The sequence below is a fragment of the Clarias gariepinus genome, chromosome 8 (assembly GCF_024256425.1).
Source record: "Clarias gariepinus isolate MV-2021 ecotype Netherlands chromosome 8, CGAR_prim_01v2, whole genome shotgun sequence".
Lineage (NCBI taxonomy): Eukaryota > Metazoa > Chordata > Actinopteri > Siluriformes > Clariidae > Clarias > Clarias gariepinus.
In genome coordinates, this window is record NC_071107.1 from 13,735,903 (window position 1) to 14,022,405 (window position 286,503).

The 286,503-nt window shown below is 36.8% G+C and overlaps 22 protein-coding genes and 6 non-coding genes across 43 annotated transcripts in view; 14 read left to right on the top strand and 14 right to left on the bottom strand.

Annotated features, from left to right (window-relative positions):
* The first annotated feature begins 1,926 nt into the window (after positions 1-1,926).
* frmd6 (FERM domain containing 6) lies at positions 1,927-25,017 on the top strand. Its single transcript, XM_053501722.1, has 14 exons — positions 1,927-2,053; positions 15,687-15,967; positions 17,138-17,228; positions 17,335-17,414; positions 17,601-17,677; positions 17,828-18,014; positions 18,151-18,306; positions 18,792-18,857; positions 19,053-19,121; positions 19,309-19,483; positions 20,429-20,737; positions 20,986-21,117; positions 21,667-21,758; positions 22,214-25,017. Exons 2-14 carry the CDS (start codon positions 15,869-15,871, stop codon positions 22,496-22,498), a joined length of 1,818 nt encoding a protein of 605 aa, XP_053357697.1. The 5' UTR covers positions 1,927-2,053; positions 15,687-15,868; the 3' UTR covers positions 22,499-25,017.
* Positions 25,018-31,705: 6,688 nt separating this feature from the next.
* On the top strand, positions 31,706-34,934 carry LOC128528848 (galactose-specific lectin nattectin-like). Its single transcript, XM_053502007.1, has 8 exons — positions 31,706-31,762; positions 33,475-33,541; positions 33,727-33,768; positions 33,867-33,911; positions 34,042-34,133; positions 34,273-34,398; positions 34,595-34,694; positions 34,842-34,934. Exons 1-8 carry the CDS (start codon positions 31,706-31,708, stop codon positions 34,910-34,912), a joined length of 600 nt encoding a protein of 199 aa, XP_053357982.1. The 3' UTR covers positions 34,913-34,934.
* Positions 34,935-50,778: 15,844 nt separating this feature from the next.
* On the bottom strand, positions 50,779-62,424 carry LOC128528693 (ladderlectin-like). 3 transcript variants are annotated; one of them, XM_053501726.1, is made up of 9 exons: positions 54,184-54,238; positions 53,869-53,961; positions 53,716-53,766; positions 52,549-52,590; positions 52,407-52,451; positions 52,204-52,295; positions 51,897-52,022; positions 51,610-51,709; positions 50,786-51,492 (listed from the first exon to the last, which is right to left on the bottom strand). In XM_053501726.1, exons 2-9 carry the CDS (start codon positions 53,927-53,929, stop codon positions 51,422-51,424), a joined length of 588 nt encoding a protein of 195 aa, XP_053357701.1. In that variant the 5' UTR covers positions 53,930-53,961; positions 54,184-54,238; the 3' UTR covers positions 50,786-51,421. The 3 variants fall into 3 exon arrangements, with proteins under 3 accessions (XP_053357700.1, XP_053357701.1, XP_053357699.1); XM_053501725.1 differs by lacking the exons at positions 51,610-51,709; positions 51,897-52,022; positions 52,204-52,295; ... (3 more) ...; positions 53,869-53,961; positions 54,184-54,238 and adding exons at positions 60,214-60,313; positions 60,502-60,627; positions 60,804-60,895; ... (2 more) ...; positions 62,193-62,243; positions 62,340-62,424 and having other exon boundaries at positions 50,779-51,492; XM_053501724.1 differs by lacking the exons at positions 53,716-53,766; positions 53,869-53,961; positions 54,184-54,238 and adding exons at positions 62,193-62,243; positions 62,340-62,424 and having other exon boundaries at positions 50,788-51,492.
* Positions 62,425-69,440: 7,016 nt separating this feature from the next.
* On the bottom strand, positions 69,441-72,089 carry LOC128528695 (ladderlectin-like). The gene is made up of 9 exons (XM_053501729.1): positions 72,054-72,089; positions 71,776-71,859; positions 71,622-71,672; positions 70,782-70,823; positions 70,626-70,670; positions 70,408-70,499; positions 70,105-70,230; positions 69,784-69,883; positions 69,441-69,667 (listed from the first exon to the last, which is right to left on the bottom strand). The coding sequence occupies exons 2-9, from the start codon at positions 71,834-71,836 to the stop codon at positions 69,597-69,599; spliced, it is 588 nt and encodes a 195-aa protein (XP_053357704.1). The 5' UTR covers positions 71,837-71,859; positions 72,054-72,089; the 3' UTR covers positions 69,441-69,596.
* Positions 72,090-75,279: 3,190 nt separating this feature from the next.
* LOC128528694 (ladderlectin-like) lies at positions 75,280-77,267 on the top strand. The gene is made up of 9 exons (XM_053501727.1): positions 75,280-75,311; positions 75,533-75,604; positions 75,705-75,749; positions 75,998-76,039; positions 76,146-76,190; positions 76,315-76,406; positions 76,562-76,687; positions 76,863-76,962; positions 77,080-77,267. The coding sequence occupies exons 2-9, from the start codon at positions 75,544-75,546 to the stop codon at positions 77,148-77,150; spliced, it is 582 nt and encodes a 193-aa protein (XP_053357702.1). The 5' UTR covers positions 75,280-75,311; positions 75,533-75,543; the 3' UTR covers positions 77,151-77,267.
* Positions 77,268-83,109: 5,842 nt separating this feature from the next.
* LOC128529417 (ladderlectin-like) lies at positions 83,110-84,839 on the top strand. The gene is made up of 8 exons (XM_053502899.1): positions 83,110-83,187; positions 83,293-83,337; positions 83,534-83,575; positions 83,677-83,721; positions 83,833-83,924; positions 84,105-84,230; positions 84,429-84,528; positions 84,647-84,839. Exons 1-8 carry the CDS (start codon positions 83,127-83,129, stop codon positions 84,715-84,717), a joined length of 582 nt encoding a protein of 193 aa, XP_053358874.1. The 5' UTR covers positions 83,110-83,126; the 3' UTR covers positions 84,718-84,839.
* A 2,950-nt stretch (positions 84,840-87,789) lies between these two features.
* LOC128529305 (ladderlectin-like) lies at positions 87,790-92,214 on the top strand. Its single transcript, XM_053502725.1, has 8 exons — positions 87,790-87,827; positions 88,044-88,125; positions 88,216-88,260; positions 88,449-88,490; positions 88,749-88,840; positions 89,003-89,128; positions 91,362-91,461; positions 91,585-92,214. Exons 2-8 carry the CDS (start codon positions 88,065-88,067, stop codon positions 91,653-91,655), a joined length of 537 nt encoding a protein of 178 aa, XP_053358700.1. The 5' UTR covers positions 87,790-87,827; positions 88,044-88,064; the 3' UTR covers positions 91,656-92,214.
* Positions 92,215-93,473: 1,259 nt separating this feature from the next.
* trnae-cuc (transfer RNA glutamic acid (anticodon CUC)) lies at positions 93,474-93,545 on the bottom strand. The gene has a single exon. It is a non-coding gene; the product is annotated as a tRNA-Glu (tRNA).
* A 3,690-nt stretch (positions 93,546-97,235) lies between these two features.
* On the bottom strand, positions 97,236-115,187 carry dtx4b (deltex 4, E3 ubiquitin ligase b). Its single transcript, XM_053502271.1, has 9 exons — positions 114,814-115,187; positions 114,404-114,618; positions 107,600-108,671; positions 102,337-102,398; positions 101,206-101,367; positions 100,974-101,035; positions 100,330-100,650; positions 100,116-100,205; positions 97,236-99,107 (listed from the first exon to the last, which is right to left on the bottom strand). Coding segments are annotated over exons 1-9 (2,214 nt in total). The 5' UTR covers positions 114,816-115,187; the 3' UTR covers positions 97,236-98,879.
* An 8,202-nt stretch (positions 115,188-123,389) lies between these two features.
* trnat-ugu (transfer RNA threonine (anticodon UGU)) lies at positions 123,390-123,462 on the top strand. Its single transcript has one exon. It is a non-coding gene; the product is annotated as a tRNA-Thr (tRNA).
* A 284-nt stretch (positions 123,463-123,746) lies between these two features.
* On the top strand, positions 123,747-123,819 carry trnak-uuu (transfer RNA lysine (anticodon UUU)). The gene has a single exon. It is a non-coding gene; the product is annotated as a tRNA-Lys (tRNA).
* Positions 123,820-125,053: 1,234 nt separating this feature from the next.
* Positions 125,054-125,126, bottom strand: trnak-cuu (transfer RNA lysine (anticodon CUU)). Its single transcript has one exon. It is a non-coding gene; the product is annotated as a tRNA-Lys (tRNA).
* A 393-nt stretch (positions 125,127-125,519) lies between these two features.
* Positions 125,520-125,591, bottom strand: trnae-cuc (transfer RNA glutamic acid (anticodon CUC)). The gene has a single exon. It is a non-coding gene; the product is annotated as a tRNA-Glu (tRNA).
* A 3,350-nt stretch (positions 125,592-128,941) lies between these two features.
* zgc:66472 (uncharacterized protein LOC327494 homolog) lies at positions 128,942-134,944 on the bottom strand. The gene is made up of 7 exons (XM_053501395.1): positions 134,869-134,944; positions 133,851-134,155; positions 133,153-133,249; positions 131,705-132,901; positions 131,551-131,618; positions 130,169-130,212; positions 128,942-130,029 (listed from the first exon to the last, which is right to left on the bottom strand). Exons 2-7 carry the CDS (start codon positions 134,145-134,147, stop codon positions 129,939-129,941), a joined length of 1,794 nt encoding a protein of 597 aa, XP_053357370.1. The 5' UTR covers positions 134,148-134,155; positions 134,869-134,944; the 3' UTR covers positions 128,942-129,938.
* Positions 134,945-136,946: 2,002 nt separating this feature from the next.
* On the bottom strand, positions 136,947-147,875 carry urb2 (URB2 ribosome biogenesis homolog). Its single transcript, XM_053503041.1, has 10 exons — positions 147,803-147,875; positions 146,934-147,076; positions 146,535-146,711; positions 142,285-145,576; positions 142,035-142,195; positions 141,741-141,851; positions 140,970-141,212; positions 140,387-140,483; positions 140,012-140,145; positions 136,947-137,246 (listed from the first exon to the last, which is right to left on the bottom strand). Exons 2-10 carry the CDS (start codon positions 147,057-147,059, stop codon positions 137,049-137,051), a joined length of 4,539 nt encoding a protein of 1,512 aa, XP_053359016.1. The 5' UTR covers positions 147,060-147,076; positions 147,803-147,875; the 3' UTR covers positions 136,947-137,048.
* Positions 147,876-150,149: 2,274 nt separating this feature from the next.
* abcb10 (ATP-binding cassette, sub-family B (MDR/TAP), member 10) lies at positions 150,150-160,392 on the top strand. Its single transcript, XM_053502472.1, has 13 exons — positions 150,150-151,195; positions 154,976-155,176; positions 155,379-155,581; positions 156,026-156,160; positions 156,571-156,717; positions 156,805-156,940; positions 157,043-157,138; positions 157,247-157,456; positions 157,541-157,620; positions 157,758-157,938; positions 158,090-158,133; positions 158,226-158,260; positions 158,524-160,392. Exons 1-13 carry the CDS (start codon positions 150,820-150,822, stop codon positions 158,789-158,791), a joined length of 2,112 nt encoding a protein of 703 aa, XP_053358447.1. The 5' UTR covers positions 150,150-150,819; the 3' UTR covers positions 158,792-160,392.
* A 1,730-nt stretch (positions 160,393-162,122) lies between these two features.
* Positions 162,123-165,166, top strand: acta1b (actin alpha 1, skeletal muscle b). The gene is made up of 7 exons (XM_053501233.1): positions 162,123-162,228; positions 163,228-163,367; positions 163,509-163,833; positions 163,969-164,130; positions 164,224-164,415; positions 164,514-164,695; positions 164,791-165,166. The coding sequence occupies exons 2-7, from the start codon at positions 163,239-163,241 to the stop codon at positions 164,932-164,934; spliced, it is 1,134 nt and encodes a 377-aa protein (XP_053357208.1). The 5' UTR covers positions 162,123-162,228; positions 163,228-163,238; the 3' UTR covers positions 164,935-165,166.
* Positions 165,167-166,387: 1,221 nt separating this feature from the next.
* On the top strand, positions 166,388-170,772 carry ccsapb (centriole, cilia and spindle-associated protein b). 6 transcript variants are annotated; one of them, XR_008361005.1, is made up of 5 exons: positions 167,031-167,185; positions 167,682-167,983; positions 168,575-168,861; positions 169,150-169,609; positions 170,405-170,771. XR_008361005.1 is itself a non-coding variant. In XM_053502265.1 (5 exons), the coding sequence occupies exons 2-4, from the start codon at positions 167,686-167,688 to the stop codon at positions 169,327-169,329; spliced, it is 765 nt and encodes a 254-aa protein (XP_053358240.1). In that variant the 5' UTR covers positions 167,031-167,185; positions 167,682-167,685; the 3' UTR covers positions 169,330-169,367; positions 170,405-170,772. The 6 variants fall into 6 exon arrangements, 5 of the variants coding, with proteins under 5 accessions (XP_053358237.1, XP_053358240.1, XP_053358239.1 ...); XM_053502265.1 differs by having other exon boundaries at positions 169,150-169,367; positions 170,405-170,772; XM_053502264.1 differs by lacking the exon at positions 170,405-170,771 and having other exon boundaries at positions 169,150-169,367; positions 169,484-169,769.
* Positions 170,773-170,905: 133 nt separating this feature from the next.
* rab4a (RAB4a, member RAS oncogene family) lies at positions 170,906-179,223 on the bottom strand. Its single transcript, XM_053502266.1, has 8 exons — positions 179,208-179,223; positions 177,804-177,884; positions 177,585-177,699; positions 176,992-177,054; positions 175,179-175,333; positions 174,637-174,732; positions 174,416-174,545; positions 170,906-172,161 (listed from the first exon to the last, which is right to left on the bottom strand). The coding sequence occupies exons 1-7, from the start codon at positions 179,221-179,223 to the stop codon at positions 174,430-174,432; spliced, it is 642 nt and encodes a 213-aa protein (XP_053358241.1). The 3' UTR covers positions 170,906-172,161; positions 174,416-174,429.
* A 3,924-nt stretch (positions 179,224-183,147) lies between these two features.
* Positions 183,148-183,230, bottom strand: trnal-cag (transfer RNA leucine (anticodon CAG)). Its single transcript has one exon. It is a non-coding gene; the product is annotated as a tRNA-Leu (tRNA).
* A 17,362-nt stretch (positions 183,231-200,592) lies between these two features.
* Positions 200,593-205,723, bottom strand: rhoua (ras homolog family member Ua). The gene is made up of 3 exons (XM_053502034.1): positions 205,241-205,723; positions 203,798-203,856; positions 200,593-202,010 (listed from the first exon to the last, which is right to left on the bottom strand). Exons 1-3 carry the CDS (start codon positions 205,482-205,484, stop codon positions 201,561-201,563), a joined length of 753 nt encoding a protein of 250 aa, XP_053358009.1. The 5' UTR covers positions 205,485-205,723; the 3' UTR covers positions 200,593-201,560.
* Positions 205,724-207,389: 1,666 nt separating this feature from the next.
* pdcd2 (programmed cell death 2) lies at positions 207,390-211,242 on the top strand. 2 transcript variants are annotated; one of them, XM_053502017.1, is made up of 6 exons: positions 207,390-207,790; positions 209,860-210,093; positions 210,206-210,343; positions 210,416-210,516; positions 210,751-210,808; positions 210,971-211,242. In XM_053502017.1, exons 1-6 carry the CDS (start codon positions 207,478-207,480, stop codon positions 210,988-210,990), a joined length of 864 nt encoding a protein of 287 aa, XP_053357992.1. In that variant the 5' UTR covers positions 207,390-207,477; the 3' UTR covers positions 210,991-211,242. The 2 variants fall into 2 exon arrangements, with proteins under 2 accessions (XP_053357992.1, XP_053357991.1); XM_053502016.1 differs by having other exon boundaries at positions 207,392-207,790; positions 210,751-210,864.
* Positions 211,243-211,348: 106 nt separating this feature from the next.
* tbp (TATA box binding protein) lies at positions 211,349-216,958 on the bottom strand. 2 transcript variants are annotated; one of them, XM_053502018.1, is made up of 9 exons: positions 216,881-216,953; positions 216,015-216,072; positions 215,496-215,643; positions 214,936-215,273; positions 214,729-214,816; positions 213,995-214,086; positions 212,573-212,740; positions 212,359-212,453; positions 211,349-212,245 (listed from the first exon to the last, which is right to left on the bottom strand). In XM_053502018.1, exons 3-9 carry the CDS (start codon positions 215,547-215,549, stop codon positions 212,166-212,168), a joined length of 915 nt encoding a protein of 304 aa, XP_053357993.1. In that variant the 5' UTR covers positions 215,550-215,643; positions 216,015-216,072; positions 216,881-216,953; the 3' UTR covers positions 211,349-212,165. The 2 variants fall into 2 exon arrangements, with proteins under 2 accessions (XP_053357993.1, XP_053357994.1); XM_053502019.1 differs by lacking the exon at positions 216,015-216,072 and having other exon boundaries at positions 216,881-216,958.
* Positions 216,959-216,963: 5 nt separating this feature from the next.
* zgc:153169 (uncharacterized protein LOC767799 homolog) lies at positions 216,964-226,461 on the top strand. Of its 6 annotated transcripts, none has more exons than XM_053502021.1 (12): positions 216,964-217,043; positions 217,537-217,731; positions 218,347-218,485; positions 218,710-218,866; positions 218,994-219,039; positions 220,120-220,158; positions 221,691-221,779; positions 221,936-221,951; positions 222,044-222,111; positions 223,655-223,759; positions 224,323-224,379; positions 225,368-226,461. In XM_053502021.1, exons 2-12 carry the CDS (start codon positions 217,623-217,625, stop codon positions 225,458-225,460), a joined length of 918 nt encoding a protein of 305 aa, XP_053357996.1. In that variant the 5' UTR covers positions 216,964-217,043; positions 217,537-217,622; the 3' UTR covers positions 225,461-226,461. The 6 variants fall into 6 exon arrangements, with proteins under 6 accessions (XP_053357996.1, XP_053357997.1, XP_053357999.1 ...); XM_053502022.1 differs by having other exon boundaries at positions 216,966-217,018; XM_053502024.1 differs by having other exon boundaries at positions 216,973-217,011.
* A 1,542-nt stretch (positions 226,462-228,003) lies between these two features.
* rab1ab (RAB1A, member RAS oncogene family b) lies at positions 228,004-237,924 on the top strand. Its single transcript, XM_053501250.1, has 6 exons — positions 228,004-228,171; positions 233,671-233,743; positions 235,707-235,802; positions 235,958-236,053; positions 236,172-236,303; positions 236,929-237,924. The coding sequence occupies exons 1-6, from the start codon at positions 228,158-228,160 to the stop codon at positions 237,124-237,126; spliced, it is 609 nt and encodes a 202-aa protein (XP_053357225.1). The 5' UTR covers positions 228,004-228,157; the 3' UTR covers positions 237,127-237,924.
* Positions 237,925-238,559: 635 nt separating this feature from the next.
* cep68 (centrosomal protein 68) lies at positions 238,560-246,456 on the bottom strand. Its single transcript, XM_053501249.1, has 7 exons — positions 246,310-246,456; positions 242,761-243,113; positions 241,109-242,491; positions 240,907-241,029; positions 240,687-240,783; positions 239,505-239,633; positions 238,560-239,241 (listed from the first exon to the last, which is right to left on the bottom strand). Exons 2-7 carry the CDS (start codon positions 243,049-243,051, stop codon positions 239,204-239,206), a joined length of 2,061 nt encoding a protein of 686 aa, XP_053357224.1. The 5' UTR covers positions 243,052-243,113; positions 246,310-246,456; the 3' UTR covers positions 238,560-239,203.
* A 1,260-nt stretch (positions 246,457-247,716) lies between these two features.
* slc1a4 (solute carrier family 1 member 4) lies at positions 247,717-259,047 on the bottom strand. The gene is made up of 8 exons (XM_053502859.1): positions 258,358-259,047; positions 254,887-254,929; positions 253,733-253,798; positions 251,600-251,766; positions 250,659-250,892; positions 250,023-250,217; positions 249,432-249,566; positions 247,717-249,065 (listed from the first exon to the last, which is right to left on the bottom strand). The coding sequence occupies exons 1-8, from the start codon at positions 258,870-258,872 to the stop codon at positions 248,801-248,803; spliced, it is 1,620 nt and encodes a 539-aa protein (XP_053358834.1). The 5' UTR covers positions 258,873-259,047; the 3' UTR covers positions 247,717-248,800.
* Positions 259,048-266,758: 7,711 nt separating this feature from the next.
* The window catches only part of sertad2b (SERTA domain containing 2b), a 39,686-nt gene continuing 19,941 nt past the window's right edge, over positions 266,759-286,503 (top strand). For both annotated transcript variants that reach the window (XM_053502206.1, XM_053502205.1), the window contains exon 1: positions 266,759-266,986. The gene's annotated coding sequence lies outside the window, so the exon portion shown is untranslated. The remainder of the gene's footprint in view (positions 266,987-286,503) is intronic.

Below are 286,503 nucleotides of genomic sequence, written 5' to 3' on the forward strand. Positions count from 1 at the left end.
ACTGAGGGATACAGAGAGCTCACACCTGTGCATTCTCAGCAAGATCAGCAACCACAGACTTCAGCAAAATTTTAGATTAACTTTCACATTCTGTATTGATGTTTTAGACCACATTAATGTGTTACACAACCTAGCCTGGGGTAACCCTCTGTTGGTAACAGGAAAGTCATCCATTTATTTATCTAAAGCAAATAAATCATCAACTGGTCATCAGTTTGTCACTATTCTACTAATAGGGAAAATGTAAAAAATAAAATAATCCAGAGACAACAGAATGTTGCAACAATGGATTTGTTGATCCCATTAAAACAACATATTTTTTTATATATAAAGGTCTGAAAGTTAAGGTTAATGCTTAGATTATTACAACTTCACTCTGTCTCAAATCTGAGATCAAAATCTTCTGGTTCTTCTGGTGCATAGTTATGTTGGAATAGAAAGGGGCTATGCCCAAACTGTTCCCATAAAGTTGGGAGCATAAAATTGTCCAAAATATCTTGGTATGCTGAAGCATTAAGAGTTCCTTTTACTGAAAGTTAGGGGCCAAGCCCAATGACTTTAAAACAACCCCACACCAGTTCCAACATGACTGCACACTAGTGCACAATGCAAGGTGCATAAAGACATGGATGAGTAAGTTTGGTGTGGAAGAACTTGACTGGCCAGCACACAGTTCTGACCTTAACCCGATAAAACACCTTTGGGATGAATTAGAGCTGAGACTGCAAGCCAGGCCTTCTCGTCCAACATCAGCCTCCGCCCTCACGAATGCGCTTCTGGAAGAATGATCAAAACTTCCCATAAACCCACTCGTAAACCTTGTGGAAAGCCTTCCCGGAAGAGTTAAACCTGTTATAGCTGCAAAGGGTGGGCCAACATCATATTAAACCCTATGGATTAATAATTGGATGTTACTTAAGTTCATATGAATGTAAAGACAGATAAGCAAATCCTTTTGACAATATAGTGTGTAGAAAATTTTCATTAAATGGTAGGTTTCCACTAACTGGTAATAATTCCTAGGTCAGAGGTCACTGGTGGTTAGATAGTCGTTAGATTACACTGCAGTTGGCACATGATTTCTGAAAAGACCAAGCTATTTTTATGATTTTTCTTCTTCTTCCTTTTTTTAAACCAAACTTTAGCCTCCAGTTTCGACTATCTCCTCTTTAATCAAGACGGTAGTGGTTTCACTACAGGACTGCAGCTGACGTTTGTTGTTGTTGTTGTTTTTTTACACACCATTCTGAGTGTATGAGCATAATTTTACACATAACTCTTCTTCCTGATTGGCTGGTTAGATAACCGCATGGATGGGCTACTTGTGTTCATATTAGTATGCCTGATGAGCGTATATATCAGTACATATACTTAGATACTTAGTGCAACTTGAGCGCATGTGACACATAGCGATCTGGTTGTACTCAGTCCCTAACAACAGCAGCGTTTGTTGAAGTCCCCGAGAATCCTGACCAACAGGGCACAGCTCACTATTTAAGTATAATGGGGGCATGAAAAAGTCAAAACTTTACGTCTAATGTAAAAACTAACTAAACTGATCAATCCTTTGTATTTGTGCAGTTTCCCCAGGTTACACTGCTAATACGGAAGGACGGCGCCATGTCTCCCCAAAATCCGCGCTGCGCTGCTCCATTCGGGACGAATGGAATGACAAGCAGCCGTGGACTCTACCACACAGCGCTGTTTTAGGGGGAGGATTAAATAGTGCCACACATGGTAGTACTGCCTTGTTTGTTTGCTTAGCAAAAACAAAAAAAACCCACTATCACTTTTTTTGACCATCTCAAGCGAAAATATGTTCTAAGATCTGAACCGGTTCGTTAGTCTATATTTTGTCACCCTTTCCTGCGGACTTGGCACATTCCGTTCAGCAGCTCCACATGTATCGTAACTTGTTACCTCTCCAGAGCGCACTGTGCCCGTCCTCACCCTGATGCGTTACTGTTCTATGGAAAGAAGGAAAGAGCGTGTTTGGGATTATATCGGATAAATCACGGTCACGGAATTGGTTGGTCCACCTTAACAGAAAAAGGTGAGTTTTAATACCGATTTTACCATTTGCTTTGATAATGTGCTCTTTTAGTGTGTGTAATGGAAGGAGGAGGAGGAGAAGAGGGGGCAGCCCGAGCGACGCTGGAACAGTTGTTTCCCCACATCTGAACATTCAACGTGGCAATGTTTAGACTCCGCTACGTGCATGTTAATTAAAACAGAATAGGGATTTTTTTTTGTTGTAAGGGTAAACTCTTGAGATGAGTTAGTTTGAGCATCTTCATGCAGTAACAAACCAAAGGCCAACTGTGTTCAACGCCAGACCAAGAGTGGGTTTGGACTGGAGCAGTTAACCAAACAAATGTGTCACCGCACACAAATGTGGAGTTTTGAGTTGGCAGACTTTGGCATTTCTCGTGAAACCGAATACACTGGTTTTTAACTTGCACTCAAAAGTTGTATTGTTTGTGCCTGTTTAAGAAAACCAGTCTGTCTTCTATTGGAAACGTGAAACGCGTCGGGCTGGCTCTCTCCACCTGCGCGGCTCTACTCCACATCCGCTAGCAAAAACTCTCAATGCGTTTATAATTGGATAAAACCAGGAATCGGGTCTCCAGGGGCCGCCCGCCCGCCTGCGTGCTCAGTGTTTTATTGCCGAGTCAGATACATTTATATTATCACGTTAAGTTCCTGTACGGCACAATTTACTTTACTTCACAGCCGAAAAAAGTTTATTTCTGGTTTCAATGTTGAAGTATACCACTGGAAAGAAAATAATCCTTTCATGTTGTTTTACCGTACAGTACGTCTCATCCTGTGTGTTTACACTTCATGATGCGGCTTCAGATCTAATCTCTCGCTTGTGTCTCGTCCATTGCAGCTTTGGGATTCAGGAATGTTCACCATTTCCTCTAAAATCCCAACGCTAACACTTTACAAACAACAAATCTCAACACTGCTCTCTCTAGGCCCGTATGTCTTTAATCTTGGTCATCTTTTTCGTGTTGTAACCATAAACACATTGCTATTTGCATGTGTGCGAGTTTAAGAATGCAATAAAAAGGTGTTTTTTAAAACCTTTTTTTTTTTGGAAGCAGGCCTTGCAGCTGTTCAATCATCACCTTAATTAGAATGAAACGGTGACATCCTCATCCTGTCAACATCCTCGATTTCCTGCTTTTTCCCTCCCTTTAAGCTGTGCTGTCAAATCTTGACTTATTTTTCTGGAGTTTAACTTTACACCATGCAATCAACTTGTGGTAATGAATTTTTCCATTGCACCTTGATAGAGTTAGTGCTGATTGAGTTTGATATGTCATTTATTAGCTATGTGATCATTTTGTTTTGAGTAGCCTGAAAACATTGTGATATTACCTATAGCACATAGAGTTGTTTTCTGTATCAGACAGACTTTGAGTGTATTGTCTTTTTAGAAAACATCGGAGGATACTATGTAATTTTAGATGAACTGTATTGACTAAAGAAGCAGTGTTATGTCTAGTAGGAGAAATAACATGAAATCTTGCTCACTGATTGACCTTGGCATTAAGTTGCTGTGTCAGTATAGTGTTCTTTGACATGTTTGTGTTAGAAGCTACGTGGATTGTATGTATTTTAGGTTACAAGTGAATGGGAGGTGTTGGTATGACTTCGGGTCAGTACATGGCTAAAGGTGAATTATATGATGTGTATGTTTGTATTGTCAAGTAGATGTGGTGTCATACTTTGCCTCAAGAGATGCTGGAATACCATATCTGTTATACTGTGTAAAAGTTCCAGTAATGCTAGATTGCCTGTATGTGTGTGGGTGCATACTGTGATATCCACCTGTGTAAGAAAGCATGCAGGAAGCGGGTCAGTCCCCGTCCCCCCTCCTTTTTTCTCGCTGTTCCATTTTTCCAGTCACAGGATGTTTTTCTTTGTTGCACAGGCCTTCTTTTGTGTTTAAAAATGCTTTGTGTGGGTATGTGTGAGTATGCACATTTTATGCATCATGTGTATTATTTGTTTGGTAATTATGTTTCATTTGATAAGACATCTTAAGCCAACTAGTGTTTGAAAGAAAACACATACAGGTTTGAACCAATCAGATGCCTTGTATGGGGTGATGGGGGGATTTAAGCCAACACAGACTGTGTTAAGCTCAAATGGAGCATAACAAACTGTTTTGTGACTGGTGTTTCAGAATGTGGCACTGTGCTGTGATTCACTGTGATTTTCTAGATGTTTCAGTTAACTATGTAAATATATGTATGTTTAAAAGTTATAATCCTTTTAGTGGTTTTATGGTTGTCCGTAAGAATTATCATTGTCTTTTAAAATGATTAATCTTTGTATGGCAGTGTAACTGTATTTATAGTATCATACGGTTTACCTAAATAGCAATAAAAATGAATATATATGGCACGTATATTACACTAAAGCTATAAACTGAGCAGCCTCAGTACTAAGCACATTACACAATTAACTTTTTTTGCAAGGTGTAATATGAACCTAATGCTTACTGTGTTCACTGACATTGTTTATCAGAATTATAAAAAAAACAGTTTATATCAACGGCTAAATGATGCCGTTTAACCCATTGATTGCCAATATTTCCTGGACTCCTTCCTTCTTGAAGATGAAGCCCTGTGGCAAATAAAAACAAAACCAAAGGGTAAAAACATGATATTTATTCTTATGCCAGGATTTCCTTCATCCAGTGATTATTTCTAAGTAGAGCAGTTAGAAATGCTAACCCCCCCAAGTGCAGTTTAATGCTATCCCTGCAAAAATCCCCTTTTGTATTTCAGTTATCCAGAGTCACCTGTTTTGAATTAAGTCTAACATTTGACTGTAACAAGTAAACTCTTGCTGTGTGCTTGGTTAAGAGAGTTGCTTTGGATAGTGGTTTTAAGACTGGTGTTTAAGTTGCCTCATTTGTTGTTGCTAATTGCATGTGTAGTGTGTCTGAACTGAAAGCCAAACAGGAAATCTTATGTACGCTCAACAAAAAAAGGAAGGTATGGCTGTTACTACCATCCTGTTATCCTGCTGCAAGACAAGAGAAACAACTTCATAGCTTCAGAGTGGTTAACATGTTAAACTAAATAAAAACCCCTAAGAAAATATTACAAATACACATTGGTCAACCACAACACTAACACCACGCAAGGGTGAACTAAATAACGTCAATTATTGGTTATATACCAGTAAACTGGTCACAGGATCATGGGCACACAAGGCTCATCTATGCCGGTGGGGACCAAAGAGGGTCCGATCCCACAGAAAAGCCAGTATAGCACGATGGACACGATAGAAAGACATCAGAACACTCAAGGTATCACAGCCTGCCGTGTATAAAGCTTAGCAGGAAAAGAGTTAAAGACCTCCAAATTCCCCAGGTCTCAGTCCAACTGAGCGTCCATGAAATGCGCCAGACAAACAAGTCTGATCCAGGGAGACCCCACCACACAACCCACAGCACTCAGAGGATCGGCCACTAACATTCCAGTACCAGACACCACAGCACACCCCCAGAGGTCTTGTCGAGTCGTGCCCCAAGGGGCCAGAGTTGCCACAGTGGCACAGTGGGAACCCACATAATATTGGGATTAATGTTTTCCATTTTAATGTTATGGCAGATCACTGTATAGAGTACAAATAAGCCAGATATTTAGAAAGCTATAGTGATCAGCAAATCTCACAACAAAAGTGTAGTGTACTGGCAATCATTTAGTATAGTTGCTTGAATATCTACTGTTTAACAGTAACTTGGGATGGGCCATAATACAATGTAGAAACAATCCTTTTCTTGGAGTATTGTGTGTATCCTGACCCAACCCCAATAACTGGATTGAAGTTTGTTTTTCTACAAATTACATAACGTTCACTGTCTGATAATTAGATTTTGCAAATACATATGTATGTCCTGTATATGCCTTTTGGTGATATTTAAAGGCTAATAGCTGTATCAGGGTGTAATTTACCAGAAGCAAAAATGTGCTGCTTGAAACTGGTCTGTTTTACATTCCAGGACATTTAGTTTTGTATCTTTTAAGGTTGATTATATATGTATTATAGAGGAAATCACCAAAATGGTGTTTGTTTACATTGTGTGTGTGTGTGTGTGTGTGTGTAAGAATGTGTTTGGTCGAGGGGGAGTCTCCTTGGCTGCTTAGGACGGGAACCACAGGGTGTCATCTATGGCTTGCTCGTTTTATCTAAGCGAGTTGGAACATGTTAATTCGACTCGCACGTTTTTTTTTTCCATTCTTTCCTCCCCCTGTTTTTTTCTCCTAACCTCTCCCTCTCTGATCCACATGGTTGCCAGATGTCTTGGTATTAAGTCACATGTTCATACTTGGCTGCTTTATTGTTAGTAGAAGAGCAGGGAGAAGCTGTAACTAAAATGTCCCAAATACGCAGGCTCATCTGTAGCACTGGTTTCTCGTTGTGTTCTCTGTGTATTTTCTGTGACATAATTTAGGTTGGCTTCTAACAAAGGATATCGAAGTAATAAAGTTAACAATGATGACAGTATTTAAACTACAGACTGAGGAATCAGTAATGTGGGTGTACATACTGTAGATATGCAGTGAGTAAATGTGTTCATTGATAGATTCTTAAGCAAGGAGTTGATATAAAGTCGTCAGCTGTAAGTTGTGTTTTATTAAAACCATGTTAACCTATACAATATTTAATTAATGTGCTGACCAACGTTAAACTGCCTGTTTCAAGGTGGTTGTTCACCAAATTTGTCTAAATTTACATTTCAGCCAATATGAGTCAGTCATAAGTTTCAACTTGTGATTCCTTAGCTTCTGTCAGAGCCAAGACATAAACATCAGAAGTATTTGTCAGTCTGTATTCTTCAAAAAACCCAATATGGAATAAAGATCAGCAAGGCTTGTCCACTGATGTGATATTGAATACAAGATTAAGGGCATTATAATATGAGCGAGCAAAGTCCCAATGCAGAAAACCACTGCATGCTTAATCAGTTTAATACTTGCTTTGTTTCCATTTCTATTTAGTATTTGCTTCATTCTGGTTAGGTGTGTGTTGGATCTGAAGACTATCCTGCGAGTTCAAAAACACCCTTAACAGGATGCCCAACCAAAATCTTTAGCCTGATTTTCTAATATGATGAAGAAGATGCACATCTACGATGGAGAGCCTTTGACAGATTGGATAGTTGTAATGTAGAGTGAAGTTTAGCCATCAGAGAATATACAATCAGTAAAATATAAACCTGAAAAATTTAAGACATGCAAGAAGCAGAATGAATATTTCTTACTTACTCACTTATTCTTCATACCACATATCCTGTACTGGGTCTCTGGAGGCCTGGAGACTATCCCAGGGGACTCGGGGGACTAGGCTGGGTACATCCTGGACGACACATACTCACACTCTCACTCACACATTAGAGCCATTTTGGAAATGCCAATTAGCTTACCCTGCATGTCTTTGGACTGTAGGAGGAAACTGGAGAAAACCTACTAAGCATGGGGGAAAACATGCAAGCTTCAAGGTGGGAATTGAACTCTCGACCCTGGAGGTGTGAGGCCACGTTGCTCACCACTACGCCATCATACTGCCTATAGAATTAATATTAGGAAAAGGTAAAACCTCAATAACAGAAAGAACTTCAGAAACTAGACGAAATGGATTCTGCTAGAATAGAGTGTTGGCTCCAGTCTTACTCCATATACTGTCTTATTTACAGTACATTCACCAAACCAAAAGGCACCAAGCAAGTTCAGCTTATTAGAAATGGAAGATTTTATAACAAGCAAGTTTTAAGAATGTTTAGTGCAAGTGCCAAATATTGATCAATGTCAGATTGGCACATTTCTTGATAGTTCTTTATATGAACACAGAAGCTGTCCTGGTATCAAATTGCTCACTCTTCCGCTGCAATCAAAAGTTCAAAAGCTGTTGATCCTTACTTGAGAAACCAACAAGGGAGTTTGAGAGTGAAGTCATTTCATCAGCAAAGCAGCTTAAGGCTGGAGTTTTAAAGCTGAATAGTGTGAATGTTTTAATATTTTCTTTGGAAACAGTTAAATGTTATTTTTGGAGAAATATCACAATTTGGAATCGATGGCTTTTTTGGGGGGGGGTGATAAGCCATCGGGAAGTTCGGAATTGTTCCCAGTGGGCCTCTCCATTTCTCTCCATATGGGCCAGCCAGTTTTGCTTGGATTTATCTATTTTTTTATTTACTGTAATTTAGAGAGTGTGGGAAAGGTGCTGCAGAGATTTTATGTGAAAAGAAGAAAAGCTTTTTTAGTAGATTTAGCAAAATATAAAAGAAAAATTGCATAATAATTTTCTGGTCTAAATCAAGTGCTGGTGATTTTAATACTCGGAAGAGCAACATTAAGCAAGCAAGTAATTAGGGACATAGTGTAACTAGGTATGCACGGTTAAAAAAAAAAATCCTGCAGTTTACATTGATGGTCCTTTAATACATTCAAGTTTCTAACTAGCCAGGCCTCTTTTCAAAAAACTTGCCTCCCATGGGATTATTCTGTGGCCCACATATTGCATACAGCACAATAATTTTGTTAGATCTGATGTTAATATTGGGAGCACAAGAGCTTATTGATAAAATCACAACTTGAACTATGTATTTATTTATATTATTTTGGATACATGTACATAGAAGTCGAAAGCAAATTCCCAGGCTGTTTGCTTGTTTCCATTCAACTTCGGGTCAGAAAAGAAAGCTCACTTTACATGTCATTGAAACAAACCTGGAGCTACATTCTTAATGCTAACAAATCTTTTTTTATGTTTACAAGATGTTCAAAAAAAAAAAAAAAAAAAGGCAGGTGGCTACCCATATTTTATACAGCATATACTGTATACACCAATCAGCCATTAACACTAACTGTGATTTCTATACAAGCAAACTTGTGACAGGTTCAGGGGCTCTAAAAATCATCCATGCCTGTATGGACCAAAGGCTAGCCTGTTTAGTTCCATAGCACAAAAAAGCTGCTGAATCACACATTGCTAAAAAAGTTAATATTGGTACATAACACCTTATTGTGCATGGGGCTTAGCAGGCAAAGAATTTAAGGGAGCCAGATAACACAAGACAGAGGTCTTGTGGAGTCATGCCTTAAGGGATCAGAGTTAATTTAAAACTAAAGATGGGACTTACCATTCACCTCCCGATACGATATTATCACAAGACCTAGTTGCCGATTTTATTAAAATTGTGATTCTCTAAGGATAACAATTTTATATATATCCCAATTCACAATTAATTTAAACATTTAAAGTTTCATAATTAAATGTGGCCTGTTTCTTATAACATTATTTTCTCATTTAAAAGCAAAGGGCAGCATTTAAGCAATACAAACTAACTTTAAATACAAGAGAATAACGTTTAACATTTAACTTCAAATTAAATCTTTCATTTTTTTTACATTACGCCAATGAAGCTTAATTTTTATTTAACAGTTTGTATCTATGACGAGCACCAAAGTTATTATTTCTAAACAAACTTGGCGAATAAATCACTCCAACCATCCCTACTAAAATGTGTAAATAGTTCAGAGTGCATTACTTGTAGGATTATAAAGAAACTCTGACGTTTTACCTCCTCAAATGCCTCCAAAGTCCAAAAACTCAGCTTGACAGTGAGCATGCAGGTTGAGTGGCTGCTAGCACGCGGGTGCATGCAGCTTTTAACACGGCCATGCAGGGCTTCCAATGCACGCGATTTTTGACTTATTAGTCCTTGCGGTGTTTTAAGACTTGTGTAATGAGTGGGTTTGAGACTTCACCAGTCATGACCAATCAAACTGAAAACTTTTGGTCACTGTTCGATATACTGGTTTATCTCAATAAATGTCAGAATTATAAAAACGATAGTGAAACCTCCTTTGGTTTTAAGTAACGCGGTTTGCGAGTGTTCCGCTAGACGAGCAAAGATTTTTAATGAATTTTTACTTGGAAAATGAGTAAGTCTTGGTTTACGAGTATTGAATATCATGTATCACACATGCGCTTCTCGTTTTGACGCCGAGTGTCACATGATAACAACTGAGCCAACGGTTTTTCTTTTTCTTGTGCTGCAGAATTGTGGGTAATCGTCTCCCACTCAATGAGACAGTGTGTCACTCAATCAAGTGTGATTAGAAAGATTTCTTGTTTATTTTTCCGATAAAACAGTGCTTCGTGTGTGAGACTGTGTAAGACAAGAAGGGGGAGAGGGGGAGAGGCTCCTTACTTTAGCTTCACACAGACACACACGCATAAACAGCTACCACGCGCACAAACGGAAACACTTAACTGTCGGTATTTACTTTTTTTAAGGAAAAGTTTTTAAAGGTTCAGTTGTTTTATTTGTACTTTATATTTTGTGTGAATTATTTTTATGTATTTATTTTTTGGGGGGCTGTGAAACGAATAATTTGTGTTTCCATTGTGTTTTGAAATACAAGCCCGCTTCCAGAACGAATTATGCGCGTAATCCAAGGTTCCTCTGTTCCTCTTATAACTGAATCCCCCCAACCCCCCCTCCCCCCAACCCCCAAACCCCCAAATTTTGTCCCCTAATTTAGTCGTAGCCAATTCCTCCCCGTCACTAGGGGGCTCCCACATTAAGGCTACTACTACCACTCAGCCGGGAGGGCCAAAGACTATTATGTGTTTCCTCCGAACCGTGTGATGTCAGCCGGCCGCATCTTTTTGAAATGCTTGCTCATGCATCATTAGGGGCGGAGTAACACACTCAGAGGAAAGCGCTAGCCACTCCTTCCGTGTGCGAGAGCTCACAGACGCCCCTGATTGGCTGTAGAGCCGTGAATAATGTGGGAGCACGAGTACCTCTCATCCCTCCCCCCTGAGAGAGCTCGGCCAATCAGCTCTCTCTGTGTCTCCGGCTGTGAGAGGAAAACAGCAACACCCGGGGTTCAAACCACCGATCTCCGGATGATAGGGCGAGCTCTTTACCACTGCGCCACTCGGAGGCCATTGGGCTCATTTTTTAAAGGTTTTAATATTATGGCTGATTATCTATCTTTTGCAAACAGTGTTGTGGTGGTGTGATAAATTTAAATTTGAATATTATTTGTGGATACAAAAATATGCTCTCAAACTAAAGTAAAACTTGTAAGATCCCTGAGTGTTAAAGAAAACTCATAGTTCTGATAGTTTAATAATTAGTTTTTTAATCTGCTCAATGCCTAGAACAATTCTTAAAGCTTAATGACTATACCTGACTTTGATACTATCATTGATGTTTGTGAAAAGGGCAAAAAGCATAGCATAGCCTAGAAATTTGTGTCAGTGCTGGAATCACTTGGGCCATAGAGCAACTGAAGAAAAGATGGGATGAATGAGGCCAGTATGAGGTGGAAGAAAACCTAGTGAACCACAGGTCTGTAGATTGCTTACATAACCAAGTTGTGTGTCAGCTGCTTGGCATTAAGAGCCTGTTTCCACTGTACAAGTGGAACTTTTTCGTGCAGCAAACTGTATGGTGCAATTTACGCTCTACGATCTAGTTGATTCTGCATTTTAATTCTGATTGTGATTCGGTTAATTGAATGAATGGGTCAGTTTTCAATTCATACTTTTTTAACTATTTAGGTAAACGTTCAAATGTAAAATTCTCCTGAGTTTTGTGAGCGCGTTGCTTCTTCTTCTACATTTACATTTATAGGTGGCCAGGGCAATGCTGCCACCTACCAGACTGGAGTGTGGCACAGCAGATTGGAAGAAAAAAATTTTATGAGATAGTTTTCCATCCATTTACAGAGAATTTCCATCCATATTAGAAATGTTTAGTAGTTTCTGATACTTTAAAACCGTAAAAAATAAATGAATAAATAATAATAATAATAAAAAAAAAAAAAAAATATATATATATATATATATATATATATATATATATATATATATATATGTACAATAAATCAGACAAAAAACATTAGTGCTTTTGAATCAAACTGAATAAAAATTCTAAATGTTTAAAAAACATTTTTTTTTTTTTTAAGTCCACCTATGATTCACAGCTCTAGTGCAATGATTTTTGGTACCCATCTTCAGTTTTGCAGACTGTGGTAGGCATGATCTCATAGTGTAACCAATATAGTATAGCATCCAAGATAGAAGTTGTGTTCGGATTTATTATTTCTAGCCCTGTCCTAGAAGTCTATCAAGCAACAGGACAGCTTTCTAGCAGCTAACCCTTATTTTGGGTAAAATAAATGTTTCCATTCAGAATTTATATACTACAAAAACATGTAGGCTAAGCCAAAGTGATGGTTATATGGAAATGTGCTTTGTCTGATAAAGTAAAGTTTATAAAGGAAATAAAGTAATATAGGAATGAAGGAACATTAAGATGCTTCAGTATCCTCTATTCATGATTATTCGGTGCTGTTAATCAGATAAACCATAGAACCATAATTGAAAGGTATCCAGTGAATCGATGTAGCGATGGCACAGCATCATGATTTAAATGCTATTTCTAGTGAGAATATTAAAAACATGTATTTGATTCTCATTTTTATGTGACTGAGTGTCTATCTGCACTGCTGGTTGTCATAACGTGTAGGGCACTGGTGAGGTTGACGGTTATCAGAATGAAGATATGGGTGTCTTTTTTTTTTTTTTTTTTTTTTTTTTTAGATTGTTCAGACACTGCAGGAACAATATTCTTGATGATCGAATGCTTGCAAAATGTATGTGATGCTATTGTGTTAATCAGACAGTAGTGGAAGCTGTCAGAATACGGTCAACATTTGGTAGTTGGAAGAGCCAGCTCTTACTTGTGAGTTTAACCAACTTCTCTGACTCACTAAACGAAATCTGGAATTTCCATTACTAGAACGCACCCGGAATATCTGCAATTTATTAAGCTGCTTATGAAGGAGTATCAGAGATCGTCAGTAGTCAGAGTGTTTGTGAGAATCAACAGAATGTTACTGATCTGTCTGGCAACATACTTTAGTTTTGTTCAGCTTTAGCCAATTTGTATTGTATTTATGTCCTTGTCTGCATTGGATTGACACCCCATTTAGGGTGTATCCCGCCTTGTGCCCTCAGTCTCCTGGGATATGCTCCATCCCCCCGTGACCCTGTACACAGGATAAAGTGGTATAGGCGATGAGTAAGTTAGTGAAATGTCCTTGTACATAAACTCTCACTGCTGAGTTTATTTTGACAATAGCATTTAATTAAGCATCCATTATACTATTTTAGGTAGTGTAACAAAATTTGTTGTTGTTTATGTAAGACAAAGGAACGCGGCTATTGGTTTATTTTTATAGTGTTATCATTTTTATAGTTCATTTTTTGCTGTTCTTTTGTTCATACAAAAGAAAGAAATGCAATTCAATCATGCTCCCTAAATAAGGCTGCCAGTATGGTGGCACATCATTTAGCTTTGCCACTTTAAGTTCCATTGTCCCTTGTTTGATTTGGAGCTTGGGATACTGTCTATGTGAAGTTTTGCAAGTTTAGCTGGATCCATGCCCCTTAGTTTGCTTCCACCTTACAAAAACATGGAATATGGGGTTTAATACATAATTTAGTGTGCACAGTATCTTATCCAGGGTGTATTTGTACCTTACATCATGAGGGTAGGATCTGTAACCTGTGTGCACCTGAAGAAAATAAATAAAGCTATTAAATAATAAATATTGTTTTTATCCGATCCCATTTGTCTCATGGGGAAATAATAATTTGTGTTCTTCAGGTGTCTTTGTCTAAAACATGCTAATTTTTTGGTGAATAATGAACTGGACAGATCAGTTTACAGCGAAAGAATGTGAACATCATTACCATGCAGGGTAATAAACGTCTAATGAAAACTTTAGTCATTAAATTTTTAATATTGCTAATACAGACATCCCGCATATTGATATCTGCTCCCTGATGCTCACAAGTCATATATAATATCATGGGAATAAGAATTGTTTCGTGAGCAAATGAGCAAGTGAGAGAGAGAGAGCTAATTTAACACATATTCTGAGTGGGCGGGCTTTACATTTAACCTCGGTCTCATGCAGCGCCATGACTGAGTTGTCAAAAAAGCAAAGATACAAAAGACACTTCACCTCAACATATTAAGGTGTTCTTGTGTCTCTAATAGCAGTGAAATTAATGACAGTTTTGTTTATAGTTTATAAAAAAAAACATGTTAGGAGGAATTTAGTTCTTACATACTTGGGAGTTTATTATGAATGTATTATTTGGTATTTTTTCTTATGAAGCTTTTATCTTTTTTTCTTTTTCTTTTTTCTTAAATATTGTTCTAACTCCTTCGATCGTGAAATAATTGGTTGCTTTGACAATTATTTTTTTGTAATAAATACATCTTATTACTTCTTCTTTTTTAACTAGACATGATCAGAAATTAGCAGCCAAAAGTCTTTTGTTGTTGAAATAAATAAAACATTTATGTTGAAATAAATTTTAGCATACAACCTTCCTCATCCTCTTGCACTGTATTCACTGAAGACTTAGATGATGTACTATATTTGTAAACAAAGAAATTATGCATTGATTGGTGTTTTCGTTGTTGTTAACCTGTTCTAAAAACATTATGGAACGAGGTGGGGCTTGTAACAGATGTAAGCAACATAGCTGACTAATGCCAAAAATGCAAAGCAAGACACAGCAAAAAGTACAGGTAGCAGTTGGCTTAGTTTGTCAGCAACCTTAAAAGTGTGAACGTGTATTGCATGAATAGAGAGAAGTGAAGAACTGTAACTGTGTCTGTACATGCTGTCTGAGCAACGCTGTTTAGGATAAAACACAGGTAATGTAATTGTTTTGCATGTTGATGTAAACTTGCACAGTCTTGTGAAGATACAGTACGTATTTGTATGTGCATGTTGTGAGTTCCGAATCAAAGGCACACATTGTTGGAATGAGAAGCAGATGTTGGGTTGAAATTCTCCTGACTGCAGCAGTTCTCTCTCTCATTCACTCTTTCCCTTACTTTCTTGTGTGCGGCTTAACCCAATGTGACACCCATCTCAGTTGTTTTTCTCTTCCTCCATCACTTATTTTGCCATTTTTGTTTTGTTGACCGTCACTCATAACTTTGACAATACGTCACTTTGCCCAAGACACTGTCTGCCATTTCATTACATTATTCAAACCTACTTTCACAAGTAAAACATCCTAGCCATGGTCTCACACAGATGCCATCAACTTGTAAGAATGTCTTTGCGTAATTTTCTTATTGCAGCTAAATGGTGAGAAGTAAAAGGACCCTCTGTGTGTGTTTTTTTTTTTTTTTTTTTTTTTTGCCACGTTGTCAGAATGGCTGAATATTAGGAAGTGACTCAGGCTTAGTCCATTTCAGAACTGCTGCCCCTCTTTCTCTCAGTCTCTCTTTCACAATTTTTCTTTCATGGAGTGTGATTTCTTTTCCAAGAAAGCCATCTGCACTCAATTAAATAACATGGAACTTGCAGATCTTTTTTTGTGTACATGGATACGAAGCTGTCTCTTACATGTCATTGAAGTTGGTGTCTGGCAAAGCAGATGTTCAGATTGTCCCTAGCAAGCAAAACATTCTTTGTTGATGAGATCAGAGCAGCGGGACAAAAAGTGACTGTGATGTTTGTAACAACAATATTTTGGACTGCGTTTAAACAAATGAAAGTCTCTTTACTTGATTAACTCTTTTGCCTCTCTCTCTCTTTCCCTAGGGACTGGACGTGAAGCGTTCGAGTGTATATATGTGTGTGAGAGAAAGAGAGAAAGACTGTCTGTCCATGCATATGTGAATTTACCAGAACTTCGTACAGTGAGAGCGCAAGTGTGAGGGCGCTCTTGGGGGGCGGAGCTCCACTAAGGGGCAGAGTTTCCAGGAGGAAGCCAGACAAAAAACATGAGCAAATTGACGTTCCACAACAACAAGACCATGCAGGATCGCCGTTGTGTGTGTGTGTTTCTCCCAAACGATGAAACACTCAACGTCATTGTCAGTGTAAGTTAACCACAATTCCTGAGCTCTCACTCATAGAATGATTAGCCACTTCCTGATGATTCCTGCTGGAATATTCCTGTTTTCCTCATGTTCATCTGGTATGATTACAAATTTCAGTTTCCAGTGGAATTTCAACCCGAACATTTGATTATATACATTTATTATATAAATTGACAAAGTGTTCAGGTCTTATGATTTTATTGAAATATATTGACTTACAAAATGATATCACGGCTTTTTTCTTTATGCCAGTGTCAAAGCTCTGAGTTTTGCTCGATGTTTACCATCTCTTAATGCAACCTTTCAATTTAAATGACAAAAGAACTAAACAAAATAGTAAAACCACATAAAGCACAGTGCTTTCGGCAGGACAGAACTTTCCCTGTTGAAAGCACCGTGAGCCAAAGCAATACCATAGCATCAAACAGAGATTGCAGCTACAGTATTGGAGGTGTATATTATTTGGCTTAAATGCAGACAGGGCAGGTCTCGGCACAAAAGACGGGTTTAGGAATTCACACACAGGTCAAAGAACTTTTTTTTTTTTTTTGCTTTAAAGTGATTTTGTTTTATGTATGCTGTTGCCTTTAATAGCAGACCATCAGATGTGCTACATTATAGAATAAGTTACAGGTGTGATGGTGAAGAGCTTTAACACAACGTGTGTCTGAAGTTTATCGAATACTTCAGTGAATCCAGACTGTATTATCTCAGATACCAGATACCTAGTATTGAATCAGTGATTCCCCTATTGCTAGATCACTGGTTAATTTAAAAATCTCAGTATTCATTAAGTTAATTGAATTCTCAGATAGTCAGTCACATTATATTACTAGCGGTAGTTCAGTGGTTAAGTCATTTGGGGTAGGGTCTGGAAGGTCCCAGGTTCAACCCCAGCACCACCATGTTGCCCCATTGGGCCCTTATGACCATAAGGTCATCTGCCTAATACTGTAAGAGTAATGAGGAATATTTATATATATACACAGTATGTTAAATCAGAACAGGTCTATCCTAGGTCTCTGTTTGATGAACAAAATCATAGTCAAACAGTGTCTGGACAGCCCTAACACAAAGCTTTTACCTTCCGTGTGGGTGTAAACTATCAATAGCATAGGCTAAGATATATTGTCCTGTGTCAAGTAAAGGATTATTTCTTCTCACTTTCAGGTAAAGACTTTGTGTCAGGAATTATTGGAGCAGGTTTGTGATCTGCTCCGCCTGAAGGATTGTCACCTATTCGGCCTCAGTGTTGTTCAAAGTAAGACTTTCACACGCTTAAGCACTTCTCTGTGACATTTGATTTAATCTGTCTGTGTGGGTAAGTTTAAAATGTATGTAACATATGAGCCCTTATTTTCCTTCAGATAATGAGCACATCTATATGGAACTAGGACAGAAGCTGTCCAAATACTGTCCAAAGGAGTGGAAGCGCGAAGCCAGCAAGGTAAGAAACAGCACCACACTTTTGTTACAATCACATGTGCCCTAAAGCTATGTTCAGGAGTCAATTTAGCAAAATGCATATGGATGCATATTAACTGTTTAATTAGCTATAATCACTTTAGGGAAAGTACCTTCAATTATGAATATTGTGTAAACTCTGATTTATGTTAATGTATGTTAAATATAGGGAATTGATCAATTTGGTCCGCCAATGATTGTGCACTTCAGAGCTCAGTACTATGTGGAGAATGGAAGACTTATCAGGTATATTTTTACATATTTACACAAATGTGCTTTACATATCTGAAAATGTTACAGTAAAATTACAGTAGTTTATTTAGAAATATGTTGATTTATTTATGTTTAGAAATGCACGCATCACACCGTCTAAGATTTATCTTCTATTTTCCTCAGCGATCGCATGGCACGGTATTATTATTACTGGCATTTAAGGAAGCAAGTGCTGCAGTCCCAATGTGTCCAGCGGGAGGAGGCCTATTTTTTGCTAGCTGCATTTGCTCTTCAGGCTGACCTAGGAAACTACAAACGAAACAAACACTTTAGCTCCTACTTCCAGCCAGAGTCCTACTTTCCTTCCTGGGTGAGCACTGTACCCTTCCTGCACCCTGATGATGGTTTAGCACTGCATGATGTGGACAAATTAAGATACGTTTTCTCTGTCTTTGCTCCATCTACAGTATCTGTTTATCAAACCATCTCTTTTGTCTTTTCTCCAGGTGATCACAAAGAGGGGGAGAGACTATATTCTGCGACATATTCCCAACATGCATAAAGAGCAGTTTGCTCTTACAGCATCGGAGGCTCAGTTGAAATACATCAAACAAGCAGCACTTCTGGACGATGTCACTGTCCACTACTACCGCCTCTATAAGGTCAGGGAGGGTGCATTAATGTGTGCATGTACATATTTGTAAGTTAAAGGGTAAAAAAACTTAAAGGGATAGCCAAATAAAAGCATCGCCTATATTGTTGAAAAACCCTGAGTTGGAATTCTGACAATCTCAAGTTATTTATGGCCTGGAGTCCAGGAGAGCACCACATACTCTACCATGCAATCTGGATGGGTGAAATGGTGTTATTTTCTCCCATATCAATTAGAGCAGCCCTAACCAACTGTGGGTAGCTGGGAGCTCAAGTATGTGGAATAAGGAAATTAGTGCTTTTCTACAATGATGCAGTGACTCACTTTGTGTCTCGGAAGAAAGATTTGCTAGAATTTAACCTCACTGCTTAAAGCCCTGTGATGAGAAAAGCTAGCTAGTAGATGGGAATTGGCAATTGGTTATTAAAATTGAGAGAAAGTGTGGTAAAATCCAAAGAAAAGTCAATAACCTGCTGGAAAAAAACTCTCTTTCAGGATAAAAAAGAAGTGGATGCATCTTTAACCCTGGGGCTAACTCTACGTGGCATCCAGATCTTTCAGGTGTGTGTATTATGTTTTACTGTGTCTATGACCCCTGCAATGTGATGGATATAAAAGCCATAATTTCTCACCTTAAATATTATTAGCCCTTGTTGTTATATTGAAGCATTAATTAGTGCTCATTATCAATAAAGGTCTTTAACATTTCTGTAAAGATGTTACTACTGATGGATTGATCCTTTTGTTGTTCTTTAGAATGTAGGCAGTGTCCGGCAGCTTCTATATGATTTTCCCTGGACCAACGTGGGCAAACTTGTATTTGTGGTCAGTACTATAATAATAGCAAAACAGAATGTTTCTTAATTTGACATGCCATTTATTGAACATTTCAGCGTTTTATTTATTCATTCATTTATTTATTAATGTATTTATTTATTTAACATTTATACACCCATAGAAAATTGCTTTAAAGGCGTTGGCCTCTCTTGATGCGTGCTGTTTTTCCTCTCAGGGGAAGAGGTTTGAGATCTTGCCCGACGGCTTGCCATCTGCCAGAAAGCTCACCTACTATACTGGCTGCCCTCTGCGTTCCCGCCATCTCCTGCAGTTGCTTAGCAACAGCCACCGCCTATACATGAACCTTCAGCCTGTGCTTAAGCAAGTCCGACGCCTGGAGGAGAATGAAGGTACTTCTGCTTTTGTGCACGTGTTGATGATTTTACAACACCTAATTTGGTTTACGATACCAAGATAGATGCACCTAAGGCAATACTGTGGTGGTAAAAAAACTATAAATTGTATAAATAAAAACACCACAACACATAAAACTTGATTAAATTTTGAATTTATGTTTAGCATAAAATTATTTTGATTGATCAGTAATTATGGTAATTACACTTCATTATACTCTTTAACCACTCTACTATTAATTAGGGTGTTTATAGACTACCCATGTTGTTTTTGAATTTATTTAATTTAATTAGTTATTTTATTGGTAATGTCTGGGTTTTTGCTTGAATTTAACTAGGCTAACAATCATTGTTTATAAGTAAGGACTAATTAAAGTTCAAAAAGCCACTAAATGTCAGATCAAAGTGAACAATGGTTTAAGGTAAGATGTCGAATCCGATTGAGCTGAACTATAATAATGCATGTCATACTGTATTCGTTGACACATTTTCTACTCGAAGACATAAAGGTAGGAAGCTGTACTTTCCATTTTCACTGGGGACAGTGCCATTGATGGTGCTCCATGGATTAAAAGTTGATTTAATTAGCATTTGGATTAGTAGTCTATTAGTATAATGTAGAGAGTTACCTTTTCTTAGCAGATTCGCAACCACATCTTTTTGAACTGCTGTGTGACACAAGGGGCTGAAATAAAACATTCTAAGGAAAGCATTATCTGCTGTGCATGTTTAATATATAGCTAAACATAAAAGTTTACATTAAAACAGCCTTAAAAGTCCCTACTTATTTCTAGATAATTTTTATCACTATATATTTCACAAAACTTTAGCATAAAAACATACAACTTAATAACTTGTATTATCCCTAACAAAAAGAAACTCAATTTTGTCTGTTTAATTTTCTTAATTTTAAAAATCATACGATGTGTGTATGTCTTGTAGAGAAGAAGCAGTATCGGGAGTCATATATAAGTGATGCACTGGAGTTGGACATGGATCACCTAGAGCAGCGATCTCGTGCAAGCGGCAGCAGCATGGGCAGTGTTTCACGGCAAAAACGTTTTTCTCGTCACTCCACAACCAGCCACAGCAGCTCACACACGTCGGGCATAGAAACCGACAGCTTTCGTACCCCAGCGCACACACCACATCGGCCACTCCGCTCGCACTCCTCCTCTAACACCAGCCATGCCAGCACACACACATCCGGCATTGAGAGCAGCGGCAAGGAGCGAGGCCTGGATGATGATGGTATGAGTCGCACACCCACAGAATTCCGTTTTTATTGCTATTATAAGCCTATAGCTTTGTCCAGCTGTCTATTTAAAAATATAATCAGTTAATTCTTGGAATAGTGCTTGGTAAAAATGAAATATGAGTGTGGGCTAGCTGGCATCTAAGCCTTAGCACAGTGGTACACCACTAAATGTGAAAAACCACAGCTGCGTAATCTGCACGGTTGGTTTAATGATGTGTGTTTACCGTTTGTGCTTCTACAGAGATTGAGATGTTGGTCGATGACCCTAAAGACTATGAAGAACTCACTGATTTAGCATTGGAGCTCAGTCAAGACCTCTGCATTCACATCACTGAGGACATGCTAACATCTGCACAAAGCAACGGCTATTCAGGTAATAATACACACATGCATATTTCTGATTTACAACAAAAAAGGAATTGTGATAAAATATGAAACAGACTTTTAATTTAAATGATGCTTGTGTGAGGTTTTATGTTGTGCTGGCAGTCCACTCAATATCATTGTTTTAAAAATACATTGTAATTTTGGGCAAAGATGCTACTTAAAATTTTGGTGCCTAAAACACATAAGTGCCTATAGAGCTATTTGGCTTTTATTGTAATCTTAATCAGGTAAAAAGGTGGCAAAAAATCACCAAATTCTGTATTCACATAAGCACATGTGGTATAATCATCCTAGTTTTGACTAGTTTTAAATTTGAAAAAATTCCAGCTTCTTGTTATGAGGTTATGTGACATAGTAAACACCTGTACCCTGATGTTTGGGTGGTAGGCCCTTTTTTTTTTTTTTTTTTAGCTATTAGGCAACAATGCCAAGTCTGCTAATTTGAATGTCAAGTCTGCTATTTTGAAACATTTTATATAACAGCAAAAGATCAAAGTAATAATTAATAATGATAATGGTATTGATGTGCACACAGGCTTAGTTGTGAAGGAAGTAAGCTCATCAACTTCGAGTTCATCTGAGACCGTGGTGAAGATGAAAGGCCAAAGCATTGAATCACTCCCTCAGGTCAAATTCGCACGTACACCACAATACCTCATCTCCTAATCATATCACAAGGGCTCTTTTTTTCATTTTGTTGGAGTTATGGTTCAAATATTGTACTGTAATTGTCATTTCTGTATTAAATCATATAAATGTTTGTGATCTTCAATAAATTTTGAAGGATTTACTTAAAGTTTCTAAAACATTTAAGTTCTGAACTAATACAATTGCTTCTTCTAGATGTAAAATGAACAATGCTCTTTTGGGAACCATTTAAATTTTACATAAAAATGACATGGCCATTAACTTTAATATTTAACGTTCTGTATGTGGACATTCACCAATGTTTTTCTCCCTCCAACATAACAATTAAGTATTCCAGGATTTATTGAAGGTCTATCAAAATAATGAGACATCTCACTCTTTAGTCTTTTTACCTGTGTTCTTATTTGCGTTGTTATTGTGTATTTATTATTCAGATGGTGTCGGGCAGAAAGTCTCAGAACTCCACCGACCGACACAGCCAGTCACTGGATGATATCCGTCTATACCAGAGGAATTCCCCAGAGTGGGTGGAGTCTTGTCAGGACTCTGCCCATAGTTATACATTTGGTTGTGTGGAGGAGCTTAGCAATGGTTACCAGGGACTTGCAGAACAGCAGGCTGGAATCTGTGATGACCAACACCCTTTTCCCATCAAAAGAACCAACAAGTACTTCTCCCTGGACTTGACCGCAGAGGAGGTGCCTGAGTTTGTGGTGTGAAAGAGGGAGGATAATCAAAACAAAGAAAAAAAGATGAAATACATGACTGAGGACATTTATATTTTGTGTGTGTATGTGTGTGTGAGTGCGAGTGAGGGAGATCGAGAGAGTATAAAGATCATAATGTAATGAAGCTGCTGAATTTCGGACGAGAAAGGGAAACTGCAGTCTGTCTCAGCTGCTTTAGCAAAATGTGAACATCTCTATGTGTGTGTGTATTGTGTTTGTGTGTTGCATGCAGACAGAATGAGAAGTTCCATTTCATGTTCATTGTGTTGGGCTTTTCTGGGGTGTATATTATGTTTTTACTCTATGACACTAGAAGGACAGTACAAGTCTGTGAGGTTGCATTGGTTTCTTTGTGCGAGTACGTATGAGTGTTTTTGATCGTACTATATGAGCTATTAACCAAAGATGAGCCGTTTTCAGTGTTCAATAAGCAGCTGAACATACAAGCCATATCATAATACTTAGTGGACAGAAATGGTACAAGCATATATTTACATTTCCAGGCAAAGTTTGGACACACTAAATGTGTATTTTTCAGCATCTTAAAGGTATTTTGATTAATGCCAATGTTTAAATCTGGATTCTAAAACAAATGTAAATAGTAAAGCTATAAATCTATTTCTAAATATATTTTTAATACATATTTTTTGTTTGGGGTAAATTGTTTCAGTCTGAACATTAGTGAAGCAAACAAGTGCTCAGCATTTCTGGGAGCATTTAGAAGAACTGGGTAAAGCTTATACACAATGAAGCTAGTTAAGAAGATACCAAATTTTGATGTTTCTTGACCACTCCACAATTCCATGTGTGTGTTATGTTTAGTGTAAAATAGAACACAAAAAGAAAAATCCTTACTTCTTATGAGCAGATGTGTCTAGACTGTTGTCTGGTTTTGTGTGTGTTCTGTATGTAATATGTGTATTCTGGTGCTGGCTGCTGGAAGTGAACCACCTATGCCTTTGTTACACTATGCAAGTTTGAGACCATGTTACTGGTTGTCTCCCAAGACTCTCATCTGTGCACCAAATACATTTTTACACCTATGCCAAGGATAAAAGCAGAGACGGTTACTGTCTGGGTGGTCCCACAGCTTTTATTGATGCTTGAGAAGTTCCTGCTCTAATATTTAACCAAACCTAGTTGTGGTGAGTTGCACAGATGCAATCATAAATTTGTCTTCCTTAATCCTCTATAACGACCAAACCACAGGTTTCTTGCGTTTTAAGCCCGAGGGGGCAGAATATTGATGTCAGAATACTGAACTGGTGAGCTCCTCCAAAAACAAACATGGCACAAAAATGTGTGTAATCACCACTTGACCAATTATTATGCAAAGCTGTAAAATGGGACAAAATGGAAATGGAAAAAAAAATCACCAGATCTGAAATTCTAGCCATAATTCATAGCCATTATAGATTAGGAAGAATCCTAAGAAGCCAAATTGTGGTTTTCCAAGAAATTGCAGGGCAAGTAGAAACCCACCAAGCAGACTTTTCCTGCTAGTCTATATTTACAATAACACCATATGCTTTATGTTTGTATGTGTTGATGTCTCCTTAATCATTTTTATGAACTGGAACTTTTTATTTTCTAAGTAATTTGTTAAACTGTTGTTGTCATAAAAGTGGGAGCCATGTCTTTTGGTTATGTTTGTTTGCGACATTGTCAGTATTACTTTCAAATGGAGGTCAGTATTAGAAATCCCTGTTCTCCCATTTTAACCAGTGTATTTGTGTTGTGTGTTTATTCTCATTATGAAATTATTTACTAACATATAATCAATAACGTATCAATATCTAATGAAGATTTTTCAAATATATTCCAGGTAAACCTGTGAAATATCAAATGATAATGTAAAAACAGAAGCTAAATTGTCCTCTCACCTGTCTGCTCAAAAAAAAAAAAAGAAACTAGATTTCTTTCAACGTTTCTCTGTTTTGGGTCATCATCAGCACTTTTAAAGTTTTCTCATGCATGTGTGTAGCTCTTCAGAGCCATGTAAAGCCCCCCACCCCAGATATTGTACCATGAAGTGAGCCTTTAATCTCATTAATGCTTCACACTACGAAAAAGTAATTATACATGTCTCCCTCTTTATATTTTTGACAACTAACAGTTGTTAACACAGCAATCAATATTGTAAATGTTTTTGATAATATATATTGTCATATTACATAGTTATTAAAACTGCAGTTTACAAGTTAAATACATAAATGTAGTAATAAATGGAGCAAAACATTTAAACTTAATAGTGATTAACAAGTAAATATCATCAGACTGAAACAGGCCTTCCATATAATATCCACATTTATTCCGATCTCTTTTTAATTTGTTCGCCTGCAGTTATTTTAGTCCTTTCTATGAAAGGAAATGCCCTAAAATATTATTTTTCACCCTTCTTTTGTAAACCCTGTTAATTGATGCTCATGTTCCAGTAATAAATTGTGGTGCGTGTCTTGCAGGTACTGATGTCCTATAATGTACGCAATAAAGGTACCTTTGCAGGAAAATTTGTAGTCTTTTATGATTTGGACATGGATTTCTTATTTGCCACTTAATTAACTTTCAAAGAAATTGTGTTTTTCCCCAAATACTTTATAGTATTATAGTAAGGTATTAAAGTAAACAAGGATTATACAGAGGTATTCACTATTTTAACATTTAAGTCACAGTAAGGTTAAAATATGGATTTTTATTTCTGGAATAAAACAAGACTAGTTACAGCATACTCTCACTTTTTATGATATATTAATTAATCTGCAGAAAATTAATAGATAATAGATTATTCATTTATTTCTTTTAGAAACTAGTCAGTGGGTCTATTGGTCATTGAGAGACAGACATTATCAGTGACTGGCCATGTTGAACAATGGTGCAATGTTGAACAAAGTAATCAGTGCCTGATTGTAAGCACAGTACACTCAGGCTTTACACACTGATGGTGGATCAGTTGAGCTGCACCAATTAGCATTTTTTATTCATTAATTTTCAGTAACCACTTTATCTTGGACAGATGGCAAAAGTGGAGTTATAAAGCATTTGCTTAGGTCAACAGATCACAACGATGCATATCCATTTGCACAGTTACTGGTAAAACCAGCCAACTGAAAAAAGGGAAAATACAATCCCATCTAATGTAAATGAAATCAGGCAACAACATAAATCAATGCAAATCCGTATCAGATTAGCTTTACCATTCCTTATTATAAATGCATTTCTTGAGGCATATGATCTAAAACTGTTTACTATATTGTTAATAATTTGGTATACAAATGCATCCAAATACATTTTGTAAAAGGATAAATATGCTATGCATTGTGAATTTTCACCTAATCGACCATAACATTAAAATGCAGCACAGACAGATAGATAGATAGACTGACAGACATACTTTATTGATCCTGTGAGGGATATTATTGTTTTACAGCAGCAGGTTACACAAAAAAAGGGATGAAATGCACCACTCCACAAAGCTGTCTAGAAATCCTCTAAATTGTATAGGGTCCACTGGTGCCACTGGGGCAGCTCTGATCCCACATGGCATGACTCTACAAGACCTCTGGGATGTGCTGTGGTGCTGGTACTGGTGGACCCTTTTTCTCAGTAATTTTGTAATTAACCCCTGGTGGTGGTGGTTGTTATTATTAGTATTATTATTACAACCTGACTTTTTTGTAAACATTGAGACATTTTTTAAATTTTAATTAAATGTAAACTAAGACTAGACTTTAAAATCCCATGAGCCAATATTTTGTTAATAGAATATAGGGAACAAAATAAATGTTTAAACTGAGAAATTGCAAATTTGATGCCTTCTACAGGTTTCAAAAAAGCAACAAAGGGCTGAAAAGGCAAGACATTTTTTAAATATTTACCTGGGAGAACATCTAGCATCAGGTTTGCAGCATGATTAGCTATCTTGACTGCAGGCAAGTCAATTCAGCAAAAGGAATGTCTTAGAGGCAACGTCTTTCCAATCTGTGAAAGAGTGCATAAAAAGATCGTGAAAAACAATGTTTGTCAACGTCAAACTGCAAAGGCTTTGCAAATCCCACCATCTACAGTGCATAACGTTATAAAAAAAGATTCAGAGAAACTATAGAAATCTCTGTGCATAAGGCCCTCAGACAACACTCTCTGACATGATTGAGTCATTGATATTACTAAATACTTCCAGAAACCACTGTCTGTACAGTAAATCTGGAAGTTGATTCATGTCAACTGGACTTCTTTTTAGTCGGTATCACTTTCAGTAAACACAATGCCATCTGCAGATGCCAACTAAAGCTCTATCATGCAAAAAGGAAGCCATATGTAAACACGATCCAGCGCGTGTAATTTAACACCGTGCCCCTTCACACACACACACACACACACACACACACACACTCGCCTTTATACCCCGCCCACATAGCATAAACAGATATGCACTTATAAACACATCTATCGGAATTCATTTTTACTTTTTTTTTTTAAAGGTTAATTTGTTTTATTATTACTTTATATTTTGTATTTATAATTTTTATGTTTTTTTGTGGAACGAATAATTTGAGTTTCTATTATTTCTTATGGGAAATCTTTTTTGCTTTATGAGTGTTTTGGAATACGAACCCACTTCCGGAACTAATTATGCTCGTAATCCAAGGTTCCATTGTATGTCTTTTCCAAGACTGTTCTAATATCTGGTCAATAGTAGCAATGTTTGCCATTTCCTAAGAAATCACAGGTAAGTTGTTAGCTAAACAAAAACATAATTACCTAGCTAGTCTTAGTGTTGGGTACACAACTACTTTACTTGAGTACAAGTAGAGATACCTTAGATAAAATATTACTTAATCAAAAATAGAAGTCATCCATTTACATTTACAGTTCTACTTGTGTTGTGTTGTCACTCTTGTTTGCACATTTGCACGTGCACTTTATGTTGTCTTTTCTGTATAGGACTAGAATAGTTTCTGTTAATTAATTATGTTAAATCTGGTTTGTCTCAGCTCGCCAGCTAATTAGATTATTTAGTTAGTTGGCTAGTTAGTTTTTTTTGTTAATTTACGTTGTAAATTTATGTCGTATGTAGTAGCACCTTGGTCCTGGAGGAACGTTGTTTCGTTTCATCGTGTACTAAACTGTATATGGTTAAAATAACAATAAAAGCCTACTTGACTTGACTAGTAGTACAAAAGTGCTTTCCTTAAAATTTCAATATACATATATAATTTCAAAGTATCAAATATACAGACCTTATATTAGCTCATAGTAGCCTATAACTCTAATATTAAAAGTCTTTCTTCCGCTGTAAAAGTGCTGTTAAGTCTACAACCGTCTCTATTTCTGATTTGAAACACTTGATACATGATTAGGAAATGCAATTATACAGAATAGTCACCAGGTGGCGATATTACCGCTTCAAATACTACGCCCCACTGTGGTTATGTAACCATGAATAAAAATGCTCAAATAAAGTACAGATACATTTAATATGAATTTAAGTACAGTAATAAAGTAAATGTACTTCATACAGAAATGAATGAAAATCTTGTGCTCTCACTAATTCACTATACTGCTTATCATGTAAAGGGTTTACTCTGGAAGAGTAGCGTGATCCATCACAGGGCACACAGTCACCCACTAAGGGCAATTTGGAAACACCAGTTAGCCTAATCTGCATGTATTTGGACTGTGGGTGGAAACCTGAGTATGTGAAGAAGGTCCACAAAGCATGGGGAGAACATGCAAACTTTAAACATGAACTTTGCTTTTACAGCTAATTAAAATATTAAAAAAGATTGCAAAGATAAAATAGAAAAAAGGCACAAGCAACCAACCTCAACAACTAAACTGCATGTGATTGAAAATATGTGAGTCATGTTTTTTAAAATCAGTCTGAAAGTCACCTCTGGTGCAATCATATTAGAATGGAACTGGTTGGAAGAAGGGATACTCACTGCATATACCTGCATATATATGAATCTTTTTATTTTTACAAAAACATGCTGGACAAGTCAGCTGAAATGGATTGCAGAGTCTCTATGAGCAGACATCCATCAGCACCTTTAGCAATGACCTAATGGCAACACAACCCAGAGTTATGTGGAGCAGAAGGACTCTCTATGTCTTGGATTCAGAATAGTTTCATGCATGTTACTGAAGAGACAAAAAGATGACTGAACAGTTCTACTTTGTCCTGGAAAGCCAAAGCATACCATCATTCAGGATAACATGAACAATATTTCTTTAGGCCAATTGAAATAATAACAGTTAAAGATTCCAAATTAACTGTGTACATGGATGCTCATCCAATAAGATGAGTTTATATGCTAAAATGATTTAATTAGAACATAACTTCGGAAGAAGGTGCAGGACAGTGAATCCACAGCTCTGGTGGGGAAAGTGGCATCTAGACAGCAAGACTCTGTAGATTTACAATAAGCTGTTATTATCAAGCTTAGAGCAAGGACAGGCAATAGCTGATCCAAGAAATAGTGAGACCAGGGTTTAGGAGCTACTGTACATGCAAAATGTTGAATCAGCAGTATGTCCGTTGTGTCTGAGAAGAGGAACACCAAAGGACATTCTCCACACTGTTGTTGATTATTTACCTGCTGATGGATAATCAAAATATTATTAATAATATAAACATAATGAAAGGATCCTTAATAATTTAGACATTATAAGCATTATGTAAAATATTGAAAGCATCTTACTGTATTTTTATTTGAAAATATTTAAAGCATTTAAATATTACTAGACAACTGGAAATATTTTCATATTTGAAAATAATTTGTGCATTGTATGAATAATATATTCATAAGGATATACAGAACAAAAATTAGCTTGTGCACCCTCAGTTCTTTAAAGAACCACTAATGCTTATAAATAATTATTGCACTGGGCAACCTATGCTTTTAGAGTTAAAATCAGCAGAGCTGTGATTATTACCTAGGGCATTCCTACAGAAGGTTATGTTCCAACAGCCCTCCTGATATTGACTACAACAGAACACTTGCCGGTGGGATATTGCTTAAACAGCAGGGTGTTATTTCCACAATTAATGGCTATAAATGGTCCTAGAGTGATGTTTCCTGTTGTACTTTCATTACTTCATAAGCTGGATTTGTATATATTGCATGCTAGGAATCTCATAGAACACATCTCATAGAACACACACAACTGTCAGACAGGTAAAACAGTACTTTCTCTCTATTGCTTATTGAGATAGAATTGCATGTTTATCCTAGGCTAAGTGTCCCTGGAAACTTACACAATATATAACAGTATATTATACAGCTTACAGGATTGTTATTGTAAATGTGCCATACCTATATGTTTTAACTGTAGTCAGTTTCAGGGCATTGATTTTGCTCTTTAAAACCACAAGCCATAACAAAACATCACAAACACAGAAGTGCTTATTGCAAGAACCAGTATACCACTGTACTGACCTGCTTCAACCAACTCCTCCACAGCCAATTCAGTAGTTTCACCTAGAGGAATAAACTAAATTACCAAAATATGATAGACATAAATGTATGCGTAAAATTGAGTCTATGTTCTGTAATATTGCGCTCAGTGCCATCCCTCTCAAAGCAGTTTCAATTTCTAGAAAATATCATAGAGGCCACCCTGAGACCAGCCATAGCGCTGGTAGAGATTTAATTTGGTAAATAAACCATTGTCTGTGTATGCCACATAAATTTCCACTTTTAACACAAGTTTGTTACTGTATGTAACTCTCTCTAGGAACTTTTTAACTTTTCTTTCTCTGACAGAACACAAATAAAAAAAAAAATTCACAATATTGTGTCTGAAATGTCACACTTGACCCTAAATATTTAATCTCCTCTACCTTTCAACTGCACTCTTACCTCACCCTCTCTCTCATTTACACACATGTACTCTGTCTTGCTCTTACTGATATTCATGCCTGGTTTCTCCACTGCGTCCCTCCACCTCTCCAGACTCATCTCAACCTGCTCCCTACTCTTTCTACTGATCAAAATTAGCATCTGCAAACATCAAAGTCTGTGGGGACTCTTCTCTAACCTCATCCTTCAACATATCCACTGGACAGGAAGGGGTTAAAAGCCAATCCATGGGGCAATCCCACATCCACCTTAAACCAGTCAGTCATACCTATGGAACACCTCACCGCTGTAAACAACCGCACTAATTTCTCCACTCATCAGGCATCTTTCCACTTTCTAAGATCTTGTTAAATAATCTAGTAAAAAACTCCACTGCCATCTCTCCTGAAAGCTTTCATTCCTCCACTGGAACGTCATCTGGACCAACTGTCTTTGCACTCTTTATCTTGTTCATCTTCCTCAAGGTTCACTTTCACTACCTCCACCTCATCATGCCCACCACGACAGTGTTGTCAGCAAACTTGATGATGGAGGTGGAGTTGGTAGTGGCCACACAGTCGTGGGTGTACAAAGAGTACAGCAGGGGGCTCAGAACACAACCCTGGGGGCCTTCAGTGCTGAGAGTGAGTGAGGCTGAGACATGTCTGCCCATCCTTACTGCCTGTGGTTTCTGCAGTGGTCTTGTTTCTAGTTAATTTAGCTATGGTATTAAATAAAAATATATGATCATTTTTGTTATTTTCAATATGATTGGAGAGATACAATGATCTAGGAGCACTGAGAGCCTTTTTATAGTTCGAGATGCTCTCCTTCAATGCTATTTAGAATAGACGTCATTTGCGTTCTAATTTCCAAGTGTTTTTTTTTTTTTTTTTTTAAGTGCGTGTGTGGTCATTATACCAGGGAGCGAGTTTCTTATCTCTAATCATTTTTCTTTAACTGGAGCCACGTTATCTAGGGTATAATGAAATGTTGACTCTAAATATTCAGGAGCCTGATCGAGTTCTGTCAAGTCAGATGGCGATCCAATCAAAGTTGATAAATTTTACACAAAAGATTCTTCAACATCAAACATCTAAACCTGGGTTGAGTCCTCACTCTGAAAACCACCATCTGATGTTGTCTAGCGACACCATCCCCAGCAATCACCTTACAGTCTCTAATCTCCTTCAGATTGCACATCCTACACAGCAGATAGTCCACCAGAGTACATCCTTCACCACTCCTATGTGTCCCCCTGCTTTCTTTATTCTTAAAATGTGTATTCACTATTGCCATTTCCATCCTTTTTGCAAAATCTACAATAAGCTGTCTTCATGATCCTGTAGTGGCCCCCATGCCTACCTATCAGCTCCTTATCATCTCTGTTCCCTTTTCCAACGTGCCCGTTAAGGTCAGCTTAATCACTCAATCTTTCTTTAGACACTCACTATCACTTTGTTTGGCTTACTCCAGAAATTTTCTTTCTCCTTCACATCACAACCTACCTGTGGAGTATATGCACCGATGACATTTATCATTACTGATTCAACTTCCTCTTTTACACTCATTACTCTATCAGACACCCTTATCAGTTCACTTCTGGTATACTTTTCTTTAAGTATTTAACCTCCATTGTTTGTCTTATTATCTACACCATAGTAAGGCAGTTTGAACCCACCTCCAGTGTTCTTATCTTTGCCTTCATTCCACTTGGTCTCGTGTACACAGAGTATATCTTCCTTTCGCTATTTCATGATATCAGCACTCTCTCTCCCTTTATGAGGCATGGTGACAACATCCAAAGTTCTATTTTAATCTCTACACTTTTACTCTTCCTCATTTCCCTCTCTCCCTGGACACGTCTTTTTGTCTCTTTCTCTTCATTCTTCAGTCAACAGTAGCCAGTAGGGCTTGGGCCTGGCACTAACACTACACTGGCTTTTTAAACCCTTAGTGGATGAGTTGTTTAAAGAACAACTGATACTTATAAAAACAAACTGGAACAATTGTGCTGCTGCAGTTAAAATCTGCAATGCTGTGATTACATATGGCTGTGTGCCTACAGCCCTCCTGATATTCACTACAATAGAACACTTGCCGGTGGGATATTGCTTAAACAGCAGGGTCCATCATGTGTGATTTCAACAATTAATGGCTACTAGAGAGTTAAAAAATGTTAAGGATGTATTTTTACTAGAATCAAATAAAATAAATGTAAAAATTACATTCATTAGTCGTTCAAGGGTATTGGTGGCCTGGCTGTAGGTTTCTTGCCTACCATGTGAAAGGCCCAGGTTCAATTCCCAGCTACTGGATGCTGTGCCAGTTCTAAGCCTGAATAAAATAGGAAGGTTGCATCAGGAAGGGCAACTGGTGTAAAACCTGTGTAAAATAAAAATTTATTGAGGATCTGATGATCAGGACCATAAAGATAGAATAATACTGCTCATAGGTCTCTGTAAAGGTGCCTCAGCTTCCTCTTGGCGTTATTGCACATTAACAGCATAAAACAATGTGAATTTAGTGTTGGCTCACAGTAAATTGCACTGTATTCTTCTGAACAGAGGGCAACACGGAAAATCTGTTGTTATCATGCTCTATCACTGACATGTTTAATAGTCAGCTTTTACAGTTTATTTCTATGAACCATAAATTAATAAAAGATCATGGTCCTAGAGTGATGTTTACTGGTGTACTGTCTGCAGGTCATGAGACAGACTTGTATATATTGCATGATAGGAATCTCATAGAACACACAACTGCCAGATAAAACCTGAGACCTAAGAAAAAGGGTTCTTTCTCTCTTTCTTTTTGACATTGAAATGGATGTTAATTCTAGACTAAGTGTCACTTAGAATTAAACACATTATAACACAATGGCTCAATTGGGATTAGGAATTATAGAAGGGTTAAAATGATGTTTGTTTGATTTGAATCTCATTTTAATTAATTGGTCTACCTTTTATCTACAGTAATCATCATCATGAAGGTTTGGATTGTGTGTATACTTCTATGTGCTGCCTTTACACTGAGGACTGCTACACGTGAGCAGCAGGAAATCTTAAACATAATGTGATTATTTTAATAGATCTTAGTGACTTGTGTGATGCTGTTTGTACTTAGATGTTTATGTTTGTTTCTGCAGCTGCAGCAATCGAGACTGAACCTGAGCAGAATCAGAAACTTCCAGGTTAGTAGGTATATATTCCATTTGGTTGTCATTAGTATTGTAAGAATAATAGTGAAATAATCTGGTATTTTCCTAAAGAACAGAATATAAAAATCTATTTATTTATTTATTCATTTATACATTTATGAACATATGTTTTAAAAGATAAGAAAATTTGGCTATGGTTATTTGGTTAATTTCTCTAGGTGAAACTACTGAACTGGCTGCGGAGGAGGTGATTGAGGCAGGTCAGTACAGTGGTTCTTGCTATAAGTACATCTGTGTTTGTGATGTTGTGGGATTCAGACACAAGACTGTAAGATTAAGTTATCACTTGTATTTACAGCTGAGGATAAGGTGGAAGCACTTAAATTAGATGCAGATGCTGAAGGTAATTTTATTAACCAAGTAATATAAAAGATCTAATCAAATAGAATATACAGTATAGAGAGCATATTTTTTTCAGAAGAAATAGACTATGAATGGAATACATATGCATAGATGTGTATTATTGCTTACAGGTCAGAATAACGACTGTCCATTTGGATGGATTAAATATGGATCACGCTGCTTTCGTCTCATGAGGTCAAGTCAGGCCTGGGTCAATGCTGATGTAAATATAACAATCGTTAAACAAAATATGTCATGATAAAGAACTTCAATTTCACGATGCACTGGAAATAAGGATATAGCTGACAAAGAAAGTTTCTTATATTTATTATATAAATTTATTATTATACACTTGTGTTTAGGCTCAGTGTGTAGTTCAACAGGCAAGACTGGCATCTGTACAGAACGTTGAAGAAAACAACTTCCTGCAGGGTTTGCTTGACATGGCTGATGTATATGGCGCTTGGACTGGAGGTTACCACTTTCAGGTAATACCCTTATACTACAATGGCCTCTAAAAGAAATCTGAATTAATTCAGACAGTGGGCATCTCTGATACTAATCAAAGGTCCATGAATACAATTATATAAATAAAGATATTACATTTAAGACTCATTATGCCATTTATTTTTCTGTTCAATTATTATTATTAGGCCGTAAGTTATATGATTGTGTATTGTGTAGGGTGTATGGTTTTGGGTTGACGCAGCCCGGTTCCAATACACTAATTGGTTCATGCTCATCAATCAGGAAAACCTTCCATGTGTTCTCATGAGGAGAAATGGTAATTTTTTCCCTAATTTACATGTCTGCATTTATACAGATATACTTGTATGCTTTTGTCAGATACTTTTTTAAATTAATACATGATTTATGCTAATAAGATTATGACTTTTACTAATGATGATTGTTTTTTCTCAACTTTTTTTAGGTGGATGGTACACCGCTAAGTGTTCAACTGATTATCCATTTATCTGTTCTATTGACCTACCTGCATGTTAAAGGACATAAATGAACAATTGTATTTGAGTCTATGATGTGTGAGTAATTGTATATTGTTTTGAGCAAAATAAATTTTCATTTGTTTTGAGAAGGCTTGTCTACTGAATAGTGAAAAATTAATATATACTAACAAAAAGTTGTACCATCAGTTAATATATAAAAAGTACACTGTAAAAAAATCTTATGTTATATCTACTTAAAAAAAATGGTAACAATATTGCACATATTATTTTTAATCAGTTTTTAAGGCTTAATTTTTTTTTTTTTGTAGAATTTACTTAAATAAATCATGTAAAAAAGTCTAAATTATTTAGCCAGATGCATATTATTTTTAAGTATTTACGGCCTGATTTTTCCCCTAGCAGAATCTACTTGAATAAATCATGTAAAACATCCTAAATTATTTAGCCAGACACATGATAATTTTACCATTATTAGTGAAATAATCTTTTTTAGTTTAAGCAGATAAAACAAAAGGTATTCATATGTATTAAGAAAAATGACTTAATAATATAAAAACCTTTTTTACGAAATGAATACATAATGCATTTTGGTGTTAAACATGCTTTTACTGGTATCAAAATATTAAACACTGTGTGAAATAGTGTATATAACTTTTACAGCAGTTTTAAGATCTTTAAAACAATTTCTATGCTATTGAAATCAACTGTTTAGCATTGTATGCTAACATCTTTTCTTGTGGGAATAGTCACATTCTGTACTAAAACCTGAGAGAACTTGTACAGTAAACCATTTCTAGGTTCATATCTTCGTAACTTTGTAAAACACTAACTCCCAAAAAAATATTTAGTGAACTGTGGAGATTGACACTAAAACAAACTCAAGTATGCTAATGGCGGACTGAATGTTTTCAGAAATGTTCACAATGTTCAATATATTTCATTTATATTGCTGACACTAGTACAAGAAAGGAGCTTATTTAAGAAATCAAAATAAAATAAAACAATTTGTAAGGGGCTTAAATTACTTCTTAACATTTTACACTGTTCGTCTGTTCCTTCAAAATGACGTCTGATCACTGATGTTGTTGAGATTCAAATGAAGGTGACCTAATCAAACCCGGATAAATGAAGCCTTTTTTACTCAAATTTTTTGCCTAAATGGTTCCTTAAATTAAGCCTAAAAATTGCACTCATTTCCTTAAAAAATTTATTTCTTAATTTTATTGGTGAAATGTTCTCATTATATTATAAGAAACACAGAAAACCATTTTTTAAAAATGAAATATGCATATTATTTTTAATGATTACATAATTTTTTTTTATGAAAATTACAAGCCTCATGATTATTTTTTTTTACAGTGTATACTAACATCATGCCTTTACCAAATTTTTGAATTAAACTTTAAATATACTTCAAAATAATTGTATTATAGTACAATTTGTTTTATATATATATATATTATTGGAAAATATATTTAAAGTGAAAGGTTGGTCTAATTTCCAAAGTATACTTATTTAAACTTGTTTTTCAATGTCATTTTGGTTTATTTTTAACAAATGTACAGAAAGTATTATATTAGAATACAATTTTTAAAATACGGTAGTCTCAGTATATTATCAGTTAAATTTAAATGTACTTATTCATATATACTTATATTTAGTGCACTACTCTCTTGTGTGTGCGCTTTGAGACTCGTTTTTGCACGCTGAATCTCTCTCTCCCACGCGCGCTTTTAAACTCAGTTGTGTGCGCAGAAAATCACTTTTGCCTGTTCAAGATAATTTGTGTTCATCTGAGTTACCCTCTTACTCTTTTAAGTCCCTTATTGTACTTCCTGTTGCACTTTTTTCTTCAGCCAAATACACTTCTGGGTCCTAATTTCGTACCAGAACATGGAAGTGTGCTGGTATGACAATAAAGCATCCTTGAATCCTTCTTGTTCGGTAATCGGAAAGTGGATCACAGATATGAATTCGAAAAAGTAGATCAAATAATGATGAGGTTTTGTCTTAAAACGATCCAGCATGTTCAAATTCACTTAGACCACTTCAGCACTGTTATTTCACTGGTGAAAATATTAATTATAACCCCAGTAAAAATATTCAGCCAATTTTGCATGATAAAATTGTTGACAAATGTTGAAATAAATATTTTTATAAGCAATTATGTAGGGGGGCAGTCCGTGCCAGGGAGTCATTTTAGCACATAACACTGGGCGCTCAGTTCGGAGTGCTGCGGATATGTTTGCTCTAACGACCTGTGTTTTATCTCATAGTGGCCCTTTACATCATTGCTTTTGATTAGCATCACATTTTCTGAACATATGAAACAAACTGGTTTTAAACTTCCTGCTGGAACATTAAACAAATTAATCTGTACATTCATCTTTGAAGGTGTAGGTTTCATAGTCTATGTTCCTTTTTGGAGTAAACCATGCTGTGTCATGCTTTCGTTTCTGTTTCTTGATAATTTTTGCATCCTGTAGGTGCATCACCGTAATATCTTTGGCAGTACTTAGGTAAGTCTTTCGCGTTTGTTGACTCTGTTGAGTTATGCATATAGCCACATCCACCTTAAGGGGAAAAAGTGCTAAACTAGTAAAATAAAAGCGCTAGATGCTGTGGCATAATCACATAACTGCTTATAACTTCACTTCTATTTAACATTTTAATTTAAAGTATCACGCAGGCTTGACTTACCTAAGTACTGCCAAATTTTTATTCAATTCTGTCGAACCAGTTTTGCATGATGCTGTAACAAAATCTGTCTGGACAGACATACAGACATACAAATATACAGAAAGAAAATTTTCTGAGACTGGTGTCGGCTCATTTTTTTAAAGGATGTCCACAAGATTGTGAAGTGTTTCTGTGGAACTCTGTGCCCATGCATTCTGTACGGACATGGCCAAATGTTTTAAGAATGACACAAATATAAATTTTTACAAAGTCTCTGCTTCAGTGTTTTAAGATCTTCTTGTCAGATGTTACTGATATATAATCACAAGCATTTCATAAGAGTCAAAGGCTTTTATTTACAATTACATTAAGTTTTTTGCACTGTAATTCGCACTGGCATGCTGTCAATTAACTTCTGGGCCACATTCTGATTGATGGCAGCCCATTCTTGCATAATTGATGCTTGAAGTCAAAACTTGTAGCTTTTTATTTGTCTACCTGCCCCTTGAGAATTGAACACAAGTTGTCAAGGGGATTAAGATCTGAGGAGTTTCAGCCATTGACCCAAAATTAAGATGTTTTGTTCTTCAAGCCACTTATTACTTTTGCCTTATGGCAAGGTGCTCCATCATGCTAAAAATGCATTGTTTGTCACCAATCTGTTCTTGGATGGTTGGAAAAAGTTGCTCTCGGAGGATGTTTTGGTAACATTCTTTATTCATGGCTGAGCCGACTCTATTGGCTAAGAAACAACCCCACACATGAATAGTCTCCGGATGCTGGCACTGCTGGCATGACACAGGACTGCCTTTGACACTTATGAAATGCTTGTAATTATATTTAAGTATACCATAATAACATCTGACACTGAACAGATCCAAAAACACTGAAGCAGCAGACTTTGTGAAAAACTATATTTGTTGTATTCTCAAAACCTTTTGCTGTATTTTGGTCGGAATTAGCTTTTTTCAGCAATCTGTGCTATATTGACTTTTCTGTGGGATTGGACCAGTCAGTGGTCCCTATGGCCTTCGATGCCCATAATTCTGTATTATCCTGGTATTATAATCGATAATCAGTTTTTATTACACAAGCAAAGTTTTAATATTGACTGCGGTAACTCCTCAACATTACTTATCAGGTTTTATGGCAGCTTGATCCTATTAAAGCAAAAGTGAGACATACAGAATGCTATGAAATTCTGAACTACTGAAAAACTACTAGATCGTTTTAATATTCCACTTTTAATTCTTTTAATTAGTTAATTCTTAATTTGTAATAATGTTCTTATATTTCTTATAGTTTTTTTTTTGTTCTGATTTATTCCTGTTTATTGTGTTTGCAAATCAGTCAGCCTAAGAATGCCAGAAAAAAAGAATGTCAGACAGAAGCATTTTTACTAGTACACCAAGACCTACTATATTTAGAACACAAATTATATTTGTAATTTTGAACAAAAATGTTTATAATAATGCATATAATAATAATTGCTCAATCACAATAAATTATTGACTACACAAAGACTAACAATAAACAACCAACTCAACCACTTTTATTGTAACAGAGGTTTAAGAGAGGTTTTTCTCCATAATTTCATAATTAACCCCATGCACAACACAAAGTTAGCCTTTTATGTGCCTTTTTGTTTGTTTCTTTGTTTCTTTATTATTATTATTGTTGTTGTTGGCATTATTGTAATAATATCCTTATTATTATTATATGTATTAATATTGTTATTATTATATTTGTAAGTGTGTTGATACTTTTACCATCAAGCATAATCTCAACTATATTGATTGTAGTTATTATTTCCCAAAGGATATAAACCAATGCAAAGAGAACATTGCCATTACCTTTTTCTTAGTATGTTAAATAGATAAAATGTTGGGTGTTGGTCTGTATTCTGTTTACTTTTTATAATTAGGCTTATAAGTATGTCTTTTCTTAGACTCTTATAAATATCAGGTCAACATTAATAATGTTATTTCCTGCCATATATATATATAAAGGAAAAGGAAACATCTCCAAAAATTTGTGTGAGCATTTTAAAGATTCTACTTTTCACTTTGTTGTCAATAATATGTATAGATGTATTGCATTAAAAAGAATGCAAAATAGGAGCATTTTCAATAGTAGTCTCAGAGTTGTGGACCGCACAGTGCTCTGTGGTTCATGATTCACCACATTTGTTGCTATGCTATAAATGTGTCTCTCCCACTGCTGCTCAAATCCAATACATATATATTTAGCATTTTTAGCCAACAATTGTTAAAGGAAATAAACTTTTTCCACTTCTATTTGACAGTCATCCCCTTCCTCCAACTTAGCTTTCATTTTAACATTTTATATTGTTAAATATGTATATCTGTATTGTCAAAGTTGATGTTTTTAGTAACTAGTCAAAGTGACGAATGAACGGAGAATATTGTCTAGGAGTGGATAAGTTAGTGTTACCCTCCCAGGCCCGATGGGGGTCAGGGGGAGGTTTCTTGAAGCCCTGTGTGTGTGTGTGTGTGTGTGTGTGTAGTTAGAAAGAAAGAGGCACAAAACTTTAGCTTGTGTTTTGCTTGGCTGTAAGATTTAATGTGCATTTTCATAAGCAGAAAAAAATAACATTATTTATTTTATAGTTAACAATTGTAACGTCCCTGCCACCTCAGTCCGGGAGGTTAAGATCTGGGTCACCGGATTACTGAGCCGCTCCTTTGTCTCCCCCTAGTGTGTCTGTGTGTACATGTCTCCCTGTATTGTTATTAGCACCAAATTAAGATCCCCTGTCTACCCTTGTGTGTGTCTCTATTTATAGCCCAGCCGAACCCTTATCCCGTCTGTTCACTGCCGTGCACCATTGTATTTTCATCTAAGTCTGATCATATGTGTGTATGTGTTTTCATAGGACTGAGCGGTGTCTGCAGGGACGGGTACAGCGCGGGGGTTTAACGGAACCGTCTTCACGGTCAAGGTCAAGGCTGAGTGAGCCTCAGTACGCTGGGTTTTTAGCCCCTTCAGAGCTATTCGTTCTGTGTTATGTTGCTTAATGTTGTCGAACCCTACCCGCCTGCAGACCCACAGTTTTCCGTAGTTTTTGTTTTCTTTTTCTTTTGGTGTTTTAAGTTGTGTATAATCAAAAAAGAAAGAAGGAATAAAAAAAACTATAATTATTTAATCCTGCATCTGCGTTCGCTTACTTCACCCACAGACATGACAACAATAAGTACCATGTAACATCAGGTACAGTGGTGTGAAAAACTATTTGCCCCCTTCCTGATTTCTTATTCTTTTGCATGTTTGTCACACAAAATGTTTCTGATCATCAAACACATTTAACTATTAGTCAAAGATAACATAATTGAACACAAAATGCAGTTTTTAAATTATGGTTTTTATTATTTAGGGAGAAAAAAAATCCAAACCCCCTAAACCTAATAACTGGTTGGGCCACCCTTAACAGCAATAACTGCAATCAAGCGTTTGCGATAACTTGCAACGAGTCTTTTACAGCGCTCTGGAGGAATTTTGGCCCACTCATCTTTGCAGAATTGTTGTAATTCAGCTTTGTTTGAGGATTTTCTAGCATAAATCGCCTTTTTAAGGTCATGCCACAACATCTCAATAGGATTCAGGTCAGGACTTTGACTAGGCCACTCCAAAGTCTTCATTTTGTTTTTCTTCAGCCATTCAGAGATGGATTTGCTGGTGTGTTTCGGGTCATTGTCCTGCTGCTGCACCCAAGATCTCTTCAGCTTGAGTTGACGAATAGATGGCCGGACATTCTCCTTCAGGATTTTTTGGTGGACAGTAGAATTCATTCCATCTATCACAGCAAGCCTTCCAGGTCCTGAAGCAGCAAAACAACCCCAGACCATCACACTACCACCACCATATTTTACTGTTGGTATGATGTTCTTTTTCTGAAATGCTGTGTTACTTTTACGCCAGATGTAACGGGACACGCACCTTCCAAAAAGTTCAACTTTTGTCTCGTCGGTCCACAAGGTATTTCCCAAAAGTCTTGGCAATCATTGAGATGTTTTTTTAGCAAAATTGAGACGAGCCCTAATGTTCTTTTTGCTTAAAAGTGGTTTGCGCCTTGGATATCTGCCATGCAGGCCGGTTTTGCCCAGTCTCTTTCTTATGGTAGAGTCGTGAACACTGACCTTAATTGAGGCAAGTGAGGCCAGCAGTTCTTTAGATGTTGTCCTGGGGTCTTTTGTGGCCTCTCGGATAAGCTGTCCCTGCGCTCTTGGGGTAATTTTGGTCGGCCGGCCACTCCTGGGAAGGTTCACCACTGTTCCATGTTTTTGCCATTTGTGGATAATGGCTCTCACTGTGGTTCGCTGGAGTCCCAAAGCTTTAGAAATGGCTTTATAACCTTTACCAGACTGATAGATCTCAATTACTTTTGTTCTCATTTGTTCCTGAATTTCTTTGGATCTTGGCATGATGTCTAGCTTTTGAGGTGCTTTTGGTCTACTTCTCTGTGTCAGGTAGCTCCTATTTAAGTGATTTCTTGATTGAAACAGGTGTGGCAGTAATCAGGCCTTGGGGGTGACTACAGAAATTGAACTCAGGTGTGATAAACCACAGTTAAGTTATTTTTTAACAAGGGGGGCAATCACTTTTTCACACAGGGCCATGTAGGTTTGGATTTTTTTCTCCCTAAATAATAAAAACCATCATTTAAAAACTGCATTTTGTGTCTAATTATGTTATCTTTGACTAATAGTTAAATGTGTTTGATGATCAGAAACATTTTGTGTGACAAACATGCAAAAGAATAAGAAATCAGGAAGGGGGCAAATAGTTTTTCACACCACTGTATGTATCACTAACCAGCAATACCGGCCTATAGGGTTGTGAGGCCCTGGGCAAGATTATAAAAACTGGGCCCACTAGTGTAAATAACTGTCATAGCAATTTCATGAGTCATGACAACATATTGAAGTGTATAAATGTGCATTAAGGTTAAACTAATAAACATGCATGGTGTAAAAACATGCTCAGATTTTGCAAGTAAAGTATTGCAGAATATTGTGATGCAAATATTTGTACAAGTGTGTTTGAAAAAGTAAATACAAAACATGAAATTAAATATAAACGAATAGGAAGGACTATATGATGATTACAAGACAAAAACGTATTGCATGATGCATTTGGAAAAGAGGGAGACCTTTTCTTTAGGAGGATAATGGGTGGGATAGATAATTAAAGATAGCCTAACACTGACTGTGGCTTAATGTCTCCATAATATGTAGGGTTGCCTAAGAAAAATAAGGGATAGTCCTAGTTCTTCATAAAAAAAAATAATAATAATAATGACATTATATGGGACACTCAAAATATTTGTACAGTACCACAGTGCACTGTAAAAAATGTCCGTAAATTTAACTGTAAAATGCTGTTTAAATGCTACAGAATAAAACCGTATTCCACAAAACATGCGATAACAGTCAAATTTACAGTGAAAAACCATAATTATTTTTCAGAGTAAGAGCTTACATTTCACAGTTAGAAACATATAAAAATATGGTTAATTGCAGTAAAATTAACAATATACTGTCACGATTCGGGTGTATCGGGCTGTTGGGACGCCGTGGGCTTACAAAGGGCAGGCATAGATGCAGAGGGTTCTTTTCAAAAGTAAAGAGTTTTTATTGACAAAACAAACTAATCACATGAAACTAAACAAACAAAACACTGGCTCTGGACAACATCACACGGAGGTATTTATAAAACAAATCACATGGGGATACAAGAAAACCCTTAACACTTCACATCTACCTAGAGTGGGGACAGAGACTCTCACAGTCAGGCTCTAATACCTGAAACATACACACACACTCGCTCTGTGTTGTGACACAGGCTCAGTTACAAACAGGCTCTAATACCTGAGACATACACACACCCTCGCTCTGTGTTGTGACACAGGCTCAGTTACAAACAGGCTCTAATACCTGAGACATACACACACCCTCGCTCTGTGTTGAGACACAGGCTCTAGTACACACAGGCTCTAATACCTGGGACATACACAGTTACAAACAGGCTCTAATACCTGGGACATACACACACTCTCCTCTGTGTTGTGACACAGGCTCAAGTACACACAGGCTCTAATACCTGGGACATACACACACTCTCCTCTGTGTTGTGACAGAGGCTCAAGTACACACAGGCTTTAATACCTGGGACAGACACACACTCACTCTAGGCTAGACATTTTACCCTCATAGGGCTGTGATAAAGGCTTAAAAACACATCTTGTGTACACGTAATCCAGGTTCTTGCTGGTGGAATAAAACCTTGTCTGCTACTACGAGAGCCACACAACACAACTCACGCTCCTATGAGCGGCATACTCAACTCACACGACCCACGCTCCTATGAGCGGCACACACACGACCCACGCTCCTATGAGCGGCACACACACGACCCACGCTCCTATGAGCGGCACACACACGACCCACGCTCCTATGAGCGGCACACACACGACCCACGCTCCTATGAGCGGCACACACACGACCCACGCTCCTATGAGCGGCACACACACGACCCACGCTCCTATGAGCGGCACACACACGACCCACGCTCCTATGAGCGGCACACACACGACCCACGCTCCTATGAGCGGCACACACACGACCCACGCTCCTATGAGCGGCACACACACGACCCACGCTCCTATGAGCGGCACACACACGACCCACGCTCCTATGAGCGGCACACACACGACCCACGCTCCTATGAGCGGCACACACACGACCCACGCTCCTATGAGCGGCACACACACGACCCACGCTCCTATGAGCGGCACACACACGACCCACGCTCCTATGAGCGGCACACACACGACCCACGCTCCTATGAGCGGCACACACACGACCCACGCTCCTATGAGCGGCACACACACGACCCACGCTCCTATGAGCGGCACACACACGACCCACGCTCCTATGAGCGGCACACACACGACCCACGCTCCTATGAGCGGCACACACACGACCCACGCTCCTATGAGCGGCACACACACGACCCACGCTCCTATGAGCGGCACACACACGACCCACGCTCCTATGAGCGGCACACACACGACCCACGCTCCTATGAGCGGCACACACACGACCCACGCTCCTATGAGCGGCACACACACGACCCACGCTCCTATGAGCGGCACACACACGACCCACGCTCCTATGAGCGGCACACACACGACCCACGCTCCTATGAGCGGCACACACACGACCCACGCTCCTATGAGCGGCACACACACGACCCACGCTCCTATGAGCGGCACACACACGACCCACGCTCCTATGAGCGGCACACACACGACCCACGCTCCTATGAGCGGCACACACACGACCCACGCTCCTATGAGCGGCACACACACGACCCACGCTCCTATGAGCGGCACACACACGACCCACGCTCCTATGAGCGGCACACACACGACCCACGCTCCTATGAGCGGCACACACACGACCCACGCTCCTATGAGCGGCACACACACGACCCACGCTCCTATGAGCGGCACACACACGACCCACGCTCCTATGAGCGGCACACACACGACCCACGCTCCTATGAGCGGCACACACACGACCCACGCTCCTATGAGCGGCACACACACGACCCACGCTCCTATGAGCGGCACACACACGACCCACGCTCCTATGAGCGGCACACACACGACCCACGCTCCTATGAGCGGCACACACACATCATGCACATCCTACCTACCTCAAAGAGCTTTACACACACATCCTCACACACCCGCGGACTCGTAGAGCAGACCCAGGCTTTAGAGCTTATATTAACACAGGGAAAAGACACTAAATACATACAAACGAACTAACAAGGAATGACTGCAAACTAAAGAACACTAGTCACATAATTAATAATCACAAATGACTGCAAAACCAAAAATACACATAATCATATTTAACCTAAACATGCCCTCAGAGCCAGTTTAATCCAAAAACTGAATTGAAACAAAACAAAATAAAACAAAAGCCCACTAGACATTTTTAATGCTCGACCCAGTTTCCCAGGACTAACAGCTTTTTATAATGTTCCTAATGAGCCACCTCGGTTCAGGTGAACTTCGTCAACACCTGACCGAGGAGACTTCTGGGAAACTGGGTCTTCTAACAAAACTACATACAAAAACAAACAACCACAGTGCCCTCTAGGGGCAGTCCCTTACATATACAGTATTATCCCTTACAGAAAATACATGAACTTTACATGTTTTTACATATACAAAAATGTGTTTTTGGAACATTTTTGTGTGAAACTCATGAGATTGCATGTGAAAACCCATGAGATAAACATGAGGTTATTATTTTGTTAAAAATTAAACCTGCTTGTGTTGATTTCAGTCAATGATCTCTAAAAAACATCCTGGAGAAAAGCGTTTCAACATATTTTTGCCTTGAATTTTTGGTAATCTGTAAATTATAAAAGAATTTAGTTGAGAACATTTAGTTGTTATCATAAAATATTGTATTGTAGTGTTTTAAAGAACAGTAAACACACACAAAAAAAATTAACAAGGCAGGTTGTGCACTTTACATAATATAATTACTTCCAAATAATCAAAATAATCGTATTTGTTGACGTAAAGTTTTTTTTTTTTTTCGATTAAGGGTAAAGTAATTTTGTAATTACGGTCAACTTGACCATACAAATTCCTAATACGTTGTCTAATCACAAACTATTCATGTTAAGTCAACATTTCATACAATACAGGAGGGGACAGTAGCGATACCCCAGCTGTCATGAACCGCTAATGAAACAGAAGAGCAAGACAATTCAAACTACACCTGTGCAAAGTTAATTGACTCCCCGCCAGTTCTGTCCGTTTTAACAGAGGAGGTCAACACACGAAAAAGGTAAGATTTTTTCCTCAGATATTAGGGTTTTTTTCCGACAGTACATATTTTTATATGTGATAATATATATGGTATTTAACTTTGGCCTGCTTCTGTAGTTTTAGAGAGTGCTAGTGTTTTAGACAGAAGTTAGCTAACGAATTTAGCCACGTGTCACAGGTCCACTGCATATATTTTCATTATTTGGCAAAAAGTAGGCTATATAAGTATATAATTATATATAGTAACAATTGTTATCTTAATTTATATCTGTGGTTTAAACAAAACAACATTGTAATAAGATGCTTGATAAAAGGGCTGGTGGTACATCAGTAATTATACAGATATCTTTATTCAAAAGCAGTGTTCGAGTCTCCATTGTTCCAATATTCACACTATCTATCTATCTATCTATCTCTCTTTCTCTCTCTCTCTCTCTCTCTATATATATATATATATATATATATATATATATATATATATGTGTGTGTGTGTGTGTGTGTGTGTATGTATATGTGTGTATAATTACCAAATTTTGAGATACCATGAATTAAACATTGGCCTGTTTTTACATGTTTTTTTACAAATGCTAAAATAATGGTGTACAATATGAAAATGGTCTTAAAATAAAGTATATTTTTGTGTATAATGGGCAGATTTTTATACTTGATGTTAACCTAATTAAAATGTTAACGTCTATATAATTTTTTATTCCTTTGCAGGTTTACCTGGTCCTTAATTAAAGGTGTGCTTTACTCGCAACAGGTAAGATCTACATCTACTAATGGAAATCCTGTTTCTTACATGACATTTGTTAGTTCTGAGTAGCTTGTTACTTTTTATTTAGTTTTATTTACATACATGTGCCTAATTTCATAGTGAAATGTTCACTCACTTAATAGGATTGTATTAAGTATATTAAGTACCGTCTTTTTTTTTTCTTTTTTTTTTTTTTTTTTTTTAAATGCAACTGTTGAGAAGAAGAGGGAGTGCCTCATTAAGGCACTTTGTGTCTACCTAAATGAAGATCCGGACAGTCTCTTCAAAGAATATCTGGTAGGTAATGCTTATGATTACTGCAGAAGTAATGGTATCATTAAGCTCTTCAGAATATCACAATATCCATTTAGCCTTCTTAAATTATAAGTTAAAGCTGCTATTAGATGGCATCAGATCACACGTGTACTTAGGAAAGTGCTTTCAAATTTGTGAGAAATCAGTGTGGACCAAATGTTAGTGATTAAAGACTAACAAGATTCGGGCACACACATCCAGACTGTGCAATAGTTTTTTTCCACAAGCCATCCGTCTCCTCAACAAAAAGGGACTGGACTGATAAACACAAACACACACACATACACACACACATACACACACACATACACACACACATACACACACACATACACACACACATACACACACACAAACACAAACATTATCACACAGCTTAACTCAACTACCTCAAAATATTGGGACTGGACTGGCTAATTAACACAAGTGCAGACACACTGACCTACACCACCAAATTATCGTACACACCAACCTGTAAATGCTTCACTGTTTATCTTTTGCACAATGATCATTACTGGACTAATTTTTGCACTAATTCCTCAATTCTTGCTGATGTTTTTTAAGAATGTTTATGTTTACCCACTACCTCAACACCATATTCTATGTTCTGTTATGTTGTGGTTGCGCACTGTCACTTTGTTGTTGCTCTTGTTTGCACATTTGCACGTGCACTTTACGTTGTCTGTAAAAATGTTATACTTAGCTAGTTAGTTTTTGTTAATTTATGTTGTAATTTATGTTAGGTCTCTCTGTCCTGTCTCTGCTAGCCAGTTAACTAGGCCTCTTGGTTAACTAGTTTAGTGTCTATGTTAATTTATGTTGTAAATTTATGTTGCATGTAGCACCTTGGTCCTGGAGGAACGTTGTTTCGTTTTATTGTGTACTAACTGTATATGGTTGTAATGACAATAAAGCCTACTTGAACTTGAACTTAAACTGACTAAAAAACCACTACAGGGAAAAATGCAATGCAAACAGGCTCTTTGGAATTCTGTATTAGTCTAGTGATTTCATTTTTGCTTTTTTGTGTATCAATAGGATACAGATGGCCGTGCTGCAGAGAGGATCTTGAACATGTTGTATTCGGCATCTACAGCATCAATGTTGGAGATGATGCCACTACCTCTCCAGCTGATGTTGGAATTGTTATTGAGGGTGTTGAAGTGCTTCATGACTTGGAAGACATCGCTACTGCATGTGCGGTCTTAATGTCTCCAGTTATCCTCAGGAACTGAAAACATTCTCTGAACAAACTTTAAGTATACCAACATCGAGCACCTGAGTTGAGTTCCCAATTAAGGCCTTTTTTGCACTTTTTTGCACTTTTTAAAAAATGTTTGGATGTTTTGTTTCGGATGCAATATATTTAGGCTTTGTTTGTATTTGATACCAAAAAATAGGGGTAAATGATCTTAATTTTGTTAATATGGTAAATTAACAAATGTTTAGTTGGTATCATTGACCTTAAGGACAGGGTTGTGCATTTTCCTTTAATTTTTTTTTTCTCTAAGATTCATACAGTGAGAACCTTTTTTGTTTTCTATTTTTTTGTGGGTGCCATGATTTTTTTCTTATGTAAAACATGCCCAAGTTATGTCTTATGTCAAACACACAAGTTTTTTCCCCCTCTTTAAATGTGTCAATGTTAAAGTTTGGGGGAAAAAACATTAGAATATGTTGCATTTTGTGTACAGTATGTCTTTTGTGTTTTTGGACCATAATATTCTTAATTTCTCAATCACACATTGTGAACATATTTGCATGGCTTGCCATGTCAAAATACATGCCCACTGTAGACATGTCAAAGGTTTAGGATAAAAGAGATGATAATAAACCTCTTTGATGGATCTGCAGCAGACATGTATTTTCACAAAAAAAAAGACAAAATTGATGATTTGATTTAGGTTTGTATAAAAGTATTCTTAATAGTTTCTTAAAGGTAAAATCTGAATGTTTAGCAATGTAACTTCTATCTTTTCCTGCTCCCAGCTTATGTGATAAAATGGTGCTTTCACAGAATTGCTGAATGAATTCACTTATGTTCAGTTTATTTCTATTAAAAATAAAACGTTTTTTTTTCTCAGTTTAATTATTTTTCTGTCTGCTTTGTGAAATTATAGGTTTAAACCGTATTTATTACAACATAAACCTTTAAATTACAGTTCTAAACTGTAAAAAAAGATGTTCATGAACCGTAAATATTACAGTGTAAACCCTGGAATTTGACGGGTATAAACTGTTTTTTTTTAGCAACCTAAGTATGTTAATTAGACAGTTATGAACTGTAAAAAAAAAAAAAAAAAAAAAAAAAGAATGAAAATCCGTAAAATATACAGTACAGTGGTTGCAATCCTGTAAAACTAATAACGTTGCTACCGTATTTTTTACGGTAAAGTTGAATTAAATGCTTAAAGAAATCTCAGACATAAAGACATTTGTTTTTCTCAACAATATGACAATTCTAAAAAGGGTCATATTAAAATATCACGCATCTATACACACAAACTGTACCACAATAAAATTGTGACTGCAGAAATGACGAGAAACAGATTATGCCAAGCCATGGGCTCTCCGTCTCCGAAACAGATTTTCTTTTCTTTTATATGGTGAACTTGTTGCCCTCCTGAGCTGCTCGCTGTACCATTAAATCTCCTTCCGATGTCAGCTAGCATCCAGGTAACGTAGAAACACCCAATGACAGACAGCACTCACTCTCACGAGCGCGCACGCAAAGACACGCACATTTATTCAAGTTCAGTCTTTAATTCAGCAACTGTATATACCGCTACCTTTAACAGACATTGACGACATATTTAGCCTATACGCTTATACCGTATAAAAAGGTCTACATGACAGGCGACGTTGTGAGAGGCAATATATACTGTAAATCAGTTAAAATATCGGGAACTTTATTACTGACAGCAACTTTTCAGTCATGCAACTGCCTAATAAGCAACGAAACATAAAGAAATGGTAAGGGTATATCTAAAATAGGATAATTTAAGGACATTTTTGACGTTCTATTAAATCTATGTATACGAATACTATGACCATTACGGCATTACAGTTCTTCTGGATGTTGCAACCAGTTCTCTATAACTTGGATAAATAGTATGCAGTATAGTGTAGTTGTATAAAATATAGTACAGTATATCAAAAATATATGAAAATAGCCACATTAAAAAATAATGAAGATATTTTTTTTTGTTATTATCTTTAATTATTAGAAGATTTAAAACAACATGTTCACCAACATATCTTCAAAATACAAGTGCAAGGAATAATTTTCAAACTGTGAATCATAAAAACACTTCAAAAATGTGATTATTTTACTTCTAGAGACTTGTAGGATCTTTGCCAAGGCTAAACCGGTTTTGGTGGCTCGAGGTGGCCCAACACCTTTACTAAGCACTTTCCACTTATTTATGAGCAGTCTTGAATTATGGTTGTCCTTTGTTTGTTTCTATGTGCAGCCAACATTCTTTTTTTTTTCTAGTTTCTTTGCGTAATTTCATTAACATTCTTAAAATGTGTATCTTTATTTTGTTAAAATAATCTTAAACTAGGGTGGTGGTGGCAGTAATCAGGATTTACATATTTATAAAATAAAAAGTAGATAAACTGTAATATTTTTTAATAATTGTAATTCTAGCTAGTTTTGCCAGCTTTGCACACTTTTCTCCAAAATGATTAAGGATAAATGTCTGGAAATTTAGACTAAATACTGCTCCAATTGCTCCTCTTTACATTTTACACAAAATTAACATTACACAAAGTAGATCATACTTTTATTTTTTTATGTTTTTATTAAGTGACATAAACAGTGTTCATCGGCCAAGTGTTCTTAAGACAAAAGACAATTTACTTTGCTGATAATTATGTCAGCTTCAAAATAATGGATGATTTCAAATTCATGTTCTTTAGCATGAATGTAGGTCAATAGCACAGACAGATGCATATCCATTTGCACAGTTAGTGTTATACCATCCAACTGAAAGAAAGGTGAAAATGCAAACTTTAGAAACACAGTGAAGCAGATAGTATATTTGACAGAAGTATATCAATATCAGGAATAGCACAGACAAGTAAATCAGCCAAAAAAAAATACCATTGTTCCTCATGTAAGCACATGGGTAGCTGGACACACTGCTCAGTGACTGCCAATTACTGTAACTCCACCGAGACGTGTCAGCCCACAGCCACACTCCCTGCACAATACACAATCATATCAATCATATTCCTTAAATACTAATAATACCAAAAACACATTTATTTATTAATTCATTTTTTTATTTATATAGAGTGTATACACGGAACATTGCATACCTTTAGATATGTACATTTTTATATAAATTCAGGAGCTATTTAGAGGGCATTAGAATACAACCATATTACCTGAAAGTAGTAAGCTCCAATCCAAGCTTGTGTTACACCCGCCATGTCTAGTAAACTCTGCAGGAAGTTATATTCTCCAAGGTTGTGTACAGATACAAGTTTTGCATTTTGAGCTACACACTGAGCCTAAACACATAATTAGAAAAAAAGGATGGAAGGAAGAAAAATGAAGGAAAGACTTAAACATGATCACAGATCTTCTTTACGTTATTTGTCAGTCCCTTCCATACTTTACTTTAATGAAATCTTAAAATGTATTTTTTCTTCATCCTTATATATTTCATTTTATTCAGATTATTATACTTACTTCAGCGTTGAGCCAGGACAGAGTTGTCCTCACAAGACGAAAACAACGTGACCCATATTTAACCCATCCAGATGGACAGTAGTTATACTTATCTGTGGACAATAATACACATTTCTGCATATGTATTCCATGCATAGTCTGTTTCCTTCGAACATAAATTCTATTTGCTCAGTCATTTTAATTTACTTGGTTAATAAAATTACCTTCAGCATCTGCATCTAATTTAAGAGCTTCCACCTTATCGTCAGCTGAAAATACAAGTGATGACTTAATACAACAGTCTTGTGTCTAACAAAATCACAAACACAGATGTGCTTATACTAACCAGTTTATCACTTTACTGACCTGCCTCGATCACCTCCTCCACAGCCAGTTCAGTAGCTTCCCCTAGAGGAATTAACCAAATCATGATAGGAAAAAATCATTGTATAAAATTGTTTAAACTTCTATGTTGTGTAAAATATCATGTGTTTATATTAATGTAATCTATATAAATAAAAGTAAGGTTTTGTATGTACATTGGTTAGAACTTTAAATTATATTATCAGATTTCATACATTGGAGGAGCGAAACCTGTCTGTGATTTTGGTATGTATGTCTGCATGTTCTGTACTGTATGTCTGTCCGTATGTCTGTCCGTATGTCTGACCAGTCAGATTTTGTCACAGCATCACGCAAAACTGGCTGGACAGAATTTAATAAAACTTTGACAGTCCTTCGTAATTTGCCTGAAGCTAAAGGAAATCAAATCAAAATGCAAGGGAAGTTATGAGCAGTTACGTATGTGCCAGATTATAAACCGCAAGTTTTATAGTTGTGTGTCTTAAGTCGACCACTAGACACAGTTTATTGACACTTTTGCAGTACTGTACTTGGATATGTGACTAAAGTTAAATCTAAACCATAAGTAAAATCAAAATGTTGAGTAAAAGAAATGTTATGAACAGTTATGTGGTGGATTTAAAAATCTACTTTAAAATGAGCTACTAATAAGCTACTTGCTCAATTTAAACAAACACCTGCACCAATAGATATTAATTAGAAACGCTAAACTAAATATTTTTACTGGGAGTACTTAAGATTTTCACTGCTGAAATAAAAGCACTGATGTGGTATAAGTGAATTTTGATGTGCTGGAGTCGATTTACTATCTTTTTTTTTTTGAGATTTAGTCTCCGATTACCAAACAGGGAGTGTATTTGGCTGACAAAAGAAGTATGAAATAGCAAAACAAGGCATAAGATAGTAAACCTTTTATTTCTTTGTATTAATAAGTTAGGATGCGAGTACTGCTATACAGAAAAACAGGCAGACATGGGCTTTAACTTGAAATAAAGCTAATAAGCTTATTTTTAGCCTTACCCTACCTATTTCTCCAAACTCTTTTACCATCAATGACATGCACTTCCACTGGTATGTACTAATACTAACAGCCAAATATAATAAATACTTCTTACTTATACAACTTATTATCATTGCCTCTCAGACTGTTCCCTTTTGGTGGTCACTAACCTAAAAGTTTCTGTTCCTGCTCAGGTTTAGTCTCTGCAGGAACTGCTGCAGCTGCAGAAACATCAAAATGTTACAGTACAAATATAATTACACAATTCACAGTGATTATTATGTCAATTCTCACACTATATTTAGTTTTTCTCATTGTTTCACCTGTGGCAGTCCTCAGTGTAAAGGTAGTACACAGCAGTGCACACACAATCCAAACCTTCATGATGATGATGATGATGATGATAATGACAGTAGCTACACAGTAAAGAAAAAAGAAAATCTAAATGTGTTTCAATTGTGTTCATTTCAAAACATACATCCTCTGTCTTTTCTTGTGATCTTAGATTTGTAAGGTACTGTTTCTTATTCATGCATAATCCAGAAAAAACTGTCATGATATAGAGTTTTAAGTTTCCAATGAGGCTAAGGCTAGAATGGAATGCATTTCAGTATCAATAAAAAAGAGAGAAAACTTACCGATTTGTAGGTTACAGGTAAGATCTGTCTGGCAGAAATTTAAAGCTGATGATGAATGATGGTCCAGCGTCCCATATATATATACACACACACCAGTCTATCCCATGATTTGCATACCATGCACCAGGAAACCATGACCATATTCCCACTATTCATTTATTGTTTTAAATGGTTTATAAAAACTAAGCAGAGATTGCTGTTTCCGATCAACTGTGTAATTGATAGACGGTGATAACCATGGATTTTCTATGCTGACCTTTGTATACCAGGACACATTATGATTTATTGTAAGCTACTAAAACACCCATATTTCTGATAAGAATTGGTTAATCCTGTTGATGTGCAATATTATTTGCTTGAGGAAACAGGAGCACCCTTCCAATGGCAATAATAAGATTCCTGTAAGCAATAATTGTCAGTGTTGAACTTTACTCTATGGCTCCATCGCAAAATCTGAAGAATTTTTTTTTACTGAAATATGAATAGGACTACAAGTGACATCCTTTTTATGTGCATTTAAGATGTTAAAACAATAATTCAGGGGGATGTTTAAATAATGTCTTTTCATGTGGTGTCTGTTTAAGGTTAATTGATTATTGCCTTGATACTCTTCTGCTTATTCTCTCTCTCTCTCTCTCTCTCTCTCTCTCTCTCTCTCTTATATATATATATATATAATATGTTTTATTTAAGTTAGCAAGTAAAATCTGAAATGTGTGGCGTGCAGTTCTATAAAGTTTTTTTATATTATTTACTTTATGTAACCACCTTTTTGGGTTATGCCTCTACCAGTGTTGCACATCTAGGGAGTGAAATTTTTACCCTTTCTTTTTGCCCTAAATCTTAGTTAGAGTGGGTGGAGAGCATCTGTAAACAGCAATTTTCAAGTCTTGCCGAAGATCTACGATTGGATTTATACAGGTCTGTACTTTGATTGGACCATTATGACATGAATATGCTTTGATCTAAACCATAAAGGCCAGATTTGTGGAGTCAAATGATCAAATTTTATGAGAACTCTTGTCTAACCTCATCCTTCAACCTGTCCATCACCACTGGACAGGAAGGGGTTAGGAGCTGATCCCTTGTGCAATCCCACATCAACCTTAAGTCAGTCGATCATACCCACAGGACACCTTACCATTATAACACTGTCCTTGTACATATCTTGCACCACCTTCACATACTTTCCTGCCACTTATGACTTCCTTATGCAATACCACAGTTAATCTTTGGGCTTTTGTCATACACCTTTTCTAGATCTACAAACACACAATGCAAGTCTTTCTGCAAATCCACTGCCATCTCTTTTAAACACTCCCATACTTCCACTGGAATGTCGTCAGGACCAAATTCCATTCTACTCTTCATCCTTTTCTTAGCTGTTTTCACTTCAACCTTACTAATATCCTGTTGTACCTGATTCACAACCTCCACAACTTGTCTCCCTTACTTATTTTCCCATTGATAAAAGCTCCTTGCTTTACAAAATACTCCCTTCACCATATCAAAACACTCTCTCAGCTTGTCAGTATATTTCGATCTGCGTCTTTAATCATGCTAACCTTTAGTACATCCTCCTCCACTCAGTCTCTTTGTTTCCCCAGTATATATTTGTAGTATTACTAATACTACTAGATAGTCCACCTGAGTATCTTTTTTGCAATATCTACAATAACTGGCTCTTCTACATTTCTCTTCTCCAACATGCCCATAAGGTCAGCTCCAATCACCAAGCTTTTTCAAAAAATGAAAGAAATAAAAATTTAAAGAACAATAACAATAAATAGAAAGTAAAAATTAAATTAAATATAGCACACAGTAAGTTACATAATGCACTAAAAATAATTAATATACCGTTATTGCACTTGAAATGTAGCGTAAATGAAAGGAAAGAAGATTGCACAAATGTACTGGTAATCAGATATTGCACTTGAAACTTATCTTGAGTTGTGGCAACAGTAGTATCATAAAGTATTATTGAACAGTAACTACTGACAGTCCCTATGCCGTAGTGAAAACGTTACAGAGATAAGTTATATGATTTTATGGCCATTGGGAGAAAAGATCTCCTGTGGCACTCTGTAGAACACCTGGTCATAATCAGTCTCTGGCGGAAATTGCTCCTCTGGTCGGAGTGAACTCTGTATAGCGGATGAGAAGGATTGTTTAAGATTGTGTGTATTTTGGATGGAATCCTCCTCCTTGCCACGACATCAACAGAGTCCAGATGCAAGCCCAGGACAGATCCGGCTCTTTTAATGACCTTGTCCAGTTTGTTGATGTCTTCATCTTTCATGTTGCAGCCCCAACAGAACACAGCATAGAAAATGACACTCGCCACTACAGATTCATTAAACATTTGTATGATGTATGATGAAAGTATGGTATTGAAGATGTTGAAAGACTTAAGCCTTCACAGAAAGTATAGCCTGCTCTGTCCTTTCTTGTAGAGTGCAATTGTGTTAACAGGGGTTCCATTTTTTTCTAAAGTCGACCACCAGCTTCTTTGTTTTCTTGTTGCTGAGTTGTAGGTGGTTACGCTCACACCATAGACTGGTACTCGGTCACAGCAGGAAACAAAGTCATGCACCACAAACTGGTACTCGGAGATGTCACCGTCCTTAATACATCTCAAATGAAATGGAGACAGAAAAGTCCTCTGAGGAGCACCAGTGCTTCAGATCACTGTGTCGGACGCACAGTTTTGGAATCGGACACCCTGGGGACGGCAGGTCAGATAATCCATGATCCAGGAGTCAATTGGTATTTTGGGGACAGGAACAATGCAGGATGTTTTCCACAAGGCAGTGACTTTCTGTAGAGACAGACTCAGGCTACAGAGGTGCCGTAGGACCCTACATAGTCGAGGAGCACAGGATTTCAGGACTCTTGGGTTGATTTTATCCGGACCTGCAGCTTTTGTATGACAGAGCCTGCTCAGACCGCGTTTTACCTGGTCATCTAAGATGTTGATTGACGGGAGTGCAGAAGAAGTAGTGGCCGTTTTCTGTGTGGGGGAGGATGGGGGAGCAGGGGAGCCTGTATTAAAGCTGAGATTGAGAGGGGTGTGAAACATCAAATTTGTTAAAGAAGGTGTTGAGATTGTTAGCACGTTCCTCATTACCCTTAATAGCTTGCCACTCGTCTTGTAGCCAGTAATGCTCCTCATCCCTCTCCACACCTCTCCCATGTTGTTCATCGTCAGCCCTTTTTTGCTGTAATAGTCTTTCCCTCCCTGATTTTGATAGCCAACATTCTTTGAGCCTTCCTTGCCGCTTCCTTATCACCAGACCTAAAAGCCCTGTTTTTTTTTTTCATTTAAGGAAGCTTTAATGTCCTTGGTGACCTAGGGTTTATTTTTTATTTTTTTTTATTTATCAGTGTCCTCTTTATGGGAGAACTTCCAGTCTGTAGCCATGGTATATCTACCTTCCTCCACTCCAAGATGTCAGCTAGCTCTCTTCCTTTACTAATCATAGTGCCAATATTTAAAGTTCTATTTTAATCACTATACTTTTACCGTTTCTTATTTTCTTCTGTCTCTGGACACAGCTGCCCTCTCTTTTTCTCTTCATTCTTTGGCCAAAAGTAGCCAGTAGGTTTTAGGCACAACACTAAGACACTAAGACACTGGCGTTGATACCCTCAGTAAGTTAGTGTTACTCTCCCAGGCCTGATGGGGATAAGGGGGAGGTTTGTTGAAACCCTGTAAGTGGGTTCGCAGTAAGGAACAAAGAGGAACAAAACTTTAACTTGTGTTTAGCTTGGCTGCAGGATTTAATCTGCATTTGCATAACCAGAAAATAATAATATTTATTTAAGAGTTAACAATAAGTACCATGTAACATCAGTTATGTATCAAAGCAATATGTGTATTAGCCCTCAGTGCGCAACCTGGCAATGGCTCTGTATGCTACTGTATTCACTGGCAACTTTAGCAACAAAAAAAAAAAAAGAAAAGAAGGGAGTGAGAGCCACTGTCCTGATAAGACACTGCAGTGGACGGATGTTGCAACCATTTCCCTATACTGTAGCTTGTTTGAATATAATGCAGTATAATGTAAATGTATAAAATATATCTGTATAAAAACAGCCACATTAAAAAATAATGGAATAATTTAAATGGAATAAAATAAAATAAAAATCTTCTAGTTACTGTGTGTAGTTTCATTAATATTCTTAACATGTGTTTCTTTATTTTGTTAAACCACGGGGTTTAAAAGCTTATAATCAACATAGTATACAGTCTACACTAAATATATTCCTTTATGTGTTCTGTGTTGCTGTTGACACCTTAAAATAGCACACAAAATCTTAAGCTAAGGCAGAGGTTGCAATAATCAGGACGTACATAGGTTTAAAATAAAAAGCAGACAAATTGTAATGGTTTTGAATTAACATGTTAAATTTGCAACATATGAATTGCAACCTGTAGTATTTTCCTAGCAGATTGTAATTCTAGCTTGTATTTTCAGCTTTGCACACTTTCCCCGTCAAAATAATCCAGGCTAAATGTCTGGAAATTGACCCTAAAAATAACTCCTCTTTACATTTTACACAAAATTAACATTACACAAGTTCTTATATTTTTTATGTTTTTATTACATGACATAAACAGTGTTCATTGGCCAAGTGTTCTTAAGGCAAAAGACAGTTTACTTTGCTGATAATCATGTCAGCTTCAAAATAATGGATGATTTCAAATTCATGTTCTTTAGCATGAATGTAGGTCAATAGCACAGACAGACAGTGGCGGAGCCAGGAAATTTTCTGTGGGGTGGCCAGGATGATTATGTGATCAATTTGGGGGTGGCATAAATTAGAACTATATTTAGGTCACCTACTGTAAACCACACACCTCCTTAAGAAAGAACATACAGGAAACAGTTGTTTTATTATAACCATTAGTTGTTTTATTTTAGTTATAAAAAAAGTCTTCAAGTCAGGTGAGAGTCAAATCAAGTCAGTTACAATTACAAACTACTCTACAAAATGCATAAAAAACGTATTTACAATATGTAAACATATTTACATATAAAGTGTACTTACGAAAGTGAAATACTTGAGTGTAACTTTTTTATTTAAAAAAAATTAATTATGTCTGATGCCTTTCTCTTCATGTCTGCTGCTCTGACATGATACAGTGCACATCACCATCATTACAGCTAGTACTTGCAAAATTAACAAAAGCAAACAATAAAATTGACAGCCCAAGTTAACAAACTATAACATTCTTTTAACAAACTAACACATTTTGTTTGATTTAACTTATTTGCAGGAGTTATCTATCACCAATAGATATGCTAGTCAATTATCATGTTACCAAAACTATCAACAAATTATTCAAAAAGTAGTCAGACTTTAGTTGGAATGACAAATGTGACATCATTTTATTTTTTTCTCTTTTTTTGCCTCATGTAGCTTACTAAACAGTTTAATTACGAATTCACCGAGGCATAAAGTAGTTAAAAATGCTTATACTTTTACTATCTTTTCTTTTGTATTAGATTAATAGTGTTTAAACAAGATCACCTGTAATTATTTGTTGTTCCGTCGCATTTTCAAATTCCCGCCAGTGGTATTGGACTCCGCTCCGCTCCGCTCCACTCCACTTCACTCATAGAAATATATCCGCTCCACCGGGCTCCACTCAATGACAGTAAAAGAACTCCACTCCACTGGCGGTACCAGGATGTGCGCACACAAAAGTGTCCGGCATTGCTGTGGCAGTACAAAAAAGGTTCCGCGTCGCGCGGGTGGTTGCATGGATGGCTGTGGTCAGACCAGGGGGGGCCAATAGGGTGGCCGGGGTTCGGCGGGGGGTGGCCACGGCCCCCCCTGGCCACCCCCTGCCTCCGCGCCTGCAGACAGATGCATATCCACTTCCACAGTTAGTGTTATACCATCCAACTGAAAAAAAGGTAAAAATGCAAACTTTAGAAACACGGTGAAGCAGATAGTATATTTGACAGAAGTATATCAATATCAGGAATAGCACAGACAAATAAATCAGCAAAAAAAAAATACCATTGTTCCTCATGTAAGCACATGGGTAGCTGGACACACTGTTCAGTGACTGCCAATTACTGTAACTCCACCGAGACGTGTCAGCCCACAGCCACACTCCCTGCACAATACACAATCATATCAATCATATTCCTTAAATACTAATAATACCAAAAACACAGGAATGGCTTAATTTTTTTTGTTTTTCTATTTATATAGAGTGTATACATGGAACATTACATAGCTTTAGATACATTTTTATATAAATTCAGGAGCTATTTAGAGGGCATTAGAATACAACCATATTACCTGAAAGTAGTAAGCTCCAATCCAAGCTTGTGTTACACCAGCCATGTCTAGTAAACTTTGCAGGAAGTTATATTCTCCAAGGTTGTGTACAGATACAAGTTTTGCATTTTGAGCTACACACTGAGCCTAAACACATAATTAGAAAAAAAGGATGGAAGGAAGAAAAATGAAGGAAAGACTTAAACATGATCAGACCTTATATACTTTTTTTGTCAGTCCCTTCTTTCCTTTACTTTCATGGAATTTTAAAATTTATTTTTTCTTTGTCCTTACAAGTTCAATTTTATGATTATTATACTTACTTCAGCGTTGAGCCAGGACAGAGTTGTCCTCACAAGACGAAAACAACGTGACCCATATTTAACCCATCCAGATGGACAGTAGTTATACTTATCTGTGGACAATAATACACATTTCTGCATATGTATTCCATGCATAGTCTGTTTCCTTCGAACATAAATTCTATTTGATCAGTCATTTTAATTTACTTGGTTAATAAAATTACCTTCAGCATCTGCATCTAATTTAAGAGCTTCCACCTTATCGTCAGCTGAAAATACAAGTGATGACTTAATACAACAGTCTTGTGTCTAACAAAATCACAAACACAGATGTGCTTATACTAACCAGTTTATCACTTTACTGACCTGCCTCGATCACCTCCTCCACAGCTAGTTCAGTAGCTTCCCCTAGAGGAATTAACCAAATCATGATAGGAAAAAATCATTGTATAAAATTGTTTAAAATTCTTTGTTGTGTAAAATATCATGTGTTTATATTAATGTAATCTATATAAATAAAAGTAAGGTTTTGTATGTACATTGGTTAGAACTTTAAATTATATTATCAAATTTCATACATTGGAGGAGCGAAACCTGTCTGTGATTTTGGTATGTATGTCTGCATGGTCTGTCCGTATGTCTGTTCGTATGTCTGACCAGTCAGATTTTGTCACAGCATCACGCAAAACTGGCTGGACAGAATTTAATAAAACTTTGACAGTCCTTCGTAATTTGCCTGAAGCTAAAGGAAATCAAATCAACATGCTGAGTACAATGTGCCAGGTTATAAACCGCAAGTTTTATAGTTCTATGTCTTAAGTCGACCACTAGACACAGTTTATTGACACTTTTGCAGTACTGTACTTGGATATGTGACTAAAGTTAAATCTGCACCATAAGTAAAAATCTGCACCATTGAGTAAAAGTGAACAGTTATGTGGTGGATTTAATAATCTACTTTAAAATTAGATACTAATAATCTACCTTCTTAATGTAAATAAACACCTGCACAAATAGATATTAATTAAAAAAGCTAAACTGAATATTTTACCAGGATTACTTAAGATTTTCCCTGCTGAAATAACAGCACTGATATATTATAAGTGAATTTTTTACATGCTGGAGTTGATTTCAACAAAACCACCTATTTCTCTGATTTTTCATCTGTGATTCACTTTACGATTACCAAACAGGGAGCGTATTTGGCTAACGACGAAAGAAGTATGACTTAGCAAAACAAGGCAAAAGATAGTTAACCTCAAAAAATTTTATTTCTTTTTATTAAGAAGTTAGGCAGCGAGTTCTGCTTTACAAAAAAACGGCAGACATATACATGGTATATACAGTATATACTGATACAACACTTATTATCATTGCCTCCCAGACTGTTCCCTTTTGGTGGTCACTAACCTGGAAGTCTCTGTTCCTGCTCAGGTTTAGTCTCTGCAGGAACTGCTGCAGCTGCAGAAACATCAAAATGTACAAATACCATTACACAATTCATAGTGATTATTATGTCAATTCTCACACTATATTTAGTTTTTCTCATTGTTTCACCTGTGGCAGTCCTCAGTGTAAAAGTAGTACACAGCAATGCACACACAATCCAAACCTTCATGATGATGATGATGATGATAATGACAGTATCTATATAATAAAGTAAAAAGAAGATTTAAATGTGTTCCAAATTAAATAATCGCAGTTTAAAACATACATCCTCTGTCTTTTCTTGTGATCTTAGATTTGTAAGGTACTGTTTCTTATTTATGCATAATCCAGAAAGAACTGTCATGATATAGAGTTTTAAGTTTCCAATGAGGCTAAGGCTAGAATGAAATGCATTTCAGTGTCAATAAAAAAGAGAGAAAACTTACCGATTTGTAGGTTACAGGTAAGATCTGTCTGGCAGAAATTTAAAGCTGATGATGAATGATGGTCCAGCGTCCCATATATATATACACACACACATCAGTCTATCCCATGATTTGCATACCATGCACCAGGAAACCATGACCATATTCCCACTATTCATTTATTGTTATAAATGGTTTATAAAAAAACTAAGCAGAGATTGCTGTTTCCGATCAACTGTGTAATTGATAGACGGTGATAACCATAGATTTTCTATGCTGACCTTTGTATACCAGGACACATTATGATTTATTGTAAGCTACTAAAACATGCATATTTATGATAAGAATTGGTTAATCCTGTTGATGTGCAATATCATTTGCTTGAGGAAACAGTAGCACCCTTCCAATGGCAATAATGAGATTCCTGTAAGCAATAATTGTCAGTGTTGAACTTTACTCTATGGCTCCATCGCAAAATCTGAAGAATGTTTTTTTTACTGAAATATGAATAGGACCACAAGTGACATCCTTTTTATGTGCATTAAAGTTATTAAAGCAAATAAATTAGGGGGGTGTTGAATTAAATCATGTCTGCTCATGTGGTGTTTGTTTAAGGTTAATTGATTATTGCCTTGAAACTCCTTATTTTCTCTCTCTTTCTCTTGCCATGCATTTTTATAAAGCTCTTTTATATTATATACTTTATGTAACCACCTTTTACTGCAATTATAGCTGCAAGGGTTATGTCTCTACCAGTGTTGCACATCTAGGAAGTGAAATTTTTGCCCATTCTTCTTTGCAAAATGGCTAAATCTTAGGTAGATTGCGTGGAGAGCATCTGTACACAGCAATTTTCAAGTCTTGCCAAAGATTCACAATTGGATTTTTATGTAGGTCTGTACATTGATTGGGCCTTTATAACATATGAATATGCTATGATCTAAACCATAAAGGCCAGATTTGTGGAGTCAAAGGATCAAATTTCATGAGGACTCTTTTCTAACCTCATCCGTCAACCTGTCCATCACCACTGGACAGGAAGGGATTATGAGCTGATCCCTGGTGCAATCCCACATCAACCTTAAATCAGTGGGTCATACCCACGGGACACCTTACCACTATAAAACTGTCCTTGTACATATCTTGCACCACCTTCACATACTTCACTGCCACTTATGACTTCCTTATGCAATACCACAGTTAATCTTTGAGCACCGTGTCATACACCTTTTCTAGATCTACAAACACACAGTGCAAGTCTTTCTGACTTTCTTTATTCTTCTCCATCAGCATTCTCACAGAAAACATCTCATCAGTAGTGCTCTTTTTTTGGCATAAAGCTGTACTGCTGCTTACAGATTGTCACCTCTCTTCTAATCCTAGATTAGAATAGAGTAAAAAAAAATAATCTAGTGAGCAAATCCACTGCCATCTCTTCTAAACACTTCCATACCTCCAATGTCATCAGGACTGAAACTCCTTTCTACTCTTCACCCTCTTCTTAGCTGTCCTCCCTTCAACCTTACTAATATCCTGTTGTACCTGATTCACAACCTCCACCTCATCCAAACTTGTCCCCCTTTCTTATTTTCTTTATTCAACAAAATACTCCCTCCACCATCCCAAAACACTCTCTCAGCCTGTCAGTATATTTCTATCTGCATCTTTAATTATGCTAACCCTTAGTACATCTTTCTCCACTCAGTCTCTCTGTCTGCCCAGTATATATTTACAGTATTATGAATACTAGCAGATAGTCCACCTGAGTACATCTTCCACTACTCTTATATGTCACACTCCTCTTTCTTCATAAAATATGCATTCACCACTGCTTTTTTCATCCTTTTATCTACAATAATCTGCCCTTCTACATTCCTCTAGTGGACCCCATACCTCTACCCATCACTTCCACATTATCTCTGTTCCCTCCTCCAACATGCCCATTAAGGTCAGAGCCTTGCACAAGCGCCCAACCGTTGCAAATTGGTGGTGCTGGGGTTTGAACCTGGGGCCTTCCGAGTAGAAGTTTAATTTATGAACCACTGAGCTACCCCTGACTTCCACTACACTTCTGGCACACTCTTCCCTCAGTATTAGATCTACATAATTTGTCTTATTATCTACACCATAGTAAAGCAGATTAAACCCATCTCCAGTGTTTTTACCCTTGCTTCCACCTGGTCTCTTGTACACACAGTATATCTACCTTCCTCCACTCCATGATGGCACCTAGCTTTCTCTCTTTATCAGAATCAAAAAGAGTTTTATTGCCAAGTACGCTTGGATGTACAAGGAATTTGTTTTAGTGACAGAGCTTCCAGAACAAAAAACAAATGACAAGACAGAACAGCACGACACAAAAAAAGGGTTGACATCAAATGGAGTAGGGTGTGAGATACTTTTAAATAAGTTACATAAATATCTGAAATCTGTGGTATTATACAGTATATTGCACTGTGGTACTATACACAATATTGCACATATATTTATTGACAGTTAGAATGATGTTTAACTGTTCTTGAGGAAGATTGCCTGGGGAAAAAAACAGTTTTTGTGACTGACTGTCCTAGTGTTTGGTGCTCTGGATTTATTGGATAGCATCGACCCGACAGCAAAAGTTCAAATAAAAAGTGGCCTGGGTATGAGGGGTCCAAAGTGATATTCCTAGCCCTTTTCCTCACTGTGGATGTATACAGTTCTTGCGGCGTGGGTAGGTTAGTGCCAATAAATCTTTCAGCAGTCCGAATTATCCTTTGTAGTCTTCTGATGTCTGTTTTCATAGCTGACCCAAACCAGACAGTTATTGAAGTGCACAGGACGGATTCAATGACGGCTGAGTAGAACTGTGTGAGCAGCTCCTGTGGCAGGTTAAATTTCTTTAGCTGGCGAAGGATATACAACCTCTGGTGGGCCTTTTTAACAATGGAGTCAATGTGAATGTCCCACTTCAGGTCCTGAGAGATGGTCGTGCCCAGGTGGGTTCCACCTGAAGTCCACAATCATCTCCACTGTTTTGAGCGTGTTCAGCTCCAGGTTGTTATGACTGCACCAGACAGCCAGCTGCTAGACCTGATTTCTGTATGCAGACTCGTCACCGTCCTGAATGAGACCAATGATTGTAGTGTCGTCTGCAAAATTCAGGAGCTTGACAGTGGGGTCTGTAGAGGTGCAGTCGTTGGTGTAGAGGGAGAAGAGCAGTGGGGAGAGAACGCATCCCTCAGGGGCTCCAGTATTGGTGGTGTGGCTGTTGGACATGAATTTCCCCAGTCTCAGTAGCTACAGCCTGTCTGTCAGAAAGCTGGTGATCCAGTGACAGATAGAGCTAGGAACAGAGAGCTGGTTTAGTTTGGTCTAAAGCAGTACTGGGATGATCGTATTAAAAGCTGATAAAAAGTCTATAAACAAGACCCTTGCATAAGCCCCTGGTTTGTCCAGATATTGAAGGATGCATCATCAACAGACATGTTTGCTCTATAAGCAAACTGCATGGGGTCCAGTAAGGGTCCTGTGATATCCCTCAGATAGGCCAACACCAGGCTTTCAAATGACTTCATGACCACAGATGTTAGGGCGACTGGTCTGTAGTCATTACAGTCATTATCTGTTGGTAATGTCATAAGATCTGTGTGAAGATGGGAGCAGAACATTTCAGACAGGCTGGTGTCACGCCATCTGGGCCTGGAGCTTTCCTTCTCTTTTGTTTTAGAAAGATCTGGGAAACATCCTTTTCACAGACCTGAAGTGCAGAAGGGGAAGAGAGGGTGGTTGTCAGAGGTGATAATGGTGGTGTAGAAAGAGGGTCAGGACAGGGGTGTGGTGTGAGACTGGGTGTTTCAAATCTGCAATAGAACTCATTCAGGTCATCAACCAGTTGTTGATTCCCTACAGAGTTGGGGGATGGCGTCTGGTAATTAGTGATGGTTTTCAGGCCTTTCCACACTGAAGCAGGGTCTTTTACAGAAAACTGATTTTCCAGTTTTTCAGAGTAGCTTCTTTTAGCCGCTCTGATCGCCCTTGTTAGTGTGTTCCTGGCCTGGTTGTACAAGATCCTGTCCCCACTCCTGTAGGCATCCTCTTTGACCTGACAAAGCTGTCTGAGTTTTGCTGTAAATCATGGTTTGTCATTGTAATATGTAAAAAAAAAAGTCATGGTAGGGATGCACATGTCCTCACAGAAACTGATGTAGGATGTTACAGAATCCGTGAGCTCCTCCAGATTGGTGGCAGCAGCTTCAAAAACACTCCAATCGGTGCAGTCAAGACAGGCCTGTAGTTACTGCTCTGCTTCACTGGTCTATCTCTTTACTGTCCTTACTACAGGCTTAGCAGATTTTAGTTTATGCCTATATGCCGGGAGAAGATAAACCAGGCAGTGGTCAGAAAGTCCTAAAGCTGCTCTGGGGACGGAGCGATATGCATCCTTTATTGCGGTGTAGCAGTGATCCAAAGTATTTGGATCAAAGTATTTTTGTCTCTGGTGTCTCTGGTGGGGCATAGTCATAATACCAATATTCAAAGTTCTATTTTAACCTCTACGCTTTTACCCTTATTTTCTTCTGTCTCTAGACACATCTGCCTTCTCTTTTTCTCTTCGTTCTTTGGGCAAAAGTAGCCAGTATGTTTTGGGCACAACATTAAGACACTAAGACACTGGCTTACATATGTCTATCCCTATTGTTAAAGCTGAAGTTGTTAGTAACTAGCCAAAGTGACAAATGAACAGATAAATATTATATAGGAGTTGATAAGTTAGTGTTATCCTCCCGGGCCTGGTGGGAGTCTGGAAGAGGTATGTTGAAACCCTGCAAGTGAGTCTGCAGTTAGGAACAAAGAGGAACAAAACATTAGCTTGTGTTTAGCTTGGCTGAGGATTTAATCTGCATTTCTATAAGCAGAAAAAAATTAACATTTGTTCCAACTGAGCATTTTCCCATATTTTCAAGTACTACCGACATTACACTCTCTTTGGAACTGTTACTCTAGAATGTGTAAATACATCAATAACCTGAGCATAATAAATTGTACTACAAAATATTGTAGCGTTTTTACGCCGGAAAGAATGCTGGAGAGACGAGTGAGCTTATTTGCTGCCCAATGCAATGGCTGGGAGTACTTTATTAGGCACACAGCAGGTATGGCATGAGCAGCACCTTCACTCAGGAACCTACATCCCATTCAGCTTCAGCCTGAACTGAAGCACATTTCACACGTCACACACCCAACACACACAAACAGGGCCGAAGCCACTAACCAAAACACCTTTCCCCAACATGGTGAACACACCGACATCCCTGCAAGGCATGCTGGTCGTCAGCCGCCGCCCCGCCCACGCCACAATATGTTCTTCAAAATGTTCCTATTCAACCAGAAAAAATATGAGAAAAACATTTGACTCAACTTGTTGTTCACTGTTTAACAACAGTACCGGTATTATAGCACACACATTTTTTTACGAGTCGAAACAAAGTTAACACAGCAGTTTGAACAGTAAATAAATTAGCAAACATTATTAAATTATATGTTTCATATGCTGTCTACCCTGCATATATTCAATAACCGCATAAACATACAAAAATGCAGTGCCCTAGAGCAAAGCAATATGTGCATTAGCCAGTGGTCAAATTGTAAAAGTCTACTGAAAAAACAAAGCCTCTTTGTTAAATAAAAAATTAAATTACATAAATTTGGTAAAGTCTTTTATAATCATTAAGGCTGTCAGTAATACCTCATGTATCATACTTTTTAGTTCTCCTCTTTTTGAAATATGTCAAAAGCTGTGCTTGAATTGTTATCTTGGCAGGTGCGAAAATGTGAACAGTGACACAAAAAATGAGACACAAACTTGCGAGAGCTTGTGAGCAGCGCGTTACAATATTAAATTCTGATTGGCTAATCTTATTAGTCCAAAATTATTATACATAAAGAGTTTTAATATTTATTTTCATGACAAATATTACATAATATACAGCATTATTAATCTAAAGGGGATGGTAAAGGGGAGGTCGGTGCCTTCCTAAAATGAGTTATTAACTCACTAAAATATGTACATTTGACAAATGTGTTTTTTTTTTATGTTAGAAACCTTTTCTTTTTCAAGTTTTACCAACTATTAACATGAATGATTTTTTAGAGTGTATACGATCTAAACCAATGTTTATCCCTATCATTTTTTAATATGGCTGTATAGAACAATCTGGGATTATTCTACTTCTAGAGACTTGTAAAATCTTTGCCCAGGCTAAAGCTGTTTTGGTGGCTTGACGTGGGCCAACACCTTGCACTTTCCACTTACAGTATATGTGAGCAGTCTTGGATTATGGTTGTCCTTTGTTTGTTTCTATGTGCAGCCAGCATCCTGTCTTTTTTTTAGTTACTGTGTGTAGTTTCAGTAACATTCTTAAAATTAGTATCTTTATTTTGTTAAACCACAGGGTTTAAAAGCTTACAATCAACATATTGTACAAGCTACACTAAATATATTCCTTTATGTGTTCTGTAAGAGTTGTTGCTGTTGACACCTTAAAATAGCATACAAAATCTTAAATTAGGGCAGTGGTGGCAATAATCAGGACGTACATATGTACAATAAAGTAGACAAACCGAAATGGTTTTAAATTAACATTTAAATTGCAACCTGTAGTATTTTCCTAGCGGATTCTAATTCTAGCTTGATTTACCATCTTTGCACATTTTGCCTCCAAAATAATCCAGGCTAGATGTCTGGAGATTTAGACTAAATATTGCTCCAATAACTCCTCTTTATATTTTACACAAAATTAACATTACACAAGTAGATTATTCCTATATATTTTTGATGTTTTTATTAAGTGACATAAACAGTGTTCATTGGTACAGTGTTCACAGTGTACAGTGTTCAAGTGTTCTCAAGACAAAAAAACTATTTATTTTTCTTATAATCATGTCAGCTTCAAAATAATAGGTGATATTACATTCATGTCCTTTAGCAAGCGTGTAGGTCAATAGCACAGACAGATGCATATCCACTTCCACAGTTAGTGTTATACCATCCAACTGAAAAAAAGGTGAAAATGCAAACTTAAGAAACACAGTGAAGCAGACAGTATATTTTGCATAGGTATATCGATATCAGGAATAGCACAGACAAGTAAATCAGCCAAAAAAAATACCATTGTTCCTCATGTAAGCACATGGATAGCTGGACCCACTGCTCAGTGACTGCCAATTACTGTAACTCCACCGAGACGTGTCAGCCCACAGCCACACTCCCTGCACAATACACAATCATATCAATCATATTCCTTAAATTCTACAATTACTAATAACTTAAATACTACTACTAACAATACCAAAAACACAGGAATGGCTTAATTATTATTTTATTTTATTTATATAGCGTGTATTCATGGACCATTACATAACTTTAGATATGTAAATCTTTAGATCAATTCAGGAGCTATTTAGAGGGCATTAGAATACAACCCTATTACCTGAAAGTAGTAAGCTCCAATCCAAGCTTGTGTTACACCCGCCATGTCTAGTAAACTCTGCAGGAAGTTATATTCTCCAAGGTTGCGTACAGATACAAGTTTTGCATTTTGAGCTACACACTGAGCCTAAACACATAATTAGAAAGAAAGGACGGAAGAAAGAAAAAGGAAGACGTAAAAATGATCAGACCAAAGCTTTCTTTACTTTTTTTGTCAGTCCCTTCCTTACTTTACTTCAATGGAATCTTAAATTTTATTTTTCCTTTTTCATTATATATTTAATTTTATGATTATTATACGTACCTCAGCGTTGAGCCAAGACAGAGTTGTCCTCACAAGACGAAAACAACGTGACCCATATTTAACCCATCCAGACGGACAGTAGTTATACTTATCTGTGGATGATAATACACATTTCTGCATATGTATTCCATGCATAGTTTGTTTCCTTCAAACATATTTTGTATTATAACTGTTTCTATTTGATCAGTCGTTTTAATTTACTTGGTTAATAAAATTACCTTCTGCATCTGCATCTAATTTAAGAGCTTCCCCCTTATCGTCAGCTGAAAATACAAGTCATAACTTAATACAACAGTCTTGTGTCTGACTTCAACAACATCGCAAACACAGATGTGCTTATATTGTAGCAAGAACCAGTATATTACTGTACTGACCTGCCTCAATCACCTTCTCTACAGCCAGTTCAGAAGCTTCCCCTAGAGGAATTAACCAAATAAAAAAAGTTATGCAATGTTATGAACAGTTTTGTGGTGGATTTACTAAACTAAGCTAAATAAAATAAGCTATTTAAAAGCTACTTGCTCAATGTAAACAGACACCTACACCAATAGATATTAAAAGCCTGACTTTTATATTTTTACTGGGATCTTCACTGCTAAAATAACAGCGCAGATGTGGTATAAGTTAATTTTAATGTGCTGGCGTCGATTTACGTCAAAACCATCTATTTTTTTTATTTCTCATCTGTGATTCATTCTCTGATAACCAAATAGAAAATGTATTTGGCTGACAACGACAAAAAGTACAACTTAACAAAACAAGGCAAAAGAAACTCAACCTCAAAAATGTTTATTTCCTATACTCCTATACTCAAGAAACCAGGTGCTGATCCAAACAACTTTGATAATTTTCGTAATTTTCAAATCTGCCATTCCTATCAAAAATCCTAGAGAAGGTTGTTTCAGCACAGGTACATGATCACCTGTCAATTAATAACTTATATGAACAATTTCAATCAGGTTTTCGTCCTCAGCATAGTACCAAGACTGCCCTTGTTAAAATATCCAATGATCTTCTGGTAGCAATGAAATGTGTCTAGAAATAAAATTTATTATTATCATTATTATTATTATTATTATTATTATATACTTATACTAATATTTTTTTACTACTAATATACTAATATACTAATATACTAACAGTCAAATATAAGAAATACTTATACAACTTATTATCATTGCCTCCCAGACTGTTCCCTGTTGTTGGTCACTAACCTGGAAGTCTCTGTTCCTGCTCAGGTTTAGTCTCTGCAGGAACTGCTGCAGCTGCAAAAACATCATAAATATTACAGTACAAATATAATTACACAGGTCACAATGATTATTATGTCAATTCTTACACTATATTTAGTATTTTTCTTTGTTTCACCTGTGGCAGTCCTAAGTGTAAAGATAGTACACAGCAGTGCACACACAATCCAAACCTTCATGATGATGATGATGATGACAGTAGCTATATAATAAAGAAAAAAGAGAATTTAAATGTGTTCCAAATTAAATAATTCTAGTTCAAAACATACATCCTCTGTCTCTTCTTGTAATCTTAGATTTGTAAGGTTCTTTTTCCTATTTATGCATAGAATTTTAATTTTGAGGCTAAGGCTAGAATGAAATGCATTTCAATGTCAAAAAAGAAAGACAGAAAACCTGTAGGTCTCTAGTAAGATCTGTCTGGCAGAAAATTGAAGCAATCTGATGAATAATGGGCCAGCGTGCCATATATATACAGTATACATACACATGCACACATACACCAGTCCATCCCATGATTTGCATACTGTGTACCAGGAAACCGCGACCATGTTCCCGCTATTCATTTATGGTTTTACATGGTTTATAAAAACTGAGCACAGATTGCTGTTTCCGATCAACTTTGTAAGTGATAGACGGTGATAACCATAGATTTTCTATGCTGACCTTAGGACATAGTATGATTTATTGTAAGCTACTAAAACACCCACATTTATGATAAGAATTGGTTAATGGCAATAATTGTTAGTGTTGATCTTTACTCTATGGCTCCATCGCCAAATCTGAAGGGAAAAAAATGAATAAAATATGAATAGATCCATATGTGACATCCTTATTATGTGCATTTAAGTTGCTAAAACAAATAATCTGTTAAAAGGTATCTGTTAAAAAAGTATCTGGTATCTGTTTAAAGTTAATTGATCAATGCTTCTGCTTATTCGCTCTTTCTCTCTTATATAAAATATGTTATATACAAGTTAACAAATAAAATCTGAAAAGTGTGATGTGCATTTGTGTAAAACCATTTTATATCATATACTTAATATAACCACTTTTTACTGCAATTATAGCTACAAGTCTTTTGGGGTATGTCTCTACCATCGTTGCACATCTAGGGAGTGAAATTTTGTTGAAAATTGGATTTATGTAGGTCTGTACTTTGACTGGGGCATTATAACACATGAATATGCTTTGATCTAAACCATAAAGGCAAGATTTGTGGAGTGCATGACGAATAGTTGTATATAACCTGTAGACAGATTCCCCAACCTATCAGTGCATCTCTGCAGCTCCTCCAGAGTTACCATGTGCCTTTTGGCTTCTTCTCTAATCGATGCTCTCCTTGCCCTGCCTGTCAGTTTAAACTTCTCCACAAATTTATCCCTGACCTGTCTGGTTCCTTGGGCTTTATAATGCTGTTTTTTTTTTTCACTAATGGTGTCTAACAAAGCACTGATTTTTGCACAGAACAGTTATATTCATACTGAGATTAGATTACACATAGGTGGACTCTATTTACTTATTAGGTGACTTCTGCAGGCAATTACGTAGTTAGACTGGGTTTTGTTTTTTTTAGAGCTAAATACAAATGCATGCCACAGTTTTCAGATTTTTCATCGTAATTTAAAACAATTTAAAACAATTTATTACTTTCCATCCATTTGTGTTGGTCTATCCCAATAAAAATAAGTTGGGAAAAAACTTTCTGTAATGTGACAAAAAGTGGAAAAGTTCAAGGAGTATGAATTCTTTTTGCAAGGCCTCATGCCCTAAGTCTCCTGGGATAGCCTCCAGGACCCCCCCAGCACCCTGAATACAGAATAAAGTGGTATAGAAGATGAGTGAGAGTTCGTGAGTGAATACTAGCAGATAGTCCACCAGAATACATCTTTCACTACTCTTATATGTCACCCTGTGTTCCTTTTTCTTCTTAAGATATATACCACTGCTTTTTTTATCCTTTTTGCAATATCTACAATAATCTGCCCTTCCCATTCCTCTACTGGACCCCATACCTACCCATCCCTTCCACATCATCTCTGTTCCCTTCTCCAACATGCCCATTAAGGTTACAATCACCAAGCTTTCTTTTTGGGGACAGACATTTGCTACAGCTTTGCCTAACTTACTTTCTCATTCACATCCTATCCTACCTGTGGAATGTATTCACTGGTTACATTGCTCATTACTCTTTCCACACTCATCACTGACACCTCCTCACTTCCACATTTAAGCATTTGGCAGACACCCTTATCCTCAGCGATTTACCTTTTATTAAATTTTTTCAACTGAGCCTTGGACCTTGCACAAGGGCCTAACAATGGCAACTAAGTGGTGCTGGGGTTTGAACCTGAGACCTTCTAAGAAGTAGTTCAATGCCTAAACCACTGAGCCATCCCTGACTTCCACTACACTCGTGGCATACTCTTCCCTTAGTATTAGATCTGCATCATTTGTCTTATTATCGACACTATAGTGAAGCAGGTTGAACCCACCTCCAGTGTTCTTAGCCTTGCTTTCACTTAGTCTCTTGTCTACACAGTATATCTACCTTCCCCCACTCCATGATGTCAGCTAGCTCTCTCTATTTACCAAGTCATAGTGCCAATATTCCATATTGTAATACTGTATATTATAACAATATACTAAGTTATATTTTAATCTCTACGCTTTTACCCTTCCTTATTTTCTTCTGTCTCTGGACAGATCTGCCCTCTCTCTTTCTGGGCAAAAGTATCCAATAGGTACTGGGCACAACACTAAGACTACACTGGGTTGTGCACCCTCGGGTAGCTGAGTTTTTTTTAAAGAAAAACATCATTGTTTATAAAAACTGAAGTTCAAATCTGCAATGCTCTGATTACATATGGATGTGTGCCTACAGCCTTCCTGATATTCACTACAACAAACCCATTACGCAATGGGATATTGCTTTAATAACAGGGTCTATCATGTGTTACTTCAATAATTCATGGCTACTAGAGAGTTATAAAATGTAAGGAAATGTTTTTACTAGAAGCAAACTAATTATTTTTTTTATAACACTCATTAGTTGTTTAAAGGCATTGGTGTCTCAGCAGTAGGTTTCTTGCAGGCCATGCATAACGCCTGGGTTCATTTCCCAGCCACTGCATACTGTCTGGATAGCCACTGCATGCTGTTTAGATGCCACTGTATGCAAATATATTTAAATAAATATATAAATATTTGGTTATTTGTTTTAAATATTTGTGTATTGAATGATTTAAAAAAAAAAGGAAAAAATATTATACTGGAACCACAAAGATAAGGGGATTGTACTGCTTATGCGATCTGATTATTGTCACTGGAAAGGTGCCACAGCTTCCTGTATTGCAAATGAAACATGAAACAATGTGGATTTCCTGGTGGCGTACAGTAAATCACACTGTAGTCTTCTGCACACAGAGCGACATAGAAAGTCTGTTATCACGCTCTATCACACAGCAATCTATGATCAGCTTTTATAGTTGAGATTACTGTAAATCATAAGTTAATAAAATATCATGGTCTAAAGTGATGTTTCCTGGTGTAGTGTCTGCAGGTCATGGGATGGACTTATATATATCGCATGCTAGGAATCTCATAGAATACACACAACCACCAAACAGATAAAACCGGAGACCTAAAAAATCTGTACTTTTTCTCTTTCTTTTTGACATTGAAATGCATGTTCATTCTAGTCTAAATATCATTCGGAATGTAGCAGATCTATCACGATGGCTCAGTTGGGATTAGAATGTATATGAGGGCAACAATAATACTAAGATATAAGGAGACAGAGGGTGTACATGTTAAAATGCTGATTGTTTGACATGGATCACATTTTCACTAATTGGTTTATCTTTTATCTACAGTAATCATCATCATGAAGGTTTGGGTTGTGTGTATGCTGCTGTGTGCTGCCTTTAGACTGAGGACTGCTACAGGTGAGGAGCAAAAAATACTAAATATAATGTGATTATATTGATTTATCTTAGTGACTGTGTAGTGTTGTTTCTACATAGATGAATATGTTTATTTCTGCAGCTGCAGCAATCGAGACTGAACCTGAGCAGGATCAGAAAGTTCCAGGTTAGTGATACCAACAGTGAAAAGTCTGGGATGAAATGAAACGTTTATTTAAATACTAAATTATATTATAAAGTATTTATTCCATTTGGTTGTTATTAATATTATAAGAATGACAGTGGAATCATCTGTTAATAAATCTGTAAATGAAATAGAGATTCAATCAATTAATATATTTATTTATATATATTGAACTTATGTTTAAAAAGATACAAATTAATATTATTTGGTAATTTGGTTAATTCTTCTAGGGGAAACTACTGAACTGGTTGTGGAGGAGGTTATCGAGGCAGGTCAGTACAGTGGTATACTGGTTCTTGCTATAAGCACATTTGTGTTTGTGATGATGTGGGATTCAGACACAAGACTGTAGTAATACATCATCACTTGTATTTACAGCTGAGGATAAGGTTGGAGTTCTTAAATTAGATGATGATGCTGAAGGTAATTTTTTTAAACATGTAAATTAAAAAGGTCTCATCAAATATGTTTACAAGTATATATATTTCTCATTAGAAACAGACTATGTATGGAACGCATATTCAGAAATGTGCATGATTGTCCATAGATAAGTATAACTATTGTCCATCTGGATGGGTTAAGTATGGATCACGCTGCTTTCGTCTTATGAGGTCAATACAGTCCTGGCTTAATGCGGAGGTAAATATAACAATCATAAAACAAAATATGTCATAATAAAGAAATGTAATTTTATGATGCATCGGAAATAACAATGTAGCTGACAAAAATATATTTATTTATTTATTTATTTATTTATTTTAAGTTAAATATTATAGTCTTGATTATATCTTTAGGCTCAATGTGTAGCTCAACAAGCCAGACTGGCATCTGTACACAACCTTGGAGAATATAACTTCCTGCAGAGTTTGCTTGACATGGCTGGTGTACCATACGCTTGGATTGGAGCTTACTACTTTCAGGTAATACCATTTTACTAAAGTGGCTTTTAAAAGAAATCTAAATTGATCCAGACAGTGACACAAAGGAATACAATTATATAAATAAAAATATTACATTTCAAACCCATTAAGCCATTTATTTTCCTGTGCAATTCATATTATTAGGTCATAAGTCATATGATTGTGTATTGTGTAGGGTGCATGGCTGTGGGCTGACACAGCTCGGTTTCAATACACTAACTGGTACTCGCTCATCGATCCATTCAGCTGCCCATGCACTTACATGAGGAACAATGGTAATTTTGTCTGACTTACATGTCTGAGTTTATACACTTGTATACTTCTGTCAGATACATTTATAATGATATGAGTATGACTTTTAATGATGATTTCATTTTCATTTCTTTTTTCAGTTGGATGGTCTAACAGTAACTGTGCAAATGGATATGCATTCGTCTGTGCTATTGACCTACATGCATGTTAAAGAACATAAATGAATATTTGTCCCTTATTTTAATAAATATGAGTAACTGTATATCATTATGAGCAAAATAAATTATTGATTGTTTTGAGAAGACATGTCTTATTAACAGTAATATAAATCAACTTAAAAATTATAATTTAATAAAAAATCAAAAGGAAAACAAAGTTCTATTTGCATTTTTCTGTAGACTGTGTAATAGATGTTTTTTTACACGATGTTTTACACATTAAATATACACAGTTGAAGATTAATAATTTAATTGTCATAATTAGATAAAAGACAGGAAGTACATGGAAAATAATAATATTAATAATAATAATGGACAATCATATTGCAAGATTGCTTACAAATGACAGGAAAATGCCTTAGTAAGGTGTTGAGCCACCAGAACAGTTTTAATTAGCCTTTGCTTAGATTTTACAATTCTCTAAAAGTGTACTAGAGGGATGATAGGTTGACCACAAGTTGTGAAGGAAGTAGGCACATTGATTAGGACATTGATTTTGCACATTAATGCCACAAACCATTTCCTAATTACAGTTTTTTCTTTCTTCAAGTCTTTATGCTTGGCACAGAGGCCATTGCTTAGAAACAAGGTAGAAATCATATTTGACCAGAATTCCTGATCTGTCATCAGGAAATTGTAAGTTGAGGTTAATGTGAACCATAAAGGTAACATGGACCTGGATGATCATCAAAGTTTCCAGGAATACTGTGTGCAACTTATTGGATGGGACTGAGAACCGTGTGGGACATAAGTTAAAATAAAGGGAAAACAATTTCAGGGCTATGCTGATTTTTAATTAAATTTTATTTTATTTGTATAGTGATTTTAACAATTGACAAAAATTTTAAGTTTATATGGAATGTGAATGTGTATGAATTAAAATGGTCAGATAGTCCCAGATGAACAAGCCGAGGGCGACAGTGGCAAGGAAAAACTCCCTGAGATCGTAATAGGAAGAAATCTTTAGAGGAGCCAGACTTAACAGGGAACCCATCCTCATTTGGGTGAAACAGAAAGCAGGAATTGATCTGCATTCATGATTTTATTTGTGCATTTTAAAAAAATTTGTATTTAGGTGCAGTGTACTGATAAAAAGGTTTGGCACTTGTACACAGCCATGATAAACATAAATTCCTGCAGATTTTGTTTCACATTACTAGCATATCGCATGCTTGGAAAGGTGCTCACAACTTCCATGTAGTACAGTATGCTTAAATATTTATATTATATAATTATAATTTTAGCTTTCTTAAAGGGAAAAACTGTGGGAAACAGTTCAAATTTAAAGGCTGGCGCCCATTACAACTGATGAAGCACGAGTTATGCTGAGGTGCCACTCGGGACTTAGACTTTCCCTAATTTTATAACTATCACTACATTTTGTTTATCATTAGGCTATTGTATGTACAATATACAAATGTTACAAACAAAATAAACGGTTTTAAAAATTAAAAAATATTAAAAACAAAGTAAATTCTTTAGCATGCACTTTAACATGTTAAATGATTTGTTCAGAAGATCAGATTTTTCTAATTTTTCATCTCATTTTTAATGAGTCCATGCCGGCTCAAGTGCACACTGCCATTAAAAAGAAAATTGGACATAATTTAAAACTATGAATTCCTGAAATTTCATACCAAAGTTTCTACTTTTCACTCTATTTGTTGTCAATAATATTTAATATAATTATTGCATTAATTTAAAAAAGAATGCAAAATAAAAGCATTTTTAATATAACAGCGCCACCACAGTGGAAGGAATGGATCAAGGAACTAGTCCTCTGTAGCTTCTGTGAATATTAGGCAGTAAAATGTAGATGTATAAAAGATATCTGCATGAAAATAGCCATATTAAAAAATAGACATGTCCTGCGAAAATGTAAGATGGCAGCCCTACTGCCTATTAATGGGTTGATGAATGATTTGATAAAGATAAAATTGGTTTAGCAGTTCCTAGCAGTTTCTAATTAGGGCCAAAGAACTATGACATCAGCACCATGACGACATGACTATGTACACAAATTGGAATTTGCTGCCATAAGGACATTTGCGAGTCTGGGCTCTGTGCATAAGGAAATTTTGCTTTTCACAGGAGATTTTGCTGCATAGCTCTCATAGATCTCATTGAGCTCGATTGTCACCATGCATGTCATGGGCTCAACTCAACAGAAGGTCAGATATTTTGGGTCATTTACAAAATGCACACAATGGACACACATTACATACACTAAACACACACATACCACACACTATACACATCCCACCACACATACTACACACACACACCCTATACACACACAGTACCCATCCTACTCACACACACACACACACACACACACACACACACACTAGACATCCTACAGAAACAATGCTTGGCCCAAGCACCTGCACCATTATGATCGCCACCAAACCAGGCCCATATGATCTCTATGTTGTTATGATGAAAACATTAAGGATGCGAAATTGCAAAGGGATTTTTAATATCTCAAATGGTTCAGCCATGGCGATGCCTAAAACTTGCTGGAAAGTTGCTAATAGCTTTCTGGGTGACATCACATTAAGTGACATCACATTGAGTGACATTCTTGGTCGCCTCCCTGACTAAAGCCCTTCTCCCCCGATCGCTTAGTTTAGATGGTCGGCCAGCACTCTTAAGAGTCCTGGTGGTTTTGAACTTCTTCCACTTTCGGATAAAGGAGCCCACTGTGCTTATTGGGACCTTCAAAGCAGCAAAAATGTTTCTGTAACCTTCCCCAGATTTGTGCCTTGAGACAATTCCTTTGACTTCATGCTTGGTTTGTGCTCTGACATGAACTGTCAACTGTGGGACCTTATATAGACAGATGTGTGCCTTTTCAAATCAACTGAATTTACTATAGGTAAATTAAGCTGCAAAAACATCTCAAGAATGATCAGGGAAACAGGATGCGCCTGAGCTCAATTTTAAGCTTCATGGCAAAGGCTGTGAATACTAATGCACATGTGCTTTCTCACTTTTTTCATGTTGTCATTATGGGGTGTTGTGTGTAGAATTCTGAGAAAAAAATGAATTTAATCCATTTTAGAATAAGGCTGTGACATAACAAAATGTGGAAAAAGTGATGTGCTGAATTTTTTTTCGGATGCACTGTATATGCATGGCTGTAAAGGAAAAAAAAATAGTACAAGACAGACCAGTTTTCAGATGGAAACAAAAAACCTAATGTACGCTTCGGGATTTGCATAAAAATAGAAAGGACCGAGTGTGACAAAACCTCTCGCTCCTTTACAGCCAGTTCAGTTGTCTTTCCTAAAGGATTTAACCAAATTACCAAATTATGATGGGCAAAAATTTGTGTGTAAAATTTGTGTGCCTGCAATGAGTGGCCCGGCATCACAATTCAAGATGTTTAAGGGTATTCGTGGCTCAGCAGTAGGTTCATTGCCTTCCATGCGCAAGGCTTTTGTTCAATTTCCAGCCACTGGATGCTGTTCTGGTCTAAGGCCTGGATACAATAAGAGGGTTGCATCAGGAGGGAAATCCAGTGTAAAACTTGTGCCAAGTTGTGTGTGGATTGGATGGTTGGAACCATAAAGATAAACTGATTGTTCTTATTATTGTTACTGGAAAGGTGCCATGGCTTCTTGTAGGTGTTATTGCACATAATCAGCATGAAACAATGTAAATTTCACACTGTATCCTTCTTCACAGAGGGCAACATAGAAAGTCTGTTGTTATGAAGTTCTGTTATTAGGCCATAAGTCATACGATTGTGTATTGTGTAGGGTGTAGGGTTAGGGTTAGGGTTAGGGTCAGTCATAAAATCTTTTTACTACTAAATATTTCACTGTCAAATGTTATAACCAAGTGGAAATTATTGGGAACGACAGCAACTTACGAAGTGGTAGGCCATGTAAAATCACAGAGTAGGGTTAGCAGATGCTGAGACGCATAGTGCACAGAGGACACAAACTTTCTGCAGCATCAATAGCTACAAACATCCAAACTTCATGTGGCTACTCTATGAGCTGTTGAGGAGTTAATTAAGGTAGGTCAGTACCAGTGTTGGGTGTAATGCGTTGTTAAGTAACGCGTTAGAGTACATGGATTACTTTTTCGATGTAATGAGTAATCTAATGCGTTAGGTCCGCCATTTAAGTACTCGGTTATTTAGTTATATTTTCAAAAATGTAATCCACTATTCAGACAATTTATGTAATCTGTAAGCTAGACAACAGTCATTCCCAATCCGTTAGTGTGTGAAAGTCGTCCTACAGGCCCCGCCCCCAATAAACTCCCAAAGGAGTTTTCATTTTCTGCCATTGAAAAGTACTCTAACTAGTTACTTTTATCAGAAAGTAACGCTGTAATGTAACCGATTAATGTTTAATGACAGTAATTTTGTAATGTAATTAGTTACTTTAAAAAGTAACAACCCCCAATACTGGTCAGTACAATGGTTTAATGGTTCTTTCTATAATCCCATCTTAATGTGATGTTGGGGGAGCCATACACCACTGTAGTAATAAAGTAATGGGCAAAAATATGAAACTTAAAAATGGACTTAAGAGTTTAGCCTATTTGTAATAAGTCAATAGCAACACTCACAGAACACATAAAAACAATATAAAATATGTTTAATGTAGATGGCATACTATGCTGTTTATGATCTTTTAAATCCTCTGGTTCCACTCTTTAAATTTACACGGCTTTATAATTCAAATGAGACTTACAGTAATTACACAAATAACTAAAGAAACATAAACACACAATAAAAAAGTTTTCAGACACTGAAACCTAAAGTATAGTATGAATGGTTTTTTTTTCTTTCTTATGTAAGTGTGATGGTCATTAGCATGATCTTTAGCATAACTGTGTATGCAGGTATGATACTTAAATGTATAAGGCAGCTACAGTGCTTAGCAAAATTATTAATTCCCCTTGAACTTTTCCACATTTTGTCACATTACAACCACAAACTTAAATGTATTTTATTGGCATTTTATGTGATAGACCAACACAAAGTGGCACATAATTGTAAAGTGAAATAAATATCTAAAAAATGTGGGGTGCATTTGTGCAAAACCTTAAGATTCATTGTAGATTAAATCCGTTGGAGCTTTACTCGAATCCATGCTTTAGTCAAAGAGATAAATCAGGAAAATCTGATCTTCTTAACAAAGCATTTAAAATGCTCAATATCACAAATTGAAACAAAAAAATGGAAAAATTGTGGAATATCAATTTGCAATAAATCTTGCGTGGCCACTCATCGGTTGTTGCAAACATGCCGCTTTGTGAAAAGAAATGATGTCACATGTAGGCCTATTAATATTTCAGCGTATTTTATTCAGATTTTCAGATGGAACCATAGGGTAAAGGTCAACAGTGATTTATTGCTTACAGGAATCTAATTATTGTAACTGGAAAGGTGACACTCTTTCCTGTAGATAATTAAAATTTAATATCATGCAGGTGTAATTGCACATCAAGACCATTAACCATTCCTTATCATTTAAATGTGAATTTCTATTCCTAGTGTACAAAGGTCAGCATAAAAATATAGGGTTATCATGATCAGTTTTTATAATTGAGATTTATGTAAACCATAAATGAACAGCGGAAACGTGGACCTGGAGTAATGTTTCCTGGTGTACTTTATGCAACTCATGGGATGGACTGGTATATATATGGCACGCTGGGACCATCATTCAACAGATTACTTCAAATTTCTGCCAGACAGATCTTAACTGACACCTAAAATTTGGTACATTTTCTCTGTTCTTTACTAAAACAAAATGCATTTTCATTCTAGCCTAAGCCACACTGGAAACCTAAAACTCTATATTATCATGACAGTTCTAAGATCACAGGAAGAGACAGGGGATGTATGTTATGAACTAAAATTATTTAATCTTAAACACATTTAGATTCTCTTTTTTCTTTACCAAATAGCTAAAGTCATCATCATCATCATCATCATCATCATCATGAAGGTTTGGATTGTGTGTGCACTGCTGTGTGCTACTTTTACACTGAGAACTACCACAGGTGAAACAGAAAATCTTAAATATAGTGTCATGATTGATATAATAATTATTGTGAATTATGTAATATTATTTGTCCTGTGCATTTCTATTTACGTTGTTTCTGCAGCCGCAGCAGTTGAGAATAAATCTGAGCAGGAACAGAGATCTCCAGGTTAGTGATAACCAACAGTAAACAGTATAGGAAGCAATGGTGAATTCTAATAAATATTTCTTATATTTGGATGTCATTATTGGAATATATGACACTAATATGAACAAATGTCATTTTAAACAACGTAGAAGTTTAAACAAAATTTACACACAAATTTATTCCTATTATAAATTGGTAATTTGGTTTATTCCTCTAGGAGAAGCTACTGAACTGGCTGCGGAAGAGGTGGTTGAGGCAGGTCAGTACAGTGATATACTGGTTCTTGCTATAAGCACATCTGTGTTTGTGATGTTGTGGAAGTCAGACACAAGACTGACGTATTATCACTTGTATTTTCAGCTGAGGATAAGGTGGAAGCTCTTAAATTAGATGCTGATGCTGAAGGTAATTTTATCAATCAAGTAAATTAAAGGAATAATCAAATAGAATTTATTTTTTGAAGGAAACAGACTATGCATGTAATACATATGCAAAGATGTGCATTATTGTCCACAGATAAGTATAACTACTGTCCGTCTGGATGGGTTAAATATGGATCACGCTGCTTTCGTCTAATGAGGACAACTCAGTCCTGGCTCAACGCTGAGGTACGTATAATAATCATAAAACAAAATTTTTAAGGATAAAGAAAAAATGCATTTTAAGATTCCATGAAGGAAAAAAAATAAGGAATTAACTGACAAAGTAAAAAATGTTTTCTAACAACAAGAGCTGATCATTTCAATGAATTTCTTTCTTCCTTCCACCGGTAATAATTATGTAATTAGGCTCAGTGTGTGGCTCAAAAGGCAAAACTTGTATCTGTACACAACCTTGGAGAATATAACTTTCTGCAAAGTTTGCTTGACATGGCTGGTGTAACATACGCTTGGATTGGAGCTTACTACTTTCAGGTAATACACTTAAATTCTATAATGACCTCTAGATAGCACCTAAATTGACTTAATATGTACATTTTTATAGCTATCTAAGGGTCAATGAAGAATTATATAAATAAATAAATAAATTAATAAATTAAGCCATTTTTGCCATGTGATTTTGGTATTATTATTTTGTAAGGAATATGATTGATATGATTGTGTATTGTGCAGGGAGTGTGGCTGTGGGCTGACACGTCTCGGTGGAGTTACAGTAATTGGCAGTCACTGAACAGTGTGTCCAGCTACCCATGTGCTTACATGAGGAACAATGGTAATCGTTTTTTGCTGATTTCCTTGTCTGTGCTATTCCTGATATTGATACACTTCTGTCAGATAGACTGTATGCTTTATTGTGTTTCTAAAGTTTGCATTTTAACCATTTTTTTCAGCTGGATGGTATAACACTAACTGTGGAAGTGGATATTCATACGTCTGTGCTATTGACCTACAAGCATGTTAAGGGACATAAATGAAAAAATACCCATTATTTTAAAACTGACAAGATTATAAGCAAAATATATGCTCTTTTGTCTGGAGAAGACTTGACCAATGAACACTGTTTATGTCACTTAATAAAAACATCAAAAGAATAAAAAATGATCTAATTTCTGTATTTGTTACATTGTGCGCTGCTGCTTGTTGCTTGTTGGTCTTTGTCTTGGCCTTGGCCTTGATACCGTTACCGATGCTACCTAATAATCGAGGTTAAATAAAAAAAAATAATAATAATGTGTGCAGGTATAATGTGTGGGCTCTTAAATAGACGCACCTGTCCGCACTGATTGTGTCTGTGGCGTCGTTGCCTAGCAACTTTGCGTCTGGATGATCGCGCCTCTGCTTAATTAGAACTCTGCGGGATAGCAGCCTTGTGGATCTGTCCGTTCTAAACAGTGCAGAGTATCCTTGCGCTTTTGCCACTCGCAAGACCCGCGTCGTTACATTTGTATAATGTTATTTTTTATCTAAAAAGCGAAGATGAGCCATTAAAACAATATTTAGCCTAAATCTCCAAAAATGTTGCCTGAATTAGTTAGGAGCTGATTGTGATCTTTGAAATTCTGTGGTTGAACAAAATAAAGATACACATTACATATATTAATGAAACTACATGCAGCAATTAAAAAAAGACTGGATGTTGGCTGCACATGGCTAACAAACAAAGGACAACCATAAGACAAGACTGCTCACAAATGAGAGGTGCTTAGTTAGGTGTTGGGCCACCTTGATCCACCAAAACAGCTTTAGCCTTGACAAAGATTCTACAAGTCCCTAGAAGAAGAATGATCACAGTTCTTAGAAAAGTTATTCCTTGCACTGGTATTTTGATGATCTGTTAGTGAGAATGTTGTTTGAAATCTTTTACATGCACTCAGTTGGCTTGAGGTCTGCTGACTGAGGATATGATCTAAACCAATTTTATCTAGATCAAACCATTCAGTGAGCCCTCCTGCCCCATCAATAGGCAGTAGGACTGCTATCTTACACTTTCCCAGTCAATTTTTTCATATGGCTGATTTTATACAGATATATTTTATACATCTACACACTATACTACATAATATTTAGACAAGCTATAAACAACTGGTTGCCAGTGACAACAAAGACAACATCACTCCACTGCGGTGTTCCAGCAAGACATTGACCATATTCCTTTTGATCGTTCTCTTTAGTTCCTAATTTATCACTCCCTGTACAATATTTATTCTTCACTTTGGGTGATTGAAACAATATCAACGCTACTACAGTACTTCCTGTATATCTTGAGTAACAGATGTCTCGTCCAATCAGCGGTAAGCATTTCATTCGCAAACTATACCTACCTTTTCCGGGTAGTATCGGACTGGCCGAGAAGTGCAATACAAACCCATGCTTCAGTCAAAGAAATTAAAAATGAGGAATTTGATTTTTTGACCAAAGTATTTAAAATGCTCAGGATCACAAATTTAAATAGAGGACTGAAAAAAGTGTAGAATATTAACTATTAAACATAACAGGAATTTATGTTCATCCAGGCTGTATACAGGTGGCAAACATGCCTGTTTAGTTACACACTGCACCCAAAGACAAATAAATGCTTTATTTTACCAGTGCCTCTCATCCCACATGGCAAGTCCATCACATCCAGTGAATAGCCTACATTGGGATCTCTGCCTCCTGAATACCAAGGCAAGGACTTCATCGCTGCTTCACCTGTTAAATTTTATTAGCAGATGTGCTGCTTGTCAACAGGCTGACAAGCTTATTTATTATTTATAAACTAATGGCGATGAATGTTGGCTAAAGTGGCCCTGTGCATATTTTTCCCTAGAGGATGTCATGTCTCCAACTGCTAACTCCTGCAAATGTATCATTGCTTTGCTTTCTCTCTCCCCCAAAATCATCATTGCTCTATTGCCTGATCCACCAAAGACATAAATTTTCCAGAGCAGAGCAAACAAAGGAGGCTTTCATGCATTTTTACTTTGCAAGTTGAATGCTTGAATTGGAAATCAGATTATCACAACACAGGGAGGCACTATGGCATGTACAAAGTTTTGCATGCACTGTGGTTTTGGCAACAATAATATCTTGTTTCTGTTTTTGTTTGTTTTTGATCACTAACCATGTGCAGTTCCATGACCTCCTGATCTCTGGAAAAACAGCTCTGGGTAACACTTTTGACACCGCTAGAGGATGTAAAAAAAACAGTGTACTAATTTATAAACCAATATTCCCATTCAGACTTCTCAGCTAAATGATCCAACTTTACCTAGCAAAGATAGTTAACCTTAAGGCAATATTAGAACCATGCTGCTTTGTGAAAAGAAATTTTGTTTTATAATTATAACTATGTATATATATACTTTTTTTCTTCTATATTTTTATATTTTGTGATATTTTTATTATGCCCTTATTTGTAAGGTTATTTTACTAGATAAATTTCTCTTTTTAGTCCTATTTATTCCTTACATACAAGTTTTTATTTTTTAAAGGTCACTGGCGGTCGTATAAGCATTTCACTGCATATCGTACTGTGTATAACTGTGTACGTGACAAATAAAATTTGAATTTGATTTGATTTTATATGAAATTTGATTTGAAAATGATAATTATGTAGGCCTACATAATTAAAATCATTTTATTCATATTTTGCAACGGAACCATAGGGTAAAGGTCAACAGAAACAATTATTGCTTACAGGAATCCGATTATTGTCACTGGAAAGGTGCCACTGTTTCCTGTAGGTAATTAAAAATTACATTTAATATCGGGCAGGTGTTATTGCACATCAACACCTTGAACCAATTCTTATCATTTAAATGTAAATGTTTTAGTGGCTTTAAATAAATCATGCTGTGTCCTGGTGTATAAAGGTCAGCATAGAAAATATAGGGTTATCATGAACAGGTGTTATAATTGAGATTTCTGTAAACCATAAATGAATGCGGGAACATAGTCCTGGAGTAATGTTTCCTGGTGAACTTCATGCAACTCATGGGATGGACTGGTATAAATGGCACACTAGGACTGTCATTCTTCAGATTACTTTCAATTTCTGCATGACAAATCTTAACTGAGACCTAAAAATCGGTACATTTTCTCTCTTCTTAATTTAAAATAAAATGCATTTTTTATTCTTGCCTATTGAAACTTAAAACTTTATATCATGACTCTTCAATCTGGATTAGACAGGAGGCAGAACCATATAATTATAGGATTATAGGATGAAACAGGGGATTTATTTTATAAATTGAAATTATTTAATTTTGAAAACATGTAGATTATTTATTTTTCTTTACCAAATAGTTAAAAGTCATCATCATCATCATGAAGGTTTGGATTTTGTGTGCACTGCTGTGCGCAAACTTTACACTGACACCTGCCACAGGTGAGACAACAAAAGTGTGATAATTGATATAATAATAATTTTGACTTGTGTAATATTATTTGTACTGTAAAATCTATGTTGTTTGTGCAGCTGCAGCAGTTGAGACTAAACCTGAACAGGAACAGAAACTTCCAGGTTAGTGATCACCAACAGTGAACAGTCTGTGAAGGAATGATAAACTCTAATAAGTATTTCATATAATTGGCTGTCATTATCAAAATATATTACACTAATATAAACATGATATTTTAGACACAAGTTTTCACAATTTTACACAAGAATCCATTGCCATCATAATTTGGTAATTTGGTTAATTCTTCTAGGGAAAACTACTGAACTTGCTGTGGAGAAGGTGATTGAGGCAGGTCAGTACAGTGGTATACTGGTTCTTGCTATAAGCACATCTGTGTTTGTGATGTTGTGGGTGTCAGACACAAGACTGTAGTATTAAGTTATCACTTGTATTTACAGCTGAGGATAAGGTGGAAGCTCTTAAATTAGAGGCTGATGCTGAAGGTCATTTTATTAACCAAGTAAATCAAAAAGGACTAATCAAATAGAATTTATTTTTAAAGGAAACAGACTATGCATGAAATATGTGAGATGTGTACTATTTTCCACAGATACGTATAACCCCTGTCCATCTAGATGGGTTAAATATGGATCACGCTGCTTTCGTCTCGTGAAGACAATTCAGTCCTGGCTTAACGCTGAGGTAAGTATAACAATCATAAAACAAAATATGTAAGGATAAATAATAATTTAATAAAAGTAAAGTAAGGAATAAACTAACAAAATAAAAATGTATAATTATTTCTTACAAGAAGATCTGATCCTTTCTACTGCTTTCTTTCTTTCTTTCTGATTATGTCTTTAGGCTGAGTGCGTAGCTCAAAAGTCGAGACTTGCATCTGTACACAACATTAGGGAATACAACTTTCTGCAGAGTTTGCTTGACATAGCTGGTGTAACACGGGCTTGGATTGGAGCTTACCATTTCCAGGTTATATTCTTATATTCTACAATGGCCTCTAAATGAAATCTGGATTGACCTAAATTTTACACATCTATAGCTACAGTGGATATAAAAAGTCTACACACCCCTGTTAAATGCCAAAAAATTAGACCAAGATAAATAATTTCAGAAGTTTTTCCAACTTTAATGTGACCTACTGTATAACCTCACTGGTTTAACTCAATTGAAAATTTTTTTTTTTTTTTTTTTGAGGGGGTAAAAATAAAAAACTGAAATAATGTGGTAGCATAAATATGCACACCCTTAAACTAATACTTTTGTTTAAGCACATTTTGATTTTATTACGGCACTCTTCTTTTTGGGTAGGAGTCTGTTAGCATTAGTTAGTAGTAGCATAACTTTTGAAATTATGGCCAAAAAGTTAAACCTTGGTTTTTATTAGACCATAACATATTTTCTCACATGTTTTTGTGAGACTTCAAACATGCTTTTGGAAAATTTAGCTGGGCTTGGATGTTTTTCTTCACCCTACCCCATGGCCCAGACATATGAAGAATGCAGGATATTGTTGTCTCATGAGCTCCTTTAATGTTGTTGTAGGCCTCTTTGCAGCCTCCCTGATCAGTTTTATTCTCAGTTTTCATTTTTTTTTCATCAATTGTGGAGGGACGTCCAGTTCTTGTAAATGTCACTTTAGAGCCATATTTTCTCCCCTTGGTGGTGACTGTCTTCAATATGTTCCATGGTATACCTAATGCCTAGGAAATTCTTTAGTAGCCTTGTCTTGACCAATAGCTTTTTACAATGAAATCCCTCTGATGCTTTGGAAGCTCTCTGAGGACCATGGCTTTTGCTGAAAGATGTGACAATGTCTGGAAAAGCGTAAGAGAAGCAGCTAAACATTATTTGGAAATAATCAGATGCACTTTAAGGTGTGTATTGACTCCTATTTAACATGGGTTTGAATGTGATTGCTAATTCTGAACACATCCACAGCCCCAGTTATAAGTTGCCAATAAAATTCTGATTGCCAACCATTGAACTGCCTTAAGATTTTGTATGCTATTTTAAAGGTTCAACAGCAACACTTTAAAGGATTACACCAGCACATAAAGGATTATACAGTATTTACTGTAGCCCGTATACTATGTTGATTGTGACCTTTTAAATCCTGTGATTCCTCAAAATAAGTACACACATTTTTAGAATATTAATGAAACTACATAAAGTTATTAGAAGAAAGACAGGAAGTTGGCTGCAGATAGTAAAACCAACAAAGGACATCCATAATACAATGTTGCTTACAAATGATAGGAAAGTGCACTGCTTAGTAGGTGTTGGGTATTATATTGTAAGATAATGATGATAAATGTTGGCTAGAGAGGCCCCTCGCAATTTTTTTCCTAGTGTCCCAAGAGACTCTATAAATCCTCTACCTATGAGGACGTCATCATTCCAGCTGCTAAATCCTGCAAAGTTATAATAACTTTGCTTTCCTTCTCCTTCTCTGGTGCCTGGGCCACCAACATGGCTCCACCTACTTGATCCAACAACATCATCCATTTTCAGAGCAGACAAAGGGCATGTTTCTGTGCACATCAAATGGCTATAGGTGGAACCAAGTTATTACAACAACACAGGGATTTACTATTTGGGTTTTGATCATTAACCATGTGCATTATTTTTATTTTTTATTTTTTTTTTCGCCTCATGAGTTGTCGCCAACAAATGGCTCTGGGTTACACGGTTGACTTATCCAGGAGAGGACGCAAGCACAAAAGTTTATTAACCAACGTTTATCGGTTAACTTTCGAAATTTCTTAGTGCAATATTTTACTTCCGTAAAATATGACCATGCTGCTTCGTTTTGCGCAACTAAAAGACACATTTAAACATGCTATGGCATGGCTATGACGTGAAAGGACACTTATGCACATTATTTCCATTTTTTTATTTTAACTTCCCCCACCTAAAAGATTTTGTTAATTTTTCAATTCAGTTGTACAAGTTATAGGTCACATTAAAGGTGGAAAAAGTTTTGAAGTTATTTTAATTGGTCTACTGTTGTTGTTGTTTTTTTGGTTTTTTTTCAAATCACAAAAACCTTGCATTTGTACAGGGATGTAGAGGCTTTCTATAACTGTGATCCATGAACACAGTTATATAAATAAAATAATGCATAGGAATATACATTTTTTTCTGTCTTATTGATATAATTAGTCTGTAAAGAATATAATTGATATGACTTTGAATTGTGCAGGGAGTGTGGCTGTGGTTTGACACATCTGAAATGAGTTATACTAATTGGCAGTCACTGAGCAGCGTCTCCAACTACACATGTGCCTACATGAGAAAAAATGGTAATTTTAATGGTTTTCTTTCTGATTTACTTGTCTGTGGTCATCCTGATACTGATATACTTCTGTCAGATATACTGTCTGATTTAACATGTTTCTAAAGTTTGTATTTTCACCTTTTTTCAGCTGGATGGTATAACACTAACTGTAAAACTGAATATTCATTCCTCTGTGCTATTGACCTAAAAACATGCTAAGGGACATGGATGAGAAATCATCCATTATAGTGAAGCCGACATGATTATCAGATAAATAAATCCTACTTTTTCTTGAGAACACATGACCAATGAACACTGTTTTTCACCTAATAAAATGTCAGAAGGACAAAAGAATGATCTACTTGCTGTACTTGTATAATATAAATTTTGTGGAACAATATTTAACCTGAACTTAACATCCAGACATTAAGCCTGAATCAGTTGGGAAAGAAAGTAAGCAAAGTTGGAAATACGAGCTAGAATTAGATGCTTAGAAGAATATCACGGGTTGCAAATTACATGTTACAGTCCTGATCTAAATTCAGTTGAGTATATGTGGCAAGACTTGAAAATTGCTGTTCACAGATGCTTTCCTACCTATCTGACTGAGCTTAAGTTTATTTTGCAAAGAAAATGCAAAATGTTTACTTTCTAGAGCAAAGCTGGTAGATACATATATACGCCAAAAGACTTGCAGCTGAAATTGCAGCGAAAGGTGGAATTTTTGAAACAAAAATTTTGGAACAAAGTTTTGACTGAAGAGGGCTGAACACAAATGCTCGCCACACTTTTTAGATATTTATCCATAAAAGATTTTGAAAACTACTTATCATTTCCCTTCCACTTTACAATTGTGTCCTGCTTTGCCAATAAAATTCTGATTATTGCCACCATTGAACTGCCTTAAGATTTTGTATGCTATTTTAAAGGTTTAACAGCAACTCTTTCAGAGCACATAAAGGATTATACAGTATTTACTGTACCCCGTATACTATGTTGATTGTGACCTTTTAAATCCTGTGATTCCACAAAATAAATATATATTTTTTTAGAATATTAATGAAACTACATACAGTTATTAGAGGAAAGACAGGAAGTTGGTTGCAGATAGTAAATCCAACAAAGGACATCCATAATACAACGCTGCTTACAAATGAAAGAAAAGTGCACTTTTAATAACTTTGCTTTCCTTCTCCTTCTCTGGTGCCTGGGCCACCAACATGGCTCCACCTACTTGATCCAACAACATCATCCATTTTCAGAGCAGAGCAAATAAAGGGCATGTTTCTGTGCACATCAAATGGCTATAGGTGGATTCAAGTTATTACAACAGCACAGGGATTTACTATTTGGGTTTTATCATCATTAACCATGTGCGTTTTATTTTTTGTTTTTTGGCCTCATGAGTTGTCGCCACAAATGGCTCTGGGTTACACGGTTGACTTATCCGCGAGAGGACGCAAGCACTAAAGTTTATTAATCAACACTTATCGGTTAACTTTCAAAATATCTTAGTGCAATATTTAACTTCCGTAAAATATGACCATGCTGCTTCTAAAAGACACCTTTAATCATGCTATGGCATGGCTATCACGTTGCTTGATCGGTTACTCTATACCTTAATGAATCCAGGCGGTGGCTCGTCGTTATGGCCCTTCGATAGCTCAGTTGGTAGAGCGGAGGACTGTAGTGGCTCTCACAGAGATCCTTAGGTCGCTGGTTCGAATCCGGCTCGAAGGAGGTGCTAACTGTTTTACTTTGCTTTACGTTTTTTATTCCTAGTACTGTATGTCTTTCTATGTAAATTAGTGGCCGGGTCGCAAAAGCTTCCTTATAGTTAAATTGCCTAAATTTTGGCCTGGTTTTATAGGTATCAAAAACATAAAAAAAAAAAATGGAGTCACTCGTTTAGAAACATGTCAGTATTTATGAGTCTATAAAATGTTTTATTATGTTATTAATTATTTTATAGCAATATATTAATATTCTTGGAATTTTCTAAACATTGGTTTTATTTTTAAGCTTCTTTTCTAGAAATTCCCTGACCGGGAATCGAACCCGGGCCGCGGCGGTGAGAGCGCCGAATCCTAACCACTAGACCACCAGGGAGGTTACTTTATCGCAATACCTTCTTACCATCATCAGCCTTTTCTGGTAGAATTCTGCTTGATGGTGGAAGAAAGTGAAAAGAATGGAAAGAGGGGGAGAAAGGAAAGAGGACAAAAAATTAAGGAAAAAATAAAATAAAAAGGTGAAATAAGAGTTATTACCATCTTTGATGTTTCCCCCTAGTTGTGGACTGCTAATACCATTGTAAGATTTGCATCAAAAATAAAAATTTTATGCATTAAGCAGGGGCAGGTTGTGGATCCAAAGGTCCCAGGTTTGATTCCACTTTTTTTTACCCAAAAACTAAAAATACTGCCTAATTAATCATAACATGAGGTTAGGTTATTGTAAAAGTATTAGAGTTTGTTGTTAAATGCTTCATGCTTAAATGCTCCATGTTGTGTCACACAAAAAGTAAATTTGACCAATATAATCAAATTAATAATTAACAGATTAAACATGAAAAGCAATGCACCAGTGTATTTGCCTTGTCTATGACTGTGACCTGCTGGAATATTAATCTGGTGATGTGCTTTAAAGAGAATCGTTTTCTGTCATTTCGTCTTTTGTCTGTAAAAAAAACTCTGCTTGACTCTTGTTTTTAAAGATATTTCTGATAGAAATCAACCATAAAGCTTCTGCAAAAATATAATGTAATATTATTATTATACAGATATATATTGCACTCACTCATTATCGCTCCACCTTCTTCCAGTTCTTTAAAACTAAAAATATATGCTATGAGGACATAGATACAAAAAAAACACTTTAAAATGACTGTCACACCTGCTGTAAATTCACCCTTTGTTTTGGGATGTCTGAACCGTCCAGTGGTCAGCCGCACAGGATGCCGAGCAGAGGATGCCTCACTCTGCTTGTCATATGGCAGAAAGTTTTGACAAAGAGCTATGATGGTGCAGACCTGCTGTTTGTTGGGTGTTAAACCAGTTTCAGTCCTCGGCCACGCAGTTCACTCGGTCCATTCATGGGACAGTGCTTATCCACAGCCTGGTAAATATGGCACATACAATAAAAATCAATAACTACACTACCACAAGCAAGAAAACAATACACATGACACTGTACAAACTCTCACCAAATGACCTGCTGTTGATGAGCAGCTGTTGCTCAGATGCTGCTGGCTATCACCCTGGTGGTCCTCGGGGATCAGCAGTCATGGAAGTTGAAACAGTGGCTACCAGTTTGATCGAGAAACGTTAAGGAGAGTGACAGTTCAGAAGAGTTGGGGAGGGACTGAGAGAGTAAGAAAGCATAGTTAAATTAATTATATAATTGAAGACTATATTAAAAAATGTAAAACCCACTTTTAGTTATTTTAAAATCAAATTTAAGCTGTGAAATTATACTAACATTATCTTGATGGCATGCATCAGAGTCAAGCTTGAGTTTGGCTTTAAAGCAGAGCTATAAGCCCCTCCATACCATGGCTTGGTGAACTGCAAACAAAAACTGGATACTCAAGTGGTGTCTTGTAATTATTTAAAATAATTAAATCACAAACACACACCTCTATTACATAATCAATATTTACATTTCTCAATCTGTAAAATTGTTTAATGGCAAACAATAAGAATGCATTTCCTTTAAACATGGATTACCTTTGGATGGATGGATGATAGATTTTATATTAGTGTATAATACGGGAGAATAGCAGATAGCTGTAATACACAGTGATTCAGTTCAGTTATATTAACTGTATTAGAACCTGTGCCACAACAGATGCACTAAATGACTAAATGTTTAACACAAACTGTTTAAAACTTTGACTAAGTTGCATCCGCACTGGAGGCGGGTAGAGGAAGATGATTGGCTTTGAATTTGACAAGGAATAAGATGTGATTTGCCGAAAGAAGCAGCCGCACGGTGTCCAAGAAAATAGATGTGCGCCTTGTTCGTGGGAGTGATACTAAATATTCAATACCGCTAGGGGTCGCTCATTGATTTTGTATCGTTCTATTTTACTGAGCACGAGTCAGGAAAACTGTAAACGTGAAATAAACACTCGAACGTCGAATGCCTTTTCTCAGACATGTACATTTTGAGTTGACAATAGACCTAATGACAAATTTTCATATGATGGTTGAAATATCAAAACATAAAGGAACTTGGAGAGAAGCAGCACTCGTGTCTGGAATTAGCAAAAACACCTTTATAAATAGTAATTATGATTGAAATTGTTCTTGATATCCAACAACCTCTCAACCTAAACGTCATGTCAGCCTAAATATGTGGGAACTGAACGAAAGGCTAAATCCCAAATGGTCCTATAATCCACTACATTGGTCATTTAAGGGCCATATTGTGTTTGTGATATTAATTCTGCATAATACAAAAACAGTGTTACAGCTTGTAAATATAAGTACAAGATGATAAACTACTGTATAACAAATGTATGCATGGATGCTTTGTTAACACTGTTGACTCAGCACTTTTTAGGTTTTCTTCGTTTACTCAGTTTTTTTTCCCCCCCACACTCCAAAGAAATACACTGTAGGCAGAAAAGGGGCTCCAAATTGCCTGCTTGGTTGGGAACTTATGTGCACCTGTGATGAGTTACCACAGTATGCCCCCCTTATTGTGCCTAGAGTTCCTTGGGGCTCCAGGTCCCCGGTGACCCCTTACTGAAAAAGCAATAGGAAAAATAGATGATTCAATCAATCAATAAATAAATAAATAAATAATGCCCACTTCAATTGTGCACAGTACTCGTTACAAGTAAGTCACAAGAAAAACAAGCAACTATTACTCATTCTTTATTTTTTAATCATTTAATAACATACCTCAAATTGATCTATTTACACCCCCATTAGTATATACACATTTTGTTTTGATCTTGCATTTATCCAAACTTCCTGCAGTGCAGAAAATACCATAAAAAAGGTAAATGTCATCCATTTCACACATCTCCCAAACAAGACTGGGAATGACTTGAGACTTTAACTGTTAAACGGGAAGAGGGAGCCGACACTGCTCAAACAATGGGACATTTTACACACTCTGAGTTCTACATTTAGGTTCCTATTCACAAAGTAAAGACAATGACAAATACAGAGAACTTCTGTACACTTCAGAAAGACTGGTGAATTCTACAACCTAGTACCTTAAGCTGTAAAATCTTTAACTTGGAATGGGATAAAATTAAGAAATGCAGGTACTAATGCATTAAATATGTACCAAAAAGGCATGCAGAAAATAAGAAAACATTTGTACCATACATTGGCTCAGAAAACACACCATACTTACATACAAACAAACATACATACACACAAATGCATGCCTACAATCAACACCTGTGCTCACACATGCATGTTGTCATCCATACAGACACACAATTATGGCACACACTTGGTTCAAAGACAGAACAGGTCAGCTATTGACTGAACATACAAACTGGGTAACGGACAGGAAAGATATGGAAGGCAGTGCAACACAGTTTGGAACACACACAAAAACATTCAAACTGATCTTTTAAGCTGAACCAACACTGAAACCACACTTGCAATAATCTGCAAACAGATTGCAACAATTCAGTTGTAAATTTAGAGAGCAGGTTTAAATATGAATTTATATTTGTCTTTTTAAAAACTGTATAATCAAAAATATGTGGACAACCAATCACCACATCTATATATGCATATTAAAACAGCATGTTCATTGACAAAAAAAAAAAAAAAAAAAAAAAATAGTAATTAACACAGATTAAGTCCTGCCTCAACTGGTATAACAGTCTCCACTATTTTAGCAAGGCATACCAGCAGAGTTTGGTTTGTGGCTGTGGGGATTTCTTCAATTTACCCAGAACAAATGTGTTTAGCGGGATTGAAGTCAGGGCACTGTAAAGGTTCTTCCACAATTTTTAAGCAAACGGGCATTGTCATAATGAATCAGCTTTAGGGGAAGGAAATCTAAATGCTACAGCATACAAAAACTTGCAGTACGGCTGTGTGCTTCCATCATTGTGGTAAGCATTTGGGAAAGACCTACATATGAGCGTGATGGTCAGGTGTCCACAAACTTTTGGACGTGTTACTGTTTTGAACAGCTGCCTATTGTTATTAAACTTCCAAACTGCAGCTTGACCTACCATTCTTACCTCATAACCTGTTCAATGTTACCCTCTTTGTACTAGGACTCTTCTGCTATACCAACACAAAATACAGTAAAATCTTGCAGCTCTTCTCATCGTAGCACATGTCCTTTACTTCCATTGATCAGAATGAGCTGTATCATATACAGGTCTGTCCTCGAACACTATCACTATAAAAAGCCAGGACATTTTAATCATACCCAACACATTAATGAGGCACTAGTATAGAAATACTGTATCTAATATGGAGAAGTTAGGGCTCCAATAAATGTGTAAACCTGGACCGAAAAGAACCTCTTTTTAAACTAAACCAACAGAAATATGTTTAGACACCTTCCAGGCCACACTAAGCATTCTTTTATTCTACAGCAACTACACCCTAGGTGTTTACAACTTTGTGACAGGGTAATTCAAGAGACTCAGCACTCTGAACCGCACCCACATATCATTCGTGACTCGTACAAAAATAATGCAGTAAAAATTAATTATAAAAAATAAATCTAACACATGGAATGGTATTACATGATACCAACAATCATGATACAAGTTTAATGACTCAGGTCTCAGATTATATACTGTAATCATATGAAATGGTCATATTAAGAAATGTTTGTAAGGAAAAGAGAATTATTTGAGGGCACAAGGTTTTCCTCTCACTTTCACACAAGCACCCACAGGCACACATTCAAATATTTACTTCAGCTCTACCAAAATGTCTACCTAATTTATTACCGTATGAAATAAAAAAAATACATGCTTTGACCTTTCTTCTCATCATTCCTCTGCTTAGGTTATTCAGCACAAGTTTATCTTTGCCTCCATTTCCAATCTCTCTATTCAATATACTTTCTTTCCCTTCTGTTGCTAAACCTGTTATATCCTTTCTTTCAATGCTCATTTTCTTAGCTATTAGGATTAGTGATTAAGCAATAAATAAGGGTCCAGGAATTTAGGAAAACCATGGCTCTCATTTATTTGTGTGTACTATTTGGTCCACAGCTGAGCAAATTACATCACTTTTCTTCTTTTCCCCCATTAACTCATTAATATAAACATACATTCACTCTTTGATGCACACACACACTTTGCACCTCAAAAATGTATTTTCCCAAAACATAAAATTTCCCCAAACCCCAACAAAAAAGATCCTCATTCTTCAGTTGTCCAGTTATACCCTTTGGATATGAAGTTAACTGTGTACCCTTTTTCCCAGTCTTTCCTGTCCCTCACAGCTGCTGACCATCTTCCTCTGTCATGCCCTGGGCCTTTAGCTCCTCCAACACATTGTCCAGATAGCTAGGGTCAGGGTAGCCATGGCCTGTGAGGTTAGAGCCAAACTCTGTTTTATGGTGGATCTCATTCCAGATGACTGTATCTGCCTCACCCGTGGTGCTAGATGTACCCACCGAGAAGATCAACCTCCGGTCCCAGGCGACCAATAAAAGTCTCAACACCTATAAAAATAAGTGCATAAATTTGGTCATAATGTACTGCTACAGAATGTAGAAGTGAATCAAATTACCTTGCTATTAATGGAAAATTAGGGCTTTCTTTTGCCCAGGCAGTGTATATACAATTACTGTATACACACTGCCTGGCCTAAAAAGAAATTGCACACTTCAAAGTTTAATTCAACCACTTTAAGATTTGATTACAACATCTAGTGTGGTGGCTAGTTCATGTGTTGAAAATGGTTCCTTAAGCTCCCAGAACCATCCTTTTACAGTCTGAGCCCTGGAATATGCCTGTGCCATGAGGGAATAAAAAAAAAATCCACTAATGTAATAATGTCATTTTGTATAAGCATGTCATCAGCTGAATGAATTTACCACATAACGTTGCTGTGCCTAGACCACCTCTAACCCTAGATCATAACACTGCCTCCAGAGGCTTATACGGTGGCCACTATGCATGATTGGTGCATCACTTTATGCTCTTCACTTCTTACCACAACACACCTATTCCTCTAGAATAGGGTCATTCTGAACTCATCAGATCACATGACCTTTTTCTATTAATTAAACATCCAATCTTTACGCTCCATATCAAAGTATTTAAAGTAACAAGTCCGCACAGCTACTCAATTCAGTCCAAATTCTGCTAGTTCTCATTACATTGTGTGCTTATGAAAATTATCTTACTTTCAGTCTTAAACATAACTATGTTTTTACTGTTAAATGTTTTACCTTGAAACTACACCAAGTGTTTAAGTGATCTCCATTTTCTTCCCCCGACCACATTTCTTAAACAAAGTTGGCAGTTCTTCCTTATAGATTTTCATAAAGTTGAATGGTTCTTAAGCCTGTTCCAGGATTTTTAAAATCTCATTTGGGTTCTTTGCTTGATGCAGCCCAACAATTTCAATTATAACTTTTTGTTGTTTAGTCAGGCAATGTATTATGCATGTACATATAAAAACTTATGCTGGTTGTTAACAGAATCATAAAGCAGTATCAACATACCTTCCGTCCTTTCTCACTGTCTGGAAGATAGCAGTGTCGCGGAAATCCTCTTGCTGTGAAAGGCTTTCCTGGGTTTGGATGCTCAGTGCCCTTCAACAGCAAAAAAAAAGAAAAAAAAAGAAAAAAAAATTAAATCATAAATGTCTTACATGTTTTTCCAGATGATTATTATTATTATTTTTTTAGTTAAGCAGTACTTTAAAATATGGGTTACCTGTATGCCAGGTGGTATGTTGTATATTATACGAATAGTTTTGCAGTCAGGGTGTCCCGGAAGTGAGTGAGGAATGACATGGTATTCCATCTTCCCAGGTGGCTGATTGCCCGTCTTCACACCATAGATTGTTTTGCATGTGGGACACTGCAAGCTGCCATCTTTGTTTCCATTGTTGTACATAGCTACCAGGCACTGCAGATGGTACTGATGGCCACACTGTGCCAGCCGACCGACTGATTCCGCACGGGACACAGCACCCACACCTGGACCTTTATAACCAGAGGGGCCAGTCAAAGGTTCCATACAGATAGTGCAGTCCTAAAAGGAATCAGTGAGGATATATACTTTTTCAGAAAATGTATATACAAGCGCTTTTATACACTTCTCACATGGAAGGTTAATTGCAGTGTTTATACTCTTCAAATAGTGTGATACCAGATAAGGGAAATCAAAAAACTAAATTTGATTAACTCAGCCTCATCAACAATATGTTGTAAGGTTTATGCCATATTTAGGTGTATATGTTTAAGTTAATTGTCATGCATAAGTTAACACTGCATTTGTGTGAGCGTGTGCATTTGTTTGAGAGTGACTACCACTGGAATAGCAAATAAATAGTGGGAGATTGATAGGACATATACCTCTTCTGGGGGATTCTTGACTTTCTGTAGATACCGCTTTACTACTTCCTCTGGAGTCTTGCCTAGAAAGGATAATATTTATGTTTAAGTAAAGTTTTGGAGGGGAAAAAATATTATATTATGTTTATGTAGAATATGCTTTGGAATGATCAGTGAGAAAAGCTTTTAAAATTTTAAAAAGTTGTAATGTTAAGTATTTTGAACTAATTTGTGTATATATGTTGAGCCACACCTTTGCGAGCTTGTTTTTTGGTGGTCTTCCGACAGCAGTGTCCAAGACCAGGGATGGGTTTGATGTCGCTTTTGCTGACAGGAGGAGGGTGAAGCACCAGTTTAGGAGGACGAGTCAAACACACAGGCAGCCCAGCTGCACTCATTAGAATACCTGTGATCCCTGGAACATGCGTACATAAACAAGGTAAGTAACTACACAGGGTGATACGGTGATTCACACTGCAAAATTAGAACACTTTAGGGGACTGATGGAGCTAGATTCCCTCTACAAAGCTCAACATGTTTCTGTCAATTATCAAAATATTCAGATCAGACACTTTATTTATTCAATTAAACATTTTGGAAGAATTTACACATTTATTTATCTACTTTTAAGACATTGTCAACTTTTTGTACATTTTTAAACAATAATATACACCCTTTTTAAAATGTAGATTTTGTATAAAATATACTGAAAATCAAATGTAATTAATGCCTTGAGGATTTAACTAAACCCCCAACATTCTGTACACTGATAAATTTCTCTCTCATTATCTTTAAATTGCTTTGTATTAATATATCAGATGTACTCATATGCTTACAAGTAATAGGAATTTTTAATCATTTTAGTGACTCGGTTCATTGAATCTCATTCATCAAAATGAACAAATCTTTTTTTTAGTCATTTAGTTCATTTCGTTCTTTTGTTCAAAAATAAAATAAAATGTTACATTCTTAATTAGACCATTAAACAGACATCCAACACATCTACATACACACATTTTGGCTATAGTTCCAGTAATGAAAATATTACAGTGCAGTTAGGGACATATGATAAACAGAGTAGCTCACCTCTTATATCTTCTGGTCCGAGTCGTTCGTTCTTTTGAATCTATTGCACTGCATAGAATTTATGGGAGTCACGTGACAAAAGAACGAATGATTCGGAGCAAAAGACTCAAAAGTAACTACTAATTTCTGTTCCTGTACATAACCTAAGGAGGTTTTGCGATGCTTTGCGCATGCATGCCTGGTAGAAAATGAACGAATCACTCTCCGAGACTACTAGTTCTTTTGAGTCACATTAAATACTCGTTTAAAAAGAACAAATCATTCATAAACAACCTATCACGAATGCTAACAGTCTTACCTGCTAAAGCTGGATGAATGGGACTGGAACCATTGAGGTTCTTCACTGGCACTGTTTGCACACTAGAGCAAAACAAAACAAAAAATACATGTTTAATTGTATAGAGAAAACATTAAACCACTTTTACATTCTCTATACCACTTTTTCTGTACATGGTAATGCAGACACTCTCACACTTACTCACTTATGCACTATGGGCAATTCGGAAGCCCAGATAGTATGGTGAGAACAAGCAAACTCCTCGACACAGACCCTGATAGTCTATAACCACTGATAGTGATAACCACTATGCCACAGTGCTGCCTAAACCTAGCGTGCTATTTAAACAAACTATATACATATACAAACAAAAAGCTTAATAATGCTCTTTACAACCTGGCAGGGTGTTAGTAGATACATTTAACATAGATGAAATCCCATGTTGGCTGTTTTTGATCAATTAAACTTACCAATAGAGCATTTCAGTTCTCCAATATGTCCACATACAACACCGGTGAAGTTGTGATGCTATCTGCATATACATTCTGTTTTCTTTAACATTTTCCTTTTTCAGTGCAAAAATAGTGTTACATAATGAGTAAGTATATCATCAACTACACTTTGCAAATCTAAATTTAAAATGTCTTGTGGGTGTCTCCTGCTCTCCTAAGCCTTAATCCATAAGTTTTCATCTGGTGTCTAACCTGACAACACACAAGCATCACATCTGCGACGGATTGAATTTAACGTCATAAGCTAATTTAAAAAGAGCCTAAGCTCTTTTTTCTTTTTTTAAATCAGCAGCTTTACAGTCTTCGGATTAATCATTGCTGCAATAGACCACAACATGGAGCAGAATCAGAAAATGCATACTTTAGAATAGACATTTTAGCCTATACTAATATTAAGGAAGCTAAGCAAAAAGGTTCAGCATCATCTCACTAATGGCAATTTAATAAACGTGTAATATAATGCATTTCTGGCGCAAAATTGTTTTACTATCATCATTATTATTATTATTATTATTATTATTTATCCTTTTATAAATACAATCTTGGATATTGTATAGCATAGTGCTTAAACTATTTTGGAATAACATAACATAGCTCTCTCTCCCAGCTGCCTCACTACCATCACATTCAGTGGTTGAGGAGACATATGAAATATATGAGTGGATTTGAACAGAGCCATACAGTACAAGATTAACAAATAAGCAATAATACTGTTACTGTTCTTGCTTTTAAGAAGTACTTGCAGAACAGATCAAATATGTGATACAGGCTGGATTTTTTTATGGTTCATATGACCTACTGTCACTCAAACAGACGAGAGGTACTTTATAAATCTAAATATAAACAGAGATACTTCACAAATGTATATACAGTGAAACCTCGGATAACGAGTAACGCGGTTTGGGAGCATTCCACGAGACGAGCAAAGTTTTTTAATAAATTTTGATTTGGAAAATGAACAAGTCTTGGTTTAAGAGCTCCGAGTATTATGAATCACTTCTTGTTTTGACGGCAAGCGTCACGTAATGACAACAAAGCCAACGTTTTTTCTCTCTCTTGCGCGCACTTAGAGTGTGTGTGTGCTCTTCACAGAAACACTGCTCCTTCGCGATTCTTTTCAAAGGTAAAGTGTAGGTTAATTTGTTTGTTTTACTTTACAGCAGTGATTCCGTTAGTATGCACTCACACGAACTAACAGTATGTTCCTTGCTAATTTTTTAGACAAAACAGTCTTTCCGTTAATTCGTGTTTATTTGAAATTTAAAAGAGAAAGGTTTACTGTGTAAGAAAGTCTCATTAGAAGAAAATTCAAAAACCATTTTCTCCCTCAGCCTCTCTTATGTGTGTGTGTCTGCGTAAGTTGACACCGAGCCGGTTCATACACTCTCTCTCGGGTTGGTAGGGGCTTCACACACAGAAACACTCATCTGTCTGGAATTATTTTTACTTTTTTTAAAGATAAAATGCACGTTCATTTGTTTTATTTTTACTTTATATTTTGTGTTAATTAGTATATTATTTTTGAGTTTCCATTATTTCTTATGGGAAAATAATTTGGTTTACGAGTGTTTTGGAATACGAGCCCACTTCCGGAACGAATTGTGCTCATAATCCAAGGTTCTACTGTACAACCAATGCTTTTTTAAATTTATATACAACCATTGGATTTTTTTTTACCCTCCATCTCCCAATAATACTCATACCACCTGTGTTAATTGAATCATTAGTTTAGCACTGAATAAAGGCTTTTTAAAGATTTTGCAAAAAGCAATTTTCTAAAATCTGAATCAAATCAAATTGCACTTAACACCATTATAATAATCTGACAAATATGAGACTGTACCTGAAAAAAGGTTGTTGGAGATAAAGGCGAGGTTTGACACATAATATCTCAATGTTTAATTTCTCACTAGAGTAAATTACTGCAATTATTTAAACTATCAGATGCTAAATATAACCAAGAACAGTCAAATGTTTAATCATATGTACATACAATTTCTTTTCAGACATTAGGTTAAAAAAGAAAAAACAATAAAGAAATCATCCCATTATGGATACAAAGTTGTAGATCTACAAACAAAGCATTGTTCATGACATCTAAAGCAAAAACCAAACAGAGTTTTGTGGTTAGTTGGCATTTATACTCAGTATTAGATCGAATCTAACACGAGGTCAAAATACTTCCCACAAAGGGGCAAACCCAGCTATTTAACAACTGAGTCAGGAAAAACACAACAAGCAACCATCAAGATGACAGGGTACACTTTCGCTCTTTCACACACACACACACACACACATGCACGCACAGATAGGTGTATGATAATGTTAATCACAATAATATGCTACAACAAAGAACCAATTTAAATGGATCCTTCACTACTCACATAACCTTTATTGACCAAATCCCATAAAACTCCCTTTATTTTAGTTTCTATTTGTTAAGAAGGTGATAGATTTAGCCTTGACGGTCTAGTTAAATCTTATTGTTTGGACAGATGGGGAAGGAAAGAAGGCACTTTTAGGATTTCAGTGTCTCAGTGCATAATCACATGGACACAGACAATGGAAATCCAAATTAACATTTTCTACAGGTTTATACCATATAGTACAATATACCTGCCTTAGAAGGCAGTAAGAGACAACTTTGTTCATGCTTAAAAAAAAGACAAACATTTTTTTATCCTAGAACAAGAGGAAAATTCAGGTTATTAAAATTTTTTAATCTACTGAATGATAAACCTAAAACATCAGGCTGTATTTTCTAGGTCCGCGCTTGTTTGCTGTGACGTTTTGTGAAGTACTTTATAATTTAAACTGAAAAAGTTTGGTGTTTTAAATAAAGACACTTAAAATTTATGTATTATTTAATTTATTTTTTATATGTACACAAAAACACCGTTAACCTATTTAGAAAGTAAGCACGGATTAAGGTTTGATGGAACTGTAAAGAAAACTTATTTCTCAAATTTATTTTTCTGCATGTTTCTGCATATGTGTATTACTTACAACATGAGACAGTGGTCCTTAGAATATATATTATATGGAGGGCATCTAAGAAATAATCTGCTGTATAATTTAAAATTGTATATCTGCTGATGACTATTTTGATGAAATAAAACAAGCATATTTCAGTCAGTCATGAATCAATCATTCACTTCACTCAAGGTGCAACGACCAGTTACTACTTATTAGCCAGCGAGCATGGATAAATATAAAAGTTAATCCACACTGTCCAGTAATGCTAAGGCTAAACTAGCTTCACTGAGAAAACATGAAGCTCAAGTTTCGTTTCATTAAAAACAGCAGTGGATGAATAAATAAAACTCCTGTCTGACAATGATTTCTGGTCCCTAAATCTCCATCCCTGACTGTGCTTAAACATCAGCTTATATGGAACATTTCTTGCAGGCTTTGGCCAATATTTTATTTCCACGGACTATTAGACAACAACACTTATCCCACAATCAGACTTCCATTATTAGCCAATCGGCTGTTGCATCTCTCCTCCAACAAATGCTTAACTTAAGCTATGCATATATAGTACAACGAAATAATGATTGCACATTTATCCCTTTACATACACATGCATACACTTGATGGAAGCAGCATTGTTTTGCTAATGCTGACTAGGCTTTGCCATGATAACAAAAGGTTACCATAGAAACCCTTTAAGGAACACACAATGAGGGAGGGGGTAGGGTAATGGGGGGCCTGGAAAGTGGGAGGACATGAGAGGGAGAGACAGAAATGTGGGAGGCGGGCAGACTCAAGAGGTTAGTCCCCCTCCAGACAGTCCCCCTCACAATCCTCTTTTCAGTGTTTTTTCTTCCCCTTGCTTACTTCAGCTTCATTCCTTCACTGTTCAAATGCTTAGTCCTGTCCCCAGATGGCCATGAAGCCAAGCCGCACATGATTTAGCGACGTGAGAAACACACTCTTTCACAACGCACTGCATCAACATATAAACATGCAGCCTAAAAGCTGTCCCCTAATAACTTCTCTTGACATAAACAGCAATATGGGGTATAAATATAAACATGCAATAAGTCTATACAGAAACTAATCTAAAACAAGTGCAAGACAGAGGCATGTTAACTTCACGTACACTGTTGCAAGCAACGGTCACCTAAACTATCTAGGTAATGGATAAACTCTAAAACTCTAAAACCCTAAACTCTAACCAGGGATACATGATAGGAGAATAATCACATCATCACAGTCTAAACACATTAAGGGTATAAAGGTGTCACGTTATTTAGGCCCACCATGAGGCGAATCATACATCATGAATAAATATGAAACTATGATTTGGAACAGCAGTCTTTTACAAGCAAAACCACCACAACATATCTAATCATAATAAAATCACAGTAAGAGCAGGAGCTAGAATTAAACTCATGCAGGGAATTTAAACAAAATTTTTATTTTCTTCTGTAGAAAAAAAACTGCAGTACTTGTCTAAAGCATACTGTCTGTACATCAACATGATGTTAAGTGACATAACAGCAAACTAAATCTCCTTAAATAAATATACTGATGCCCTCAAACTGAATGAATGATTTGGGCTCTAGTGAAACTCATCATATATGGTCTTAAACTACACAAACTGGCGTGTAGGAATTGGGTTGAAATTTTCAAGACTGTCAACAATTCATACCACAGGACCAAAAAAAAAAAAAAAAAGGTGGCCTACATAGTTAATAAATATGGCGCTATTTTGTGTAATGGCAAATACTGTGTAGTGTAACAAGATAAAAATAAGCATGTCTCACCCAGAAGCGATGAGTGCCCGGGATTGTGCCATGGCAATTCTTTGCAGTGCTGGCCGACTCAGCCCCGCCAGACTGGCACGAAGGGGCAAAGGAGCAGCACAGGCTGCAGAACGTTGAGGTGGAACAGCTGTTGATGCTGATGATGAGGATGAACAAGATGTGCTGCTTGTGGCCACAGTAATGAGCGTTGCAGTTGGTACTGATTGAGATGATGTTGAGTTACAGCTTGACATTGATAAGGACTGCTGATGGGATGCTGGTGGAGGTGGTGGAGGGGGCAAAGATGGTGGAGGTGGGCGACTGGAGGACAAAGAAAGAGTGGCAGTGTTTGAGGTAAGCATAGACAATGACTGAGCAAAATCAGCAGCGTTCTTGCGCTCTTGTGAGAGTGAGCGGTTTAAAGACAGCCCATGAGGCAGTGTTTGTGAGTATGCATTTGATATGGATGAGGTTGTAGAGGAGTATGGAAGCGTCCCTCGACTAGATTTAGGACTGAGTGCTTTTGAGGGTGGTGCTCTGCGTCCTAGCGTTTGTGATGTCATGGCATTTGCTTTGACACTCAAGACAAGCATGCACTGTTGACAGGCACATGGCTGTCCAGGAGGGGAAAGTGAGGACATTGAAAGTGTTCCACTAGGGTAGAGTGGACCACCATTTCCACTTGAGCTAGATCCAGAAACTCCAACTCCCAGAAGTGCTCCAGTTGAACCACCACCTGCAGTGCCTCCACCACCAGCAGCACCTCCAGGCAGAGTACCCCAACCTTGAGGGGCTTTTGGCAATGGCCCAGAGACAAGTGGATAGGCCATGTCTGAACGTCTCTGAATGCGGCGACGCCTCTGTGTTTGCTGGTTGATCTGAGTCATGCTTTGAAAGTCCACGAGGTAGCAGAAGCCAAGCGGTGCCAGATCCAACCATGCCTGTTGACGATCCCATGCCGCCTGCAGGGCAATGCACACCTCCATGTCATATGGTGTCCAAGAACCCGCATCATTCTCCCACTCCCACAGCCAGCCCTGACCTGGTGCTGAAGTGGGGTCATAGAAACTTCTACGTACTGGTCTTAAAGTACCTACAAGAAGAAAGAGACATCAGATGGTATTCATTTTACTTTTCCAAAAACTATTTACTAGTACTATTACTAGTGTCCAGAGTATTTAATGATAGGTTTTCTACATTAGGTTTTTCAAATATTGCATTTCTTAAAGACTTAACAGGCATATCTGTATTTTTTTGTTCTCTGGCAAAAAAATTCTAGAACTTACATTTTAAAGGTCCTACTGTAACTGTACATATTATAGAATAACTTGCTCTTTATTTTTTTACGTACACACTGTTATAAAATACTGAGATTTAGCATGGTGCAAATTTATGCCATCTCTTACATCAGCTTCTTACAGCACAAATAGGGAAAACCCACAATATAAGCTATTAATTCTCAAGACATTATTGTTAAAGCTATCATAGTGCTATAGTTTAAAAAGGCTCCAAATTATTTACTTATTCTAACACTGTTAAAGTAATTAAATAAATAATAGGTCTTCTATTACAAAGAAAAAAAGAAAAAAAGAAGATAAAAACAGGTTTTGGTCTACAGAAAAAAAGAAAAAAAGAAGATAAAAACAGGTTTTGGTCTACAGTCATGCAAAATCCCAATAATTTGTTATATGCAAGTAGCACAATAGATCAAACTACTTATTGTTTGTATTTGGGCATACCCAGATCAAACATACTCAGACAGCTGTCTTGCTATTCAACAGACAGAATACTGAGGTCAGTGACTTACAGTGTCACAAAAAAGCACTGTGTCAGTATTTTTTTGCACCACTTGGTATGATTTTAATCGATTCAATAGTTTCCATAATCCTCACATTAACGACTAGTCTAGACCATAATCATTGCTCTGTGCAAATCTGCAGTGATCTTTGTGTTTTTTCTTTCCTTACTAGATGAATGGAAGTATTCCCTTTATCATTATGTACTTTTTTTTGACAAATGAGTCAGTACCATTGAGGAAAGGGTGAAGCCTAAAAGAGAATGAAAGTCTGAGGGTCCTTAAACAGCAGCTTGCACAAAGAAGCTTTCACACCTATCTGAAAGCATTGCTCTTGCTCAAAAGCCAGGATGTTTGTACGTGTTGTAAAACTTCCCTGTGTAGCTTTTTTTTAGGGAAAGACATGAAAAGCAAAAAAAAAAATGCCCTTGAATATAGTTTTATCATTTAAAAAAAAAAAAAAAAAAAAAAAAAAAACACACAGGTACACCTAAAATGTCTACTAAAACGTCATTTAACCTTTAACCTTAAACTTTATGTGCATGTTTAGATATATATCACTCAGGATATCAATCCTTTAGGAATGTATAAAAAATACAAATACAAAACAAAAAATCTAAATACAATATAGCATCAATAGCATAACTTGGTTTCTAAATAAATATTATATATATATATATATATATATATATATATATATATATATATATATATATATATATATATATATATATATTTTATAATTATTTTTTTTTTAATCCACTTGTTTGTTTCTTTTCTCAGAATTAATCCATACAGCCAAATGAACTGGAGGTACTCAGACAGAGTGGTAAAGTTGGGTGGACAATACACTTTGGGTGTGTGTGTGTGTGGGGAAAGGGAATGCCTTAGTATATCATAGTGTGACATTAGGTTCAGGATCCCAGGACCTCTGAGCCAAGACAAAGCCTGAAAGCAGGTGTACAGAGATGTCCATCTGTTCAATTGTGAAAAGCGCCTTGCTTCTGTGACTGACTGTGTCTCCAAGCCATTTCTCATGTGCTGACTATGTGAACCCCTTATCCTGCTTAATATTAAAATAGCATTAGAAACTATACTAAAAAAAAAATTAAGAGAGACCACCACTTTCCTGGTGTGCCTGAAAATCTGTTAATACAAATAAACTTTTTAATAAAGGGAATCAATTTTGACCAATTCTTACAGCAAGTAAACGAAATATAGCCTTAAGTGTAATTATGTTAGTTCTATAAAGATTGAATGCTGATGCATGTATTGTCACTCATTCTACTTTCCTGAAATCTTAATCTGATGACGACTCAGCCATGTCTGTGTTAGTTTCACAAACCAGACCTGTAGATTTTCAGCAATTTAAGTGACCAGAACCCACCCATGTGTACAGAGCAAATAATTAAACCCCAACCACCACCACCCCACACAGCCATTCAGCAATGTTTTTCTTTTACCCGCTATTAACTGCTTTACATAAACCCTTCTAAAACTCTTTAAAAACTTTTACAGAGAGGTTTTGTTAAGTGTTTTTCCCCAAATCCTGTGACTATATTTTGCCATAAAAATCACATTGTGTCATTGACTACAAAATTCCAGTTGGAAGAGAAATAAGTAAAAAACAATAAAAACTTTAATATCTTAAAGAACATTTAATAAAATGTGTGCAAAAGGGATTCCCTAAAACATGAACGATTTGGCACTGAAAGTAGTTTTAAAAATTCTGAAAAGAAGAAGAAGAAAAACTTCACAGAAAGCTCGACAAATACATACCTTTGTTTTTCACAAGGGCAATTAATGTGAAGTTACAGACCACCCATCCAACAAGCAGGTAAAAACACTGATACAGTATTATCAGTTGTGATGACAGACAAAATGTTTAAAAAAAAAAAAAAGAAAGCTGACACAATAGAAGTCATATTGTGTCATGGGAAAATAAGAAATTCTACTTTTTGAGAAGCAGGAACAAATCTGTGGTGTGACCACTAATTCAAGTTGAAAAACACAGCCAAACATACCGTAATGTCTGTAATATACATTATAAGTCTTAGAAACAATGCTGCGTGGTTTGTGGCCATTCTAAACCAAGTGTTTTTCAAAAAGGCATTTATAAACTGGCATGTTTAATACAGCACATAGCACAACTATTTCTCTCTCTCTCATACTCACATACACACCAATATTTTTACTTTTAAAATAATGGTAATCACAGCAGTTTCCTTTTTTTACCTAATTCATTACTTATTATAAACATTCTGGTTCTATTGTTTTCCTTTTTTTCTATCTGAAAATGACTTGTGAAACAAAATATGTCAAGGAAACAGCTGACAAGACAAAAGCTCATGTGACAAGAAATAGGATTGAAGGTTTAAAACAGACTAACCCAGATCACAAAATAAAATGTGTTAGCAGAAAACCAAATTCTAACTCTGTGGTCTCGTTAGAGCAATCACATGAAAGCGATTAGCAAAAAGGAAACCTAACCCAGCTTTGAGTGTGTCAATGTGCACGCATTCATGCATGAATATGTCTGTGTGCACGCATGATTAATCTCTGGCTTTCATTTGAAAACACACGGGGCCCAAAGCTGTTGAAACTCTATACAGCCTGTTGCGCAATCAGAAGGAGAAACTTAAAACCCCTCTGTTTTCTTTCTGTCCCCATTTCTAAATTATTCCCCTAACCTCCCTCTCAGTCCCTGTATAGCACCCTCCTCCCCCAATGTGTCTTTGTCCTGCATTTTTCAACTTGAAAGTGGCCCATCTCTCAGGCCAATGTTTGCAGGAGAAACTCTACTAAATTAAACTTTAGCATTTCTGTGTACACGCTTTGTCCGTTTTTAATTTTGTTGAAATCTGTCAAGGATCTTGCTGCTTGAGACCAGCTGGGTGCTATGGCGTCTCCAGCACAGTTGCACCACATCTTTAACCCATTTGCCAAATAGAGTTAGAGAGCTATTTTCCTTTGTTTTAAAACAATTGGGGTATGCGAGTGTCTGTGAGTATGTTTGTCTCTCTGTGTTCAAACACAAGAGGTTTATATTTGTTATAATTCTTTTCAATATTTTTATTGCTCCTAACAGTAATGCTGTAAAAACAGATTCCTTAAGTGTCCTATTTTTAAAGAAATTGATGTAACTGGTTTTAAATGTAACTAAGTTTTTCATAAAACTCTCCCATAAGGCACATTACTCTTAAAGTCTAACAGCCAAGTCCTTTGTGGCTATTGTAGTAATGTAGAAGATGTTTTAGATTATTACTTCCACTAATCTTAAAGACATCCTACATAGACACTTTAAATACTTAATAAGCTGGAAAAGTGTCTTCATGCCCTAGATTGGGTCACTTCAGTAGTTATGAATAGTGTTTAAATGGGAATGATCAGGGCCATACTAATCTTTCCTCCATCAGGTGCAGGTATATCTCTCATTTAAACAATGTCGTCCTCTGATCACATAATTAGTAGTCTCACTATGGCTAGTCTTTCTTTCTTGGGAAATTTCTCCCCTCCTGTTTGCTCTGTGGATTCTGTCCCACACTCTTCGTTCACATCTGTTCCTCAGATTCAACAAAGAGAATGGGTGATGGTTTCTTTTCCAACCACCCCTCACTTGCAAATGTTTGTAGCCCCCCAACCCCCACACCAAAGCTGACTTGTGTTCCCCTTCTCTGGTTCTGTGCTCTCTGTGTCTCCCACAATAAATCCCAAAATTCCCAAATAATCCCCCGTCATGCAAAAAAAGCAATTAAAAACAAACAATATAATATACAGAGCTCTGATTATGATGTCTCCAAATCGCAAACACGCCATGCTCACACTGTTAAAAATATTGCACACTTCTCATCTAGCCCTACTCTTCTTATTGTGACTCATTTCTTTGCGTTAGATTTTCTTTCAGAGCAACAGCTGCACAAGTAAGACTTGTTTTAATGGGGGAAAATGTGGCTTGAAGAAAAACAGCTGTTTTATGGGGTCACATGTTGCATTCTCTAACATAATAGATCAGTGTTCATTAACTGTTGGATTTTGTTTCAGATATGGACCCAGCGAAGTATTACATGCCAAAACAAGTATTTGGAAAACAAACAAACAAAAAAAAATACTGCAGAAGAGTTTAAATTAAAAAAAATGTAGGAATAAAGTGGTTCCTAGTTCAGCAAGGTAGGTTGTGCAACAAATTCTCTGTTCCAGTTTGTACAATCACATATTTACATAAATAATTTCTTAAAAGGCAGAACACCGACCAGAGATTAGCTACAGGGCTAGAGATAATAGATGAAAGCTTCCACACTCACTCATAGATTTGTCTTTTTATATCTGGTCCAGTTGAAAAAATGAAAACATCACTTTTAAAAAATAAATAAATAAAAAGGTTGTCAAATAACGGTGTTTATTATTTTAACATTCAATTGAAACCACTCGTGTTTCTACAGTTCGTGCCACTAGTCAACATTGGTAAGGTAATACGATAGTCAAATAAACTTATGTACACTGAACGCTAGTAGTGGGGGTTTCTAGTAATTCATGTTAGTATCTTCCTTGGTTCCGTGTAAATAAGATTGTTTTTTATGTTAATGGACTGTCGCAAATTCCATTTAACTCGGTGGTAAAAGATTGAGGATAATGAAACACGGGTTCACAGCAACTTCTCTGTTAACTATCAACTTGACTGTCACAGCTTACTGGAAAGGGTGTGAACTACAACTCGACTGAACTGTTGCAACACATGACCGCTCACGACAAAGGCAACCGACAAAAGCAGTGTCTTGTTGAGACCTGCGAGAAGTGTTTCGTGTGCTGCGACCACTTTGCAATGTTTTATTTGTCTCGGTCTAGGCGTTGTGATAAAGTGTATAATCGAAGTATCCACTTGATTAAAACCTAACACAAGAACATATCCTCGTGGCTTAGACCCTATGTCTAGACTTAACAAAATCACATCGCATGTTTCAAAATCTCTTATTCGACCCACAGAGTTAAAAAAAAAAAAAAAAAAGACTTCGATGCGAGACCATTTATCTTACCTGTGTCCTGCCTGAACTGATGCATTGACTGCAAGTCGATGATGTAGGGCGAGAGGCGGCTGTCGGCTTGGCCTAGCACGACGCTCCCTCCCCGGGATTCGCTCCGGATCACCGCCTCGATGTGATGAGACACAGCCGGGCTGTACGGCCTCCAGCGGCCGTGCTCGTTCAGCCATTCCCATACCACCGCGGCCGAGGCCAGCAACACCGTGTCCCTAAAAGCACCAGATAATACCTTATCGTTAAACACACTCATCCGATTACAGGCCGGCGCACGAACAGCTCACGGGATTTAACAAATTAACGTTAAACTCACCGAAATCCCTACAACACATTGTTCAAAATGAACCATGTACAATATAAAAACTTGCAGAAATACACATACAAAAGCGCTTAAATTGTTCACTCACATCTACTGAGCTTACAGCACGCTACGGAGAGAAAGAGCAGCATCTGGGTGAAAACAATCTCCGTCTTATTTTCATGGCGGCAGCTTCGTTTAAGTGGTGTCAGTAAAAGGTAATTAAAACAAGCATCAGGTAAATCATTCATTCGTGTATATATCCACATTTACACCGAATCGGGTTTCGCGTCCGTCCATCACAGCCGATGAGTCGGTAGCGCAGTGGCTCGTGTCTCCTCTATGTGTTGACATGTAGCTCAGCCCACTGCTCCGAGCCAGAGGAACCGCGCCGAGGTGAACCTCCAACGCCTTTACATTACTGACACAGGAACATAAAGACCACCGAGTCCCAACATGTTACCAAACACCAACGGCTCTACGCACATCTGCATAAAACTTGCCCGCCTTCAATTCTTCACACACGTAGGCTATATAAGGCAAACCGGTTGAGCTGGTCTTTAAAAATAAAAAAAACACGAAATCGTTGAATTGGCACTATCAGCCTTCATTAAAGCATAAGAGAACTAACAACTGACGAAATGGTAGAATACTGCTTTAACCATGGGCACCTGTACCCAAATTAAACTATTAAAAAAACAAACAAGTTGTGGTTTTCAGTAATCATGGCACTAAACAGCATATCCAAAAACATACTCAAATAAAAACAAGTATTTGATTATCTTGGTCAGGGTCATGGTTAAACTAGATCCTATCCCATGGACCCTGGGTGTGAGGCAGGAATACATCCTAGATGGGATGCCAGTTCACTGCAGGGCACTATGTACATGTATACAGTCATCCGTAAAAGTTAGTGCCCTCCTTTAATTCCATGTTTTTTATTTGTAACAATAACATAACACTGTGCCATTATTTATTTAAGGAAAATAAAGTCATAATGGGGAAAAACATACAAGCAATTCTAAGTACCCCATTACTGTTCCACAGGATTTAAGAGAGGCTGTTGCAATTAGGTGTGCAGACCTCTGTAAAAGCAGATATTTTTGCAGTTTGCTTGTCTGGATCATTCAGGTGTGTTTTAACACCATGCCAAGAGGGAAAGACATAAACAATTGCCTTAGAGAAGCAATTCTTGCTGCACATCAAACTGGAAAGGGTTATAAAACCATTTCCAAACAATTTGGAGTTCAACGTTCTACAGTGAGAAAGCTTATTCACAAGTGAAAAGCATTCAAGACAGTTCGCCATCTTTTCAGCAGTGGACGTCCCAGCACATTCACCACAAGGTCAGACCGTCCAATGGTCAGAGAAATACAAACAAACCAAGAGCTACATTTCAGACCCTACAGGCCTCACTAAGCCAGTTAAATATCACAGCACAATTAGAAGAAAACTGAAAAACTTTGTTTGAAAGGGATGCCCTGAAACTCTTCTGTTTAAAAAGAACTGAGGTTCACAAACTGCATCTGAACAAACCACCGGGCTATGTGTCCTATATGGACAAATGAGACCGAAGTAGAGTTGTTCGGCCTTAATGGCCAGTGCAATATTTGGCAAAAATTAGTTGATGCAAAAAATAATTTACCCCACAACAATACTACATTTAGTATTTTGTATGATCTCCATGATTGGTAAGGACTTCACCGAGTCTTTTAGGCATGGAATGAACAAATTGGCGACAAATAGCAACATTTATCTTCTTCCATTCTTCGAGGACGTACTCGACGATGTTGGATGGAGAGCAATTTCCCATAGGTGTTCGATTGGGCTCAGATCAGGAGACATACTTAGCCACTGAATTACTTTCATCCTGTTCGTCTTAAGAAACACAACAGCTGCCTTAGACGTGTGTTTTGGATCATTGTCATGTTGAAAAAGCGCATGCAACCAAGGACATGGAGTGATGGTAACATCTCTTTCAAGATAGAGCAGTATATTTGAATTCATGACACCATCAATGAAATGCAGCTCCATGACACCAGAAGCACTCATGCAGCCCCACAGAAGGACACTGCCACCAGCATGTATTACTGTGGGCAACATGCATTTTTCTTTGTACTTCTCACCTTTGAGACACTATACAGTTTTAAAGCCATCAGTTCCAAAAACTTTTATCTTTGTCTCATCACTCTAGAATAAAGAGTCCCAGTAGTCTTCTTTTTCAGCATGGGCCCTGGCAAGTTCTAGGCAGTCTTTTTTGTGCTTGGCCTTCAGGAGAGGCTTCCTTCATGTTCCTCAACCCTTCTCATCAGAAGACGCTCCTGTCAAGGTGTTAATGGCTACGTTTACACTGTCGGGTAAATGTGACCCAATTCCGATTTTTTGCTCATATGTGACACATATCGGATATGTTCTATGTCCGTGTAAACAGGAAAAAAACGCATGCATTCCGATATTTCGAGATCGGTTTCAGGCCTCCTTCATATGTGGAAATAAATCAGATATAAATATAGCAGATATGTGCTAATGTGATTGCTGTGTAAACAGACAGATCGGATTTCCTGAGTCATTGTGTTCTGTACGTCATTAAAACTGCGACTTCTTCGTGGATTAATGACGTAATGTTATTCTCCGGTGGAATTGCGTGTGGAATTATAATATCACAGGTGACATGAAAAAGGAAAAGCACCCAGCCCCGCCCCCCTTTTTAATGCTTATTAGCACTAAATAAAATTAAGACATCAGTATTTAGTAAATGAAGCATATGCGCAGGCTGCAATTATGCTGTTTTTTTTATCCTCCTCCGTTTTAAAACCATGGTGACGTTTCGCGAACTTTGCGTATATCGCAGAGCGTTAAGCATACTTCACCTTCGTCTATCTTGGCTAGTGTTTAGCGCAAGAACCTCCCTTTAAGTATGCGCAATGTTTCAGATGGCATGGCAAGTGTAAACACGTGTATCGGATATGAGCATAGTTAAAAGAATGTGTAAACAGATGGTCAAAAAAATCAGATATAGGCAACAAATCAGAATTAGGCATCGAGACTTGCAGTGTAAACGTAGCCAAGAAGGCCTGAAACTTGAAAATATCGGAATGCATGCATTTTTTTTTCTGTTTACACGGACATAGAACATATTGGATATGTGTCACATATGAGCAAAAAAACGGAATTGGGTTAGATTTAACTGACAGTGTAAACGTAGCCCTTCATATGTGGAAATAAATCAGATATAAATCAGAAATGTGCTAATGTGATTGTCGTGTAAACAGACAGATCGGATTTCCTGAGGCATTGTGTTCTGTACGTCATTAAAACTGCGATTTCTTCGCGGTTTATTGACGTAATGTTATTCTCCGGTGGAAGCACGTGTGGAATTATAACATCGCAGGTGACATGAAAAAGGAAAAGTGATTTTTCCTTTTCCTCCATTTTAAAACCATGGTGACATTTCGCGAACGTTGCATATATTGCAGAGCGTCAAGCATAATTCACCTTTGTCTATCTTGGCTAGTGTGTAGCGCAAGAACCTCCCGGTAGTAGGCGCGATGTTTCAGATATCATGGCAAGTGTAAACACGTGTATCGGATATGAGTCATAGAAAGAACGTGTAAACAGACGATCAAAAAAATCAGATATAGGCAACAAATCAGAATTGGGCATCAAGACCTGCAGTGTAAACGTAGTCTTAAATGTAGCTGTTCTTTTAAGATTTTTTCATCATTTTTGCACCATGGTCTTGAATTAATTTGTTTGGCAAAAAATGTATGGACTCAAACAGTGAAAGAGTTAAATGCTAAAGGCTGTCAAACAAACCCTACTTTTATTTATATTGATATTGCTTAAGGATTGTTATATTTATTTTTATGCAATTCCTCTTTTGCTGTTTAAATGGCACAATCATAAATTCACATTACCCCATGTAAATTATGACATGGCTTTTCTCTCTTTTTTTCCATAATTCTGAGGGTGTAAGGGGCTTCCAGATTTTCAGATAGAGGGACCACTACAGTTTAATTTGATGACCCATTTGCTTTGGAGATTGAGGATTCAGAAAAGTTTATTTAGTTTTGCAACATTCTGTTTGAACTTTAAAAACAGTTGTGTGTGAAATTCCCAGAAGGTCAGCAGTTTCTGAAGTACTTACAACAGCCCATCTGGCATTAACAACCAGGCCATGTGTAAAGTCAGAGAGCTCACACTTTCTGATTCTGATGTTTGTGAAGCTCTAACCTGCATCTGATGTTACTCTGCTGTTGAAATATGATTGGCTGATTGCCTAAATGGATAAACAAGCAAGTATACAGGTGTTCCTCCCAAACTTGATAGTGAGCGTACACACACTTACACAAATGCACATTTTTGCAAAAAAAACATGGAAGTCTGTTACGGAAAGTTATTGAACATTTTATAAAAAACATTGTCCCACAAATTGCAGCCTGACAACAGAAAGCTGATCACTGAGAGCTTTTAAAGCATCTATTGCTTAAGCCCCTTACCCTAGGGTTAGTTATAACTAGAACCTAAATGCCAAGCATGGACAACTAGCTAATAAAGTTAATAAGGTGTGATGCATGTGATACACAAAAATAATCCAATCACAAATAAAACATCTTATTAACCCTATTAGTTGGTGATTTCCTTAAAACTGAATCATAATACATTAACCTTATAAAGGGGCCAGCTCAGTGGTTAAGGCATTGGACTACGGTTCGGAAGATCCCAGGTTCAAACCCCACAACCACCAAGTTGCCACTGTTGGGCCCTTGAGCAAGGCCCTTAACCCTCAACTGCTCAGATGTATAATGAGATAAAAATGTAAGTTGCTCTGGATAAGAGCGTCTGCCAAATGCCTAAATGTAAAGTGGAACCTCGGATTACGAGTAACGCGGTTTACGAGTGTTCTGCAAGATTTTTTATAAATTTAGCTTTAAAAACACGCATTTTCTTGGTTTACGAGCTTCTTGTTTATACGCCGAGCGTCACGTGATCACAACTGAGCCAACGGTTTTTCTCTCTCTTGCGCTGCGGAATCGTCTCCCGTCTTAGTGCTCGTCTCTTACTGGTATAATCAACATCTGTGCACGCGTGTACTGTTTACTATAACACCGTGACTACGTGTGTGTGAAACATATTTTATTTTGTGTTCGGAAGCGCGTGTACTGTTTCTTATAACACACGTGTGTGCGCGCAAGTAATGCAAAAGAAATTCTCATACAGAGGTTAAAAATCTATTTTCTTCCTCATTGCGCTGTGTTTTTGTGTGTGTATGTGTGCGCGCGCGAGCGTAATTAGACACTGTGCCGGCTGTGTGTGTGTGTGTGAAACCCTGATTCACAAACACGCGCGCACAGAAATGAAGACAACAATCTGCTCTCCGAAGAAACTCTTCGCAAATCTGTTCAGAGGTAAGCTGCTGGGTCATTTGTTTGTTTTACTTTACAGCAGTGATTTTGTTAGTTTGCGCTCACATGAGTGTCTTTAGCGATGTTTATTGCTTTTTTTTTTTTAGATTTTAGATAAAACAGTGTAGCGGGAGAGAGATGTTGATTTATGACCTCTGTTTACGGATGTGTAGTCCAGTGCGGGAGATGCATTGTGGGTAATGCAGTCCGGTGTTTGTGAACGCGAATGTGAGATTTAAGTTAGGATATTGAGCCTGAGTTTTGTTCTTCATGAGTTTTTTTTAGTTGGATTTAAGTGCAGGATCCACCCAAAAGTTTGTATACCTCATTACACGAGCATGAATTAACGAGCTTTTACGCTGTCGCGAGCAACATAAAAAAGAGGAGAAGCTTTAATAATTTATTACAGAACAACAGTCTTTCCGTTAATGTGTGTGTGAGTGTGTTTAAACAAGAGGAGAAAGTTTTAATGTGTAAGATGAGGAAAGGGAGACAGGAGGGGCTGAAAGCAAGAGTCTTTACTTACTCTAGCCTCACACACACACACACACGCACACACATACACTGAGCGCCTGCATGCACAAAGGGAAACGCTTATCTGCCGGGATTTATTTTTTAACTTTTTTGAAAGGTAACGTGCAGGTTAATTTTTAATTTTTACCTAATATTTTGTCTTTATTATTTTTATGTATTTATTTTTTTGGGCTGTAGAACGAATAAGTTTCCATCATTTCTTATGGGGAAACTAAATTTGGTTTACGAGTGTTTTGGAAAACGAGCCAACTTCCGGAACATATTATGCTCGAATCCGAGGTTCCATTGTATATAATTGGAAGAGGTTTTAAAAGCTTTTGCTTTATCAAGTGCGAAATAAATCCTGAATTTCTACCTCTATTAAAATGCTTCTGGTCTTAAAATGCTTTAAAATCTTCTTTTTTTACACACTCTTGTTTCTTTATCAAGGATGATAACTGCAAAGGGTGCACTTTAAAGTTGTAATGGGTAACAAGATTGTGTACAAAAGGTGTATCCATTTTTATCTTTGCCTAGCAAACTGGAATGTAAAATTTTAGGATAATGTAGGCAGTCAGGTATTATTTCACTACTAACACACTTTTTGTATCATACAGAAAAAGAAACTGCAGCAAAATCTCATGCCACTGGAAAAACAGCCAGATAGGTAACAAAAACAGAACTGTGCATTTTAGTAACCAGAACCTATGATCCATTAGATGGCTGTTAAGAAAGTCAAAAGAAAAGTTTTGTAATGCCATCTTTTGAAATTTTTGGACCTTTCCCAAAGAAAAGTTTAGAAGCATTACTGGGTGTGGACTTTAGTATTTGAGCCAAGTGTGAAAATGATCTCAGTTCACTGCAACACTTCCTCAATGTTGCATTTGTGTCCTACTTTAAAGAGACTGCTGATTCTGCCACACTGCTTGAAAATCTATTGCCTTCTGAGATAAAGCCTGGCCAGAAGAAAAAAAAAATTAACAATTCCTCCGCAGCTGAAGCAGAGCAATTTCCCTGGGAGCATGTTATGGTGACACATTGAGCTCTACTTTTAATCATTGGCCTAAAATTGGCCCTGTTTTCCTGATTCTTATTATCTTCACTCAGAGAACATATGAATGAAAATAACTGAACTTGAAATCTGAGTTAGGTTGAGATACAGTATCTAGTATTTTATTTACAAAAAGTAGAATCTGGGAAGCTACAGACCTTTAGATGACCTTTTCTCTTAGACATGAGAAAGCCCCACACACAGGTGCCCCACCCACAAACATGAAGATCATGAATTGTACAGGACATTTAGGACAGTAAGAAACATTGTGATTTAGCTAATCTTTACTAGATTTAATATATATTATCTTATAATAATAAAATAATAGAATATTTGGCATAGATTTAAAAAGCTGCTGGAAACATTTCTTCAAGAATTTTGTTCCATGTTGACATGATATCATCATGTACAGTTGCTGTAGCTTGTCAGCTGCACATCCATGATTCAAATCTCTTGTTCCACCACACCCCTAACGTGTTCTATCGGATTGAAATCTGGTGAGTGTAGAGGCCATTTGAGTACAATTAACTCATTGTCATGTTCAAGAAACCAGCTTGAGATGATTTGAGCTTTGTTAGTATGTTGGCATGTTATTCTGTGGTCGTAAAGGGATGGTCTGCAACAATACTCAGGTTGTGGCATTCTAATGGCGCCAAGAAGCTCAAAGTATGCCAAGAAAATCTATTGATACAAGGCAAAATGGATGCATGCTTTTATGTTGTTTAACCCAAATTCTGACCATAATATTGTTGCATTAAAATCAAGACAAGAAAGGGCAGCCAGTGTGGCCTTCTGCTTTTGTAGCTTTAAAAACTGATTGTGCTTTCAGAGACGCGTCTTGTTTGTTGTAACAAGAGGTTGTTACTGTAGTCTTTCTGTCATCTTGAAACTTTATGGTCATTCTCCTCAGATCTCTGGTATCAACATGCCATTTTCGCCCAGAAGACTGCCGCTCGCAGGATCTTTTTTTCTCAAGGCAGATACTTGACGCTGGTTGGCTGTGTGCAGAATTTTGCAAACAGAGAAAGATGATTGGCTTTGAATTTTGCTATTACAAATCTCAGAAGATAATTTGATGAAGAGAGTGGTTAAGCTGAATTTTGGAAGGAAGGAACGATGATTGGCTGTAAATCTTTTGCAGAATTTTGCAAATGGGAAAATATAATTGGCCTTAAATTTTACAAAAGCCAGAACGTGATTTAGCGAAGAGAATCAATGCTGATTGGTCAAGCTAAATTTTGGAAGGGAAAAAAAATTATTGGCTGTAAATTTTGCGCAATTTTGCAAACGGGTAAAGATGATTGGCTGTAAATTTTGAGAGGAGAAATAAAAGCAATTATTCTACATAAAATTCTGTATTAAATTCACCCAGATAAGACTAAAACCAACACTATATTCTTTTTCTGTCTGAAAACCTCCTTACACAAATTCAGTCTCAATTTTAATTTATGCTGTATTGCATTTGTGTAAATAGTGTAAAAAGATGTAACCCTGTAATTGCAATCTCCGCTAGATGGCGCCAGTGGTCTAAAAATCACACTCAGTTTTGGCGCGGTTACAAGAATGCATAATTTTTTTGCACGAAATAGAATTCTGTTCAGTTGGTCACTGGAGCTAATTATGATTCGTAGATTGTAGACGAATAATAAAATATAATCATAATAACACTATCGGTTTATCACCGTCATAAAGAAAAACTAGAATGGGTGATGCCACGGCTCCATAGCTCAGGGGTTAGAGCACTGGTCTTGTAAACCAGGGGTCGCGAGTTCAAATCTCGCTGGGGCCTACAAAACATTTTATGTTATATTTCTTATATCAAATTACGTATGAAGATTTTATATAAAACTTAATACTTACCCTAAATACAATAAGATGAATGACCGATTATAAATTTATAATGTAGTACAAGCTTTAATTAACGAGGATATGCCATACGACGCTATTCATAATGTTAAGTAAAAACATAGATTTGTAAAGAATCTAGTGAATCTCCACCGAGGTACATATGTGAAACACGTATATTTTTAATCGTCAAAATCATTTTCCATTTCTCATGCGCAGCGGTTCAGGGCCCGGATAGCTCAGTCGGTAGAGCATCAGACTTTTAATCTGAGGGTCCAGGGTTCAAGTCCCTGTTCGGGCGGAATATTTTTTTTTTTCCTATTACTTATATATATACAACGTTCTTAAAAGTACGGTCTATAATTAGTCTATTAAAATTAATTAAAGGATGTGCTGTTTTTATTATAAGGTTTTCACATGGTTCAATTTGTGTAGGAGTTGTGGGCGCACCAAACGCGAACGACAAATTAACCGCATTTAAATTGCACGATTTAAAGGCTTCGTCCCCTGACCGGGAATCAAACCCGGGCCGCGAGAGCGCCGAATCCTAACCACATGTGATGCATGGATATTTAACTAATATAAGATAATAATCTCCCTCTCTCTGTCCCAAGATATGTATATATTCACTGTCCTCTGTCGCTTCCTCCATCTTCTGTGTCATCAACTGCCACTACCTGCCACTAATTAAAAGTCCTATCACTTATATATACAACGCTTTTTAAAAGTACTGTCTATAATTTATCTATATTGTCTTTTAAATAAAAAGTGCTGCTTTTATTATAAAGTTTTTATTGTGAGGTTTTTACATGATTCAATTTGTGTAGGAGTTGTGGGCGCACTAAACGCGAACGACAAATTAACCTCATTTAAGTTGCACGATTAAAAGGTTTCGTTCCATGACCGGGAATCGAACCTAGGCCGCAGCGGTGAGAGCGCCGAATCCTAACCACATGTGATGCATGCAGGGTCGTAGATTTAGGGTGTACGTAGGGGATGTGTCCCCACCAATATCCTCCAACAATTGAAATGTCCCCACCAATAATTTACACCACTTAAAAAAAATCGTGCTGTCAACATTAACCTAGACACGCAGAAAGGGATATATCGCGTTCTCTCCTTGAGTCATCCCGCCCCCAAAACACATATGAACATTTTGATTGGCTGTGCCTTTCCCTGCGATCATGTGAGAGCCTATGGCTGCGTTCAGATACAAGCAGCGCCAAATGCAGTAGATATTTTTTTCCCGTGCAAGAAGTTGGGTGTTGGGTGATGAACATGTGAGGATGGCGGCAGCAAAAAAAAAAAAAAGTACTTAAAAGTACTTTCCATAATTAGTCTATTAATCTATATTGTCTATTAATTAAAACATGTGCTGCTTTAATATAAGGTTTTTTTTCATTGTGGGGTTTTCACATGATTCAATTTGTGTAGGATTAAAAGGCTTCGTTCCCTGACCGGGAGTCGCTTCCTCCATCTTCTGCGTCACCAACTGCGGAATGTAAAAAAAAAAAAAAAAAAGGTAAAAACTATCTCGCCCAACGTGGGGCTCGAACCCACGACCCTGAGATTAAGAGTCTCATGCTCTACCGACTGAGCTAGCCGGGCTGTTACGTGTGTCTTCGAATGTTACAATTTACAAAGGTAAATTACAGTCAGAAATTCTTTTTTGTACTATGTGCGTAGTACATCCGAAGATGCCTTTCAATTTTTCGCAATGGTCATGATCTGCCTAAATACAACTATTACATTGGTCTCAGTTGGTCCTTTGGTGGTCTTCTTGCGGTGGTTTTGTGATTTGGTATTATTTCAGGTTTTTAAAAATTATTATGTGACAAAGAAATGAAATCAGCATGTAAACTGATGTACAGGAATGACCAGGGTCTCACATAAATAATTTCTTGCCTAATGGCACATGATTTAAGTTGTGTAGGAATTGTGGGCGCACCAAACACGAACGACAAATTAACCGCATTTAAGTTGCACGATTAAAAGGTCTCGTTCCCTGACCGGGAATCGAACCCGGGCCGCGGCGGTGAGAGCGCCGAATCCTAACCACTAGACCACCAGGGACATATATATAAAGAAAAAGCATAGCCAAAATTCAGCTTGACCCATCAGTGGTAAATTCCCCTTGTTATGGCGTTTATAAAATTTAAAGCCAGTCATATTTCACTGTTTGCAAAATTCTGCTAAATGTATAGCCAATCATCTTGTGTTGTGCTGTTTTGTCTTGTCATTTGTTATATGTCCTGGAAGCTCTGTCACTAAAACAAATTCCTCGTACGTGCAAGCGTACTTGGCAATAAAACTTTTTTTGATTCTGATATCTCCTCACCTCTGGGCCCTCTTTTCTCCACCAAACCTTTTGCCACTTTGTCTACTCTGGGGACCACAGGCTAACACCCCAGCAGCACTTGAGCAACAGTTGCCGTTCTGCCCGGCATTAGGTGCGGCTTACCACCAGACGCTACAAATGTCCCCAAACAAAGGGTGAATTTACACCAGGTGTAAATTTCGAATATTAAGGTGTAAAATGGTGCAAATTTTAGTATTTTAGAATAAAGTTTACATGGAATGCCATGAAAAGCAAAAAGCTCACAGCTTAGTTTTTTCTCTAATAGGTACGACAGGATTTTTTTTAAGGAAAACATTTTATTTTATCATATCAAAGTGTATTTTACCATCATATAAATTCAGTTTTTTACAAATGAAATAAATAATTTCACAAGATGAGTCATCAACAAAATAAAAATAAAAAAACATTTTTATCTTTAAAACATGCCTATTAAGTATCTAGACATACTGATTGGAGCAGCGGAAATGAGATACCATTAAATAAATAATAGTAAATTAAAAAACCATTTGTCTTGGTGTAAATAAATTTTGATAGATGAATAGTTATAATGGAGCATACAAAACAAGAACAGAAAAAAGCAGGACACTTATAATGTAAATAAATGCTTTGATAAAAGCTGTTAATTATCAGTCACAATTGTAAATCTGTTACTGTAATCCTGGCCAAATAATGTTTTAATGTAATAATTAAGAATGTAAAAATAATTATACTATTTGATTCGAGTTTTCAGGCAAACATTGTTTTTTTTTTGTTTTTGTATGCTTTATTTAGTCAATTTCCCTGAAGGTTATCATATGTACAATAAAAACCACAAGAACCATTATTAGTAGTCCAATACCCAAAACTGCTGCATATATTTTGTACGAGTTTTGTCTTTTTTCAGCCACTGGAGGAACAAAGGGGAAGGCTGTGAAAAATAAAATAAGTTATTGAGCCTTTATATTAAAACTGGCACAAGAGCTTTTCCTTAATAACAAGTGTTTGATAAATAATTTCTTGCTGTTGTGGACAGATAAAGTTTTGGTGTTTAAAATGTGTTTCTATACTAGAACCTAATTTTAACCACTAAAAGTTAAAATGTTATTACATCCACTATCAACATGGCTTGCTGCTGATATCTTTACTTGCCTTATTTAGCCAACAAAAGGCTTTACATGTCTTTTGTACACTTTAAATTTAATTAATTTATATAAGGATCACAATATACTGCATAATAGTGGTATGGTACCTTCATTATATATGGAGACACTTTCATTTACCATGTTTCCTGAAAAAGATAACGATAAAAGATGACATAAAAAGAAATACTAATTAGCACAGACCATGCTATTTTAATCAAATTATATTACCATATATGTGCACTCCATCTTCGAACTCCATGTGTTTTCCTTCTACTGTTCCACAGTAGTATGATCCAAGATCGTTCTTCAAAACAGTTAAAATTCTAAGTCCAAAAAACTTATCCACCAGACAACCCTTATAATGGGTGCTGTTGTAATTCACAACTTCTGTTAAGCCTCCATCATTTTTTAGGCGTGCAACCATTATAAGTCTTGGTTTTTCCATCCTGCTCACTCTCAGCCAGAAAATTTCTTGATGCAAAGAAATGTTGCATTTCAAGATGACTTTTTCTCCAAGTTTAACTTGCTTTTGTTTTATTGTTCCCAAAGCCCTTAATGGCAAGACAAGGGCCGCTAGTGAAAAAAAAAATATAATATAATATCGATTTCATGATTAAATTCCATTTAAAATGATTTACTACCACATAATTTGCATTTACAACCATGCTGATTATCTTTAAATGGTTTAAATGTATTTATATGTATTGTAACATACCTGTGAAGGACAAAACCCAAAGCAAAAGCATTGTTTAAGTTATCATGACTTGTTTCATTTCTCAGAATTTTCCAGACTGCTTCATAGAAACGGAAGTGACTCTACCCTCCCCCTTTACCTTTTTTTCCCCCACTTCTCATGCTAGACAACTCCTACATGTTTACGGAAAAAAACGGATTAATGTATTATAACTGCTAACATATCTGATGGAGGGTTAACCAATAGGCCAGATCAAAAGAGAAAAATCTTTTAAAGGCCCACTCAGGGTCTGTGGTAAAGTAACAGGAAACTAGATTAGATTGTAAATGTGTGTGTTACTTGGCAGAAATAAACAAAAGAGAAACACAGACTCTAAAGCATGACAGTGGATTGTCACATTTCCACCTGCACAGGAAACCAAGACAACTAAATGGCCACAAACGCTTCACGTAACACAGTCCATGTTCGTTCATTAAAATTTACTTTAGAAAAAATGTAATTCTTGGTGCTTATGGAGTTTTAAAAGTTGTTAATGAATTGGTTCCTTGTAATGAAACTGCATAAAGGACATTTATTTATGAAACCTTTAAATAAAATAAGAACTAAAGCTGAAAAAAAAGAACCAACACCTTAAAAAAAAAAAAAAAAAGCAGTCATGCAGTGTTGCCAAGGACTACATGAACACAAAAACTCATACAAAGGGGAAGACAGGTTTTTAATCTGAATTTGGAACTTTATTTTAATCATGCATTCTCCTGCACTAGTACCCTATAAACATGGCAATTTGTAAACATTTTGCCAAGCTTTAACTGAGGTACCACTGGCATAACAACAAAGAGACACAGAACAACTTCACAAAATCTCAGGGCAAAATTTACATCACATAAAAGAGACAGTATTTTCTTTAAAAACGAGGAATATGGTTCCATAACATGAAATTCTATGCTACAGCCTCTGCTTGCTTAGATTCAAAAAGCTGAAGATATAGAATGATAACATATTGGTCAAGAGCATAGAACAAGTTCAATTTGACATTCAGTTCATTTTTGTAGCAACTCTACAGTCCACAGCTTTGCCAATATTCTTAAAGCAAAGAAAGGGAAAAAAAGAAAAAATAATTCACTTAAAAAAAGTCATAAAAATTCTGAACGATAAGTAATTACCAAATTCTTTTTTTTATATATATATATATATATATATATATATATATATATATATATATATATATATAATTTTATTTTTTTTTTAACCACTAAGCTACAGTACATGTAAGCATTGCCGGTAGCTTAATCAGCTGTTCAAAGATTTAAAATAACAAAATAGGATGCTTGCATTACTAAAATACTGACAACTCACTACTAAACGTTTTAAAAAACAAAAATGTCATAAACATCAAATGTGATGAACAGTAATAGCATTGAATATTTAATATTTAACCAGTTATTCAAAGCAATGTACACAACAAAATGCAATACGATGCTTTCTTATGTACCACAAAAAGAACAAAATCTTCATCCCAGACAGATTTTATACTCTTACATTTACGCGGAATTTAGAAAACATGCCTTTTATTATGTTATGTGACTACCGTCAATATACTGTTCACATTGTAAGATTCTTCCCCAAGTAGCCTTAAGCCAAGACACATATTTTGCCAATTATAAATGTAAGAACAAAAAAAAAAATGTAAATAAAATAACTTGTGCACTATGGTGCAATAAACAAATAAATAACCTGAAAAAAGTTGATAAGGTGGCTCTTATCTTTCAGCCTATATGCTTAAAAATATGTTCTTGTGCAGAAAAAAAAATCCTAGGAAACAAGGGATCAAAAAATATTTAAAGTATAATGCCAGGATTCTGTCCAGAAATTCTAATAGTTGGTTTGTATATAATTTCATTTAATATACCAAAATCCCTTAGCTAATTTTGTTTTAATTATGGATTTTATTTCAATGAATTAATGCTTTATATACATCAGGATGATGGACAAGGTGTTCTCACTGCAAAATTTATGTTTGCAGATATTTGCAAACACGCAAGTTATGCAATGATTTTGCTAAAAAGTACTTGCAAAGGGGTGAAACACCAGAGCACGTGGTAGCACTCATGCTGTATTATGTCAGCAGAATAATGTATCCCAGGGTAATACTTATCTAGTGTACTAGTTTTGCCTTTTGCCAAAAGGTAAGAACATTTACCAACCTCCCCAGTTCCTAATCCTTATGGCATTTAAAACATTCAGTGTTAATTCCGTTTGTCAGTGTCCTCACTTTTGCCATCCTTATAGGAGATAAAGCTTTCAGCTGGCTCCCATGTGTTTTTCCATTTTGCACCACTGAAAGATAAAAATATACAAACTAGGCTAATTGGCTTATAGAGAAACATTTAATGCAACAAGGCATTTATACAGCTTCGTCATTAATAACTTTATAGATTATTTTTATGGTAGGCTTATACAGAATAGAACAACTTACCATAGTGAGCACGGCATCCACTTGATTCTGACTTCATTTCGACCCTTAAGGTTTTAAATAATAGAAAAGAGAGAAATGAGAACAAGCCCATAATCCACTACTCGGCCAAAAAAAAAAAAGTTGCAGTTCACAATGAATTAAACAAACACTGAAGAGCCACTGACTCTAATTATTGCAGTTATTAATATGCTGGCAACAACTCTTTAAACCATACCTGATGCGGTGTATTTATATATCTAATATATATATATATATATATATATATATATATATATATATATATATATAAAATGTATTATAAGAAAACTTTATCTGTACATTGATCAGAACTCGCTCTTTTAATGATATCTTTATGTTTTATACACTGGAGAACCCTAAACCAGTCTAAGAAAAATATCTGTCTTGTCCGTCAAGATTTTGTCACAGCATCATGCAAAACTGGCTGGACAGAATTTAATAAAACTTTGCCAGTCGTTTCAGCTCACTTTTAGGTATTTGCATGAAGTTAAACCTGCGGCATAAATTAAATGAACAAAATGGTGAGTAGAAGAGAAACTACAGGCAGTTATGTGCCAAATTATTTCACAGCATCTAGTGCTTTTTGGACGAATACACATCACTTAACACAGCCAATCAATGTGATAGTTTACCATGTATAGAGTATGCAGAAGACGCAGAAACGACAGTCATGCATATACAAGCCGCCACAATCCTTACAAAAAACAAACAAAAGCACAACATAGCACGGCCTATTCTAAAAAAAAAATAGACAAGGAGACTTTGAAGACTGAACCAATGAATGGACAAATAATGTATGTTTATTGTAGGCGCAGTAAGTTTAAAACCAGTTTGGCTCACATGTTCCAAAACCGTGGCAATAATAAGCAGTACTGTGAAGCACCAATATGAGATAAAACGCGGGCCATTAAAGCTGACATATCCGTAGCAGTCCGAGGTGAGGACATGTAAAATACACGATCTGAGAACACTAAAATCAAAATGTTGAGTAGAAATAAAACTATGAGCAGCTGTCACAGCATCACACAAAACCGGCTAGACAGAATTAAATGAAATTTTTGCAGCACTTGTGTGTGGCCTGGCAGTGTATTTCACATTACCTACTGTTTAAAGTTAGCTATGATAGATGCTTTAAGAAGAGACCAACAAAAACTATTTCAATTACAATGTATGTCATTTTCAATTTTAAGGTCATTATTTTAACAGTGCCAAGATCTTTAAGGATCCAACCCAGCCAGAACACAAAGCCTAAGAGCTACCAAACTAATTTTGTTGTATTACCACAAACAAAGTCCCTTTATTTTATATTGTGCTCTACATATTTTATAATATTTTCTCCATTAATTTTCTTAAATGTCACCAACCTTTGTATTTCTCCATCTAAGAATTTTCTCAACAGGAAACACACCATTGTATATGTCATGACTGCAATCTGGAGAAAAAAAAGATCATATTGAGAACATTCTAACTAGCTCATATTTTATAATGTCAGATCTCTTTCTAATGCAAAACATTTACCTGACATTTTTCGTTTCCTTGAAAGTGAATTTAATCCTTTTGGTAAGTCTTCATCTGCACTGGATAAACCTTCATCACACTCCACACTGTCAACTCTATGCGCATTCAATGACTGTGTCCACTTTTCCGCTGCCCGTTTTTTGCTAGAAGCAGTTGGAAAAACTGAATCTTCTGTCTTATTATCTGACTGCCTCACACTTGATTCAGTCCCTGAACTTGAAGCTTGGCATTCCATAAGTTCTGTACGTTTATTTGACACAGAGTCTTTAATTAACATGGGTGCACTCATGGTTGTGCCTGCAGATGGTTTATAAGAGCTCCGTGTTTGTGGTGTGGGTTCCACAACTGAGGAAACTTTCTTGGATTGTGACACAGATCTCAATCGGTTTTCATCTTTAAGCAAAAAGGAGCCTTTAGGGAATAATGCAGCTTCCAGCTGAGCATCTGAAATTCTCTCCAAGCGAACCTCCACTTTGGTCTTTAGTTCTTTGGGCACTGTAAACGAATGTGAAGGGCTTGGATGGTTTTGTTGAGCAATCTCAGGAACATGACCATGGACATGGATCCTCTTGTGTATGTTCCAGCCACACCGAGTAGCAAACATGTGATCACAAAGATAGCACTTGTATGGAAATGGCTTCTTCAGTGCAGGGGATGCATGTCCATTGTGAATTTTCAGATTCCTCAGGCTGCTAAATGTCTGTCCGCACCTGGTGCACTTGTGCTTGCTGCAGCACTTGTGGTTTTTAAATTCTGTCCTTTCCTGGAACTTTGTCCCACAGTCTAAGCAGGTGTGCAGACGTGAAGCCTCCGGTGAATTCTTTTTTGGCTCACTTTGCTGCGTTGAAGTGGAGTATCTGAAGCCTGAAGTACAGCACAAGCAAGGTTTGTTGCTGCTCAGGAGATGCCTGTCACGGAGCGCATGTGTTAAACCGTTGCTTTCTGTGGATAAGCTCTTTTTTTGCATGTACTTTTTCTTTGAAACCGCTGCCCCCTTTTCTTGTGACCTTTTACTCAAAATGATAATGTCTGTGCTAGACAACGGTTGCTGGGGTCTGACCACTGAAACTGCTTTGACTGAAGGGCTGGGCAACTCTTGGGCCTCTGTGGCAGATGTTTGATGCTCTAAGACATTCTGAGATGGAGATGTACTATCACTTTTAGATCTAGGTTCTAAATGGGTCATCTGGGCCTTTTCTGTAAAAACACACAAGCAAACACAAACAGCTGCATTCATAAAAATATATATATTTTAGGCATTATTATATCAAGGTGTACGATTGCATATCCAGGCAAATCATATTGTGCTTGAAGTCTTTTGTAAATGTCAATTTGTTTTAAGCTTTCACTCTTGAAAAATGTAATTAATTCCTGGTTTGACTTGAACACCACATTTATTTATTTATTTATCATTCTTTTTTATATACAGTAAGTCTCTAAAGTTTTACCAAGTCTTTTTGAAGTTGCTTGTTCATGAACTGATACGCTGTCCGGTCTGGTATCCGTTTCCTCAACCATGGTATCTTCAGATATTTGCACTTCACCCTACAACAATAATGATTTTCACACTTGTACTTTAGAAAAATGTTTAGGGGACATGAGGCAGATTGGTAAAATGGTTAAAACCTAATTAGAACTGCAACTCAAAATCAAGATTTACTAACTGTAAATGCAATGAATGCATACACATATATTTTTGCCTGCCAATGAAGCATAGAAACCAAAAGCACATGCCGTGTCATTTCATTTACGGAAAACTGCAATATTGATTAAATTATCTAATCAAAATGTAAGTACATGCAGACTAGCTGTCCAAATACATAAAAAACTAAAGTTAGTCAAAGATTCCCTAAGTGTGTCTTAGTAGAGATTAGGAGTCTTATTTAAAAAGGGTCCCGAAAAAAAAAAAGCTGGTGTAAACACAGAGCCATCAAGGGTTTCCTCCAAAGGGATCACCACAGAGCCTTTAAGGGTTACATGGCTGTTTTTTTTATTCTTGGAAATAAGTCACTTACAAAAAAACTGCAATTCCCGGATAGTTTAATCAACACATATACAGAAACCCCCTTGGATTAAAGCTGAAAACTTTGCAGTTGTAGACCCAGTCCAATGTGCAGTGCTGCAGTGTATATGGAAAATACCTTACCTTGCTTTCTGTACTTTCAAGAATCATATTGCTGTGCTGGGACACTACCATTTCGTCTTCTTCACTTTTGAAAATCACTTGAGTCGTCTGACTTCTGAAATTAGGCTCTGCTCGCTGCTTTTCTCTCTGTTCCAGCTCCTTCTTGAGGTCGTCAATTTCCATCCAGCTGCGAGAGACCTCCATCCTCGTCTCCAACAGGACATCAGCAAAAGCCTTCACAATCTCTGATGTCGTCTTTAGCATGAGTGCTTCGACGACTGTCCGAAATTTAACAGATATAGAGTCTTCCACCTCCATGATGTTTGCTTTTTAGCCAAAAAAACAAACAAACAAAAAAACAGGATCTATTTCACATCATAACGTGGGGAAACAATAGCTACACACACACTCAAAACATTGGTATATAAAACATATAAACAGTGGCACTGACTTAAATCAATGCAAAAGGTATCACATTAGTGTAACTGAAGTCCTAAGACTTTTTCACCACCATAATCTAGTCAATTCAATTCAATTTTATTTATATAGCGCTTTTAACAATGGTCATTGTCTCAAAGCAGCTTCACAAAGATGAAAGAAATTCAATAAAAAAAAAAAAGTGGTAACCTTGGTCCCTGTGCATTAATGGATGGACTAGAAAATTGGAAAATTGTTTATAGCAAGAAATTAGCCACAGTCAACAATTGTTTGCCGGTTTGCATCCTTTGCAAATACTTTCTTACATTATGTTACTAGAAAGACACCTCGTTGGTTCTGTACCATCTCGTTTTTCTGTGATACCGTACGTTATATGTAGAATGCCAACGGACAGAAAGAAGAACGTTAGCGCTCATTGTAATAAAGAACACGTCTCACAAGGAGCCCTTTAAATCACAGACACTGGAGGGAAACTAGATGCTGCTAGTTTAGCTACGAAACTGCTCCTGGTGCTACGACTGCGGATTCTTTACACATCTCGTGCTGTCTACCTGAAAGAAAAGTCACACGCATAAACACAAAAATGTTGGAAATAACTCACCCCACGAGAATTTGCGTTTATTGATCGAGCCCTTCGTGGATGTCTCGGCCCGCTAAGAATTTTTCAAGAGTGTCGAGTGCAACTCGTAAAGGGTCCGGAGAGAAACACACCATACACACGCGGTTCCGGATAGGGAACGCTGGCGGTTTACATAGCGAGTATTTAGAGCTAGATCTGAATATAGTTACAAATTCGTGCATAAGCATGCTCAAAAATATTTCTACTGAGAAGAACGCGGTAATAGTTTCTGTTTTTCACTTTACATGGTCATTACAGAAAGGTGTCAGCAAAATGTTCAAGTTAGAAATGATGCAGCATTCAACACTGAATGTTTAAAAAAAAAAAAAGAAAAAAAGAAAAAAAAAAAAGGTTTATGTCCATATACTAATTCACACATTCACCGTCTATACCGCTTTATCCTGTATACAGGGTCGTGGGGGGCCTTGAGCCTATACAGTACCAGGAGACTTAGGGCACGAGACAGGGTACACCCTGAACATGGTGGCACTCCATTGCAGGGCGCGCGCGCGCGCACACACACTCCCATGCTCATTCACACACTAAGGACAATTTGGGAGTGCCAATTAGCCTAATTTGCCTGTCTTTGGACTGTAGGATGAAACCGGAGAATCCAGAGGAAATCCACCAAGCACACAGAGAACATGCAAACTCCATGCACACAGACCCGATGCAAGAATCAAACTCGGAGGTGCAAACCATTACGCCACTGTGCCTTCCATGTACATATAATCCAAATTCCAAATTAATTAAAATTCAGGAAATATGAGACCCTATACCCCAACATCCAGCATCTCACCAGCACAGAGATGGCATGAAATCAATCCAAATAAAAATTTTCTTCTTTCTCCCCTCCTCCTTCTGCTTCTGCACATGACCAAAGTGGGTGGGCATGCATAACATTTGAAGGTACAATATGTAACAAAAAATTAACTGTTGTATTGAGCAGGATAAACCCAAGAAATGTATCTAACTGCATATATCTTGCCTCTTTGGATTTAAAAGTTCTTTCCCCAGGATCCTGAACAACTTGTGCCCTGCTTATACAGTGGCCATGTGGTTTCCACCACACCTGAGAGCATCTCACTCGAAAATCCTAACACCATGCTCCATGTATAAGGTTGCAGGGAGTCTGGATCCTGTCCCAGTCATTTCAGGCACAAGGGAGGGATGTGAACCCATCACAGGGCACAAGACAACACACACACATACATACATACATACACACAATAATACAACCAGATCATACACTACTTGCTGATATGTGTGTTTAAATAATAATGTATTAAAATGTAATAACCAGTTAAAATATAGGCTAAAGAATGGCAGTAAAATGCTTGCTATTGCTATTGAGACCTCTGGCCCATAAATAGCAAACAGAAGTTAAAAACTTGTAATGTTCACAATATATTACATTGATAAATAGATCCATCACTACATCGGGTGATAACATATGGATTATTAAGGACTTATAAACAGCTATAAGGGGGTGGCCATTTAGGACATTTAAATTGGACATTTAAAATTAAATGAACACAACAGAAAGGTTAATTAGATTAATAAAAAAAATCAATAATCATAAATTCATTTTTTCTTAGCTGTTTTAAATTCCATACATTCAAATCTATCAGTATAAAAAATCTATATACCTATTGTTGGTTAAATCTGTAATATTGGTATTTGAGGTCAATAGGTTTTTAGCAAACTCTTAAAACAACAGTGTGGCTGATTTTGAGGTGCTTAAACAATGCCTTGCACAACTTTTACATTGCAGCTGTGTCAAAGTATTGCCCATTCAAATCTTAACCCTGCCCCTCCCCCACAAGGTAGTCATGGCACCCCTGTCCTGAACATATTCCTCCAGTTATCAGTCATAAACAGATTTTCTTTTTTTTAAATATATATATATATATATATATATATATATATATATATATATATATATAGTGTAAACCTTTCCTTTGTGGAAATCATTTGTCCTTTTTTGGAATTCTTACAATAATAACACCTTAATCTAAGATGAATGCACTTAAATCTAGGAAGGCAAAAACAAGGTCAACTCATGTTTCACAGATATAAATTTATTTCTCCTCCACTTGTTATCCGTGTCAAAAAACAGTAATAAAAAACATAATTCATACAAACATTTTTTAACAATGGGGTTAAACAGTGTACTTCTCTTCCCCTTGCCTTTGGGATTTGTGGTAATGTGTGTAGTTTTTGTAGAGCTCACTAAATACTTCCTTAACACCCATTTGCAATGTCCTGTTCAAGAACTTTATGTCCTGTTCAACACATCGATCGAGGATGCAGTAGATGCCTTCTGTCAGATGTGTTTTAATTTCTGGTCGAAGTGTCACCTTAACATATTAAAGAAAGAAGCACTGCCATCATTGCTTGTGCAGTAAAATATTATAAACAGAGAAGCATTAAGCAGAACGCCAATATTATTATAATAATTAATCTAACATTTATACAGTGCCTTGCAAAAGTTTTCATACACCTTGAACGTATTGTATTTTATTGGGATTTTATGTGATAGACCAACACAAAGTAGCACTTAATTGTTAAGTGAAAGGTAAATGATAAATGCTTTTTAAAAATGTTAATAATTAAATATCTAAAAAGTGTTGCATGCATTTATGTTCAGCCCCCATAAGTCAATATTTTGTAGAACCACCTTTTGCTGCAGTTACAACGGCAAGTCTTCTGGCGTATGTCTCTACCAGCTTTGCATCCAGAGAGTGAAACTTTTGCCCATTTTTCTTTGCAAAAATGCTTAGGCCCAGTCAGATTGAGTGGAGAGCATCTGTAAACAGCAATTTTCAGGTCTTGCCCTAGATTCTCAAGTGGATTTAGGTTTGGACTTTGACAGGGCCATTCTAACACATGGATATCCTTTGATGTAAACCATTCTATTGTACTGTAGCTTTGGCTGTTTTGGTTCTTGTTGGAAGGTAAACATCTGGCCCAGCCTCAATGTCTTTTGCAGATTCTAACAGGTTTACTTCTAAGATTGCCCTGTATTTGGCTTCATCCATCTTTCCACCAACTCTGACCAGCTTTCCTGTCCCTGCTGAAGAAAAGCATCCCTACCACAGGATGTTGCCACCAACATGTTTCATTATGGGGATTGTATGTTTAGGGCAGTGAAAGGTAACATTTTCTGTCATTCCCCACTAGGTGAATTTTCAAGCCTCGACTTGTCAACAAAATGATAACGAAATCAGCCAAGTTTACTATTCATTGAAATATCAATTTCTAAACCATTAAGATAAAATAACACCAAGTTCAAAACAGATAAAATACACGTGCAATTGTTATAACAGGCTTACATCGTCACTTATCTAGAGCTTTATTTCAAAAAAGTCGAGTGGCTTATTATCGTGACTGGGGTGTGTTGTCTCTAAGTGTCTTCCTACTTTGTTCGATCTCATGCGGTCTGCTGCCAGCGGTTTAAGACAAAACACACACGGGTCTCTCCTCTGCCCCCACTATCCCCACCATGAATCCAACCACAACATAGGCTTCATCATGTTTTTCTTTCGGCTGGCTTTTTGGTTGATTAGGCTGATAGTGCTGAATCACCTGCTTTTTTGTGGTCCATGTAACAAATGTATCCATTGACGTTATTATGCTCACTACATACAGTACAGTACGCTACTGACCCGGTTTGTGTCCGCGGTAAAGTTAGTTTAATATTCGCATCTCTGAATTCAATAGCTGCGTAAATAAACTTGCAAATAAGATACCCACATATATTTCCTCTCTACATTGTCTTTAAGCTCCATCCGTCTTAAATTATACATGTTTAAAAGCATAAACACCGTTATTCTCTACGGCAAAACGAGTGATTTCGGGTTCATTGCAAAATGCCGCACACCAACAAAAGCGTAGAACGATATTGATCTTCCCTTTTGTTCAGCGCCTGAAGGATTAAAAAGCAACTTTGTTGCCACACTAGAAACTAGAAATGGCAGACTAGCACTGCCTAATAAAATATAAATTTTTACCAAAAATACAGAAACATTAGCACACACATTGGAATAAATGAAATTACATTAATAATACCGAAGGTTTCCTTATATATTGTTCCTCTGCAATTAACATGCCGACGTTAAACCGTTATTGTTGCACTATGTTTCCACTTTTTCTCTGATGTTATTTTAATTTGCTTGTTTTAATGATCCATTTCTTTGCGTGTGAATGTTTAGTTTCGAGTGTACAATCTCTATTGTCAATAAAGAAAAGCATGAATTAGAATAGGTACTTTCCTATTATTTTCCACTAATTCCCTCCCGTTCATTGCGCCCCACCTGTCATGTCTGTATTCCCCACTAGTGGGGCGCGCCCCACATTTGAGAACCACAAGTTTAGGGTGATGTGCAGTGTTGGTTGAATTTAGGTATAAAATTTCAGTCTGACCAGAGCATCCTCTTTCCCCACATGGCTTCTCGTGAACTGCAAACGGGACATCTTATGGCTTTCTTCTCGCCACTCTTCAATAAAGGCCAGATTGTGGAGTGCATGACCAACAATTGTCCTGTAAGCAGATTCTCCCCCAAGCTGCTCCACAGTTACCATGTGCCTCTTGGCTGGTTTTCTAATTAATTCTCTTCTTACCCGACCTGTCAGTTTAGGTGGACAGCCATGTCTTGATAGGTTAGCAGTTGTGCCATACCCTTTCCATTTTCGGATGATAGATTGAATAGTGCTCTGTGAGATGTTCAAAGCTTTGGATTTTTTTTTTTTATAACCTAACCCTACTTCAAACTTCTTTACACTTTTATTCCTGGCCTGTCTGGTGTGTTTCATGGGCTTCATGATGCTGTTTGTTCACTAATGTTCTCTAACAACCCTCTGAGGGCTTTACAAAACAGCTGTATTTATACGAAGATTAAATTACACACAAGTGGACACTATTTACTAATTATGTGACTTTGCAAGGCATTTGGTTCTACTGAATTTTAGTTCTGTGTCAGAGTAATGGGGGCTGAACAAAACATAAAAAAAATGTAGTAGAGAAAATCTTTAGACTATACTCGATTATATATTTTTTTCACACCAATTTCCTTTCTTTAAAATATTTTTTTAATTAAAAAACTTTATATGCTAAAAATTTTACCTTCTGGAGTTCAGTGACATACTTAGCCACAATAAAAGCGTTCAGCAGCGTGAAACCATCTGCGGTTGTGCCAATATGGGTGTACATCCGTTCCACTAGCATGGCACATTTTAAAAGCTTCTCAGAATCTTTTCCTAAAATTTAAAGAAATCAAAAGTGCCTTATGATTAATCCTAAGTAACAAGAAGTCTCTGAAAATATTTGGAACAATATTATCTCATTTTAAAGCATTTTCATGCCTATTACACAGCAATGTAAGAAGGACGCTCTTATGAGTTGGTTCTTAAATTTGACTGCCAATACTACATTGAACACCTGTTAAGTTTTAGCATTTAGAAAGGTGAAAAAAAGGAATAAAGGGCTGATTTGGCTAACCTTTCTCATTCTCCCCCTTCTGCCTGCCCTCTCGGATAATGGATGCCACCAGACGGTAAAAACAGTTCAGGAAGACTGGAGAAGCTTTCAGCATCACCTATTCAGAGAGTCACAGTTAAAAAAAATAATTACATACTAGAGACAACTGCCTAAAATAAGTTTTCACAAAAATGCTGCTAAATTTCACACACTAAATTAAATTTTTAGTCTGTATTCTTAATTGGGATGTAACAACAAGATACATTTTAAACAAAAACAATATAAAAAATTAACGATACAAGGGAACTTAAGACAACTTTCTAAAAAATTTTTTTTTTAAATCTATAAAAATATTTTTTTTATAAAAATGTATAAAATCTGTTTAAATATAACTTCTTGTACATTTTTTCACTCAGAAAGGTCAACCTAATTCGGGAATCACTATATGAGTTCACAAAGGCTTTTTTTTTTTAACAGAAGAAACGTTAAAATGTTAATTAACTTAGATTGTTTTTTTTCTGTGTGTAAAACCCTCAACAATTAACACAGTGCAGTACAGAGGTAAGACAGGTACAGACCCTCCTGGCAGGAGAAGGTTACAAACCTTTGGGTAGCATAGGATGATGGCATACAAGACTTCATGAATGGCTTGGAAAGCTGAATAATACTCTTCCATGCATTGGTTTTCCAGGGGCACAAACTCAAGAGCTCCGAGCACCAGGACAACATGGTGAGGGTCAGAGAGATGAGTTTCACCTTGACGGAGCAGTGTGATTAGAGTTTTTATCACTGGCACAGTCAGTATACTGGTTAGAGAAGAGACTTGACCAGATGCTCTAACCACAAACTGAAACAAAACAAAAAAAAATGTGTATGACCCAGGACACTTTAAAAAAGATTCCATGAGGTTTTACATTTCATTACACATATGTACTACAGATTACTTACACCAGACCACATAAAATCACAGAGACTTTAACTACAGGAAATGTGAAATGCTTCTACAACACAGGGATATATATATATATATATATATATATATATATATATTGCACCAATACCCAACAAGTTTTCAGGTCCGCTAGAGTTAGGTTGAGTCAGTATAGGCCAGAAAGACATTCTAACGGTAATACTGAGGTCGGCGGAAGTAGCATTTATCTGTTTAAACATATATTTTTATTTTAATGTAAAAATGTTCTTTATTCACAACAAATTATTTGTATCTATTGGACCGACCATATGGCTTCACTCAACAAAAATATTTGATTTAAACTGACAACAAAATGCAAATCAGCACACCATTTATTAAAACAAAATAAAATAATTCCTTCTGTATTTCTAGACATTTAAACAAAGGCTTCAATGCAATACTCACAACAAGAGAAGACATGATGTGAGGAACAGTACTCCAGAACTTCTCAGTGGAGGCCTCTGACAGTGAACAGCTGGCAAGCAGTCTTATTATAGTCACAGTTGCAAACACATCCTGTTGGAAGTTGATTGAAATTGCACAGATTTCCATTCAGCACGAACGCGTATATTCAGTCAAGAAGTTACATTATTAGATATTTGATTAAAAACTAAAATCTGCAACTGATACTAAATTGTAACATGTCAAGTGGTGTTGAATTAAATTTGCATCAATATCAAGTTTTGAGTGACAACTCACTTTGTAGCAGCCTATTTCAATCTGGGATGCATTAAGTCCATCCCGGATCATGAGAAATAATGACTGGAGTTGTTCTTCTGAGGAGTTGACCATTAGCTGAGTGAGAAGATTCCCAAGTGGGACTTCCAGTTCTTTTGCCTCTGATACAGAAAGCCACTCACCTATAGAGCATATATTTTAAGTTAAAAAATCATATAAAGTGTTCAACAGCTTATCTTTTTTTATAATATCATTTCAAATGCATCCTTACCTGATAATAGCTTATAAACACTCTGCAGAATCTTAAAATGAAGACTGTCAAGATTGGACTCTTGTGTTTTCTCTACAGCCAAATAAAATCCTGAGAGATAATTGAGGGATGCAATGATGAACTCTACAGGTTGTGATGCTAAGTAAATCTCCTCCAAAATCTGCTGGCCAAAGCTACTGTACAGTGCCATGTTGGATAGTTTGTGTTTTTGATCACCATCACTAATATCCTGGGTCTGATGAGAGACCTTTGCTAACTCAGCCTGGATCATTACAGTCACCACATCAATAAAGAATGACTGAATGTGTCCATTGTCTGACTTTCTAATCAGCACAGTCTGTGTGGCAGGTCCCATTACAGAGATGATCTTTTCCAACGACTGAGTTAAAGCCTCATCCAGCTGAGTACTTTTTCCCAACACAGACATTATGTCCTTACAAAGTGTGCTCAAAGTTACTAAATGGAGCTGAAATGAGTACAGGGCTTCATCACAATCCCCAGAGTCCAGATATGATTTTCCTAAGACAATCATAAAATTGGTGAACTTGTCCAGATTGATTAGCACGCTGCTTTTTCTCTCCAGTATAACATGAGTTATACTGTCAATAAAAGTTTGGACTGACTGGAGAAAAGAAAACCAAGCTGAATTGTCCAGACTTTGAAACAGATTCTTTTCACAGCGAGAGAAAAGAGAGGTCATCACCATCTCCAAGAGCGTACTACCATGTACAACTTTGAGGACTGCATGAGAATTTTTACCCACCAAGAATGAATCCATGAGAGCAAATAGCTCTTTTAAAAGGTTGACTGGTACTGAAAATACTCCATTTTCATTTCGTTGCACACAAAGCATCATGAAGAGCAAACCCCAAAAAAGTCCTACGTAATCTTCAGGAGACATTGCATAGGGATTTAGGACATGTGTTATCCTTAATAACTGCAGAAGGGCGTCTACTTGTGTTTCAGATATGGTGATGGAAGCACCAGATTTAGCACTGTCGATAATGTTCTGTGCTATGGCTTTCAGTCTGTTAAAAGATGAAGAGACGTCATCATTAGGACCTTCAGATGCGACACCAATTTCGGTGCTGGATTTAAAAAATGATGGACAAAAGGCCTGTACTTCGGAAGCATCTGGCACTCCAAAAAATTTGTTTGTTATGGAAGTTACCACTGCTGAGTGCAAACTGGGCAACTCACAAAGCACTCTGCTTTCAAGCAGTTGTTTCGAAATAAGTAGGAATGACAGCTCACTCTTCTCCATATTGTTTCTTGAGTGACCCTGAAGCAGCGAGTTCAGGATGGTCTCTGCTATGCGAGATGTAACCTCTTGTGTAAGGTATGGAGCAATTAATGGCAGGTTAGTAGTTATTAAAAACCAAAAAGCTACTGAATAGGTGTCACTATTAACACTGCAAAGCTGACGGTCCCATGTTTGGTCAGTGTACATATTAACTGAAAATTCATGATTATGCGCAACAACTTGAGCAGTCTGATAGAGAAAATTTTGGGTGTCCATGTCCAGAGTGGGTGAAGGTAAGTTGAGCAAGTATCTCTTCATTCTGTGGAGCGCAAGATGTTTTTGAAGAAACCTGCTTAGTGGACTGACTTGGCCTCCTGAGATTGTAAGTGCCAAAACTTTCTGGATTGTATCAGACATGGGACTGACATCATCAGTTAGACTAGCTGGTGAGATGTATTTACTGCAATGAATTTGAAAGAGGGTGTCTGCCTCATGCCAAGTGTGAGTAAGAAGAAGACTTGCTTCTTGAATCTTTTCTACCCAGGTCTTGTCTGAGATCAAAACTCCCTCTATAGACTGCAGCAGTGCCGTAACAAAATGTAGCATTTCCTCCATAAGACTTTGTGTTTTTCTGATTATGGGCAAAGGAGTGCTGTCATCTAGCGTCTTAAGACTAAAGACCACTTCGTGCATGAGAACACTCAGAGAAAACATTTTTAGCGCAGACTCCCTTCTTCCCTTTTGGAAATAAGGGAGATCACTAAGCATCTTCTCCAGAATAAGTCTGCAAATTTCAAGATTCTGGCTAGGAGGGTTGTCCAAGAGACACTGACTTAAGCAATTTTGCAAAGCCTCAGGCAACAACTCCTGCCTCAGTTCATCAGCAGCTGGTCTACAGATTACCAAAAGTAGTTCCTCAATGAGTCTTGGCAGCTGACGTAGCTTCGTGTAGGTCTGAAGGACTGCACAAACAAGAGTCTCTTGAGCTTTCTTCACCCGTACTTCCATGATGTCAGCATCCACCCAGACAGCAGACACAAGCTCATCAAGATCTGGCTCTATAATTTGGTGGTTCAGTGAAAGCAATACTTTCAAGCAGCGATACCAAGCTGGAATTCCTGTCTGTGCATTATTGAATAAAAGCTGAGCTACTTTCCTGTAGAAATTGAACTGCACCTCTCCATGATGTATTTTGTCTGCAGCTACATTATAAATATCTCCAGCCAAACAGGAGTTTAAAATCTTCTCCATGGCAAGCAGAGCAAAGCTCCAGTTTGCCTCATTAAAGGTTTCTTTGACATTCAGGTCCTGTGTAAACTCAAGAGCTGTAAGAAACTTTGTCATAAGATGAAAGCAAACCAGCTTGTTCTCTCCTCCCTTGCAAAATGCATCTAAAAAGAATTTGAAGAGCAGTGGAAGAGAATTGGCTTGGACACTGTAAAAAAAAGACTCTTCATTAACATCATGTCCATGTACAAGTTTTGACAGAATAGTTGCAGCAGGGCAGAGCAAGGTTTTGCCTGTAGATCCCTTTTTTCCACCTGATCCCTGTTCTGATGGGAGAACTTCTTCTTTGTAGTACTGTAGGTGCTCATGATAGAAAAGAGCAGACTGAAGAATCAAGTCCACTTTGCTCCGGATCTCTTTGCATATGTGTTGCCGGATCCTTGTATCATCCTTCTCTGTCCATGTCCTAGAGGTTATTAAGTGTCTTAACAGACAGAGGTGCTGTAGAAGGTGTTCTGTCACCTGAACAAAAACTCTCTTAGGGTTTCCTTGCTGTTTTTGCACAGTTAAATAGGTGCTTAGTACAAGAAGCAGAACTTCAAACACCTTAACTGAAAGGGACTCGGAAGAGTCCTGCTGCTGGAGCTGAAAACAAGCCAGGCCACTGGTCCTAACCACAACCTCCACCAGCAGCTCATATTTGGCAGTGTATGTCACAGCGAGAACAGGAATTGTCAGGATTCCTTCACAACAACTCAGAATAGTAGACAAGTCAACAGACAGAGTTCCTGACGTGCTTTCCAAAATCCTTTCATTGATAATCTATGGCAAATAGAAAAGAAGAAAAAAACAAGACAGTAAACTTTTTTTTAATTAAATGTTAGGGTTAGTCTGAAGTATTTTGCAGCATCATTCCAAGGATTCTATTATACAAGAGAACATTTCTGACAAGTGAAATTATTTGTCAAGTAACAAAGTTTATTTTTCGGACGATAAAAAGTTTTAGGCTCAAACTACGCACATAATGAAATTACAATAAACTAATTTCTTTAATAAAATAATGAAACATTTGAAAACAGTATAAACAAGCAGCATTCAAGTCAAACTCCAATTGACTTCATCCACAGTACAGGGATGGCCTCTTAACTGCAGTAAAACATTTGAAAGGTGCAAATGTTTTAAAGAAAGGCATAGATGCAAAAATGACGATTTCTATGAACATGAACATTCAGCATGTGGAACACCTGATGCTGGAAAATCTGCTGATAACTTGTCACCAATTCGTGAAAGAGACGCATCTATCTGTACTATGATTGTGTATCTGTACACACAATCACTCTCAAACATTGCACATCTCAGTTATTGTCAAGTTACTGGGAGTTATGGGAAGTTATTGGGAGTTACTGCCACCTCCCATGTATAGTCTTGACCTCGCTCCAAGCTATTACTATATGTTTGGGCCATTAAAGGAGTTTGTGGGAGGCGAGCGTTTCAGACATGCAGGCAGTCTGAAAATGCTCCGGTGTACTGAGGAACCTGTCTACCATGACAGTATCTAGTGAAACATTGGGAAAAGTGCATTCCTGTAGCAGGGATTATATAGAGAATTTTTTTTTTTTTACTCTTATAACTGTCTTTCTTTATTCCACACTTCTCAAGTCCCAGTTTTACCTGAACACCCCTTGTAGCTTAGTAGTATTTACCACAAAATACAACAATAAACAATATGTAGAATATATAATAATAGTTTTTTTATTTAATTGGTCTGAAGTGTACATACCTGGGGAACTGCTGGGTGTATCTTAAAGGTCTTTCCTGTCCTCAGGACATTACAAAGCTTCTTACTATGAAGAATTTCTGTCAGGTAGGTCCATAAACCTTCCAGCACCTCCTGCGACACCTCTACTTTCTTGCTGTAATAACCGGATAGGGCACGAGCAACCCAGTCAAACAAAAACTGCAAAATAGAAAATAATAGAAGATAAAAACACAAGAACAGGATAAAATAACACAAAGATATGCAAACTGAGAATTTGTGTAATCTTAGATTGTATGTGGCTTCTTTATTTTATAAATCATGCTACATGTAACCGTATTCATATCGAAAATATAAGACTGTCAAACATGGCATTATAAGTTAATAAAATCTCAAAGTATGTGGAAGAAAATGTATATTCACCTGTTCTTTATTTGGAAGAAGGCATTGATTGGATACCCATGCAAATCGAGCTAGCTTCAGCTTATCTGGCCATGGTGTGAGATGACTGTTTAGTTTTTCATGGACCCCAGAGTAGATGGCAGTCATTTTTGAAGCAAGTCCAGCTGATAAGAAAAGGGAAGTTAGGGACTTGGGAAGTGCCATTACTTAGGTAATTGTTTGATTCATTTGTGTTGGGAACAAGGAAAATACAAAAACATGCAGGACAGTGGTTCTCAAATAGCAGGGCTGCACCCATGGTTCAAATGAGTTAAATGCATAAACATGTATTTAAGGACATTATTGTGGACAAAATCATAATGTAATACAGTTGTAATGTTAGTTGAACTGAATTGGATCACTAATGCTTCACTTTATGGAAACATAATATAATATTTTCAACTTAAATGTCATTTTAATAACATTAGGGAAAAAAACATTTAGGGTCTTAAAGTTAGATTTTCTATGTGACTGATATTCTTTCTGTAGGTTTTAAATAAGTAGAATAAAATGTCTCCTATAAGTAAACATAACATTATACATTTAATTAATGAAACTAGTATTTAAATTGCTTCATTATGTTACGTGATTCATTCGTTATTATAAATAAACTACAGTACCAGAACACAAACAAGCTCCTGAGCTTAATGTGCCCTTTTGCACTGGTCCAAGGACTGACATCAAGTAAATGGTTACTATTAAACTATTGCAGTTTTAATAGCGGTTATTTTCAAGGCGCAGGTTTCCCCCTGGCTTGTCATTTTAATGATCGCAAACATCATTAATATCCCTGTAAGAATGACTTGGTCACGCGTTTCTACGAATCTTACATAAAAATAATTTTAACTTACGTTTTTAAAGGCACTATTCTCTCTTAACATCCCAAGTAGTTACAGTCACATCACACACGTGTTCCTGTTAAAGTTGTAACACCAACCGGAGCACTTCCCCCAGACAGTAGTAATCGAGTGACTATTAGTGAAGGCAACTCGGGTTTACAGATCTTCCACAGTATCAGTAAGCTACTTATCGAAATCTTTTCTTTGTTTCTGTGTTCTTCTCAGTCATAAAAGTTCTCTCCACTGGGCAGTTATTTTCCTACATTCACTGATCAGTTATAACATTAACGCTACAAGTGAAGTCAATAACACCAATTTTGTTTCATTTCTTTTATTTTGTTTAGATTTTGTTACAATAGCCCCTGTCAATAGGTGGGATATATTAAGTAGCAAGTCAACAGTGAGCTCTCATCGATAACATGCTGGAGGCAGAAAAAAGGGGAGGTGTAAGGATCTGAGCGACTTTAACTAGGGTCAAATTGTGATAGCTTGATGACTGGGTCAGAGCATTTCCAGCAACAGCACTGCACCACTGAGCAGTGAAAGAAGGTGACCTGGTCTTTAATCATGTTTGTTTATTTATTTATTTATTTATTTAATTACTTATTTATCTGTTTACACCATGTGCTTACCCGAGAAAGTGATTGCACTAGGATGCATTATGGGAAGAAAGCAAGCTGGCTGGGCAGTATGATATTCTGGAAAATGTCCTGCTGGGAAACCCTGTGTCCTGGCACTTATGTGGATGTTGCTTTGACAAATACCACCTAACATTGTTGCAGAACAAGTACACCCCTTTCATGGTAAGAGTATGCCTTGATGGCAAGTAGCTGTTTCAGCAGGATAATGCATACTGACAAACTGCAAAAATCATTCAGGAATGGTGTGAGGAACAAGATAAAGAGTTTGAGTGTTGGCAAGGCTTTCAAATTCCTCAGAGTCTCAGTCTGATCAAGCATATGTGAGATATGCCGGACAAACAATTTCTATCCAGTGAGACCCACCTCATAATTCATAAGAATTACATTATCTACTGCTAATCTCTAGGTGCCAGACATCACAGCTTACCTTCAGAGATATTGTAGAGTCCATGCCTCTATGGGTCTATAAGTCACACAAAGTGGGACGTACATGACATCATGTTGGTCGTTGTAATGTTATGGCTGTGTGTTTATGGTTTACAAACATACATTATATTTTGGATAATGCTAATGTTGTTGAATAAAATAAAAAAGTTGTTGGAAATAAATTCCACCAAAATAAATCTGATGACAGACTTTTAACTTACGTTTTTAAAGCCACTATACTCCCTTGCTCTCTATTGACAAAATATAAACATTCAAATCAGAGCTTAATATGATAGTTTTTTCTCTAAATTAAAGTAGGGTGTGATAGAGAAAGGGGGGGATATTTATATTTTTTAATTGTTGTGATGACAAAAAAAAAAGAACTGTTAACTTAATAACAATACTATGTAGGAAACATCTCTTTATTCCATATTTTCTGGGTAAATGTAAAGTTTTAAATGCGTGGACTTTAAATAAGTGTAGATCACGCACGGTATTTTATTTCAAAACAGTTCTGAGAGTAGTGCTATCTGTGCTCTGCATGTGAATCGATTAATCGTGCATCCGCAAACATGTCTATGAGAATGTTGCAAAAACCGGAAGGACTTAAACGTAGACTAAAACGAATGTTTCCGCCATGCATTTAAACGTTAATATGTTTTTCATTTGAGCTTGACATGGAAGCCGGTTTTGCTTTATCCTTGTTTTGGTATCCGACTGGAGTGCAGTTATAGGCCTTAATGTATTTATACATTCTAACAAATTAGTTCCTATTGAATTTTTTAATCCCAATTTATTTCACACATAACTCTCCATAGCCATTGTCTTTTTGGAGTTCATTCAAAACAAGCTATACCTTATTTGTGTATTTCCTTGGTATTGAGTGGGGGAAATGGTATTCCCCAGCCCTAGGTTATAGTGCTCCGCCTATGATTGTCTGTTTCAAAACATTACCGTATGGAAATTATCATATGCTTCTCTGACGAGCTTTTTCCCTCCCAGACACTAAAAACTTAACAAAGTAAACATGCAGAGTGCTTCACTAAAACCGCACTAGCTTTAACTGATAACTCAGCATCATTTCCCTGCATTGCTTTTTTCCGTCCTGGTCCCATAAAACTGTATTTTTCCACCTCGCTGACCTCACGTCTACCTTAAAGCCGATGAAACTAAAGTGCTGATAATTTGGTTCACAGATCAGACCTAAACTTTGTTCTTTTGACAGCATTAAAGTTACCGAGCAATGGCAGCTTCCGGGAATAAAAATCCGGAAGTAAGAAAAGGCTCAGCGTCCTTCTGTGCAAGACAGTACATGAGAAAAGTGCGGTCTCAGTGTGGTAGTTGTGCTCGCCGTGCGGTAGTAACCTGTGTGTAGGAAAACTAGTCTCCACTACTTGGATGTACCTAACAGCTTCGATCAGCATATGTGTTTGGGGTAACTTTTCTGTGTGGCTCCTGTTATATAATTTCTATTTATTTATTTATTTATTGATATCGATGTCGTTTCATTGGCAGTAAGCATATCCAAGCAACATGGACGCTATAGGGAAGGGCATATAGGACACTTTAGTGTGTGTGACAGATTTTGCAAACATTTGGGAGTGCCAGTAACCTGCCTGGGTGTGAGAGGAGATAACGAGTGAAAAGGCTGTGTGTAGCTGTCAGGCACAGATAATGATCCGTAACCGTCAGAAATTCAACACGAACCCGGATCACTAGTCTTCCCTTTTTTGAAGATGAAAGGAGCGGAATTGGTGCCTTGTAAAAGCGGACAAATTTATCGCTAATACGTGTTTAGTTAGCAGTTTGGCTGACTGCTCTGCACCTAAGCGCCAAGCGGACTGGATTAATGTTTCTGCGCTGTTTTGGATGTACCTGTGGTAATGTCCTTCATTGAAAGTGAAGTGGATCAAAGCTAAAGCCTCAGTTCAGCTTGCTTCCTGTAATACAGGTGGAGTAACAATGTTGTATATGTTGAGAATCGCAAGCTGCAAACTGTTACCTCAGTGGAATATCACCTGCAAACGCTCTGTAAACTTTTACCAGCTTTATGGTCGGACTTCATTGAGATCCCAGAGAAAACAGAACTGTAAACCTATACTTGAAGCATCAGTTTTTTCCCACTTCCGACTTGGAGCGACTGTAGGTCCACATTTAGTTGGGACCCACTTCACAGCGTCCACTCCGTTTGCTTTTTACAGCACATCAACAGACTCTAAGCAAGAGGCAAAGCATGTGGGAAGTGAAGTTAAGACCAATGATAAACCGGGACGGGTATCGTCAGATGACCTCAAAAAGTTATTGCAGCTTGCACGTCCAGAGCGCTGGAGGCTATCAGGTAAAAAGCACACACATCAACTATAGGTTTTGCACAAGGAGGCAGACACAACCTTTGATGTGGCAGATACACCCAAACTCTGACCTCAAATACCATCTTTTATATGCGAATTATTTTTCTGTTCTTCATCAAAGGGTTCCATTTGAGATCTGTTAGGGAATGAATCTCTCAGTTTTACTTAATACCCTGGCTTGACTCGTGATATCGTGTTAGATGGAGCAGTTTCTTGTTTGAAACATAATGACTCCTAATGTTCCAAAGCAACAACGGAGCAACAACAAATCCCTCTTATGCTGACATGGCATAAATGCTCTCTATTGACAAAATATAAACATTCAAATCAGAGCTTAACGTGCCTTAACGTCTTAAAAAATCTTAACAGAAAGATTTCTTTGCTAACGGATCTCAAATAGAATCCTTAAAAAACCTTTGATTAAGAACAGAATAATTAGCCATACAAAGATGACAGTGTATGTTCTTTTAGATTTTTTCATAACATATTAGTTATCAATTATTTTATTGATCGATAACTAAAGTCTATTTAATGACAAGAGAGAAAATAAGCATTTCCAGTTTAATCTTTGTTCAGTTAATCATCACATTGATTGTCTTGATAATTTTGAACTATAGGAAGTTTAGCACACCACTTTATTATTTGGAATTAATTATTTTTTCTCCCCAAATTTTATCCAAATCCAGTTTTATTTATATTAAATCAGCTTTAAGGCCCTTATTATGACCTAATGGACTTATTATGACCTAATGGAACATCTGGTCAATGTTGAAACAGTGACATGTTTGGGATGTTCATTTCCTAGGCGGTAAAGGTCTGTCCACATTTTGGTCAGTCCAACATTATGTTGGTGATTAGGACTGCTTCTGAATTTCTCGGGGCCATAAGCACAATCCTATATGGAGAGAATTGCATGCTATATTTTTTAAGTTACCCTCCTATTAACCTAGCAACCCAATCAACAAGTTAAAGAAGTCAAACCTGACTGATGAAAAAAAAAGCACACTAACACACATTGTTTGTCGACCTTAATCACAAATGTCCTGTCTTTTATTTGTCACTTGCTGATGAGGAAAACTTGTATTATCTAACATAAATGAGCCTAAATATGCAAATAAGCCAGCAGCTTAAAGAGAGTGTTTACAGGCCTTAAGAAGCCCTTTGGAAACATACCCTCAACAAGAGAGTACAGAAATTACAGAAATGGAAAGGAAGTGTTTGTTTCAGTACTGTAAGAATCGCCTGAAGGAAATCGGATTTACATATACAAAACGCTAAATGAAAACTCCAAAACAGGAGAAAACTTAGTTACAGGTGGCTGAAGAGAAATATGTAGTGTGGATGATGATGATGATATTAAGTAATGAATCATGAATAACTGGCAACAGAGGTGATACTGAAGCTTTTACCAGTACATTTGTGTAATTTTTTTTTTTTTTTCATTTACACTACAGTGCAATATTGGTATAGTAATTATTTTTAGTACAATATCTAACTTACTGTGTGCTACATTTAATTCTATTTTTACTTCTATTTATTGTTATTTTTCTATTTTTATTTCTTTAATTTTATTTTTTTCCTTGTCTAATCTATTCTTTTCCATTCTTCTCTGTAAATTAATCAAAGCAACTGTAAGACAAATAAATTTTCCTCTGGGATTAATAAAGTTCTTTGAATCTTGAACTTGAATCTTGAACCTTAATTGGTGCCATTTTAATGACACCTGCAAACACTGCCTGAACAAAACAATTACATTTCCTCACTTTATTAATGATTAAAGGGTTGAGTGTTGAATAAAAAACTGGTGAGATGACCATCATCAACAGCCTTTGCATGGATGTAAATTTAATTTGTAGACATTCTTCTCATTCCATCAGTAAAATATAGGATTGTTATTGATTAAGTAAATTTTTGGGTTGATAATACTCTGATCAGCCATAACACTATCACCAGAGCTAGGTGAATTGAGTAACATTGTTAATTATACAGTGGCATGCGAACGTATGGGCACCCTGATCAAAATTTCTGTTAATGTGAACAGTTAAGCAAGTGGAAGATGAAATGATCTCAAAAAAAACATCAAGTTTAAACATGAGACTTGAGCCTTTAGATAACTTTGACCAAGTTAGACCCTATTTAGCCTGTTAGGGTCATGTTTTGTTCATAGTCATTTTTAGGAAAGACCAGGTAATGCAAATTTCAAAGCTTTCTAAATAAGCAGACTCCTCTAACACTCAGCAGCCATCAGTTCCTCTAAGCAGTTGCCTAGTACTCTGAAAATTATGATCATTGATGGCCACAAAGCAAAGAAGATAGCAAAGTGTTTGCAATTTAAAAAATGCCAGTTAACAGGAACAATAGAGGCCAGGATAAGGTCCGGAAGACCAAGAAAAATATCAGAGAAAACTGCTCGTAAGATTTCTAAAAAAGCATGTCAGAATTCCTGTTTGAGTGCAAAAGACCTCCAGGAAGAGGCGCCTTATTTCCCAGATCTAAATCCGATCAAGCATCCATGGTACTGTATGTGCCAGTCAAACAAGTCTAATCCACAGAGGCCCCACTGTGCAACACAGAGGTCTTATGGAATCATGAATGTTTTGGGTTCAATGTTATGGCTGATTAATGTACATCTTGCCACAGAGCAGAGTGTTAAAGCCTTTTCTTTTCACGAAAGGCAAATCAAGTTAACGACATGGCCAGCAAACAGTCTGAATCTTAATACGATTGAACATTTATGGTGAAAATAAAAATAATTGGTCAATGATCAGGCTCCATCCTGCTGTGCTGATCAGGCAGTTGCTATTTGATAAAGTTTGAAACAAAGTAAAGTTTTTAATAGAAAAGTCCATACCTAAAAGATTTCAGGCTTTTGTAAAAGCCTGAGGACAACCAGTAGAGAACTAATTGTGTGTGTTTGTGTGTGTTTGTGCAGAATATTTAACTATTTAGCACAAATTGTTTTTAGCAATATATTTTATTTGTTCATTTGCTTTAAATATGATTCTGAATCTTTGCCAGTAGCTCCATTACCAGTTAAAGTATAAACATCAAATTGATTGTCTTAATAATTTTGAATTATAGAAAGTTTAGTACACCGCTTTAATATCTTGAATTTAATGTATTTTTTCCAAATTCTATACAAATCGTGGATTGCAGTTTTATTTATATTAATGTCACACAATCTTCTTCGAAAGTACTGGAACACCTAGGCCAGTTCTTTTGTTTTTTGTAATACAGTACACTGAAGATTTTGGAGATCAAGAAATGAAACAACAGAATTTCAGCTTCTGCTTCCTGATGGTTCTATCTAATCAGGGGATAAAAAAATATTTGAACATATGACTGACTTCTTGTCAGTCTTGTTTCCCAAGTGAGCTGCTGTTAAAAAAAATTCTGAATGTTTGTTTATGGTTTAAGGCCAAGGTTTTACATTCCAAGTTTGTCCTGTGCATAATTGGGCATTTGCAGTCCTTTAATTTGCCTCTTAGTCACACCTGTTTAAAACCCTGAAACAGCATTGTTCTTTTGTTGCTGTGTACGTTTCATGTATTTTTTATTTCAGAGATTTCAAAGGCTGAGTTGTCAATGCCAGTTAGTACTCATTTTCTTGATTTATTCAAGCAAGCATATTTAAACTCCTCATTTAATGTCAGCAATGCCATTTTTCAAATACATAAATTGTATTGAGCAGTTGTCAAGTTTATATGTGCATATGATTAATGTTTTTCACCACTGTTCTTTTTGTTCCCATCTGAATTTTCTCACAGCTGCTGTTAGCTTCCTTGTCATCTCCAGTGCTGTCACCATGTCTGCTCCATTTTTCCTGGGTAAAGTGATCGACACTGTCTACACAAACTCACAGGCGGATTTTACTTCCTCCCTGACCTCCCTGTGCATCATGCTGGCAGGGGTGTTCCTGTGTGGTGGTGCTGCCAACGCTGCACGCATATACCTTATTCAGGTCTCAGGTGAGCTCTTAGCAGGAACCACAATGCAAAAGTGACTTGAAGTACAAGTGTTTTGTTTTGCCATGCTTATTTACAATATAGAAACTTGGCAGTAGATTTTACTCTGGAGGTTGTCTAAGTGAAAAGGAGTCTAAATGAATGAAATTGTCATCACCAATTCTACTGCTCAACTTCAACACATTATTTTGGATGGTTTTTGCAGGGCAGCAGATTGTGAGAAACTTGCGTGAATCCCTTTTTTCCTCAGTTTTGAGGCAGGAAGTGGGATTCTTTGATAAGACCCGCACTGGTGAGCTTATTAACCGCCTTTCAGCAGACACAAATATAGTTGGACATGCACTCACTGATAACGTGTCTGATGGTCTACGATCAATGGCTCAAGCTGGAGCTGGAATCAGCATGATGGTGAGCAATAGTCTTAAGCTAACAGAAGCTGTGACTGTAATCATGAGACTCAGTAATTGTAACTGACAGTTGTATTTAGCATTATTTAATTTGTTAATATTATTTAATATTGTTAAATGTAGGTTTAGATCAGGACCATAAATATAAATATTTGCAGATATTTGATTTTCCTGACAAATACATGTTTTTCTTGTTAAGACAGTAACATATTATAACCATGAGTCACATTAATTATGTATTGTTGTTAGTTGTTTTGTTCGAACATAATGTGTCTGCAAGAAATAAGCATTTCTATATTCTGTTACTAAGCTGTAGCAGTATTTTACCAGAAATGATAGATCTATAAAAGCAGGCCTACAGTGCTAGATTGCATTGGTAATTGCAGATATAACTTAATATTTTACCGGCATGCAAAATTTCAAGTCTTACCTTCCTTCTCTCTAGTTCTATGTCTCACCCAGTCTTGCCAGCTTTATTCTAATGATTGTACCTCCTGTGGCCGGCCTGGCAGTAATCTATGGAAGATACGTGCACTCCATATCTAAGCAAACACAGGATGCTCTGGCAGAGGCCACACAGGTGAGAACCAGCTCTTTGTGCACTTTAAATTTTAGGTGCTATAGCATTAATACTGATTGCACATGAACGTTTTATGGAGCATTTGTTTTCTTTTTCTTTTTTTTACTTAACAGGATTGGATCCTGATAGGATTTTAACCATCTGTACTACACATTTCAACCTTTACTTAAATGCGTCACTGGTTAGCTAGGCTCACTATAATCTTCTGTTATATTATGTATACTATGCAAAAAAATCATTTGACATTTGGTAACCTAGTTCTAGTGTTTGTTCCAGGTGTTTTATAAGAAATGATGATTCATCATCAAAGATAGCAAATTTATAATTTTTTTCTTAATTTACTGAAAAAATTTATTTACTTGTAGTATTCATTTATTTATCTCTTTACTTTTCTGTGCATGATTATACAGCTGGCAGAAGAGAGGATCAGTAACTTACGAACAGTTAGGGCATTCGGCAAAGAGCTGACAGAAGTGCAGTCCTATGCAGAGAAGGTGGAATATGTCCTTCGACTGGCTAAGAAGGAAGCTAAGCTTACTGCTGGGTTCTATGGCATGGTATGCTCTGTTAAAATATAATTACAAATATTGCCTTTACACATTGAGCAGTTATATTAAAAACAAACTGTATATGTCTGTGAGTAGACAGGGCTGAGTGGCAACATGATCATCCTGAGTGTGCTGTATAAAGGTGGGCTGCTTATGGGTAGTGAGCAAATGACAGTAGGAGAGCTTTCCTCTTTCCTCATGTATTCCTTCTGGGTGGGCATTAGCATTGCTGGTGAGGACAAATTACTGTACATAAGCAAACACCACATATCAGTCATATGCCATTTCATGTAGTATAACTTGCATGCACTGTGTTTTTACTATAAATTGCAAGGCCTGAGCTCATTCTATTCAGAACTGATGAAAGGGTTTGGAGCTGGTACACGCCTTTGGGAACTAATGGAGCGGAAGCCCGAGTTTCCTCTCAATGGTAAATATGCTTTCACACAAAAAATTGTATGGCCATGACATAAATACTTTCACTGCATTTAAACAGTTTAAAAGACCAATTTAATTCTCTCTTCCACTTGTCTTTTAGAGGGACTTGTGTTGAGACCAGAGCAACTAAAAGGAGCTGTTGAGTTTCATGATGTGTCATTTGCTTACCCAACAAGGAAGGATGTCCCCATATTCCAAAACCTAAATCTGTCTGTGCCAGCTGGTTCAGTGATGGCAGTGGTGGGCTCAAGTGGCTCTGGAAAATCTACTCTTGTGTCTCTTCTGCTCCGTCTGTATGACCCAGACTCTGGTGAGCAGTAGGGTCATTTTGCACCTGTGCACAGAATCAGGCTTTTGTAGTACCAATTCTGTTTCATTTCTCACCCTGACTTAGGTCTGGTAACTATTGATGGTTATGACATTCGGAATTTAAATGCTCATTGGCTGCGGAGTCATATTGGAACTGTAAGCCAGGTAAGCAGCACCACAGCACTGTAAGCAAATAGTTACATTATTAAACCATGTCACTGTTATGACTATTTATTCCGTAGGATCATCATGCTTATGGAATGCCCTGGGATAAAGTATCGTTTTGTTTTTTTCTTGTATAGGAGCCAGTCCTCTTCTCCTGTTCTATTGCTGAGAACATTGCTTATGGAGCAGCAAATCCCAATCAGGTCACAGCACAGGACATTCTCAGAGTAGCACAGATAGCTAATGCTCATGAATTTATTAATGGATTTCCCAAAGGCTTTGACACTATTGTTGGAGAGAAAGGAGCACTACTGTCAGGTACCAAAATATCTCTTTTTTTTTTTTTTCCCTTTTTTTGTTTATGGCCATTTGAAATATATAGTCTGCTTTCTTTTTCTGATGCAGTTTTTATTATGACTATGCTGATAATATCAAAATTGATGTCGCTAATGATTTATTGGATGAACAGGTGGACAGAAACAAAGAATTGCTATAGCAAGAGCCTTGCTAAAGGTAACTATCTTGCTTTCTTCCAGCATATTCCATAACACAGAATATGCAAGTTATTATTGAAGTTCAAAATATTGCTTTTTTTTCCCTGATAGAACCCAAAAATACTGTTATTAGATGAAGCCACAAGGTAAGTTATTAATTTGTGTAATGATTTTTGCCAAAATAATGTACATTGTTACTAGCAATACATTATTAACAAGTAAATTAGTTTATTTAGGCTGCTATAAATTTTTGGTTGAGGAAGGCTACTGCACATTGTTCAGGTTTTGAATGCCTCAAAATTGATAGGGCTGGCCTCTGGAACAAGCTTATACATTTAATATATACAAATGTTTTTAATATCAATTTTTATATCTTTAAACTCATGTCTTTGTCCTTTGAACTCCACAGTGCTCTGGATGCAGAGAATGAGTTCCTAGTGCAAGAGGCTTTGGAGCGGCTGATGCAGGACCGCACAGTGCTCGTCATCGCTCACCGTCTCTCCACCATACAGAATGCAGATGCTGTGGCTGTGCTGGACCAGCAGCATGTTGTGGAGTGTGGCCGTCATGCCCAGCTTCTTACCAACCAAGATGGTCTCTTCCGCAAACTCATGGAGAAACAAGCCTTTTTACATGCAGATCAGAAGAGAGCTCTTGGACAGCATTTTGATGTCTAAAGAAAGTACTAGTAAAAATTAAAGTTTATGAATCCTGATGTGCAGTGTCAGAAAAAAACTGCTTCAGAGTGCCTCTTTGCAGTACAAACCACCAGTCAAAAGTTTGGAAGTTTGTCCATTTAAAGATTTTTCATATTTTAGAGTATTAATGAAGACATTTACTCTATGAATCAGCAAGGGATCAAGAAATAATGCATTTAACAAATCCGACCAGTTTGTATTTGACATTTTAATAGTATTACCAATGAAGCTTTGCATACCTGGCATCTTCTTAAACAGGTTTTTGATAGAGCTTTACTCTGGGAACTTTAAGAAGCACCTCCAAACAGGTTGGCTCCTTTTCCTATTTTATAAGTAGGAATTACCTGTTTGGGTAAATTTTAATTAAACACACATATTTACAAATATCTTTAGATATTTTAAAATATTTAATCCTTAATACTTAATACCTTAATATAAAATTACATTTTGTTCCCTCCCAATTTGCTAATTTACCAAAGTTCAACTTTAAATGTGCTTTAAGACAATGAAAATCGTGTATTCAGTACAGTGTATACAAACTTTTGACTGGTAGTGTATGTTTACACTAAACTTGATGTCAACACTCAACTCCATTATAAGTCATAAATGTGTGATAAAGTCAAAATATCATTTATTTAAGATACTGGCACTTTACATGCAGTATAACTGGAAGTTGTACTTTCTTTTAGAATCACAGACACTGTGCTTCTGTGGGTATATATTTGTCTGATCATTTAATATTTTATATCCATTTATACCATAGAAATATTCCAAGTAATATTTTTTTAGGATCATAATCATACAGTAGTATGTGATGCAATGCTCTCTTTTCTGATAAAAGACATATACTGCAAATGTATAAAAAGGTTTTGGGATCATTGTGGTTTCAGTTTTGCTATATGTAATGATATGCACTGATAAGCCATTGCTTTATAACCATTAACATTACAACCACCTAGGTTTAAGGTTCCCCTTGTGCCACCAGGCCATCCCTGATCCCTCATGGAATGGCTCAATGTGCCCTCTGGGGGTGTGCTGTGGTGATGAGCATTGACTCTGTTTGGTGGTTTGTACTACATTGGCTTTTCTGTGGGATTGGGCCGGGCAGGCAGGTCCCCATGGGCGTAGATGAGCTTTGGGTGCCTGTGATCCTGTTACCAGTTAATTTTATTCAGTTGTCCTGGTAGTGGTGTAAATCTTTTGACTGATTGGTGTATTCAGTATATAGCCTAAACTGTGGTATTTTGGCTCCTAAAAATATGAGCTGGCCAATTCTGTGTCAAAGATGACTACATTATCTGTTTGTGGGGAAAAAAGCCAGAAAGATCCACCCAGCACTGTTGTTTTGCAGTCTTGCATTAAAGCATTTTATTGTCTTTCAACACAGGGAACCACTCATATTTGCAAATGCAGTAGAGGAAATGGTGAAGAGATTGTTTGTCTATGAAAGACACAGTTATAGAGATAGGCCTTCAACAAAACTAGTTGTTTGGTGTCCTAAATAGGACTTAAAAAAAAAAAAAAAAGCTGTGAACATCCTATTATTTATCCTTGTATAAATAAACTACTGATTTAATTAATGACAGTGTCAAGAAGTCTCTCACAGTTTTAACATGATTTGGGGATCAAAAAGCATGTGGTACCTAAAGAGGGCACTGTTGGCCAGACATTTTAGATGCACATTCTCTACACATGTAGAGAACCTTTTAGTGCAGTTATAAATAAAGCAAAGGTTATGAGTTACTTGAAATGAATTACTAGTAAGTGAAATCACAAATACACACATTTGTGTTGGTAAAATTCCTCTTGTTTGATTGTTTTATGATTCAAAGCATTTAATGCAACATCTTCCCAAACCCTGTATTAAAATTTCATTTAATTGCATCTCCTGGACAGATTAAATTCTAAACACTAAGATTCTACCAGGTTAAAATTCTTGCTCTTTACTCCGGCTTCATCAAGTGAATAACCTGCTTAACTCCATCGGTAATAATGTGGTTGTAACAGTAGCTCTGAATATTTGACCCTGATAAGCATATAGCCTAAAGCCAGGAAATTGTGTGGCTGCTAAAGCAGGAGTCCCTGGGTCATTTATTTAGAGAACAAATATATGATATATGATGTAATTATATATAAATTACAAATAAATTTATTTGTAAAAAAAAAAAAAAAAAACATTTTAAATTTAGATATACTATGGTAGTGGACAAAAGTTGTCAAATTTTATTTTTGTTTTTTATAATTAATAGGAACTGCAGTATTATAACAGTTCTGTATAGTATAGTATAGTATAGTATAGTATAGTATAGTGCACCCTAGCCTATACTGTCTTTTCACAACTGAATTGTCTATTGCTTAAACCAAACACCCATACACACGTGTAGCATGGAGTGTGTCCTGGAGTCGGGCTACTGTACTGCACATGTTAACGTTATCCCTGTTACATTGTTAGAGCAAGGAAAGCATTTAAGTAAAATATAACCCCTAATAAACTAAAAGTGATTTCAATATTGATGACGCTGTAATAATTAAACAGGAATGCTGAGGAAACTGTTATCCAACTGTATCTGATTAAGCACTCAGGATAGAAAATGAAATCTAAAAACGTTTTAATCACAATTAAATTATTTAGATCTTTCCAACCCCGCTATCATTTGAACTGTGGTGTACCGAGATTGTTGGTAGAAGTGCTCATCCAACTCCTAAATCCTAATTTAGTCTCAGACGACAAATCGCTATACAGGCACAGCTTGTATTATAGCAATCTAAACATTATTACCTTCTCAGATCAAACCTCGCTATCCATAGCCTTGTCCTGTATTATTGCTCTTCTCCCCCCTGCATTAAATTGAATAAAACGACTGAATGCTTACCATAACGTAAACATTATGCTGCAGTCACTGAATTAATAACGGCTCTAATAACCTTCTTGTCCTAATCACTTGCGTCTATCGTAGTAAGAGATTTCGGTGCGCCTTATCGGTGCTCAATAAGTTTACACAGTTCTACCCTCTTGCCGCCGCTGAATCCCAGTGCATAATCAGAAATGACAGCCTAGTCTCAATGGTAGCAGTCATGCCAGTGTAGTAGGATGCACCATGTGCGAATAGAGCGGTAATGAAAACATTCAGTCCCCATATACGGTTCGAGCGTGATGGGCTTCACATCAGGACTATCGCCATATTAGGACAGTCGAGGACACTTCCAACCGGGAGTCCCGTTCGCTTAACGCCCAAGAACCTAATATGGCCAAAGACTGGGAAAAAATCCAATTGAGCACATGGACCATGTTCAATGGGCGGGAAATGAAGGTGTTCGGGTATAAAAGTTGGCCAAGGCCAGCAGTCACCCTGTAGCTGGAACCAGCAGAGGTTTCGTTCTGCACTGAGCTTCATCTGAGAAGGGCAACAACAAAGGTAAGATCTGAGCTAACCGCACCATAGTCTTCATGCAACAGGAACTAATAGAAAAATACTCTTTCATCATATATCATAAGGGACTTATCAATGTAATGCACACTAATACGTTTAAAGTGTTCACATATGTCAAAATGCCTCTGCTTGTAGCCCAGACCTAAATAATAATTAGGAACGAATATTAATTTTTGTTTAACCTTACTTATTATAGATTTGATATTAATTTTTGTTTAACCTCACTTACTATAGATTTGATATAAATTTTTGTTTAATCTCACTTATTATAGATTTGATATTAATTTTTGTTTAACCTTACTTACTATAGATTTGATATAAATTTTGGTTTAATCTCACTTACTATAGATTTTATATAAATTTTTGTTTAACCTTACTTACTATAGATTTGATATAAATTTTGGTTTAATCTCACTTACTATAGATTTGATATAAATTTTTGTTTAACCTTACTTACTATAGATTTGATATAAATTTTGGTTTAATCTCACTTACTATAGATTTGATATAAATTTTTGTTTAACCTTACTTACTATAGATTTGATATAAATTTTGGTTTAATCTCACTTACTATAGATTTGATATAAATTTTTGTTTAACCTTACTTACTATAGATTTGATAATAATTTTTGTTTAACCTCACTTATTATAGATTTGATATTAATTTGTTTACTCTCACTTACTAAAGATGTGATCATTTAATAAGCTAAGTGACTATGATTTCATTTCATACATGTAGCTCACTGTGATGTAACTATTAAATCACAATGTGGAATTATCTACAAAAAAACGTAAAACTATTTTTTTTTTTGTACCTAAATTAAGCACCGACATTATTACCTTTTCATATCTTTCATCAGTGGAATAGAAATCGATGTATATTTCTAATAAATAAAAGCATATTATTTAACTTTTTGTCTATTTTGGCTGTGTAACATGTGATACACCACCTACTCAGTGATATATGAATATGTTTACACACAGAACCTGCCAAGATGTGTGATGATGATGAGACTACCGCCTTGGTGTGCGACAACGGCTCAGGCCTGGTGAAGGCTGGCTTCGCCGGTGATGATGCTCCCAGGGCTGTGTTCCCCTCCATCGTTGGTCGCCCCCGTCATCAGGTATGACTTTATACATTGCACTGTAATTCTCCATAGAAGCTTGGAATAATTAAATGTAATTAGATAATTATATCAAATAATAATTGTAAATAAATACAATATATTAAATGTAATATTAAATTCATCTTTCCTCTCCCTTAGGGTGTCATGGTGGGTATGGGTCAGAAGGACTCTTATGTAGGTGATGAAGCTCAGAGCAAGAGGGGTATCCTCACTCTGAAGTATCCCATTGAGCATGGCATCATTACCAACTGGGATGATATGGAGAAGATATGGCATCACACCTTCTACAATGAGCTCCGTGTTGCCCCTGAGGAGCACCCCACCCTGCTCACTGAGGCTCCCCTGAACCCCAAGGCTAACCGTGAGAAGATGACCCAGATCATGTTTGAGACCTTCAACGTCCCTGCCATGTATGTGGCCATCCAGGCTGTGCTGTCTCTGTACGCTTCTGGCCGTACCACTGGTGAGAAAGCACCTCCACTACATTTTACTTTTTTCATAACGTCCCACATACCGCCATCAAATTATGATGATGACATTATAAACAGAAAATAAAAAAACTTGAGGCACTAACTTGACACCTTTTTCTATGGTTCAGGTATTGTGCTGGATTCTGGTGATGGTGTCACCCACAATGTCCCCATCTATGAGGGTTATGCTCTGCCCCACGCCATCATGCGTCTGGACCTGGCTGGTCGCGATCTGACTGACTACCTCATGAAGATCCTGACTGAGCGTGGCTACTCTTTCGTCACAACCGGTAAATATTATGTTTCTTTCTTTGTGGTTTGTTCTCAGGTTTCTATCTTTATCAGGGTGGTCTTAAAACATTTTTTAAATTGCTCCATTACAGCTGAGCGTGAGATTGTGCGTGACATCAAGGAGAAGCTCTGCTATGTTGCTCTGGACTTCGAGAATGAGATGGCCACCGCTGCTTCCTCCTCCTCCCTGGAGAAGAGCTACGAGTTGCCTGATGGTCAGGTTATCACCATTGGTAATGAGCGTTTCCGTTGCCCAGAGACCCTCTTCCAGCCCTCTTTCATTGGTGAGTATTTAACAGACTCTCTTTACAACATATACTATGTCTATAACATATGTAACTGTATGTCATTCTCTTATATTAAATCATCTTTTTTTAAAAAGGTATGGAGTCTGCTGGCATCCATGAGACTGCTTACAATAGCATCATGAAGTGTGACATTGACATCAGGAAGGACCTGTATGCCAACAATGTATTGTCTGGTGGTACCACCATGTACCCTGGTATTGCTGACCGTATGCAGAAGGAGATCACTGCTCTGGCCCCCAGCACAATGAAGATCAAGGTAATGGATTAGTGTATTTTCTCACATTTATATTCATTGCAAAACTACATTTTGCCCATTTCTAAAATACATTTCTCTCTTTTTTTTAATACCAGATCATTGCCCCACCTGAGCGTAAGTACTCTGTATGGATCGGTGGCTCTATCTTGGCTTCCCTGTCCACCTTCCAACAGATGTGGATCACCAAGCAGGAATACGATGAGGCTGGCCCCAGCATTGTCCACCGCAAGTGCTTCTAAATACACCATTGTCGTTATCATCTGCATCTTCTCGCTATAAGCCGAGCAGCAGTGAAGCACTCCGTTGGCAAGGGACAGATTTAATAATAATTTATTTTGTAACCCAGTGTTACGGAATGAATATACTTCAGTGAAGATTAAGCAACATCAAGATGATTGACATGCTATGTCATACAGCCAAATGTGAAATGTACATACATATTAATTTATTAAAGTCCATTATTTGGTATCATTTTGGTTGTTCTTCTTGTCTGTCAATGGGTCTTTGTTTTAATTTGTCCTAATAACTTAATAATCTATAAATGTAGCTACATTATCCATCCAGCGTCCCCTCTCAGTTTCACTATCCATGAAATTCAAATAAGTTTACAAGTGTTCCAAGAAAGCACTGAGTGGTCACTAAGGTCATTTCTATTTTTAAAACACTCTACCCACTGTGTGAATGTACTTGAGATGAGTGAAAGCTGACACACCAGTTATCTTAGCTATGGCTGGCTCATTTTCTTCTTTGAGCCAGCTGATATCTGACCCTTGTCAGTAATTCCTAACCTTCTTAATAGACCTATATGAACAGAGACATTTTTTAATTTATTCATAAGGCTCAGAAAGTTCAAGCTTGTCACAAAACTCTTCTGGAATCTCCTCTGGAGTTCCTTTTTCCTCTTTTTTCCCCAGTAAATATTATCACTATGCCTATAGCTAATTTAATTCATTGATTTAAAATAGCAACAAATGACCTGCCAAATATTAATTCCAATGTTTGCTGTAAGATGAGATTTTAGTGCATCTATAGTTAAGTTTTGGACCAGATGCTTTGAGGACATCTCTCAGTTCATACTTACAGTATTTCACTTTAATAAAATTTTATTTAACAATACATATTTTTACAAATAAGCTAGAGAAATTGAAGAGAACACCTAAGAGGGTGAAACCTTGAGAAGAATCACAATGTGACAACAGTAGGATCATAAACCATTAATCGTTTAATATAAAGTCAAACTGTATTTTGGGATTAGATTACTTTTAGTTACTTGTGTCTTACTTGAATAGACAACAATGACCCTCAACAACAATAAAAAAGGTTTTAAAGAGAGAGCGAGATCATCATTAGATTTTCATTCAGTAAGTTATTTTTCAGCTTCCATATAATGACTAAACTGATCAATGAATCTTAATAATTGGGATTACTTTACCTTATTGTTTTTTATCAGTTAATCAACTCAGACAGACCAAGCTGTATTTTTTCATCAGAAATACTGAGTTCACTGCCATCTTGTTTTAAAAATAAGAACCTTTTAAATTCCTTCCTATCATGTATTGAAGTTTATTGTTTTGTTTTTTTTTGTTGTAAAAGACAACGGGTCTGCATATTTGAATCGACACTCGAGTCTAATCCCCACCTGTTGCACTCTCCCTGTCATGCTTTAAGCAGTGGGCGGGGCTTACAGCAAATCAGCAGCACAACAACAGCGAAGGGTCGTGTTTTCGAGACCACCTGCCGCCTTTCTTCTGGTGTGCAACCTGAAACCGTAAGTAAAAGCCGATATACTTTTCCGTGCCCAGATTTGGATCTATCTGACAGGACACGATCGCGGGATTTTGATTCTTCAGTGTTCCTTTAAATATATCATGGCGGATGCTTCTTGTAATGTAAAGCGACAGTTAAGATCGGCATCATGGCAATTGATAATTAAACGTACACAAATTAAAAAATACATTGTAGAACTCCTATACACACTGTACATGATTTAAACATGGTTGTGCACCTTATTATTTAGACTGATGTGTACTGATTAAACCGCAGGGTACAGTGTGGTTGACACAACGCATATGTCTGTGATTTACTGTGCAAACAAACTGATAGCAGCACAAGTGACATAATTATTTCGGTATTGCATCGTGTTTATGTCTGTGAATGCGATTAAATCCGCGGTTTTAATAGATATGTGGTGTGCAGTTTAAACAGGACATGCTGTATAAAGAAGGGGCGTGACCATGCGCGGTCACGAGCAGCTGGTTTGTGATTGGTCTGCTGCCAGGAAAGGGTTTTTCTTCAGTTCGTGTTTTGATTTAAATGTCGAGCGGGAGGGAGAGGAAGACTGCGTTTTTATGTCCTGCTGGAATAAATGTAAACACAAGTTAGTTTTCCAACAAACCGTTACCCACAAAGCTTCAAAACTTTGACATCCCAGGTCTGTTACTAAATCGACCTTTTTCTAGTAGAAGAAATAACGGGCTTCAATAATTATTGGTTAGTAGATCATATCTTTGTATTTTTGGCAATCATTATTTAGCCGTACATTGTCATATGTAACAGTAGAAAGGGTTAGAAAGATACCAGAATACAGTAGCAAATGTTAGTAAGTATATTAAGTCGTATAGTAAGTCACACAGATACATTTATATAAATGAAAGAAATGTTTTGTCTGTACGTTGGTCAGAACCCGCTCTTTCAATGATATCTTGTGTATGAATATAGCAAACCCATTCTCAGAAGATTATGTCTGTCCAGACAGATTTTGTCACACCCTCACACAAAATTGTCTGGACAGAATTTAATGAAACTTAGGTATCACTTAGGTATTTTCCCGAACGTTAAACATTGCACCATAAATTAGGCAGATATGTATGTGGGCTTCAACCTAAAATAATAATATCACTGATTAAATTAAAGCTGATCAGCTTATTTTTAGCTTTTTACAAATGTGATCTGCTACTTAAAAGTAATGCTCCCTTCTCTTCATCAGGAATATGGTGACTAAACGGATAAGGTCCGAATATATGAAGAAATTTAAGGATCCAAAATGGGAAACATACTCCAAGTGTTATGAGGATTTGGTGAGCTACAGATTGTCAAGGCGAATGTTAGAGCAGGCACACAACGCGTGGTTTTGGGATGAATGTGAAAGCGACACAGAATCCAGCGGCAAATGTACACCTCAGGAGAGAACTAAAGACTACAGGTTGGAGAAGGATCCAGCAGAGACAGCACTGCTTGAAGAGGTTGGGGCAAAAGAGAGAAGAGACCCTGAAACAAGCCAGTTCAGAGGTAGGATAATGGTATAATGCATTTTAAAGCTCAGTAAGGTCCCGGCATCCATAAAAGCTCTCGAGATGTAATGTCCTCAGGGTCATGACACTTCATAGAGATAACACAGGTGCTCTGTAGATATGCCTTAAGTGTAAATGGTATGATGAGGGTAAAGCAAGACTGATGTGGCTGCCAAAGTATAATTTCAGCTGAACAATAAAGTCAATTGTACAATTTAGGAAAAATTTTAAATACCAAGAATACACAGACATGTCCCATTTTTGGGAAAACTACAGAACTTTAAGGAGGTGCGCTTTAAGATATGTATACCTGCATGATTTGTGGTGTCAACATACTATTAATACTATAAATGTGTTAATGGAAGAAAATATTGTCAGATTTATTCTGTAATTGATCCACATTTTCAGGCCAGCCCTGTAAAGTATCTGCAAGTTTGTCCCACTGTAGTAGGCTACTAGTGGTATATACCTAATGTATAGGATAAAGTTTACGGTATTACATAAACTCATTGGGAGAAAACTCTCAATAGTTTAGTTGGGTTTAACTCTCCAAAAGATTAAGGATTAACTAATTTTTTTTTTTAAACAGAACAACTAACAGAAGATGTCGAACCTCAGGAAAAGGAGGAAGAGAATGTTCTTCCACCTGTTGCCCCTGTCATCACACCGGAAAAGTATCAACATGTTCAGAGCAAAACGAAAAGCAAACCAAGACATTCATACAAGTCAACCCGAAGTAAAGATAAGCATCACATCACCAAAGACAGTGAAAAAGAAAGCAGGCATCCTTTTGCTATGTATGGCTCAGGAGAGAGGCAGGCGGATATGGCTTCGAAAAGAACACACAATGTTGGTCCAGCTGCATCAACCAAGGAGGTAAGCTGCTCTTCAGCTGCATATTTTTACATCTCCTTTGGAAACATTACATTACCTTACAGTACCACGAATGCTTTGAGTCCTTATTAATATATTTTTTTCTTTAGACAACTGAGTTTGGTGTACGGAATTATAAAAAATTATAAAGCTGCATCTAGGCCGTTCTTTCATCTGTGTATTTGGGGCAGAAGTTTAGGTTAAGACAGTGGGTGAACTGTTTCAATAGTAAAATGTTTTTACAAGGCTTTGTTCAGGTTTGTTCATGAAGCACCTTTCCTCTGTTCTTAGATCCATGAGTCAGCACTACGAGCAAAAAACAGACGGGAGGTTGAGAAGCAAATGAAGAGAACGGACAAGAGAAAAGTAAAATCAGCCAACTTGGAAAAGGTTAACAAAAGCAAGCTTGTCCCCGAGTATAACCCTTGGATGACAGAGTACATGCGCTGCTTCACTGCTAGGACACAGTAAATCTCTGAGATAGCCTGCAACATTCCTTCCAGTCACAGGTAGTGATGTGCATCCAGATTGTGGTCATAAAAAATTCAAATGACAAGGTGACATTTTTGGTTTGTGCTATTTATTTGATTTTATTTGAGCAATTTCTTGTCATGTTTGTTGACAGAGTTTTAACAAACATCAGGGACCAGATTTTATACAGCATTTTAAAGTCAATCATCCACCACAGCATCCCTTTTCAATTTTTGGGCTCATCGAGTGCAGTAACCCACAGCAGATGCTTACTGCTAAGGTAGAAAACAACCCTTATTTTAGCCAAATTGCAACTTGCACCAGAAACTTATAATGACAGTGATGAATACTGTACTAAAGGCTCAGCCTTGATTTTAATTTTTTTAATTTTGTATTTTCTAGGAGTTATTGAGTGAATTAAGTTAAGTTAATTTGCCACTTTGCACTCGCAATTTATATGTAAATATGATATATAGTTTATACTTAACTCATTCCATAGTCTCAATTTTGCCATAAATGTAACTGTTACAAGGGACATGTTCCTAACCCTTTTTGATGTCGACTTCCAAATTTTTTTTAAACATTTGGTTTAAATTAAACCATTATCTTTTTTTCCCATCATTATGTCCCCAACCCTTTTTTAAGTTTACAAAATTTCTACTCATTATCTACAATGTGTAGCTTATTTGAATTAGTTTTATACTATTTTTCTGGTTTAATGTGAATATGAATTACACAGTACAGCAGATATAATACATAACGTCTTTTCTGGGTGGTGTATAAAGCAGTGAACTTTAAAAAAAAAAAAATTAAGTAATGCTATGGTCTACCTCAAATGCGGTTCATAAATAATACATACAATATAAAGAGGGATTCATTGAAACATTGTGTTAAAATAAGGTGAAGTTACCTTAGGTATTATACACACCAGGTTTCCTGACAACGTTTGAAATGAGCATTGAACAACAGTACATTTTCCTGTTCTACAGAATATTGTGCCCAATGGTGCACCAGTATTTTGCCTTTGTTACTGTAATATTATCACAATTAATGTAAAATTCTGTTCATCTTGTAGGTGTGGATTGGGTCACTACTGATTTCAGGTTTTTGAAGATCAAACGAGATTAGTATTTCTCAGTGTAAGGCATTTTTCTATATTGTAATAGTGATTTGGTTAGTAATGAGTTGTTACAGTGGAAACAATGAAGCTTCTGTGAGTCACAGAACCACCAACTATCAATCTGTCAATTAATACTTTTTTGTGTGTAAAAAGCTGAAGAATCTGTTTTGAAGGGTAGATAGATACGTTAAGATTTGTGCTTTCAGCTTACGTGAATGTGCAGACTCGCAGGATACATCTTTAGTGTTTATATCATTATTACTTGAAAATGTATTAGTTGTGACTGTTGGTTAAGTCAGTGCCACTATCATGTGTTTTCCAACACTGCTTAATAAAACCTTTTTTAGTTTTATCACAAAGTGCTTGTTTTTTTCTGTTACCTTTATTATTCACAAATATGCAATCCAAAAGTATTGTACAACATAGTTAAAATTATTATATTAAAATAATTTAATGTAGTATGAACATGTTTGATTGAAGGATGCTTCCTAGTAAAGCTGGACCATATCAGAACAATATTTTACACAATTGTTATATTGCAACATATCTGGTCCAAGCTTTGTTTCTGTCTAGCTCTTTTACAGTTACTTAAGCACAAATATTTAAGGGTAATTATTATTACATGATCATTTTCATCGCTCCTCAAAAGTGGCTTTTGTTAAAAGAATACACAAACAAATGTAATGCAAATACACTGTATGGCCTTTGAAGCATGTTCTCCTATTAACAATTAAGTGTAAACACTTTCAGCACTGTATGCATACAATGTTGAAACCACAGACAATATTTCCCCACCCTTAATCAGTAACAGTTATAAGTAACACAGCTGGGTTAAGAACAAATGAAATATAGGACTTGACAGCTTTTCCAAAAATGTATGAAAAAAAATGAATGAATACATAGCAATTACATTTATAAATGTGATCTATTTAATAACACTTACCATGAGTTAGTCAAATGAACATTTTTAAACAAGATACCAGCATTTAAGTATGTAACACTATGTAACGGTCACTTCTCAATGTATTCATTTATTATTTTGTAACATATTTGTCAGTACTATATATATATATATATATATATATATATATATATATATAAAGATCTTTTCAATATCTACTATAATTTGACATTCCAGGTTTTAAAAGTAACATAACATTTGATATATGTTGTATATGTGCAAAAATAAAGCAGAATGATGGAATTACAACAATGCATGCTTTCCAAAGAAAGCATTTATATATATATATTTAAAAAAAGATTTAAGTGGCGTGTGGGATTTTTATACTGATCAAATGATATGTAAGTGATGGTACATCATAAAGATTAATGTTTTCAGCTGATATGTTGTTGTAACCCATAGCACTCCTGAGCTGATAAAACAATCATTCAAGTTATGGAAATGCAGTCCATAAACATGCTTCAAAATATTGATTTAAGTTTTTCTTTACACGAGACCTAAATACATTAATAGAAGAAGGACTGGAAACGAAGGGTTAAATGGGTAAAGCTCATTGCAGAACTTTCAGCAAGCACCTAGATTTCTCATCCACCGTTGGTGTCTTTGCCTCGGCCTGGATTGTTCCACAGCACAGCAGCGTCCCAAGATTTCAGACGTGTCTGAACCGAAGTAAAAAGGAAGGAGAAGGAAGAGTTTCTCCACTGTTTTGCGTCTCTCGGCCCATTTCCAAAATAGTCTTTATAAACGTTTTCTATAAAGAGATCAGTTACATTTATAAAATGAGTAATAAAACACAACAGGACATGCAGTTGCAGGACAAGAATCAATGTTGGGGTGTTATAATGAAGTGTTACATAAAACGATAGGCTGTTACTAGCCTTTTAACAGAAACACTATCAATAGTTTCATAGTCACAAATTTGAATATGTATAGTTTTTTTGTTAAATAATGTTTAACCCATGTAATTTTTTTTTTTACTTTTATAAGTCTTAGATTATAAAATGATTGTGTTTTAGATTATTGGAAACTTGTCAATCCTACTATAGAAACGAAAAACCACATTCGTAAAAAATAGTGCAAACATTCTTAAAAGACAGTGCATAAAGAACCACCTCATTAAAGTGATTGTGCAAATGCAAAATAATAATAATTTAAAAAATAATAACAACAATAATAATAAAAATAAAATTAATTAACCGGATATTTGTTATCCTTCAGACATAAGTGCATTTGTCAGGCAGTGCAAATACCTCTGTGTTCCCTTACTTAAATTATAGGTAATAAATAATATGTTTAGCATATGTGCTAACACTTAGGGTACAAAGCCAAGCTGTAACATTTTTAAGACGGAATGCTAACTATTACTGAGACCCAAACCAGTCACCTTCCTATTCGTTTTTCTGTGTATAAAGTATAGAGTTATATATGAAACTGCCTATTAATTATACTTCTCCTTTCATAGATACCTTGGCCCACCTTGGATCTCTATTTCTGGTTAGCATACCAAAGTACCCAAATAAGGTGCCTAAGATGCTAAGAGTCTGGGAAGGACACACAGAGTCTGGAGTTAAATATAACTGATAGCCTGCACTGTTCTGTATTTGTCTGTGAGTGCAGACTAACTGATAAGTTCTAGGGGTGGGAATAAAGGTTTAGGCACTTGTTCTTACTCTAGTTGGGAAAGACTCTGATCCTGGGTGTGTATCTCTCAATGTGTGTGGGGGAGGCAGAGAAGGATATGCTTAACATGGCTCAGCATCGCTGTGTCATCGTCACTCGGGCATGCAGAAGCAAACTTGATCAGGGCTCAGGGGGCATTAATGACCAAAATAGCCCCCTATATTAAAGTGGTCTCCGCCTTCCCTGAGCAAACTAAATACAGAACAGATGCTGCTGAGCTGTTACCACCAACATCCTTTTACAGACAAGAGGGAACAGAAGAATAAATCATATAGGACAGGCCATTATAATAGGCTAGGGTATTAAACTCCAATCATAGAATGGGAACACTATTTTAACACATCACATTTAGCTTATTCATGGGTAAATTGAGCCTGGTCACCATATAGCAGGAGTCCAAACAGCAGAGACAATGAGGCTCTATTAAAATGCCTCTCAAAACTAATGCTTTCTGATTTTTTACATACATTAATACATAATGTAATGTAAGACTGATCAACCACTGATTGGAATTATTCATAAAAACTGCTTGGTGTAAATGTACTATTTATAATATACAGTGTTGCATGGACTTACTGTAAATTCGGTCACAAGCAAAATGCAAATGTTAAAAACTTTTGCTGAAAACTTTTATTACTACATGAAAAACAAACTTGAAATATCTGAATGTAACCTATTCCACCCCTCATGAAAACTCTAAGAAGCCTTGCTATTTTTAGCGTGTCTAATTTTTTAAGAGCTGTGCATAAGAGCTGCAATCCCTCCCTAGTGCATCTGAATATCTGCAGTGCAAGATAAGTGGTAATAATAAGTGGCATAATAAGGTTGTCTTAGATACCTGGGTTCAATATTTCAAAAGTAGCCATATGCAATATATTTTCCTTTTTCAGACCTACGTCTACAGTTTCAACACTTACTCGCACACTCACTCATCGTCTTTAATCAACCTTTATCCTGTATATAGGGTCGTGAGGGGCCCTGAGCCTATCCCAGGATACTTAAGGCATGAGGCGGGGTACACCCTGGGATGCCAATCCATCGCAGGGCACACGTTAATTTACACACTACGAGCACTTTGGGAATGCCAATTAGCCTACTCTGCATGTCTGTGGGAGGAAACCGGAGTACCAGCAAGAAGCATAGGGAGAACTCAAAGAATTGGGGAGAAAATACAAAACCATGCATACAGACCCGAGATGGTAATAGAACCCGGGCCCTGGAGGTGCATGGCGACAATACTAACTACTAAGCCACATACAGTTCCAACACAAGTAATAAAAGTCCACAGAACTAGGTACTAGAATAAGGGGAATGGTTTGTCTCACCTGGCTATTGGGCTCTAACATCCACACTCCTGCACACTCTCAGCTTGAGCTCTTCTCGGGGAACGAAGCTGCCGTAGTGCTGCATCACCATACTGAATCCCTGAACCCATCCGCTCTGGATCCAGTTCACCTGACAAACAAAATTAAATCTCATTAGGAGAGGATTTCCTTAATGATGTGACACAATGTGTCAATTTGAACTTTTTGTGCTTTTACAGTACCTGATTCTATTTTGTTGAGGATTTTCCGTGCACACTGGACAAAGGCCTCTTCCACATTTTCTCCAGTTAGTGCACTGGTCTCTAAAAACATGAGCTCTGGAATACACAAATATAAAAATATATATAATATATTATTTTGTTAAAATTATATATTATAAGTATATATAATAACATTTCGGTTTTGAAAACATTAGTAGTCCCTTTTCCCTTTAGCCTAGAATTACTATATAGCGAGTAGGAATGAGGCACCCTCTCCTGTAATTAGAGCATGGTAATCCATGGGATGTTGAAGCTAATTTACAATCCTACAGTGGCCTCTTGTGGTCCAGTTCCAAATACTAATTATGACATACCTTTTAAAACAGTTAAAGACAACCAACAACGAAAAAATATCCCAAAGAATACTTTGTATTTATACAATTATTAGTTTGGGATTTTTTTTCTTTCATCAGTCTGGGTAAACAGTATGATTTAAAACATGATTTTAATAAGCTGCTTTGTACATACTGGATATTTGAATATTTTAAGCCTGGTAGACGCACCGTTCTCCTGAGCGAAGCGAGATGCCTCCAGAAAGGTGACCTCCCGATCAGCATCCAGATCCTTCTTATTGCCACACAGTATAATAACAATGTTCTGACTGGCTAACATCCTGGCATCTGTCAGCCAGTTTGTCAGAGCATTGTATGTCTCCCGACTAATGTAAACATTAGGAAAGGAAAAAAAATTTAAATTGCACTTTGTGTATTTTGTACAGTTTTAGTTTTTTTTTATATCCCATTTGATCAACAAGTGCAGTTTTCACCAAACATGGTTAATTATAATATAATTAATATTAAGCAACAGCTGGTAGTACTGTTATGAGAAAACAATCAAAAGTTAATGAGTTTTTATTGCAGTCTAATCAAAGTGTTTTATTCCTTGTATACCACAGCAATTTCAGATACCATAACCATTTCACTGCATTTCATACTGTGTATGGCTGTGTATGAGACAAATAAAATTTTGACTTTTAAATCTTTTGAATTTGGCAATTATTTTTATTTTTATTACAGAAAGGTGTTTTTACTGAACCTATTTAGGGATACAGTACATTGAAATTTAGTTCCGCTGATCACATTTGTTACAGCAGATGAACTTTTTAAGCAGTAAAAAGTAAGCATGAAAATTGTAATATGTTGACACACTAACTTTTTCTCACAAAATAAAAGGCATCATAATAGTTTCAACAAAGACACAAAATAAATCCCTTTTTTCTGTAACATATTCTGCATATTTGTACATTTTGGTATTTTCCCTATTTATACACATTTGTACTCAACAGATAATAATCACTTCATTAATTAATGTATAAACACTACTGTTACAAATAAAACAGAACTGTGGCACGGCCTAATAGGTTAGAATCATGATATGGTGTTTGTCTTTTTTTATACTTTTAGCTTGACACACATTTCTCTCAGTTCTTTATTTCATTTCCTTTTCCTGTACAGCAACCTTCCTTAGATCCTCAGACAGCTGCCTGCCTTTCTTTCTAACCCTTTATTTACATTTCCCATTTCATCTTGTCTAGCTTTTTTTTTTTTTTTTTTTGGTATGTTTTTGTGTCTTTGTTCTTGCTTCTTGTGCTGACACCTTTCAGACAATATCTTCTTCCTTAGTGGCCTTATTTCGCCTTCCTCTTGAAGGAAGTATGCAGAAGGGCTTTGTTGTATTTTATCTTTATGCGCTCAGCTTTGTAAGGGATGTTAGTCGACCACATATTCTCTTCTGCCTACACAAGTTTATTCTCTTTATTTTCTCTTTCATTTCATCAAGATGGAACTGTAGTTTCTGGCAGAGGAGAGCACCCCCTGTTGTTTTTGCCTTCCATCTCATCTCCTTCAGTGTGATTGCTCTTTTCACATCCTCCTCCCCTACTTCCAACTCTCTGAAGGCAATGGCAATTGTGTACTTTTTACAGGTTTGTTGGAGTTTTTTTTTAGGTAATAGTGCTGGTCCTGTTTCAGTTCCTATTTTGATCTCTATGGAAGGCCATTTACTTGTCCAACAGACAACAACAAAAGCATTAACATGAGTCTGTAATCTGCACTGAGCTATATATACTATATATATATATATATATATATATATATATATATATATACTATATATATATATATACTATATATATATATATATATATATATATATAGTATTTTATCTCATCATTTTACAGCAACCTAAGAGCATTTGTGGCAAGAGGAGCAGATTCCCAAAATACTGTCAGCTGGAAATGTTTTATCTTTTAGTACATGAAAATCTGGGATATTTTTGCAAAAGCATGGCCTAGATGACCTGTTAATGTTCACTTACCTGGTGATGTCATAGACAAGGAGAGCTCCTGCTGCCCCTCTGTAATAGCTTCGTGTTACAGATCTGAGGAAACAAACATGTCTGTTTCATACAGTATAAGAAAAACACTGTGGCTTTCTTAGTTTTCAGGAGAGATTTACCTACCACAAATCATTATTGATCGCCTTGGTCCTTGTTTTAGTCTAGCTCAGTACTTTAATGGATTTAGAGACTCTGTCAATATTGATTTAATACGGGAGTTGTTAACGTGTATCGTAATACATTTATTTGACCCTGGAGCTTTGAGGTGACTCCACAATTTAAAAAAAAATGTAATTAACTTCCCCTGCTCCTACCTGATTTAAGCTAAAAAACAACATCTGTGAAATAAGTGAAAGTAGGATGTTGTGTAAGGATGATCAGTTCCCAATGAAAGCTTTAACAACTCTATATTAAATCAACATTGACAGGCTCTCTAGATTCACTAAAAGTAATGAGTATTCCTGAAACAAGCATCAAGCCAATCAGCAATGCTCACATCATGAAAGAATAAAGAGTAATGCAAACCAGTTTTCCAGAATCCTTTTCCTGCTATACCCAAGCTCTGAACATACCTGAACCTCTCCTGTCCTGCTGTGTCCCAAATCTGGAGTTTGACAAATTTGTTGACCACATTGATGATCTTTGAGCCAAACTCCACTCCAATTGTATGATTTGAGTCGTCCTTGACTAGGGAAAAATATACATATTATTGATCTGCATGGTAAGAATTTGTGTTACTAATGACATGAATTTAAAATGAACTTGTGTGGTGCTGTTGAAAGTTGACATACATTTCTTCTCTATGAACTGGTGAAGGAGACATGATTTTCCAGTTCCTGCATTGCCGATAACAAGGAATTTAAACAGGAAATCTGCACCGAAAAAAAAAATATTAAAACCTTACCACTTCATAATCTGATTAGTTTATTTATGCCTGAGCTCCAAAAGGCAGCATTTCACAACAAAGTTTTATAGTAGCTTTAATACTGAGGAAACTAAGGGAAAATAATCAGCCTATTGAAAATGTTAGCATTCTTTTTTGGACAAAATGGAGAATACATATGAATGCAGTTTATAACAAAGAGGCATTTAGGTGTGAACAGCAGACATATTGAAAAATTATCAGTTAAAATGGTTTGATATTCAGTTGTGAATGATAGGAACATTCACTAATAGCTTGTTAATACAAAAAGGGGTCGGTCTACGTGCCACCTAGAGTCGAATATTCCCCACCCTGGAAATATAGATGCATTTTCTGTGGCAATCACTTACAAGGCAGGATTGCCAGTTCGACAGCGGATTTGTATCTAAGCCCCCTGGGGGTAAATGACGTGGCTCAAGAATCCAACAGTGTCAGCCCCACCTTAACTACGGAGTCACCCTTGCCCCATTGTTAATACAAACTATTTCTTTATTACTGCTTTTGTATCCTGTCAGTTGTAATATTCTGCGTCTTCTTGCTCTATAAGAATTAGTACTCTGCCTGATGTCAGTAGGTACCTTCTTTAAATCAGTTCTTTTCACTTTTCATTTGAAATGTGGTTAGTTACAGGATATACACACTATTCCCTGTTTAAATTCATGAAATCCTTTAAAACATGACTCTTTTTGCTTTTTTTTCCATGGGAGGCAATGCATAACTGTAATAATGTCGACTTGACATTGACTGATGGCACACCACGAACACCACATAACTCTGCAGTGTTGTTAACCACAAGAACAGTATTTGAACCCACTCTTTGGTACAAAAAAAAAACTGCCAATGAAACCAACAAGTCTTATGTGTTTTTCTCAGAACTCTAGTTTTGGGTAGTGTCGAATAGCAATCCAATGTGTTTGTGATTGCACAATACAGGAATTGGATGCTGGGTGTAGCGGTGCAGGATATAACAGCTTCTTCCGGGCTCCGCTGCGCTGTTTACAGACAAACCCGTTTCTTACATATTTGCCTCGACTCGCACAAGCTAAGTGCTATAAAAGTTAATTAGCCTCCCCTCTATCCATCCAGGCAGCCGTGTACTCGTAATGAGATCGCTGTGACCGCCCGCGGGCGTAGCTGCTCGTGCACAGCGCTATTAGCCTGCGAGCCGTTATTATTATTGCGATGCATCACATCGGGACACCTGCTTATTCCATGCAGCACAACCTCCTGGATTTAGCCTGTACCCTAGTGCACGAAAATAAATATACCCTACCGTATGTCTCGGACATGGCAGATGTTTACGTCAGATTGCTATGTGTTTCTCAGCGCAGTAGAGGAGGATATTAAATAAAGGGAAAATCCCTCAGCGGGATCCGTGCATCCTGCTAGAATTTCACAGGCCGCACACTTCCGGTTCCGATTTTCAACGTAAGAGCCTAGGAGTGTACCTTGCAGTTGACTCTACAGCAAAGGTATACTGTACTGTATAAGTTCAATGTTTAGTCAACAGTCATGTGGAAACCTGAGTCTAATATTAAACCCCTAGAGAACACATGCTGCTTTGCATTCGATCAAGTATTAATAGTATTCAATGATAACTGACGAGGGTCTACTCTTCAGACTGGTGTAAAACATACACGGTGAGCATCAAGTCTTTCCCTGATTTTGTAAAGTAATTTCTCATCACTATGTTTGATAGAAATGAAGCTTCATAAATAACAGAAAAAAAACTTTGCAATAAACCCTATGTACCAAGCACAGGTTTTGTGCAATAAATGTTTGAAATTAGGGAATACTTTACGCTCACACTGCATTTTAGGCACATTTATGCGCCAGAAAGTTTTCATGTGGGATTCTTTATTTTAATAAATTAAAGTCTGGTAGTGGTATTCCCTAAAATAGTAGAATAGCACAATTATTATTAGATTAAAAAGCTAACTGGAATTCTATATTATCTATAACAACGGTTAGTTCTTGTCCACAGATTGGGTGAGATGCATTTGAACAATGACTGCATTTCCGGTGTAGACCTTTCTCCACTGTGTCTATCATTCCACTAATCTGTCTTATCTTTTTAGATTCTGTCTCTCACAGTGAAAATGCACCTATGCTGAAAATTGTAGACTCCTCCATGATTTTTAAGTAAGAGAACTTGCAAAATCACAGGGTGATCAAATACTTATTGACCTCACTGTATATACTACTAAGTGCAATTACATGTGAAATGCGTGCACACACACACACACACACACACACACACACTCTCTGCGCGGGCGCGCACACACACTCTCCGTGCACACACAACTATGAAATACACACAGACACACACACACACAAACTTTTGACTTTGAGCTGCTTACACTGAATGAAACTCATTGAGTCATTTAAACTCATCTTATGCCTGTATGACTTATTTGGATTTTGAGTTTTGTTACCCAGACTTTCAAATGAAGGAACAGAAACCTCTCAGTTTTTATTAAAACTATCTTTATTTGCCTTTAAAAAATGCATCGAAGTCTTGCGAGCTTAGATTGACAAGATAGTGAGTAATGACAATTTTTATTTTTGGGTTACAAAACAATTTTTAACAATAGTACAACATGCAACAGTACAAAATAGTTCAACTTACAATAACAATCAGTAAAAAAAATCTCTGCAACAGCAATACCTCCAATCAGGTAACATCAATTCAGGACTCTTATTCTCTTTTAAATACTTGTGTGTCAATGGCAAAGTCCATGTTACTTTTAAAAGCACCATATGTGCTGTATATTGGCAGGCGAAGACAGTTAATGCAGGTATTTGCAACTAGAAACCTTTGTGGACTATTAGTTGGATGAAGAAATTCAACAGATGTGCGAAAATAAAATCCAATAGGAGGAACTTGATTGGACCCTGTAGCAATTGCTAGAATTGCTCCAAGCTTCTGTGAGCCCGCATCGTCTGAAGACTTTGAAAAATAAAGAAAAAAAATAAAAACTTAGTAGTATGCAGTTTAAATGGATTATTTGACTTTGTTTACATCTTCTACAGTAAATAAAAATATATTGTTATTGATAGGGGTGTGCAGGGGTGACAATATCTGTATCTGTTCTTGCAAAATTATTTTTATCTGTTTTTGAGTAAAATGCAGAAATGGGAAAAGGGGCTTTTAAACAAAACAGAAACATAAACAACCTAATAAAATAAAATAAATAAAAATTCAATCATAGGATTTTTCTAGGGGTGTGAAATTTTCTCACTGTGAAATCCCTATTGAACAAAATATTTACTAGCCCAATAATAATACAAGCACTTCACACAGTTAGAAGGCTTTTCAGTCCACAAATGACTCAACATTAACAAGAACTATGGTTTTGTGGCAGAAACATTGGATAGTCACATAACATTTTATCATATTAATGTAGATATTACATTTAAAGGAATTATTGAATATAATTTCAATATTTTTGTTAAGTTATAGCAAATTTAGTGCATTTGTAAAATGCCAAATACTTTAGTCTATGGTTTTTAATTAACATTAATACCATAGAAACAACAGTTACTTTTTTCAATGGTAATGACAATGCATGGTTTTACCAGGGGTTAACGTGATCTAAATAATATGAAAGGCCAATGTATAATTTTAATTCTAACTCAGTCAGAATATTTAAAATTTAATCAAAAAAATTTATGTGGTTAAAATTTTTACATTTTTCTTTATGAACATGAATTTACATCTGCAGGCCAATTAAACCTACAGTCAAACATGCATCTTTAAAAGACAAAACATGTACTATTCATTTGTGAAATGTTCACCTGTTTGACAAATGTTTGTCATATTCTAATGATAAGGAGTAGTCTGATAATAAAACCAAAATTAACAGTCTGGTTCATGCAACTTTCACCCAGCAAAAATCTGCCTTTAAACTTAAATATTTGACATTCGTGATAATAATTGATATAATCTGATATGAAAAATTGTATTGTTTATAATTTTATTATTCAAGTGCATTTTGATACCTTGGAAATCCAGTGCCAAGTTGAGGCTCCCCTCTTTCCCTTCAAACAATGAAGAACGCATCAGTGCTTCCAGGAGAAGGCGTAAAAATTCCTTCCTAGCACCTCCCAGATCAATGGCTTCTTCATACCCGCCCTTGTCATCAGAAAACCTAATGACCATTCTGTTATTAGGGTTTTATGAGACTCTTGTAAAGCCATGTATTGCACCATCCAATACTGCTGCACGGTTTATATTAAACTTTGATGTTTGGTTGCAACAAATTTTTTCCGAAAGTCAAAATTTGCTTGACTGCAGTGTCCTCTGTTAAGGCAATGCTATAAAAGAGAACAACATATTTAGCTCTGTTTAATGTTTGATCCACTACTATAACAATTATTTCTAAGGATTGTAGATGCAATTGCAACTGCAAACTCACGTCTAGTCTTAGATGCTAGTAATGCATTATAGCATTGCAAAGATCCTCATTCTCATCCTCGTCCTCTGAAATTCCCTGAATAATGGTAAGGTAAGTATTGTAATCACTTACCCAGGAAGTGTTGCTAGTTGTGATTAATTGGGCAGAACTGGTGGACTGTTGGATGAATAAAATTAATAGTAATTAATTTCATCTCTGCAATATCAATCCTTCCTCTTGTCATACCTTTGTTGAAGAGTAGCACCCTTATTGGTATATTCCTTTGTTCAATATTTATAAATAAATGTAGTATCTAGCTAACACATCTAGCTACTCTCATTTCTTTCTTTTTTTCTATATTAATAGTGCTTTTTCTCAGGATCTGATACTTCACATTATGGAAACAATCTTCCCTTATATTGGAATATTTTTCTTCTCAAACTTTGTATTAAATAAAAAAGCTGATTCTTAATGTATATCAAGTGCCTTTCAAAGTATCTGTTTGCACTTTCCTTCAATATGTGTTTGCATGGTTGTGTTATATTTTATGTTTTAAAAATTGACTTGGATAACCGTGCAAAAATTAATATGTACTGTAATGCAATCGCAAATAAAAAAGTTCAGTTCCGAAATAGTCAATGCTGTAACGTTATAATGACTTTCCGTTCGTTTTCATATAGTTGGAGGAAATACATTATAACCTTTCCAGAACAATTCAGCCATTAATAGTATTACTTATTGTTCAGCAACCGTGCAACAATACAGTGCTGATGTATTGTTGCACGTTTTCGGATTCGGTGTGAAAAAAATGTTTATTGTCAGAAGTGGGATTCGAACCCACGCCTCCAGGGGAGACTGCGACCTGAACGCAGCGCCTTAGACCGCTCGGCCATCCTGACATGTAGAGCACGTTGACATAAATGTAAAAAAAATTATCTGCGTATCTAGCTGCCTTACGATGTAATGAAGTTCTAATAAACGCTATGGTATAACACAAAAATAATTACTGCAAGTCACGAGAAAAACGCTAATAGCGGGTTGACCAAGATACTGGTTTGGGACGTGTTGGAATCGATTCCAGGTGTCGCTAAAATGCAGCGACAAAAAAGTGTGATAGTGTTTGACTTTACCAGCTGCCTGATTTCAGCGGATGCCAGAATAAAACTGCACATAAATAATGGAACAGTTATAAATAAAGATCCTTTAAATTAGAATTTGTTGGCTTAGTATTTTGTTGATATTTATCACATTCATAAACAACTGTCATTTTAGTTATTTGTTTAAAATTCGAAAGTATTACAGTATTACATAAAATCAAACCAGTACTGCATTATCATATGTCACATCAAAACTTGTTTGTGTTATTGTTTTAGTGTTATTATTTTTATGAAGTGGCAATAATTTTGGAGATTGTTTATATACTTATTAAACAGACTACACCTCACCTCATCTTTTACCCATTCCTTATGCTTCACTAAAATGGCAGTGGATTTGACAATTTATCGCTGCAACGTGCACAAGAAGAGGGACACCATCCAAGCACTGAAGCAGATTTAAGAGCGTCTATCAGACTAAACTGTGGCAATTCTATGATTGTAACTAGCACAAAAATTGTATTGCTATTTGAGGATGGTTAGCTGAAAACCTGCTCACCACAAGATGGTGATATTCATGCTTTAGTGAAAGAAATGCAGTTACTGGAGAGCAGCGTTTTACATCAAAAAGTATAAAGAGTAATGCTATGATAGACATATATACATATGCATGCAGTCATTAAAACAGTTAATCATGTGGGAGCAATGCATCAAATCATACAGATGCTAGCCGATAGCTTGAGATAAGGCTAACATTAACTATCAGAAGGGGCAAAATTTGTGACCATGGCATGATTGTTGGTGCCAGACTGAATATTTCCATAACTGCTGATATCTTGAGCAATAATGATTAATGAATTATTTCTAGAGGTGCAAAAACATCCAATGAATAGCAGTTCCACCGAAAATGGAGACCCTGGTTTGAGTTTAGATTGCACAACTCTGTACAATGGTGTTGAGCGGAAAAACACCCCTGACTTCACAAATGTACAATGTAGAATACCATGTCAGGTTCCACTCCTGTCAGCCAAGAACACAAAGCCAAAGCTGCAGCAGACACACACTCCCCAAAACTGAACAGGTAAAGACAAAAATGTACATTCAAAAATGAAAGAAAAAAAAATGTAGCCTGGACTGATGAATCTCAATTTCTGCTGAGGCACACAGATGGTAGGGTCAGAATTCTGTTTCAACAGCATGAATCCATGGATCCGACCTGCTTTCTGCCATCATTCCAGGCTTAAAGAGGTGTTGTAATGGTGTGGGGAATGTTTTCTTGGCACAATTTCTACTAACCATCAACTGTAGGTAGTATTCCATCCTCATGCCCAATGTTTCTGGGATAAACGCCAGATCCGTTGTCAAGTGCAAAGGTAGTCAGGATAAATAAAATATTTAAATCGTATTTGTTACATAAACAGCCGTACACAGTATGATATGCAGTGAAATGCTTATAGATAAAGCAGTTTCTTTAAAAGCAATAAATGAGAAAACCAAGATGAAGAGCAAGGGATTTCTAAGACTGATCCTGAGAATTATAAGCATATAGTTTAATACATATTCCACTAAATCGTCTAATGGCACCATTGATATACAAAGCCTAAATTGTTGCTCTATAATGTAAATATGTTGTTTGGTCAAAAGTCTGTGGACATCTGATCAATCAAACAAGTGTGTTTGTTTAACATCCCATGATAGGTTTAGTCCTTGCTTTGCAGTTACAATAATCTCTATATATCTGGGAATGCTTTTCATTACATTTTGTGAGTGTTTGCTCATTTAGCCACAAAAGCATTAATGAGGTCAGGCACTGATGTCAAACAAAAAGGGGTTAAAGTCAGGGCTCTGTTCAAGTCACTCTGGGTCTTCTTACATAGAGGGACATCCACATATGGGTGTGATGGTCAGGTGTGCAGAGACGTTTTGTCTTTGTTTTACTATGTTGCTTTGTTTTAATGGCACAGGCCTTTAAACAGTTGTCAGGGGCCATGCATCAGTTGATATATATATAGAGAGAGAGGTTTGAGATGTTTCTATATATTCCCTCCTTTGTTTAGGCACTTCCTGTTTTCTTTAAATCCTTCCTGACTGGAAATGTAAGATAGTATATATTTAAGATCCCTGAGTATTGGCTCAGGGATATCGGGTGAAAACCATTTTTGCTTAATTTTAAATGTTTTTAATATACGCATTTAATATCTACATACAGTATATGCATTAGGTATCTACATAGATGCATAGTATTTCCACAGCTACAAGGTCCCTGGTTTAATCCTCAGATCAGGATTTTTTGCTGTGTGTAAGGAGTTTCACATGTTCCCACATGTTTGTATGCATTTCTGGGTTCTGTGCTTTCCTCCATTATCCAATGCTCATTAAATAAATTATTAATATTTAATATTTAATTTTAATTTATACCCTGGTTGCTAAGTTGTTATAAGCACCTTGAACCAGTTAATGCTACAGCAAATTGCTGCAACCAACAGAATATATTTAATGATATGAGTGGTAAAAAAAATCCATGGACCTGCGGTGTGAACTCTGGGGAATTAGGCCCCACCAGGGATCTTCACTATCACTGCAGTACAATGGTAACCAGGAAGCAGGGAAACTGACTGTCCTTGAAATCTAAAAATGTCATCACATTCTCGAAGGCAGGATGTTATTCTGAAATGTGGGAGTCTTTTTTTATTTAATTTCAGCTGAAACCAGTGATCTCAAGTGCTTGCATCTGTGCCAGGTTAAGGCCACTGGGGCAAAGAACACCTAACCAGACAGAAAAACACATCAGACACTCTCATAAGCTAAAATGCTATTGTCTAAATTTTCCTATTTTTGGTGGCCTATTTATACAGTGACATACTTGCAACCTAAATTTGTTCAACAATATACCTACAAACAGCAATTAATAATAATAGTAATATCATTTTTTATATAAAAAAAGTTTTCACACTCCAAAGACATGCAAATTAGATTAATTGGTGTTCCCAAATTTGTGTGCGCGCCCTACAATGGATTGGCACACCATCCTGGGTGTACCCCGCCTTTTGCCCTAAGTCTCCTGGGATAGACTCTATCTACATAGTGATGTAGACAATGAGTGAGTGAGATTGAGATATGTGAAATTATACATTTGAATGTGGTAATGTTAAATTATGTTTTGCACAACTTGACCACTTTTTAATGAAACTTGAATCTTGAATTAATGAGGGTACTTTGGGCAGGTGGTTTGAATTTGGGATCGTAGCACAAGCTATAAAATAACTTCTTATGCAAGTAACAGGAAAATAACACCCAGCCTTTCCACTGTGCCATAAGGCTCTAAACAACATGTGGTTTGTTAGTTTAAAGAGGCCTTGGGAGGCTGTACATTAACAGTGCAGGCTTTCACAGGCCTGGCCTTGTGCAGACAGTATTAGTGCCACAGTGTCTCACTCCTTTCCAAACCCAACAGGCCACTATAGACCTGTTTATCCTATAGGCAGCTTCCTCTATGCTGACCAAGACTGAGCTGAAGCTTAACTTGCAGACATACAGACAAACAGTAATAGCAAACACTCTGAATGCTATCCTTGTGCTGAAGGTTGGAAAGCAGCTAGATGAGAAATAGTTTTAAAGGGGAAGGAGGGCAGTGTACAGTGTGTAAAATGTTCACTGGCTAAGCTCATAAAATCCAATGTGTGTGTGTGTGTGTGCGTGCGCGCGCGTGTGATTTGCTGTTAATCTCTTAAAAAACTTAGAACCCAAATTATATAAATTCAGTTGTTCACATGGAGGTCATTTTATGATTTCCAACTGGTAATATTACAGTTGTGCAAAGTTAGTTCTGAACATGCCTGCCTTTAACATACATAATCACTTTATGACAAGTTGCAGGCAACATAGACTAGTGCCTTGCTCTTAATCACATATGTTTTAGGTCAAAATATCAAGTAAACTTTGACTCATGGCGTAGTGATTATAATTTAAATTAAGGTTAGTCATGTGGCACAGCTGCTTTCAGTGTCAGGTTCAGGTCAAAATGTTGCATGTCATGCCACACAAGCAGTACAACTTAACTAAGGCCAAAGATCACAGAGATTTGTACATGTCACTAAAAGATCTTCTCAGTTAAGATTACACAGACAGACAGACAGACAGACACACAATCACACTTAACTTACAAATAATGGCCATTTTTATCAGGTTTACCTACTAAATCATTATACACACTTTGTAGATCTTACAGTTAATAACTTAAGACAGTATACTGATGTGTAGAGTTGATCAGTGCTCCGGAATTCTGTTCTTACTCCAACAATGCTACTGTGTGCAATACACTTGTACCAACTCGACACAGTTACAGAACCAACACATCATCAGTCACGAAAATTTTAATATCACTGTTGGGTTCCAAATATTTTCTGGTCAGGTGTTTTCTCTTTCTACTCCCCTTGTCTTGATGGATGGTGTGGAGGGGGGATAAAATATTGTAAAAACATTTAATGCTTTTTTTTTTTTTATAAAAAAAACATGATCATTGCCAGATTTTTAAAATAATCTAATTACAAAATGGTTTTGTTCAACAAATAATTAACCTATAATTATGCTTCTTCAAGAAATAAGCAATATTATCTGAGAATGGAGCAATTATAATTCATAATTGCAAAATGAAAGAACGATTAGAAAAACCCTACTATACACATAATATTCTCATTTAATATACACTGTTTTCAGTGTATGATGTGTGTGCATGTTTGTCTATAGTGACGTTATTGACGTCCTTATCTTCGATCTTTGGGCCCGATTAAGGTGTATAGTCTGGCTTGGTTTAGATGTCTGATGCCAAAAGCCTTAAATAATTGGCTGCATTATAATCTAAAGTGAGAGTCCCTGTTCTACTGTATGTAAAGCTCTCTAAAGTATGATAATGTGTTTAAAATAGAAGAGAGAACCACTAAGTGAGTGTGTGTGTGTATAAAGTGTAGAGCTGAAAGCCTTCATTGAGGCAGTGTCGCCTCCACAGTACTTCATGGTACACAGAGTTCACCATTGTTCCCAGCCCATCACTATTGGAAACAGACAGCCGGGAAGGCAGCAGGCAGAGCAACAGGAGTGAGAGAGGGAGAGTTGAAGAGGGGAGCACAGAGGGGTGGGACTTGGCTCTTTTTTTCATCACTCCAGTGTTCACTAAACAGACACAAAAGGAGAGCCACGATCATTCTGCATGTGTGCTGAGGGTCACTGCGAGCATTCAGGGGCCCAATAAGAACCCTAAAACTGCTGATCATCAAACACTCAACTTTGAAGTCAAGCAGCACTTATTCTTAACACTGATTGGACAATGGTCACTTAAGTGTATTTTTCCATGAATTTATTAAAATGGGAGCAAAATGGGTTCAACTTAGTGCAACACTGAACCTGGTGTTTTTTCTTACACGGATTTCAAATTGAAAAATTAATTTGTGATTTAAGTAATTTAAAAATCACGTATACCCTTCAGGCACACCATTTCTAAATATTTAACCCAACAATAATTAATCCAAATAGACTATATTGGTCTTCCAGTAGTCACAAGGCACCTTTAAATATTCTGGATCCAAACCTTCTCTGGGTTAAACCTTGTCTAGGTCAGGCATGTCCTGTGTATCCAAGTCTCCACCCTACCTCACAGTTTCTCTTTCAAGCTTGGAGATTCTAGCTGCTCTTGTGTGATTTTAGAAAAAAAAAAATCATGATAAAGGGACTCTGACAATATGCACAAGCTGAATACACATCTCTGTGGTATTCAAGTGGCTGTGGATTGAATGCTAATGAGGTGAGCGCAGCTGTCACAGCGAAGCTTAGCAAGTCAATTGCATCAGCGATGACCCCACTGCGTCTTCATAGGGACCTTTCACCGATGGCAAGCAAAAAGGGTTTTGCAATAAAAGGCACTTCATCTAAGCCAGCCCACTAGCTCTCCTGTTGGCCAATTTCACTCATTAGTTCAAACTTAAAATTTTGGAAAAATTGAAAGAGGACCCTGAAAGAAAAATGTACTTTGTCTTAGAACAGTGGCCTGAATGTATTGCATAGCAGGAGTTTTTAAAGTTTTTGTAGTTAGGGGCCTTTTTTTCCCCTTTACTGTCAAATATTCCATGGGCTTCATTGGTGTAGATTTAAGATACATTACCCAAACATTCAAGTACAAGAATTATTTATTTTGTAAATTATTTTTTTGCCCATTTGGTTTTTCCATTTTTAGGAAATTTGTAATTATATTTAAATTTATATAATTGTCACGATTGGGGTGAATAGGCGGATGTAGATCGCCGTGGGCGGAGAGAGCAGGCATAACGGCGGAGGGGTATTTTAACAAAAAAGTCTTTTAATAAGAGTTGTAACAGAAAAAAATACATTAAACAAACAAAGGAACAAAAACTCAAACAATACTTAACAGAATGGGGTTAAACATGGACTCTCTGGCAGGACACAGACAAAGGGACATTACCAGGCACTACTACCCGTTACACTAGGCTTGAGATTGGTAGTGAAACACAGGCAGACGGACGACTAACACGTCCTGTGGCGAGACACAGGCAGACGGATGACTAACACGTAACAGGACACACAAACCACACGTGGAGCTGAAACTAGACACAAGACAAGACGCCCGACGAGATGGGAGAGACGAGAGACCGGGGAGAGAGAGAGACAGGACTAGGGCTAAAGACATGGCAATCAGCTAGGCATGGCTTTTAGCTAAACATGGTTAAGCTGTACGAAGGCTAGCCTAGGGGACACCCGAAGGCTAGCCTAGGGGACACCCGAAGGCTAGCCTAGGGGACACCCAAAGGCGGGAGACAGGAAAGACAGCACAGCTAGAGACACAAAGGGGCTATGTCTAGAAGCATGCTAGTTAGCTTAACAGATTTTACCTAAACACACTCCTAGCTACTTACCTGGCTCTAGCTAAACACACAAGAAACAGGGGGACAAAACCACAATACTCACACCACACAAGACATGACTGCATCAGCTCCACAAACAGACACACAGAACATATACAGTTTTATACAGAACATTGCCAATATGGGAGCCCAAGTCAACAGAACTTAAATCAAAATATAAAGTAAAAGAACTAAACACAAACTGCCCACACAAATGACAGTAGATTAACTAATAATGCTCGACCCAGTTTCCCAGACTAAACCGCTATTTATAGATGGATTAATGATTACCTCGGCTCAGGTGTGCACTTGCATCACCTGACCGAGGTGCCTTCTGGGAAACTGAGTCAGCCAACAAAAACTACAACTGAAAAACAGCGACCTCTGGTGGTGGTCCCTTACAAATTTACAGTTTAGGGGTTATTAAGATTTGGATTAAATTCACTCAAACAACAATAACAATTAAAATAAATCTGGATAAATTTTGCCAAAATGGAGCATAATTATGTTTTTAAGTAATGAAAATGTCTTTCAGTATAAAATATTATTTTTACCTTTTTGCCTCACCACCCAAGTTTAGTTGGAACAATCCAGATAAAGTAAATGACAGCTTTTCAGTAATATGGATTTTTTTCTGTGCAAATTACTAATAAATATCCAGAGTGTGTAAAGAAGTAAAAAAGTTCATCAGCAACAAATTTAACCCTTTAACTGTCAGGCTCTAAAACCCCAATGACAATCAAACCAACCTCATCGAGTCAGGTCATCAGCATGTCAGGTGTTTGGCAAAAAATAATTACATGTACAGTACTTTCAGGTCCCACATACAGCAAAGCTGTGATCACAGGGTTTCTATCTGAAAAACAGAATCTGTTGTGGATTGAAGGGGCAGGAAGGAGAACAGGATCCAACAGATAACGCTTGTGGAAAGTACACCAAACTTATCATCATGCTCTGAGCTTGCTGAACTTTTTTCTGCTGCTGCACTTGTAATTGAAAACTTGTTGTAATTGAAAAATCTGACACATGAGCTTAAAAAGATGAAATCAAATCTGTGTTTGGAAATTCCAAATTTAGTGTATACAATTTGTTACATACTGTAAGTATTGTGAAATCTGAGAAATAAAAAGTCTATATATATATATATATATATATATATATATATATATATATAAAATACAATGAATAAGTATTCCTTTTATTGTCTTTCTTTGAGCAACACAGGCAAAAATGTGCCAGTGTCTAGAATGACATCAGTCTAATGTCTGAATATATTTAATGAACTAACACTGGACAACATTTGTTTGAGATTTGCTTATGCTGACATATTGTTTGGCTGCTCATCAAAACATTACATAATAAGTTTCTCAGTACACTAAAGCTACAGATGTTTTTCCTGCCTCAGTAACATTTTGAATGGAACACAGATTTGTCACAATGTTTATGTACATCTAACATAGAACTGTACTTGTACAAATCCTCAGTTTATTGTGTATGTTATATATGTTGTATATGTTGTTTATTGTGTTTTATACAACCTGCTGGGCAAAGTGTTGAACAAAGCTTCTTTAACGTCTGTACAGTCAAATCATACTCCTTTGTGTGGCTTAAGGCTGTGTCACTGTTTAAGGGTGCATGTTTACCAGTTTACCTTTTCAAATACTATAGTAAACATCATGCAAGTGCCTTCTGGTGATTAGAGTTAGTATAGTATTAATACGCATAATACCAAATTTTAGCAACCAACAGTGCATGTTTATATAGTTTATTGACTGCACACCAATGCTTTTGCTGACTGACTTTCCCTGCCTCGTTTTCATTTCATAACACAGCTGGCCCCACACAGACTGCTCCATTATCAGTGTAGATAACACACCGCTACTCTTTTCCCCTCACAAAAATATGCTGTATAAATACCGGATCTGGGCATGGCCATACAGATGGAACAAAACTGTGTAAAAAGTACATGGGACCAAGAATAAGAAAAGCCATGTGGAAAATAACTGTTGGATTCAAATTCCATTGCGTGTGGGCTGTGATAAGAGCATGACCCTGTCTTTTAGGATTAGGACTTTGTAAACAAAGGGAAGGTGTAACCAGGAGCCATTAAAAAAAAATGCTTTGAAATTTTAGTAAACATGTTTAGTGAGCTTGTTCCTGGTGTTGGCTTAGAGTTACTTTCAGAGAAAACACTAATGATTCCTGATGTATGTGGGTATGAATGTAAGTAGGTTAAATGATACAGAATCTGTAAATAATCTGCAATTAAGTACTTTGGTGAAATCATCTGAACACTGTTTTAAAAGTCATGTGCAATGTAAGGCAGTGTTATGAATCAAAACCTTTACTGTTTTTGATCATTGCATGATAAGATGATCCCCACACCCAAAAGACAAACAAACCAGCAGTAAATCAGCAGATGCTACAGAATTCCAGGCTGCAGAGGAGGAGTTGTGGTGCACTCATGTCCTAACACTGACCAGAGCCTGCATTTCATCATCATGACATCACACAACTTAGACAAGTACTTACTTTAGAGAGACTGAGGCTGATAACAGATGGTTAACAGTTTCACAGTGTAAGAGGTAAATAAATTTGTTTCTATAAAGGGGAATTTGAACTACAAAAATTTATAAGAGCAAGCTTTTATTGCACAAATTATCACAATCATTTAAGAACAAAGAAAATAGTTTACAATTTATAATTTCTGTATACATAAAAGATTATATTGACTATATTGTAGTAGATTCCAAAAGAGTAATACCTGTAAAGTATTGCAGGCACAAATAAAAAATAACACAAATAAAAAAAATTAGACTTAAAACCTTAATATGAAGGCAGTAGGCAGAGAAACAGTTATAATTTGTTGAATTTACCCTCATATACGTAGCCCCACTAAGTCTGTATTTAATTGATCGTAAAAAATTAACCATGGGTATATCTAAGAGTTGCTGCTGTTGCTGTTTTTAAAATAATAATAGGCTATTGGAAATAAATAAATAATAATAATAATAATAATAATAATTATTATTATTATTATTATTATTATTATTATTATTATTATTATAATGATAATAATAACAACAACAACAACAACAATAATAATAATAATAATAATAATAAATTACTATTTTTTATGATCAATTAAATTGTTGTTATTTAAAGTAGTAATTGTTGTTTTATATGGTAGTAAATAATGTGCAATTACCAATATCATGTCATATAATGTAATATGTAAAAATAAATCATAATTTAAAGAATTATAAGTGAGTGTAATATTCAGGGACAAAAGAATAAAACAATACCAGTCACACTGGCCCCAGTGACCAGAACAACAAACATTTTTACTAAAATGATAGTAACTACATGGCATAACACTTTTTATTTTCAGTTTTCAGTTTAACATTCATAAAATGTTAAACCGTACTTCCTAAGATCTACATTAACATAAGTGTTGTTAGTTTTACTACCATCCCATGCAACAAACTGCTATGTATAACCTGTCCACCAGATTGTGAAATATCTGGCTGCTGTCAATAAAATCCCAAAACTTTTATAAAACGGTAGGAAATAAGATTGGTTAAGTAGTTATATCTTATTTCACAGAAAAAACACTTTTAATATTTATTACAAGGTCACAGAGAGAGTCCTCTGATTCCATTCTATAAGTGTATCAGGATATTCTTGTGAAGAGCATGAGTCACCATTCCCAGCAAAATCACTTGTTGCTTTCAAGTTGTGTTAGCAGAGAAAAGATGAAAACAAGACAAAGTGTGTGGTGGCATGGAGCAGAGCCAAGCATAAGCTCCCCAAAAGCACAGGGTTGCCAAAAATAATATATGCCAAATTAACCAAGAGGATACCAAGTTATATACATGACAATATGGGACTAATTCACACACAACTGGATTGAGTTCAATTTCGTCATTTTTTAATTAACTTCAGTAACCACTTTCTTCTTATCACACAACCATGAAGTGTGAGTCTGCACTTTATAACTGTCGTCACTCAGTGACACTTGATAACCCTAATGTTAAAAGCTCTTCTTCAAAGAAAAAGCAAAGAGACGTTTGGCTGTACCTACATCAGAGTTTATTCGAAATAAATGCAACAGGCAGTATGCAGCAGAGGGATCATTTTTCCAAACTGGGATCTGTTGTCTTTAGTTGAACAATGCCTGAAACAGAAACAGAAGCTGGGGTCAGCAGAGATGGACAGACTCGACAAAAGGTTTGTACCTCTCAATGCAACAACCTGGAGCTAGATTTGCAAACAGCTGTGTGTTTGGAAGCTTGGCAAATGGTTTGTTTAAGGCTTGCTCTGCCTGTTTGGAGGAATGCCTGGTGTTGAATTTATACACACACACACACACACACACACACACACACACACAGACATGGACCATATTGCTGTCTCTGTTATCCATATTCACACTGATAGTCATATTTCAGAAACTTTATAATTCATCATCTGTACATGACAAATGTACAGTTTAAAAGAGTGTCCAGGGAGTAACAGGATTATTGGGTTCTAAATCACATTTTAGCTGTATGCTTATTATTATTATACCATATACTGTATAATATATTAATTTAACAGTGTTTAAAGGCATTAGCATACAGACATGTGTAAAAGTTAGTGGCCATTTTTTATTCTATGTTTGTTTGTGTAAAAACATAATAAAAATCTTCTAATTGTAGCGGTGTATAGTATTAGGCAAATACAACTTCAGATGTACATCTTTCTTCCTTCCTTTCTTTCATTTTTTTTTAACTATTTTAATGTGATGCCAAAAAGAGAGCCCATGAGAGCACAAAAAACTTGTGGGCAATACTAAGTACCTTCTTACTGCTTCCAGAGGATTTAAGAGTGTATTTTGCAGCCAGGTGCTGCTTATCATTAGCCCTTGATTAATTGATCTTCAGCAGGTGTACAGACCTCTACAAAAGCAGACATTTTGGCAGTTTCCTGGTCTGGAACATTCAGGTATGAATTAACACAATGCCAAGAGGGAAAGACACAAGCAATGGTCTTAGAGAAGCAATTGTTGCTGCACATCAATCTGGAAAGAGTTATAAAACAATTTGGAGATCCACATCCTACAGTGGGAAAGATTAGTCACAAATAAAAAGCATTCAAGAGAGTTGGCAATCTTCGGAGGAGCGGACGTCCCAGCACACTCATGCCAGGATCAGACCATGCAATGCTCATGGGGGGGTCAAGGAAAAAAAACAAAAACAAGAGCTACATCTCTGACCCTACAGGCCTCACTAAGCATTTTACATGTTAAGTTCATGGGAGCACAATTAGAAGAAGACTTAACAAGTGCGGTTTGCTTGGAAGGGTTGCCAAGAGAAAGCTCGGCTGTAAAGAACATAACACATGAATGCGAAATGCATCTGAATGCATCACAAAGCTTCTGGAACAATGTTGTTTGGAGGTGTTTGGCACCATGTTTATCAAAAACCAAACAGCATTTCAGCAGCAACACTTCATACACACTTTTAAGCATGGCAGTGGAGGGATGATGATTTGGGCTTGTATTTGCAGCCACAGGACCTGGGCACCTTGCAGTTATTGAGTCAACAATGAACTCCTCTGTATACCAGAGTATTCTAGAGGAAAATTTGAGGCAATCTGTCTGACAAGTAAAGCTTGGCTGAAATTCGGTCATGCAACAGGATAACGACCCGAACCAGTAAATCTACATCAGAATGGCTAAAAAAAGAGAAAAGAATTAAGGTTTTAAAATGGCCTAGTTGAGACCTCAACCCAATTGAAATGCTGTGGCAGGACCTTAACAGATCTGTGCATAAATGAATGCCCAAAAACCTCAATGAACAGAAGCAAAGTTGTAAAGACAAATTGCCCAATACGATGTGCGAGACTGATAAAGTCATACATTAAATGATTACTTGAAGTTATTGCTGCTAAGAGTGGATCTACAAGCTTTTAAATCAGAGGGGTACTTAGTATTGTCCACATATTTTATGTGGTAGGATGTGTCCCTTTTTTTCAAAATATGAAATAAACTTCTCAGACCTTTTGTGTCTACTTCTTGCACTGGTAACTCTAAATGAATTTCTCCTTTGTCCAGAATGGATTGACATTCATATAAGTAATGATGGGCTATTTTTTTCTCTTTACTTAATTACATAACTCCATATGTATTAATTTATCATTTTGATGTCCTTGTATTTTTCTGCAATGTATGAAAAATAAATAATGGAATTTCAATGAATTGAAATGAATGAAGGTCTGTTTAAACCTTTGACTGGTATTGTATGCATTAATGATATTATAAAGGATGCAGCGCCTCATGTTTTTAATTTATTTGCTTTGATCTAATCAACCAGAATTCTTATGCACTTGCTCATCCCCATTCCTGTTGCTGGTTATCACTGCACATTTTAAAATGCTTTCTGCCAAAGACTTGCCCTATATGTTGTTGGTTTTTTTTTTACATAAAATCTACAAAAGCTATAGAGAGTAAATATGTTCCACAGTGGATTTACTGACAGCTGAGCATTTAGATGCAACATGCAGTGGTGTTTACAGTGCTTAGAAATCAGTACACAGAGTGCTAATAATTCTGTTAAAGTATAATTTCTTCCAGACACGCTTACAGATGTGGAGAGCACAGAGTTCAGGCTGCATTCATATTAAACATCTAGAGAACACAATGTTCTTCTTCTAGTTGTGACTTATTGCAGAGAACTTCAGTACATAAATTAATTAAAAGTTGGTTAATTAAATGATGTCAAGAAAGCAAACAAATGTGAACAAAAGTATGGGATTGACTTATCAAATACTACAAAAATCCTGGACCCAATTAAATTGGGTTACCCTAGGTTAAAAGTGCTGGTCTTCTGCTGAGGGCTTTATATAGAGCCTGAACAATTCCCTGAACACACGCACGCACACACACACACACACACACACACACACACACATGTGAGGTGGACAAAATATGAGGTTTTCTTTTCTTTATTTTTACATTCTGTGTGTACCCTGTCACTTCATCCTTTACAGCTCATATGTTTCAGTTTGAATTAAAAATGTAATTAATCAATTGAAAAAACAGTCAGAGAGTGTGTTTTTAAATGACTTCTTGAAATGAATCTTGATTGAAAAGGGCAATTCATTGAACATTAAAAACATCTTGACTTTTGGCTGAGAATGACAAAGATTCTTTAAATGTTAATAACTCCAGTATAACACACATAATATATATATTCTTTAACTCAATTTCAAAGGAATGCATGTCACGAAAGATTTTTCCTGGCTCTAATGTGACATTAAGGCAGCTCACCAATAGTAACCCAAATGAATTTCACATTAATAAATAACTTTATTATTTTTGGCCGTTGCCTGGCCAAAAAAAAAAAAAAGTCTCCATCTGGATTTAATTATTCAAATATTTAAAAGCCTTTTATTGGATAATTACTTCACTGATTCAGCTGGAAACAAGTTATTTAACCCTAACTAATGCAATGAGTAGCTTCACATTTCTTAAACAAGCATGTCAGTCAACATATTATGTGGTCAAGGCTTTACTTTGTTTTTAGAAGGGTCAAATTATTGTCCTGCATCAAGAAAACAACTAAGGAGTTTGTCGGAACATAATAAAATTGGGTTAAGAACTGAAAACGCATTATTAAAACCTGGAAGGATAGTGGTCATCCATCATCTTTAAAGAAGAAATATGGTCAGAAAAACTATACTTAACTTAACTAACGAATAAGCGTGATGGGAGATCACTTTAATGCTTAGTGGAATAAAATAATGAATGTAAGGGCATTTCCACGTACACAATGCAAAGAGAACTCTGATTAATCAGCTTGCTAGTGAGCATAAAGAATGGACTGTGTAGCATTGGAAAAATGTCATATCGTCTAATGACTCCAGATTTGTGATCTACGCATCAAGGTAAGAACAGAGGTGGATTAAGTGATGCACACATCATGCCTAATGTCTGGCGTATAAGTCTGTTATGTTATGATGTGGCATTGCTTCTGTTGGTCAGGTCCAGGTCATTTTCAGGGCTGTTGGTTTTAGCTAGGATTCATAATTGCGAAATTTCTTAAATTGTGAAAGAGTGATTCAGAGAGCATGAGACATCATTTTCACTTAAATTTTGTATAGGCTGCCACAGAGTCCAGATCTTAACCCCATTGAGAATCTTTGGAATGTGCTGGAGAAGAATTTATGCAGTGGTCCTATGGTCCCATCATCAATACAATTGTGTATACGTTGTGAGATTGCATAAGCTTATCGAGATGATGCCATGGACGTATTCAAAGCAAACGACAGTCCAAAGAAATATCATGCCTTTTTTTTTGGCCATGCAGAGTGTGTTTGTGTATTTTGTATTTTGTTGTACTGTATTGCATTGAATATACTGAAAGAACAAAAAAGTTTACATTAAACAGTTTAATCATGCAAGAAAAATATGCAATTATGAAATATGACATATGAAAATATTTTCTAATCTGAGTATGGAACTATGATGGAACTATTTTGAAAGCATAAATTAAATACTTACAAAAATACAAAATTTTACAATTGAACATATCTCCATTTACATTCAGGAAGGAATCAATATCAGGCAAACCTACTATACTTACACTATAATTAACTATATAATTGGTATATAATTAATATAGACAACATGGTTTCTTCAGTTGTAATTAGACAATAGAGAGACTTAGAGTAGATATTTTCCATCTAAAAATAATAATCTTTATATAATTCTCTGCTATTCTTTCATCTCGTATCATATCCCACCGGGTCGTGACCAGGTCCTGGGGATATTTTCATCTCTGGTAAATCTTACAACATCTTACAGTAAGCTCATTAACCTCAAAAACCCGCAGTTCACAGTGTTGCAATTTGACAATAAAAAAGTGAACTGCACTGTAGCCTGAAATTCTGTCTTTTATCAACCAACATTCAGTTTAATTCAGACTGATTAGCAAAATACCAAACATAATTCAAACATAATGTCACTTAACAAATGAATGTGTAACATGTTGACTGCAGTGTACCAAGTATTGTGTTCAAAAATCTTTTAACAGCACCTTTATGTCCAGTTTTATATGTCTCCAGTGATCATTCTCTTTCACATGTGCAGTTATTCAGTTTTTCACATTCAGAAAGCCAGTAACTCCATTTCTCAACATTCACTTACACTCTTATGGATGGTAGACATGAGGAGCTATTTTTGCTTTTTACTATAGGATGGCAACCTTCAAAAAGACATCAGCTTCAGTTCATTGCTGATACAAGCATGATGGGAAGGGCAGGCTTGCTGATACTCTGGTGTCTACCACTGCTTATCTTGTGAAACTTTAACCTCTCTATTCAATGCCACTCCATTTTCACTTGCTCATGTCCCGCTTCAGCAGGTGACTTTTCCAGTTCATCCTACGTATGTGGACCTTATCAATTATTTACCCGAGAAGAAAGCTCTAGCATTTTACAACAATTGGGAAAATGTTGAGCAATAACTGATGCTAGTGATTCATAACCATAGAGTTGATCAAGACTTCAGGCTGGAGATAACGATGTTGTTTAATAGACATTTTTATGCTTATTGAATTCAGATAGAGAAGTTCTGGAGACTGATTCCTAATGACCAACAGCACTTTTATTGTTAATAACTGTAATCACAAATGCTATTAGCTATTAATATGACTTTGAATATGTCATATGGACTGTATATGGTTAGGATTTTTATTTTTAAAGAAAATAAAAAAAGATTGTATTCGTTTGTAACATTAAATTGAAAGGGCAATAGCAGGAAAGAAATATAATCCCCTAGGGTCTCTTGTTTTCGACTTATTAAACAAACCCTGTATGAGACGGCTTTAACTGAGCTTTACAGACCCTTTTGGATATTGGTGTACTCACATTTTTCTATGTATATCACATTATTTTAGGCTATTTATACACTCGATACACCCAGCTTTCATAGTTTCATATTTGCTAGTTTGCTGTAAGAAATGTATGAATAACTGGATTGTTTTTTATGCAAATGAACATAAAAATACAGAAATTGTAAATATTATACACTGCATCTAACTATACTGATTTATTAAAGTTATACATTCAAATTTATCAGCATTATCCAAGCTTTCTGAAACTTCAGTTCTGTAAGATAGCAATCTGTAATTTCATGGAACTCCTGTGTAACTGTATATACTAACCCCTATTATACCCCTTATCTTTATAACAGATAAACAACCAATGCCTAGTGACATAAAAAGCAAACATTGTTTTTTTTATGTTGCACATGCAGAACATACACGAATTTTAACTGGCCTGGTTAATACACACTTACTGACCATGAACTCATGGTATGCTTTAAATGGAAGCTCTGGATGAAGTCATAAAGTAAACAAGCCCTTTGTTCATTCAGCTGATTTTGAACTGTGAGGTCCTTCAACCTCACAGAACCTCACAGATCGAAAACAAACCGATGTCAGAATACTAAGACTGAACTAGAGTATTAATTCGACTTTTAAATAAACATCTTAATTTGGTTTTGACAGATTTACCAGAAGGTTGTAACCTTTAGTAACCCTTGAGTGAAGCATGTCTTGGCAGCTTGCCAACAGAAAATTGCAATATCCCAGCTTGAGGAAAGCTGTTCGTTTATGTAATTCAATTAAGTTTAGAAACAATTTTATGTTGTAAAAAGGACAGATCATAAATATTGGTGGACTATTGTCCCCTATCTTGGACCACCCAAGTGATCTTTGTTATTTCACAGTGTAGGCTGAGTAGTCTGAATTTCAGAAAAAGTAACTTCAGATACATACGATTTTACCAATATTAAATTACCTGCATCCGCAATAATGATTTTATGAGTTTATCAAGTGAAAAAGGGAATTCTATATGGCTCTGCTTTGCAATACTACACTGCATGTTTAATTCTCCTTGCTCTCGGGTATTTAAGACAAAGGGAAAACAGTGGCTGGGGCAGGAACGTGAAACAAGACACAACTTGGTTCAAAGGGCAGTTTTGCATTTTCCACTGTAATGAAGGGATTGGTGTAGTTACAGTCTATAAAATATTTTTATTTCATTCTTTTTCTTCTGCCCTGTTTCATCATCACATTTCAGTAAAACTCTTAATCTATGTTCATAAATTACTTGAGGAACCCCCCAAGCCAACAGTTTTAACTGAAATTCTCCAAGAGTGAATATCCCTCTTGTCTATTCATGTCAAACAGCAGTATTTCCTCCACCAAGACTTGGACAGTGTCCTCATCTTATTAGGTGTCCGCTTCTTCAACCTGTGCTGCTGGCTGTCCATGTTCTGAATACAGGCAAGTATCGCTGCATCAAACACCTCTTTCAAGTTCTTCTGGGTAAGTGCTGAGCACTCCATATAAGACACAGCATGCACCTCCTCAGCACATGTGTACGCCTCTTGTGGCTCCACTGGACGCTCTTTGTACTTGGCCAGCTGGATGAGAATGTTGACGTCTTGGCGGAGGTCAGCCTGTGTGCCCACTAGCAGGATGGGTGTGCGTGGACAGTGGCGTCGGATCTCAGGCACCCATTTTTCCCTGACATTCTGGAACGAGGATGGTGTGACGACACTGAAGCACAACAGGAAGACGTCAGCATTGGTGTAGCACAGAGGTCGCAGTTTGTCAAACTCATCCTGGAAAGAAAATGCAGAAAAAAGTTTGTCAAGGGCATCAAATCTATTAGTGGATAGTCCTGAATTACATCAGAGGTAGGAAATGTATTCATTTATTTTGCATTGACACTTGTATTGTAGTGCTTTAAGTGTACATTGTATTTAAACAGTTTCTACTTTGAATTCAGCCTTGGGTTAAAAGCTAGTTAGCTTTGTAGTTAACCTTAGGCATAAATAAAACAACACAGACAGTCCTGAGACAATTCAGAATGATTTAAAAGCAAATATTAAGTAGATGAAGTATTGTTTAAGATGACAACATTATCAGATGAGTTTTCTTGCTGAAACTGCTTTGATTACTGTTTTTGAATGTGGGCTTTGGCATGTACAGTAGCTGCTTTCTCCTTAGTTCTGTAGACCATACCAGCCCATTTTACTCATGCTGAAACCAACCCCTCAAGACCTGAGACGTGGCGTGAGACATATAGTTAAACGTTCTAGTGCCGTTATCATGTGTTGTTATCACTCGCAGAATGCCTCTTACCTAATCTGATTACTCGGTCAAAACTAACTGTTTTATACATCAGTATATAAAATATATTTCAGTAGGACTTTATCCAGATCTGTGATATCAACCAGCACTTAAGATAAAATCTAACAAAATAGAGGGGTTTATTAACAAAGCTTTCCACCACTTTCACTTTTCCTCATAAACCTTTGGACTGGAACTAGTTCACATGGAAAAAGCCATTTCCTTAAAGTTTAGTTAACTGGGATTTTCTCACCACAAGGGAAAAACATTCATGATTCATACCAGTTAAGCTTTTTAAAAACGTTAGTTATAAAGTTAATTACCGTGGTTGCAGTGACTAATATAAACAACATTTCTTTAGCTGGCTGGCAGATGCCATTATAAAATTTCATTTCCCTGTTTACCTAAACAAAGAAAAAATCACAAGACATTATTCTGGGTCTATATGCGTCTTCTTAAGCTCATACTTCTTTAGATAGCTTCAATTTTATTAGATGCTTATAAGTGACATTTTAAAATGTCACCATGTCACCTTTTGAAAACAAATTCATTATTTATAATAAATATTTATGTTTGCTAACACTTACTATCTTGCTTCCACTTGCTTGTCTCCTGACCCCAAAATGAAATCTAAATCATTCTTTCTCTATCAAGACAGCAGTGCTGCTCCATGTCATCCTGGCAGACTTCCCTGCTCACTCTTTCCCCAGCCCGCTTGGCTCCTTAAAACACACTGGTCTCACGTTTCCACTGACTCGCCCCAGCTGTGCCTCGACCAAAAGTAGGCCTCCTTTTTCCCGGATCATGAATCATTTATCACAATTACAGCACTTCCTATTTGCAGTCCCCTAGAGCTGGTTCTTCACTAATGCACTGCTATATACAGTATTTGACGGATGTAAAATTATTTCTACATTCCCACAGGAGGAAGCAGTAAGTCCACTCTGGTAAACTTTACCAAAACTCAGTATCGTTCTTGCTGTATCAGCAAGAACATCTGAGCAATTCATTACTCACTTGGCTTTATTCTACTTTAACTCTGTCATGACCAATTGAAAATCTCTCTCTTTTCACTTCCTCCACATATTCAGAGAATAAACAACTACTTAAGGAGTGTACAAAAACAAAACCAGAGCTTAAGTCAGCACTCTTGCATAAACAATGTGTCATATGTTTACATAATGAAAGAATCCAGAGGCTGCACAGACAGAAGCTGCCTGTCCGTAAGGTGCATGTGTGAGGTGATGTGTTGTGATCAGAGGAATTCTGCACTGACCTGGCCTGCGGTGTCACACAGCTGGAGTTTCACAGGCTTGCCATCAACTGCGACAACCGCTGCAGAAAAAAATCAAATCCAAATCAGAGACCACCATATGTCTGGTGGAACTTCCTTCCTCTCTCCCCTACACTGGTATGGGGGACAGACTAGGATAATAGCAGTCTATTGAAACCTATTATGGAGTTTTCAGGCCACACAGATTTTGCTCCCATCTAATTTACCTAATCATATAATTCCTTTTAGTGTTGGGGAAATGTTATTTTTGTTACAATGTACATTCTGTGCAGAAAGTTACAACAGTTATGTACACAATATGCACAAAAATATGTGGATGCAGGACCATCACACATGCACAAGCATATTGAAGCTCCAGTGTTGGTGTATATTAATGCCCAGATCCAAATCAGTGGGTATTAATATAAAGTTGGTGCTCTGCACCATTCGGAAGGCTTTTCTCAAATTTTTTGGAGATGGCTGCAGGGATTTGTATATTTAGCCACAAGAGCATTAGTAAGGTCAGACACTGATGTCGCATTAAAATGGACTTGCCTTGTGTGCAGTTGTCCCAGAGCTTTTCAGTGGGGTTGACGTAAGAACTTGCTCTGAGCATTGTCATGATGAAAGAGTTTTGAAGTATGGGCTTCTTAGCTCTGGTGAATGGCAATCTTAATGCCGTCTGTACAAGTTAGACAATTTTGTGCTTTCAACTTTGGGACAACAATTTAAGAAAGAACTATATGTGAATATGATGGTCAGGGAGGCATATACATTTGGACATACAGTGTCCTGTACATCAATTTTGAAGGTACACAATGTTTACTAAAACTTTTTAGAGTGAGTAATGTACAGTTTTTTTGTATCTGTTTTTTTCCTTGGGATGTAATATACCGGGAACAAGGCATGGGTAACCCTGGATGGGGTGCCAATCCATCATAGGGGATACACACAGTACGAGCTATTTGGGAATGCCTTGGGAATCTTTGGAGTGTGGGAGGAAAACCAAAAAAATGGGGAGAACATGCAAACTCCACGCACACAGACCTGAGGCGGGACTCGAACCTTCGACCCTGAAGGTGCAAGGCCACAGTGCTAAGCACTACGTAACCATGCCAACTTAATATAATATAATATAATATAATATAATATAAACAGCAGTCATCAAAGTGTAATAATGGGTTTTAAACATACTTTATATTCACTGTGAAACATAAAGTATGTTTAAAACCCGGTTAGCACTCAAAACAACGTTTCTGGATAAATTTGTTACACAATATTTTAAATCAGGTCTGATTGATTGATATTTATTTATCTCTAAACTGTATACAATATCTTTCCCAAGCTCAAGGTGAAAAGAGACTTTAAATACGTAAATGTAGCTGACTGAAAGACACGTGTTGGAGATCACTTTATAAATATTCATTTTATGCTCTTATTAGTTACCTGAAAAGTTATCAAAAGCCGTTGGAACATACTCCGTGGGGTAGCCATTTGTGGTGTAACTGATGATCAGACTTGTTTTGCCAACGGCTCCGTCTCCGACCAGCACGCACTTCACCCTGCGCTCCGGCGCCGAGCCCCAGCGGCTCTTTCTGCCCACATCTTTACTCCTAAATCTGCGCGGTGGTACCGGAGGCACTGAAGAGCCTGACACGGGTTTGTACTCCCCAACACCCTGTGGAGGCATCGCTGCACACAGACAGCCCAACACTGTTAGGATACCCCTGATTTCTTTAGTCCACACGCGTTCATGCTTAGCCCTAGTCTATGAGAAGATATCCCTGCTGTGTCCCAGAACACGAAAGTAATATCCATGTGCAAAACAGATCCAGTTAAATAAAGTCCAGTTAATTTTAGACACGTCCAAATGCGAGCAAAGAGTGAATGGTGCAGACACAAACTTGGATTCGGTTTTGAACTGAGGATGATGAGGATCCACTCCTCCTCTCCTCGACCATGTGACCCGGCCCCATCGTTTTACTCCATCAAGATGACATCATCCAGCGCGCGCGCGCGCACACATTTCAATTACACGCGCGAAGAGAACATGTTTCTGATGACGTTCACTTGACCTGTACTTAACTATGTAGCTTTCAGTATATACAGAATCAGTTCTACTCTCTTTGCATGTAATATTTTGTAGAGTGAATTGTGCTAAATAAGTTTTTTTTTAATTCTTGGATCCTCTTTATAAACTAACATAAACCGAGCTATAAATGGTCACATAGGTGTCTGTCAGTACTGATATGTACTCTAGACAGCGATATGAATACAGCAGTGTGGATATCACTAAGATTTAATCCCAAGTAAAAAAAAAAAAAAAAAGTCAAAAATCTAATGCCAGTATCTCGTTAAAATATATACATCAGCTCAATTCTGCCATCTAGTGGATATTATTATTATTATTATTATTATTATTATTTTATGAGATGTACTTTATGTGTATTTGTACAAATATACATAATGTACTGTATGTATATTTGTTTATATCTATACTTTTCTGTAGTTATTTTTTTTTACTTGTTCCCAAAGTCTTTAACTGAGCTTTGGAAATGGAAATGTCCATAATCGTCATGACAATAAAACAAGGTTTGAATATTGATATTTATGGTGTGTTTCAGCAGTTAATTTCTACATGAGGGTCTTTCCCTGTTTGGAATCTTTGAGGTCTGGAACTGGGGCGGCGTTACACATAATAGGCAGAGTATCATGTCAATGGTCAAAGGTATTAATTCATATATCTTTTCCATCGCTTTATCTTGTGTACACGGTCACCAGGAGACTTAAGGCACGAGCTGGGGGAACTCCCTGGACAGGGTGTCAACCCATCGCAGGGCACACACACACACACACACACACACACACTGGGCAATTTGGGAGCGCCAGTTAGCATAATCTGCATGTCTTTGGACTGTAGGGGGAAACCCACCAAGCACGGGGAGAACATGCACACTCCATTCACACAGACCTGAGGTTAGAATCGAGCCCTCGACACTGGAAGTACATTTAGCCATCTGTCTTTTTTCTGTCTTCGCTTCAATGTTGGAATTTAGGTGATTTAGTTTTACCTTATAAAACATTGAGTGAAAGTGGAAATACATAAAGTAAACTTTAGTATCACTATATTTATTAAACAATAAAAATAAAGTGTTTGCTAAATCTAATCACCACTGACAATCCAAGAAAAACGAAGTAGTGTTTTCTTTGTATTTATATGGTGACATAAGTGTTTTTACCAGTGAACCAGAAATCCGACAGCCAATCAAATGTGTTGACCGCGAAGTTACAAATGTTACTACAACTTCATGCAAGTCATTGGTGTCGAGAAAACTGCAGTTCCAATGTCTCTCATAATTGGTTTATTCACAGGCTGTAGAGACCAGATTATTGAATATTGCAAAGTCGATGTCTGAAACTGAAATTGCAAATGATGCGGACTTGTTTCATTAGAACTTTAAGTTATTGTAAACTTTTAAGTTTAAGAACTTTAAGTGAGTTATTTGTAGGCAAATGCTTGTTATGGAAGCAAGCTGAATGTATCTTTACAGATTGCATTAGGACCGCAGCAGCGCGGTCACTTCTCACCACTACTTCTGTTTCAACCCGGACGTTATTACGGAACACAGGAAAGCATGTTGTGCTGAAGTGTTAGTTGATGCTGAAAATTAAACTTGGCACAGATGTCTGGAAGCCGTACGGATTCAGAAAGGGAAACCGGGGTTGTGTTGGGCTTTTTAGAGGAGGCAGAGCGTTGGCAGCTCGCGAGCGCTCAGTTTCCCAGTAAAGTCGGCGGGAAGCCCGCGTGGCTCAGCCTGCTGAATTTACCGACCGTCGCCGAGCTTGTGTGTGAAACATGCCAGCTTCCGACAGTATTTCTGTTACAGGTTTATGCGCCTATTGTCGGGCAAGAGCGGAGTTTTCATCGGACACTGTACGTATTCTGCTGTAAGACTCCCGCGTGCTACACTGCGAACGACAACCGGTGTTTTAAAGGTAAACTTACTTTGACAGCCTGGAACAGTGCCAGCAAATACTGTACTGTACAGATCAAAACAACAGAACCAACCACCATGTATCTGCGTCTTTACTCCTTTTATATATACTTCCCGCCCCTGCATAATCCAAATTCTTTAAATGTTCTGTTTTTACTTTCATTTCCATAATGTACACCGATCCTATATAAAATTAAAACAGTCTGCAAAATATGATGGCGGTCTCCTTGTGCCACCAAAACGACCCTGACACGTCAAGGCTTGAAATCTACAAGACCTCTCTGAAGGTATTCTGTGGTATCTGGAACTAAGACGTTAGCAGCAGATCTTTAAGTTTTCCAGGTTGCATAGGGGACCTCCACGAATCGGACTTGTTTGTCCAGGCACTCCCACAGATGCTCGAGCGGATTTATATTTAGGGAATTTGGAAGTCAAGTCACATCTTGATCTTTCAAATGATTCCTGAATAGTTTCTGTAGTGTGACAGGGTCAACTTTTATTAGGGAACACCATTTCAGTAAAGGGGTGTACTTAATCTGCAACAATGATTAAGTAGGTGTTAAAATAACATTCAAGCTGTGAGACACTCTGTGTTCTGACATCTTTATATCAGGGCCAGCATAATATATATATATTTTTTGCAATGTGTGCTACAGTAGCTCTTCTGTGGAATCAGGATGCTTTTGGTACGTACTTACCACTGCAAACTGGGAACACATCACAAGACCTTCCAATTTAGATGCTTTGACCCAAAGTTTAGCCATCACAATTTAGCCCTTGTCAAAGTTGTTCAGATCCTTACACTTTCCCATTTCTCCTGCTTGCAACACATCAATTTTGAAAACAAACTGTTCACTTGCCAAATATGATAGCACTTGGGAAAGGCTCTTAACCCTGGCTGTGTTTCGTTCCACAGTGTACTTCAGAGTGCTCCCTTATAATAGCATGTATACTGTTGAAATGTAAATAAATTATTTGATAATTTTATAAGCTGTACAGAAAATATTTTTGTCATATTATAATATTTTATAATATGTTATATTAAGGAACAATATTTAATATACAGTACCGTGCAAAAGTTTTAGGCACCATATTATATGCTGTACCAGTTTTGTTATATATGTTTATCATGTCTGCATAATTATGTACATAATCATTCAGTATTTCCCATATATAACTTAAAAATTAATAAATAAATAACATTACCTAACAAACCTAACAACTGTTTTACTTATAGTATTGTGCAAAAGCCTTGGTCACATACAAAGATATGGCATAAGCAATACATACTTTTGAAAACATTTCTGCATAAAAGAAACTTTTATAAAGAGCATAAAAATAATAAAATAGTCAATATTTGAAGTAAAAAACTTACTGCTTACTCTTAGGTTTTATTGAGCATGCTGGAGAATGAGTTTTTCTGGTAACTTTGTCACACTTGCTCCTTTCATGCAAATCACAGGAGTGTACATTATGTTTTTTTGTATCCATCTAAAACTGGTATCTATCTAAAAAAAAAAAGTTGCAAAAAATTGCAGTAATGTATATGTGATAAATAAAGGCTCAAATTAAACTTATCAGGTGCCACTTTAATAAGAACAATGTTATTATTAGTTGGTGTAAATAATTTGATTGTCTAAATATTAATTATTGAAAAGTGAAAGCACTTTCAATGACTTGGGGGCTAAAACAGGATGCTCAACATGGTAGTAGTAGAGGTAGTAGTAATAACAGGTGTAGTAAATTTTCAGGTTCATAATATTTTAACATTCAGGTCTAAAATATGCAATGATATATTTTTTTAAATTAAACATTTTTGACCGTACAAAATAAAGTCTTAGAATGTTGCATAATAAAATAAAAATTGTGTTTGTAGTAGGTTTTCAGGTGTACACTGGAGTATAAATTGTAGACCCCCTGGCTATGCCCCCTGGAGCCCACTTAGAGAAGCATTTCTATAAAGAATATTATTTTGAAAAGTTTAAAGATCGCTGATTCAGTTGAGTTATTGTGATATGGTCTTACATAGATTGCTATTTAACGATGATTGATTTTTTTTCTTCCCCTCAGTGTATAGAAGCCAGTTACCAAGAAAAAATGACTTCTATCCATATGACCCTCCCTCTGATGAAGAGCCAGCTGCCAGGGCAGATGATGAGTGTGTACTAGGATCAGGAGTAAAACTGTGCAGGCTATGTGGCTGCGCTGGACACAAAGCGTGTTCCCGCTGCCACACAGTCACATACTGCAGCAAAGAGCATCAGGCAACAGACTGGAAACAACGACATAAAAAAGAATGCAGTAGTGAGTATGGAAAGATAATCACATCCCATATACTGAGAAAACTTTTATCCATTCCATACAAAAACATTACAATCCAACTTGTGTTCTTTTTATTTCTAACTCTGTCAAACAGCTTCCTCTGTGTCTGATGCTGTAAATATGTTTCTGTTTCCTGAGTGGGAGTTGGTAACAGAACCTGAGAAACTCCTAGTAACAGATGATGAGCCACCTGATTCAAATTCATTGCAGCAAGCCAATATTGCATCTTCAGGTAATTTATAATTAATTTTTAATTTTGAATCGGGATAATTAAGAGATTTTGTTGCAGTGATCTTTTTTACAGATTTGGAGGAGAGCGAGTTGGAGTCTATGGCTCTCCATGAATCACAGGACAGTAAAATATTTCAGAAATTTAAAGAGCGCATAGCTACAGAGCCACATCAGGTCAGTTCTAATTAAGTATACGGTCAATAAATAAGTTGTAAGATATGTAATAAAGGAAGCGGGAATATGTATAGAATACAGATATTTCAGGTACTTCCACTTAAAAGTGAGAAGGACACATTACAGCATAGACTACAGCATTTGGCCAAGATATGGTTGAACAAACTGATGAACCTGTGCAAGGGTGGGTCAGGGGCAACCAACACACTTTACTGCATTTATCATGTTTTAAAGGTCTTGCGGTATTGCCGTGAAGGATCTCCACTTTGGGTGTCATCTAAACATGTACCAGGTAAAGACGACATTCCAAAATGCCCATGTGGTGCCAACAGAATCTTTGAATTTCAGGTAATTAGGTATATTAGCTGTGCCTTATTGGTGCCGACAGCTTCAAACACAAGCATGCACTTTTATTATAAATAATTAACAAACCAATAATATGCATTTATTTCAGGTCATGCCTCAGTTGCTTAACCATCTGAAGGTGGATAGACCAGATGCTAGCATAGACTGGGGGACTTTGGTCGTGTTCACATGTGCTGCCAGCTGTGATCAAGTCAATAACTACTCAGCAGAGTTCATCTGGAAACAAGACTTTTCTGTGGATCAGGCAGTTTAACTACCGCATAATAAAGCATATACCAGTTATACTGTATACGCAACTTTTTAATGTCCTTTTTTGTTTTTGTTAAAACACACCACAATAAAATTAAACATTTCGTTTAAGTGGCGTTGAAGTAGTTCAGTAAAATATTCAACAAGTTAGTTAAAGTGGGAAGCAGATCAATGTTTTAAATAACATGGGATTAATCAATCAAAGGTATACAAAACAGTAAATGGAAACATTTATTTGCTTGTTGTGGAAGCAAATCAATAACAGGCAAAAAAGAAAGAAAAAAATACAAACAGTGCTTCACATGAGGCTGAATATAACCCAAACAATGAATACCTATTTAGCTGCACCAAATCACAGTCCAGGCTTTCTGCCATTCCATAACTTTCATGAACAGAGATCTACAGTGACTTGTACAGAAAGAAAGTGCACTTGACTAACAGTACAACAAAACTATTAGTTATCAATACGCACCATGTATTTGGAGAGCCAACATGGATACAAACAGTATATTCATTATAAGGGTTAGAAGTAACACTTCAGGGGAATTTTAATGAAATTACAAAAAGCAGTTCATAACACACTGCACAGCTGCTTTAACAAAATAAGAAGCCTTAACAACTGTCAAGTGTTCTGTGATCTCAACACAAAATTTCAATAAAGGAAAAATTAACTTTAACTGATCCATAGAATATTGACGCTGTAATATTTAACACTTTCGAGCCAATACTTTTCTTGTATCACGACAGTTCTAAGAAATTATCCTAAAAGGTACCTGCCTGCTCATTAGACGGAATGTCAAATATAAAATAAACAGGGGGGAAAAATAAAGGTAAAACCATTAAAAGATTCTGGTAAAACTGTTGACTGTGAAACCAGCTGAATAAAAAAAATTTAAAAGATAAAAATTATTTCCATTTACTATCTGTGGAGTAAAACATCATTATTTACAATTAAACAAAACTAAGAAAATGTATGTCCTGGTAAACTCAGTTCCCAAAGACACTTATAATAAGAAAGGTGCAGGTCCACAGGATTATGTTGTCTTTCTGAATCCTTTTAAGATAGGATATATATTTTCAAATGCTTCATAGATTTCACCCCTCACCTTTGCACCTGGCAATAAAGGAAAGAAGAGAGAAAAAAAAAACCTTTACATTATCAGCTTCAGATATTCTAAAGTGTACTTTACCCATCCACACACACACCAAAAAATAAAAACCACATACCTGTAAGTACAACTTTGCCTGAAACGAAAATTAAAAGCACAATTCTGGGCTTAATCATTCTGTAGATTAAACCAGGGAATAACTCTGGCTCATAACTGAAAAAGAAACAGTTTGTGATGTCAGTCACAACATAAAAAAATTGGCTAACCAGAGAAATCAAGTCCACATAATGAAGTACACCATATTTTTCCCCTGACTGTGACAAAAGACAGACCTGCTGAACTGCTGATGGGTAAGAACCAGGCCCTCCAGTCGGATCGGGAACTTGACATCGCAACTTCCAACCATGTTTTGAATCTTAAAGTCCAAAAATTTGGCGGGGAAGCCGAGTTTCTGCACTACTCTTGCATATTTCCTGGCAGCCAGACGAGACTGCTCCTCACTGGAAAGAAACAATACACACACCTCAATTACTGAAGCTTTTCTAAGAGATGCTCCCAACCAGGTTTTAATTAAAATTATATAATTTAAATAATAAAATTGTTAAAAGCAGTCTAGCATTTTTCGGGCTCTAAGGAAGATTTGAATTGGGGACCTCCCCAGGAAAATGGCATTCTCCTTAGGTTTGGTTGGGGAATTTCTTTTGTTTTTGTTATTTTACAATAATGCTAAAGGTTTGCAACTGATGTGGCTTGAAAAATAAACGCAGACTACCTTCATTTTACAATTTATCTAAATATGGCAGAAAATGTTTTTTATAAATGCATTTTATTAAATATATATTTAATAAAATGCAACTTACCTTTTTTTTCTACGTCATAGAAACTAGCTCTCACACCAATAAGCTACTCAACCCAGTAGGGGTTTCTCCAGCTGTTGCCCCTCACTGTGCACTTGCATCAAATGTACATTACTCGTAATGAAATTTCTTTTACAAAAAAAAAAAAAAAAAAAAAAGTGTCTCCATGGACTGCAATGAATTAAATGCATTTTTTTATAAGGCTCCCCCTGGTGGCCACAAACCCCAATGAGTCACTTATTTAGAGCTTTTATTTTATCTGTGAGACTCAGTTTGGGTTAAATGAACATTCATTATGCTTAAAAGTATGCGGACACATGACCATACATGTGCTTTGAACATCAAATTCCACATGTATTGACTAAGATTTATTTATTGAGTTTTATAATAACCATCATTCTTCTTGAAAGGCTTTTCACTAGAGTTTGGAACATGGATAGGAGGATTGGCGCTAATTTAGCCTTTGGGGTTGAGGTCAAGGATGTGTTCAGGTTATTAGAGTTCCTTCGCCCTACCCTTGGTAAGCTACCCTGGACCTTGGTTTGTTCACAGGTGCAGGGTCATGCTGTAACATAGTCAGATTCTTCAGTTTCATTGAATGGAAATTTTTCATGGTACAGCATACAAAAAAAACCTTGCTTGCTCTTGCTTGCTTTCAACGTGGCAGAAGAGTAAGGAAGAACCACAATTAAGAGTTATGTTTTGTGTCCACAAACATTTTGCCATACAGAGTATTTTGTTATGCAATATGGATTTTGTCTTTAGTTTGTATAAATCCTGAGTATTTCTACCATATAATTACTGCTTGCATAACACTTTGTTTTTTTTAATATTTGGCAAAAAATTTTGGCTTTAGAAGGTTAAAATGTCTAAGTGAAAATTAGATTTCAACTTTACCTCTTAGCTCCTGTGCAGACCATCTTGCCTGAACTGAAAATCAGAGCAGTCGTTCTAGGTTCTCGTATTCTCATGATGACGGCCGCAAAACGCTAAAAGAACCATGCATCTTATGTTAGGCCAAATGCATCATATTTTATATACAAAAAAAGCCATTACTAAAATGTTAAATTATTTCGCTAAAAAAAAAGAAAAAAATATGTAAAAAGTAAATAATTGTCTACAATATGCAACATTAATTGCAAATTACAGTTGTAATAAAGGGTGCAGATTTAGCAAGACAAATAAAATGTAATTAAAGTTATTTATTTATTTTTATTAAATCCAAATTTTATTTTTCACATACAGTCATACACTGTACGAAATGTAGTGAAATGCTTATACAACCGCAAGTGACCTTAAAAGAGAATTAAAGCTTATAATAAGAAATAAATATGAATAGAAGAAATACGATAGAAAACTTTAATTGAAAATATATAAATGCCTTTTTAATTATTTAAAAGGTATTTGTAAATTAAACTCCACATCTCTTAAAAACAAGAGATTATATATTTTAGCTTAGATTCTGTATGTGTATCAAAATTGTTGTCCATGCTAAACAAGCACGTGTTATTGAAAAAGCGTCACCACTTTAATGGCAAGTTTGCAGGGCAGTGCAACAAGCTGACTAATACTGTATTTTACAGAGAAGTATATTTGTGGTGATAACACACTTAGATTTAGGAAAGTAATACCTTAGGATTATACTCAGCATTCCTGGCTCGTAGTGCTATTGTCTTTAGGTCAAGTTTGCATCCCAAGTTCACAGTTGACACAATATTTCTTTATAATGAAGAAAATATGCATGTAAATTATTAGCCATAAAGAAACAGATGGACAACACATTGTTACACACATTAACAAATGACCTAAATATCAATAGCTTAAGAAGCAGAACTCACTGTAGTTGAGGGACAATGCCAGAGCTTTCTGAAGCTGGTGTGGCGGGAGTGACGGGGGTCATGGGTGTTAAAGGGGTTGTGTAGAGAGGGGTGTTTCCTGGCAGTGCTGTGGTCGTGGAAACTGCTTGCGAGTGATAAAGCTGAGGAGTTTGGCCAGATGTACCTACTATACCACCCTGCTGTTGAGAAGCCGCCTGCTGTTGCTGTTGTTGCTGCTGTTGCCTCTGTTGCTCCTCTAAGAGAGACAGGCTGTTTGTGTTCTGTACCGGCTGTGGTGTAAGCCCTGTACCATATGGCATCATAGGGCTAAAGATGGGAAGACCAGGCGTCATGGCCCCCTGCAAACAAGAAAGGATTATCATCTGAAAAACTCATAGGAAATTATACTGAAAAGGTTTTAGTTTCAACTATTTAATTATTCGAAAGACAATTTAATGGACGGAAAAAAGCAAATGCCTGATTATTTTATCTGAACCAAGTATAGAATTAAAGTTCAAGACAAGCGATGTCAGACATTTTATACATTTAAATTCAAATTAAAATCTTATTCAAATCATCACCTGAGGCGATGAAAGGCTTTGTGGGAATGAAGGCAAGCTGTTGTTCTGCTCCATGTTGTCTAGTTATGAAGCCAACAGGAGATGAATATTAGCACAGGTGGGCCCGGAGACTGCGTTTAGATGTCCAACAGCATCCAGTGATAGAGACCTGAAAACAGCAATCACTAGCTTATTAACCAACCACAGCAGTGCCAACATTCCATAACAATACAAGACAAAAACAGTAGTAATCCAAATGTGTTGCAGGGTTACAGACAACGTGCTTATACCTGGATCAGTTAATCAAACACTGAATTTGTATCAGGTCATATTATTGTAACCGCATTAAAAAAACAGGTCAATAAAATCAATCACTTTTCTCTCTGTGTGTTTTGCCACACACTAACATTGCATGAGCAGCAGTTTCAAAAGATGAAGTCGGCTGGCTTTACATGCGTTGGAGGAGACACGCAAGCATTTAAAAAGGGGGGAAAAAATCCAAAACAAAAAACAAAGCAGACAAACGGCAAGAGAGTTTACCTGGGTACCAAGAAGATATCAGTATCAGAGTGGTATTAAGTGCTGCGTGATAGCCATCCTATTTAAAAATGGGGAAAAAATTTTGCATTCTTAAAATCACAAAAAACCTACAGGCTGTCCCAAAAGTCTACATACATAGGGTATATTTGGATCAACAGTTTCCAGGTTGTTTGCTTGATTTTCATGACCGCAAAGTTGCTGGTGAGATTTATGAGCCTAATTTGTGTTTAACACGTGAAGACTATAGTGTCCCAAGAGACGATACAGTACAATTATTGTTTAAAGGAATGCATTTTAAGTGCAATTACATGCATAACAACAGGTGTGAGATAATTAAAAGTGGGAGTGACGACTTAGTGTGTTTGCAAAGAAAAAAGGTTTATGTACGGGATGTTATGCAAACAAAGTTACATTAAGGTAAAAAGTATGTGTTTTTTCATTAAATTTATATATCTTATATGAAGCTAGGCTAGCTGGAAAGCAAGCGAATAAACACTTAAGTTCCAGGGTCTATTGGTTTTAGCTACGGGGAAAAAAACAGCATTTTAATAGCTAACAAATGCAAAACTAGCGACTGAATTATTCGTTTATGTATTAATAACACTGGCGGTGCAACGCACGGAGACACGCAGCCTCAGCAAAATCTCACCGGGTTAAATCAAATCCATCTACCGTTAGCAAAAGCCCGCTTACGCTAGTGTTAGCCTGTCATCGCTACTAACATTCTTATTAACTTTAACACAAACATTTCCAGAAACAGGCTATCCTGAGAAATAAAAAAACAACAAACGAATACACACAACACTTTAATGAAAGACGCATTAAATTGCACGCATTCCGAGCTCATATGAATAATTTGAGGTTACCTTGTCTCAGACTAGGCGCAAAAACATGAGCCTTTTACAACCAGTTCCGCCTGTTCACAGAACTACTTCCGGCGTTTTAATATCCCTGGGCCCCATGATGCCTTGCGCGAATACGGAGCACTACGTCCCCGGTGAAACGTAAACAATCGACAAATTGTAACCTGTAATTATTTAATTAATAGTAAACAATTAATATTAAAATACACCATGTTTTTTTGACAGAAAATGCACTTAATAATGTAATATTAATTCATGTTTTGGACAGCTGTCTGATAAATGCCCAGCTATGCTCTAGCTATTATTAAAGATATTTATAGCATTAAATAAATAAATGTACAGCTTCTTATACACCTGCTAACCGAATTTAAAGGGTTAGATTGTTTTACATTACATATGATGCCTGAATTTTGCTTCTTTGTCATAGTACTGTAGATTACAGCTAACTTCACCTGTTTAATAATGGACATGTATATATGTGCATAATTTTATTAAGAACAATATCTATGATGATTTATTACATTTTGCAAACATAGTAAAGTTATAAAAGTCCATACCCACTGCATTTTTATTCATAGAGGAGCACCATGTTTGTAGTGCATATTTAGGAGCAACAACAAATAATTTACACCTGCAGGTTTTTCATTGTGTTTGCTCAGGATTTGAGAGGTCACTCAGCCAACACTGAAAAGGCCAAGCCATATCTGGGTACACACACGCACAGAGAGCACATAAGGCATACAACATGGCTGCTGTGGGCACTTGGGCCTTCTCACTTCCTGCTGTAGAAAGAATGCGGCGCATGATTCTAGCTGGACAAAGTTCCACTGATGTGGTAGAAAATGCAATCGCAGGTAAATAAAATGCCATATGTATGTATTGAAGTATAGTGTTAGAAAAATGTATGGTGGTGGTCAAAAGTATTGATGTTTATAATTTTTTTTGTAATAATGACAGTCAAGATCATAAAAATAATTCGTTATTTGATGCAATGAAATTGCTATACAACATTTAATATTTAGTATGAAGTCCTTTATTTTTCAAAACATGCTGAATCCGGCTGAATATAGAATCACAAAGACATCTACAGTACTCTGGTGTCATTCCCTCAATTCATGCCTGCTTGATTGCTTCCTGAACATCATTTATACAGTAGCGATCCCTAGTTTTAGCCAATTTTTGTGCAGATGTGAACACTCCAGCTTCAGCAAGTAAAAATCTTGCCACATATTTGTTACATCTATTAACTACACCAGCTGATTCTTATTAGCACAACTTTTCAGGCATATAGGCAAGAATGAATTAGTGACATTATCTATTTTGTACACAGGAAGAAATATAGTACATGGCATGTTTTAATACTTTTGACCACCACTGTGAGTCCCAGTTCATTCCCTTCCCCGTATTCAACTAAAGCACAATAACCACATATATTGGTAGAGTACATTCTAGTACATCATATTTTTCAGATGTTGAGAATGACGTGCAGACAGGCCATTGTATAGTTGGAAGAGGAGGCTTCCCCAATAATAAAGGGATAGTTGAATGTGATGCAGCAATAATGGAAGGTGTGCCTGGGAGATTCGGGGCAGTAGCTGCATTGCGCGGGTAAGGAAGACATGCTGAAATATATTTTAAACCCAATCGGCTTTATGCATATTTGAAGACATTATGTTTATTATATTTGATCTGTCTTTTTTTCCATGTAGGGTATTTTGGCCTATTATTCAAAATATTGTTCATGCTCCTCTAAAAGTAATCCTAACAATTTTCTCTGATTGTGGTAAGTAAATTAACTTTTTATGTGTATTTTTGTGGTTGTTTTTTTTTAGGGTAGGGCAGCCATGTCGAGTAGCACGGCAGGTAATGGAGAGAAGCGCTCACAGCTTTTTAGTTGGTGAAGGAGCTGAAGCTTTTGCACGGGAACATGGTTTTACTATTGAGCCCAATGAAAACATGCTCTCAGACCACACAGCCACTGCATATCAGGTAATTACACACAATGTCAGTAGATCTTTAGAGTATGGGCTGAGGCCAATACTATTCACCAACAAGAGGGGAAATACTAAAACAATTTTATTTTGTCTTTTTGTTTTTATTTAATGTACACCTTAAGGAATTTATTAAAAAGGGGAAACAAGTCCAAGGCCATGATACTATTAGTAAGTATAAACTGGAACTTTTTTCATCTTTTTATGCTTTAGTTGGTGATGCAGTTAAAGAGGCACAAATTGATCAGTTTATTTCAGGATAATATTTAAATCTCACAAACATTAAACAATTCAATCTGGAAAAAATTTGGAAATGTTTTTCTATTTTAGACAGCTAAGTATCTGTTATATTTTGAAGATGTTGTTATGATGTGTTGTGCATTTGTTGGTTTTGTCAGCAGAAGAATCTCCATTACCGTAACCCAGTAATAATAATAGGTTTATATCAGATATAAATGTTTTGTATTAGTTAGAATTTGAACATGTGCTACACTGAGCTGCTTCTGACATAATATCCACTGACTGGCCAAATAAGTCAACATTTCAGAGAAGTCTATTGGGCTGCATGAGGGAAAAGACTGCTAAGAAGTTTTGAAAGTACTGCAAATAGGTTAATAAACATTCATTGTGGAAGATATGTGGTTGAAAAAAAAAATCATGAATGGAGCTCAATTAAACACTTGGTGAAGTTGCATAGTACAAAATAAATTTTAAAAAGCTAGGTTATAGTGAAAGAATTAGCATTTCCATATACACATAATGTGATGGGAAATCACAGGATTGGGATTAAACAGCTGTGTGGCCATAAGAAAACCACTTTTTACTGAAACTAATTTAAAAAATGCTTTGGTTTGCTAGCATAAAGTTTGGACTTTAGAAGTCTAAATTGATGAGTTCTGATTGACCCTATTCCAGAGTGATGGGCATGTCAGGGTAAGAAAGGGAGCACATGAAACAACGCACCCATTTTGCATACTGGCCAATGTACCAACCTTTCGAGGCAGTGTTATAAATTTGGGGGGTGTTTAGGGGGCAACATTATGTGGCAATAAAATGGACACCTCATTGTATGCTGTAATCAAAGCTAAAGGTGGCTGAATGAAATCTTATTGACATTTTTTTGGCCAGCTGTTTTACAAAGGGTTAATAATTGAATAATGCTAATATTCAGTGTCTATTATTATCTGTTGTGACAGTACAAACCACTAAGCAAAAATAAGAAGAGTAAGGCTGTCTTGTGTTTACTTACAGGTCTCATTGCATTGGATCTCACAGGAAACATAACTGTAGGTGAGAATAATTTCTCTTGATGTTTTCATTTATTCTTTGCAGATTAGGCTAATTGGCATTCCCAAATTAGTGTGAATGAGTGTGTGAATCTGTATACAGTATGTGTATGTGCCCTGTGATGGATTGGCACCCTGTCTAGGGTGTACCGTACCTCGTGCACTAAGTGCACTCATCTCCACTTCAAATAGGAAAAAGAGGCTACAATTTGCACAAGCTCACCAAAATTGGACAGTTAAAGACTGGAAAAATGTTGCCTGATCTGATGGGTCTCGATTTCTGTTGAGGAATTCAAACGGTAGAGTCAGAATTTGGTGTGAACAGAATGAGAACATGGATCCATCATGCCTTGTTACCACTGTGCAGGCTGGTGGTCGTGGTGTAATGGTGTGGGGGATGTTTTCTTGGCACACTTTAGGCCCCTTAGTGCCAATTGGGCATTGTTTAAATTCCACGGGCTACCTGAGCATTGTTTCTGACCATGTCCATCCCTTTATGAGGACCATGTACCCATCCTCTGATGGCTTTGGGGTAGGCTCTAGGATCTCTGCAACCCTGTATACAGAATTAAGCAAAATAGACGATAAGTGAGTAAATGAGAAGGAAATATATATTGCTTGCAATGACCTAAAATAATGCTTGAATATAAAAAAAAAAAGAAAAAACATGGACAAAAAAGAAAAAAATGAAAACATAAAGTAAGAAAGTAAGCTATATAGACAATCAAAAAAGAATGTGAAAAGATAATAAAAAAAGAGAAAATAATTTTAAGTGAGCTGATCATGAGAGAGCAAAACATGAAATAGATTTTACAAAAATGCTATCTTGTTTAGGTGACTCACAAATATCAATATGTGAAAAGATGATGTAAGTAGCAACAATGATTAACATCTTTCATGTTGATAAGCCTAGAATTTACCATTTTGAAATAACCCCAGATCATAACACTGCCTCCAGAGGCTTTTACAGTGCTCACTATGCATGATAATTGCATCGGTTCATCTCCTTTAATTCTTACCTGGACACACCCATCATTGATTACTCAATTTACTATGAAATTGAGTAAATCTGGACTCATTCAATCACATTACCATTCTCCATTGCCAAATCTCAAAAGTGCAATCTTTTTTGCTCACTAGCAAACTGAAGCCTTTATTTCCAGTTAGTCGCATTAACAAGTGGTTTCTTTATGGACACTAATCTGTTTGGGCCTAATCCCGTAAGTTCTTGTCACACTGTGCATGTAAAACTGCTTTTACTTTCACTATTAACAAAGCTGTGCAAAATTATCATGCAACTTCACCAAGTGTTTAAATGCTCTTCAATCACAGTTCATTCATGACTTTTTTTAACCACATTTTTTCATCAAATTGACGGTTCAGCATTATCAAGCAAGTTTTAATAATGCATTGGACAGTTATTAACCCAAATGCATATTTTTTTCCTTGCTTGATTTGGGACACTAATTTGACCATTCTGAAACAGTCACTTTTTTCTGTCCAGGTAGACTAATGTTGCTCTAATAAATTGTTAAGGTGTTTCTACATCAGGAAAACCCTTCAAGGCTCCAGGACGAGTGGGAGACTCTCCTCTTCCTGGTTGTGGCCTATATGCTGACCACACAGTAAGCTTTTTATTTTTAACTAACTTACACTAGTAAGCTAGTTAAATATTAGCTTTTGTTAGTATTAGTATCTATATCACATCCATATAGTTTACAATTTAAGAAATAAATAATATTTAAATTTACTCTGTAACTGTGACTTGTTTCTGTGTTTAGGTGGGTGCTGCAGCAGGTTGGTGCTCTGTAATACTTTAGAATCAGAATTTTTCAGCATTTGTGTCTCTATATTGTGCATTGTATTTTTTATATGTTCGTCTATCCCAGCATCAGGTGATGGAGACAACATAATGTGCTACTGTCCTAGCTTTCAAATTGTACAGTTAATGAGACAGGTATGTAATCTGTGCTTTAAATAAGTATTATAAGCAATAACTGGTGAGAGATGTGTATTAGTAATAAGATAAAACAGTAATAAGATAAGACATTTTGTTGTGTTTATTTTAATGTTGATCATTAGTTTGACAATAGACTTTGCATCACATTATTTCGCATCTTTATTTTGCCTAAATCTTTTAGTTTGAATTTTGCACAATAATGTATCTTGGATTTATTCTAAAGTTTTATGGCTTGTTAACATTCAGAGATTTTGGAAGTTTGCAGGTTTTACATACAGATAAACTGCATATTAACCTACAGTGCATCTGAAAAGGATTCACAGCGCATCACTTTTTTCACATTTTGTTATGTCACAGCCTTATTCCAAAATAGATGAAATAAATTTTTTTCTCAGAATTCTACACACAACACCCCATAAAGACAACATAAAAAAAAGTTCACTTGAGATTTTTGCAAATTTATTAAAAATAAATTTTTTTGTGAAAGTATTCACAGCCTTTGCAAAATTTGAGCTCTGGCGCATCCTGTTTCCCCTGATCATCCTTGAGATGTTTCTGCAGCTTAATTGGAGTCACCTTGTGTTAAATTCAGTTAATTGGACATGATTTGGAAAGGCACACACCTGTCTATATAAGGTCCCACAGTTGACAGTTCATGTCAGAGCACAAACCAAGCATGAAGTCAGAGGAATTGTCTATTGACCTTCGAGACAGGATTGTCTTGAGGCACAAAGGAAGGTTACAGAAAAATTTCTCCCGCTTTGAAGGTTCCAATAAGCACAGTGGCCTCCATCATTCGTAAGTGGAAACCACCAGTTAGAAACCACCAGGACTCTTCCTAGAGCTGGCCTTCCATCTAAACTGAGCGATCGGGGGAGAAGGGCCTTGGTCAGGAAGGTGACCAAGAACCCGATGGTCACTCTGTCAGAGCTCCAGAGGTCCTCTGTGGAGAGAGGAGAACCTCTGACCTAGAGTGGCCAGAGATTCTCATCAACTGTGAAAATTTTGTTTCTCATGGAGGAACAAAAAAACCAAGGCCTCTTGGTTAGCTAGTTTAGTGTCTCTGTTAATTTATGTTGTAAATTTATGTTGCATGTTGCATTTATGTTGCAACTTGAACTTGAGAGTCCTTCAGGTGCCTTTTGGCAAACTACAGGCGGGCTTTTTACCAAAAGTGGCTTCCGTCTGGCCACTCCACCATTAAGGGCTGATTGATGGTTGTTCTTCTGGAAGGTTCTCCTCTCTCCACGGAGGACCTCTGCAGCTAAACGGGTGTTGTGTGTAAAATTCTGAGCAAAATTTTTTTATTTGATCCATTTTAGAATAAGGCTGTGACATAACAAAATGTGGAAAAAGTAATGCGCTGTGAATACTTTCCGGATGCACGGTATAAAAGCAAAAGGAAATACTATTGTGTGACATGTGAATCCACATTGTGTAATATGGATATAGACCATTATTGATATTCTGATCTGTATGCATTGTTTAAAATGTGTAGAATCTGCCACATGTCAACCTGCCTTTTTTCTTTGCCTACAAGGGTCTGTCTCCTAAAGAAGCCTGTTGTTCTGTCCTTGCCAATATAAGGAAAAGAACAGGAGAAGATAAATGCTTTGAGATTGCACTTATTGCTTTAAATCTGAAGGTAAATTATATACTTTTGAAAGAATTATCCCTCACCTAAAGTATTATTAGGAACACCATACTAATACGGTATTTGACTCCCTTTCACCTTCAGAACTGTCTTAATTCTACGTGAAATTGATTTAACAAGGTGCTGAAAGCATTCTTTAGAAATATTGGCCCATATTGATAGGATAGCATCTTGCAGTTGATGGAGATTTGTGGGATGCACATCCAGGGCACGAAACTCCCGTTCCACCACATCCCAAAGATGCTCCATTGGGTTGAGATCTGGTGACTGTGGGGGCCATTTTAGTACAGTGAACTCATTGTCATGTTCAAGAAACCAATTTGAAATGATTCGAGCTTTGTGACATGGTGCATTATCCTGCTAGAAGTAGTCATCAGAGGATGGGTAAATGGTGGTCATAAAGGGGCCTAAAGTGTGCCAAGAAAACATCCCCCACACCATTACACCACCACCACCAGCCTGCACTGTGGTAACAAGGCATGATGGATCCATGTTCTCATTCTGTTCACACCAAATTCTGACTCTACCGTCAGAAAACAAGACCTACTCAACAGAAAACAAGACCCATCAGACCAGGCAACATTTTTCCAGTCTTCAACTGTGCAATTTTGGTGAGCTCGTGCAAATTGTAGCCTCTTTTTCCTATTTGTAGTGGAGATGAGTGGTACCCGGTGGGGTCTTCTGCGGTTGTAGCCCATCCGCCTCAAAATTGTGCGTGTTGTGACCTCACAAATGCTTTGCTGCATAGCTCGGTTATTTCAGTCAAAGTTGCTCTTCTATCAGCTTGAATCAGTCTGCCCATTCTCGTCTGACCTCTAGCATCAACAAGGCATTTGCCGCATATTGGATGTTTTTCCCTTTTCACACCATTCTTTGTAAATCCTAGAAATAGTTGTGCGTGAAAATCCCAGTAACTGAGCAGATTGTGAAATACTCAGGCCGTCTGGCACAAACAACCATGCCACACTTAAAATTGCTTAAATCACCTTTCTTTCCCATTCTGACATTGAGTTTGGAGTTCAGGAGATTGTCTTGACCAGGACCACACCCCTAAATGCATTGAAGCAACTGCCATGTGATTGGTTGATTAGATCATTGCATTAATAAGAAATTGAACAGGTGTTCCTAATAATCCTTTAGGTAAGTTTATATTTCCTGGCACAGTCTGCTTAATAATTAGGCACAATTTGTATGTTTAAAGGAATGATTAATGTACAGAGTGTAAATATGAGCAATTTGCGAACACATAGACATACGTACTTGCATCGGTCTTACTGTACTACACAGCTTAAGAGAAAAAATATAAATAGAGTCAGCCAAAAAATGTATAAGCCAAAAAAAAATAGTATGATGTATAGTATACTATTATAATATGAATCAAATGATCATAATAATATCACATTAATATCATAATATTATCATATATATCAATATATTACATATAGCAATAAATGTAATATTAAAATATTTATACAAAAATTTTACATTTTTTATTCATATTTTTAATAAAGTAAAGTATAATAGAGTACAATAAAGTTTAATAAAGTAAAATCTTTAAGGTGATCTGTAAATTCTTGACCTCAAGGCTGGTTCTTTCAGGGAGAAGTTGGTGCAGCTTCCTCAGTGGAATTCCCATATACTTTCTGGAACCAGGGAATGGATTCAGTGGAAAAGAATGTCCTTTCTTATTGAATTTTCGCTTTCTTCTCAACAGTATAAATGTTCAAATATAAAATTTCAAGAGATACAAATCCAGTAATCTGTATGCATAATTGTTTGTGTACTAAAGTATTTTAAAATGGATTTTATTGAATAATTCTCATGTTTTGGGTTCACTTCATTGCAGAAAAAGTTTTTTTTATTCTTGTCTTAAAATTAGTACAATTAAAATGAATATATCCTGTAAAGACTCCCCCAGGGATAGGCTCCAGACTTTCCGTGACCCTGTACAGCCAAGGTTCTCATACTTAATATTTAAAGGTCCTTATGTGATTTCTATTTAAGGTCAGAGGTCTGGACAAATATATTGCTTATAACTTACATTCTGACACAAAATACATTTAAGCCTAGTGAAAAAACAAATGCCACTGTTTGACCGCAATCAGATGCTCAAAATAAAGCAACTCTAACATAAAAAGCAACATGCATTTAAGTGTCAAAGGTTCAAAATAGGCCCAAGTTAGTGCAAAAGAAATGTCACTGTTTGCCTGTAAATTGTTGCTTGTGAACCTGAGCAGCTCCAAATTTTTTAAGTTTACAGGTAAGTCTAAAATCCTCTTTTAACTGATGTTCATGCCCAGAGGTGTCAAGTAACGAAGTACAAATACTTCGTTACCTTACTTAAGTAGAAATTTTGGGTATCTATACTTTACTGGAGTAATTATTTTTCAGCCGACCTTTTATTCTACTCCTTACATTTTCACGCAATTATCTGTACTTTCTACTCCTTACATTTTAAAAATAGCCTTGTTACTCCTATTTTATTTCAACTTGTCATTTAAAAAACAAACAAAAAAAACATCTGGATAAATCACGCCATCCGGATGGAGCGAACTTGATTGTGGTTGGATGAGAAGTATAAACATACCATTCCGACACCCTATTGGTAGGTACGCGATCCATCGCACCTGCACATGACGTCACGTCACACACTTCAGCAAGGACGTTTGAATAAAATAGCATTTTTCGGTTGATAAGGTTGTGATAAGTAAACGAAGATGTCTATATATATATGTCTATATATATAAGATATATAAAGGCCTATATATATATATATATATATATTTTTTTTTTTTTTTTTTTTTTTTTTTTTCCTGACAGCACTAATGTTTATTGTAGACAACCATACAAGGGCAATAGTTACTAAGCCTGTACTGGTACACTAATTTTCTTGTATGTTGCCCTCACGGATTCCTGCAGCTAAGCTTGGATGTACATTTACATTCCAATAAAGGTTACCGATGACATGCCTATGAAGTTTGACTTTTATCCTTAATGCTTTTTTCCCCTCACGTTACTTTTACTTTTATACTTTAAGTAGTTTTAAAACAGTACTTAAGTAAAAAAACAGTACTTAAGTAAAAAGCTTAAGTTGATACTTCAACTTCTAAAGAAGTCTTTTTAAACCCTAGTATCTATACTTCTACTCAAGTAATGAATGTGAATACTTTTGACACCACTGTTCATGCCTAAACAAACTTAATAAGCAAAGTGTATTTGTTTTCATGCCTGACTAAACTGTTTAAACATTAAAAGGACAACACAAGACACTGTAATATCAAAACGATTTAGACGTAAAAGTTACATACTGCCCGAGGGGGTTGTTTGCTTGTTGCTTCTAAAATTAGTGGAAAATGCCAGCCATTATTTGTGGACAAATGAGAAATAAGCCGTGTTTGGGTGCACCCCGTCTTTCAGGCATAAGGAAAACAGAGAATTTCACTAGCTGATTCAGGAGGACAGAGAAAGCCCCTGTCCTCTGTGACATACTCTGACACTTGATCTGTGTGATGTTAAACACTATAAGCTCACCTGATGTCATTGTTGCATCACAAGACGTTAAAGATGGAAACTATTATATTTAGCCTAATCTTGGGACAGGATCGCTGGAACAATACTTTATTACACTGAATTGTTACATTTCTAAGACAAGGTGTGGGCTGGGCCCAGACTGATTTGCTGTACAGTCCAGATCTGGCTTAGAGAAAAGCCTTGCTCCACACTACAAGTTATATAGAGAATGCATGAATCAATTAATAAATTTATAAATATAAACAAATATGATTTTTTTTATTATATGCCATATTATTTTGTTTTTTTAAAGGTAATTTGTTGGTTGCAATGACAAGTGTCATAAAGAGTTATAATTTAATTGATTTAATTTTAATAATAAGGATATAACCTGTTTGATTCAGCATTTATTAACACACACGCGGACTTATTGATCACTGATTCAAATTCACACCAGCCTCTGCCACGTTTCACTAATGACGTAATTTTTACCTCTTATGATAGAGGGCAGGATTGCAGTAGTAACGAGTGAGACGGCCCAACATCTATGAACTCATTATCGATGCTGTGCAGTGTAGGGAATTGTAGTTTTTCGGCCTGTGGTTTTCCTGCCGTATACGTTTCGGGTCTTGTAAACCAGAACTACAACTTCCGGGAATCCGGCCCCGCTGTTTGTGACGCAGTGTGTTTGAAGAGCCGCTATTTCCTGGTTGAACAGTCAGCCATTTTGGGTTTCAAACGAGGAGCCTCTGGTCTGAGGGAGTAGCTAGCCGGAGAGTTACTTTTTTTAATCAGAGGAGATTTACTGTTTCTACTTCGTTCAAACCGACCGAAGTGTTATTTAAGAAGAGGAGTTACTTCCACAGTATCAAATCCAAGATGAATCCGGAATAGTAAGTGGATTGATCACAGGATAGCCTGCTAGCTCTTACCCAGCTAGCGTTAGCAATTTTTTCCACAGTGATCAGGTTTGACAGCTAGCCAGCAGGTTAACTATCTTTTAGTTATCTTTCTGTCAGTAGAGGCGACTTGCTTACCTGTGTCAAAATTAAACCGTTTATCTTCCCCGTAGACTTGTTAATTCTTATAATATAGTTTTTCATCCTGTATGACGCTTTCGTCTAGTTTACTTTAATAACTAGCAGTCGGTTATTAGCCGTTTGGGCTGACTAGCCGTTTATTAAGGTTAGGTAGCTAACTGTTGATTTGTCTCCTTACTGCAGTTACATATTAATGTAGCCGGGTTAGCGGAAGATTTAACATGTAGGTAAAGTGTTTAAGTTTAGTTGGTTATGTGTTTTAAAGATGAATAATTTATATGTGGATTGTTTATGAAAAGGTAGCACATAAAATTGCTACAATTACATAAACTAGGATTTTACTGTTTCCACACTTTCATTGAGTACCTCTGTCAAGTTGTGCTAACCAAACATTTAACACTCTACCGCTGGATAATTACTTACTGTTACAGGATTCATATAGGTTATACTCAAACTATGAAAAGTAAAAATTATAATAAGAAATTAATCTCATATTTGTTTTGTTTCATATTTCGTTGAAGACAAATATACAGAGAGCAGAGTTTGTACATTACTCAGAATTTGTCTCGCTCATAGATTTCTCTGTATATTTATTAACATGTAAACCTATCTGATCAGGCAGTTGGGTGATTTTACACATAATAAACCGTACTTGGTCTTTTTTTTGTGATTATGTTTACACCAAAACAAAAAAGTATAGAAATGATTGCAGACCAAATTATTTGTATGTCAACATTTGTGAAAAAGTAAAACACAAAAAAAAACTATATCTATTATCAGATTAACCATATTTGTGACGTTTCAGATATGAACTGATACACTAGAGCTAACCAGAAATTAAAAGAAGCCATGTTGTTTCTTTTTCCATCGAGCGGACTGGTAGTGCTTTATGCTTTGTTTCATTATGCTTACACAGACAGTGCTGCCATGACCATTGTCACAGCTTTGCCAAGATGATCTTCTCACCATTTACAAATCGATTCGTGTTTTCTAATGGTCTAAAAAAGCGATAAGTGCAAGTTTAGGAAAGGAAGCCACCCTTCCTCCGCTCAGCTGTGTGTTAGTCATGTGCGGGTCACATGCCAGATGACGCGGCTCTTACAAACCTTTATGCTAAATGCTGAACAACTGGAAATACGCTTGCCTCCAGGATGTGTTGCAAATCATTCACGTTGTGCCACTTTCTACTGGTATAATTTGAATGAAAGGTTTATGGGCATAGGTTTTGCTGGTATCATCATCTTGTTGATCTTTCTTGACTTAAAAAAAAATATATATATATATATATATATATATAATTTTTTTTGCAATAGGCACATTTTCCATAAAAGGTATAGTAGATGTTACCCAGGTTTGATAAAGCTAGTTTGGAATTTAGTGTTGGTCGTTTGTGGTGTGGGCATCACAATTCAGTCCTAATGTTGTTTATCAGCAGATGTTGGGGCAGTGCAAAAAACTGTACTTGCAAGTTCCAACCTTCATAGGGCTTCGAATACTAGATGAAGCCAGGAAGACACATCACTTACATCCATGAGAATTGCTGTTGTGCCAGATTTACTGAATGAAATGTTTCAAAAACATTATTGAAAATAAATATGTCTTTATTCATTCATTTTCTAGGAATATGATGGTGACGTGCCTTGTGATGTGTGATTTTTATTATTATTACTATACTCTAAATACTATTATATGTCTAAAGTGCAGCAGCAAAACATTATGTTCTGGATGTCTGTGTACAACACAGCAGCATGCATTGTCAGCTGTCGTCAGCCTAATGAGAAGAGTATGACTCAAATTTATTGCATTGAGATTGGGCAAGAACTTGCGGAGCCCCTCAGGTGAACCAATGAAAAACCCTGAGCTGGAGGATGAGCATATACAAACATTATTCCTTTGCTTTGCTAGGGCTCTGAAAACAGGATTTCCAATCCACACCCCTCTGCACAACAAACATTCTACAACCTAAGTTTTCAGAGTCTTTCGTAGTTTTTTTTTTATTACATTTTTTAAAATAGAGAAGTGTTTTTATTGTCTTTCACAAAATTGTGTTGATAACCAAACGTATAACCTAACTGTCGGGTCATAGAATCACGTATGCAGACGACATGCAACAGCTCTCACTCAATATACTCCACTCTGCCATAACATTATGACTACCTGCCTAATAATGTGTAGGTCCACTTTTACTACCAAAACAGCCCTGGCCCATTGAGGTATCGACTCCAATAGTTCTCTAAAGCTATGTTGTGGTACATGGCACCAAGCTGTCAGTAGTAGATCCTTTAAGATGTGAAGTGGGCCTCAATAGATTGGACTTATTTTTTCAGCACATCCCACGGATGCTTAATTGTACTAAGATCTGAAGAATTTGGAGGCCAAGTCAGTATCTCAAACTTGTTGTTCTGCCATTCATGTGGATGTTACTTTGATACATACCTAAAGTGCATTCTAGAGCATCTCTTCCCCAGGCAAACGATGCACACACACCCCAGCCATCCACGTGATGTAAAATAAATCATTATTCATCAGGCCAGGCCACCTTCTTCCATTGCTCTATGTTTCAGTTCTGATGCTCAAGAGCCCATTGTAGGCAGTCAGCCATAGCACCTTGACCAGTCTGCAGCTACATGGCCATATATACAAAACAAACTTCAATGCACTGTGTTCTGACACCTTTCTATCAGAACCAGCAATGACATTTATAGTAATTTCAACTATATTAATTCTTAAACATGGATCAGTCTTCGCTATCCAAATCCATCAGTGATCTTTGACTGCCTTTGACTCTTGTCAGTTCACCAGTTTTACTTCCTTGGACCACTTTTGGTCGTGGCTGAATACTGCAGCCTGGAAACACACCAGAAGAGCTGCACTTTTGGAGCTGCCCTAACCCAGTCATTCACTCATCACGATCTGGCTCTTGTCAAAGTTTCAAAAATTTCCTTACTCTTGCCCTTTTTTTTTTTTTTTTTTTTTTTGCTTTTGCTTCTAACACATAAACATCAGGGACAAAATATTCACTTGCTGCCTAGTATATCCCACCCACTCTTGGGTGCTATTGTAAAAAGATAATCAGCATTATTCAGTGGTCATAATGTTATAGCTAATCTATTCATTCTGTTGCATGCACAAAACAGTAATTTATTATTCTGATAAAACACTTTCAGTTTGCAAGGTTGTTACCACATTCAAAAGGGTAGCTAAAGCAGCCAATTGAAGACCTTAAAAAAAAAAAAAAGAATACATGTAACAAGCCAGTGTATATACAGCTTGTAATTATCAATGTGGTTTCGATTTTGTAGACATTTAAATATTTTTTTGAACATGAAGGCCACATCAGTGTTTGATTTGTTTACAGGAAGCTTAGTTAGGTTGGTGTTTCATTCAACACTTAAAGGAAGTGATGCTTGAGCCCTGTGTAATTTTCAGTTGAAGCTGAATTGAGTGCTTCAGTAAAACATACCTTTACCTCAATTTCCTTTTAATATTTTTTTTTTTTTTGCCTTTTTAAAATTATCACTAGTAATCACATCTACCCACGAACCTCTGTAGTCCAACTAGGCACCATGGAGGCCAGTGGTGACCATTTAGTATGACTGTGGTAGGATCGCCGATCAAATTCACGTGCACATTTTGGGCAATTTTGGGCACTATTTGAGCAATTTGAGAACGACAGTTAGCCCGATCTGCATGTCTTTGGACTGTGGGAGACTGGCAAACCCAGAGGAAATTCACCATGCCTGGGAGAACATGCAAACTCCATGCACACAGCCCCGATGCGGGCATCGAACCTAGGACCTGGAGGTGCAAGGCAACAGTGCTAAGCACTAAGCCACCTTGCCACCAGTAATCACATGAGAAACTTTATTTAGATATCTTGCACCAGATCTCTGTGTATTGCCCCTGTTTCTCATCATACAGCTGTCTATTGTCTCATGAATACAAAACAGAGCGGAAGCCGGCCAAGCGTTTTACATCAAACACAAGGATACAGACCCTTACTCTGAAATTAAACATGTGGCTCAGCCAATTATCTTTGCCTTCTCAATCAGCTGGAAATGGAAACACTATAAAGAAACGTTCAGAGGCTTGAGCACCACAAGCTAAATTCCCCCTCTGTTGAATCCTTAATCTGCTTACTCAAGTTTCCTTAGCATCCAGCTTCACAAACACAGAATCAGCCACTGTAGCGTTGTATTAGCCATTATAACCTCCACCAAATAACGGTATACACTGATATCATGCTTCAGTGTTTTCTCTGAAGAACCCAAACTTGTTTACATTTCTCTGCAGATTTATTTTTCTAAACTTGGCAGTCATTAGTGTGTAGTTAAAATGTACTTATTTAGTTCAAATATTAATAAAATGCGTAATTCCAGTGCTAGGAATCTATTGATCTGTTTTCTCAGTTCATGACTTTGATACAAATGTTCATGTACAAGTTAAGTCAGTTCAGGAAATAATACAGGGATCAAATTCTGGTCAAGGAAGCCTGGATTTAAACAAAGTTTATTTTGTTGTGAATACAAGATACAAGAGCTGATACAAGGATTTACTTATTTATTTATTTTTGCAGTCTGGTGTGAAGGCATAGTTTAAAATAGTGGATGAAATTGGGGTTTGCTGCATCTCAAAGCCAGAAACTTTTGTTTTTTAATTATCTGCATTTCTGTGATGGTATAAATTGTAAAGTTAACTGTAACAGTTAGTAGTACTGTAAAGTAATCATTAAAGCTCTAATGTACTGTATTAAACCCCTGACGCAGTAAAAAAGTAGATAATGTGCTGTTGACCGAGGCATGTAAATCCGGCCTGCCTAGAACAATAAAAGGGCCACACCCAGACAGTTCTCAAATATGTCTAATAAGTTGATTCAACTGGAGTTTTTTTATATTATGTTTGATGTTTTTTTTTTTTTTTAAATAAAGTTTTACACGTTTAATACAGGGTGTTCTGTTGATAGCTAAATGTCTTCTGAAGTTGTTAGTTCAGTTTATCCAGTAGCTCTAAGAATGCCCTTGACAAAATGAATAAGTATTGCAATCATTCTTATAGGTAAATTAAATGTGCAGTTTTACAGTGTCACAAAGCTGAAATCATCTTAAACCATGAGATGTTGGTAACATAAATATTTTTTAAGTCTTAACACTATTTTGAGATCAGACTATTTGAGACAAAGTGTCCTGCTGCAAGCGTCTAACATTACCTGTGTTATCACATCCTACCAAAAAAATAAATGATGTGTTATGTTCACCATTTCTGTAACTCAATCTCATGTGCCCAGAGTTCAACTATATCAAAAGATCTCAATGACTCGGTGTCTAATTCTCTTTGCTGCTCTCTTTCCTACAGTGATTATTTATTCAAGCTGCTCTTGATTGGGGACTCCGGTGTTGGAAAGTCTTGTCTTCTCCTCCGATTTGCGGTAAGTACTTACATCCAGTTCAGATATGTAGTTCTGATCCATTTTGATCCGCAACTTTTTTTTGATTCTGTAAAGCTGCTTTGCGCCAATGACCGTTGTTAAAAGTGTTATACAAATAAAATTGAATTGAATAGACATGCTCTCACTGGCCACTTCATTTGATAGTATTAGCTTTAGCTTCATAGTATTATATTCAACTTGATAGTGTTTTTCCTTCAGTACTGCTTTAATTCTTTATTGTATAGATCCAACAAGTTGCTGGAAACATTCCTTAGAGATTTTGGACCATATTGACATGATCGCATCTCTCATGTCACCACATCCTAGTCTGAGATGAGTTTAGCTTTGTGCATAGTTATCCTATGGTCATAAAGGGATGAACATGATCAGTAACAATACTTGTGTAGGGTGTGGCATTTAACTGATGCTTTGTTAGTACTAAGTGGCCCAAAATGTGCCAAGGATATGTGCCGCACAACTTTACACCAGCAGCAGCCTGAACTGTTGCTAAAAGGCAGGATGGATGTTGTTTGTGCCGTATTTTGACCCTACTATTTGACTGTATCAGCAGAAATCGAAACTCATCAGCCCAGAACCATTTTTCCAATCTTCTATTGTCCAATTTTGCGAACCATAACCTTAATTTCCTGTTAGCTAACAAGATCGTCATTTGGTGTGGTCTTCTGCTGCTGTAGCACATTTGCTTTGAGGTTTGAAGTGTTGTGCTTTCAGAGATGATCTTTGGAATACCTCAGGTTGTAACGAGATGTTATTTGAGCTACTGTTGCCTTTCAAACTAGTCTGGCCATTCTCTGGCATGAGCAGGACAGCACACTGCCACTAACTGGGTATTTTCCTTTTTTCCAGACCATTCTCTGTAAACCCTAGAAATGGTTGTGAGTGAAAATACTAGATGATCAGCAGGTTCAGAAATACTCAGACCAACCGTGCCAAATTCAAGGTCACTTAAATCACCTTCCTTCTCCATTCTGATGCTTGCTTTGAACTTTAGCAGGTCGTGTTGGCTGTGCCTACTTGCCTAAGTGCATTTTGTTGCCGCCATGTGATTGGCTGATTAGGTAGCAAGCAGTTAAACTGGTTTACCTAATGAAGTGGCTGGTGAGTGTTGAACAGAAATGGGTGTCCGTGTGTAAGCCTCAGCTGCGTTTGATGTGTGTTTACAGTGTAATGTGACATTATGTCACAATTAAAAGCTTTATAGTTAAGTTACGGTTTTTGCTGAGATCAAGCTGTTAGTTTGTGCATTTGTAGGTGACTAATGTTTAATTCATTAACAGGCATCTGTCTGGAGGCCCTGCATGAGATCAGTTTTAAAATCAGTAATGGCAAGGTGCACATTTCTCTCTCTGTGAACTACAGAAAGTAATTATCACGGCGAGAAAATTGTGACAGTGATGAAATGAAGAATCTGGCATTTCATCAGCTGTTTGTGATTAGTGTGAGAAGGTAAAAAAGGTGATATACATGTATACATCTCGCTGTCTTTGCAACTAATTGCATCACTATTTTAGCAGCGGCTGACACTTTGCTTACGTTGGATGATAGAACGGCCACATCCAGTGTGAAGTGCAATTTGGGAAGAAGAAATTGGATGCAGAAATTCCTTTTTAAATGCAAGCATAATAAGACATGTCACATTTATGATGTATTCATTTTTTTTGTTTTTCTTTCTTCTTGAATCTTATTACATTTAAACTGCTCATTTGCTGCACTTTCTTTATGTCAGAAATATCTGACAAGAATGTGTGTGGTTCTTTTTTACATTTGTCTGTGCCAAATACATTCTAAACAACAACTTGACATTAAGATGTGACATTTATAACTGTGCAAATGCCTTGCTGTGTGAACAAAGTAGCTGAAATGTGCTTTTTTGTGTTGTACAAAAAAAACGTAAAATGCAATATGTTTTGATTGTACTTGCTAATTATTATGCTTTTTCTAGGATGACACATACACAGAAAGCTATATTAGCACTATCGGTGTGGACTTCAAAATAAGGACTATAGAATTAGATGGAAAGACCATCAAACTTCAAATCGTGAGTCTACTTCAGATCAAATAATGGTTACATCCTGCAATATTTTATGCAGAGCAGCTCTGATCTCTGTTGACTTTGATAGATTCTCCAGTGTACAATGTCCATCTTGTTATTTTTTTATTATTTCTTAAAATCATTTTTTATCTACTTTACAGTGGGACACAGCAGGACAGGAGAGGTTTCGCACAATCACGTCGAGCTACTACAGAGGAGCACACGGCATTATTGTAGTCTACGATGTTACAGATCAGGTAAGACTACCAAAAACTGTAGCTGTTTTCTGTAGCCTCTAAAAGTTTCTGATAAGGCTTTAAGTTCGTACCAGATGGTCTATTTGCGATTCTCATAATTTTATTTTTTATTTTGAAGGAGTCCTTCAACAATGTTAAACAGTGGCTACAGGAGATAGATCGCTATGCCAGTGAAAATGTAAACAAGTTATTGGTGGGCAACAAGTGTGACTTAACAACAAAAAAAGTGGTGGACTACACAACGGCAAAGGTAAGCATGATTTTCTCATTTGATCCCTTTATTTTTTTTATTAATTTTTTTATTTTTTACATTTCGTTTTAATATTCTGTAAATTTTACTACAGCGCTGTTGAATTTTCAATTTTGATACGGTATTGACAAAGTTTCAAAACATAAACTGATTCCTATTAAAAACTTATTTTTAACATTTGATGTATAATTTAACATTAATAATATTAATTATATTTAACATTTAAAGAATCTGCCTTGTCAGTATTTTGCAGCCGGTAACTCTGTCTTCACGAGAGAGGGCTGTTTTTATTTATTTTACAGTTTCTCTGTAAATCTACAAGCTGTCTTTTGCCTTTTTAAAATAAAGGAATAAAGACAGTTAAAGGCTGCAAGAAATGAAAGTAATAATAGGAACTAACTAGTCTCATGAACACAATGCATGCAATACTTAATGTAACCTTTGATAATTTAGTTTATTTCCTTTATTGATTAAGAAAAATAAATTGTTGACAAATTGCTGTGGTAGAAAAGGAATAAATCAATTTGGCTAACACCATGGATTTGCATTTGCTTGCAGGATCTTTGTACAGATGTACCATAATGTATATTGATGTTTCTTAACTTAGACTTCTTTTTTTCTCTAGGAATTTGCGGACTCTCTTGGAATCCCTTTCCTGGAAACTAGCGCGAAGAATGCCACCAATGTGGAGCAGGCCTTCATGACCATGGCGGCCGAGATCAAGAAGCGAATGGGACCTGGAGCAACAGCCGGAGGCACAGAGAAGTCCAACGTGAAGATTCAGAGCACTCCAGTGAAACCTGCATCTGGGGGCTGCTGCTGAGGCGCTCCTCTACAAAAAAAAAAGTCCCAGAATCCCAAGCAACAAGGCCCAACAATACAAGAGAAACAGAACTAGACCACTTATTTCCACAGAGACAAGGGTGAGATCAAGAGACAGGAACCAACTTAAGTTGCCTAAATTGTACTGTATGTAGCCGCACTACCAACAAAACCATAGAAGAACCTACAACCTTCCTGGGTCGCCCCTTTTAAACATGCTAACAGGTCAGATATTTGGTAATGAATGCTCTGGGGCTGCATTGAGACAGCCCTACACTCAATCCTTTTCCCGCCCCCACCAAAAACTCCCCAGACAGATTCCATTTTCACACAACTGTGTGTGTCTGTGTGCAGGTTTCTAAGGAATATTGTGTGTATTTCTCACTGCATTTCACTGCATTCTGCTGCAGGGCTACTGTGGGCAAAATACAATGACTCCTTTCCTCCTCTTTTTTTTTGTTTGTTTCCCATATTTTCTGTGTTGATTATTTTACTGTTAATATCAGCATGTGTAGGTTTTTGTCCCCATATACGGTGATTTGCCAATCTGCATTTTAACAAACTGCACAACAGTGGCTGTCCAATGTCAAAAAGTCTAGTGAAATATATGTACATATACATTATGTATATATATGTAAGATCGAATTGCCAGTCCTGTAGAAATGAAGACATTATCGAAGTAGTTTTACTTTTAAATCTTTTGTATTTACTTTGTGGCTGCAGACTTGTACTTTTGTTGCGCTACATGTAACATTTAACAAACAAGTAAAAATAAATATTGTACCACCACACTGTACAATATCACATATGTTTGCAATTCTTGATACAACTTGTAGAGACCTTATATGTGTTTTGATTATTTATTCAACATTCACATGGGGGAAAAATACTGTTTCTAATGTAATCTAAAATAAGTTTCAAGTTAGCAGTTATCTGTGGAATACCTTGCAAGTGGCCCAACTGCATATGCAACACTATGTTCTCATTTTTCATAATAAAGACAACTGAAGTCCGCTTTGAACAAGCGTTTTAACAGTGTGGCATATAGTTTGTCGCCTGATGCTCAAGCATAAATTTTTGACCTTGCTAAATCCTGACTCTTATGGTATACATTATACTTCGGATACCTGCCTCTTTAATTATCCCTGTTTTTTTTTTTTGTTTGTTTGTTTTTTACAATACTATAAAAAAGATAGTTTGGCAGTTATTATGGACAGTATCTCTGTATTTTTTAAGACCAGAATATATACTCCAAACAAAATGTGGTATTTTAAAACTCCTCAAACAGTTTCAGTTTATTTAGTAGCAATTATTTTAACCTTAACCTAACTCTTCTATTGTGCGCATAAATAAAAAAAAGTTGTCTTGGTGTAGTCAATTTTACAAATGCCAAAAATATACTCTTATTTATACAACACAGGACAAAAGACAAAGCAGTTGTACAAAGTTTATTCTCTTGTTAATAGAAAACTGCAATCAAGATCATTTTTAATAATCCAAAAAATAGTTTGATTCTTAAATGCCAGTATAGAGTGACTGGAAAGTTTAATGTAGTCTTTCTAGAATAAGCTATAATAACATGCATAACATCAATAAGGACTTAGTTTATAGTGCTTATAAAAGGTACACACTGTGCACTGTGGACAACAGTCTATTGTGTACCTTTTTGCTTGGATAGAAACTGAAGCTGCAGGGCTGGTATTGAGCACTTATTAAACCTTAATGAATAGCCCTAATAACCTGAGATCCTGATATGTACCAGGACAGACAAGCACTATACTGTAAAATGTTGCAAAATAATATACTTATGACATTGAGTGACCTTTTAGTAATATGAGAGCAATATATAGTACATGTCACTGAACATATCCAAAGCAAATGTGCAAAATTAAAAGTGCATCTGTGGTAACAGTTGACATACACATATGCGTAAAGTACAACATGATAGCTCTTTAAAGTAAATGTTAAAAAATTTAATGCACAGACAACAAACAGTGTTAAATACTTAAATACTTCAGCCACTCAGAATTACCGCTTTGCTACAGCACCTGCACATAAAATGAGGGTCACAGGCACATTCAATGGTACTGATCCTGACTGCTGAATGATGTCTCTTCTGCAGGGTAAGAAAATGAAGGTTTACAGTACAATGTGCCATTAAACCCAGGTCAGAAGACAAATTAATGTGGTAAACAGACTACACATAAATTAATACCCAATAACCATTCAATTCAAAAATTCCAACAATTCAAAATTTTATATATTCAATACTAACGTCAATATTAACAATATTTAAGGGAAACATGTAAACACTGAACAAACATGTAAACATTTTGAGCTCCCGTCTGACTAACAAAGGTTTACGTGAACATTACTAACCTGTGCTGTCCTGTGAGTTTGGTTCAGTGAGACAGTCCATGGTGGATAAAATCGAGGAGAAGAGATGCTCTGAATGAGCCTCCAGTGTATGAGACTGCCTCTCTATTAACGTCAGTGTCTCTTTCAGAACTTGATACCCATAGAAGTAAAAGAATATATAAAAATAATAAGTTATTATTTAAATGCACTGATCGTTACTGCAATAACATACTGTATATGTACAGTACATGTCTGCAGTACAAGTGCAGTCACAGATTGATGATATGAAACGACAAGAACAAGGAACACGGAAAATACAGCCTTTATGTCAGGCATGCATGGTAAATTATTTTCCAGCTAGACTGCTGTCACACATGACTGTGCTAGTGGGTTACAGTGTAATATTTGTTTACAACTGCAGTGCTATAACCATATACCAAAAAAAAAATGATCATGTTTTTGCTAAATAAGGAAGACTTTAGCAGCACTTTGATCCTTCTGAACATTCAGTAACACAATGCAGCTCTTTTTTCCAGGGACTGGGGGAACAAACAGGACAAACAATTTAGAGAACTGAGTAATGACGTAGGGGCATGTTTTCCATTAGGACACTTTAACACAGGGTTCACCAGGGGGAGCTATTAATAAACAAGAACACTGACATAGAATTTACATGAATATTACAGAAAATTTAATATTATAAAAATATGCTTATGATCAGTGGACTCAAGGAACACATTGCCCAGTCAAATTTGACATATTTTATAATTATTTTTTCTATTAAGTCATTACACTAATATGATAATTCAATATGCAACTTCTAAACAGAGCAAAGATTTATAAATCTAGCATTACATCTGTAATGTATTGGTTAAAGTAGCTACTTTTTTATGCAAAATGATTATTCATGTCATATATTTTCTAGTTTACTAAAGTAAGTAATGTTAATAGAGTCATATTTAATAATTGTGTTAATAATGCAAATATACCTATAAGGACATACACAAGGCGACAGGATTTTTTTAAATTATATGAACAAACTGGAATGAAAAAGTGTAGCATATGACTACTTAATTATAGTAGCTCAACAAAACAGACATAAAACATAGTTAAATATTTAGCACCTTAACACATACAAATAAAAAGGAATATTTATACATATTTATGCCAAAATCAGAGATAAGATCAATCATAAAGACTCACAGGGAGCAGTCGAGTTCATACAGCACAAAAGCATCTCTCCAGTCTGGAGGATGGATGCAGTAAGTGGCCTGTGGGTTTGGACTTCCTCCTGAAAACTCTTTAAATAATATACTGATTGATTTATTGATTCGTTCACGGTAAAATTACTTGTATTAAATATTTTTAATAAATCATACAATATGTATATACACATATCTTATATAGTGTTTATAGTACTGACCTTATAGTCAGCCAGAGAGGCTTTAACACTCTCAATGTCCACTGAAGGAGGGTAAAGCAAATCCATCTTCTCCACCACCTTGTGCAGCCATTGAATCAGTTTTTCTAAATTTGAGCAGAATGTCTAACAAGACACAATACATGTTACATTGGCTTTGAAGTCACTGACAGTTAATTCAGAACAACAGAAAGTTTTAACTCACTTGCAAGTGCTGCAAAAGGGAGTCCTGTGTCTCATTCGCTCCCTCAACAGTCTCTGTCTCTCTCTTAAACTCATCCCAAGACATTCCACCTAACTGATCCACAATGGCTTCCAAATCCCTCAAGTTATTTCTGGTTACCTGGTGGCCTATTACCTGCACTCTATTATCCACTCCCTTGGTCTTCTCTATAAAAGGAATGTCTTCAGTAGACCCTTGCACACAAGAGACGTCAGCTGCCTGTTTCTCCACTTGTACTGGGAAAGATCTAACTAATGCACTGTCTTTCTGCAGAGACTCCCAGTCGTTGGTGGTTGGCTGACTAATGTGTATTGTAATGTCTTTTAATTTCTGAGAAAGATCTTGAATCTCCTGTAGCTGCTCTGGCAAGTGGAGAAACTCCTCATCCCACTCACCAAGTGACCCTGGATGGGGTAAGATGCTTGTGGACCTGATAAAGGTCGGAGGAGACCTGGATGTGGAAAAGATGCCACATTTCTTATAATGAAAGCTGTCTTTCCCCTCACAATCCAGACTTTCAATTGATAAACCCACCTGCTCCAGGGAGGAATTCATGCTTCTTGACACCCTGAGGTCTGACAACCTGGAATGTGCCAGATTCTTCAGATTCAGATTTTGAAATCCAAAACTTTGACTAGAACCTGGCCTAGTTTTTCCCTTCCTCATTCCAGAAACAGGCTGGTCCAAGAAGGAAAGACTAGACGAGCTAAGAAAACTGTCTACTCCAATGCCAGAGTCTTGTAAAGGCTGATCAGTTCGTAAGATCTGTTCATTTGATCCCCAGGTATTTGTCATGTTGGGCCTAAGAGGATATGTATAATCCAGGAGGGACTGATACTCCTTGTCAGGGTCCCAGCTTGGAGACTTACGGTTTGGAGAGGGTGGTAAGGTACTGGGGATAGCACAGGCCCAATAAGTGATCTGATAGCGGGACATTCGTTTAGGTTCAGAAGTGTAGCTTTTGCTGTTACTCCGTGAACAGCCAGTGTTTAGAAAAGAGGGTCTTACTTGCTTGGATTCCCTTGTGGTTGCCCTTTGGGATGTTCGGGAGGTGTATGAATGAGGAATAATATGCTGGGTGGAAGTCACTTTAGGGCTTAATGGGACTGTGAGGTCTAAATCATTTAAAAAGGAACTCGAAAGGCTCCTACTTTCAACTTTGTTTGCTGAAGAAACAGGACAGAAATTAGGTTCCTCGTGAGAAGAACATAGCGTAAGTTCTGATAAATGTAAAGAGGCACAAAGGTCTTCTCTGGTTGCTGAAAGAGGAGAAGCAATGATACGTTGAACACTCGTGCTATCCAACATGTTAGAATCCATCCCCTCATCTTGTGTTTCATGTTTGTCCACAGTGCTCATGTGAACCTGTGAAAATGCATAAAAGAAGACTTTAATATATTGCTATGAAAGTACCATTTACACAGAATTCCTATGCTACAGCACTATAATACTGTGTGAATAAGTATGTCAGTTTTTCCTCAGGGTTTAGTAACAATGTTTCTCTAATAATGCAAAGACCAAGTTGGTAATTTCTAGATATACACAATCACACTAATCCGTAGCAAATTAATCAACAACAAATCCACAAGCATTAGAACCTTTCAAAATCAAACTTATAGCCTTTACCAACTTACCCTTTCTAAGTATTCAAGTGTGGAAGGATTCTTCAAAATTGAAATCTGGTGCTCTGTTGAGATCAGTGGCTTTCGTGCAGTATACAAGCTCTTGCCTGTCATGAACCTAGAAGTAGGTGCCATGGTAACTGTTTTTTTGCTAGAACCGATCTCTCCGGCAGAGTCCTTAGCCTCCTGGCCAAGGACTGACCTTGATCTGTCACTGGCTTCCTGCGTGAGGTGTCTTGTGTATCCACTGCGAATAAACGTTGGGATCCGGCTTTTATGGCTCCCATAGTTTCTCTGCTCCATCTGAGACAAGGTGTCTGATAAAACTTAGTCAATTTCCCATTTTTCTCAGCAAGATGGATAAACTGTAAAAATAAGGTGATCAAAAGTAAGGATCACATGTAAGATAACTACAAAAAAGTAAATAGACCGCTGTAGAGTGGACTGGAGCCTATCTTATCTAACTTAAGGCAAAAGGCAGGATAGACCTTGGATGGGGTGCCAGCCCATTGATAGGCACAGGCACTTTGCTAAATATGTATACACTATAGGCAATTTGGAAATGCCAATTAACCTAGACTGTTTTTTGACTGTGACAATAAACCAGAGGACAGTGAGAACACACAAACTCATGCACATAGAACAGAGGCTGGATTCTAAAACCCACCCAGAGATAAAAATGTATGCACCAACATGTGTTACAATTTAGCAACTACCATTTTTTTCCCTTCTTTTCAGATTCATTAAGTAGGCCAAATAAAAGTTAAAAGAAATTTCTGATTTTAAAACAGACAAGATTGTTGTTCAATACAAACATATAGTTCGGTTTAAAGAAATGAGTAAAACATGCCATGAACTGATCAGCATGGGCCTCCTGAAAGATGTCTTCTTGTCTTTGTAGGACTGTTGAGAACAGTCCTTTTATTCTATGCCTATGCAGGCTGTTGCTTTTAAAGGCTGCTAAACAGCTAGTCAATAAAGTATTAATAACGTAATTAATAGCTAAACTTTACCAATAGGGGTCCATTTACTTCTTGCATGTCTCTGTATATGCTTCATAATTACAATTATGCAAAATCACATAGTGAACATATAAATCCACACCACATTGCATGTGAAAAGCTAAATAAGCTCAGGTAAATGTAATGATGAGGCTGATACTTGATATGGCTCAGTAATGAGTACATGCTCAGACTTGCCTGCTATTTAAGATTAAATATGTTCTTTGTATTCGCAATCTGCAAATAATGTTCCAGGAAAGTAATTCAGAACCTAATGTGGACAAAAGGATCAGCCTGCATTTACAGTATCTACAGTATCTAAAGGATCAGCCTTCATATATCTATCAAAAAGATCAGTAATGATCAATAATATCACTATTATTATATCTACCTCTCCTCAGTGTAATTTTATTTATCAGCAGATTAGACTACTCTATCTTTCTCCTAGCCTGGTTCAGTGATTTCAGGCACTTCTGGTTTCCATGGTGAATGACAGAGGATGGCTTGGCTAAAAAGCTGCTCACATGCTGAGTGCAACACATTGCTTTAAGGTACAATGTGCAAGTGCTGCGCAAAAGTCCTCATATTAAATGATAAATTAAGTTAAAGAAATGGGAATAAATGTTTTACTGACGGGCTACAAAGTGCCCGGAGATACAAATTCAAAATTAATTGTTTATGTAACAAACTCAGCAGCAACTACATTTCCCCTCGTATCTGTTCCAATCAACCAGCATTCAGCATCCATCAAGTCTTTTGCACAGTGCGGTACATGAATTCTAAAGCCACAGAAGCTGCAGTAATAGTCCAATCAAAATAAAATGCACCAACTCAATCCGAACAGACAGGCTAGCCTGTTTAAAAAAATGTTTAAGTGTAAAGGGTGGTGTAAACCTTTGTTAACCCATTAAATAGAAAAATGTGAGCCATGTAAACTCTCAATCCAATTATTTATTACTTTTGGAATAATTATATTCTTTTTCGCACATGTTGGTGGCATGTGGGGGCAGCAGTACTTCAGGGGATGAGTTTCTGGAAGGAATGTTTTACAGTTCTCAATGAGCTGTAAACGTGCCCTTGCCCTTTTATCCTGTTAAAAAAAAAAAGGCAGGAGCATCAAAATGAACAGTAGAACCACTAATATAATTTCTGAGATGTATTGTGGGTCCTTTTTGTTTATAGTCTTTTATTGAGTTAATTGAAGTTGTAAAAAAATCTGTTCGTAAAATTCATTCATATAAAGCAGTAAAGTTGTAATCTCTAATCTGAATAAATTCAATGCAGCTAGTGTGTTTTAAAACCAAAGGATGCCAAATGACAAAGGGAAAGTGGTATTACCATTGTGTTTGTTTAAATGTGATCATCTTGCACTAAAGAAAACAAATATATTGATAGTTGGGAGATAGCCTGATGAAAACCTTTGTCAAACATATTGTTGTAGTGACACAGCAAGTACCAGAGCTGCCTTACAGCTCTATGGTCCTCAGTTCAATCCTGAACTATTTGTGTGGATTTGCTGTACATGTTGCTTACCTCTATGCTATAGTAAATTACCTAGGGATGAGCAAGCATGCAAATGTGTGTTGGTACACTGGTGTCCCAAACCAGGTTTTTGCTCATTATTCCTAATAAAGGATTTGTACCACATCATTGCAGATGATAAATGACTGAACACATTTAAAAGGCTTACAATTTTAAAATGCCTGCATATAAATCAAAGAGGGAAAACAGTGATTTGACTGTATGTTTTAGCTTTGGTGATACTATTCTTATTTAAAGGCCTGGTATTGTAACTTTATTGCAAATGACGAAATGACAGATGTGAAACCTTCTGCATGCGAGTTGTAATAACCCTCATGATGGTGTTTGCATACACACCTATCAAAAGCTACTCTGTCACATAGATGCCTGCATGTTTGGACACCACCATGGCAACTCTGGACTGAGCGCACTGAACCAAAATGTACAGTCTTATAGTGTTCACATGTGTTCTCTTGGAATTAATTCAACACTTACAACCAAATGGTTTTAAACCTGATCAATCTATGTTAAAAAAAAAAAAAAAAAAAAAAAACAGTATTTATTTTGGATAACAGGACTTGGCCAGAATGTATGACCTGCGTTTAAAGCAAAGTATAATAATGAAGCTGCTACAGACCCTCAGGTTTCTGTAGAATAGTGAGTTGTAAATGTTTAATCTACTACATGCATCATTTAGGGCTGAATCAAGCTTTTGGAGAAGTAATAACCCTCCAGCTGATAAACAGCAGGCGCTGAAGAAACCGAAAGCTTTTATTATTGTTATTATTATTATTATTATTATAGGTATTTTTGTGAAGGAAAATGACTAAAGGGTTAATAAAATGAACATCTTCTGTTAAGTTAACTTTAACACATAACTGCTGTAATTTGTCACAATTTAACCTAAGCGTAACTGTTAATCAGTGTAAACTCGCACCGCGTCTGACTGACTGTTCCACCGCTTCTCATCAGAAACAAAGACAATCTTCGGTGTTACTAGGCAGCCATTTTAGGTGGGTTAATAATACAGTGTAAATACCTTTTTCCAGATGTAGCGCAGAAATAAAATGTAAAAAAAAAAAAAAAAACTTTATGTAAACCTCAAACGTACTGTACACGTAGTGAAATGTTCAGCAGTTAAAATACAGTTGCGTCCGGTAGTAACTGGTTCCTTTAAGAGGCAGCGGAAAAGCGGAAGAGCGCGAGGCATCCAGCCAATAGGAACATCAGGCTTTTAACCTCGGTTCCTCTCAGGCTTCTCGCTCCTTCTGCATTCCTATTTCCTTTTATATATCTGTTGAATGCAAATATGTGATTATTCCTATTATTATTACTACACAATACACCAGTCATGGGCAGTGAACTGGATAAAACAAAACTTCCTATTCGAGAACACTGAAAAAGTCTTGTTTAATATTAATGTCACATTAATGTTGAAAACCATAAATGCCATTTTTACTCAAAATCACTCATACTCATACTGCATAGGCTATATTCTACACTATGCCACTACTTTTTTTCCTTGTCACTGGTGAGGTAACCTTATCTTTTGCGCATTCCAAGGGAAATGTGGTGTAACAAGAAGTCTAGTGTACAATAATCTTTTTTAAAAAATGCATAATTGGGCCACAATTCGTTCATTGTTCTATATACCGATTACCCTGTGTACAGATAGGGTTGCGGGTGGCCTGGAGCCTATCCCAGGAAACTAGGGCACAAGGCGGAGTACACCCCGGACAGGGTGCCAATTAATGCCATTATTTGTCAGTGAAATTATTTTTTCGCAGAGCACAGGTTCAGCCAGGATACAGCGCCCCTGGAGCACATGGGCCTACGGGCCTTGCTGAAGGGTTCAACAGGGGCAACCCCCCCCCAAAAAAAAAAAACAGTAACCTACAGCCTTAACTGTTTAAGCCAGCACTGCTGTTATTATTGTAGGTATAATCCATCAGGGCATTCACACACACATTATGGACAATTTGGGAACACTAATTATTCTAATCGACATGTTTTTAGACTGTGAGAGGAAACCCACCAAACAGAGGCAACGTGCAAACTCTACGCACACAGACCCAAGGTGGGAATCAAACACTCGAATCTGGAGGGGCACGGCCACAGTGCTAACTACTAGGCCCCGTGCCCCTGGACCAGTTTAATTTTAGACTTAAGTTTTTAAAGTACACTAGACTACATGTTCATCTATGTTTCTAGAGAACACTTGAGGATACCACTTAAGTAAAGTAGCCTTTTCCTCCTATGTACTGTATGTATCTATCTTCAACAAATAAAATTCCATTATAATGGTACTTGCACTATATTCAGATAGTTGGACACACAATTTCACATCAACCTAAAAATCCTATTTAATTGTTTTTTTCTTTTTTGTATGTTTGTTTTTCTCTGTGATAATATTCAACCTGTTTGAAACACAATAGAGAAGACAGGGCACCTTGCTCTTGATTTAATGACATACAGGTATTATAGCTGAGAAAGATCAGTAGTAGTTACATAGTTAAGTCACAGTTTTGAGATTAAATGGTGTATTATATTATGGACCAGTCATATCTTAATAGCACATTATCAACACATACAGTGGTATTAACCTGTTAAACCAGTCAATAATACTCGTTACCATTTGGCAGCCAATGCATTTAGCATTTTGATTAAGAAAAACAGAATAAGTTTAACAAATATTGTATAAAAGTAACAAAAATTACAATAAATTATGTAAAATCACATGTTTACAGTACCTAACAGTTACAATTATCAATGCATTGAAAATAAAAAGGTTTAATGACCCTTTTAAACATTACTTCATTTTGTCATCAATACTACAATGTAAATGAAGATTGGATTTTGTCTATTAGTGGTCTATTGAATGTTTAAGTGAACTGTAACACCTCCACATAATTTTAATGAAAACATTATTGAAAATAACAGTACTTTCACATTTATAACACTGGGTGTCACTAGTGTTTAACTATGCTAGCACGTCTGTGGCACCCAGGAGAAACTGGACATAAATGTCCCTGGAGTATAAGTCATTGCCCCTAGCCCGGGACTCAACTGGCCTGTGATAAGACATTAAGCCATTAGGGAAACAAACATTTACAGCACATGTTTTCTTATCCATCCTCAAAACAGTTAATGTTTCACAAGTGAAGATACAGCAAATAAATAGAGCCAGTGAAAGACGTCAGTCTGTAAATGATTCTCTTCACTATCTTAAACAATTACTCAAAATAGGGAACAGACATGTACAACAAAAATATATGGAAATTTCTTTCCCAAAAGAGAGATTAATAAAATGATTTGGCACAATAAAAATGGTATGAATGTAACCACACTGATCATGTCATCCATTCTTATGTGCTAATACCACAGAAGAAATACTGTATACTGCAAGTTTCGCAACCTGTAGATGGGAGATACGACCCGTACTCCCAGACCTTAGAGTGGGGTAATCAAGGACAGAGTTTGGAAATGCTTTGAACTGCTAAACTGCTTTCAGTGATTAGAAGAAAGTAGGTTTAGAAAACAGACTCCATGCCATCCTTTTCATGAGCGGAGTTATACGAGCAGTCATCGGCCAGCTTTTGGTGTGTGACAAGAGGCGAGGTCTCTTCTTCAGCCTGGACGTTGGCCACGGCTTCCACTTTAATCTCCTTCAGCTCTTCCTCTTCCTCCTGGCTGTCACAATGTTTTTGCTTTTTCATCTCCTGTTCATTTATATGGTGCAAGATCCCAGCGCCCAGAGCATCACCTTCCACATTTACCACAGTGGTGGTACGGTCCCTGAAAAAAAGAATATGCAGGCACACACCCGCACACACACCCACACGCACACCCACACACACCCACACGCACACCCACACACACCCACGTCCGCGCACACACACACACACACACACACACACACACGATATCAATATACAGTATAAATAACTTGCTACTTAATTCTCAAGCATGTGTTACATCACACATGACATTTTAAGGGAGTACAAATCAGACCTAAATCTGTCTGTGGTTGTCATATAAGAAATTGCTAATATATTTCCAGATCTGATCCAATAAAAATAAATTCTAATGAAAAACAAAGTAATTAGACTTAAACATGTGCAGTAAAAACTAACAAACTTTACATGGTAGAGGCTATCTTACACAATCCAGTCCACAGCCAGCATAAGTGACAGATCATTGGTAGGCAGGCCAATCGCTTCCAAAATGATTGCAATGGTGATGATTCCTCCAGCTGGAATACCTGCCGCTCCAACACTGGATGCTGTAGCTGTCACGCTGCATGAATGATAGGAAAAAATCTTTAAATATTTCATTATATGGGCAACAGAAAAAAAACTCTCAGCTTACGATGAACAACGTGAATTCAATTACTAGAATTTGAATGGCCCTTTACACTCAGCTGCTTGGACTGTATGCTTTTAAAATTGTAATTAACTTTTATTTTTAAAAATAAAGAAGAAAAGAAAGAAAGAAAGAAAGGAAGAAAAAAAGAAAAGGCAATTTAATATCCTTCCTTGGTAACTTCTGCACAGACAGCAGGAAACTGAGAAGCAAGAATGGTTCCTGTGCTAGTAAAATTAGATCGCTCTTAATAGCACTAGCTTGGCATAAGACAGAGTCTGCATAGGTTGTTTTAACTCCCGGGACAGAAATGCCTTCTAGAACACATACTGAGTCTATTAATACGCCTGGTTACTCTGTCAGAAGCTGTGCTCTCAGTCATGCACTCACAGAATAGTGAAGATTTGGCCTGCGTTGAGCTCGACATTGTTGAGTTGGGCAATGAATACGGCAGCGATGCACTGGAAGATAGCGGCGCCATCCATGTTTACAGTAGCTCCGATCGGCAGGATGAAACGGCTGATCCTTTTGTCCACACCATTGTTTTCCTCAACACATTTAATCATCGAGGGCAGTGTTGCTGAGCTGAGAAGGCAGAAAAAAAAAAGTTAAAATGAAAAGATGGCCAGACAACAGAAATTAGTAGTACGGTATAAGAGACAGAATATACGTCCACATGAACTTGCAACGCCATCTTTTACCTCTCTTTTGCAAACACACAGTTAACGCCCCAGTGTTGGTTTAAGACTTTAGCTCATAAAAGGCCAAAAGGACCTATATAAACACTGTATGGTGTTATTTTAACACTCCAGGTCTTAATTCAACATTGGGAAATTCTATGTGCAGATTAAAGCCAGACGGTTTTCCAAAGCAACAATCAAAGGAAGCCAATGTCTGGGTAGCTTTGTGCTAAAAACCCTAAGGCATGCAAGTAAGGTGAACATGCCAATCAGAATGAGGACTGCTGGCATTTAATTCCTGTTTGGGTAAAGATTTGAGGACTGTACAGACGGCAACTGAAATTACCTGGAACAGGTAGCGAAGGCTGTGGTGAAAGGTGTGATCAGGCCAGAAAGGAAGCTGAAAGGGTTTTTGCGGGTGAGCCCAAAGTAGATAAGAGGTAAGATAATGCCACCATGAATAATGTGACCCAAGATTGAGGCAAAGATGTATTTTCCTAAACTGGTGACAAGCAGAACCACATCCTCCATCTCCACAATCTTACTTCCTACCAGGAACATGATGCCAACTGGTACATACCTGTAAGAGACAAGAATCATTTACAATTTAATTGAGATAACTTTAGAAGATATAGGTCAGAGGTAGCTTAGTGGTTTAGGCAGTGGTAAATGCTAAAAATGTAAATAGTATGTAAATAGTCATATGTACGCCTGTATGTTTGAGGTCAGGGTACCTCTGTGGTTAAGGCATTGGATCATAGTTTGGATGGTCCCAGGTTCAAACCCCAAGGAAAACAAAAATTAATTTAATCCATTTTAAAATAAGGCTGTGACATAACAAAATGTGGAAAAAAGTGATGCGCTGTGAATACTTTCTGGACGCACTGTAGGTGTCCTAGTTAGCTAGTTCGTTTCACTGTGTATAGAACTGTATATCGTTGAAATGAAAATAAAAGCCTACTTGACTTGACTTGACTTTAAGAACTCACAGAAAAGACCATGTGGCTGTGATACATTAATAATTATTTGTTGTAAATGGACATTAAAGGGAAAGATACTAAAAATATACTGAGTACTGTGGTTTTTTCCACACTAGTCAATAAGACAACCTGTTGATAAAACTCTCTGTAAGTTACTCTACATGAACTTAACTACATGTCATTAAGACTTGTTAATAGTCTAAAACGTTTAGAAACATTTAACCAACTTGGTGGAGTACAGCAAAATCAATTCAGACTGCTTGCATCGACTGTTTAAATTGGTCCTTAATCAGAGGCTTTCACTCACCACATGATCCAAGAGACCAGTACCATCGTGGCTTCATTAAAGGCATTAAAGAAACGTATGAGCTCCTCCCCTTCAGCTCCCAGCTTTCTCAAGGCCACTCCAAACACCATGGCAAACAGAACCAGGCCAAGAATGTTCATCCCATCTGCTTCTGTTCCCACTGGCACCTGCACCAAACCACATATGTCTTTAGCCTAATGCAAGGTGCTTACTTTAAAAAACATTGTTAGGTAAAAAAAAAATAATAATAATAATAATATTTTAAGTTATAGAAATGTTAACTTTTATTTCTCTTGCCACCAAGAACTTAATTTTTTCCCTCTTTATCATTTTTCCTCTCTCAGCAGTGTCTCTATGTTTATTTAGTAATGGTATCCAAAAACGTAATGTTTGTATAACCTTCTCCAGCACAGTCAAGGGCAATATTTTTTGTTTATAGATGACTGCTCATAGCAAACCGTTAGAGTGATCCTGTTTGAACTTTTCATGCTTTTTAGGCAAAAGGATACCTTCAATAGACTAATTCAGCTTAGTTTAGAGGTTTTTTTTTTTTTTGCTATCTCACCCCCATGTTTAAACATCATCAGTATCAATGGTAACACTGTGTCCTGGCATAATCACTGGGAAGCTACTGTACATAGAGGTGTCTATTTGGTTATTTTCACAGGTTAAACACTAACAGACAAACAGAGTAAATGAGTCTATTAAGGCTCTGGAAAAAAAAATACGCCTGATAAATATTTATGAAGGACTGACACAGCAAATATTAAATAAATTACTTATACGGATAATTAGATATGCTATAATATAATTTATTAATTATAATAAAACTGCAAACAATCATATTAAATAAATGTTATAATTTTATGTTTTTCAACATTTTTATTATTATAATTATTATTATTATTATTTAATGCTGAATTCTTAGTGGCTGCTATAAAATAGCTAAATTTGTCAATATCATTTCCTATATACAGTGTCTATGTAACGTTTCTGTGCATGCAGGACCGTGTGCTCTATGCCCAACCTGATCTCATATTTGTATTTAGTTCACTTTCATACAGACTATACGGATTACTACAAATAAGAGACTGTGTTATTCTGTCAGTACCGTCAATTATAATAACTATGGGTAAGTAGCCTCACAAAGATCTCTGCTTTTGCATTAGTCTCGCACCCTGGCGTGGGCTAGAGCATTTACATTGGAATGAGAATGCAAAGGGACCACACAGGCATTTATACAAATAATGTGCTTCATCAGAGACTCACTTGTGGATTATCTGTATCTGAAGTAGTCTGTGAATTATCTATTATACAAAATATATTTTGACTATTGAAAAAAGTTTTCATATAAAATGTGATTAAACATTGTGAATACTACTGAAAATCAGGAACAATCCTTTTCTGGAAAGATCTAAATGTTCCACTGAAGTTTAAATGCTGCTGTTTTGCAATACCTGTTGCCTAAAATGTCCTTGGAAAGACTTGCTGTTAACAGCTGTTCAAGTAATTTAAGAGTTGAAGAGTGGCAAGAGCGTCTGTACCGAATGTGCAGCACGTAGACGAACAGGCTGTGTATTCAGAGCTGCCGAATAGCCGGCACAGGGAACCCAAGCTGGGTCTGGGCCAAAAACCTCAAAAATGCCTGTAGTCTTTGACATTGAATGAAGTAAAGCCTACAATGAAGCCAGCAACTCAGAAGGGTTGGAATTTATCTAGGAAAGGCTAGAAAACTTATCCTATATCTATTATAGGAATAAGAACAAAATAAGTATAAAAACTTTAATGGTGTTTCTAATATGACTTTTGTTTCGCCTACATTCTAAACATGAATTTTGAATCTCAAAGGATTCAGTGGGAATTTTATTAGAAATTGCTGAATCTGCATGGTACACATACTAAATAATCATTTAGGTCATATGATTGCTAGGCATGCTTAGTAGAGATGGGGGGGGGGGATTATTCATCAAACATTTTACCAATTTCATAGAATGCTCAGTCCCTACAGTACATTATGTTGTCATTTGTATAACAACAAAGAATAAAAAATTATAGTTTATCTAAGCAAGCAGAATGTTGTGTTGAAACAGTATTTCAATGTTTGCTGACATAATGTGCAGAAAAAATATATACCTTTTGGTAGAGTATGGTCCCATTTGTTATGTTTCCCACTGGAATCATCTTATAGTCTGTAGCATACTACAACAAACAAGAAAGTTTCTGAGTTAGAAATATGTTGCTTAATTAACAATAGATAATAGCTTTTCATGCATTAATTTTCTCAGAACTTTAAATTCTTTGACATTTTCCTCAGCTTTCAAGTTTAGACATCACCACGATTTAATGAAGTCTCTTCAGAAGTCTACAACAGTAGCATTTAAAGCATAGCTGACGAGAACCTGCCAAATGGCACACACATGGACAATGACAAGGATATTCAGAGGCTCCTCTTGCTTAGAAACTTTAACTATATCGGCTGTGGTCTCCCAATCTGCCCAATCTCTTGTGTAATATATGAATATCCAATGTGCAGCCAACATAAATATTCTAGTTGGAATATTTAATGCTTATTTTAATTTAATGCCTACGAGATAAGTACTTCTGACTATAACCTGACCACCAGACCAATTTGGGCCTTTTGAATTTGAAGTAGGATTTGAGTGTGAAAAAGATTTGCTTTAATATGACTGGTTTTCGAAAGACAGCAGTTTTTTCCTGAATACTTTTTTGCATCTATATAATTTAGGCGTGGTTATTTTTCTTCATTTATTATGAGTTGTAACTGAGCTCCTTAATATCTGCATGATCATGTATTGAGTGACTCAGGCCTGAGTCAGTGAGTGAGGGGACATTACGTACTCAGCTGCACACATTCCCCACTCTGCCTGGTGACATTATCTTCCACCCCACAAATCAACCCTGTGACCCTTTCATTTCTTTTGCCAAACTCGCACAAGAGCAGTCACCCATGTACTACATCCTCGTAAAGCGCGCCAAGTTGCCAGGCATCAGGAACGGAATACTTCTGCTATGGCAACGACTGGGAAGCTTTTAATGGTGAGGGACACCATGAGAGATATTTACTGAGTAAAGTGAACAAAGCTCACACCAGTCAGAGACTCTGTTCATTAAGTAGCATAGGGCTGTTAATATGGTGGAACTGAGATTTCCAAGTGGCAAGTGGTCATAAATACCAAGGTTAAACTGGTGCTACTTACTTATGGAGATTGTACCCAAGTTTTACAATCTGAGTTTAGGTATCAAAAGGAAAGAAGAAAGGTACTCACTGAGCGAAAAGCAGCAGCAACCAGGTTAGATGGAAACAAGTTTCTGTAAAAAAAACGACAAATATGCTTGATATGATGTGAACAATGACAAATACCACTACTACTAATACAAATACACTACCAGTACCACTTCATTCTTAGTCAGGTTGATATGTCACAAACAGGTGACATACCAACCTGTGTGTACTTTGTAACGCATTAGAGTACTTGGATTACTTTTTAAATGTAACAAGTAATCTAATGCGTTAGGTCCACCATTAAAGTATTCAGTTATTTAAAAAAAAAGTACTTTTAATTAATGTAATCTGTGAGACAGACAACAGTCATTCACAATTCATTATTGTGTGTCCTACAGCCGTCCTACAGGCCCTGTCCCCGATAACCTGCCCCCCCATCCGCATAGGTGAGATAGGGGTATAGGTAGTAGGTAACAGATTATGGGCCAAACCTCGCTGAGTGATGATGGTAGAACAATTATAAAGGTCTTGACTAAAAAAACATGCATGAGGAATCACAAAGGAGTTTTCATTTTCTGCAATGGAAAAGTACTCTAACTAGTTACTTTTATCAGAAAGTAACGCTGTAATGTAACTGATTACTTTTTAAAGACAGTAATTTTGTAATGTAATTAGTTATTCTAAGTAACGTCCCCCAACACTGGTCACAAATCAGATGTCATTTATGAAGCTTTTTATACTTTCCATCTGGTCATGACAAATGACAAATAACCCCATCAGTTTTTCCCACACACACATGGATTAAAGTGCACAGTAACCCACAAATTTGCTTAGCCAGCTGTGTGTTTACTTTTCTTTCATCCAGTGCTTGCATTGCTCACTGGCATGAAACACATAAGAAAAAACAGGTAAGCATTTAATTGCAAGCAGGCAGGCTCTCTGTCTTTTCCATTTGCATGAAGAAGTTAAGACTAAATTTAACAAAAATCTATTAAGATAAATAAATCTAACTTATTTATGTCATAAACGTCACTTAAAATCATAATCTCCTGTAAAAATATGTTGGTGCAACCTGTAGCTAAATATCAAAGAGCTATAGCACAGACATTGCTTTTAATTCTTATTTGAATGGCTTGTTTATATTGACCATGTATAGAAAGGAATGCTCTGTAGAATCACATACTTTATTCACAAAGTCAAGAAATATAATATTGTTCTCTTAACACATGACGTGACTTATTGCCAGAGCATTTCCAGAAAGGTGGTCTTTGGAACTTGGCAGTGAACTAGATGCAATCACACCACACCTTTTCCACATGGATTACCAATTTTGGGTGCAGATGCCACACCCCCAACCTGTTTAAGACACCCTAGACTGCAGTGAGTTACTCTTAGTGGCTAATCTCTTTCATTGCCTCTCTGTGAAGGGTAGGTGTGTCCTGAACAGCCCGCTCATTGGCGGAGACACAGTTGCAAAGTTCAATAGATATAGTACTTTTTATATACGTAGTACTATAGTGTTTTATTTGAGTGGAAATTTTGCCCCAATCAAAGTCACATATATATTTGATGTGAACATTACTTGAAGCTCTTGACCTATATCTACATGATTTTATGCACTGCTCTGCTGCCACCTTATTGACTGATCAGATAACTGCATAAATGTGCAAGTGTGCAGATGTTCCTAATAAAGTGGATGGTAAGTAGGGCTGAAAGTAGTACTACTACCACAATCTTTATATTATTCAGTTCATAACGGCTTAATGCATTTCATCATCGTCTCATCATCTTTATCCTTGGTACCTGGAGCCTATCCCAAGAGACCCAGGGCACGAGGCAGAGTACACCAGGGTGCCAATCCAACGCAGGTCACACACACACTATGAGCCATTTGGGAATGCCAATTAGCCTAAGCAGAACATGCAAAATCCATGCACACAGAAGAGAATCGAAGCTGGCCTGGAATCGAACCCGGACCCTGGAGGTGCAAGACGCCAGTTCTAACCACTAAGGCACCATACGCTTAGTACAGCTTAAAAAAAAAAAATCTGTTGTCTGTTTTTAAAGAAAGCAGAATATTCTGCGCCAGCACATCCTATCCTGCTACACAGTTTACCTGAAAGATTTTGCAATAGCCGGCTGCCTGCCAAAACCCCAAAGCACTGGATATTAGTCAGTTACAGCACGTTGGCGGGAGCTCGTGCTCACGTTAACTGGTAATAATGAAAGTTTCATTATTCAGAGGCAATTCAAAACAACGTAAAAGCAATTGATATGGAGACAAAGTGTTGTATAAGATGATGCAATATTAGCAGATGTTTTCTTGCTGAAAGTGATTCCATGCCTGGTTTTGAATGTGGGTTTTAGCAGGCAGCTGCTTCCTCCTCTTTCCAGTACAATGGACTGCTAATAAATCTTTTGGTGGTACACAGTACCACATACTATAAATCAGTGATGTATCCAGTGGTGGATTTTTTAAAAATGGCTCAATTTTTCAACCCTGTTGAAACACTCTGGTTGATAGGATCGGTCAATCAGGAATACAGCATTCACAAGAACTACAAACAGAAAATGTTGACCTTCCACCTCACTGGAGCAGGACAGAAAACATATCAGGTTTAGACATAACAGAACCAACAGGGACTGGGAATAGAGAATAGTGATAGGGAAAACAACCATTCTGAAATGAAGACAACCACAAAGACAGAAACACATCACCACACAGTGGGGTAGATAGGGGTGGATTTTAGTTTAGGAAATATTTGCTAGCTCCAAATGCTTATTTCGATGGCTAATAACAGTATAACACCTGTACTTTTATGGACCTACTTTCATATATGCACAATGCATGCAATATCAACTACAACACTGTGCTATATTGATGTTCATAAAAAGAACAACCAAAATTGTGGAATTATTTCTCTCCCCACTTGCTGTATTATTGGCTTGCGGCTGCTATTGTAAGAAATAAACTCAACCAATGCAAATCATGCAAAGGTTTCTGGTTTTAAAGCTGCATTCTGAACAAATCAAGGTGACAGCTGATGAAGTTCTGGAGGTCTAGTGCAGGGAAATAAACCATAATATGGTTTATGAGACAATATATAGTTTCTCCTGTTCATAGGGACTTCATTTAGTTCATCATGTTCAATTGAAGTGTCTATAAAGTGTATGAGCACTCTATTAAAACTTATTAATATACCCATGAAATTATTATTAATATACCCACGTGCCGTGCCGCCCCGCCCACGCCCCGCTCGAGCCCCTCAAATTAATTCCTGCCTACCCCTCCAAAGACTGAAAGAAAGGTCAGTGAAATTAATCCAAAAGAAGCAAGACGCCATAAAAGTTCATTCAATTCAAGAAGAGTAGGGCTACATCAAAGAATCAGGCTACATCAAATTCAGAAATTAAACCATCAAACACGGTCATTTAGACTAAAAGTTATACAAAGTACACTTTTTCTCTTAACTGATAGATGTAATAACCAGAGCTGGTAAGATTATACGAGTACCTTGCTAGATCTAAGAAAGAGTCGGCGGTCTCCTTGTTGTTGCTCACGCTTTCCAGCGCCAGGCTGTTGGTGTTGAGCGCTCCAGCGCCGACCCCGGGCTTGATGAGGAAAGCCAAGGCGACTCCAATGGACGAGGCAATGAGCGTGGTGACCAAAAAGTAGGACACTGCGATCCCTCCAAGTTTTCCCAGAGAGCGAGTGTCCAGGCTGGCAGCGCCCGAGATCAGGCTGCAGACCACGAGAGGCAGGATGATCATCTTCAGCATCCTCAGCAGCATCTCACCGGGAAACGCGAAATAAGTCATCTGCGCTCGACTCAGGTTCATTTTACGCACCGCTATGCCGAGCCCGACGCCCACGAGCACCCCGGACACGGTCAAAATCACTACAAGATTTCTGCGTAAAAAGGACTTGAACTTATCTTTGCAATCCCTCTTCTCTGATTTTACGGGGACGACTGGAATAACGGTTTCCGACACAGCGTGCCCGTTAATCTCGCTTTTATTTTCAGTCATGTTTAAATCGACTACAACTGCTGTCTAAGTAAGAGAAATAAGAGTGTTTATAGGAACCGGTCTAATTCTTTTTGTCTTCTCGAGATAACAGATGAAAAAGATTTCTGCGTGTGTGCGTGTGTGTAGTCTAGCCTTAAAGAAAGCGTGCGCGCACAATGTGAGGACAAGTGCTAGAAAGGACTGATCTACTAGCGCGACAGGCGTGTGCGCATGCGCGCTCCTCTCCTCATTTTAAAGCTGATATGATGCAACTCCAGCCGTTCTTGCTGGTCAATGAAGAATTTTAATAAGATTTAATTGGTGATGCAAAATGACACGTTCAGTGACACGTAGCTACTTAACATAAAAAAATATATAACTGTAATTATATATTTAGATTTAGACCGAATGCCAATTTTGTCTAACTGATGAAGGGTTAATCAAATAAAAAATGGGGTTATAAATTAAAACGGCTTTCATTGCACTTTATCTGCACTGCCACGTGCCCAGTCTGGCTGTGTGAAACCCCTTTAACTATTTTGGTGTATCAGATCATGCGACTAACATAGCGACTTATTTATTTATTTAGCTAGCTAGAACAAGATCCATCACAATACCTTAGACTTAGGCTACTTGAAATACAAAATGTCAGCTGTTCTTAATTAAATTACCTATTAAAATAGAATGATTATACAGGACCTTCTCAAAAAATTAGCATATTGTGATAAAGTTCATTATTTTCTGTAATGTACTGATAAACATTAGATTTTCATATATTTTAGATTCATTACACAAAACTGAAGTAGTTCAAGCCTTTTATTGTTTTAATATTGATGATTTTGGCATACAGCTCATGAAAACCCAAAATTCCTATCTCAAAAAATTAGCATATTTCATCTGACCAAAAAAAAAAAGATAAGTGTTTTTAATACAAAAAAGTCAACCTTCAAATAATTATGTTCAGTTATGCACTCAATACTTGGTCGAGAATCCTTTTGCAAAAATGACTGCTTCAATGCGCCATGGCATTGAGGCAATCAGCCTGTGGCACTGCTGAGGTGTTATGGAGGCGCAGGATGCTTTGATAGCGGCCTTAAGCTGGTGGGGTCTTGCGTCTCTCAACTTTCTCTTCACAATATCCCACAGATTCTCTATGAGGTTCAGGTCAGGAGAGTTGGCAGGCCAATTCAGCACAGTAATACCATGGTCAGTAAGCCATTTACCAGTGGTTTTGGCACTGTGAGCAGGTACCAGGTCATGCTGAAAAATGAAATGTTCATCTGCATTAAGCTTTTCAGCAGATGGATGCATGAAGTGCTCCAAAAACTCCTGATAGCTAGCTGCAATGACCCTGCCCTTGATAAAACACAGTGGACCAACACCAGCAGCTGACATGGCACCCCAGACCATCACTGACTGTGGGTACTTGACACTGGACTTCAGGCATTTTGGCATTTCCCTCTCCCCAGTCTTCCTCCAGACTCTGGCACCTTGATTTCCGAATGACATGCAAAATTAGCTTTCATCCGAAAAAAGTACTTTGGACCACTGAGCAACAGTCCAGTGCTGCTGCTCTGTAGCCCAGGTCAGGCGCTTCTACCGCTGTTTCTGGTTCAAAAGTGGCTTGACCTGGGGAATACGGCACCTGTAGCCCATTTCCTGCACACGCCTGTACACGGTGGCTCTGGATGTTTCTACTCCAGACTCAGTCCACTGCTTCCGCAGGTTCCCCAAGGTCTGGAATCGGTTCTTCTCCACAATCTTCCTCAGGGTCCGGTCACCTCTTCTCGTTGTGCAGCGTTTTTCTGCCACACTTTTTCCTTCCCACAGACTTCCCACTGAGGTGCCTTGATACAGCACTCTGGGAACAGCCTATTCGTTCAGAATTTTTTTTCTGTGTCTTACCTTCTTGCTTGAGGGTGTCAATGATGGCTTTCTGGACAGCAGTCAGGTCGGCAGTCTTACCCATGATTGCAGTTTTGAGTAATGAACCAGGCTGGGAGATTTTAAAAGCCTCAGGAATCTTTTGCAGGTGTTTAGAGTTAATTAGTTGATTCAGATGATTAGGTTATTAGCTCGTTTAGAGAACCTTTTCATGATATGCTAATTTTTTGAGATAGGAATTTTGGGTTTTCATGAGCTGTATGCCAAAATCATCAATATTAAAATAATAAAAGGCTTGAACTACTTCAGTTGTGTGTAATCAATCTAAAATATATAAAAGTCTAATGTTTATCAGTTCATTACAGAAAATAATAAACTTTATCACAATATGCAAATTTTTTGAGAAGGACCTGTATATATAATGCCAGGGGTAGCTCAGTGGTTAAGGCATTGGACTACGGTTCAGAAGATCTCAGGTTCAAACCCCACAACCACCAAGTTGCCACTGTTGGGCCCTTGAGCAAGGTCCTTAACCCTCAACTGCTCAGATGTGTAATAAGATAAAAATGTAAGTTGCTCTGGATAAGTGCGTCTGCCAAATGCCTAAATATATATATATATTTCAGAACCTTCTGAATATCCTCTTTCTTTCTGATCTAATAAGCTCTTGCAAATTTCAGTTATTTTAATGGATAAACAGGAGTCCAGGAGTGACTTAAATTCTTTTTTTCCATAAGAGTAAAGATTTATTGGGCCATGACATTTTACCTATAGAAAACATGGTTAGATATTGCCGATAAATAAGCATATGGTCTATTAATTAATTGGTTATTTCAACCTCACTATACACCTTTGACATGAATTGGACTATACAGCAGGCCTTTTCAGGCTCGGACATCAGTGAGCACCCCCCTTAATGCTCTTGTGAATAAATAAGCACAAATACTATAGCCACATTCCACGATTTAATGAAAAGCCTTCCCTGAAGAATAAAGAATGTTGTAACAGCAAAGTGGGGACCAACTGTGTCCATGGACATGGTTTTGGAATGGGCACATATTAGTGTGATGGTTATGTGTCCATATACTTTTACTCATATAGTGTATAACATTTCACTTCATACAAACTAAAACATTCATTTATTTATTCATTTTCAGTAAGTGCTTTATCCTGGTCAAGGTCATGGTAGATCCAGTCCCTATTCTGGGAACACTGGGTATGAGCCAGACACTGATCCAACGTCATGCAAACCTACAGGCAAATTAGACTAGAGGATGTCGGAAGAACTACAGATTCACACAGGAACGTAGAGAGAAACCAGGAACCTTGGAACTGTGAGGTAGCAGTGCTACCTAATATATATGTTTTTCTGGAAAGCAAAAAAATTTAAACAGGTTATTTTATTTTCTAATGTTTTACTTCCTTTTTGTTTTTAAATACATGCTTGGAAAACCACTTGCTGGTCTAAGTCAGTCTGTAATGGTGCTTAGATCTACAAAAATAGTGAGTTAAACAGCACCCAATTAAAGTCAGTTATTAAATATCTCATTTCCATGTGCAACATGAACTGCAGACCAGACGTGCAAGTTGATTTTGCAATAAGTGTATAAAAAATAAACTTTTAGGATTTATGGATTAATTATTTAAGCATTGCCTTATTACACACTTAAAGTCTTGAGTTTGATTAAGAAAAAAAGAAAGAAAAAAAAAGCTCAGGGTACTCTCAGAGTTTCTGTGTGCATTCTCTCTGTGTCTGTGTCGGTTTCCCTTGGGTTTTCTGGTTTCCTACCACTTACCAAAAACAAAGCAGTTATAACCAATGTGCAATTGTGCGTGTGTGTGTGTGTCGGGGTTAAAACCTCTGCCTTAACCAACTTGCAGAGGCCCCTGAAAAGGGTCGCGATCTGCTGTAGTCCTGACCAGAATCAAATGGGAATGAAAAGTGCATGAGATGGTGTGTGTATGCGTGCGTGCATGTGTGTGTGTGTGTGTGTAAAAGAGAGAGAGAGAGAGAGAGAGAGAGAGAGAGAAAGAGAATTTCTACATACAGTATAGTCTGTGTGGGTGGATGTAGTGTCTGAGCCACAAGAAAAGGGTCTCATCAAGTGCACTAACTTTGTCCATCAACTAGATGGCGCAATACGACCTGATTTTCTGTCACTGCTGCTGTCTCTCTACTACAAATCTGGACTGCCTGGAAGGGTTTAGCAGCAACAAGCTGCTAAACTATTGTGTGATAAGCATGTTAATTATTTTGGCTAATTTAAAAGATCATATGTACCATAAGAACACTAGTCAGGGGCAAAGGATACATTGCAAAATCTTATCAACATTAAAGACCGAAGCGTCCCTTTTCCGCAGTACTTGTCTGAGTCAAAAGTGCAAAATCATTTACACCATAAATAAAGCTATGACAGTTTATAATATGGGTAATACTAAAGCAAATGCATAAAAATTATCTACCTACTGACAAATATCTGTTTTTACCTTTGGAGGGCTGAACATGTTTTTCCAAAAATATATTCACTCCATTGGGGGAGACACAAATGGAGATTGCTGTATAACATGTCATTTAATAATCTCCCTGTAAGTGATCAATAGGATTAAGTTTTAGTTATTCGTCACATGTACCTTACAGCACAGTGAATTTATTTATTTAATTTTTTGCATATCCCAGTTAGGAAGTTGGGGTGGGGTTGGAGTGAAGCGGCAGCCAGAATGCAGTGCCCCTGGAGCAAATAGGGTTAAGGGCCTTGCTCATAGGCTCAACAGTGGCAACATGAAGGTGCGGGGGCTTGAACCCCAACCTTCTAATCAATAACCCAAAACCTTAACCATCTGAGCCACCACTGCCCCTGTAAAATCTGTGAGCTGAAATCTGGTTAGTGTAGCAACAGTATATAATTGTCATGTTTATCAAAGCATTTAGTTGACCCCTATTCATTTATTCCCATCAAAACAGTAATTCAGCTAGGAAAAAGGTGATCAGTCAGAAGAACTTGTATTGATTTGCACTGACATTTCCCTTTGAAGAAAGGAGCAGGTGGACCTGCACAATACCACAGTGGGAAAATGTCGTCTGTATAACAGGGCCAAAATTTCCCTTAAATTACCTCACTTTGGGTATTTCTTCTGCTTCTGTATATAATCATTTCTTATTGCATTCTTATAAACATAAGCAAGCATTATACAAGTTCCTTGGCTACATTAAATGTAAAGCTCATTATAGGGAATTTTTTAAATGTATTTAAACACAGCATCTAGAAATATGTACAGAGTGATAGAACCTATACAGCAGACATTGAAAAAAGCAAAGACTGTTCAAACTAAGTTGCTCATTCATCACATCACATTCATCATGGTCCTGGTGATTCCCTGGTCTAAAGCAAATGATTTGACTATACCACTAAATATTTTTTTTTTACATACAATACACTATATAGCAAATTGTTTGTGGACACCTGATTGTCAAAGTTCCAGTTCCAGATTTAGTTCCCCATTAGCTCCAGTTTTCTGAGAAGACCCCACTAGGAGCAGACCTCACAAATCAACACTTGGAGCATGGCTGAGGGATTTGTCCCTCACAGTGTAGTTAGTGTTCCAGTACATCCCAAAAGTGTAGAGTTGCATTGAGGTCAGAGTTCGATGCAGGTCACTCATTCTCTTTCACACCAACCTTGGCGAACCATATTTTTATGAACTTCCATAAATGCACAGAGGCATTGTCATGTTAGAACATGTTTGGTTTCTTTAGTTCCAGTAAAGGGAACTTGTAATGCTACAGCTAACAAAGTCACCCTATATGATTTTATGATTCTAATTTTGTGGCTTTAATTTGGGGGGGAGCTCACATGTGGGCATGAAAGTCAGATGTCTAAAAAGGCTTGGCCATATAGAGTATTTTACTTAGGCCTACATTCTGCCTCATTTTACACAAAATCTTAGCTCTGCATATTTTATTTTAGTTGGATCAATAATTCTGTGGATTATATGGATAGTTGAATATTCTGTAAGCTAACTATATGAATAACTGAATACATTAAGGTCTTCTGTGTGGTTGTATGCAAGATGCAAGATGAGATTTGTATAGTCCTTGTGTTGCATGTGAAGTATTCAGATAGATAGAGAGATAGTTGGATGGATGGACAGACAGATGGACAGACGGATAGATAGATAGATAGATAGATAGATAGATAGATAGATAGATAGATAGATAGATAGATAGCAAAATTCTAAGTGTTCAATTAACACCGTATAGTGTTTATATAGGTCCAGTTAGACTCAAATGAACCCTGAAAGCAATCAACACTGGAGATGTTACTATGTAAACAGATAGATAGATAGATAGAAAGAGAGAGAGAGAGAGAGAGAGAGAGAGAGAGAGAGAGTCTGGTAAGCAGATAATCACCACACACAGACAGGATGGCAAACACTACTTAAACACCTGGCATGATCCAAGATTAATAACTGTTTTCACCAAACCACCAGGTGAATATTAACTTAACTCTAAGGATAACAGGTTCCACATGGGTTGTTCTAACAGTTAAGGTTTATAATCTCCCAAAGGGTTAGACTTAACATCCTTTCTGAAAGAGAAACTTTATGTTGAACAGTTTTGCATAGAAACGTTAGTGGTTTCTGTAGAGGGACAAACTAAGCAGTGCTGTATAGTTACAGATCTTAACCTTTCCTCTTAAAACGTATCCAATGTTTGTGGCGCAATGCTAGCATTAAGGCACTGTACCATCCATATTGTATACATTTTGAGTAAAAAAAAGTTCATATCAAGCACTATATAGCCTGCTCCCTTGCACCTCCAGGGATGGGGGTTCAAATCTCCCCTCTGGTTAGAGTTTGCATGTTCTCCCTGTGCTAGGTGGGTTTCCTTTAGGTACTTTGGTTACTTTACACAGTCCAAAGATATGCATAGTGGACTACTTAGCGTTTCCATATTGCCCGTAATGATTGGGTGTTTTCTAAATGTGTTTGTGTCTGGTTGTACTCAGCAATGGGTTGGCGTCACATTCAGGTTCCCCTCTGTCTTGTTACCTGACTTGCCTCGTATCAGGCAAGTTTATTTTCTGTTCTGCAGAATAAGCAGAACAGAAAATAAATAAATAGATTGCATAGACTAGTAGAACCCTTTATACACTCACTTATCGTATGTACAGCTTAATCCTGTATCCAGGGTTGTAGGGAGCCTGGAGCCTATTCCAGGAGACTTAGGGCAAGAGTTGGGGTACACCCTGGACAGGGTGGCAATCCATCACAAGGCACACACTTATACACTACAGGCAATTTGGGAGTGCCAGTTAGCTTAATCTGCATGTCTTTGGACTATGGGAGGAAACTAGAGTTCCCGGAGGAAATCCACCAAGATTGGGAAGAATATGCAAACTTCATGCACACAGAGACAGGAATTGAAACCTGTCTGGAAATCGAACCCTGCCGTGGCAAGGTGACAGTGCTAACCACTAAGCCACCGGGCCGCCAACCTCTACACATTGCTTGTTAAAATATGATACACAATCTGCAAAAGCATCTTAAAGCTGTCATCAAACTGGATGACATCTTGAACACTCCATCTCTTGTTACACAGCCTAGATTGAACTTAATAAGAAAACACTTGAGTAAAGCAATTGTCAGGTTAAATGCTGCGTTTTCTTTACTTAACCACTATAAGGAGTGAGACTGATAGGCCTTATGCATACCACAGGGGCTGTTAACAGAGATGCCACTATACTGTAGGTATATATATATATGTGTGTGTGTGTGTGTGTGTATTTAAAAAAAATAATAATTATATATATATATATAATTTTATATTTGCAGGGTGCATCTCGTTGGAAGTTAAGCTCTGTCACTTAAAAAAACAAAAAAAAAAAAACAATTTACAGCAGCCTCTTTAACACACGCGGCTGGCTTACAGAGCACTCCTGTTGGCGGATTTACACACAGTGGGCGGGGTTAAAGCCGTGATTCAGCCCTCGAGTCAGTGCTCGATCTGTCAGTCATTTCCGATGTTCTGCAATTCAAGCCGAGACATGCGGTTACCAAATCTTTAACCTGCTTCATGCGAGTGGACAAGCGAGACGTCTGACGCTGAAATGATCTGACGGGTTACATGCAGAAAGTGCCATGTGAAATCGGGCAGCCGTACGCGCTATACCACTAAACGGTGCAGTAGTTTACTTCAGAGCAGGAGCTACATGAGTTGCTAAAGCGGACCGGATAGTGCGTTTAAAAACGGGGTAAGTGACACAGCGACACTAATACAACAATTTGGCAAGTTTACATGCTTGCAGTAGCATTTAAAGTGGTTTATAGGGCATGACGCCTCTCAGTGTGTGCTGGTGTGTGTGTGTGTGTGTGTGTCCATGCATGCGTGCGTTTTAACCCCGTCCGTGTTGAAGCTGAAGCACCGCTGATGTTTTAAATGACCGTGGCTCACGTGACATGTCCGCGAGCTCGGACCGCTGCGCTCAGTACAACAGGACGCGCGTGCTCATGGTACAGTTACGTAACGTGGCAGATGATAAGAACTGCTGCAGTGACCTCTTATGACTGACAGTAAAATCCCTATTGGTATACTGTATATATATATATATATATATATATATATATATATATATATATATATATATATATATATATAATTTATTTACAGGAACTACTGCACAAATTTCTCACATCGGGCCCTGGAGTCCCCCTGTCCTATCCTGGACCCTGGTGTGTTTCCCTGCTCTAACACACCCTCTTCAACTCAGCAAGAGCTGCTGTGTTGCTGAGATGTTGAGAAAAAATGTGTTACAGATAGGGGAACTGCTCATTTGTATAGCTCAATTAAATAAGCATCATGCTTATTTTTTTTTTACTTTTACAGATCATGATGTATATGCACAACAAAGAAAAATCCAAATATTTTATAACAAGAATTTTTATGTTTCCTTTAATTATAACAAGGCCTAACAGAAACATGTTTATTCAGAAATCACTTAGACTAGTTGTTGGTCAGTCAGTAAAAATTATACAAAACATATTTTTAGATATATTAAAAGCTAAATTTGGCTTTAAATATGGTATGTACAAGTTATTTTTCAACAAAAGGCTGCTGTTTCAGTGCTAGTAATACTATCTCGATCCTTGACAAAGAATCAGTCAATTTATTTACATCAGCCTTGTTAGAACAAGGCAAAATATGAATAATCTATGATCCTCATATGAGGTAGATATACACACAATGTAGTTGGAAGAAAATGCGAATGAGGGCTGGGTTTTTGTTGAGGCTTTGTGTAAACTTTAATATAACCACAGTGGTGGTCAAATGCATTGTGGACAAAAGTGCCATTCAGTGATTTAATGTTATTCTTAAAATTATGCCAAGCAAGATAATAAGAATAATTTGTTATTTTTTAAAATATATTTAAAATGAAGTCTTTTATTCTTTAAAACTTGCTGGATCTGACTGGGCATAGAGTCAAAAATACATCTGCAGTTCTCTGGTGTCACTTGCTCAATCCATGTCAGCTTGATTGCTTTCTGAAGATTTATGTACAGACGATGGTCTCTTGACGGAAATCATTTCTCCATTGCCCAACAGTTTTCTATTGGGTTTAAGGCTTCAGATGACCCATGCTATGGCTGCAGAAGCTGAATACCATTGTAGCACAGCCATTTTTTATTCACTAGCTTTAAAGTTTAAATACAGTAGCACAACTTTCCAACCAGAACTCATTCATGGAACCACATGTTTTGTGCAAAGGAAGAACAATAATATGTGGCATATATCATCTTAATAGTAAATCCTAGCCTCTAAAGTTGGCAATGGGTGCTTTTGCACTTACCTTTCCATGATGTTTTTGTATCCTGTCTCAATTGTAAGTGACGTTGGACAAACGATAAAACATTTGTTGGCATGAAGATGCATTTAATTAAAAATACGTAGGACAAAGGTTTTGTCCTAGGACCAGGCATTATATATAGCAGGCATGTGGCTAGATATTTATTGACAGCCTTTTAGGCTTCCACTATAAGCAAGTTTTAAGAAAAAAGACTTTTCTTTTCTTTTCTTTTTTAAGAATTTCAGAAATATATGAAAATTACACAATCTCTCTCTCTCTCTCTCTCTCTCTCTCTCTTACACACACACACACACACACACACACACAGAAATCAGTAAAAAAAAATAAAAAATCTCTACAGAGATTATGCATTGTCTCTCAGCTGGACTCCTACACTCTGGATAATCTTTCACCAATTGACCAGTGCTAAAATGTAGTTGTTTTAATATCAGTTATGATAATAACGCATAAATATATCTCACAATATGCATAATTAATTCTATCCCATAATTTTTTTTATCAGGATTGTCAGAGCAAGGAAAACTGTAAAGCTGACATCTTTAAGCACCAGTAAGGGTGGCAACACAGACTGCATTTCACATTGCGTTGTTTATCAATAGCATATTTTTTTATTTTTAATATAATTGCAAGGAAGTGAAACCTTCTTAAAGTCATATACCATTTACAGTGTGGTAAAATGTAAGGCAACTCTATTTCATGATAACTGTTCCAAAGGCTTTTTAGCATTAAGCAAACAAAAAAATTACCCATAATGCACTTTCTAAATATATTCAGCTGGATTTAACAAATTAAGATTTTTGTGTTTTCTGTCCACATATCCTCTCATTATTCGCTTATGATTACCTAATAATATTGTAATTATTATTGTTATAATTAAAACCTGCTCATGGGTTGGTTTATGGTGGGCTATGGTGATGCCTTTGAGACATAAACTGAAATTTATGAACTGTACTTTATTCCACTGCACTTCCATATGCACTTGTAATAAATTGTTGTGGTCTTGGTTTTGTCCTTGCAGGATTAGAGGAGCACATCTAAGTTTGCTGATAATCCAGATTAGAGTGCTGCTTGGGATGACTGAGTTTAGTGCTCAGCCTGATTGTAGTCACTTCATTAGCTTAGTGCTACTCATAGGCCTTCATTAGCTCTCTGGCCTGAATGTAGATGATTCGACTGGGTGTAATTTATACATTTTCTGCATATTAGTGATTGGTTCCAAATATACTGTGTATGTATTATGATGTCCTGTGTACAGTAGCCTGGTACTCCAGATTTATATTTCTTATTCTTGAACTACAAACCTCATTAATTTTCACAGTTTTATCGAGTTCTTCATAATTGTTCTGAATAAGAAACTTTAAGCTGAATAACAAAATAATTAGCCAAAGCTTAAAGAGGCTAATGTTTTTGCTTGTCTTTCGGGAAATTCATCTCAGGAGCTGGAAGAGTGACCTGCTTTCTGTTATGACTCACAGGAAATGTATTTTCTGTGTTAAAGACTGTAAAAAAAAACAATGCTGCATTTTACAGTTTGAATTCTATTGTCATGTGAATATGAAATGTTAAAGAAAAGAAAAACTTTTGACACAGCAGCAGAAACACATAAATATGGGATGCTTTGCAGAATACATGTAATATATACACATACTTCTATTGGTAGTGCAAATAGGCAGTACAGTGGCTTAGTGGTTAGCACTGTGGCTTCGCACCTCCAGGGTGGAAGTTTTTAGTCCCACCTTCGGGTCTATGTGTGTGTAGTTTCCTGTAGTCTGTGGGTGACTGTGTGTGTGTGTGTGTGTGTGTGTGTGTGTGTGTGTGCGTGCTTGTGCCCCGCAATGAATTTGCACCCCATCCATGGTGTACTCTTCCTGGTACCAGGGCTCCAGGGTTCCAGGTCTCTCGCGACCCTGTACAGTAAAAGTGGTACTGTATATAGCATGAGTGTGTGAAGTAGTGCAAATAATGATAATAGTGCACATCCAAGGTTATTTTTGTTATTATTTATTATATACAGTGGTGTCAAAAGTATTCACATTCATTACTTGAGTAGAAAAGATGTGTTGTTGTTTTTTTGTTGTATTTTTTAACTGCCATAGTGATTTGGGTTACTGTATATGGCAATTGAAAATGAATGCAATTTAGTACAATGCAAATACATTAAAGAACCATATGTGTACTACTGAGCATTAACATGTTTTATGGAGAAGAAGATATGATAACTAGTTGCCTATAAGTATTTTAATGGTGCAAAAAGTCAAACTTCAGAGGCATGTCATCGGTAAACTTCATTGGAATGTAAATGTACATCCAAGCTTAGCTGCAGGAATCTGTGAGGGCAACATACAAGAAAATTAGCGTACCAGTGCAGGCTTAGTAACAATTACCCTTGTATGGTTGTCTACAATAAACATTAGTGCTGTCAGAATGAATGATTAATCCAAGTGATTCATCAAAATTTCTATATATATATATGTGTGTGTATATATATATATATATATATATATATATATATATATATATATATAATTCCTGTTACCTTCCTGGTGCTGTTACCTTCCTCGCTGGTGCTTGGTTGTGACATTTCGCTCGAATCTTGAGTCTCTATCACAGACATCTTCATCTACTTATCACAACCTTATCAACCGAAAATGCTATTTTATTTAAACGTCCTTGCTGAAGTGTGTGACGTGACGTCATGTGCAGGTGCGATGGATAACGTACCTACCAATAGGGTGTCGGAATGGTATGTTTATACTTCTCATCCAACCACAATCAAATTCGCTCCATCCGGATGGCGCGATTTATCCAGATGTTTTTTTTTTTTGTTTTTTGAATGACAAACTGAAATAAAACGATGCTATTTTTAAAATGTAAGGAGTAAAAAGTACAGATAATTGTGAAAAGTGAAAAGTCGGCTGAAAAATAATTACTCCAGTAAAGTTTAGATACCCCAAATTTCTCCTTAAGTAAGGTAACGAAGTATTTGTACTTTGTAACTTGACACCTCTGATTATATATTATACCACACCTAGCTCTGACAGAGCAATCTGACTGGATGTGAATTATTCCACGAGTGGCGATAATAGATGGTAACAGCACTGAGGTGTTTAACTATATGCATTACACTAACCTTCGGTTATAGCATGGGTAAAAATGGGTCGGTGCAGGACGCAGAACAGAGGACAGATCAGCTGTCTGTCCTGCCAATAAGAAAGGTAGGAGAAATATAGTCAGATTGATTTGAACTGCCAGGATGCGTATATGTAGTAAAAAATTTTACAGACTTAATGAACCAACAACAGGAATCTGAGGCTGTCATGGGCACAGGCTCACCCAACCGTTATAGATAAAAACTGGGAAAAGGTGTTTTTTTTCTAATCTGCCAATTAGCTGTCCAGTTAGGTTAAGTCTGTGCCGATGTTAGCCTTGGATTCTTGTTGGATATATATATTTCTTACATTTCTCTGTCAAATATACATATTAAAGGTATTAAGACGGTGTATCATTGTCATACCCCTATGACACGGAAGGGATGGTTCATAACAGTATGCAATAATGTTTCAGTCTTTTTAAGAAAAGTGCCACTCTAAAAGCAGCAGCAGTGGTGGAAATTCCAGAGGTGCATATATCGAATTTCTCTTGAGCAGCAGCTACACACACACACACACACACACACACACACACGCACGCACACACAAAGAGCTAGAGAGCAAGAGGCCTTCCTTCTGCGGCATAAATATTTCATCAGCCCACCTTTAACAGAGGAGGATGATGGGGTGAGCTACAATAGTCTTAAGACAAGCAATGCTCAGAGGCATAACAAAGCATGGAAAGCTTTGACAAAACATTACACATAACTTCTCACACTCTTTACTTACCATTAGTAACAATTTGTAACCCGTTCAGTGTTCCACTAGAATAGGCACATGTTTTAGTTGAACGTTGTTTTATATGGCACTCATTACTCATCACTCAGGCATGCATGTTTGAAGATCATCTCATCATTGTCTTTGTGAACGCATATTAGTCACTCCTTAAACCATTTAAGAAGAAAAAAAAAAAAAAACTTTCTGCCGGGCGTGTGCTCAAATTATTGTGCTTGTTTGGTTACTTAGATATTACTGTATAACGACTAATTGTACCACTGGTCAATTCTGATACGACAAAAGGTTGATTAATTATCTATAGCAGCTGTTCTGATAATAGTGCTGGCTGTAAGTCAAATTACAGATTTCATTCTAATACATTATACATCGTCTGGTCAAAAAAAGTTGTCCTTTCTGAATGGTCAAATTAGTTGCCTGCATTAAGCAAAGAAAACAGCCAAGGAGATACTTTAAACAAGTGAAATCTTTTAAGAACTCTGATATATCCTTAAAAGACAGTGATAAACTAACAATTTGTCAACATTGTGAAAGTAACAACAGAGAAAAATCATTCCCTTGAAATGCTTGGTAAAGTTGCATTGTAAAAACATTGGCGGTAGAAATCATTTTTAGGTTGAGCAGTGAAATTACGAACATTTCCAAACACACAATGCAACAAGAACTTACAGGTCTGGGACAAAAACAACTATATAACCATGAGAAAACCACTAGTTAGTGAGACTAATCAGAAAAAGGTTTCAGTTTGCTAGGAACATAAAGATTGGACTTTGGAGCGCATGAAGCGATGCATCCACCATGCACAGTGGGCACAGTGGGCACAGTGGGGGGGGGGGGGGGTGTAATTTCGTCTTAAACATCGATTTGGATGGTAGACACTTATATACTAAATGTATAATAATAAACATCTGTTTATATAAGTATCTGTTTATATTTAATCAAGAGACTTTTCATGTGGTTGGAAGTCAGTAAGTGATCAGTTAGGAAGTCTCATAATTCAGAAATAAATGTCGGACATGTACAGTAGTTATTAATCCACATAGAAATGTAACGTCATTCACCAATGTTTTATGTGACCCACGAATAAATGTAACAAGATTTACAAAGTTCTTTAGTGAATACATTTATTTACCTACTGATGAATTTGCCTTTATAAGCTTCTTAGCATTTATGAACATCCCTCCATTTGTGTGTGTATTATCTGATGTGGTTGGATTCACAAATAATTTTTTTTTTAAAGGGGATTTTCTGCAGCCTATCAAATGTCTCCCACAATTTCTGCCAACCAGATGAATGTAAATTCGAGAGCATAATTGCATTACATCAGGTACACCATGTCTCCAAAAATCCACACACAAAGGCAGAGATGTTCATGAATGATGAGCCGTTTGTAAAGGTAGATTTGTCTGTCTGTAATTAAATGTAATCAAAAAGTACATTTGTGAAACAGATGACATTTATATGTGGGTCATGAAGTGCATTTGTGAATCATGTGACATTTATTTGTGAATTATGAAACTGATCTGATTTCATGTTCCTCTTAGTTGATAAATAGTTATAGTGCATACTGTAGGGGAGGGCAATATACAGTCATGTCTAAAGGTTCCTGCTCCTCTCATTCAAATTTTTGGGGTAAAAACATAGTAAATATTATCTGAGTGTAGCGGTATCAGTATTAATATTAGGCAAATACAACCTCAGAAAAACAACAAATATAATTTATTCACTATGTAATTTTTTTTAAAGAATAAAAAAATTATGTATGCAGTACTGAATACCCCACAATTCAATAGTTTGTAGATCCAACCTTAGCAGCAATAACTTGAAGTAATCATTTTCTGTATGACTTTATCAGTCTCTCGTTTCATTCTTTACAACATTTCTTCAGTTCATTGAGGTTTTTGGGCATTTGCTTATGCACAGCTCTCTTAAGGTCCCACCACAGCATTTCAATTGGGTCGAGGTCTTGACTTTGACTAGGCAATTCCAGAACCTTGATTCTTTTATTTTTCAGACATTCTGATGTAAATTTACTGGTGTGCTTCGGATTATTGTCCTGTTGCATGACTGAATTTCAACAAAGTTTTAGCTGCCAGACAGATGGCCTCACATTTGCCTTTGGAATGCTCTGGTGTATGCAGGAGTTCATGGTAGACTCAGTGACCACATGGTTCCCAGGTCCTCTGGCTGCAAAACAAGCCCAAATCATCACCCCTCCACCGCCGTGCTTGACAGTGGATATGAGGTGTTTCTGCTAAAATGCTGTTTGATTTTCTCCAAACATGGCACTGTGCACAAGGCCAAACATCTCTACTTTGGTATTATCTGTCCATGGGACATTGTTAAAGAAACCTTGTGGTTTGTTCAAATGCACATTCAGATGAGCTCAGTCTCCATGTTCCTTTTAGAAGAGGTTTCTTCAGACAATGCTTCCAAGCAAATCGTAAGTTTTCAGTCTTCTTCTTATTGTTCTGTCATGGACTTTAACATTTGACATGCTCAGTGAGGCCTGTAGGGTCTGAGATAAAGTATTTGCTTTTTGTTTTGTTTGTTTTACTGAACATTGCATGGTCTGAACTTGGAGAGAATGTGCTGGAATGTCCACTCGTGGCAACTGTCTTGAATGCTTTTCACTTGTGAATAATCTTTCTTACTTTAGAACATTGAACTCGAAATTGTTTGGAAATGGTTTTGTAACTTTTTCCAGATTGATGTGCAGCAACAATTCCTTTTCTAAGACCTTTGCTTATGTCTTTCCCTCTTGGCGTTGTGTAACTCACACCTGAATGTTCCAGATGAGCAAAGTGCTAAAACATCGGCTTTTAAAGAAAAGAGGTCTGCACACCTGCTGATGGTAAATTAATCAAGGGCTGATGATTAGCAGCACCTGACTGCATCTTACCCTCTTAAAACCTGTGGAAGCAGTACAAGCGTCACTAAGTATTGCCCACCAGTTTTTTCTTGGCTTGATTTCTGTTAAATAAATAATGGCCCAGTGAAAAATATATATGTTGTTGTTTGTCTCAGGTTGCATGTGAATAGTACTGAGATCCGCTATGATCAGATGATTTTTTTTATTTATTATTTAACACACACACACACACAAACAAAACCATAAAATTAAATGAGGGGGCACTAACTTTTAGACTTGACGGTGCACTTCTCAGTTATTTATATTTAAGCAAAATGTTCAGGAAATACAATACATCTTTCAGTAACTGTGAAATTGATAGTAAAGCTATTTACTACGGTAAGTCAAAAATCGTCCTTACTCTAGCGGTTGAATTTAAAAAGACAAAAATATATATTTTTTATATTTTCTCCTTGCCTTTCAATACACTTTGTCCATCTGTCAACAAGCTCAAAAAAAATGTTTTAGGCTGAGCTGCAAGCCACGAATGCACCACTGGGTCAAGTGTGAGGACATGCATTGTTATGCAAGATCACAGTGCTCATAGATAGCAGTCCTTTGCATTTAATCCAAAGTTTAATGAGCATCTCATTGTAATGAGCACTGTTGTCTGTTGAACCTTTTTCTTCATCATGTTCCAATATGGCCCTTAAGAATCCCAGAAAAATTTAAGCATCGATTTTCCTGCTGATGATTGACTTTTGAACTTTTCCTTGGTCAGTGATTGAGGATGTTTCCATTCCATACTCTGCCACTTACGTTCAGGCTCATAGTGAATGCATGAGTTTAACTTTCTTTAATAAATAAAATTTTTCCCTCCAATTTTCTCTCTAATTTAGTCATATCCAATTCCTCCCCATCACTAGAGGCTCCCAGATTAAGGTTACTACAACCGCTACTCAGGAGGGCCAAAGAATGTCACATGTTTCACTAAGTGCCTTCCATCCCACCTAAGTGAGAGAGCTCGGCCGATCGGCTCTCCCTAAACCCTTTGCTGCGAGAGGCTACAGCATCACCCGCGGATCGAACCAGCAATCTCGGGATGATAAGGCAAGGACTTTACCACTGCAACACTTAGGGGCCCTGTTTAAGAAACTTTCACCTTCTCTAGAGTGTCGGTCCAAATTTTGTTTGCAGATATCCAAACGCTCCTGTTTAAGCTCTTCTTTGAGTTGTTTCAGCACCAGGTACACCTTCAGACCACAATAAATGCAAATCAAATTGGGGTGCAAATCAAAGTGGGGTATTCACTTGTGCTCACACCACAGTTCACACAAATGAACTGATGTAACACGTTCACACCTGCGCAGCAGTGACTGGGGAGATAGTAGCCTTGAACATAAAGTGCTGATAAGACCAACAGAAGAACATGGTCTTAGGTAATTATAGAACTTGTCAAAGTTAATAAAATAATGATGATAATTTCAATTCCACATGTATCATTAAATACTTTATTACAGTTTTTGTTGTTGTTAGTCTTTCGGCTGCGCTTGTTGAGGGGTCACCACAGCGGACCATCAATCCGCGCAATAACTTGGCACAGGTTTTTATGCCGGATGCCCTTCCTGACACAGTGTTGATGCGATATTGACTGAACGCCAGCTGAAACCTGATATAAACATATCCAGTTTATTTTATTTCCAACATTTCACTTAAAATGAGACAATGACTTAAATCTAATGTATTAATAAAGGAATAATAACTATATATATATAGTCTGTATTTGCATGTAATAAAAATAATAATAATAATACACTTTTATATATACCCTTTCAGCCACTTCTTGTGTATTCAGTGTAGAACATTACCATAAGTTAAGTTGTGTACTGAGTAGCAGGATTTTGCTCTTTATGCCTGCGTGGCTCTCTGTTCCTCAGTCTTGCTTTATTGTGTTCCAATATGTAAAACTAGACAGCAGGGGAATTCTGATGACTAAGCACCCAGACACTTTCTGCTGTTAATGTGGACTTGATATTACATGACTAGTGCAGGAAGTAGCTTTGCCACAGTTTGATTTTAATATGATTAATTTCTGTTAACCCTACAGATTAAAAATAAAATGCACATCGGTAAACAATAGACAGATTGAAAATGCTACTTTGTAACTATTTATTTTCATGGCTGCGATTTGTTATTGGGCAAAATATTATAATCAGCATAGGTATAACCGCTAAGGCTGCTTTTTCCTTTGCATGATGATCGACCAGTTGAGATGGTCCTGTGTTATTGTTCTGTGAATTGTTTGTGCTGAATAATGGATAAGCCGAAGTGGTGGGTGTGTGTCTCAGGTAAGCAGGATCAGCAGCCTTGCCTCACAAGCCACGCTCTGGCCTAGGTCACAGGGCTCTCTGTTTCTCTTTCCCTGTGTCTGTTTCCATCTTTCCCTCTCTCTTACTCGCAGCCAACTGTTGAACACTGAAAGCATTAGTGGCTCATGGTCACCCACAGTCCTGGTGGTATATCTGACTTTTGTCAGTGCTCATTGAGTATGTTGAAGTGACAGGCGAGTGGGTTCTCCGATTGGCTGTTCAATTTAACAAGTTAGTGCAGGAAATTAAAAGTGAACAGAACGAGCAAATGGCAAATCTCAATATGTCACAGCATATGGGCAACTTCGGCCTATTTGCTGTTTATTTCTCAAAATATACCCCTTAAAATAGTTTACAGAAGGCTATAGGTTCAAGCAGGCCTTATAAAAAGATAAAATGTAAAAGAAATCAAGATATAAATGAATAAATAAATTGAATGAATGAATGTTTACATTCCACATTGCACAATACAACACCAAATAGCATGTTAAAATTGTGTGCACTATGTGTCATATTTATAAGTGGTGTACTATTTTAATAAAATATTTTGTATAAGATTTTGTTCTTTTCCCCTTTGGAAAGAAATATGAATTCTGTATAGTGTGGTGGTTTAGTGGTTAGCACTGTTGCCTTGCACCTCCAAGGTCTGGGTTTGATTCAAGTCTTCAGGTCTGTCTGCACAGAGTTTACATGTTCTCTCCGTGCTTGGTGGGTTTCCTCCGGGTACTCCAGTTCCCTCCCACAGTCCTAGGACATGCAGATCAGGCTAATTGGCTGAGTGTGTGTGTGTGTGTGTGTGCTGCGATGGATTGGCTACCTGTCCAGGGTGTACCCTGCCTCATACCCTAACTCTCCTGCGATAGGCTTCAAGCAACCTGTGACCCTGTATGGAGGATAAAGCGGTATAGACAATGACCAAGAGTAAGTAAATTCTGTATGTATAGGTGAATACCAGATATCAAGCATTGTGCTTGAGCATTTCACCAAAGGATTGAAAGGTAATCATCAGTTGACTCAAGTTGGCATTAGATCTTTGACGTCTGCTTAGTATGTCAGGCTTATTATTAAAACTAGTGAAATTAATTTAGGAATTGAGCATTTGGAGATATAATCAGCTCCCATAAAGACGCAAAAGAAATATAGTTAAACTACTATACTAAACTATACATGAAAAATATAAAGAAGTAAAACTATTTGTTGGGTAGTAAAAAGAACTTAAGTGAATATAGCTAAATGAAGAAGGTTCTGTTATCAGTTTCTTCTGGTGTTTGTCATTGACGACTGTGCCTACACCGTAATGACACTTAGCGGCAGATTGGCAGCTGCATCTCCGTTTCCCAACATTCCCTGGTTTTTAGCAGCTGAGCCCAGCATTGTAGTAAGAGACACATTGCTAGTGCTGGTTTGGTGCCTTGCATCATAAATGTGTGCCAGGCCTGGTGAACAGAGGCTGCAGTCAGGCGACAAGCAGCAGGAATAAAGGGCACATTCTCTCATGGCTGGCCTTCTTCTCCAAGCCCCTCATTATGTGGATCGAGTGGAGTTGAGTCCGCTCCACCCTTATTATAAAACTCCCCATTATCACACCGCACTCTGCCGACTCCTAGACTCCTGCCTGCATGAGCCTAGCTAATCACAGTGTTTTTCCAAAAAAAAAGAGAAAAAACCCAAAGAAGTCTCTTTGTCTTGACAGTTAAAGAGTGTAGTTATTTTACTATTTCTTTATGTATTTTTATTATTCCTGACCTGATCTTTCAAAGACCACCAGCGATTTGCTATCTTTTTTTATTTTTTTATTTGTTGAGTTCAAATTTGACCCGTTAACACTCTAATATGAACAGCACATCAATTTGGCTCAACAATGGCTCCCTCTATGGCCCAATGTACATAACATAACATAACATAACATAACATAACATAAAGCACTCCAGCTGTCTCTGTAAGAGGTGTGGTGTTCACACACCTCTGATTTGCCAAACAGATGCTTGATTTCTAATCCAACCTGCCCAACACTATAATGAGTGAGTGACAGAATGGCTGGATGAAAATAAGAGTGAGCAGGAGGCACCATGTGCCAGATGAGCTCCACGCCTCCAGCTCGCCACCAGTGCTCAACGATACTGCCAAGATTGTGGCTGGCAGAGGCGAGACATAGTGGATCAGCTGAAAGGCTCCATGCTTCCCTATTGTCTGTCAGCTGTAATGTATATGAGCGCAGATCAGTTGTGCGGCGGAGATATTGTCTTTCTTTTTTATTCTGTTAACCAGCTAGAAATCAAAGTGCACAAGACAGAAAAGAGAGCTGCTGGGAGTCACAGCCACAGATGCTGTGAGAACAGAGCTCACTGATGGCCAGCTGCTCCCCCCCATACATTTACTCAGATTCTCTCTCTCCCTCTCTTTTTCTCTTGCTCCCGAGTCTCCTTCCTTCTTTTTCTCTCATTCTATTTCTCTCCCTGTCTGGCTCAAAACCGAACCACATATTGACTCTCTCTCTCTCTCTCTCTCTCTCTCTCTCTCACCCTCTCTAAGTCTCCGTTCCTTTTTTCTTATATTGTGTCTCTCCCTGTCTTATTCACCCCTTTCTATTTCTCTCTGACATATATTGACTGATTCTCTCTCTCTCTCTCTCTTCCCCTCCCTCCCTTTCTCTGTCAGGCTTACAGGCGCTGTGTCTGCTATCATTAGCTGTATTTTTGCCTGACTGAGCACACCCAACGTTATTGGTTTATTTCAACCCAGTTATGCAATGGGCTGCACATAAAATGTATGATTATTATGCAAAACCTTTTTGTATTTTTTTTTCCACAAATAATATCGCTGTATCTATAATTTCAGCATAGCCAGAAAAAAGTTCTCTTCTTTCAGATGCATATGTATTGCGCGTGGTCAGTCTGGTGCAAGCCGACCATACTGAACCCGCTCTGCCTTCCTTAGTGTCGCGGGAAAAAAGGACGTCTATGAAACAGTCAGTTCAGACAGATAGTTTGCTACTTGATTATGTGTTTTGTTGTTGCAGTTTATTTATAGTAGCAAGCAGCAGTTGAGACCTCAAATCACCGTTACTGCACAATATCCTTGGCAATTTTGCCAAGTGAATGTGGACAAAGGATTTGCCGTTTGAGTACAAGGGTGGTGGGGGTGGGAGGGGGTTTAAAGGGTTAGGGGACATGGTTGGGGCGTGTATGTGGGTGCTGGGGCAGGGGGAATGGTTCATAGAGTGCAGGAGGGAGGGTACAAAGGAGGGGATGTGCTTTTGTTTTGTTCTCGGTTGCTGAGCAATAGGGACTGAAGCATTGAGAACAGCTGTGAGGGCTGAAGCCTTTTCTTTCCCTTTGCCGGAGAAGCCCTGAAGGCAACACACAGATCGACACTTCGAGAGAGAGAGAGAGAGAGAGCACGAGAGAGAGAAAGAGAGAGAGAGTGGGTGGAAGGCTTTCTAATGGCATACTGGGAAGGAGGAAAAGGAGAAAAAAAAAGAGGGAAACAGTGGCCGGCCAGTAGACAGTAGAGATCAGAGAGGATTTTCTCTTAAATAAATGTTGTGTGTCTAGCAGGGAGATGCGTAAGAAAGTTAAGCAGAAAACAGACTTTCATATGTGTGTGTGTGTGTGTGTGTGTTAATGGGGCGGCATGTTGTGTCTATGTGAACTGTGTGTTACTGAATATGATAGTTTTAGAACAGGTGAGGCAAAATCTGTCTCTGTGGCTTTAAACGACAGAACAGGTGTAATTAGGGAAGGACAGTATAACAGTCAATTGATGTTATGCTATAATGTTAGGTGTAGATGGTAAGGATAGAACTCGTAGCTTGTTTTTTTTTTATGTACCCTGGCCAGGATTGTGTAGCTTCATTAGTATATAACACTTCCAGGGTAATCTCTATCCACAGCATCAATTGTGTATACGCAACAAACATAATTTTATCCATTTCAAAGAGTGTGATATAGTGTATATTTACCATGTTTTAAATGCCCAATAAATTATTAAAAAATGGCTTAGATCTAGCATCTCTACAGCGTTTGCTTCATTACAAACCTTTTAGGATCAATCTGTGATCTATATATAATTGTGGGGAACAGGGACAACCTGGTAGTTATAAATTATGCATATTTCTCCACACTTTTCAAATGCATTTCTGTACTTTTTTTAAGTCAGACATGAGGGTAAACAACTGTAAAGCATATTTCCAGAAAATACTGTAATAACTTACATTCTCTAAAATAACACATAGTCCCGGACATTGGCTCATTTGGCTGAGGCTTTTCATTTAAAGCTACTTACAGTTGATGCAGGACACTCCCGAGGACCTATTTATGGCAACATGGCAGTGCTGGGATTTGAAAGTATAACCAACTGTTACTCTGAGTCACCACTAACTTGCATAGATTCAACCACCTTCATCACTGAATGAACTTGGACTTAAAGACTGCACTGACTCTAACGCTAGCTTGCTGAGCTAATTGTAGTGGATTAATGGTTAAGACTTTAAATTACATATCTGATAATAATCATGTGTTCAAATCCCAGCACCACAAGAGTTTACTTATGACTATCAACATTCCACTCAGTTACATCCTAAATCTATTGTGTGTGCCCAGTACTTATAAAAAAGTACTGGGCATTAGCCACATGAAAAATGTATTTGTATTAAATACTATATTAGATATTACAGTCCTTTACAGTTTATATCATTTATAGTTATTTACTGCATTTGTTCTTTGGTTAAACTGCATAGTAAAGTAGGTTTTCCCTACTTTTTTGCCACATTGGATCGTTTAAACTGCTAATTATTTGCATAGGTTTTACACTTTTTAACACCCGTATGCCCTTCCTGCTCCAGCCCACACATTTCTCCGGGCCTGGCGCTAAGGATACATTGATGGATTGCTCAGGGTATTATATATGGGCATAGGGTGAAGGACTTTGCCCAAGGTCCTTAACCCTTTGCCCATGTATAATTTAGGGGTACAGAGAAGCTTTTGTTGCTTTCGTTGTCGTTGTTGTTGTTGTTTTTGGTTAAATAGCCAAATTTAAATGATTCTTTCTAAATTAAAATGATTGGTTCTACGGCACGGTGGCTTAGTGGTTAGCACTGTCCAGGTTTGATTCCCGGCCAGGTTTGATTCCTGCCCCTGTCTGCATGGAATTTACATGCTCTACTTGCGCTTTGTAGGTTTCCTTCGGGTACTCCGGTTTCCTCCCTCAAGACACAGATCCCACAGATTTGCCATTCACAAAATTGTGTGAATGAGCGTAAAACTGTTTGTATACAGTATGTGTGTGTGCCCTGCGATGGATTGGCACCCTGTCCAAGTCTCCTGGGATAGGCGCCAGGCCCCCCGCGACCCTGTATACAGTATTAAGTGGTATAGGCGATGAGTGTGTGAATGAGTGTTTCTACAGATGTCAGGATAAGTGTAATAAAGTCAATACACTGTATATATAGCTGTGACATGCATGCTGTATCTACATTTAGTTTCAATTATTGGGTGCATTTTGAAGCTTTGTACTTGTAATTTTTTCTGAAAGAAAATGGTAATATTAATAATTCATGTGTGGAATAAGCATGCATTAAAATTTTAGTAAGCAATACATACAGAAATGTTGGGCTTTCTAATTGCACTGTAAAATAAAATGTTTGTGGATAGTGCGACTAACTGAAATAATAACCAATGAGGAAAACTGTATTTTATCTGCTGTTAGTCCTTCCGTGATAGCTAAGGATGTTGATGTGCAGCTTGCTCATCCTATCATTCCTTGCTCTGCTTGTGTAACAGTATACACCAGATGAAGATGGCAAGATTGCTTACTTATGATTTATTACCTGCATGTCCACTGTACAGTGTAGGGTGGAGTTTCTATGCTGTGAAAGTGTGGCATTCTGCTGGTTTAAGCTACATCTTGTAATCCTGCTGGTTATGGAAGCATCAGACTGCATGTACGTTCATGCCATAAGGATCTCTGATCAGTATCCAGCAATTGTACAACACAATAGGACTAGGTGACTTTGTTTTTTAAAGGGATGTACAACTTCAATATTGAGATTCAGTGTTTGTGTTTGAGATGCTGGACTGACATTAGATTTTAAAAAAGGAACAGTAGATACCAGGCAGGAATACACCCTGGGATGGGACATAAATCCATCACAGAGCTCAATCACCAACATTCAGGCACTTATACACAAAAAGGGGTATGCTTTTTTTGTGTGTGTGCAAGAACCTAGAAAAACATTCCACATTTCTCATCCAATTTTCCACCTTTCTCATCTAAAATATATGGCATGCTGTTACTCTCTTTATAACACTGTTATTACAATTTTTTGTTTAAAATAATTATTTAAAGTCTGTTTAATATTAAGTTACGTCTATCCTAGTGGTATAAGGGCACATGGCTGTACAGCTTGTTATACCCAATGCTGATCCTTCATTTGATAGCGGTATGTAATCACCAGATGTTTAGAATAACAAAACAGTCGTTGCATCTTGGCAATATTGTAAATTTTACATTGCAGCATTGTATTTTTTGTCTGCTTTAAAAAAAAAACTTTTTAGAATTTCTTTTTTTTTTGAAAACCTATGTTGGTTGTAAGCTTCTACATAAAACCTTAAATAAGCCCTTTATGGTGGAGTCCAAACTGAAAAAACTGACTCTAGTTAGAAAAATTAAATAACAAAACCTGCAGATTTGTTATATTTTTTATTTCTTTTTTCTCTGATTTGTCCTCGCAGTTTGCATTAGTCTTTTTCTCAAAGTACCTACATAGTTGGCTGAATCATTTTTAAGAATCATATTTATTTGATCTATGTTTAATTTTTTGCATACAGTATTTGTTTAAGTTAAGAATCATATGAACCTGAGCTATCCTGTCTAAAGAATATCTTTAAAACTACAGTACACCTAACTAACATATTGCTGCAGTATTTTAATACTTTTATTATTGATATTCAGAAATACTTTAATGCTAAAGACACATCTATTAAGAAGCCAACAGTTTTAAAATGAAACTGGGAAGCAGAAAATACTGAAAGATTAAAATTAAAAGTTAAAAATGTAGAATATCAAAAGAAGAGAAAAACGCTATTAGAAACATTCTTGAAGAGGCCATAGTTTGGAAGAACAACTGACATTTTAGCAAGGGGTTGATGGTTTGCAGGAGCACCAAATACCAAAATGATTGCTTTTTACTTGAGTTATTTTTCAACATGTTATTTGATCTTGCTTCATGTATACCCTGCTGTTTTTCCTTTCACCATCTGTCATATGTGATAGTCTGAATTTAGTAGCTAAGAGCAGACTAGCAAAATAATCATACTATCTCTAGCAGCTCCTGTCTAAGTTAGACACCACTGTGCAGATTTAGAAATTACTAATATGCATAAACGTATTATTTGTGTGACTGTCTGTTGTCAACTACTTTCTGTCAAATCACTACAGTGTGTCCCAAAAGCATCCATAAATAGCGGAAAATTAACACTTTTTTTAAAACAAAAATGTCTTGCAATATTTTTCATACTTAGTATCTCTCTGTCTCTCTCTCTCTCTCTCTCTCTATATATATATATATATATATATATAGAGAGAGAGAGAGAGAGAGAAAAAGAGTGATAGATAGATAGATAGATAGATATTAGAGCTTTAGATCTAAAGCCTGCTGGACCTTTACTAAAAAAAATAGTTATTCCTCAGTCTATTTCGGGAAAAAAAACTGTCTCCAGTACTGAAGACAGGGCAATATCCAAGCTATGGAATGTTTATTGAATTAGTCAGCTTAAGAGGAAAGCATGTCTCGATAAAGGAGCATTTGCCATCAGCAAAAACTGCACAACTAGTTGCTAAGGTTTCCTAGTGTAGGCTTAGTACTGTGTTAAATTTATTTAAATTTTTTTTATGAATCCGTCTTTTGGAATGTATCACACTTAACCGGCTGGTTTTGTCTAACAATGTTTTGCTTAGGGTGGATTACGGTAATGTTATGATTATTTGCACTGTAATGAATTTTCTGTGATTTCTCAGGTCGTTTTTTTGTATTCCTTGATGTCACTGTTATTTACAGTTTACAATTCATAATCTCATATGTTTTACATAAAAATCATAAAAGTCTAAATTTGGGGCAACATTAACTTTTACATACTATTTCTGTTCTACTGTACAGCCTTCTTTTAAATATGTTTCTTTCTGAATTAAGAACATTCATACAGTAACTTCTGAATCGACTCCTAATAGGCTCTTCCTTTTTCCTACAGGATTTCACTGACGCTGACCCATGCCAAAACCTTTTGTTTACTTCCTTTATGCTAGACCTTCTCACTTTTGTTGTATTTTTGTTTTGTCTTCTTGAAAAGTTTGTTTTCAATAAATGCAGCTAAAGATTATTTTTTTAAATGGCCTTATCCAGGAGTGGTGAAATAAAAAGGAAAAACATGGTGATGAATGGAGGCCTGTCACATATGGAGCCCACTTCCAAAACCACAACCATTACTATCTTGGTTATCTTCCAGCAATGGTGGGTGTGTCTATGCACATGTTCATGTGTTTCAGTGTGGTTTAGTGTGTGTCTGCGTGGAGAAGGGTATTAAAATTTGCTGTCATGTCAATATTGTTCTGTATGCTCTCCATGACAACGAAATAAACTGTTGGTTGATACACAGTGTTGGGCTTCCCCTCTATTTACTATACCAATGAGCCATGACATTATAACACAAAACATTACGCCCAGTATTGTGTAGGTTCCCCTTGTGCCACCTGGGCAGTTCTGGCCCCTCAGGGCATGATTCCACAAGACCTCTGGGGGTGTGCTGT

Excerpts from the sequence above, each read along its gene's own strand:
- zgc:66472 (XM_053501395.1), bottom strand. The coding sequence starts at position 134,147 with ATGGAGGTGGAAGACTCTATATCTGTTAAATTTCGGACAGTCGTCGAA. Across the intron at positions 132,902-133,152 it reads AGCAACTTCAAAAAGACTTG|AAAAGGCCCAGATGACCCAT; the intron begins GTAAAACTTTAG and ends GTGTTTTTACAG. Across the intron at positions 130,213-131,550 it reads TTAGATGGAGAAATACAAAG|GGTCGAAATGAAGTCAGAAT; the intron begins GTTGGTGACATT and ends TAAAACCTTAAG.
- LOC128529305 (XM_053502725.1), top strand. The coding sequence starts at position 88,065 with ATGAAGGTTTGGATTTTGTGTGCACTGCTGTGCGCAAACTTTACACTG. Across the intron at positions 88,126-88,215 it reads TACACTGACACCTGCCACAG|CTGCAGCAGTTGAGACTAAA; the intron begins GTGAGACAACAA and ends TTGTTTGTGCAG. Across the intron at positions 88,261-88,448 it reads ACAGGAACAGAAACTTCCAG|GGAAAACTACTGAACTTGCT; the intron begins GTTAGTGATCAC and ends TAATTCTTCTAG.
- LOC128528693 (XM_053501725.1), bottom strand. The coding sequence starts at position 62,400 with ATGAAGGTTTGGATTGTGTGTGCATTGCTGTGTACTACTTTTACACTG. Across the intron at positions 61,052-61,148 it reads GGAGGAGGTGATCGAGGCAG|CTGACGATAAGGTGGAAGCT; the intron begins GTCAGTAAAGTG and ends TTGTATTTTCAG. Across the intron at positions 60,628-60,803 it reads TGTCCTGGCTCAACGCTGAA|GCTCAGTGTGTAGCTCAAAA; the intron begins GTAAGTATAATA and ends TTATGTGTTTAG.
- frmd6 (XM_053501722.1), top strand. The coding sequence starts at position 15,869 with ATGAGCAAATTGACGTTCCACAACAACAAGACCATGCAGGATCGCCGT. Across the intron at positions 17,678-17,827 it reads GAGAATGGAAGACTTATCAG|CGATCGCATGGCACGGTATT; the intron begins GTATATTTTTAC and ends TATTTTCCTCAG. Across the intron at positions 20,738-20,985 it reads GCGAGGCCTGGATGATGATG|AGATTGAGATGTTGGTCGAT; the intron begins GTATGAGTCGCA and ends GTGCTTCTACAG.
- rab1ab (XM_053501250.1), top strand. Across the intron at positions 236,054-236,171 it reads TCTACGATGTTACAGATCAG|GAGTCCTTCAACAATGTTAA; the intron begins GTAAGACTACCA and ends TTTATTTTGAAG. Across the intron at positions 236,304-236,928 it reads TGGACTACACAACGGCAAAG|GAATTTGCGGACTCTCTTGG; the intron begins GTAAGCATGATT and ends TTTTTTCTCTAG.
- LOC128529417 (XM_053502899.1), top strand. The coding sequence starts at position 83,127 with ATGAAGGTTTGGATTGTGTGTGCACTGCTGTGTGCTACTTTTACACTG. Across the intron at positions 83,188-83,292 it reads TACACTGAGAACTACCACAG|CCGCAGCAGTTGAGAATAAA; the intron begins GTGAAACAGAAA and ends TTGTTTCTGCAG. Across the intron at positions 83,576-83,676 it reads GGAAGAGGTGGTTGAGGCAG|CTGAGGATAAGGTGGAAGCT; the intron begins GTCAGTACAGTG and ends TTGTATTTTCAG.
- tbp (XM_053502019.1), bottom strand. The coding sequence starts at position 215,549 with ATGGAGCAGAACAACAGCTTGCCTTCATTCCCACAAAGCCTTTCATCG. Across the intron at positions 214,087-214,728 it reads ATGCTGAGTATAATCCTAAG|CGTTTTGCGGCCGTCATCAT; the intron begins GTATTACTTTCC and ends TGGTTCTTTTAG. Across the intron at positions 212,246-212,358 it reads AGGCAAAGTTGTACTTACAG|GTGCAAAGGTGAGGGGTGAA; the intron begins GTATGTGGTTTT and ends CTTTATTGCCAG.
- dtx4b (XM_053502271.1), bottom strand. Across the intron at positions 101,368-102,336 it reads CATTCATCCAGCTTTAGCAG|GGATCACAGGTATTCTAATG; the intron begins GTAAGACTGTTA and ends CGCATGTTCCAG. Across the intron at positions 100,206-100,329 it reads ACATACCACCTGGCATACAG|GGCACTGAGCATCCAAACCC; the intron begins GTAACCCATATT and ends TTGCTGTTGAAG.
- LOC128528694 (XM_053501727.1), top strand. The coding sequence starts at position 75,544 with ATGAAGGTTTGGGTTGTGTGTATGCTGCTGTGTGCTGCCTTTAGACTG. Across the intron at positions 75,750-75,997 it reads GCAGGATCAGAAAGTTCCAG|GGGAAACTACTGAACTGGTT; the intron begins GTTAGTGATACC and ends TAATTCTTCTAG. Across the intron at positions 76,040-76,145 it reads GGAGGAGGTTATCGAGGCAG|CTGAGGATAAGGTTGGAGTT; the intron begins GTCAGTACAGTG and ends TTGTATTTACAG.
- rhoua (XM_053502034.1), bottom strand. The coding sequence starts at position 205,484 with ATGCCTCCACAGGGTGTTGGGGAGTACAAACCCGTGTCAGGCTCTTCA. Across the intron at positions 203,857-205,240 it reads GGCTTTTGATAACTTTTCAG|CGGTTGTCGCAGTTGATGGC; the intron begins GTAACTAATAAG and ends TTTTTTCTGCAG. Across the intron at positions 202,011-203,797 it reads TGTGTGACACCGCAGGCCAG|GATGAGTTTGACAAACTGCG; the intron begins GTCAGTGCAGAA and ends TTTTCTTTCCAG.
- pdcd2 (XM_053502016.1), top strand. The coding sequence starts at position 207,478 with ATGTCTGGAAGCCGTACGGATTCAGAAAGGGAAACCGGGGTTGTGTTG. Across the intron at positions 210,094-210,205 it reads ACATAAAAAAGAATGCAGTA|CTTCCTCTGTGTCTGATGCT; the intron begins GTGAGTATGGAA and ends TCTGTCAAACAG. Across the intron at positions 210,344-210,415 it reads AGCCAATATTGCATCTTCAG|ATTTGGAGGAGAGCGAGTTG; the intron begins GTAATTTATAAT and ends TCTTTTTTACAG.
- acta1b (XM_053501233.1), top strand. The coding sequence starts at position 163,239 with ATGTGTGATGATGATGAGACTACCGCCTTGGTGTGCGACAACGGCTCA. Across the intron at positions 163,368-163,508 it reads TTGGTCGCCCCCGTCATCAG|GGTGTCATGGTGGGTATGGG; the intron begins GTATGACTTTAT and ends CCTCTCCCTTAG. Across the intron at positions 163,834-163,968 it reads CGCTTCTGGCCGTACCACTG|GTATTGTGCTGGATTCTGGT; the intron begins GTGAGAAAGCAC and ends TCTATGGTTCAG.
- slc1a4 (XM_053502859.1), bottom strand. The coding sequence starts at position 258,872 with ATGACTGAAAATAAAAGCGAGATTAACGGGCACGCTGTGTCGGAAACC. Across the intron at positions 254,930-258,357 it reads TCTTTCTTAGATCTAGCAAG|AAACTTGTTTCCATCTAACC; the intron begins GTACTCGTATAA and ends TTTTTTTTACAG. Across the intron at positions 250,893-251,599 it reads CTGGTCTCTTGGATCATGTG|GTATGTACCAGTTGGCATCA; the intron begins GTGAGTGAAAGC and ends TGTCTCTTACAG.
- LOC128528848 (XM_053502007.1), top strand. The coding sequence starts at position 31,706 with ATGCCTACCTATCAGCTCCTTATCATCTCTGTTCCCTTTTCCAACGTG. Across the intron at positions 33,542-33,726 it reads GCAGAATCAGAAACTTCCAG|GTGAAACTACTGAACTGGCT; the intron begins GTTAGTAGGTAT and ends TAATTTCTCTAG. Across the intron at positions 34,695-34,841 it reads TGTTCTCATGAGGAGAAATG|GTGGATGGTACACCGCTAAG; the intron begins GTAATTTTTTCC and ends AACTTTTTTTAG.
- ccsapb (XM_053502262.1), top strand. The coding sequence starts at position 167,686 with ATGGTGACTAAACGGATAAGGTCCGAATATATGAAGAAATTTAAGGAT. Across the intron at positions 167,984-168,574 it reads TGAAACAAGCCAGTTCAGAG|AACAACTAACAGAAGATGTC; the intron begins GTAGGATAATGG and ends TTTTTTAAACAG. Across the intron at positions 168,862-169,149 it reads CAGCTGCATCAACCAAGGAG|ATCCATGAGTCAGCACTACG; the intron begins GTAAGCTGCTCT and ends CTCTGTTCTTAG.
- zgc:153169 (XM_053502021.1), top strand. The coding sequence starts at position 217,623 with ATGGCTGCTGTGGGCACTTGGGCCTTCTCACTTCCTGCTGTAGAAAGA. Across the intron at positions 220,159-221,690 it reads CACAGGAAACATAACTGTAG|GTGTTTCTACATCAGGAAAA; the intron begins GTGAGAATAATT and ends TAAATTGTTAAG. Across the intron at positions 222,112-223,654 it reads TTGTACAGTTAATGAGACAG|GGTCTGTCTCCTAAAGAAGC; the intron begins GTATGTAATCTG and ends TTTGCCTACAAG.
- abcb10 (XM_053502472.1), top strand. The coding sequence starts at position 150,820 with ATGTTGTATATGTTGAGAATCGCAAGCTGCAAACTGTTACCTCAGTGG. Across the intron at positions 151,196-154,975 it reads AGAGCGCTGGAGGCTATCAG|CTGCTGTTAGCTTCCTTGTC; the intron begins GTAAAAAGCACA and ends ATTTTCTCACAG. Across the intron at positions 156,718-156,804 it reads CTGCTGGGTTCTATGGCATG|ACAGGGCTGAGTGGCAACAT; the intron begins GTATGCTCTGTT and ends GTCTGTGAGTAG.
- cep68 (XM_053501249.1), bottom strand. The coding sequence starts at position 243,051 with ATGGAGCAGAGAAACTATGGGAGCCATAAAAGCCGGATCCCAACGTTT. Across the intron at positions 241,030-241,108 it reads CCCTTTTGCAGCACTTGCAA|ACATTCTGCTCAAATTTAGA; the intron begins GTGAGTTAAAAC and ends GTGTCTTGTTAG. Across the intron at positions 239,634-240,686 it reads TATGAACTCGACTGCTCCCT|TTCTGAAAGAGACACTGACG; the intron begins GTGAGTCTTTAT and ends ATGGGTATCAAG.
- rab4a (XM_053502266.1), bottom strand. Across the intron at positions 174,733-175,178 it reads TCGCTTCGCTCAGGAGAACG|AGCTCATGTTTTTAGAGACC; the intron begins GTGCGTCTACCA and ends TGTGTATTCCAG. Across the intron at positions 174,546-174,636 it reads CCTCAACAAAATAGAATCAG|GTGAACTGGATCCAGAGCGG; the intron begins GTACTGTAAAAG and ends TTTGTTTGTCAG.
- urb2 (XM_053503041.1), bottom strand. The coding sequence starts at position 147,059 with ATGACTGCCATCTACTCTGGGGTCCATGAAAAACTAAACAGTCATCTC. Across the intron at positions 140,484-140,969 it reads TCATCCTATGCTACCCAAAG|GTGATGCTGAAAGCTTCTCC; the intron begins GTTTGTAACCTT and ends CTCTCTGAATAG. Across the intron at positions 137,247-140,011 it reads ATGTCACTGAACTCCAGAAG|GTGACACTTCGACCAGAAAT; the intron begins GTAAAATTTTTA and ends TAATATGTTAAG.
- LOC128528695 (XM_053501729.1), bottom strand. The coding sequence starts at position 71,836 with ATGAAGGTTTGGATTGTGTGTGCACTGCTGTGTACTATCTTTACACTT. Across the intron at positions 70,500-70,625 it reads ATTAGATGCAGATGCAGAAG|ATAAGTATAACTACTGTCCG; the intron begins GTAATTTTATTA and ends TATCATCCACAG. Across the intron at positions 69,668-69,783 it reads TGCTTACATGAGGAACAATG|TTGGATGGTATAACACTAAC; the intron begins GTATTTTTTTTG and ends CCTTTTTTTCAG.